The sequence below is a fragment of the Jaculus jaculus genome, chromosome 1, assembly GCF_020740685.1.
Source record: "Jaculus jaculus isolate mJacJac1 chromosome 1, mJacJac1.mat.Y.cur, whole genome shotgun sequence".
NCBI classification, from domain to species: domain Eukaryota; kingdom Metazoa; phylum Chordata; class Mammalia; order Rodentia; family Dipodidae; genus Jaculus; species Jaculus jaculus.
The window spans coordinates 223,391,657-223,629,061 of record NC_059102.1 but is presented as its reverse complement, the minus strand read 5'-3'; the positions used below and the strand labels follow the sequence as shown (position 1 = coordinate 223,629,061).

The 237,405-nt window shown below is 48.6% G+C and overlaps 4 protein-coding genes across 12 annotated transcripts; 3 read left to right on the top strand and 1 right to left on the bottom strand.

The window, feature by feature from the left end:
* Positions 1-3,046: 3,046 nt before the first annotated feature.
* On the top strand, positions 3,047-6,428 carry Tmem59l (transmembrane protein 59 like). Its single transcript, XM_004666012.2, has 8 exons — positions 3,047-3,217; positions 3,848-3,992; positions 4,079-4,176; positions 4,509-4,661; positions 5,077-5,179; positions 5,409-5,526; positions 5,622-5,739; positions 5,821-6,428. Exons 1-8 carry the CDS (start codon positions 3,062-3,064, stop codon positions 5,947-5,949), a joined length of 1,020 nt encoding a protein of 339 aa, XP_004666069.1. The 5' UTR covers positions 3,047-3,061; the 3' UTR covers positions 5,950-6,428.
* Positions 6,429-41,464: 35,036 nt separating this feature from the next.
* Positions 41,465-90,093, top strand: Klhl26 (kelch like family member 26). 2 transcript variants are annotated; one of them, XM_045142120.1, is made up of 4 exons: positions 41,491-41,531; positions 53,216-53,423; positions 84,421-84,603; positions 87,275-90,093. In XM_045142120.1, exons 3-4 carry the CDS (start codon positions 84,422-84,424, stop codon positions 88,854-88,856), a joined length of 1,764 nt encoding a protein of 587 aa, XP_044998055.1. In that variant the 5' UTR covers positions 41,491-41,531; positions 53,216-53,423; position 84,421; the 3' UTR covers positions 88,857-90,093. The 2 variants fall into 2 exon arrangements, with proteins under 2 accessions (XP_012805995.2, XP_044998055.1); XM_012950541.2 differs by lacking the exon at positions 53,216-53,423 and having other exon boundaries at positions 41,465-41,531.
* Positions 90,094-114,150: 24,057 nt separating this feature from the next.
* On the top strand, positions 114,151-191,905 carry Crtc1 (CREB regulated transcription coactivator 1). Of its 8 annotated transcripts, none has more exons than XM_045150915.1 (15): positions 114,151-114,298; positions 159,972-160,088; positions 162,696-162,833; positions 163,717-163,778; positions 165,335-165,429; positions 169,239-169,324; positions 171,887-171,927; positions 172,245-172,462; positions 176,182-176,315; positions 178,714-178,863; positions 178,972-179,022; positions 181,300-181,404; positions 185,487-185,573; positions 186,066-186,246; positions 187,540-191,905. In XM_045150915.1, the coding sequence occupies exons 1-15, from the start codon at positions 114,173-114,175 to the stop codon at positions 187,749-187,751; spliced, it is 1,803 nt and encodes a 600-aa protein (XP_045006850.1). In that variant the 5' UTR covers positions 114,151-114,172; the 3' UTR covers positions 187,752-191,905. The 8 variants fall into 8 exon arrangements, with proteins under 8 accessions (XP_045006850.1, XP_004666067.2, XP_045006866.1 ...); XM_004666010.2 differs by adding an exon at positions 161,046-161,093 and having other exon boundaries at positions 178,714-179,022; XM_045150935.1 differs by adding an exon at positions 159,668-159,815 and having other exon boundaries at positions 114,187-114,298; positions 178,714-179,022.
* Positions 191,906-192,194: 289 nt separating this feature from the next.
* On the bottom strand, positions 192,195-201,017 carry LOC101615764 (cartilage oligomeric matrix protein). The gene is made up of 19 exons (XM_004666008.2): positions 200,907-201,017; positions 200,600-200,685; positions 200,390-200,441; positions 199,967-200,136; positions 199,199-199,336; positions 198,939-199,013; positions 198,698-198,856; positions 198,511-198,615; positions 198,303-198,410; positions 198,015-198,174; positions 195,257-195,375; positions 195,007-195,059; positions 194,742-194,923; positions 194,379-194,557; positions 194,202-194,250; positions 193,708-193,904; positions 192,908-193,080; positions 192,453-192,592; positions 192,195-192,376 (listed from the first exon to the last, which is right to left on the bottom strand). The coding sequence occupies exons 1-19, from the start codon at positions 200,980-200,982 to the stop codon at positions 192,330-192,332; spliced, it is 2,268 nt and encodes a 755-aa protein (XP_004666065.1). The 5' UTR covers positions 200,983-201,017; the 3' UTR covers positions 192,195-192,329.
* Between the last annotated feature and the right edge of the window lie 36,388 nt (positions 201,018-237,405).

Below are 237,405 nucleotides of genomic sequence, written 5' to 3'. Positions count from 1 at the left end.
TCCAACCTGGTAGACAACACTCTCTGGTCCTCATCTAAATCCTACCAACTCCCACCTGAAAGCTTGACTTTTGTTCCCTAAATGGCCCTTTAGGACAAGGGAGTTGACCCTAAAGTCCACCCCCACCCTTTTAGGTTCCTGGTGCCTCATGCACCTTAACCCTTCCTCCTCAGGCCAGCCAATTCTTTGCTCAGGAAGGGGAACCAGAATTGGCAGTTGAACTCCTGACAAATATTGACGGAAGTCGTTGAAGTTGGCTGAGAATGTACTAAGGGGCAAACGGAGGGAGAAACCCCCCTCCCCCCAGAACTAATGGAAAGGCTCTTAGTCCAGAACGCTCCACCAAAGGTCACCTGGTCAGGGAGGTCTGGATTAAATTAGGGGAACCCTGCAGCCCCAGGTCCCTGCGTGTTGCCAGACTACCCAAGGAGGTGCTGGGGTGGGGCAGTAAGAAACACACCTTAAGGGTTGGTTGGGAATCCGGAAGCTGGTGGGACTGAGGTGGGAACAGCAGCTTTTGGCCATTCCAGACCTCTTCTCAGGCTAATCCGCTGCGCCCCATCCCAAGCCTGGTCATGGGTTGTGGTTGCCCCATTTAGGGTCCGCGTGTGCTCCAGTTTTCTCCCAGTCCTGGGGACTGTGGCTGGGCTGTACGTGGTGGTGCCTGGGCCTCTAGTGCAAGGTTCTCTGCACTTTAGGCAGGGATGTGGGATGTGAGGAGGTCCTGGCTTCCATTCCAGTGCATCCATCCACTAAGGTGGGTCTCTTGTTCCTTTTCACCCTGAGGAACCGGGTCTGGGTTCCAGGAGGGCCAGATGTTTGGGGAGACAATTGCGCGCGCACACACACACACACACACACACACACCCTCAGCATTGTCCGCCGACGGCGGCGCCACAGAGCCTTGCTTCCCCATTCTCAGTCTGGACTTGGCTTGGGGGTGGGGGTCAGCAGGGTCGTGCTGAGGGCGGCAAGGGACAAAGGGCCCGCTTGTCCGCGGCCAGCCCTGACCTCGGCCACTGCTTCCCGGACGCCAGCCGCGGCCGCAGCGCCCCCCAGCCGCCCCGGGGGGTAGGAAGTGGGGGGGGGGGCGCGGGGCGGCGCCGAGTCAACTTTCCCTCTTAAGCCCCGAAGGAATGTCGGCGGATTTCCTGAAACCCGACCCCGGCCGCCCGCCGGTCCGCCCGCCCCTCACCTGGACCTGCTCCCCCGGGAACGCGGGGAGGGGCGCCGGGGGCTCACCTGGGGGGCCGGGGTCAAGTCCTCTTCCGCCCACCCACCCACCCGCCCCCTCCCCTCCGCGGCCCAGAGGAGAGGAAACGAAGAGCTGGCGAGCATTTCCCACCCTCCGGCGCGCCAGCCTTCGGCCCAGCCCCTTCAGCCTCAGTTTCTCCAGCAAAAGACCGAGATTTGTCTCTTCACGCTTTAAGTACATGCCCTATCTCTCTCTCTTTTTTTTTTTTTTTTTTGAGGCAGGGTCTTATGTAATCCAAGCTATCCTCGAACTCATGGCCATCCTCCTGCTTCAGCCTTTGGAGTGCTGGCATGACAGATCTAAGCCACCACACCTGACCCTATCCTCCGTGGTGTGGCCCACTCAGACAGCCTCTTTATCTTGTCACCTAGACCAAACTCTGCCATCCCCCGTCGGGCTTCCTAATTTGGAAATGGGGCAGAACTACCCTGCAGGGTTTAAGAAAGAAAGTGGTGGCAAGAAGATCTTTGTTGAAAGCAGTGTTTGTTTGCAATGAATGAAGGGCAGTAATTGCGGAAGGGCTAAGCGCTGGGGCAGAAGAAGACATGTGTGAGCTTGATTCTCGGCTGTGCCCGGGAGTCCGGAGGTCTGAGTTTCGCGTCTGCGAAGTAAGGGAGCTTTTACTTGAGGCAGGGTCTCACGCTAGCCCAGGCTGGCCTTGAGCTCCCGACCGTCCCGCTTCAGCCTCCCCAGTGGTGGGACGACCAGCGGGAGCCACCACGCCCGGCTTGGGGCGGAAGGCTGGGTTCCAGCTCGGGGACGTCTCCCCGGCGCGGGCGGGGGAGGGGCGCCGGGGTCCAGATGTTCGAGGTCCGCCGGGCACAGCCGCGCCTGATTAAGCCACGTGGGGGCCGCCGAGATGAAAGCGAGCGGTCGGCAGCCGGGGCCGCGCGGCCTCCCTGCCGGAACCTGCGGCTCCCTGTGACCCGCCGCCCCGTCTGCCGGGGCGGAGCGATGGGGAAGTGCGTGGCGGGCACCTGTGCCAAGCGTGCCACCGATTTCGCGCGTTCCTTCGCAGGGGATCCCTCCCTCCACGTTTGAAAGCGAGGAAGCCAGGCCCCATCCTGACCCCAGATTGGCTCTTGGAGTGTGGCAATGATGGCAGCCACAAGGGTCTCTGCCACAAGTTTTCCCACGAGAATCAGGATGGCTAGCGGCGCTTTGTCCCCTCTCACTAGGTCCCTGCGTAGAGGGACTCGGAATCCAGAGAAAGGCCATCCTGCCCCAGGTCTGTGCTCCAGGGCTGATCCTGAGAGACGGAACCCTAGTGGTGGTGGGAGCAGTGGAGGGTCTCCCGAGGGCTTCTTAGAGGAAGCAACCAGCCCACGAGGTATTGTCCCCTCGATCCAGAGGCCAGGTAGCTCTATCATTTTCTCCCTCCTTTCTTCCCTTTCCTTATCCTTCTTTCTCCTTTTTCTCTCATTTTCCTCTTCCTCCACTTCTCCCTTCCACTTCTTCCCCCTCCTACCTCCTCCATTTCCTCCTCCCCCTCCTCTTCTTTCCTCTCTCCTCCTCTGCCTAGGTCCCTCATTGACACGGTCCCCTGCTAATCTCCTCAAGCGTGTAGCCCTCTCCGGTCAAGCCAGGCTGTCTGGAGTCCTTGGCGAGTATAGCCCAGGTCCCTCGCATCACCCAGCGTGTCCCGCTTTGGCCCCCCGGGGGCCCGAGGGTGACAGTAGGATGTCACGCATCCAGATCCCGCGATGCACCTGCGCCCCGCCCCCGTTCCCAGGCCGCCCCGCTCGGTGACGTCAGCGCCCAGACTTCACTGCAACCTCGGCCCCGCAGCGTCCCGCATGCTCTGTCATGGCTGCGGTGGCGCTGCTGCTGCTGCTGCTGCTGGCGTCGCCGCCCGCCTCCTCCGCGCCCCCTGAGCGCGACCCCTTCGCCCCACAGCTCGGCGACACACAGAGCTGCCAGCAGCGGTGTCGCCAGCGCCACCCCGGCCCGCTGCTTTCACAGGTGAGGCGCGGGCAAGAACGCATAAGCCCCTGTGGGGGAGGGGCTGGGATGAGGGGCCCTCCCGTGGGGGAGGCGCTGGGGGCGGGGGGAATCTTCAGCTAGGACCGGGGCTCCTCCTGTAAGAGGATTGCAAATGTTCATTCCTAGGGTGAACGCAATGTGTGTGGGGGGGGATCGTTCAAAAGGTGGGAACTGGGACTGAGTGGCCTAATGCCACCTCGGACTATCTACCCCCAGTGGGCTGCGAGAGACCCCAGTTCTCGCCTCCCTCAGATCTAAGGGTTACCTTCCCATCCTCACTACCTCCTCCCTCAGAGCTACCAAGCCTTGTAGTATCAGCCCCTCCCCCAATCTGACTCAAAGGGAGCAAAACCTAGGCCTGAGAATCTCTAGTGTGCCCTCTTCCTGAAACCTCTGGGGTCTGCTTGGCACCCCCAGATCCTTCATTGTCATTCGGCTTCGTATGCCCCTTTTTCAAGCTCTTTTTCAGAGTTCCCAATACTATTCCTGGCTCCCCCATGTCTCCTATAATGGGGGGAGGGGCTCAGCCCTCTGTTCTCCTTCCCAGAAGGCTCCCTGTTCCCACCCCTCTCTTCCCTTTTTCGAGCCCTTGTGCATCTCCCACCCCAGGAGCGCCTAGAGGGCTCCTCCCAGACACCCTATGACGGAGCTGTTCTGATCAGCGCTTGTGAGCGAGGCTGCCGCCTCTTCTCCATCTGCCGGTTCGTTGCCAGGAGCTCCAAGCCCAATGCCACACAGACTGAGTGTGAAGCAGGTGAGGGGTGACCTTCGTGCACCTGGGTGGGGATGGGTGGCTGGAAGGGTCGGTCACCTCTAATCACTCCATTCTGTCACCCGCAGCCTGTATAGAAGGCTATGTGAAGGAAACAGAACAGCAGGCCTGTAGCGAAGGATGCTGGAGTCAAACTGCAGAGCCTGAGCCCCAGCTAGAACAGAAGGTAGGGACTCCAGCCTCACCTGACCCTCACCTGTCATCCCAGGAGGCTGAGACTCCTGGCTTAGGAGTTCAGCATCAGCCTTGGCTACATGAAACCCTGTTTCAGAAACAAACTGAAAGTAAATGGATCTTGTGGGTGTCCCAGAGGGAAGTGGCTAGAGCTCAAAGAGGCAGCCTTTTCCCCTGGGACACCCAGCGAGCCTAGTGTCATGTGGAGGTCTGTGTTTTCTTCTGTGAGGTCCTATTTATCTAAACCCTGTAGCCAAGTCTGCCAGCCCCTCTCACATCAGGGTATCACTGACTTTGTTGACATTTCTTTGTCCCTTCCCCTAGAGAAAAGTCCTGGAAGCACCTAGCAGTGCCCTTTCCCTGCTGGACTTACTTTCCACTCTTTGCAATGACCTTGTCAGCTCAGCCCGGGGCTTTGTGTCCTCTACCTGGACATATTATCTTCAGACAGACAACGGGAAAGTGGTGGTGTTTCAGGTGAGATTTCTTCCAGCGTGGCAGCAGGGAATCAGGATGAAGTGAGGGGTACTCCCACTCTTGACTAACAGCATGCAAATCAAGCTTCAGGCATAGCTGGATCCAGGACCTAGCTGCCTTACTTCCTCTAAGGTTTTAGCTGAGATGGGGTTTCCTTTGATTGGCCCCGGTCTGGGTGATATGATCATCCCTCAGCCAATCATAGTTATTTTGTTGGCTTGGCCTGTAGCATCTTCCTAGTCCTGGAGGAGGTGGGGTTAAGGCTAAAGGACCTGGCCCACAGGAAGGTATCCTCCATCCTGACCACTAGGAAAACTAGAGGTCACCTGGCAAGGGACTCTAGCTCACCTGGATCCAAGAGGTGCCTCAAAGCTTAGGGGTGTTTCTTTTCTGTGCTGTCTTGTTCCTGACCCAGACCCAGCCTGTGGTAGAGAACCTTGGGTATCAAGGGAGCCACCTGCAGCGAGTGGAGGTGACATGGAAGGGATCCCACCCTGAGGCCTTGGAGGTGCATGTGGGTAAGACCTTGTTCCTAGCAGCACTCTCATGATGGACCTGCCGCCACAGGCCCTTCTGGCAACTGGACCCTGAGCGATAGATAGCAATCATTCTCCATTCTGGGTTCCGTGGACCATCTCCAGGATTCCAGACACTCCTGGCTTGGGTCTTGACTTCCTTTTGCCACTGCGTGGTCTCTGGCATCTTGACAGAGGCTGGCAGGTGGCTGACTGCCTGCCTGTCTCTCAGATCCCATAGGCCCATTGGACCAGGTGAGAAAGGCCAAGATCCGAGTGAAGACCAGCAGCAAGGCAAAGGTGGAGGCCGAGGAGTCTCAGGATAATGACTTCCTCAGCTGCATGTCCCGGTGGGTGACCTACCTAGGGCAGGTGTGTGTGGGGGGATTCCGGGGTGGGACTGGGTGAGGCTGTGTCCAAAAGCTGAGTGTCCACTGCGCCCCAGGCGCTCAGGGTTGCCGCGCTGGATCCTGGCCTGCTGCCTCTTCCTCTCCGTGCTGGTCATGCTCTGGCTGAGCTGTTCCACGCTGGTCACTGCGCCGGGCCAGCACCTCAAGTTCCAGGTGGGTAACATCAGGGTGGCACAGGGCTGCCCCTAGGGACTCCTGGATTTGGTCACCCACTCTATGTGTGCCATTTTGCAGCCCCTGACCCTGAAGCAGCACAAAGGCTTTGTGGTAGAGCCCGACTGGCCCATCTATCCTCCCCTGTCACATGCCTATGAGGACAGCCCCCCACCCTACAAGCTGAAGCTGGACTTAACCACACTGTAGTCATCTGTCGTCTGTATGCCCACCGCTGCCAAGTTCTGGGGCCCCTCCAGATTCACTTGCCCGGCACCCTGGAGTGCAAGGTCAGGATGGGACCAGTGTTGGGCTCCTTATGCCCAAATCCTTCCTCTCTCTCTTTCAACCTGTTCCTCAAGTCTTTAGGACTTCATACCCAGCTGGGGAGGGGCAGGGAATGGCCTTGATCCTCTGTCCTGCTTTCTTTGAGGTGTGCTGTTTTTGTCTTTTATTGTGTGGCTTTCTGAGTGTTTGAACATGCTCTCTGTCATCATTTCCTCTCTGTTCTTGCGGGGAAAGGGGAGTGCTGAAGGCACAGGGGAGCCCTTCTCCTGCTAGGGCTTCTTCCCTCCTTATTTCTGGAGACCCAGTCCCCGAGATGAAGACACTGGGCACTCCCTATAAGGGGACTAGGCAGCTAGAGCTGGGGAGGACTAACCCTTATGAATAAAGTCAGTGAAAACCTTCTTGGTTTCAGCGTCTTCTGTGTGTCTTCCCTGGAGGAGGGACCAGAGTGAGGCTCAGACCCTGCCCAGCAGGCCCTTCTCTGTGTGCGTGCATTTGTGCGTGTGTGTGTGTGTGTGTGTGTGTGTGTGTGTGTGTGTGTGTGTTGACAGGGTGGGGATAGGGGGAAACCTCAGAATCTGGAAGCAGGAGGGATACAAGAAGCCAGGTGACTCCTGTAAGGACACTTCCCTGCTGCTCAGCCCATATCATACTTCCCAACAAGGGGTTGGCTCTGAAAGTTGGAAAGTCCCATCTTTGAGGCTTGGGTGGGCTTGTACCCCTCTTGGGCCCAGTGTCCATCACATCTTGAAGAGGTTCTATGACAAAGTGTGATGACCTGCTTTCCCTTCGCCTTTCTCTTTGACATGGGGAGTTGACCCATTGAGGACATCTCAAGACCTTGTCCAGGATGCTTTCTCTTGCCCCTTGGAAGAAGGCCAACCAAGCTTGGCATTTTTTCCCTTTGACTTAGTTCTGGAGAAGACTTGTGAGACAGGAGCAGCTGCATCCTGATGGTGCCTTGTCACTGGCTCCTTTTTTCACTACCCATTCTCTTTTCCTTCTCCTCCCCTCACCACCTAGTTCCTTTTATACACACTGGGGATGGACCCCAAGACCTCACACATGCATGGCAGGGCTCCACCCCTCACTGGGATTCTAGGCAGGGCTCTACCTCCCTGCCACACCCCCAGACTCTATAGATTTTTTTTTTGGATTTTTTTTTATTGACAATTTCCATAATTATAGAAATAAACCATAATTTCTTCTCCCTCCCTCCCCCACTTTTCCCTTCAAAAATCTACTCTCCATCACATCCCTTCCTCTTCTCAATTAGTATCTTTTATTTTGTGCATCTGGCCTTATGTGTGTCCTGGGGAATTGAACCCAGGTCCTTTGCCTTGGCAGGCAAATGCCTTAACTACTGTGCCATCTCTCCAGCCCTCTCTTTTATTTTGATGTCTCATCTTTTCCTCCCATTATGAGGGTTTTGTGTAGGTAGTACTAGGCACTGCAAGGTCATGGATAGCAAGGCCATTTTGTGTCTGGAAGATTGCATTATAAGTAGTCTTACCCTTCTTTTGGCTCTTACATTCTTTCTATCACCTCTTCCACAATGGACCCTGAGCCTTGGAAGGTGTGATAGAGATGTTTCAGTACTGAGCACTCCTCTGTCACTTCTTCTCAGCACTGTGGTGTCTTTTGAGTCGTCCCAAAGGTCACTGCCTTCTGAAAAAAAACTTCTCTAACCAAAAGTGAGAGTAACCAAGCGTGGTGGCACATGCCTTTAATCCCAGCACTTGGGAGGCAGAGGTAGGAGGATTGCAGAGAGTTTGAGGCCACCCTGAGACTACAGAGTGAATTCCAGGTCAGCCTGAGCTAGAGTGAGACCCTACCTCAAAAAAAAAAAAAAAAAAAAAAAAAGTGAGAGTAACATTAATAATAACATTAAGAAAAATGCTTACTGGGCAATTTGGTGAGCATAATATATACATTTAGTCAGACACCAGCAGACATCACACCCCTAGGGACTCTGTACTCCAGGCTGGCCTGAAACTCCAGCTTTTCCTTTTGGATTCGAGTGCTGAAATGATTGCCATGTGCCACTGTACCCACCCCATCAAGGAATTTAAAAAAATTATTTATATGTGTATCAGATGTTTGTGCCACTCCTGTTTACATGAGTGACTTAGGAACTGAACCAATCCCAAGCCATCTTCCCTGTCCCATGAATTTTATTTTATTAAATCAATATTATTTGTTTTCATATGTGTATATATATGAATGTGCTAGGAATCAAACCTGGGCTGGCAGGCTCTATAAGTAAGTACCAACCACTGAGCCATCTCCTCATTCCTGAATTTTTTTTTTTTAATTTTTTTTTTTTTTAATTTTTTTGAGGTAGGGTCTCGCTCTAGCCCAGGCTGACCTGGAATTCACTATGGAGTCTCAGGGTGGCCTCGAACTCATGGCGATCCTCCTACCTCTGCCTCCCGAGTGCGGGGATTAAAGATGTGCACTACCAGCCGGGCGTGGTGGCGCACGCCTTTAATCCCAGCACTCGGGAGGCAGAGGTAGGAGGATTGCCATGAGTTCAAGGCCACCCTGAGATGACAGAGTTAATTCCAGGTCGGCCTGGACCAGAGTGAGACCCTACCTCGAAAAACCAAAAAAAAGAAAGAAAAAGAAAAAAAAAGATGTGCACTACCATGCCCGGCTACCTGAATTTTTTTTTTTTTTTGAGACAAGTCCTAGGCTGGTCTTGAACTCACCAGCCAAGTCTAACCTTGAGTTTCTGATCCTCTTGTGTCTACCTTCTAAATGCAGAATCAACAGGTATACTACCACACCACCCTTAGTGAATTTTTGCATGTAGAATTGAGTGGCATGAATTATTTCCAGGGGTTCAAGTGGGGCTCAGTGGTGGAGTGTTTGCCTGGCCTGCAGGAGGCCCTGATGTCATTCCCAGCAACCCAAAAAATGACAAGTACATCCCTAGTGGTGTGCAACACATCTCCATTTCATTTACTTCTTTATTTGAGAGAGATAAATTCCACAGCTACTTTAGTCAATTCTCTAGGGTCCCAATTTGCACCCTGTCCGCCTCCAGCCTTACTCTGAGTCTGGATGTCTTTCTGAGCAGCATCTTGATTCTTCCTGAGCCTCGTGTTGCTCCATTCCATCAATAAAGACCTTGCACTCACTTCTAAGCACCCCTCTAGCCCATGGTATTGTACGTCCATGACAACCCTGGAAGTCTACTGCTCCTTGCCCAACAATCAATTATGTCTTTTCGTAGCCTCTCATTTCTTCTCCAGTGCCCTCCAATACCAAATTGTGGGCTAGGTTGATGGCTCAGTGGTTAAAGTACCTGCCTCACATCCCTGAAGCCCTGAATTCAGATCCCCAGCACCCGTATAAAAATGCCAAGCATGGGCTGGAGAGATGGCTTAGTGGTTAAGTACTTGCATGTGAAGCCTAAGGACCCCGGTTCGAGGCTCGATTCCCCAGTACCCACATTAGCCAGATGCACAAGGAAGTGCACGTGTCTGGAGTTCGTTTGCAGTGGCTGGAGGCCCTGGCATGCCCATTCATTCTCTCTCTCTCTCTCTCCATTTGTCACTCCCAAATAAATAAATAAAAAATGATTTTAATTTTTAAAAATGCCAAGCATGGGGCTGGATAGATGGCTTAGTGGTTAATGCACTTGCCTGTGAAGCCTAAGGACCTAGGTTCAGTTCCCCAGTACCTATGTAAGTCAGATGCACAAGGTAGCTCATGCATCTGGAATTTGCTGTGGCTGGAGGACCTGGCACACCCATTCTCTATCTGCATCTTCCCCTCTCTCTCTCTCCCTCCCTCCCTCCCTCCCTCTCAAATAAATAAATAAATAAAATATTTTAAAAAAACATTTTTTAATGGCAAACGTCCACCTGTTTGCAAAGCCAAAGGACCCAGGTTTGATTCCTCAGGACCCACATAAGCCAGATGCACAAGGTAGCATATACATCTGGAGTTTGTTTCTGGTGGCTGTAGGCCCTGGCCCAGCCATTTTTTTCTCTCTACCTCTCCCTATTCCTCTTTCAAATTATAAATATGTATGTATGTATGTTGTGGAGAGTCATTGAGGAATGCATCAATTTTGATCTCTGGCCTCCACAAACATGTGTCCCCACATTCCACCCCCAAAGTGTGCCACACACATACACATGTAAAAGGAAAATTGATCACAGACAGGATCCACTTTGGGGTGTGTTGTCACAAAAGTCCCCAAATCCATGTGTAAGCAAGGTTCCCACCATGTAGCCACAGGAACATCTCTAGGCTGTTCTATCACAGAGACTGATCCTGATCCTGATCCTCCTGTTTTAGCCTCCCAAGAGCTGGGATTACAGGTGTGCACCACCACACCCAACACTGATCCATTTATTTATTTAAGAAAAAGAGGTAGATAAACAGAGAGAATGGGTGCACCAGGGCTTCTAGCCACTGTGAATGAAAACTCCAGACCCATTTGCCACCTTGTGCATCTGGCTTTACATGGGCACTGGGGAATCAAACCTGGGTCCTTTGGCTTTGCAGGCAAGTGCCTTAACCACTAAGCCATCTCTCCAGCCCTGATCCTTTTTTTTTTTTTTTTTTCTCCTTTAGTTCTTTTGAGGTAGGGTCTCACTCTAGCTCAGGCTGACCTGGAAGTCACTATGCAGTCTCAGGGTGGACTCCAACCCATGATGATCCTTCAACCTTTGTCTCCTGACTGCTAGGATTAAAGACATGTCCTGCCACATCTGGCCTGATCCATTTTTATTTTTTTTTATTTTTATTTACTTATTTGACAAAAAGAGACAGAGAATGGACATATGCCAGGGTCTCCAGCCACAAACTTCAGATGCATGTGCCACCTTGTGCATGCGGCTTGCCTGGCGTCTGGGGACTCGAACCTGGGTCCTTTGGCTTTGCAGGCAAACACCTTAACTGCTAATCCATTCCTCCAGCCCCCTGATCTATTTTTTAAATTGTGTGTGTATGTGTAGATCAGAAGATAATCTCAAGTGTCCTCAGGAATTCCATCTACTTAGCGGCCACCTTTGAGAGTCTCTCATGACTGATTAGGCTACACTTGCCAAATCCCAGGGATCAGCCTGTTTCTCTGTCTCCAGGCTGGAATTATAGGCACATGCCACAATATCTGGCATTTAATATATATATATATATTTATTAGAGAAAGAGAGTGAAAAAGGCAGATAGAATGGGTGCACCAGGGCCTCTAGCTACTGCAAATGAACTCTAGACATTTTGTGCCTCTGGTTTATGTGAGTACTGGGCAATCAAACTTGGGCACTTCAGGTTTTGAAGGCAAGCACCTTAACCATCTCTCCAGCCCCATATCTGGCTTTTTTGTTTGGTTTGTTTTTCGAGGTAGGGTCTCACTCTAGTCCAGGCTGACCTGGAATTCACTATGTAGTTTCAGGGTGGCCTCGAATTTATGGTGATCCTCCTACCTCTGCCTCCCTAGGGCTGGGATTAAAGGCATGCACCACCACACATGGCTCATATATGGCATTTTTTTTTTTTATGTGGTGCTGGGGATCAGGTCTCTGAGCCTCATGCTTATGAGGCAAGCATTTTCCTCATGGAGCCATTTCCTCATCCCTGAGTTCCTGGGGCCTCCCTTTCGCTGTTTCTGCTGAGCACTTTTGCTTTTTTTTTTTTTTTTGGTTTTTCAAGGTGGGTTCTTGCTCTAGCTCAGGCTGACCAGGAATTCACTATGTAGTCTCAGGGTGGCCTCTAACTCATGTCAATCCTCCCACCTCTGCCTCCCCAGTGCTGGGATTAAAGGCGTGCGCTGCACCACTCCTGCACTTTTGCTTCATTTGTTTATTTGAGAGCGACAGGAAGAAAGAGGCAGAGAGAGAGAATGGGCGCACCAGGGCCACCAGCCTCTGCAAACGAACTCCAGATGTGTGTTCCCCCTTGTGCATCTGGCTAACGTGGTTCCTGGGGAAACAAGCCTCGACCTGGGTCCTTAGTCTTCACAGGCAAGCGCTTAACCGCTAAGCCACCTCTCCAGCCCACTTTTGCTCTTTTTTAAAATTTTTGTTCTTTTAAAGAATCACAGCCTGAGACTGTGGGAACCTCAGCACCATAAGGCAGATCTCAAGGCATCTGGGATGACTGACGATGGACCCCAAGTGTTCCTTCCATGAAGCTATGAAGCTAGGGTACTCCTCTGCCTGGTGCCCAGCCAGCAAGTGTTGGAGTGCTGAGAGGGGCCCTGTGGCCCCGACCCAACCTTGTTGTAGTTCTCAGAGCCCAAGTCTCCTTATCTGTCCCAAGGCTTGTCCCTCCTCCATCTTCATCTGGTATAAGATATCAAGAGGGGTAGGTTTCAGTGTCATGGCAACCTGCAGGAGCACCCATGTGTTAGGATAGCAATGGGTTGCCATGGGAACCACACATCCTGGTTCGTTGGCAAGAGGGGGGGGAAGGAAGCAGTGTGATGTCCTGGGGAAAAGAGGGGGCTAGAAGATACCTGATGCTTGACAGGCACACAATGGATGTTCTGTGGATATTTTCAGGGAAGGCTGTATGTAGATTCCTGGCTGTCTTCTGGAGGGATGGGGCTCAAGTCCAACCTTATCCTGGGACTGCCCAGATCGCTGCTCACATTCTTTCCCTTCTCAGGGTCCCAACAAAAGCTGTTCCTTTTGCTGAAGATCGTTCCCACTGTTGTCCTTCTGGCCAGCTCTTCAGCCGTGAATGAACCTCATGGGCCTCCCAACTGGGGCCAGTGCCCTACATTACAGTGTCCCAACTCCATCTTCTATCATGTTGACAATTATGCAGTTGCTTGTTTGCTTGTGTGATGATTGGTTTAATAAATGGTCCTTCTGCCAGATGCGACACTCTGGGCGTCTCGGTCACAGCTGCGTCCCACACACTGAGGAGGCTGCTCTCCATACATCTTTGTCGACACTTTCTCTGTTTGCTCCGCCTTGTTCCTCTTCCCACTGAGTGAATGTAGCTTCATTGCTTTCTCTGGAGATTCTGGCACTGGGCTAGGCTTTTCTATATCATGTCCCTCCTGGAATGTTCTGGAACATTCTGGTCCTTTCTACAATGTTCTGGAACATTCTAGAATATTCTTGGTACTTACTAAAGTAGGGATAACACCATCTTCTTAGAAAGATTATTTTGGTTTCCTAGATAGGTCAATGGCTTCCTCACTGAACTCTGCTAGCCTATTTCAGTCAATGCCTTCTGGAACAGCCTTGTTGATTGCTCTGTATGAGTGTCTCAAATTTATTAATTAAAATATACTTAGCAGAACATTCTAGAACATGAGAGCAGTGTTCTTTTTTGTTTTTTTGAGGTAGGGTTTCACTGTAGCCCAAGCTGACCTGGAATTCACTATTTGGTCTCAGGCTGGCCTTGAACTCATGGTGATCCTCCTACCTACTGCCTCCCAAGTGCTGGGATTAAAGGTGTGCAGGACCACACCAACCTTTTGGGAGCAGGGCTCTTGTGTGGTGTGTGGATAGTCAAATCTCAAGCAGTAGCCAAGCATCTAGTCTATGAGGATTTGCCTGCGCCTGTTCAGTTGGTCACTCTGTTGGATCCATTCAACTTTTTTTTTTTTTTAATTTCTCTGGAAGTGACAGAGAGAATGGGCATGCCAGGGCTTCTAACAGCTGCAGATGAAACTCAGACATATGTGCTACTTTGTACATCTGGCTTTAAGTGGGTCCTGGGGAATCAAAACCAAGTTGTTAGGCTTTGCAAGCAAATGATTTATTTAACCACTGAGCCATCTCTTCAGCCCTCATCCTGTTTTTTATAAATACCTTTTTAAGGTTTTTTTTTTTTTTTTTTTTTGGTTTGTTTTGTTTCGTTTTGTTTATCAAGGTAGGGTCTTGCTCTAGCCCAGGCTGACCTGGAATTCACTTTATAGTCTCTGGCTAGCCTCAAACTCAGTGATCCTTCTACCTCTCTGCCTCCTGAGTGCTGGGATTAAAGTCGTGCACCACCATGCCCACCTCTAAAATTTATTTTATTTATTTATTTATTTTGGTTTTTTGAGGTAAGGTCTCACTTTGGCCCAGGCTGACCTATGTAGTCTCAGGGTGGCCTCGAACCCATGGCGATCCTCCTACCTCTGCCTCCCAAGTGTTAGGATTAAAGGTGTGCGCCACCATGCCCGGCTTAAAATTTATTTTTTATTTGCATGTGTGTGTATGCATGTGTGTATGCACTAGTGTCTCTTGCTGTTGCAAACAAACATCGGTCTAACTTAATATGGGTGGCTGGGGAATTGAACCTGGGCCAACATGCTTTGCAAGCAAGTACCTTTAACTGCTGAGCATTTCCCTGGCCCCCTCCACTGGTTTTCTTTGCTTTAAATAAACCAACTTCTGGGGCTAGGGAGATGGCTCAGTGGATGATGCTCTTGCTATACAGTGTAAGGACTGGAGCTCAGATCTCTAGGACCCATGTAAACATGGGCACTATGGCAAGCATCCATAATCTCAGGTGCCTGTATAGCCAGGTGAGAGGTGGAGACATGAGAATACCATGGAAGCTCATGGACCAGCTAGCCTGGCAAACTCAGTGGTGGATAAGATGTCCTACCTGAAACAAGGTTGAAGGAGAAAACTGATACCAACATTGTTCCCTGACCTCCACATATGCCCTGTGGCACATATTGCTGGTACTCACACAAACATACACACACACACACACACACCCCATAACTCAGCTTTTGCTAAGCACAATGCACATCTGTCATCAGAGCACTTGGAACGTAGAGGTAGAAAGATTAAGAGTTGAAGGCCAGCTTTACTACATACAGGCTTGAGGCCAGTCTGGACCATGTGAGATCTTGTCTTGAAAAAAGGAATTTATGAGGCCGGGCATGGTGGTGCACGCTTTTAATATCAGCACTTGGAAGGCAGAGGTAGAAGGATCATCCTGAGTTCAAGGCCACCCTGAGGCCACATAATGAATTCCAGGTCAGCCTGGGCTAGAGAAACACCCTATCTCAAAAAATTAAAAAAAATGTGAGGTGTGGTGGTGCATGCCTTTAATCCCAGTACTTGGGAGGCAGAGGTAAAAGGATCACAGTGAGTTCGAGGCCACCCTGAGACTACATAGTGAATTCCAGGTCACCCTGGCCTAGAGTAAAACCCTACCTTGGAATTTTTTTTTCTCAATCTTTATTAACATTTTCCATGATTATAAAAAATATCCCATGGTAATATCCCCCCCCCACTTTTCCCTTTGAAATTCCGTTCTCCATCATATACCCTCCCATGTCAATCAGTCTCTCTTTTATTTTGATGTCATGATCTTTTCCTCCTCTTATGATGGTCTTGTGTAGGTAGTATTAGTGTCAGGCATGGTGAGGTCATGGATATCCACGCTATTTTGTGTCTGGAGGAGTATGTTGTAAGGAGTCCTACCCTTCCTTTGGCTCTTACATTCTTTCCACCACCTCTTCCACATTAGACCCTGAGCCTTGGAAGGTATGATCGAGATGTTACTCAGTACTCCAGTCACTTCTTTCCAGCACTATGATATCTTATGAGTCATCCCAAGGGCACTGCCATCTGAAAAGAGAAGATTCTCTACCCAAAGTGATAGTAGCATTAATATAAGGGTATGAATATTGAGAGAAGTGCTTACTGGGCAGTTTGATAATCATAGTGTATACATTTTTCCAGACATCAGCAGATGTTATACCCCCAAGGCTCATGAACTACCACTGTTTTAAGTTTTCAGTATCAGGGATGTAATCCCCTCCCCATGGAGCAGGCCTCCAGTCCAACTGGAGGGCAGTTGGTTTCCACCATGACAGATGTGCCACTATTGCACCCATTGGCTCATTTGGCCTGGCTGGCCAATTATAAGGCTTGCAGTAGTGTCCACTGTTGAGTATCTTCACTGGTGGTATCTTTCTTCCATTGAACTACATGTAGAATGGCTTCTTCCAGCTTTCTGTCAGCTGGTCTACATGAAATAAAACCCTACCTTGGATTTTTTTTTTCAAAAAGGAATTCATGGGTTGGAGAGATAGCAGTTAAAGTGCATGCCTGCAAAGCCAAAGGACCCAGGTTCAATTCCCCAGGATCCATGTCAGCTAGATGCACAAATGGAGATTTCTGCATTGGCTAGAAGCCCTAGCAGGCCCATACTCTCTATCTGCCTCTTTCTATCTCTCTTGTATAAGTAAAGGAAAAAAAAATTAAGAAAAATTTTTTTTCAAGGTAGGGTCTCATTCTAGCCCAGACTGACCTAGAATTCACTATGTAGTCTCAGGGTGGCCTTGAACTCACAGCAATCTTCCTACCTCTGCCCCCGAGTGCTGGGATTAAAGGCACAAACCACCACACCTGGCTAGAAAGGAAATTTTTGTATGTTATTTATTTATTTTAGTCAGAGAGAGAGAGGGAGGGAGGGAGGGAGGGAGGGAGGGAGGGAGGGAGGGAGGGAGGGAGGGAGAGAGGGAGAGAACTAGCGCACCAGGGCCTCCAGCCACTGCAAATGAACTCCAGATGCATGTGCCACCACCTTGTGCATCTAGCTTACATGGGTCCTGGGGAATCAAACCTGGATCCTTTGGCTTTACAGGCAAGCACTTTAACTCCTAAAGCCATCCCACCTATCTAGGAATTTTTTAAAAATTATTTTTATTTATCTGTTATGAGAGAGAGAGAGAGGAAGAGGCAGATAGAGAAAAGAGAAAGAATGGGTGAGCAAGGGGGCACATGCCTCTGGAGTTTGTTTGCAGTGGCTGAAGGCCCTGTCATGCCCATTCTCTCTCTAGCTCTCGCCCCCTCTTTCTCTCTCTCAAATAAATAAATAAAATATACTTAGAAAGAAAATACTAAACCAGCCTTCTTTTTGCTTTTCTTTCCCACTCCCAAGACTATAGATGGCTCCCAAACCATACTAGGCAAATGCCACCTGTGAATCTCACCCCAGCTCATAAACCACCTTTTGTGAGGCACAAATTGCCACCCAATAATGTCATTATTGGAAGGACTCAGTTTGTGAGCTTTTGGCAAATGTAATCCTGCCATGTCACCCTTATCATTAGTATCTAGAGCATTCTTGTCACAACAAGTTCTTAAGAGAATTTTGTATTCAATGGGTCTGCCTTGCCCCCACTCAGGTGGTCCTCACCCCAACCTCTATCACTTTAGCAAAGTACCACCTGTTTCTGAACATGGCAAGAACAGAATGACACTATGTTCAGCATGGCAGCTGGCCTCGCCCGGTGGCCTTGAGAAACACCATGGAAGGCACATAGCAAGGATGTCTCCTTTTCCTTGCTGCATTGCTGTCTGTAGGGCTCTTTCTGACATTGGGTTAGAAATTCCAACATTATGTTCATCTGGAATGTTCTGGAACATTCTAGATAATTTTGTCTCCTTTTCCTCCTCCTCTTGGTTTTTGTACCTTAGTCTTACTCTGGCCCAGGCTGTCTTAGAACTCACTCTGCTGTCCAGGCTGGTCTCAAACTCATAGTGATCCTTCTACTGGAAACTAATGAGTGCTGGGACTAAAGGCAGGCACCACCACACCTGGCTGCCATCTAATTTTCTGTGACATCTGTTATCTGTCCATCTGTTGATGGACTTTGAATCTGTTTCCAGCTTGGGTTGTTCTGACCATTATATTTATATATTTTGACAAGAAATCTATCCCTTTCTGTTGGATAAATACCTGTAATGAATCCAGTTGTTTTCTCCTTACTCAAAATCTCATGTTTACCTGGAACCTCAGATTATAGCTCCCTTTGGAAATGGACTCCTAGCACATGTAAGGAAGGGAAGGATCTGGATAAAATCAGAGGACCAGGATAAGCACCAAATCCTAAATCCAACTTTTTTTTTTTAAGAGTTCACTATGTTACCCAGGGTGGCCTTGAACTTGTGATTCTCTTGGCTCTGCCTCCCAGGTGCTGAGAAGCATGTGCAGCCACATTCAGCCCAGAGTATTTTGAGAAGACATAGAAAACCCACAAGAAGGCTTTTAATCCCAGCACTTAGGAGGCAGGGGTAGGAAGATCAGTGTAAGACCCTACTACTCAAAAACAAAAAGAACCCAGAAGAGACACAGGAATGACCTTATGAACATACAAGTGGGCAGGAGTGATACAGCAAAAACCAAGCAGCACTAAGGAGGGCCAGAGTCACCAGGAACCAAAGGGCATGGATCTCCCTCCCAGCCTACAGAGGAGCCAGCCCCGCCCACTTCTGGCCTTCAGGGATGTGAGAGATACCTATCCATTTTCAGCCTCCTGGATTGGGCACATTTGTTATATCAGTCAGGATACTCATACAGTGCCCAGAAGTGGAACTGTCAGTAGCCTGGAGACTGAGACATGGCTCTACACTGTCACCCTCAGCAGTTCCCAAGGAGTTCCCCTAGATGGACTCAGCCAAACCCAGGATTCATGGCTTTCAGGCTGAAGATGATTTTAGGAGGAGCTGGTGTAAAGCAGAGCTGAAGATTACGTATGTATGTATGTATGTATGTATGTATATAATTTATTTATTTTGGTTTTCTAAGATAGGGTCTCATTCTAGCCCAGGCTGACCTGGAATTCACTATGTAGTCTCAGTCTGGCCACAGCAATCCTCCTACCTTTGCCTCTCGAGTGCTGGGATCAAAGACGTGAACCACCATGCCTGGCTAAAGATATTTTACTAAAGTCTTTTTTTTATGATTGCTTCACGTACAATTTAATCATTACACACAGCACAAGGTGTATATTGTTTTCAGATGAGGAAATGTAGGAAGTGAGAGGTTGTTTTGCACAAAGTGTTACAAATTGTGCAGCTGAGCTTGAATCCAGACAGAAAGATTTGAGAGTTGGAAACTGCACTGATTTGGACCATATTCTTTTTTTGGTTGTTGTTTATATTTTATTTTATTTTTATTTTTTCTCAATTTTTATTAACATTTTCCATGATTATAAAAAATATCGCATGGTAATACCCTCCCTCTCTCCCCCACTTTCCCCTTTGAAATTCCATTCCCCATCAGATCCCCTTCCCATCTCAATCAGTCTCTCTTTTATTTTGATGTCATGATCTTTTCCTCCTCTTATGATGGTCTTGTGTAGGTAGTATTAGTGTCAGGCATGGTGAGGTCATGGATATCCAGGCCATTTTGTGTCTGGAGGAATATGTTGTAAGGAGTCCTACCCTTCCTTTGGCTCTTACATTCTTTCCGCCACCTCTTCCACAGCAGACCCTGAGCCTTGGAAGGTGTGATCGAGATGTTACTCAGTACTCCAGTCACTTCTTTCCAGCATTCTGATACCTTATGAGTCATCCCAAGGTCACTGCCATCTGAAAACAGAAGATTCTCTACACAAAGTGAGAGTAGTATTAATTTAAGGGTATGAATATTGGGAGAAGTGCTTACTGGGCAGTTTGATAATCATAGCATATACATTTTTCCAGACATCAGCAGATGTTGCACCCCTAGGGCTCATGATTACCTCTGTTTTAAGTTTTCAGTATCAGGGATGTATTCCCCCCCTATGGAGCGGGCCTCCAGTCCAATTGGAGGGCAGTTAGTTTCCACCATGACAGATGTGCCACTATTGCACCCATTGGCTCATTTGGCCTGGCTGGCCAGTTATAAGGCTTGCAGTGTCCATTGTTGAGTATCTTCACTGGTGGTATCTCTTTCTCCCATTAAACTACATATAGAATGGCTTCTTCCAGCTGGTCTACGTGGAGGAGGTTATCAGCTCATTTCCAGCAGGATTTCTCAGTGGCCTTGCAGCCCAAGTATGTGGAATCTTCAGCAATAGGGTCTTACCATCTATTCCTGGTGGGAAACCAAGGGCTCAGCAATGGCCTATAATGTTTTTGGGGAATCAGGGAACTCCCTGGCCAACAACTCACTGGACGTATCCCTAGCTATTTTACTGAAGTCTTAATCACAAGGGTCAGAAAAGGAAGGTCACTCTGGGCTGGGGAGATGGCTTGGTAACTGAAGACATTTGCTTGCAAAGTGTACAGGCTGGGGTTCAATTCCCTACAGACCAGGGTTCAATTCCCTAGCCACCCATATGAAGCCAAATGCACAAAGTGGCACATGCGTTTGAAGTTTGTTTGCAGTGGCAAGAAACCCATTTTCTTTCTTTCTCTCTATCCCCTGTGTAAATGAATGAATGAATGAATGAATGAAGCAGATAGAAGGGCACTCAGAAAGAGAATGGAAGTACACCTAAGACCATGGGTATGGGTTTCTCTGAAAATCATGGTGGTTTTATTTATTTTTATTTTTATTTTTTATTAGTTTTCTATTCTGCAAGTACAGGCAGTTTGGTACCATTATTAGGCTCATCCTTGACCTACCCTCTCCCATTGGCCCCTCATGGTGGTTTTAGTATGAGATAGTTATCTTTTTTAAAAGAATATTTTTTATTTATTGGAAAGCAGAGAGAGACAGAAGAGAGACAGAGAGAATGGGCACTTCAGGGCCTTCAGCTGTTGCAAATGAATTCCAGATGCATGTGCCACCTTGGGCATCTAGCTTTACATGAGTACTGGGGATTGAACCCAGGTTATTAGGCTTTGCAGGTAAGTGTCTTAACTGCTGAGCCATTTCTTCAGCCCAGGATATGCCATCTTGAAGGCTCTAAAGTTACATCTCAGAGGGTTGCTAAGAAAACTTTTTTTTTTTTTTCCATCTTTCACTGTTTAAAATTTATTTATTTATTTGAGAGAGAGGAGAGAAACAGAGAGAGAGAGAGAATGGGCACACCAGGGCCTCCAGTCGCTGCAATCTCCAGATGCATGTGCCAAATTGTGCATCTGGCTTACATGGGTCCTGGGGAATAGAACCTAGGTCCTTTGTCTCTGCAGGCAAGGGCCTTAACTGCTAAGTCATTTCCCCAACCCTCTTTCAGGTTTTTTTTTTTTTTTTAATTTATTGGAGAGAGACTCACTCTGTAGTCCCAGACTGGCCTCAATCTCACAGCAATCCTCCTACCTCTGCCTCCTGAGTGCTCAGAATCTATCACTTTTTTTTTTTTTTTTTTTTTTTTTTGCAACAGAGAGGAAGAGAGAGAATGGGCATGCCAGGGCCTTTAGCCGCTGCAAATGAACTCCAGACACATTGCCACCTTATGCATCTGGCTTACATAGGGCCTGGAGAATCAAATCTGGGTCATTAGGCTTCGCAGGCAAGCACCTTAATGACTAAGCCATCACTCCAGCCCACTTTTTTGGTGTTTTCAAGGTAAGGTCTCACTCTAGCCTAGACTGAACTGAACTAGAATTCACTATGTAGTCTCAGGGTAGACTCGAACTCTCGACGTGATCCTCCTTCCAAGTGCTGGGATTAAAGGTGTATGCCACCACACCCAGCTATCTATTAGCTTTTTAAAAAATATTTTACTTTTATTTATTTATTTGAGAAAGAGAGAGAATGAACAGGCACACCAGAGCCTTCTGACACTGCAGACGAACTCCAGACACATGGGCACCCTTGTGCATCTGGCTAATGTGGGTCCTGGGGAATTGAACCAGGGTCCTTTGGCTTTGTAGGCAAATGCCTTAACCACTAAGCCATCCCTCCAGCCCAATAAAATCTTTTTTTTACAAAGTAATAGATATGGGCTGGAAGGTTGGCTTAGCGGTTAAGGCGTTTGCCTGCAAAGCTAAAGGACCCTGGTTCAATTCCCTAGGACCCACATTAGCCAGATGCACAAGGGGTGCATGCGCCTGGAGTTTGTTTGCAGAGGTTGGAGGCCCTGGTGCACCCATTCTCTCTCTCTCTCCCCCTGCCTTTCTCTGTCAAATAGATAAATTTTTTTAAAAAGATTTTATTTATTTGAGAGAGAGAGAGAGAGAGAAAGGGCATGCCAGGGACTTTAACCACTGAAAATGAACACCAGATGCATGTGCCACCTTGTACATCTGGCTTACGTGGATCCTGGAGAATCGAACCTGAGTCCTTAGGCTTTGCAGGCAAGTGCCTTAACCACTAAGCCATCTCTTCAGCCCCTGCCTATTACTTTTTTGATGAGTGAAATTATAGGGTGGCTCTGGAAATGCTTGGGATAGGGTTACAACCTGATAAAGTAAGACCAGGAGCTCCTAAGGTCACAGGGATTTAGAACATGTTCTCTAATGTAGATAGAATTTTGGGGAGATGCCTAGAAATGTGTAGGCTAATAGCTGGCAAAGGGGGAAAGGCTTTAAACAGTTGTTACTTCTGCTGGAGTTCTGTGTTTTTGTTTTTTTCAAGTTAGTGTCTCACTCTAGCTCAGACTGTCCTGGAATTTACTAGGTAGCCTTAGGGTGACCTTGAATTCAGCAATCCTCCTACCTCTGCCTCCTGATTAAAGGTATGTGTCACCATGCCCCAGCTCTATCTGTGTGTGTGTGTGTGTGTGTGTGTGTGTGCGCACGCGCGTGTGCGTGCATGTGTGCTTGCATGCATAAGGTCTCTTGCTACTGTAAATGCCAAATACATGTACCACTTTGCATTCAGCTTTAGGTAAGTGGTGGGGAATTGAACCTGTACCTCCAGGCTTTGCAAGCAACTGCCTTTGACCACTGAGCCATCTCTCTAAGCCCCTGTTCTGGAGTTCTTGCTTCTCTACTGGTGAGAGTTTCCAACCCACCTCCTGGGTGAGGGCCCCTTCTCCTTTCTCATGTCTCCATATCCTCCCTATCTTTCTATCCTGCCTCACAACTACTGTACAGGGCTAAAGAGAACAGGGTTCTTCCACAGAGAAGACAACAGTCATCAGGACCTGGAGGCAGAGCTGGATGGTACAATGCCTGTCCACCTATGAGGTCCGGGCTCTTCCCTGTGCTGACTGAGCACTCAAGCCTGGGCTCCATCTCTAGTACTACAGAATTAAATGAAGCAATGACTGAATGAATGACTGAATAAGTGAATAAATGAGACAAAAAAGATGTCATGTTTGCCCAGAGCCTCCCAGCCCACATGCTCCAGTGGAGGATAAACCATCTCTAGATGACTTATGGTACTCAGTCCAGTGTGAATACTGTGTAAGTAGCTGCCCAACTTGTGCTGTTTATGGAATCGTGACAGGAAAAAGCCAGCACATGTTGCGTACAGACACAGTTTATTTTTTGAATATTTTCCATCTGTGCTGGTTTGAATCCGTGGATGAAGAACCCTGGGGGACGGAGGGCCCACTGTACTGTCAAAAGCCAAATGGTGCTGCCACCCGCTGAGCGTGAGAGCCTGCTCCGCAGAGAGCCACTGCTGCTGCCTCTGTGAAATGGGGAGAGCCAGGCTTGGGATGCAGCCCACCATGCAAGTGTGGGACCCAGGCTCCTTCCCAGAGCTGCCAAGTCTAGGAGAGGACCCTGATTCCTGCCCCAGCCCTGCAAACAACCACAACAAAGTCAAAATAAAACCAAGACCAGAGGCTGGGGAAATGGCTTGGTGGATCAAGGGCTTGCCACACAAGTGTGAGGACCTGAGTTCTGATCCCCAGCACCCAGTACATATCAGACATGGTGGTGTACACCTATAATCCCAATATTCAGGAGGAGGAGACAGAAGGATCCCTAGGACATGCTGGCTAGCTAGTTTAGCTCTGGATTCAAGTGAGATTATTTTGCCCCCAAAATAACGTGGATACTGAGGAAGATATTTTTGGGTTCTACACGTGGACATATTCACATATGCATGCACCTACAAGTATCAATGAACATATAAACACATTCACATGTACATTTACATTACACACACACACACACACACACACACATGCACACACACATAAAATAAAATTTAAAGACAAGCTGAGTGTGGTGGAACACACCTTTAATCCCAGCACTTGAGAGACAGAGGTAGGAGAATTGTAATGAGTTTGAGGCACCCCAAGCGATACATAGTGAATTTCAGGTCAGCCTGGGCTAGAATAAGACCCTACCTGGAAAAACAAAACAACAAGGGCTGGAGAGATGGCTTTGTAGTTAAGGTGCTTGCCTGTGAAGCTCAAGGGCCCAAATTTGATTACCCAGAACTCATGTAGAATGAGATGCACAAGGTGGTACATGTGTTTGGAGTTCCTTTGCAGTGGTTGGAGGCCCTGATGTGCCCATACTTACATTTTCTCTCTCTGCTTCCAAATAGATAAAACATTTTAAAAATTAAAACAGCTGGGTGTGGTGGGGTGGCGCATGCCTTTAATCACAACACTCGGGAGGTAGAGATAGGAGGATCGCTATGAGTTCAAGGCCACCCTGAGACTACATAGTGAATTCCAGGTCAGCCTGGGCTAGAGTGAGACCCTACCTCGGAAAAAAGTAAAGTAAAAAAACCAACAGAGGGAGGTGAGATTCCTACTATTAAACCAGGTCCAGTCCTTGCTGGTAGCCTGGGTCAAATTTGCTATATGAAAATGAGGTCATCCTGGGGTTGTGCTGGGCTTTGAGTCCTTAGCTTGGTTCCCAGTAGGCTGAAAACTGAGATGGGACTGTAGAAAGCAGAATCTAGAGCATGGCTCCACCCCTTTTGGTTAGCCCATGTTATCACACCTTCTCTCAGGTGTACAGGTGCACATATGATGAGGACCTCTTGTGTTCAGAGCCAAGCTGAATAAGAACACGTGCTCTAAAATCTTCTGGGCTCGGCCAGATGTGGTGGCACATGACTGTGAGCCTAGAAATTGGGAGGCTGAGGCAGGAGGATCACAGATTGCAGAAATGCAAGACTGTCTGAAATAAATGAACCACTAATATTTGTAATCCTGCATCCTGAACTCCACAGCAGGTGGCCTACCCCCACCCTTCAGCACTCTGGTGGAGGTCACCCAGAACCTTCTATGAGTTACCTGTCCATGCTACCCAGATCATTGGATGCCTAAAGCTCAAAAACCACACTTTGTGGCTGAAGAAGCCATTTTTCCTTGTTTGTGTTTGATCTCCAAGGTCCTAGTGTTTGAACAAGTGTTTAAGTGACTTTTTCTTGGGGACAATTACTAGCCTAGACACATTTATGGTGGATATCAGAGTACCTGTCTCAGAAGATCTTTATTTCTTTTCTTTTCCTCTGTTTTCTCCCCATGGGTGTATTTGTGCATGACGTGTGTGTGTGTGTGTGTGGTGTGCATATTCTTACATGTGAATGTGAGTGCATACATGTGATGGCATGGTATGAAGGTCCAGATGACAACCTTAGGTGTTAGTTCTCACCTTCTACCTTGTTTGAGGCAGGGTCTCTCTGTTTGCTGTTGCAAATGGACAGGCCAGCTGCCCTGCAGGCTTTCAGGGATTCTCCTGTCTCTGTTTCCCATCATTCCTTAGGAAGGCTGGAGTATAGACTCACACTAGTGTCTGGCTTTACGTGGGTTCTGGGGATCTGAACTCACACTTCAGGACCTGGAATTCACTATGTAGTTTCAGGGTGGCCTCGAACTCATGGCGATCCTCCTACCTCTGCCTCCTGGGTGTTGGGATTAAAGGCGTGCACCATCATGCCTGGCTTTCTTGTTTTTTTTTGGGGGGGTGGTTAAGGCTGGGTCTCATGTAGGGTTAGGGTTAGGGTCAGGGATGGCCTTGTACTGGTTATTTAGCTAAGGATGATGGTGAACACCTGATCTTCCTGCTTTCCCTCCTAAGTGCTGCATTCACAGGTTTGTGCCACCACGCCAAACTTTTTTTTTTTTTTTTTTTTGAGGCACAAGTTCTCACTGTGTAGCCTCAAACCCCACATGATAGCATACATCTTTAGTCCCAGCACTCAGAAAAGCAGAGGTAGGAGGATTGCCATGAATTCAAGGCCACCCTGAAACTACATAGTGAATTCCAGGTCAGTGTGGAATTTGAGGTGAGACCCTACCTTGAAAAAACAAACAAAAGAAGCTAACCTCCAAATCATGATCCTTTGCCTGCACTTCCCAAGTGCTAGGCCCGTACCACAGAGGGAAGGATTCAATTCATGCATTCCCATTTCACAGATGTGGAGACTAAGATTATCTGGGGAATCTAAGAGCTGTTGCCCAACCAAGAGGCACAGTGATTCATGCGTGCACCATGTGTTTATCTAACGTGGGCCAGGGCTGTCTGGCAGCAGAGCAGCCAGGAAGAAAACAGCATCCTCATCCCTGGGGAGCTGACATTTCAGTGGGGAGGATGAATGATAAGCAAAAAAAAGGAAAATCTTCATCATAGACTTGTGTATGAGCCAGTGATTCCACTCCTGCGCATCTTCCCTAAACAAGCCAATCCTTGAATGTAAATGTGCACAGCAGCAGAATTCACAATAGCCCAGAGGTTGGAAATGCCACACGTCCCCTGGAGGACAACTGGAGAAACAATGTGCTCTAGCTATACACTGGAATATTACTTATCCATGAAAAGGAATGAAGCTATGACATAGTGCACACACAACCCAGATGCACCTTAAAAATGTCAGCCTATGGAGAGATGGCTTAGCGGTTAAGCAATTGCCTATGAAGCCTAAGGACCCCAGCTCAAGGCTTGACTCCACAGGACCTATGTAAGCCAGATGTACAAGGTGGCACATGCATCTGGAGTTCATTTGCAATGGCTGTAGGCCTTGGTGGCCCCATTCTCTCTTTCTCTCTCTCACTCTGTCTCTTTCTCTGTCACTCTCAAATAAATAAAAGAAAAATTAAAAAACAATTCAGCCTAGCCAGACATTGTGGCACATACCTTTAATCCCAACACTTGGGAGGCAGAGGTAGGAGGATTACTGTGAGTTCAAGGCTACCCTTAGTGAATTCCAGGTCAGCCTGGAGTGCAGAGTGAGACTCTACCTTGAAAAACAAAACAAACAAACAAACAAACAAACAAACAAAAAAGTCAGCCTAAAATTAAAACAAACAAACAAAAAACCCCAACAGTTGGGCATGGTGGTGTACACCCTTGGGAGGCAAGGTAGAATCGCTGTGAGTTTGAGGCCAGATTGAGACTACATAGTGAGTTCCAGGTCAGCGTGGACTAGAGTGAGACCCTACCTCCAAAAATACACACACAGGGGCTGGAGAAATGGCTTAGTGGTTAAGGTGCTTGCCTACAAAGCCAAAGGACCCAGGCTTGATTCTCCAGGACCCATGTAAGCCAGATGCACAAGGGGCACACACATCTGGAGTTCATTTGCATCAGCTGGAGGCCCTGGCATGCCCATTCTCTCTGTCTTTTTCTTTTCTTTTCTTTTCTTTTCTTTTCTTTTCTTTTCTTTTCTTTTCTTTTCGTTTTGTTTGTTTTTCAAGGTAGGGTCTCACTCTAGTCCAGGCTGACCTGAAGTTCACTGTTGTGGTAGTTTGAATAGATGGTCCCCAATATATCCAGTGTTTTATTACTTTGTAGTTTGCATCTGCAGCCAGTTGGCTGGAGGTGGTTTCACTGGGTGGATCTTGTGGTGTGGTGGTGGGTTTGAGATTTCAATCTCAAGATACCCAAAATGTGCTGTGCTATATAGCTTCTGGCTTTTAGGCTTGTGCTTCTTCTGTGTGTTTGGTCCTGTGAAAGCAGACAGCTTCTTCTCCCATTATGGAACTTCCCCTGGATCTGTAAGCTTCAATAAATATCCCTTCCTCCATAACTGTGCCTGGTCTGGAAGTTCATCTCAGCGAACCTGAAGCTGTCTGCTACAACTATGTAGTCTCAGGCTGGCCTTGAACTCACAGTGATCCTCCTACCTCTGCCTCACAAGTGCTGGGATTAAAGGCATTCGCCACCAAGCCCAGCTCTCTCTTTCTCCCCCCTGCCTATTTTTTTTGTCCCTCTCAGATAAATAAAGAAAAATAAACACACACACACACACACACACACACACACACACACACACCCCTGTAGTGTCAAGTGACAGAAGTCATATTACAAAAGGCCACATGGGGGCTGGAGAGATGACTTAGCCATTAAGACACTTGCCTGCAAAGCTAAAGGATTCAGGTTCTATTCCTTAGGACCCATGTAAATCAGATGCACAAGGTGGTACATGCATCTAAAATTTGTTTGCAGTGACTAGAGGCTCTGATATGCCCATTCTCTCTATCTGCCTCTTTGTCATTCTCTTTATCTAATAAATAAAAATATGAAAATAAACAAAATGAAAAATTATGAATTTTGGGGTTTGGGGAAGTGGCTTAGCAATTAAAATGCATGCCTGCAAAGCCTAACAACAGGGGTTCAAATCCTCAGTACCCACATAAAGCCAGATGCACAAAGTGGCACATGCATCTGGAGTTCATTTGGAGTGGCTCTCTTTCTACTTGCAAATAAATAAAATATAAACCATTTTAATTATAAATCTCAGCTAGGCATGATGGCACATGCCTTTCATCCCAGCACTTGGGAAGCAGAAGTAAGAGTATCACCATGAGTTCAAGGCTACCCTGAGACTACATAGTGAATTCCAGGTCAGCCTGGGCTGGAGCGAGACCCTACCTCAAACAACAACAACAACAACAAAAATACTCTCTCCCTCTTTCTCTGTCAAATAAATAAGTAAATAAAAATAAAATATATTTTTAAAATATATTTAAAAAATATATATATATTTATACACACACACACACACACACACACACACATATATATATATACACACACACACATATATATATGTCTTTCAAGGTAGGACCTCACACTAGCCCAGGCTGACCTGGAATTCACTCTGTATTCTCAGGGTAGCCTTGAACTCTTGGCAATCCTCCTACCTCTGCCTCCTGAGAGCTTGGATTAAAGGCATGTGCCACCACACCCAGCTAAAAAATATGTTTAATTTAATTAATTTATCTATTTAAGAGAGAGAATGGGCATGCCAGGGCCTCCAGCCTACTGCAACTGAATTCCAGATGCATGTGCCACCTTGTACTTCTGGCTTACATGGGTATTGGGTAATAAAACCTGGATTTTTAGGCTTTGAAAGCTAGTGCCTTAACTGCTAAGCCATCTCTCCAACCCAAAATTCACTTTTCTAAATTTTTTTATTTTTCAAGGTAGGGTCTTGCTCTAGCCCAGGCTGACCTGGAATTCACTATGTAGTCTCAGGCTGGCTTGAACTCACATTGATCCTCCTACCTCTGCCTTCTGAGCACTGGGATTAAAGGCATGCACTACACACCTGATTATTATTGATTTTTTTTGAGGCAAGTCCAACAGACTGGCCTTAAAAATATATATATTTATTTATTTGAGAAAGAGAGAGGAAGAGGCAGAATGTGAAAAAGGGCCCACAGAGCCTCGAGCCACTGCAAAGAAACTCCAGATGCATGAGCTACCTTGTGCATCTGGCTTACATGGGTACTGGGGAATCAAACTCCAGTCCTTAGGTTTTGCAGGCAAGCATTTTAACTGCTAAAACATCTTTCCAGCCCCTTCTTTTGTTTTTAATGCAAGAAAGCAAGAGAGAGAGAAAATTGGTGCACCTGGGCCTCCAGCTAGTATAATCAAACTCCAGATGCCTGCTCCCTCTGTGCCCATGTGTGACCTTGCGTGCTGTGTCACTGTGCATCTGATTTATGTGAGACCTGGAGAGTTGAACATGAGCCCTTAGGCTTCACAGGCAAGCACATTAACTGCTAAGCCATCTTTCCAGCCCCCAGTTATTTATTTTAAATTTTTTTGTTTGTTATTTTCAAGGTAAGGACTCACTCTAGTCCAGGCTAATCTGAAATTCACTATGTAGTCTCAGGGTGGCCTCAAACTCACAGCAATCCTGCTATCTCTGCCTCCCAGTGCTGGGATTAAAGGCTTGCACCACCATGCCCAGATAAGGTATTTTTATTTATTTATTTGCAAGCAGAGAGACAGAGAGAGAGAGAGAAAAGAAACAGAGAGAGAATTGACATGCCAGGGCATCTGACCACTGCAAAGGAACTTCAGATGCAAGGGTCACATTGTTCATCTGGCTTTATGTTGGGTAGTGGGTTATTGAACCCAGGTTGTTAGGCTTTGCAGACATGCACCTTGACCACTAAACCATCTCTCCAGCCCTATCTTTTTTTTTTTTTTTTTACACGGAAGCATTTATTGGGAGTGGGGTGGGGCAGGATTTATGGTCACAGAGACAGACACCAAGACACAGCCTGCCCTGGGCCATTCCCTTTCCCCAACCCCAGTCCTTTTCATGGGATTCTGTAACTTACACTACCTATGTGTCCCAAATTCTATGCTAAAAGAGGGGTATTGTTGAGGGAAGCATCCCAGATTTGGAGTTGTTTTAGCCCCTGAGTGACACAACAAATGGCCACTGAGAAACAGGGTAGCTTGGAACCACCCAGGAGAATAAAGTACAAGGTTTTTTAGGGGGGGGTGGGTGTGAGAGGGACATCTTGAAACCTCCATGAAGAAGTGGTGATGGTTTCAAACCACCGAATTAATAGATTTGAGCAACCACTATTTAGATCTGAATACCCAGTCAGAAAAAGTGCATGGGGGTGGGCAGGCAAAATGAAATCTGGCATTTTGGTTGATTCCCTAGACATTGTACTAAACTAAGGACAAGGTGGAGCAATTTGGTTTTTCAGCAGAATGTGCTGGTGAGAAGGAGAGGAGCCAAAAGAGAAGAAGGGAAACTTAAAACCACCATTTTCCCTCAGAAACCACTGGTGAAAACCAATCCTGGAATGGCGGGGATGGTAACTGGTTAAAGCAACCTAGGAAATGTAGAAGAGTTAGTTAAGTGAGTTGTGAAGCTGACAGAAGATGATCCTGAGTTTTTCTGAGGGGGGTTCCAGCCCTATCTTAATTTTTATAGTAGTTTTATTTATTTATTAGAGAGAGAGAGAAAGTCTTGTCACTGGAAACAAACTTCAGACACATGAGCCACTTTGTGTGTCTGGCTTTATGTGGGTACTTAGGAATTAAACCCAGGCTGGCAGGTTTTGTAAGCAAGTGCCTTTAACCACTGAGCCATCTCCCCAACCCATATTTCAATTTTTTTTTTTTTTTCGAGGTAAGGTCTTATTTTAGCCCAGGCTGACCTGGAATTCACTACATAGTCTCAAGGTGGCCTCAAACTCTTGGCAATCCTCCTACCTCTGCTTCCCAAATGCTGGGATTAAAGGTGGGCACCACCACCACACCGACTGAGAGATTCTATTAAAATAAAAAAGGGGCCTGGGGAAATGGCTTAGTGGTTAAGGTGTTTGCCTGTGAATCCTAAGGACCCTGGTTCAATTCCCCAAGACCCACGTAAACCAGATGCACAAGGGGCACATGTGTCTTGAGTTTGTTTGCAGTGGCTGGAGGCCTTGGTGTGCCCATTCTCTCTTTCTTTCTGCCTCTTCCTCTCTCTGTCTCTCACTCAAATAAATAAAGAAATAAAATATTTTAAAAAATACGGCTCCCTATTTTTCTGGAACTGCTTTTGCCATCTCTTGTTTAGGGACTCTGCATTTCTTCCTTCTCTTACGTTCTTTGCTTTCTCATTTCTGGGAACCCTTTTCAAGCCTCTTAGGCATGTGCTCTGTCTTCCTGCCTTCCTTTTATCTTTTTCTTTTTTTGGTTTTTCAAAGTACGGTTTCTCTGTAGCCAAGGCTAACCTGAAATTCACTATGTAGTCTCAGGGTGGCCTCGAACTCATGGCAATCTTCCTACCTCTGCCTCCCTAGTGCTGGGATTAAAGGCGTGTGCCACCACTCCCGGCTCTTCCTGCCTACTCTTAAATTTTGTCTATAATCTAATGAAACCTATACATTTAAAAAATCAAATAAATAGGCTGGAGAGATGGCTTACCAGTTGAGGTGCTTGTTTGCAGAGCCAAAGGACCCAGGTTCAATTCCCCAGGTCCCACATAAGCCTGATGCACAAGGTGGCACATGCATCTGGAGTTTGTTTGCCATGGCTGGAGGCCCTGGCATGCCAATTCTCTCTCTCTCTCTCTCTCTCTCTCTCTCTCTGCCTCTTTCTCTCTCAAATAGATAAATAATAAATTATTTTTTTAAAAAATGTTAAAGCAAAGAAAGCTGGGCGTGGTGGCGCATGCCTTTAACCCTAGCATTCAGGAGGCAGAAGAAGCAGTGTGAATTCGAGGCCAGCCTAAGTCTACCTAATGAATTCTAGGACATCCTGGGCTAGAGTGAGATCCTACTTTGGAAAGTAAGTAAATAAATAAATAAATAGAAAGGAAAAGTAAAGTAGTAAAAAAAGTATTAAAAGTAGGGCTGGAGAAATGGCTTAGCAATTAAGGCACTTGCCTACAAAGCCTAAGGACCCAGATTGGATTCCCCAGAACCCATGTAAGCTGGATGCACAAAGTGTTATGTGTGTGTGGAGTTCATTTGCAGTGGCTAGAGGCCCTGGCACGCCCATTCTCTCTCTCTCTCTCTCTCTCTCTCTCTCTCTCTCTGCCTTTCTCTAATAAACAAATAAATAGAATAAAATAAAATACATTTTAAAATAATAGGTACTGGAGGGGTGGCTTAGTGGTTAAGGCACTTGCCTATAAAGCCAAAGGACCATGGTTTGATTCCCCAGGATCCACATAAGCCAGATGCACAAGGTGGCACATGTGTCTGGAGTTTGTTTGCAGTGGTTGGAGGCCCTGGTGTGCAACTAAACCTGCATAACAATACAATTATGCAAAAAAATATTTTTTTTTCGAGGTAGGATCTCACTCTAACTCACAAAAAAGGTTTTTTTTTTTTTTTTCTTTCTTTTTTTTTTGTGTGTGTGTGTGTGTGTGTTTGTGTTTGTTTTTCAAGGTTGGGTCTCACTCTAGCTCAGGCTGACCTGGAATTCACTATGGAGTCTTAGGGTGTTTTCTGTCTGTTTGGATGAGTCAAGGCCTTGCTGGCCAAGTAGTTTTCCCTTTTTTGGGAAGCCACAAGGACTAATTGCTCCTCAGTTGTGACTCTCCTGTTTCAGACTGTACACTGCTTTTTTTTTTTTTTTTTTTTTGTTGGATCTTCATATCCTCCCTGCTCAGGAAGACAGGTGCCTTACCAGGGGGCCAGTGTAGAAGTGTCCTATCATCTCCAGTGGCCTCATGACCTTGGGAGCACGGGCCAAAATATTGGCCTTTTTGCTCCAATGATTCCAATTGGCTTTGGCTTCTACATAGGTAATTAACACACTTAGAAAGGAAGTTGCACCAACCTGGATGTATGTACATATAGAGCACATTTGATTACTGAAATAGATTTAGTTAAAGAATGGCACAAGAGCTTCTAAAATCATTTTGTCCAACCTTTTAAAATTTGGTTGTCCTGTGGCAACATAAGCCATATCTGAGGCATAGAAAGTAGGCACATACCCTTTCAATTTCTAATAGCTATAACTACTGGCAGAACCTGCTACCAGTCTTGAAAATAATACACTTTTAAACCAATTAATTTCACCTAGAAATTGTCAGGAAAGGACAAGTAAGACACTATAAAGTTTTAGCACCTGTATTTGAAAACATCTTTCATTAGTTCAGATACATGTGTGGGGTGCCAATTACCCAGGGAACATTGGAAACAGAACCACAGAGCTTAAAAATTATTTCTCTCAGAAGACCATTGTTTGAGCATGAGACTGTACCCAAAGTAGGGAATATGTCTTAAGAGTTAATTTTGTTATAAGCACTGGACTTAAGATGTCAGAAATGAGACAATTACTTTACATGTAATAGAGCAGAATCTGGTCATTGTTGAGCCAAAACAGCTAAACTCTAATACAATACTTGACAAATCTGTTTTGAAAGAGAAAACACCATTTGACAACCAGTATTTTTAGCTTAATCTTGATAGTAATTGATTCTATGTATCATAGAAATGCAAAAAAGGTATTTTTAAAAAGTAGTAAAAGTAATATAAAGTTTGTTAGAATAGAGAACTACCAAGCTGGGCTAGGGGATGGAGATTGCCATGGGTCAGGGAAACAGGTTCATAACTGACTGGACAAGGTGTCTGTCACAGAAGCTGCCCTTAGCCTGGATGCTGTCATCCTACTCCCCAAAATTGGAACTGGGGCAAAGCTGGCCACAACTGTAAGCTTCCAGAGGCCTTGCCACTCACCAGCTGGAGTGAGGGTTGTCACCACGACAAGGGTACTGAGGCTAAATGGTCCTTGGCTGTTTAGAAACTTATCCTGAGACCATCTATGGTGACTGCCAGCAGGACAAAGCTGGCCCCAGCCCAAGGCTGTAGGACATGCAGGCCTCTCACAGATTTCAATTTCCTCCTCCTCAACACCTGGGGCTGGTATAGAGCTCCCCCTGCCCCAGCTCCATCCAAAGCCTGGAGTCCCACAGCTGGCTGGAGCAGGTGGTGAGGCCTCTGCCTCTGAGACCGCCATGCCAGCTGCTGGCCAGATGGTGGCCAGGCCTGTGGCCACTGCCTGCTGTGTCCCTTCCTGTCTGCATGATGAAACCTTGGGTTATCATTGTTGGGCAGGCATATGCAAGAACCCGAGCTCTGTCTCACCCTTGGGTTAAGAAATCCATGTGTATGGGTGGGTGAGTCCATGATTATAAAAAATATCCTGTGATAATACCCTCTCTCCCCCCCACTTTCTCCTTTGAAATGCCATTCTCCATCATATCTCCTCCCCCTTTCAATCAGTCTCTCTTATTTTGATGTCATGTTCTTTTCCTATTATGATGGTCTTGTGTAGGTAGTGTCAGGCACTGTGAGGTCATGGATATCCAGGCCATTTTGTGTCTGGGAGGAGCACGTTGTAAGGAGTCCTACCCTTCCTTTGGCTCTTACATTCTTCCCACCATCTCTTCTGCAATAGACCCTGAGCCTTGGAAGGTGTGATAGAGATATTGCAGTCCTGAGCACTCTGGTCACTTCTTTCCAGCACCATGGTACCTTCTGAGTCATCCCAAGGTCACTGTCATCTGAAAAGAGAAGATTCTGTACCAAAAGTGAAAGTAGAATTAATATAAGTGTATGAACATTAAGAGAAGTGCTTACTGGGCAGTTTGATAAGCATAGTATATACATTTAGCCAGACAGCAGCAGACATTACCTCTAGGGCTCATGACTACCCCTGTTTTAGGTTTTCAGTATCAGGGATGTATTCCCTCCCATGGGGTGGGACTCCAGTCCAATTAGAGGGTAGTTGGTTTCCACCATGACAGACGTGCCACTATTGCACCTGTTGTCTAATATGGCCTGGCTGGCCAAATATAAGGCTTGCAGTGTCCACTGTTGAGCATTTTCACTGGTGATTTCTCTTTCTCCCATTGAACTGCATGCAGAATGGCTTCTTCTAACTCTCTTTAGGTTATCAGCTCAGTTCCAGCAGGATTTCTCAGTGGCCTTGCAGCCCAAATATGTGGAGTCTTCAGCAATAGGGTCTTACCATCTATTCCTGTCCCACCTTATTTTTTGAGAAAGGGTCTCTCATCAAACTTAGAGCTTACCAATTCAGGTAGACAGGCTATCCAGTGAGCTCCATGGATCCACCCGTCTCCACCTCCCAACGCTGGGATTACAGGTTTTTACATGAGTTCTAGGGTCTGAATTCAGGTCCTCATGCTTGTGCTGCCAGCATTTTATGCACTGAGATGTTCCTCAAATCCCTGGCTTGGGTTATTTTCATTGTAAGTGATTTCTCTCATTCAAGTTATTTCTGATCCCAGGAGTGTGCTTACATGTGTTCAGTCCCTTCTCCTTTCTCTTTTTACACATACGGGTGTTTCTGTAGTGACCCCAAGTTGCCTTCTGCTCAGTCTCCTTCCTCTTCTCCGTATTTCCTCTGTGGAGAACTCTTAAGGTGTCTTGCCTCAGGACCTTTGCATGGGCACCCTTTGCAGCCATGTGGTCTGGAAGCATGTCAGATGTCCAAAACACCATGACCTGTGGCTCATCACAAGTGGCCACAGAACAGGAGTACGGAGAAAGTCTTTCTTTTTACTTATCTTTAGCACCCTCCTCTCTCTCTCTCTCTCTCTCTCTCTCTCTCTCTCTCTCTCTCTCTCTCTCTCTGTGTGTGTGTGTGTGTGTGTCACATAGATCCAGTCTGGTTGTGTGTAAAGCCTGTGTGCTTATGGATACCATCGACTTCAGCTGCATGTGTGGTTGGTGTGAGCTCAAGGTCTTGGCCTAGTTGGGTTGAATGCTGCGTATTGCCCAGCTGGAGCAGACTCTGGTAATGTGGCTGACCTTGGGGCTGACAAGGGTGTGTCTACATAGCTTGGGGGAATGGATGGCTAGAGTATACATGTGATCACCATTTACATAGCTTTAGCTGTGTGCTAGAGATCTAGTGGGGATCTACCCATTGGCTCAGGATTGTGTCCTATGTATTTTACACAATGTCTGAGCACCTACTGTGTACCCAGGTTGCTGCAGGGAATGGCTCAATTGGGTCTGGTCTTCCTCTTGTGTGTGCATGTATGCAGAGGCCAGAATTTGATGTTGTGTGATTTCCTTGATCATGAGCCACCTTCCTTATGGAGGCAGAGTGGTGGTTTGAGTCAGGTGTCTACCATAAAGCCACGTATTCTATCTAATTGCCTGATCCTCAGCTGGTGGCAGTTTGTGAGGTGGAGCCTTACTGGGGGAGGTGTGTTGCTGGGGGTGGACCTTGAGGTTTATTAGCCCCTAGCTTGCCAGTGCTAGCTCAGCTCATTCTCCTGCTGCTGTTTCCACCTGTTGTTGGCAAGGAGGTGATGTCCAGCCTCTGTTCTACCATTCTTTTCCCTGCTATCATGAAGCTTCTTCTCAAGACTGTAAACCAAAATAAAAATCTTGAGCTAAGAGCCAGGAGTGGTGACACACGCCTTTATCCCAGCACTCGGGAGACAGAAGTAGGAGGATCACCGTGAGTTCAAGGCCACCCTGACAGTACATAGTGAATTCTAGGTCAGCCTGGACCAGAGTGAAACCCTACCTCAAAACAAAACAAAACAAAACAAAAAATCTTGAGCCAAATGTGGTGGCACACACCTTTAATCTCAGTACTTGAGAGGCAGAGGTAGGAGGATTTGAGTGAGTCTGAGGCCAGCCTGAGACTACATAGTGAATTCCAGGTCAGCCTGGGCTAGAGTGAAACCCTACCTCAAAAACAAAACAAAACAAAACAAATAAGCCAAAAACCTGCCATCAGCAGCTTTCTGTCAGATATTTTGTCTCAGCAGTGAGAAGGTAATTACAACAGGCAGGATCTCTCACTTGAACCCAGAGCTCCCTAATTTGGCTAGTATATCTTGCTTCAGGAAGCCGCTTTCCCTGACTCCTGAGTGCTGGGATTATAGGCAGGCTGCCATGTCTACCCATGATTTATGTGAGTGCTGGGGATCAGAACACCATCCTTATGTTTGCATGGAGATCACTTTATCCACTGAAACATCTCCCTAGCTCCCTCTTTTTTTTTTTCTTTTCAAAATTTTTTAAAATTTTTATTTATTTATTTGAGAGCGACATACAGAGAGAGAAAGAGGCAGAGAGAGAGAGAGAGGAGAGTGGGTGCACCAGGGCTTCCAGCCATTGCAAATGAACTCCAGAGGATGCGTGCACCCCCTTGTGCATGTGGCTAATGTGGGTCCTGGGGAATCGAGCCTTGAACTGGGGTCCTTAGGCTTCACAGGCAAGCACTTAACCACTAAGCCATCTCTCCAGCCCTCAATTTTTTTTTTTTAACAACTTCCATGGTTACAAAAATCATCCCATGATAATCTCCTCCCTCCCCCAACTTTACCCTTTGAAACACCATTCTCCATCATATCCCCTCCCCATCTCAATCAGTTTCTCTTTTATTTTGACGTCATAATCTTTTCCTCCTCTTATGATGGTCTTGTGTAGGTAGTGTCAGGCACTATGAGGTCATGGATATTCAGGCCATTTTCTGTCTGGGGAAGCACATTGTAAGGAATCCTGCCCTTCCTTTGGATCTTACATTCCTTCCGCCACCTCTTCTGCAATAGACTCTGAGCCTTGGAAGGTGTGATAGAGATATTGTAGCACCCTGCACTCCTGTCACTTCTTTCCGGCACCATGATGCCTTCTGAGTCATCCCAAGTTCGCTGCCATCTGAAAAGAGGTTTATGTACCAAAAATGAGAGTAGCATTAATATGAGTGTATGAACATTAAGATAAGTGCTCACTGGGCAGTTTGATAAGCATAGTATATGCCTTTAGCCAAACAGCAGCAGATGTTACACCCCTAGGGCTCATGATTACCCCTATTTTAAGTTTTCAGTATCAGGGATGTATTCCCTCCCATGGAGCGGGCCTCCAGTCCAATTAGAGGGCAGTTGGTTACCACCATGACAGATGTGCCACTATTGTACCCGTTGGCTCATTTGGTCTGTAGTTCCCTCTTTTTTTTTTTTAATTTTTTTTTTTCGTTTATTTTGTTTATTTTGAGAGCAACAGAGAGAGAAAGAGGCAGATATATATATAGAGAGAATGGGTGCGCCAGGGCCTCCAGCCACTGCAAATGAACTGCAGATGCGTGCGCCCCCTTGTGCATCTGGCTAACATGGGACCTGGAGAATCGAGCCTTGAACCGGGGTCCTTAGGCTTCATAGGCAAGTGCTTAACCACTAAGCCATCTCTCCAGCCTAATTCCCTCTTTTTAAGACAGGGTCTCAAGTGGCCCAGGCTGACCTCAAACTCACTATGAAGCTCAGAATAACCTTGAATTTCTAAGCCTCTTCCTGGGATGACTGATGTATCTCACCAAGTCCAGGTCCAGCTAGACTCTGTTCCTACTTAAATGAGAACTTTTAGTCCCTCCTCTAGGGTCTCTAGACCAGTGTCCACCTCCTTCTCAAAGGGCTGATTGGCCGGGCATGGTGGCGCACGCCTTTAATCCCAGCACTCGGGAGGCAGAGATAGGAGGATTGCTGTGAGTTCAAGGCTACCCTGAGACGACAGAGTGAATTCCAGGTCAGCCTGGACTAGTGTGAGACCCTACCTCAAAAAACAACAACAACAACAACAACAACAACAACAAAAAGAAATAGATCAAAGGGTTGATTGGACAGAGGGCTCTGAGTCCCTTTCTGCACCCTAGCAGATGGCTCTGGCTGTAGCTGCATAATGGAGTTCAAACTCAGTGGGAAAAGAAAACATGGGCACAAGGTTAGAGAGATCCTGTGAGCTCAGATCCTGCCAGGTAAGATGAGCCTTTCAGTGGGTTGAGGGATGGGGTTGCTCTGGGAGTCTGTAAGGCTCTGGGCTGCACAAGGAGAGATGAAAGAGAGGGAGAAAGAAAGGGTAAGGCAGCCAGGTGTGGTGGCACATGCATGTGATCCCAGTACTTTGAATGTTGAGGCAGGAAAATTGACAAGAGAGGGTATAGAGAACTGAGGGTGGATGACCAGGGCCCAAGGGTGGAGGTTCTGGGATGTTTGGAGTATGACAAAGGAAAGTTGGGACCTAGAGGTTCAAGCCTGGGGTCTGGGGATGGGGGGAGGCTGGGGTGCAGGTTGTGAGTGGTGGAGAGGGATTGGGAGAGGGTCTGATCCTTATTACTTTCTCCAGCCAGTCACCATGGTACTGCCACAGCCTTGCCCGAGTTCAGGACAGGCCCTGTCCCGCCTGCCCCACCCCTTCACAAGCTTGGCCCCACTCTTTCCTGGCCTAAGCGCTACACAGACTCAGACTCACTGTTCCTTTCCTGAATCATATCGTCTCCATTCCAATCTCCATCAAGAGCCTATTCTAAATTTGGGTGTGGGGGCACAGACTTTTAATCCCAGCACTTGAAAGGATAGGTAGGTGAGGGCCCTATGTTCGAGGCCACCCTGAGTCTACATACATATGCCAAAAAAAAAAAAAAAAAAGAAAAAGAAAAGAAAAAAAGAAAAAGAAAAAAAGAGCCTCTTCGGATATGGTCCCTCCCTTCATCCTGGATGGGTCATCCCTTTAAGTATCTCCCAGCATGGACCAGCAATCAGTTAGTTTCTGTCCCTGTCCCTGCCGTGGTCCTTTACTTTAGGACTTGGGTTCAATCCCTCTTCACATCCTGACCCCGCCCAGATTTTTCTAATACTCCACAGACCACACACTTCGCAGCACACACTCTTCTCTCTCAGTTTTGGCTCCGCCCCTTCCTGCAGGTGGGGTGCCAATCTCCACTTCCACCCTTCAAGCCCCATCTCTCCATCGACCATGCCTTTAGTAATCTAAACTCTGCTCCTCACTGAAGGACTCCAACCCAATCCCTCAGCTACCTCCAGGTCTAGCCTAGGCCCCACCTCTCCATGGACCGAACTCAGCCCAGCACAGACTTGGTTCTCAGTACCCCTCTCTGTACCCTCTCCCTCTCTTCTGGCCTGGTCCAGGTTCCCCCACTTCTTTTAAAAAAATTTTATTTAAAAAAGTCTTGGGCTGGAGAGATGGTTTAGCGGTTAAGCGCTTGCCTGTGAAGCCTAAGGACCCTGGTTCGAGGCTCGATTCCCCAGGACCCACATTAGCCAGATGCACAAGGCAGCACACGCATCTGGAGTTCGTTTGCAGTGGCTGGAGGCCCTGGCACACCCATTCTCTCTTTGTCTCTTCCTCTCTGCCTCTTTATCTGTCTCTTTCAAATGAATAAATAAAACTTGAATAAAAAATTTTATTTAAAAAAATCTTGGGCTGGAGAGATGGCTTAGCGGTTAAGCGCTTGCCTATGAAGCCTAAGGACCCTAGTTCGAGGCTCGGTTCCCCAGGTCCCACGTTAGCCAGATGCACAAGGGGGCGCACGCGTCTGGAGTTCGTTTGCAGAGGCTGGAAGCCCTGGCGCGCCCATTCTCTCTCTCTCCCTCTATCTGTCTTTCTCTGTGTCTGTCGCTCTCAAATAAAACAACAACAACAACAACAACAAAAATCTTTAAAAATCTTTAATTTATTTGACAGAGAGAGAGAGAAAGAGACACAGAGAGGGAGACAGAGACAGACAGACAGACAGAATGGGCCCGCCAGGGCCTCTAGCCACTGCAAACGAACTCCAGATACATGCGCCACCTTGTAAGTCTGGCTTGTACGTGTGTCTTGGGGAATCGAATTTGCGTCCTTTGGCTGTGCAGGCAAGCGCCTTAACCGCTAAGCCATCTCTCCAGCCCTTTTTAAACTTTTTAAAATTAAAAAAAAAATATTTATGTGAGTGAGAGAGAGAGAGAGAGACAGACAGAGAGAGAGACAGACCGAGCCCCCCAATACTTTGACCACACCCTCCAGCCCAAACATTCTCTCTAATCAGACTTGGCTCCGCCCCTCCGGGACTCTCCCTAAGTACCTCCCTCATCTATTGGCCTCATCTCTCCTTAGGCCACACCCCAAAGTCAAGACACGCCCTCTCATCAGCTTAATCTCCGCCCCTCGCTTAAGAGAGCTCCGCCAATCCCTCACCTCTCCTGGCCCCGCCCACTTACTTTAGACCACGCCCTTCCTATTCCAGACACGCCCCTCGGGCCCCTGCCAATCCCTGGCTGGGCCGCACCTCGGTCCCGCCTCTCCACCAAGGTCCCGCCCTCACCCGCGAGGATTGGCCGCAGGCCCGCCCCGGCCCGCCAGACCACGCCCCTCAACATCGCCCCGCCCCGCCTCCCGCGCGTCAGTCGGGCTGTTTGCGCGCGGCCAGTCTCGCGCACGAACGCGCGAATATGGCGGAGTCCGGCGGCGGCGCGAGTCCCGGCCCTGAGAGGCCGAACAGGTGAGCGGCCTGCGCTGTGCCCGGATCTGCGCGTCGTTACCGGGCGCTGCCGGGCGGTGAGAAGCCGGGCGGGGTCCGCAGAGTCTGGCCCTGGGGTGTCGAGCAGGGCTAGAGACAGCCTGGAGCTGTGCAAGAGGTTTCGGAGACTCTGGGGAGAAGACAGGCCCGAGGCTTCATGGGGGTGCTGTCCAAAGGTGGTTCCGGGAAGGGTGATAAGGATGCGGGGTGTCCATGAAACAGGGCCCTGACAGGGAGCTGAGGGTTTGGGGCAAGTCTGGGAGGAGGGAAACTGAGGCAACCTGGGGCTCCCAGTAGATCCTCGGGTAAGCATTTGGGGCTGTATAGACTCTGAGCACTGTGACAGAGCCCAAAGGGTCATTCCCGAGGGCTCCTTCTAGCTTCATGGAGTTTGAATCCCACCTCCACTCTAGCTATAGGACTTGATGATATAAGAATGTCTTGCTGTCAGATGCAGTGGTTGAATTCACCTGTTTGTCAAAGGGATTCTTCCCTTTCTCTCCTGGAAAAAGTCCTGGAACCAGTTGCTTGATTCCCGTAAATTGTGTTTTGTTTGTAGGTGCTTTAGAATATTCATATACTCATTTTATGTCTATTGTACCATGCTGGGAATGGAACCCAGGGCCTGTGCATGCCAGACCAGTGCTCTATCATTGAGCCATGTCACCAGGCCTTTTATAAAGAATATTTAGCCGGGCATGGTGGCGCACGCCTTTAATCCCAGCACTCGGGAGGCAGAGGTAGGAGGGTTGCTGTGAGTTCGAGGCTACCCTGAGACTCCATAGTGAATCCCAGATCAGCCTAGACTGGAGTGAAACCCTACCTCCAACAACCAACCAACCAACCAAACAAAAATTAATATTTATTTCTTTTGTGTGTGTATGTGTATTCGTGTACATGCCATTGCATGCCACAGCTTTCAGCTTTAATGTGGGTTTTGGAGATGTGAACTCAGGTACTGACATTTGCAGAGCAAGTGTTGTATCCACTGAGCTATCTCCCCAGTTTGGCCCTTGTTTCCCCCCCCCCCAAATTAATTAATTTATGAGAGAAAGAGAGAGAGAGAATAAGAAAGAGTCAGGGCTGGAGAGATGGAAGTTAAGCACTTGCCTGTGAAGCCTAAGGACCCCCGTTCAAGGCTAGATTTACCCAGGACCTACATAAGCCAGATAAACAAGGTGGTACATGTAAAGAATGAGTCGGCATACCAGAGTCTCTTGCCACTGCAAACCAACTCCAGATGCATGCGCCACCATTTGCATCTGTCTTACATGGGTACTGGGGAATTAAACCTGGGTCCTTAGGTTTTGCAGCCTTAACCATTAAGCAATCTCTCCAGCCCCCATTGTTCTTTCTTTTCTTTCTTTCTTTCTTTCTTCTTCTTCTTTTTTTTTCTTGTGGTTTTTTGACGTAGGGTCGTACTCTAGCTCAAGCTGACCTGGAATTTACTCTCTAGTCTCAGGGTGGCCTCGAACTCACAGCAATCCTCCCGCCTCTGCCTCCTGAGTGCTGGGATTAAAGGCGTGCGCCACCACAGCTGGCTTTACTTTCTTTTTTTGAGACGGTGTCTTACTCGTGTTGGTTTGGAGCTCCCTATGGAGCCCAGGCTAGTCTTGAACTCTTGACTCTCCTGCTTCCATATTTGATAGGTGTTGATATGTTTCTGTGTATTGATAGATTTAGATGCTCAGATGGGTATAGCACTTGCCTTAGGGAGTACATTCACCTTTCCTTTCCCATCAGGACAGGCCAGTATGACCCAGACCCTCCTACCCCTGCCCCAGGATAGCCCACTACCCTTGGAGGGCCAAGAAGGAAATTCAGGCTCCTCTTTGCTGCTGAGTTTAGAGGAGCCAACAATATTGACTTACATGATGACTGATGGAGCCCTTGTGCAGAGCCTCTGAGCCAGGCCAGATTTACGCTGTGGGTTTGAGTTGAGCACTGGGACTAGAGGGATCGCGGGCTGTCGTGGAATGGCCCAGCTACCTCCCAGAGGAGGTACAGGCCTGGCTATTTTCCAGATTTGCTACATGACAGAGGCTTAGATGTGTGATGAGAGCAAACCTAAGGACCTTGCATGGTTCACTAGTAGCTGTAGGAAGCCAGGCACATCTGTGACTAGCCTGACAGGCAGGGCAATTGGGGGGGGGGGCAGCAAATTGGAGGTCTACAGAGGGTAGCAAGGAGTCCTAGGAGGATTGTCTGAGGCATTCAGGAAATAGAGAACGTGCTTGGCGATCAGCATGAGTCAGCACTGAAGGACTGAGGGGACAGGTGCTGTCTTGGGCCCTGGAATGGGACAACTTAGAGTAAGGATGTTCACTCAGTTGTTTTTTTTTTATAGATAGGGTCCATGTAGCCCAGCCTGGCCTTGAACTTGTGATCCTCTTCTGTCCATTTCCTGAGTGCTGACAAGACAGATATATGAGTCATCACACATTTTTATTATTTATATTTTTTTTGCTTCATTTCCAGGTAGGGCCTCACTCTAGCCCAGGCTGACCTGGAACTCACTCTGTAGCCCCAAGCTTTGAACTAATGGCAATCCTCCTCCTCTAACCTCCCAAGTACTGAGATTAAAGGTGTGCCTGATACATTTCCTCATTCCAGTTGAGCAGATTAATGTATGTCTGTGTGTGTGTGTGTGTGTGTGTGTGTGTGTATGTATGTATGTATGTATGTATGTATATATATTTGAGAGAGAGAGAGGGAGAAATAGGTAGAGATAAAGTGAGAAAGAGAATGGGCACACCAGACCCTCCAGCCATTGCAAATGAACTCCAGATTCATGCGCCTCCTTGTGCAACTGGCTTACATGGGTCCTGGGGAACTGAACCTGGTCCTTTGACTTTGCAGGCAAACGCCTTAACCGCTAAGCCATCTTCTCCAGCCCAGCAAATTTTTTGTTTGTTTGTTTTTTCATTCGAGGTAGGGTCTCACTGTAGCCCAGGCTGACCTGGAATTCAATCTGTAGCTCCAGGCTGGTCTTGAACTCACAATGATCCTCTTGCCTTCCAAGTGCTGGGATTAAAGCATGTGCCACCATGCCTAGCTTGTATGTATATATATATTTTAATTTATTTATTTTAATTTGAGACAGAGAGAGAGAGAATGGGTGCATCAGGGCCTCTAGCTACTACAAGCGAACTCCAGACACATGCGCCCCCTTATGCATCTGGTTTATGTGGGACCTGGAGAATCGAACCTGGGTTCTTAGGCTTTGCAGGCAAGTGCCTTAATCACTAAGCCATTTCTCCAGCCTCTAGCTTGTATTTTTTTTTTAAATTTTTATTTATTTATTTATTTGAGAGCGACAGACTCAGAGAGAAAGACAGATAGAGGGAGAGAGAGAATGGGCGCGCCAGGGCTTCCAGCCACTGCAAACGAACTCCAGACGCGTGCGCCCCCTTGTGCATCTGGCTAACGTGGGACCTGGGGAACCGAGCCTCGAACCGGGGTCCTTAGGCTTCACAGGCCAGCGCTTAACCGCTAAGCCATCTCTCCAGCCCTAGCTTGTATTTTTAATTAGTTAATTATTTATTTGCAAGAAAGAGGGAGGGAGGGAGAGAGAGAGAGAGAGAGGAAGAGGCAATTTCTTCAGCCCTATTTAATTTAATTTATTTTTTTTTCTAATTTATTTATTTATTTATTTATATTTTTTGTTAATTTTTATTTATTTATTTAAGAGAGAGAGAGAGAGGGAGAGAATGGGCACACCAGGGCCTCCAGCCATTGCAAATGAACTCCAGATGCATGCGCCACCTTGTGCATCTGGCTTACATGGGTTTTGGGGAATGGAGCCTCGAACCGGGGTCCTTAGGCTTCACAGGCAAGCGCTTAACCGCTAAGCCAACTCTCCAACCCTCTAATTTATTTATTTGAGAGCGACAGACACAGGGAGAAAGACAGATGGAGAGAGAGAGAGAGAATGGGCGCGCCAGGGCTTCCAGCCTCTGCAAACGAACTCCAGACGCGTGTGCCCCCTTGTGCATCTATCTGGCTAACGTGGGACCTGGGGAACCGAGCCTCGAACCGGGGTCCTTAGGCTTCACAGGCAAGCGCTTAACCGCTAAGCCATCTCTCCAGCCCCTAATTTAAATTTTTTTTAAAGAGAGGCAGATAGAGAAAGAGCATGGATGCCAGGCCTGCAGCCACTGCAAAAGAACTCCAGACGTGTGCATCACCTTGTGCATCTAGCTTTATGTGGGTACTGGGGAATCGAACCTGGGTCCGTAGACTTCACAGGCAAGTGCCTTAACCACTAAGCCATCCCTTCATTCTTGTATTTTATTTATTTATTTATTTTTCAAGGTAGTGTCTCACTCTAGCCCAGGCTGACCTGGACTTCACTCTGTAGTCTCATTGTGGCCTCGAACTCACGGCGATCCTCCTACCTCTGCCTCCTGAGTGCTGAGATTAAAGGTGTGCGCCACCACGCCTGGCTGTATTTTTATTTTTATGATCAAATTTTTTATTTTTATTTGTTATTTGACAGAGAAAAAGTGGCAGATATATATGTACACACACACACACACACACACACACACATATATATAGAGAGAGAGGGGTAGGTAGGTAGGTAGGTAGGTGGGTGGTTGGGTATATGAGTGCACCAGGGTCTTGAGCCGCTGCAAACAAACTCCAGATGCATATGCCACCTTGTGCATCTGGCTTATATAGGTCCTGAGAAATCAAACCTGGGTCCTTTGGCTTTGCAGGCAAGCACCTTAACTGTTAAGCCATCTCTTCAGCCCCAGATGATCAGGGTTTTTTTTTTTTGTTTTTTTTTTGAGGTAGTTGTCTCAGGGTGGCCTCAGACTCACAGTGATCCTCCTATGTCAGCCTCTCAAGTGCTGGGATTAAAGGTGTGTGTGTCATCATGCCTGGCTAATTTATTTTTTATTTGTTTATTTATTTGCAAACAGAGAGAGAGAAAAAAAGGAGAGGAAGAGGGAAACAAAGTATGGACATGCCAGGGCCTCTTGCCACTGCACATGAACACCATACACATGGGCCACTTTGTATATCTGGCTTATGTGGACACTGGGGAATCAAACCTGGATCATCAGGCCTTGCAAGCAAGTGTCTTTATCCACTGAGCCATCTTTCCAGGTCCCTTATTTTTACTTATTTATTTTTATTTATTTTATTTTATTTTATTTTTGAGGCAAAGTCTCACTCTAGCTCAGGCTGACCTGGAAGTCACTCTATAGTCTCAGGGTAGCCTCAAACTCAGGGCTACCCTCCTACCTCTGCCTCCTGTGTGCTGGGATTAAAGGCCTGAGGCACCATGCCCGGCTATTTTTTAAAAATATTTTATGTATTTATTAGAGAGAGGCAGATTGAGAAAGAGAGAGAGAGAGAGAGGGTGCTCCAGGGCCTCTAGCCATTGCATAGGAACCGCAGACACATGTGCCACCTTATGCATCTGGCTTACGTGGGTATTGGGGAATCAAAACTGGGTCCTTAGGCTTTGCAGGCAAGCACCTTAATTGCTTAACCATCTGGCCACTCTTACTTGCTTTTTTTATTTTAAAGTTAAATGGTTTATGTATTTGTTTGAGAGAGAGAGAGAGAAGGCAGATGGAGAGAGAATGGGCATGTCAGGGCCTCTAGCCACTGCAAAGAGACTCCACATGCGTGCTTCACCTTGTGTATCTGGCTTACATGGGTCTTGGGGAATTGAACCTGAGTCCTTAGGCTTCACAGATAAGGTCCTTAACCTCTAAGCCATCTCTCTAGCCCCCTTATTTGTTTATTTATGTTTGTTTTTTGAGGTAGGATCTTGCTTTAGCCCAGGCTGACCTGAAATTTGCTATATAGTTTCAGAGTGGCTTCAAACTTATGGTGATCCTCCTACCTCTGCCTCCCAAGTGTTGGGTTAAAGGCATGTACCACCATGCCCGCCTATTATTTGTTTTATGAGACAAGCTTTCTCACTGAAACAAGTTCACTGATTCCATCCATTAGTCTATCTAGTCAGCGAGTCCCAAGTATCTTCCTGTCTCTGCCTTTCTGGTGCTGGTACAATAGGTGCATGCCTCCAGACCTGGTTTTTACCTGGGTGCTGGGGATCTGAACTGTGGTCCTTGTGTTTGCATAGCAAGCCTTTATCCACTGAGCTATCTCCCCAGCTCACAGTTTTTCCTCATTATGCAGATGGTTAGTGTATTACTACATGCATCCATTCCACAATCCAGTAATTTATTTATTTATTTGTGATTTTAAAATATTTTTATTTATGTATTTATTTGACAGAGAAAGAGTGGGGTGGGGGGAGAGAGAGAAAATGGGCACGGCAGGGCCTCCAGCCACTGCAAAGGAACTCCAGATATGTGTGCCCCCTTGTGCATCTGGCTAACGTGGGTCCTGGGGAATCTAGCCTCGAACAGCTATACTTAGGCTTCACAGGCAAGCACACTTAACTGCTAAGCCATCTCTCCAGCCTGTTTTTATTTATTTATTCATTCATTTTTTATTTATTTGAGAGAGAAAGAGGCAGAGAGAGAGAGAGAGAATGGGCACTCCAGGGCCTTCAGCCACTGCAGAGGAACTCCAGATGCATGCGCCACCTTGTGCATCTGGCTTATGTGGGTCCTGGGGAATTGAGCCTCGAACTGGGGTCTTTAGGCTTCACAGGCAAGTGCTTAAGCACTAAGCCATTTCTCCAGCCAGACAGACAGACAGACAGACATACATACATACATACATACATACATATATATATACACATACATATATATATATTTTTTTAATGTAGGTTCTCCTCTAGCCCAGGCTGACCTGGAACTCACTTTATAGTTCCAGGCTGGCCTCAAACTCCCAGTGATTCTCCTTCCACTGCCTCCTTTCCAAGTGCTAAGATGCCTCCATGCCCAGCTCATGCTAGTTTTTTTTTTTTTTTTTTTCCCCGAGGTAGGGTCTTACTCTAGCCCAGGCTGACCTGGAACTCACTATGTAGGCTCAGGGTGGCCTCGAACTCATGGTGATCCTTTGCCTCCTGAGCTTTTTTTTTTTTTTTTTTTTGGTAAGCAAAGAAACAGAGAGGAGATAGAGATTGGGTTCACCAAGGCCACCAGCCACTGCAAACAAACTCCAGATGCATGTGCCCTCTTGTGCATCTGGCTTATGTGGGTACTTGGGAATTGAACCTGGGTCCTTTGGCTTTGCAGACAAGTACCTTAACTGCTAAGCCATCTCTCCAACCCTGCATCCTAGGTTTTTTAAAAGTATATTTTAAAAATGTTTTTTATTATTTTTATTTATTTGAGAGTTACAGAGAGAGAGAGAGAGAGAGAGAGAGAGAGTGTGAATGGAGAGAGAGAGAATGGGCATGCCAGGGCTTTCAGCCACTGCAAATGAACTTCAGATGCATGTGTCACCTTGTGCATCTGGCTTACATGGGTCCTGGGGAATCAAGCCTCAAACCAGGGTCCTTGGGCTTCACAGGCGAGTGTTTAATCAGTAAGCCATCTCTCCAGCCCACATCCTAGGTTTTTGTTTATTTTTATTTATTTATATGAGAGCGACAGACAGAGAGAGAGATTGAGAGAATGGGTGTGCCAGGGCTTCCAGCCACTGCAAACAAACTCCAGATGTGTGTGCCCCCTTGTGCATCTGGCTAATGTGGGTCCTAGGGAATGGAGCCTCGAACCAGGGTCCTCAGCCTTCACAGGCAAGTGCTTAACCACTAAGCCATCTCTCCAGCCCCATCCTAGGTTTTTATAATGCTTCTGTCACCCTAAAGAGTTCCCCTATGATGGCACTTTTTTGTGTCTCCACTTTCTTCCTTGGAGAAATCCCAGTGTGCTCTATAGTTATGCCTTTTCTAGAAATTTCATAGGAATAGAGGTGTATAGTATATGACCTTTGTGTGTCTAGTGTGTGTTGAGGACATAATTCATAGCCTCCTATATGTTAGACAAGCTCCATGGCATTCAGTTCCATCTAGTTTGCGGAACTATACCCATGGTCTGGGGTGTCATGGTCAGTATGGGCTAGAGTGAGACCTTATCTCAACAACAACAAAAAAAACCCCATCTCCCAAAGTTTATTATTATTGCTGTGCCATGGTCAGGACCCAGGGCTTGTGCTGGACAAATGCTCCAGTCCTTGCTTTTTTGAGACAGGGACTCTCTGTATCCCAGGATGACCTGAAACTTTAAGATCTTCTTGCCTCAGCCTCCTGAATACTAGCATAGCAGACCTGTACCACCACACCTGGTTTACAGGTTTATTCTTTGCTATTGCTGAATGAAAATATACACACTGTCCATTCATACAGTGCTTTGTATACAGTCCAATTTCTCTAGTCATTACAGGCTGATGGTGGACTGCTGTTTCCATTTTAGTAATCCAGAGAGGGTTGCTGTAAGGCTCTGGTATGTGTCTTTGTGTGGACAAACTACAGGTGTCACCTTGAAGGCAACTAAGTATGGAATAACTGAGTCATGAGGAAACTGCAAGTGGGCTGAGGGTTATCTCAGTGACTACAGGCAAGGCATGCTCCCAGCTCCTCACTAGAAGGTTCTGGGGTGGCCTGCTACTGTCTACCTTTTGTTTTTTATTTTTGGCGATCGTGTGTGTGTGTGTGTGTGTGTGTGTGTGTGTGTGCGCGTGTGTGTGTATGATGTACACAGTATATGCATTTCTGTATGCGTGTGTGTTTGATGTACACAGTGTATGCATTTCTTTTTTTAAATTTTTTTTGTTTATTTTTATTTATTTGAGAGTGACAGAGAAAGAGGCAGGGAGAGAGAGAGAGAGAGAGAGAGGGAGAGAATGGGTGTGCCAGGGCCTCCAGCCACTGCACACAAACTCCAGACGTGTGCGTCCCCTTGTGCATCTGGTTAATGTGGGTCCTGGGGAATCGAGCCTTGAACTGGGGTCCTTAGGCTTCACAGGCAAGCGCTTAACCGCTAAGCCATCTCTCCAGCCCAGTGTATGTATTTCTGTATACATGTAGATGTATGTGTGTGGTGTACACGAATGTATACATTTCTGTATGCCTGTGGATGTGTGTGTGTGTGATGTACACAAATGTATGCATTTCTCTGTGTATGTGGTTGTATGTGTGAGTGGTTGCATGTGTACAGGTGGAGACCGTGTGTCTTCCTCAGTGCTTTTCTACTTTACTTTTGTTTGGTTGTTTTGAGGGAGGGTCTTATTCTAGTCCAGACTGACCTGGAACTCACTCTGTAGCCTCAGGCTGGCCTTGGAATTTTATTTCAATCCTTCTCAAGTGCTGGGATTAAAGATATGCACTACCATGCCCAACTCCCACCTTTTTTTCCAAAAAGGATGATTTATTTATTTAGTTCCCCCCCCCCCGTGTGTGTGTGTGTGTGTGTGTGTGTGTGTGTGTGTGTGTGTGTAGGTATGTTGTTGCAGTCAGGTTTGCATTGCTGGCAGAAAGCACCCTACCAAGAGCAGCTTGTGGGGGAGAAAGGTTTATTTTGGCTTACAGACTCGAGGGGACGCTCCATGATGACAAGGGGAAACGATGGCATGAGCAGAGGGTAGACATCACCTCCTCAACCAACATCAGGTGGACAATAGCAATAGGAGAGTGTGCCAAACACTGGTAAGCGAAAACTGGCCATAACACACATAAGCCCGCCTCCGACAATGCACAGCCTCCAGGATGCATTAATTCCCAAATCTCCATCAACTGAGAACCTAGCATTCAGAACACCTGTTTATGTGGGACACCTGAATCAAACCACTACAAATGTGCATGCCACAACACATTTAGAAGTCAGAGGATAACTTTTGGGTATGTTTTTGCTAGTCTACCTTATTTGAAACAAGGTTTCACTGGATATCGCTGTGATGTGTTTTTGCTGTGCTTGCCAAGATCTCTCAGAAATTTTTCCTGTCTGCCTCCCATCTCGCTGTGTGTGCTGGGATTACAGAAGTCAACCATAGCTTCCACATATTTATGTGGGGGTCTGAGGGTTGAGCTAAGAATTTAGGCTTGAATAGCATGTGCTGTATCCATAGAGCCATCTCCCCTGCCACTTACCTTGCTTTTATAGACAGGATCTGTTGTTTAAGCTGGTGCTCCCCGGTTTGCCTGTGTTGGCTAGCTAGCAAGCCCCAGGGACCCTTTCGTCTCTGTGTCTCCAATGTTGGGATTACAGGCACATTCAACCATTCCATCTCCTAAGCATTTTTTATGTGGGTACTAGAGGTCTGAACTTGGGTCCTCATGCTTGTGTGCCAAGCAGTCTATCCACTAAGCCATGTCCCCAGTCTCTTAATTTATTTACTTTTTTGTTTGTTTTTCAAGGTAGAATCTTGCTGTAGCCCAGGGTAACCTGGAATTCACTTTGTAGTCTCAGGGTGGCCTCAATCTCACAGCAGTCCCCTACCTCTGCCTCCTGAGTGCTGAGATTAAAGATAGTGCCACTACACCTGGCTTATTATTTGTTGTTTTACTTTTTTTGTTTATTTTTCTTTATTTATTTGAGAACAACAGACAGAGAAAGAGGCAGATATATAGAGAGAATGGGTATACCAGGGCCTCCAGCCACTGCAAACATGGGTCCTGGGGAATCGAGCCTCGAACCAGGGTCCTTAGCTTCACAGGCAAGCGCTTAACTGCTAAGCCATCTTTTAAACTTTTTATTGACAACCTCAATACATGTACAAGTTTATCCTGATCATAATTTTCTCTCACCATCCTCCTTTGTCCTCTTTCTCTGTCTCCCTCCACCAAATCCCTTCTTTTTTCCAGCTAGTTCCTCTTTTGCTTTATTTCATTTTAGTATTTCTCCCTCATATTATGCAGGTGTGGTGCAGCCACTAAGAGAAGGTCATAAATGCAGCCGCCACTTTGTGTCCAGAAGACAGTGTTCCAGAGCACTCTTTCCCATCCTTTGGCTCTTGTATTTTCTTCTCTGCCACATCTTCCACAATGGTCCCTGGGCCTTGGAAGGTGTGATAGACATGTCTGATTTATTGTTGAACACTCAGCTGTCACTTCCCTTAGCACTTTGCTGAGTTTTGAGTCTCCCCAATAGTTATTGCCATCTGAAAACAAAAACTTCTGTAACCAAAAGTTGGAGTAGGGCTGGGGAGATGGCTCAGTGCTTAAAGGTGTTTGCTTGCAAAGCCTGCCAGGCTGGGTTCAGTTCTCCAGGACCAGCGTAAAGCCAGATGCACAAAGTGGTGCATGTGTGTTGAGTTTACAGTGACCAGAGGCCTGGCTTGGTCAAATTCTCTCTCTGTCTCAAATAAATCCTTTTTTTTTTTTTTTTTTTAAAGTGAGAGTAGGACCAGAGATTGTGTAGTGGTTAAAGTCTTGCTTATGAAGCCTAAGGACCCAGGTTCAATTCCTCAGTACCCACGTTAGCCAGATACACATGGTGGCACATGCATCTGGAGTTCATTTGCATGGCTAGAGCCCCTGGCATACCTAATCTTTCTCTCTCTCATAAATAAATAAGTTTAAGCTGGGCATGGTGGCACAGCACTCAGGAGGTAGAGGTAGGAGGATCACTGAGAGTTCAAGGCCACCTTGAGACTACAGAGTGAATTCCAGGTCAGCCTGAGCTACAGTGTGAGACCCTACCTTGCAAAACCAAAAAAAGTTTAAAGTGAGAGTAGCATTAATGTGTGAGTAGACATACTCCCCTAACAGCATACCTCCTCCATTACAGCTCCACCTCCCAAATTGCCACCAGCTGAAGACCAAGCATTCAGAAGACTTGAATTTATGGGGGACATCTGATTCAAACCACCATATTCTGTTCCTACCCCCTATAATCTGGTGACCATCCGTGATACAAAAATGCATTCAGTCTGGCTTTAAAAGTCCTCATAGTCTTTATCAATCTCAACACTTTTCAGACATCTCCGTAGTCCAAGGTGAGCCTCTAAAAACAAACAGTCACACTTCAAAGGATGGCATTGGGCATAGCAAGGAAAGATTGAACCATTGCAAGATTTAAAACTAACAGGACAAACATCAATTTCTGTAGCTCCAGATCTGACATCTGTAACCAGTGATGAGGTCTCTTGAGATTCCAGTTCCACCCCTCCAGGTGTTCCCTCGCAGCCAGGGAACAATCCATCCTGAGCTCTCCTTGGCAGCTATCCCATAGTCTTAGCTGTGGTCTCCACTGGAAGCCATGATTCATCCATGCCATGGCTCATCTGGTTTCCACAGGGGACTCCGACTCTGCTTCACATCTCCCAGTGGCCATTTCCAAAAACAAACAAACAAAAAACTACATTGCAAATCCAGTAACCCTTTCCTACATTTGTTATACTCCCAGAGTACCAGGTGGTCTATCAAATTTGTTAATCCAGGGGGGAACAAAGCTGGCTTTGAAGAGGACAGTCAGCACTCAGGCCCCCTACTCTGAAGAGTCAGCATTCTTTTGGCTGGCCCAATGCAAAACAGCTGGCCCAATCTCAGTGGTGGTGATATCTAAAACTGTTGCAGCTGAATGGGCAGCAGTTTTAGCCCAAAGCTTTCATTTATTTCTGTGGCATATCCTTCTGCTCACACAATTCCATTTCTTCTAAACACAACCCTGTTCATGGTCTCAGGACATGGGAAGAGCACAGCTAGCCTCTCACACAAACTGCTTTTGGCCCAATCTGGACAGAGCTTTTCCCTCATAAGCCAATCCTGAACAGTCCATAGTTCTTTCTAATTTTAGATCTTTCAACTCTGACCAGAATCCATCAAGCTGTAGAATACTGCAAGGCATTTCTTAGACCAAAGTTTCAAATCCTTACACATTCCTCCTGCAAATCAGTTCCAATGTCACACGGTCAGGTACCCACTCCTGGTACCAATTTTCTGTTGCAGTTCATCCTTATTGCTGGGACAAATCACCTGACCAGAAGCAGCTAATGGGAGGAAAGTTTCTTATTCTGGCTTACAGTCTCAAGGGGAAGCTCCATAATGGCAGGGACAACAAAGAATGAGTAGAGGCTGAATGTCACCTCTGTCATAGCAGGTAGAAATAGCAGCAAGAGAGAGCTGAACTCTGGCAATGGGGATTTGGCTATAACACCCCTAGTACTGCCACAACAACACACTTACTCCAGCAAGGCTCTACCTCCCAAATTACCACCAGCTGGGGAGCAAGCATTCAGAACATGAATTTATGGGGGACATCTGATTCAAATCACCATAGCATAATATATCCCTTTAGCCAAGCAACAGTAGTAGCTTCCCCTATAGGGCTTATGACTTTCCCAGCTATCTATCTATCTATCTTATCTATCTTATCTATCTTATCTTATCCTATCTTATTTTATCTATCTATCTGTCTGTCTGTCTGTCTAGTTTTGTTTTGTTTTTTGAGGTAGGGTCTCACTCTACCTCAGGCTGACCTGGATCTCATTCTGTAGTCTCAGGGTGGCCTCGAACTCACAGTGATCATCCTACCTCTGCGTCCCAAGTGCTGGGGTTAAAGATGTGCACCACCAGGCAGTATCACACACTGGTTGACCCCATAACAGACATGCCATTATTGCACTAGTGAATATATTTTCCTGACTGGCCTGTTGTGTAACTTGCAGTGTCTGCTGATGTTGGAGACTGTTGATGAGTTTTCTCCCAGAATAGCCTGCATATTACTTTCCAGCACTATAATAGCTAATCAGCAAAGAGGAATCTTCCAGCTCTGTTCTAGCTTGGTTTCTTAGTGTCTTGCAAATGATGTGTGTGGTGGCTTCAGCAATAGTCTTATCATCTTAGCAATAGCCTGTATTGTTTTGATGGCCTTAGGGGTTTCTTCCTGAATTTAGATCTTTTAACTCTGACAGGAATCCATCAAGCTGTAGAACACTGCAAAGTGTTTCTTAGATACTCAATACTCAGTGGGCATAGCAAACAACTCACTGAAAGGTATCCCACCACTGGCACTGACATATTTTTGGTAATATCCTTTATTTATTTATTTTTTAATTAAATTTTTATTAACATTTGCCATGATTATAAAAAAAAATCCCATGGTAATACCGTCCCCCCCCCCACTTTCCCCTTTGACATTCCATTCTCCATCATATTACCTCCCCATCTCAATCATTGTACTTACATATATACAATACCAACCTATTAAGTACCCTCCTCCCTTCCTTTCTCTTCCCTTTATATCTCCTTTTTAACTTACTGGCCTCTACTACTAAGTATTTTCCTTCTCACGCAGAAGCCCAATCACTTTATTTTTTTTAATGTTAAAAAAAGTTTTTAAAAAAATTTATTTGAGATAAGAGAGAGAGAGAATGACACACCAGGGCCTCCAGCCCCTGCAAACAAACTCCAGATGCATGTACCACCTTGTGCATTTGGCTTACGTGGGTCTTGAGGAATTGAACCTGGGTTCTTTGGCTTTGCAGGCAAGCAACTTAACTCTAGCACCCTTCCTTTTTTTAAATTGCATTTGAGGACATTGTCAATAAATATCTTTAGTGTGAGGCCCTGGTTAGGTAATACATTTGTCTTAGCTGTCAGAGTTCTCTGGCATGGCTATATTCCTGCAATGGTACTTATCAAAACTACAAATGTCATCATACTGAATATGTCAATTGTGTACCCCCTTGTCCATATCTAAAAAGTTCACCAGCTAGGAAATCAATCAAATGCAAATACTGAATATGTAGTACAAATCAACAGGTTCTTCACTGAAGAAAATATATGATCCTACTTATTTGTTCATTTATTTTGTTTTTTTTCAAGGTAGTGTCTCACTCTAGCCCAGGCTGACCTGGAATTCACTATGTAGTCCAAGGTTGCCTCAAACTCTTAGCAATCCTCCTACCCCTGCCTCCTGAGTGCTAGGGTTAAAGTCATGTGCCACCATGCCTGGCAAGACTAATTTTTTACATATCACCTGTTCATCATCAGTGTTATGACTCTAGTTTTTTCAAAAGTAAAATCTATACCACTGTCCGTCACTACCCATGTTTTCTCAACTTAGTTCTAAAGAATGTAAACAAGGACACACATAGAATTATTTTTATAAACCTGATGTTTGTTTCTGTTTTTGTAATATAATGAATATATGGAGACAAGGACAAACGTACTTCTAAGTTATTAGTGTTTATCTGAACTTTGCTGACAAGGCTTGTTGCCTTCTACAGGGTTATAAGTGACAGGATGAATATAACAAGTTTCATAAGCTACTTCTGTGTCCTCTGGACTTCAGTCCATTACTTCATAACTTGATTCAGTTGCTACTTACTAGCTTAAAAAAAGGTTTTTTGTTTTGTTTTGTTTTGTTTTGTTTTTTTTTGTTTTTTTCCCAAGGGAGGGTGTTATTCTAGCCCAGGCTGACCTGGAATTCACTATGTAGTATCACCAGGCTGGCCTCAAACTAATGATCCTCCTACCTCTGCCTCCCAAGTGTTGGAATTAAAGGCATGTGCCACCATGCCTCGCTAAAAATTGGTTTTTGAAAACTGCAGATCACACTTTATTATGTATTTCTAGCTCAGGCTGACCTGGAATTCACTATGTGGTCTCAGGGTGGCCTTGAGCTCATGGTAATCCTCTTACTGCCTCCCAAGTGCTGGGATTAAAGGCATGCGCCACCACACCTGGCAAATTAAAAATTATTTAAAATTTTTTTAAAAATTAATTAATTTATTTATTTGAGAGCGACAGACACAGAGAGAAAGACAGATAGAGGGAGAGAGAGAGAATGGGCACGCCAGGGCTTCCAGCCTCTGTAAACGAACTCCAGACACGTGCGCCCCCTTGTGCATCTGGCTAACGTGGGGCCTGGGGAACCAAGCCTTGAACCAGAGTCCTTAGGCTTCACAGGCAAGCGCTTAACCGCTAAGCCATCTCTCCAGCCCTATTTTTAAATTTTTAAAAAAATTTTTTTATTAAAAAATATTTTTTTAATATACACTTTTTTACTGACAACTTATATACTTACAGACCACAAACCATGTTATTTCTCTCCTTCCCCTCCCCTACTTTCTCCTTCATAACTCTACTCTCTGTCATATCTCCTCCCTCTCTCCATTAATCTCTCTTTTAATTTGATGTCATCATCCTTTTCTCCTATTATTGAGCCATATTCTGTCCAGACGGTTGTAGGTAAGGAGTGGTACCCTTCCTTTGGCTCTTACATTCTTTCTGCCACCTCTTCCGCAATGGGACCCTGAGCCTTGGTGGGTGTGAGATGTTTCAGTGCTGGACACTCCTTTGTCCCTTCTTCTCAGCACTGTGTTGCCTTTTGGGTCACACCAGTGGTCATCACCATCTGAAAAGAGCAGCCTCTCTAACCAGAAGTGAGAGTAGCATTAATATATGAGTATGAACATTAAATGTAGTGTTTTCAGGGCAATTTAGTGAGAGTGATATATGCATTTATACAGACAAGAGCAGGCTTTATACCCCTAAGGCTCATGACCTTCCCTGAAATAAAATTTTTTTTTTCTTCAATTTTTTTTTTTTTTTTGGTTTTTTTGAGGCAGGATCTCATTCTAGCCCAGGCTGATGTGGAATTCACTGTGGAGTCTCAGGGTGGCCTCGAACTCACAGCAATCCTCCTATCTCTGCCTCCCGAGTGCTGGGACTAAAGGCGTGCACCACCACGCCTGGCCTTCAATTTTTTTTATTAACAACTTCCCTGATTGTAAACAATATCCCATGGTAATGCCCGCTCTCCCCCCACTTTTTCCTTTGAAACTCCATTCTCCATCATATCTCCTCTCCCTCTCAATCAGTCTCTCTCTCTTTTTTTAATTTTTGTTGGTTTTTCAAAGTAGGGTCTCATTCTAGCCCAGGCTGACCTGGAATTCACTATGGAGTCTCAGGGTGGCTCGAACTCTTGGCAATCCTCCCACCTCTGCCTCCCAAGTAAAGGCGTGCACCACCATGCCCAGCCTCTCTCTTTTATTTTGATGTCATGATCTTTTCCTCCTGTTATGATGATCTTGTGTAGGTAGTGTTAGGCACTGTAAGGTCATGGATATCCCAGCCATTTTGTGTCTGGGGGGATCATGTTATAAGGAGTCCTGTCCTTCCTTTGGCTCTTACATTCTTTCTGCCACCTCTTCTGCAATAGACCCTGCCTGAGTCTTGGAAGGTGTGATAGAGATATTGCAGTGCTGAGCACTCCTGTCACTTCTTTCCAGCACCCTGATGCCTTCTGAGTCATCCCAAGGTCACTGCCATCTGAAAAGAGAAGATTCTCTACCAAAAGTGAGAGTAGCATCAATATAAGGGTATGAACATTAAGAGAAGTGCTTACTGGGCAGTTTGATGAACATAGTATATACATTTAGTCAGACAGCAGCAGTTACACCCCTAGGGCTCATGACTTCCCCTGTTTTAAGTTTTTAGTATCAGGGATGTATTCCCTACCATGGAGTGGGACTCCAGTCCAATTAGAGGGCAGAGGGTTTCCACCATGACAGATGTACCACTATTGCACCTGTTGGCTCAATTGGCCTGGCTGGCCAAATATAACGCTTGCAGTGTCCACTGTTATCTTCGCTGGTGATTTCTTTCCCATTGAACTGCATGCAGAATGGCTTCTTCTAGCTTTCTGTCAGCTGGTCTACATGGAGGAGCTTATCAGTTCAGTTCCAGCAGGGTTTCTTAGTGATCTTGCAGCCCGAGTATGTGGAGTCTTCAGCAATAGGGTCTTATCATCTATTCCCGGTGGGAAACCAAGGACCTTAGCAATGGCCCTATAATGTTTTGGGGGAATCAGGGACCTCCCTGGTCAACTACTCACTGGAAAGTGTCCCATCCCTGGCACTGAAAGTTTTCTAGCAACTATGTATGGCTCCTGAGTGTTCCATTATACAAACAAATAGGTTTCCATATGATTTATTTATAGCCTCTTAGATTTTGATTAGCCCTTCCTCCACCTTTCCCCTGACCTCTGAAATAAAATATTTTTTAAAAAATGTGTTTATACTTTATTTTTTTTATATTTGTTTTTCAAGGTAGTCTCTCACTGTAGCTTAGGCTGACCTGGAATTCACTATGTAGTTTCAGGGTGGCCTTGAATTCATGGTGATCCTCCTACCTCTGCCTCCCAAGTGCTGGGATTAAAGGTGTGTGCTACCACGCCCAGCAAATAAAATATTTTTTTAAAAATGCGTTCGTTCATGGGCTGGAGAGATGACTTAGTGGTTAAGGTGTTTGCCTGCAAAGCCAAAGGACCCAGATTCCATTCCCCAGGACCCATGTTAGCCAGATGCACAAGGGGGCGTACGTGTCTGGAGTTTGTTTGCAGTGGTTGGAGGCCCCATTGTCTCTCTCTCAAAATGAAATATTTTTAAATTAAATTTTTCCCCCTATGACTAGCCTTTACTGTATAGTACTTTTTTTCCCCCTTGAGGTAGGATCTTACTCACTCTAGCCCAGGCTGACCTGGAATTCACAGTCTCAGGGTGGCCTCAAACTCATGGCGATCCTTCTACTGCTGCCTTCTGAGTGCTGGGATTAAGGCATGTGCCACCACATCTGGTACTCTACAGTTCTTTTTACCTAGTATTTTGTTTTTAATTTGCATTTTTCTAGTAATGATAGGCTTTTTTTAATGGGCTGGTTGATTATTCAGATCTTTGTTAAGGTGTTTTTGTAAATATTTTGTCTATTTTAAATGATTTTATTATCACTATTATTAATTTTTTTTTTTTTTTTTTTGAGGTAGGTTCACACTCTAGTCCAAGGCTGACCTGGGATTCACTCTGTAGTCTCAGGCTGGCCTCAAACTCACCGTGATCCTCCTACCTCTGCCTGCTGAGTGCTGGGCTTAAAGGCATGCGCCACCCATGCCCAGCTTGTTATTTAAAAATTTATTGGGTGTGTGTGTCTGTGTATGGACATGCCAGAGTCTCTTATATGGGTGCTGGAGAATCAATCCTGGGCTGGCTGGTTTTGCAAGCAAGTGCCTTTTAACTGCTGAGCCATCTCGCCAGCCCTTATTATTATTTTGATGCTAGGGTTAGAACCCAGAGCTTCTAGCATGTTAAGTACATCCTGCATCTCTGATCGTCACATCCAGCCCGGATTACTGAGTTTCTTTTTAAGAATCTCAGTATTTTCTGTGGGTGGTGGCTCATGTCTTTAATCCCAGCAGGTGTAGGAGAATTTCTGTGAGTTTGAGGCCACCCTGAGACTACAGAGTGAATTTCAGGTCAGCCTGGGTTAGAGTGAGACCCTACCTGGAAAAACCAAAAAAAACCCAACCAACCAACCAACCAACCAAACAAACAAAAACTCAGTATTGCTAGACATAATGTTGCATGTTTGTCCTCACTTCACTTAGGATGTAGAAGGAAAGCCAGGCGTGGTGGTGCACGCCTTTAATTTTAGCACTCAGGACGTAGAGGTAGGAGGATCACTATGAATTCAAGGCCAGCCTAAGACTACGTAGTGAATTCCAGGTCAGCCTGGGCTGGAGTAAGACTGTACCTCAAAAAAACAAAAAAAAGAAAAGGGGGAAAAATAAAGGAAGTAGGGCTGGAGAGATGGCTTAGCGGTTAAGCGCTTGCCTGTGAAGCCTAAGGACCCTGGTTCGAGGCTCGGTTCCCCAGGTCCCACGTTAGCCAGATGCACAAGTGGGCGCACACGTCTGGAGTTTGTTTGCAGAGGCTGGAAGTCCTGGTGCGCCCATTCTCTCTCCCTCTATCTGTCTTTCTCACTGTGTCTGTCGCTCTCAAATAAATAAATAAAAAATATTAAAAAAAATAGGAGGTAGAAGGAGGATCAGGAGTTCAAGGTCATCATCAGCTACACTCTGAGATTGAGGCCAGTCTGAGTTGCATGAGACCCTTTCTCAAAATACCAACAAACATGGCTGGAGAGATTGCTCAGTGGTTAAAAGCACTACTTGTACAAGCATGAGAGCCTGAGAGGCCCTGAGAAACCGCTTGAGTTTGATCTCAAGGACTCACATAAACTGCTCGAAGTAGCCATGCACATCTGTAACCCAAGTCCTGTGAAGGAGCAGATACATGTTAAAGGTCCTTGCATTGCAGGCTTGCCTACAGAGCTGGACACAACATGGTCTGTGATCCAAGCTCACCCAAGACAATGGGAGGCAGAGCCAGGAGAATCTGATGCTCGCAGGCCAGCTAGACTGACATTTGTTTGCAGCAGCGAGAGACCCTGACTCAAAAAAGGTGGAAGAGGACCACAGACATCTTGAGGTTGTCCTGTACCTCCACCTGGGTTCCATAGCACATGTGTGCCCACGCATCACACACACACAAAAGGTTTAGGGCTGGGGAGATGGCTTAGCCATTAAAGTCACTTGTTTGTAACATTTGCCAGCCAAGGCTTGATTCCCCAGGACCCACTTAAAAGCAGATGTACAAAGTGATGCATGCATCTGGAGTTTGTTTGCAGTGGCAAGAGGCTCTGGTGTACTCATTTTCTTGGTCTTTCTCTCTGCTTGAAAATAAAATATTTTTAAAAATATTTATTTTAGCAAGTGGTGCATGCCTTTAATCCCAGCACTCAGGAGGCAGAGGTAGGAGGATCACCATGAGTTCAAGGCCACCCTGAGACTACCTAGTAAATTCTAGGTCAGCTTGGACTAGAGTGAGACCCTGCCTCAGGGGGAAAAAAAAAAGTTTATTTAGTTTACAGTTCTGCAATCCAAAGAGCTCAGTACAGCCTGTGCTTCTGACACAGGTCTTGCATGGTGCCATCATCACAGCATGGTATAAGAGAGAGGCAGCAGGAAAAGTTGAGTGCTTTGTGCCCACTGCTCTCCACAGCAGCTGTGGGGACATTTGTACATGGGCTTTTGTGGAGTCATCCACTTCCAGAGCACAACCAGGGTGGTTAGCCACTTCTGCCTTTTGCCCTGTGAGGGTCCCTTGCCACGAACATGTTTCTGTTTGCTCTCCTGGCTCGTTCACTGACAGTGTAGAATGGCAGAACTATTTGTGTGTTGTAAGCTCTTGCTTGTCCCCTCACCCTGGTGTGATTCAGTGAGTTCATTCTTGAAGTGCCTTGGGGGTGACAAGCATGTCCCAATGGTACTATTTAGGAGTCTGGGGTGTGGGTGGCACAGAAAAATAGTCCAAGAAAGCTGGAAGGGTGGGTGGGATGGCCTGTATCCCCTGATTACAGCCTGCCTAGGTCTCTCTGTGTGGTCAGGTCTTTTGGGGGAGACCTGTGGGGCTCCCCAGGGGCTAGAATGCTAGTCTTGACTGTGATGCTGACCCTGTACCTGCCAGGCCATGCCCTTGTATCCTAAGAATCCCAGGAAGGCTGTCATCATTTTATCAGGGTGAGGGTAGCATCTGTCGTGCCATGAAGCTGGGCTCAGGAGGGATGCTCCCCCACCGCCCCCAGCATTATGTAACTTGTTTGTTCTGACTTCTCATGAGCAGGGTGTACTGTGTAAGTGAGCCTCTTCCTAGTGTCTTCAGGATCAACAAAACCTGTTGCCTAGTGGAGACACTGTTAATGTCTGCTGATTGTCGATGTGGTCATTGGCTGCAGGCTGAAGGGAGCTGGGGCCTGGCCTGGGGAACAAAGACACTTGTTTTGCCTGGCTTCCTCCAGTTGTGTCTGCCCAGCTCAACTCAGAGAGAGTAGAAGTTTGGGCTGCTGGGCGGACATGTGGTGGGATATAACCTCTCTGAAGGGTCCTCTGCCCTTCCTCCACACTGTGGTCTGAGTCCTTGAGGATTCACACTGCTGGCTGTGGGTGTTGCCTTGAAAGGTTGTGGCCAGCAAGCTGTCATGCTCCAGCCAAACTCCGGCCCTTGCTTGTCTGAACCTTCAACAAGCTTCCATAGCTGTCCCCTGATCATCTCCACTAAGCCCAAATCCTCTGAATTTGAGTCCTGTCCCTCCAGAATGCTGTGAAGACTTGGGGACACTGTCACCTGTGCAGGCCTCTTTCCTGAGGGAGGTGGCTGTAGGAAGCTGCTGCTCATGTGCTGAAACCAGCATCTCTCTAGAGATGCGAGCAGGCATAGCTGTCAGGGGCATTGTCATAGGCATGGGCCCTCCTTCCAGTGTGCTCTGGGCCACATTCCCCATATGTATGAGGGACCAAGCCTCCTGGATGGGGGCCTGGATGAAAAGTCCAGTATAGTTGTTGTGGAAGTGACATCACTGACGTCCTGCCTGATGCTTCTCCAAGGGAGTCAATGGTTGCTCACTGCATCCAGGGCTAGGTGGTCCCTAGAGCAAGCTGGCCTGAGTGATTGGGAAATTGGTAGCACTAAGGCCTGGGAGTGGAACAATGGTCTTGCTCACACCAAGGGTGGACCTGCTTGAGCCAGTGTCAGGAGCCTACATGGTGTACCTGTGCTGGCTATAGGACGCTAGAACCTCTCTAGCCACCCCTTTATGGCCATCACCTGCTTTCCATCCCTCGTGGCCACAGAGCCAGCATGGAAGTGTGCTCTGCAGCTGAGTGAGAAGCATGCAGGGTTGTCTGGAGACTCTGAGGATGGTAAGAGATAAGCATGGAGAGAAATGATTGCCCAGGAGACTCAGAAGCCTTGGAGCCTGGCAAGAAGAGGTGTGATTTGCTGATGGCTATGGGTGACACTGAGGGACACGTGTCCTAGCATCCCTGGCTTCTTATCTTGTGGCTGAGTCTTTTTTATTTTTATTTACTTGAGAGAGAGAGAGGCAGAGAGAGGGAGGGAGGGAGAGATAAGGGCATGCTAGTGCCTCTAGCCACTACAAACAAACTCTAGACACATGTGCCACCTTGTGCATCTGGCTTACATGGGTATTGGAGGATTGAACCTGGACCATTTGGCTTTGCAGGTAAGTGTCTTAACCATTGAGCAATCTCTCCAGCCCCTGTGGCTGAGTCTTGATACCTTTCTGTGCTTTGGGCAGGTGTGCTGGCCTCCCAGATCCCTATGCTGTGTCTGACACAGGTGTAGGCTGAGGAGCCAGTTGGGAGCCAGGGCTGGGTCTGCTGTCACTCCTACTGTGAACGAAACCCTCTGGGGACCCACAAGCCTGGCTCAGGGTGGTGGGGCAGGCTAGCGGTGCACGTGAGTCCTGCAGCTCCTAACATGGTGCTTGTGTGCCTGCATGCTGACTGGTGTTTGCGGGATTATCAGGTCATGCCATGTCCTGAGAGCTGGGAGACACCCCATCAGGTGGGCAGCAGGGTGAGACCTCATTGGACACAAGTGGTGCATACATAGCCTGGGTGCTCACAGTCCTGCCTCATTCAGAAAGGCCCAATGGTTCTATATCTGCTCTTTGAACCAGAGGCACAGATACGATTCCTAAGGGCTTCCAGTCTTCTAGTCCCACTGTCCCTCCTCCAGAAACAGGCCACTGCTGCCTTGCCAGTGTCCCACCTGCATCTTGCTGGTTTTACCTTACAGCCAACTCCAGACCCTAGCCAGCTGCTTCCTTGTCCCCAATTTTAGCCAGCAAGCCACATCACTGCCCTGCTGACACCTGCCTAGTTTTTTCTAGACTTTCAGACCAGAGCACACTTTTCCCTGTGGGCTAGGCTGAACTGCCACAGCTCTGCCCTGCTGGTTCCAAGCTTCCAGGGCCTGTACCTCAGTGTCTCCAAACTGTGCTGTACTGTGTGCTGGGGGGCTTATGTCCCCTGGGACATGTGCCTAAGGGCAGCTTTTTCTTTTTTTTGAGGTAGGGTCTCGCTCTAGCCCAGGCTGACCTGGAATTCACTATGGAGTCTCAGGGTGGCTTCAAACTCACAGCAATCCTCCTACCTCTGCCTTCTGAGTGCTGGGATTAAAGGCATGTGCCACCATGCCTGGCACATTTTTTTTAAATTATGCACTTTACTACCTGAGCAAATTTTGTGTTGGTCCTGTTCCCCTCCTGTTTATCCTTTCATATCCCCTCTTCCTGCCCCCTATCCCACAGACTCCTCCTCAGTGGGGTTGTTGGCACTCACCTTGGGATTATGAATGCATCAGCCAGTCTCTGTGTGGTGGGGAGTACAATGCCTCAGAATGCTCCTTCCTACCTTGTGGCTCTAACAATCTTTCCACCCCATCTCTGCAATGTTCCCTAAGCCTTGGTAGGTATGTCATAAGTTTTCCTCAGTATTGAGTTCTTTGCATTTCCTAGGTTTCTGCTTTGATGATGTATGAGTGTCCTCAGTGTTTATCACCATCTCCCTGAAGCAGGTTGTCAGGGTAGCAGTGAGAGCAGTACTCATGTTTAAATTGACACTTCCTCTGTGATGTCTCCCCAGCAGATGTACTAGAGGTGGCTCATCTCATGCTAGGCTATCTTTTCTTGATGGATCTCATTTCTCCCAATTTTCACTGCCATCTGCTAAAACAAAACAAAAGCATGAAACATTCTCCAACAAGAGTAAGAGCAACCTGTATTAAAAGGGGTAAGCAAGCCGAGCATGGTGGTGCACACCTTTAATCCCAGCTCTTGGGAGGCAGAGGTAGGAGGATCACTGTGAGTTCGAGGCCACCCTGAGACTATATACCTACCTGGGGTGGGGGGGAATAAGCATTGGTAATTGAGAGATCTTTCTGTAGGGGGATTGTTCAAGGTAGGATCTCATGCTTTTTAGCCCAGGCTGACCAGGGATTCACTGTATATATAATTCCAGCTTGGCCTTAAACTCACAGTGATCCTCCTACCTCTGCCTCCCAAGTGCTGGGATTAAAGGTGTGCCACCATGCCAGACTGAGAGACTTTTAAAAAAAATGTTTATTTGCACAGGGCAGGTGGGAGAGAATGGGAGCACCAGGGCCTCTAGCCACTGCAAAGGAACTCCAGAGGCATGTGCCACTTTGTGCATATGGCTTACATGGGTACTGGGAAATTGAACTGGGGTCCTTAGGCTTTGCAAGCAAGCACCTTTAACCATTGTGCAATTTCTCCAGCCCAATTGAAGGACTTTTTATTTTTTGTTTTTTTGGGGTAGGGTTTCCCTCTAGCCCAAGGTGACCTGGAACTCATTTTATAGTCTCTGGTTGTCCTCGAACTCACAGTGATTCTCCTACCTCTGCCTCCTGAGTGCTGGGATTAAAGGTGTGCACCACACATATGGTTTATGCTGTTTTTTTTTTTAAATTATTTGCAAGCAGAGAGAGTGCAAGACAGTGAGAATCAACACGCCAGGTCCTCTAGCTGCTACAAACTAATTCCAGATGCATGCACCACTTTGTGCATTTGGCTTTATGTGGATACTGGGGAATTAAAATCTGGGCTGTTAGCAATGCAGGCAAGTGCTGTAACACTGCTGAGCCATCTCTAGCCCCTGTGCTTTTTTTTGTGTGTGTGTGAGGTAGGGTCTTGCTCTATTCTAGGCTGACCTGGACTTCACTATGTAGTCTCAGAGTGGCTATGAACTCACAGCAGTCCTCCTACCTCAGCCTCCTGAGGGCTGGGATTAAAAGTGTGTGTTACTGCCAGGCGTGGTGGCACACGCCTTTAATCCCAGCACTCGGGAGGCAGAGGTAGGAGGATCGCCGTGAGTTCAAGGCCACCCTGAGACTACAGAGTTAATTCCAGGTCAGCCTGAACCAGAGTGAGACCCTACCTTGAAAAAAAAAAAAAAAAAAAAAGAAGTGTGTGTTACCATGCCCAGCTGTGTTGGGTTGTATTTTTTTTTTTTTTTTGTTTTCAAGGTAAGGTCTCATTCTAGCCCCAGACTGACCTGGAATTCACTATGTAGTCTCAGGGTGGCCTTGAACTCACAGCGATCCTCCTACCTCTGTACTGTTTTGTTGTTGTTAGAGAGAGAGAAAGAGAATGAGTGTGCTAGGGCCTCCAGCTGCTGCAAGCAAACTCCAGACACATGCCCATCTTGTGCATTTGGCTTATCTGGGAAATTGAACCTAGGTCCTTTGGCTTTGCAGGCAAGTGCCTTAACTGCTAGTCCAGTCCTGTACTCTTTTTTTTTTTTTTTGACAGAAGTTAGGACAGCTATCTGAGCCCAATGGCTCCTGACCACCCTCTTCCCCTATCTATTTAACCCCAAGGGATAGGCACCACAGCAGAGTCATAGGCAGTGAGGCCAGTGTGGAAGCACAGCTCGGTCATCCATCTGACTGCAGGGGGAGGGCCGTCCACCGGCCTGGTCTTCATGGCTGCAGACCGCCTCCTCTGGTAGCTGCTCTGCAGCTGTGCAGACGAGCTCTCTTAACACTTGTTAACCCCAGCCTCCAGCCCCTTCCTGCTCCCGCCCTTGCCGCCTCTCCAGAGAGGGCCTCTCGGATCCACAGCCCTGGCTTCAGCACTCCTGCTCAGCAGAGCGGATTTTGGGGCGCGTCCAGAGTGCTTTCAGACCCCTCGTGGAGCAGGGCTGCGCCTGAGTGCACCACTGCCTGCAAATATTGTTGGGAGGAAGTAGCCAGCACCCGGGGATCACAGACCTCTCCTGCTATGGTGAAGGCTTCCGGAATTGGATGCTCAGCCCACAGGGTAGTACCTTAGGGCTTTTAAAAGGCCTGGGGGGCGGTCACCCAAGGATTAAGGCTGAAGATGTTTTCTAACACCATAGCCATGAAATTCCACAAGGGCCAGAGCAGGGAATGGGGGAGCGGGCTGGGCTGGATATCCGGAGAACTTGCTCTCCACGGGATGTGAGAATTCCAAAATTCCAGGCCGGCTGCCGAAGGCTGTAAGCGGTGGACATGTGATCACCAGGAATCTTCCCTTACTGGAGCTGGGGGGGTGGGAGTTGGTGGCTATGAGTTGATGGGCTCCCAGGGTGCCCATGGAGGCCTCCAGGCAATCCCTTCATCACCATCAACCAGCAGCCTCCTGGCTGCAGCTCACATTCCACTGTGGGCTCTCAGGTGGAAGCTGCACTGTCTCCTGACCCCATCCTGCCTCTTTCTGCTCTTATTCATGCCTACAGGCATCTGTCTTGTGTGGCTGGGCAGTCTGCATCTCCTGTGCACAGATGATGGTGGATCCTCTCGCCTGCCTGTGGACATTCAGACTAGCTGAGCTTTGGCATCAGGAGTGCCGGCAGCTTGCTTATCTCTTCTCACACAGATAAGGCTGGGGCCAGGGTCACCACTGCCCTTGTCCTCAGCCTGGCTTCCTGGACTGACCCCCTAGGAAGCTTGTAGAGGCAGGAAAGGCAAAGGCAACATCTGCAGAGGTGTCCTTCTTGTAGTATTGTGGAAATGTTGTGGATGGATGAAAGTTTCTTCTTGGATTGGGGGAGCAAGGAAAAACTACTGTCTTCAGTCCTGTGTGGTGGCACATAATTGTAACGGCATTACTAGGAAGGCTGAGCCAGAAAATGAGCCAGAAAATCACGAAATATAGGCCAGACTCAGCTATTCATCGAGATCCTGACTTAAAACCAATCAGTAAGGCTTGGGAAGATGTCTCAGTGGGTAAAGCACGTGCTATGCAAGTATGGGGACTTGAGTTCGTTCCATCCCCAGCACGCATGTACAAAGTGAGCATTGCATGCTTGTAATCCCACCACCGGGGAAGCAGAGACAGGAGGATCCCTGGAACTTGCTAGGTAGTCTAGCCAAATTGGTGAGTTCCAAGTTCAGTGAGAGACACTTTCTTACAGAGTACAGTGAAGTATTGAGATAGACACCTAACATTGACCTCTGGCCTCCACATGCACAAACACATGTGCACACTCATCTACATAACACTGCACCCATACCTAATACACATATAAATACACATGCATGTTTATTCCCCCACATACATACCAAAAATAAGATTGATTCAAAGAGAGAGAGAGAGATTACAGAGTGAATTTGAGATCAGCCTTGGCTAGAGTGAGATCCTGTCTCAAAACAAAACAAAAAAAAATTGAGGGGAATTTGGTGTGTTGGGCTTCAGGGTTGGGAGAGCTCCCCCAGAATGTGTTCAGCTCTTGTTGGCTTCCCTCTCCCTTGCTTCACCTTGCACCCCACCAACTTGACAACTACAGGGGGAAAGAGAGTGTCCATCTATAGGCCATAGGCACCAGAAGTCTCAGGGAAGGCTCTGATTGGATCATTTGGGCTATAACTCCCAGCCTGGGACCACTCATGGAGACCAGGGACCTGGAAGGCTCTCATTGGCTTGGTGAAATACAGATCCACCTTTCCCCACTTCAAGAGTGGATAACAGCCATACATTCCTAAGAAAACAGTCCTCACCAGAAGAGAGGTTTAGGGTAAAATGGAGATATTGGCAACAGGCTCCTGCTGCTGAAATTTGAGTTGTGGTCAAATGGCCTCTGGGGTGGAGCCCATGCTGATGGGCAGCCAGCCTGTCTGGGGCATCCTTGCTGCCTTCCTGGGCAGTGGGCCCGGCAGCCTGCAGCGTTTCCCCATGATGCTGGAATTTGGCAGAGCTTCGGTGCCCCGTGTTTCCGGAGAGCTTTTGATCAGTCTACATGCCTGATGGTCTCTCCCACCTGATGCCAGGCAGGGGGAAGGTCTGAGCCTCTGTTCATACCTTGTCAGTAGGGCAGGGGATCAAGACCCCAGCCTCGGAGTGGCCCCTCTTCTTGGCTTCTGGCATGGGAACATGAGTCCCCAGAGGGTGAAGAGCCCACGCAGACCTGCTTGTATAGGCAGAAAAGCTGTGCAGGGAGAAGCTGGGATGTGGGTGTGTTGTGGGGGGGATGACTAGGCCAGGGGAGCTGCTCCACAAGCAGCAGCATGTGAAAGGGTGGAGGCCAGACTGAGACCAGAGAGGAGGGATACCTGCCCACTTACCTTGCCTAGTAGCCATCCCCCTACCACAGCACCCACACATCCCTCTCCTCCCTATCCACCCACCCATCCATGCCCCTGCCCATTCTCCCACTCATCTATCCACCCACCCATCCATGTACCTACTCATCATTCCACCCGTCTATTCCTCCCTCTCCACCTATCCAGCAACCTATCCATCCATCCACCTATCTACCCACCCACCCATCCATCCACCCTGCCACCAACACTCCCAGTTGACAAGCATGGCTGAGCACCGCTGTCTTCACCATGTTGGTGGGCACCAAAGATGTGGCAGGAGACAGGCTCCTCTCTAGCTTCCCCTTCCTATTTTAACCTTGTGGAGCCAGGCTAGGAGCAGGTAAATAAGGTGCTGGATGGAGCAAGGAAGACAAAACATTAGGCTGCAGACCTGGGAGCCAGGCAATGTGATTGAGCTGAGGTCCAGGACTCACCGAGGTGACCTGGCCAGCCTCTATCTCACTGTGCATTGGCTTCCCACAGTCCCTTGGGGGCTATTTATAGATGCCAGCCTAGTGATAGTGTGAAGGTACTTCCATGGGGAAGATGAGGTTGGTAAGCCTGGCAGGGATGTTCTGTTAGGTGGCCAGGGTTAGGATGGTCTTTTGTACTGCTGAGGATGGACACTAGAGCCTGGCCCATGCTAGGCTCGTGCTGTCCACTGAACCCTAGCCCATCCCAGCCAGTGAGTGTCTGTCTGTCTCTCTCTCTCTCTGTTTCTTTACCCCTTCCCCACTCTCTGGCAGCTGTTTGGGGCCTGCTGGAATACCTGGTTGTGGGGACCCTCACTGGCCTATAGCCATCTCCTTGTCCCTCTGGACGCCCAGGCTTTCCTCTGCCCACAGGGTAGTCTGGAGCAAGCACCCAGCAGGTGTCTTGGAGGAAGCCTTCCTTCCCCCATAGGAAGGCTGAGCTTGGCAGGGGATAGCTACCACTGCAATAGAGGAGGCTGGGGAGCCTGGGGTCACCAAGTGATCCCAGAGGAGGGCTTGCTGACGTGAGCATGGAGGCTGCTGGCCAACCTGAGCATCTTGAGTCCAGCATGAGGTGCCAGAACACAGTGAGTGTGTGCTGTGGGCTGGGAGTGCAGTGCCCAGAGCTGTGTGATGTTGTGGTAACCACTACAGTGACAACAGGATGGGGTGCCTGTGTGGGCTTGTCACACACATCTCCCTCTTCTCCCCTGTGCACCCTCTCTGTGCTTTGGAGTCTAGGCCTGTCTGCCAGGGCTTTCATGGGGACTGAATGCTTCTTGGAGAGCCAGAAGAGCCACCTGCAGCTGTAGGGGAGGAGGGGGGCTGTTTTGTATCTGTTTCCCCATCTTGAAGGAGAGATACCATCCTGACCTCTTGACCAGAGGTGAAGCCATTGTGCCCTGAGAAGCCTGACACCTGCTCTGTCCCCAGGCCTGTCTCGTGAAGAATCAAAAGCGGGTGGGAAGGGACAAGGAAAAGGTACCAGTGTGGCCAGGGAGCTAAGTAGATTGTGCCTGTGGAATGAGGCCAGGGCTGGATCTGAGTTCCCCTTTCTTAGAGTCTCTGCCTCCTACTGTCTGTTCAACACTGTCCCTTCCCCATCCCCGTTGGGACTTTCTGGAAATGGTCTTGGAGGTGCTACATTGGAGGCTGACAAGGGCAGAGGCCCCTCAGCTACCCTTACTGATGTCCATGCTGTCCCCTGAAGTACGTATTCTCCCCCTGCAGGCACGCAGGACCCTGAGGCTGGGCGTTGCTTGGCCGAGGCGCGGGCCAGCCAGCTGTGCTGCAGTCTGTAGAACCTCATGGACAATAAAACTGAAATTGGCTTTGAAAGTGGAAGCGCTGCTTCTCGGGAAGCGGCTCCGCCCGTCGGAACAGTGTGTGCAAGGGGCAGGTCGGCGGCTCTGTGTGGGGGTGGGAAAGGATTTTACAAAACCCCAAAGAAATGTTTCCATGAAATTCTTTCTTGTTCTTGCCTGTTTTTTGGACATTCCACTGAGAAGAATGGCTGTGGGGTTTGGGAAGTGGCTATGGGGCCAAGGCCAATGGCAGGGTGGTGGCCAGAGTGGGGGCGCCCACCCTGGCAGGTGCTGGGCCCCACTTTCCCTGCCAGTTCCCATCCTGCTCCCCCAGGAGACTGATCTCGCTGAGGCAACCAGCCACAGCTGGTACGGCTTGAGCTTCCTGTGATCTCTTTGACTAGGCTATCTTTCTTCTGTCGCTGTGTCAGCCACAGCGGACCTGAAGGCAAGGACTCTCAAGGGTCCTCGTAAGACTGCAGGATGGGGGGTGTGTGTGGAAGCTCCCACAGTAGAGGCAGCCCCAGGATTTCCTGGGACCCCAAACAGGTGGTTCATCCAGGACATGTACCCAGCATGACCCAGGTGGCCTGGGTGTGCCCCCATGTCCAGCATAGGCCTGGGTGTGCTTGTGCCAGGTGCACACAGAGGCAGGGGTGTTGGGGATGGCCGGAGCCCAGGCAAGGCCTTAGAAGGGAGTGAGACTACTCCATGGCCAAATGGAGGCTGAGGGCGAAGCCAGGGCTGGCAATGAGTGGCCTCCCGAGACACCCAAACCAGAGCTGCTGACGCACTGGCGCTGATGACTCACGTGCGGGTGACAGTGACTCGAGTGGCCGGCTGGAGACCCGGATGGGCCCAGGGCCACTGCTGCCTCCCAGGGGGCCCTTGTCCCCGCCATGTGGCCGCCCCCTGTCTAGGACCAGCCTGAGTAATGGGTTCTTCCGCCTCCTGTTGTCAGCTGGAGAGGATCTTAGTCATCACTGACCAGGCCTCCTCCTGCCTGCCCACCTCCACGGGTGAAGCCATACTGCTCTCCATCACTGTGGGGGCAGCCTCTGCCCAGGGGCCCCGCATAGGTTGTGTAGGCTGGTGACAGGCCTTTCTGTCAGCCAGGAGGGACAAAGTGGCTGTGTGTGCACTGTCTAGAGGGCCAGAGTGTCGTGGCAAGGTGACAAGCTGCAGAGACACCAGCCTGGACCCCAGTGCTCCTCCCAGAGGCCCAGCCAGCCGTCTGTGCTGCCCTGCCTTCTAGGTTCCAAGCAGCCTCTCAACTCACTGGGAGGCCCAGATGTCCTATGCCTAGGAGAATTCCTCTGTGTCCTTCTATTTTTTTTTTTAATAATAGAGTTCAGGTTTCTTTCTCTTTTTTTTCTTTTTAATTTTATTTGCTTTATTTGAGAGAAAGGGGCAAATACAGCATGGGAATGCTAGGGCCTCTAGCCACTGCAAACGGATTCCAGACACATGTGTCGGGAATCAAACCTGGGTCCTTTGGCTTTGCTGACAAGCACCTTAATCACTAAGCCATCACTGCAGCCTGTCTCTCTATGTTTTGTTTGTTTGCTTATTTCAAAGTAGGGTTTCACTGTAGCCCAAGCTGACCGAGAACTCACTCTGTAGTCTCAGGCTGGCTTTGAATGCAGGGTGATCTTCCTATCTCTGCCTTCTGAGTGTTGGGATCAAAGGCATGCGCCAACACACTGGGCTCTGTCCCTCTTTTATTTTGAGGTAGGCTCTCACCCTAGCCCAGACTGACTTGGAATTCACTCTGTATTCTCAACGCGGCCTCGAACTCATGACGATCCTCCTACCTCTGCCTCTTGAGTGCTGGGATTAAAGGCATGTGCCACCACCATGCTGGCTTTAATTTATCATTTTATTGACAGCTTCCATAATTTAGACAATAAGCCATGGTAATTCCCTCCCTCACCTCATTTTCCCCTTTGAAACTCCACTCTCTGTTATACCCACCTTCCACCTCTCAATCAGTCTGTCTCTCTTTCTCTCTCTCTTTTTTTTTATTTCAAGGAGTCCAGGCTGACCTGGAATTCATTGTGTAGTCTCAGGGTGGCCTTGAACTCAAGGCAATCCACCCACTTCTGCCTCCCAAGTGCTGGGAGTCTGTCTTATTTTGATGCCATCATCTTTTTCTCCTATTATGATGGTCTTATGTAGTTAGTGTCAGGCACTGTGAGGTCATGGATATCCAGACCATTTTGGGTCTGGAAGAGGGCATGTAAGGAGTCCTAACCTTCCTTTGGCTCTTACATTCCTTACACTCTTATCTGCCTTTAAAAAAAAATCTCTCCCTCCCTCCCTCTCTCAAATAAATACATATTTTAAAAAAGGGCTGGAGCTGAGCGTGGTGGCACATGCCTTTAATCCCAGCGCTCAGGAGGCAGAGGTACGAGGATCACCATGAGTTTGAGGCCACCCTGAGACTAAATAGTGAATTTCAGGTCAACCTGGGCTAGAATGAGACCCTACCTTGAAAAACCAAAATAACAGGGCTGGAGAGATGGTTAAGGCACTTGCCTGCAGAACCTAACCACCAGAGTTCAATTCCCCAGTACCCATGTAAAGCCAGATGCACAAAGTGGCACATGCATCTGGAGTCCATTTGCAGTGGCTGGAGGCCCTAACATGCCCATTCTGTCTTTGTCTCTCTCCTGTCTCTCTCCTATCTCTCTCTGCTTGCAAATAACAATTTTGTTTTAAAAATGAGAGGGCTAGAGAGGTGGCTCAGCAATTAAGGCACTTACCTGAAAAGCCTAAGGACCTGGATTCGATTCCCTAGTACCCATAAAAGTGAGATGCACAAGGTGACATGTTAGTCTGGAGTTCTTTTGAGATAGCTCTTGGCCCTAGCGTACCCATTCTCTCTTTGCTGGCAAATAAATATTTATTTTAAATTTTTATTTATTTATTTGAGAGAGAGAAAGAATGAGCATGCCAGGGCTTCTAACCACTGCAAAGGAACTCCAGATGCATGTGCATCTGGCTTACATGGATCCTGGGGAATTGAACTAGGGTCCTTAGGCTTCGCAGGCAAATTCCTTAACTGCTAAGCCATTTCCTCAGGCCAAAAGCATTTTAAAAAAATGAGAGAGAAAGAAAGGGACCTGAGTATCGGCAGGTTTCGGTATCCCTGGGAGCCCTGGCACCCACCCTCACAGGTGGCAAGGGGCAACTACATTTGGATAAGTTGGAGGCAGAGCTGCTGGGCAGAGAACATGAGCCATCAGAAGGTTGCCAGTCTGCCACACAGTCTGGCTGAGTCTGGTCATGCCTCTGTTCCCATCTCAGCGGACATTTGCTGCTAGGTGGTCCAGCGATAGCCTCACCAAGGTGTGAAGCACTTCATTGTCACAAGCAAGGCTGGCTTCTGGGTCTATCCCAGCAGCTCTTCCCTCCCATGAACTATCTTTCCTGACCTCTGCATCTTTCACTGAGGCTGCTTTGTGCAGCTGTCTTGATGCTCAGTATACATGGGGGAACACATACAGCAGCTCTGTATCACAGCAGTGTATGCCCCGTGAGGTGACTCTGGTATGAAATCCCTCTCCTGCTGTAAGGATTTACGGGAAACAGACCACCATCAACTTTTGCAAATTAAGGAAAACCTGAGAATGCTGTAGAAGTCAGAGGCAGTGGTTGCTTGTCACTCGCCCAGGTAATAGGGACTGTGAAGCTTCATGGCAACCCTGGTGGCTACTTACCCTTGGAAACAGAAAACTGACTCCAGATATCAGGGAAGGAGCTGGAGAAATGGTTTAGCAGTTAAGGCACTTGCCTGCAAAGACAAAGGACCCAGGTTCAATTCCCCAGGACCCACATAAGTCAGATGCACAAGGTGGTGCATGTGTCTGAAGTTCATTTGCAGCAGCTAGAGGTCCTGGCATGCTCGTTCTCTTGTCTGCCTTCCTCTCTCTCTCTCTCTCTCTCTCTCTCTCAAATAAATAAATAAAAATTTAAAACAAAAGGGAGGGTGCTTTCACATTCCTCATGTGTCCACTCATTTCTATGGGTGCCAGCTCACTTCTCGTGGGTGGCAGAAAGGACACCTGCCTTTGACCCTGAGCCTGAAAACATGTCTGTCCTTCCTGGGCCATTTCTACTGTCAGTGGTCCTGTGGGCAAGCACTTGGGAATCCTTGGCCTCCATTGTTACCACACTCTTGTTCCTGCCTAAGGTGTGTACAGGCATCTCTTGGCCCTTCCTTCTCCCTGCCTCAGGCCTCAGATGACACTTTGGGAAACCTTCTCCTAGGCCTCAAAGCACCTGGGAGTTAGTTGACACATCTGTCCCCTGCCCCTACTTGAGCCTGCAAGCTTATTATTCAGCAATTGAATGAATACCTCATGAATGAACTCACGGCCAAAGAGAGGACCTGGGGTCAAGAGCCCCAAGGTCGGTTCTCTGACCTCAGACCTCTGAGATGTCTTTTACAGTGTACATGTGTCCAGCCCCACTGTGCAGGGAGTATCTGTGCAGCAAGGCTGCCACTATACCTTGGACTTACAGGATTTGTCAACTCTGCAGTGTTTGTTTTATTTATTTTAGTTAGCTACTTTGAAACAGGGTTTCACTCTAGCTGAGGCTGGCCTCAGACTCACCATAGAACCCAGGCTGAACTCATATTCACAGCAGTCCTCCTATGTCAGCCTCCCACATGCTGGGGAGACAGGTATGGCCACCACTCTACTTCAGTCTGTTGTAACCCAGCCCACGCTGATTATCTCACATGCAAAGTTTGAGGTGATTCCTTCTCCCCAGTGTAGGATGGAGGCTCTAGAGAGTCACACCAGCTGTCCATGGCCCAGATGGCTTGTGAGCTTGGTGCTGAGCTGGGGCTTGGCCGCACAGAGAGATGAGCACTGGTGCCCGCTGTGTTCTCCCTGCTCACAGAGGTCCAGGCAACTGGGCGGTCTGGTGACTTCATGGTAGATAGAGGAAGAGCCAGGCCTTATTCTGTAAGTACACTGTTCATCCTTGATGGGGGCAGAAGCTGGGACACACCTGCTCCAGCCATCATGACACTGTCTTCCTGTCTTATCGTCCTGCCCTCAGACCCTCAGCTTCCTAATACGGCCCTGTCACAGCAGAGGCTGAAGATGATTCAAGTATGCTTTGACTACCTATGGCCCCCATTGTCCAGACTGCATGTCCCCTAAGTGTTTCCATCAGTGTCCCAGTGCACACTGCCATGGTACACTAAGAGGGTCCCCACTTCCTGGGACCTTGAACTCCTCCACAGGCAGAGCTGATTCTTCAGCCTCTGTCCCCCTTTCCTGAGGGTTTCTGGATGGACTGCTGAGTAAACAGTCTGGGGACAAGGGTGTTCTGGGAGCAATGGCCAGCATGCACCTGTATCTGCCAGATGCTCATTGACTCCATGTAGTTTTGGGGTTGTGGGCAAGGGGCCAAAGCCTTCTATCCCCTCTTGGAAAGCCTGGCACAGCACCTACATTCCTGGTTCTCCACGCAGGGAGGCTTGAGCCTAGGAATGAAAGGGCAAGTCCCAGAGGGCCCCAGACCCCAGGAAAGCACAGTGAAGGGTGGCCCTGACTCCATGGAGTGAGGCACAGGCTGACGATGAGGGCACTCAGGCTTCTTAATAGCATAGTCTCCCTTGCTGTGCTCTGAGGGTGGGGCCTGTGTGCCCAGCTGAGAGCTTCTCTTCACTCACCCTTCAGCAGAGTGTTCTCAAGGGAACAGTGGAAGGGCTGGTGAGCTGAGGCTATGCCTGATTGCTTTGCCTGCCTATTGTTTGACCAGGGTCTCATTAAGCCTGGCTGGCCTTGAACTTGCTGTGCAGTTGAGCATATTCTTACCTTTGCTGTGTATTATTATTATTATTATTATTTTTTGAGGTAGGGTCTCATGTAGTCTCAGGGTGGCCTCGAACTCATGACCATCCTCCCTCTTCTGCCTCCTAAGTGCTGGGATTAAAGGTGTGCACAACCACACCTGACACTATTCACTCTTCTATATTGATTTTTTTTTTTTTTTTTGCCCTTCTCCATCATCCACAACAACCTGGTGATGAGCCCAATATTATCGTTACTATTTATTTATTTATGTTTTTTTGGGGGGGGCAGGGTCTCACTATAGCACAAGCTGATCTGGAATGCACTCTGTAGCCCAGGCTACCCTTTAACAAACTCATGGTGATCTTCCCACCTTAGTCTGAAGAATGTTGGATGACAGGTGTGGGCTGCCACACCTAGTTTATGTAGTGCTGGGGATCAGATTCAGGCCGTGTACATGCTAGGCAAGTTTTACTCTACAAGCTGAGCCACATCACCAGCCTGCTGGTTGGCTTATTGGTGTGTATGCATGCATGTGCGCTCCTGTGGTGTGTACGCATGCATACGGAGCTCAGACAACTTGTTTCTTAGATGCCATCCATCTTCTCTGAAACAGGGCCTCTCACTGACCTGGGGCTCACCTAATTAAGCTAGACTGGCTGACCTGTGAGTTCCGGGGATCCGCCTGTCTTCTCCGCAGGACTGGGATTACAGGTGCTAGCTACTCGTCTGGCTTTTTTTAATGTAGGTTCCGTGGATGGAACTCATGTCCATCCATACAAAGTAAGCACGTTACCAACTGAGCTATCTGCATCACAACTTATTTGTGTTTTTTTATTTTTTCAAGGTAGGGTCTCATTGTGTTGACCTCAAACTCATGTCATCTTAGGGTGGCCTCAAACTCACAGTGATCCTCCCACCTCTGCCTCCTCAGTGCTGAGATTAAAGGTGTGCGTCACCACAGCTAGCTTCTGATTTGTGGTTTTATACTTTTTTTCAAGGTAGGGTCTCACTCTAGCCCAGGCTGACCTGGAATGCACTCTGTAGTCTCAGGCTGGCCTTAAACTCACAGTGATCCTCCTACCTCTGCCCTCCAGGTTCTGGGATTAAAGGCATCTACCACCACACCTGACACTATTCGCTCTTCTATATTGATTTTTTTTTTTTTTGCCCACCCCCATCATTCAGAACAACCTGGTGATGGGCCCAATATTGCATAGGTCTAGTGCAGATAATGACAGGTGCTGTGAGGATGGGTACAATGACTACTTTATGTCTGAGAGGAAATGTTGCAAGTACTTCTCCCTGTCCTTTAGCTCTCCCACTCCTCTACTATAGGCCCTGAGCCATTGAAGAATATGATAGAGATGCCTCATTAAGTGATGAACATTAACTGTCACTTTTTAGCATGTTGACGAGTTGATTTTTTTTTTTTTGTTTATTTTTATTTATTTATTTATTTGAAAGTGATGGACATATATAGAGAGAGGCAGAGAGAGAGAATGGGCGCGCTGGGGCCTCTGGCCACTGCAAACGACTCCAGATGCGTGCACCCCCTGTGCATCTGGCTAATGTGGGTCCTGGAGAATCAAGCCTCAAACTGGGGTCCTTAGGCTTCACAGGCAAGCACTTAACTGCTAAGCCATCTCTCCAGCCCCGAGCTGAGTTTTGAATCTGAAGAGCAGTCAATGCCACCAGAAAAGAAAGACTTCTCTAACCAATAGTAATGGCAGCAGCACTAGTTAATATGCATAGACAAAGGTCTTAAGAGTACAGTCTGATGGACATATTATATTTACATAGCCAAACAAGAGTAGTAGTTTCTCCCCTAGGGTTTGTGACCCTCCCAAGCATAGGCTTTGACTAGGTTTTCAGTATTGGGCGAGCCAGCCTCAAATTGAATTAGAGAACAGTTGGTTACCCCTATAACAGATATACTATCATTGTACTAGTGGACATGTTTTGTTTTGGTGGCCAGTTGTGTGGCTGATGACTTTTCTCCTGGCTCCATAACACTTTTTAGCAGGGAGAATGCTTACAGCTTAGCTCTAGCTTGAATTCTCAGTGTCCTACAGCTGAAGCAAGTGGTGTCTTCAGCTATGTTGTCTTTTCTAGTTCTGGTTGGTAATAAAGAGCTTTGTATTGTTTGGGGACCTGAGGGATCTTGCTGACCAATAATACCTTACTTGGAAGTATCTCAGCTCTGTCACTAAACATTTTCTGTGGCAATCTATGGCTTGTGGACACAGCCATTTGGAAACCCACTTCTTTGTTAGCTAATTATAAAACATTAGTTGGCTTGGGAGATGGCTCAGCAGTTAAAGTTGTGCACTTGCTAAGCCTGCCAGCCTGGGTTCATTTGCCAGCCACCTACATAAAGCCTGGTGTGGTGATGTGTGCCTTTAATTGGGAAGCAGAGGTAGGAGGATTGCTGAGTTTGAGGCCAGCCTAGAGTACAGAGTAAGTTTCAATACAGCTTGGGATACCTCAAAAAGAACAAGAGCCGGACATGGTGGCGCACAACTTTAATCCCAGCACTTGGGAGGCAGAGGTAGGAGGATCGCCATGAGTTCAAGGCCACCCTGAGACTACATAGTTAATTCCAGGCGAGCCTGCGCTAGAGTGAGACACTACCTCAGGAAAAAAAAAAAAAAAAAAGAAAAAAAGAAAAAGAAGCATCTGGGTATGGTGGCACACACCTTTAATCCCAGCATTTGGGAGGCAGAGGTAGGAGGATTGCTGAGTTCAAGGCCACCCTGAGACTACATAGTGAATTTCAGGCCAGCCTGGGTTACAGTGAGACTCTACCTTGAAAGAATAAAAAAAATAACAAAAGAAAAAATTGTTACAAGTGTTTGGCATTCTGTTTGCAATGTCAAGAGATCCTTGCACCCCCCCCACACACATGCAAGTAAATGAATAAAATTTAAAAATAACATGTATAGGGTTGGAGAGATTGCTCAGTGGTTAAGGCACTTGCCTGCAAAGCTGAGCGACCCTGGTTCATTTCTCAAGTACCTACACAAAGCCAGATGCACAAAGTTCATTTGCAGTGTCAGGAGGCCCTGGTGTGCCCAATTCTGTCTCTGTCTACCTCTTTCTCTCTTGTCTGTCTCTCAAATAAATAAATAAAAATATTTATATATACACATGTGTTTTAAGTTTGGGCAGAATATAAATGTTGGGTTTGCACTTTTTGCTTTTTTATTTTTTTGAGGTAGTATCTTGCTCTAGTCCAGGTTGACCTGGAATTCACTATGTAGTCTTGAGGTGGCCTCAAACTCATGGCGATCCCTCCTACCTCTACCTCCCAAGTGCTGGGATTAAAGGCATGCTCCACCACGCCTGCCACTGGGTTTGTATTTTTTTTCCTCGTGAAATTTATATAACATTTAATGAAAAGGCTGGAGAGATGTCTCAGTGGTTGAAGGCATTTGCTTGCAAAACCTATCAGGTGGAGTTCAGTTCCCCAGTATCCACATAAAACCAGATGCACACGATGACCCATGCATCTGGAGTTGGTTTTCAATGGCTAGAGGCCCTGGTGAACCTATACTTTCTCTCTTGCTTGCTCTCAAATAAAGAAAAGTATTTAGAAAATACAATGTCAAAGAAAAAAAAAAAAAGAACATTAGGGGGCTGGGGAGATGGCTCAGTAGTTAAGGGACTTGTCAATAATGCCTAACAACCTGGGTTTAATACTCAGTGCCCATTTAAAGCCAGGTGCACAAAATGGTGTCTGTACCCGGAGTTCATTCGCAGTGCCTAGAGGCCCTGGTGTGCTAATTCTCTCTCCTTGAAAATAAATATATTAGTTTTTTCGAGGTAGAGTCTCACTCTACCCCAGGCTGACCTGGAATTCACTATGTAGTCTCAGGGTAGTCTTGAACTCATGGCAGTCCTCCTACCTCTGCCTCCCAAGTGCTGGGATGAAAGGCATGTGCCACCACTGCCCAGCAATAAATATTTTTTAAAGATATTTTTAAAATATATTTTATTTATTTATTTGAGAAAGACAAGTTGGGGGGAATGAGCGCATCAGGGCCTCCAGCCACTGCAAATGAACTCCAGATGTGTGCACCCCTTGTGCATCTGGCTTACGTGGGTCCTGGAGAATAGAACTGGCATCCTTTGGCCTTAACTGGTAAGCCATGTCTCCAGCCCTAAAATATTTTTTTTAAAGAACATTAGGCTTGACGTGGTGGCATACACCTTTAATCCTAGCACTTGGGAGGCAGAGGTTGGAGGATTGCTGTGAGTTCAAGGCTACCCTGAGACTACATAGTGAATTCCAGGTCAGCCTGGGCTATAGTGAAACCCTACCTTGAAAAACCAAAGGGGGGAATAAAAGAATATTAGGAACTAAAAAGATGGTTTAGCAGTTAAGGTCAAAGGATGCCTGTGAAGCCTAAAGGACCCAGGTTCAACTCTCCAGAACCCATGTAAGCCAGATGCACAAGGTGACACATGCACACTAGGTAGCATATGTGTCTAAAGTTTGATTGCAGCAGCTAGAGATTCTGGCACACCAAATATTTCTCTATCTTGCTCTTTTTCTCTCTCAAAAAAATAAAATACAATAAAAGAACATTAGAAGCCAAATGTGATGGTGTACGTATGCCTTTAATACCAGCACTCGGAAAACAGAGGTAGGAGGATTGCCATGAGTTCAAGGCCATCCTGAAACTACATAGTGAATTTCAGGTCAGCCTGAGCTAGAATGAGACCCTACATCAAAAAAAACAAAAAGAAAAAGAAAAAAGGAATGTTGGAGCTAGAGAGATTGTTTAGTGGTCAAGGCACATGCCTGCAAAGCCAAAGGACCCAGATTCAACTCCCCAGAAGCACAAGGGACCTCATACATCTGGAGTTTGTTTGCAGTGGCTGGAGGCCCAGGTGTGCCCATTCTCTCTTTTCCTACATGCCTATTTCTATATCTCTCTCCCTCTCTCTCAAATAATGAAATAAAAATAAAATATTTAAAATATTAATTTTTTTATTAACAACTTCCATGATTATAAAAAATACCTCATGGTAATACCCTCCTTCCCTCCCCCACTTACCCTTTTGAAACTCCATTGTCCATCATACCCCTTCCCCATCTCAATCAGTCTTTTACTTTTGATGTCTTGATCTTTTCTTCCTCTTATGATGGTCTTATGCAGGTAGTGTCAGGCACTGTGAGGCCATGGATATCCAGGCCATTTTTTGTCTGGAGGGAGCATGTTATATGGAGTCCTGCCCTTCCTTTGGCTCTTATAATCTTTCCTCCACCTCTTCCATATTAGACCCTGAGTCTTGGAATGTGTGATAGAGATATTGCAGTACTGAGCACTGCAGTCATTTCTTTCCATCACCATGATACCTTCTGAGTCGTCCCAAGGTCACTGCCATCTGAAAAGAGAAGATTCTCAATCAAAAGTGAGAGTAGCATTAATATAAGGGTGTGAACATTAAGAGATGTGCTTACTGGGCAGTTTGATAAGCATAGTATATACATTTGGCCAGACAACAGCAGACATTACACCCCTAGGGCTCATGACTACCCCTGTTTTAAGTTTTCAGTATCAGGTATGTATTCCCTTCTCATGGAGTGGGCCTCCAGTCCAATTAGAGGGTAGTTGGTTTCCCCTATAACAGATGTGCCACTATTGCACCCGTTGGCTCATTTGGTCTGGCTGGCCAATTATAAGGCTTGCAGTGTCCACTGTTGAGTATCTTTACTGGTGATTTCTCTCCCATTGAACTGCATGCAGAATGGCTTCTTCCAGCTTTCTGTTAGCTGGTCTACATGGAGGAGGTTTATCAGCTCAGCTCCAGTAGGATTTCTCAGTGGCCTTACAGCCCAAGTATATGGAATCTTCAGCAGTAGGGTCTTACCATCTATTCCTGGTGGGAAACCAAGGACCTCAGCAATGGCCTATAATGTATTGGGGGCATCAGGGATCTCCCTGGCCAACAACTCACTGGAAGATATCCCATCCCTGGCACTGGAAATTTTCTAGCAACAATCCACAGCTCCTGAGTGTTTCATTGTCCAAAAAGCAGGATTACATATGTTTTATTTATATCCTCTTAGATTTTGATTAGCTGTCCCTCCACCTTTCCTTTACTCAATCTCTTCCCTAGATCTCATTTTGGGCCTTTTCACCCCCATTAATCTATTCTTCTACTTACTTAAAAATATTTTTTAAAAGAGCATTAGACATCTGTTTTATTCTTTGTGGTACTAGGAATGGCACTTAGGTCTTCCTGAATGCTCATGGGTGTTCTACTGAGTCACATGCGTGCCCTGGGCCTATCACTGGAGATTATAAGCAGAGACTGTACTACTCAGCCATGCCTCAGGTCTTAGACTGTTTTCAAGTGGACAGTCCAGCAGCATCTACACACTTAGTGTATCAAAGCCATCACCTATTTCCAGAGCATTCCCTTCACCCTGTCAGTGTCTAGTGATCAAACCCTCCTTCCCTTGCCATAATGTGTCTGCCTTCTGTCTGTGTTTGCTTGTTCTTGAAGTTTTCTGTTAAAGGAGCCATAGTGTGGCTGCTGTGTCATCACTCAGCATCATGTGCCTGAGCTGTGGCCATGTCAAAGCTGCATTCCGAGCTATGTTCTGTCTTTACTTTCCCTGCAGTATGGCCGACCGGAATGGAGCCCTCAAGTGTACCTTCTCGGCATCTGGCCACAGCAGCAACCTCCTGCAAGGCCTGGCTGCTCTCCGTGCACAGGGTCAACTCTTGGACGTGATCCTCATGGTCAATAGAGAAGCCTTTCACGCACACAAGGTGGTCCTGGCTGCCTGCAGCGACTACTTCAGGTGAGCTCAGTGCTGGCCCCTGCTGCCTTGTGAGCACCATGCATGATAGCCACCTTTTCTGTTGCTGCTGTTTTGGCAGTATCTAACTGCAGGTTAACCTCAAATTGCAGCAGTCCTTCACCATGCACCACCTTGCCTAGCTTTTGGTTTCTCTCTGCATGTCATTTTTAAAGTATTTTATTTATTTGTTTGTTTATTTATTGGAGAGAGAGACACAGAGAGAGAATGGGCATGTCAGTACCTCCAGCCACTGCAAACAAACTCCAGACTCGTGTGCCACCTTGTGCATTGGGCTTACGTGGGTACTGGGGAATTGAACCTGGGTCCGTAGGTTTCGCAGGCAAGTGCCTTAACCACTGAGAAATCGCTCCAGCCCCTTCTTTTTCTATCTTTCTATCTTTTTTCTTTATTTTTTTGCTTTTTTGAGATAGGGTCTCACTCTAGCTCAGGCTGACCTGGAATTCACTATGTAGTCTCAGGTTGGCCTTGAACTCACTGTGATCCTCCTACCTCAGCCTCCTGAGTGCTGATATTACAGACATGAGTCACCATGTCTGGCTTTCTTTTTTCCATCTCTCCCTCTCATTCTCTCGTGCTTAGATGGGGATGGAACCTAGCTCTTGGTTCATGCTAGGCCAGTGCTTTGACACTGAGCTACACTCCCAGGTCCTTCTTTCTAAGTCTTCATTTGATATTTGCTATATGCCAGGTGCCAGGGTGTCTTCAGCAAGGATAAAGTGGGCTTGAGTCCCTTGCCACCATGGCACCCCCTTTCAAAATGTTATAGGAGAAAAGCTGGGGGCCTGGATGGACACAGAGAGCCACAGTGACCCTGGGAATTGCTGAGCTCTGTGACCAGATGAGGCTCTCCCCTTCTCTCTGCACTGTGAGCACTTCCCCACATAATGGCTCCTGGCCCAGAGGACACATGGATGTGTCTGGCTCTCTCTCTACCTTAGTTGGAAGGGAGACCCCCCTGAAGCTGGGTGGGTGGGGTGCCCTGGCTAGGTGGGGCTGTCACAGGGCTGATAGGCTCACCCTCTGACTGGCAGGAGCTGTGACAATCCCCTCCTCCAGAAGGCCTGGGAGGCTCCCAGCTCCACCCCTGCACAGGTGTGTACAGACTCTGGCTGCCTAACCCATGGTCCAGCTGCCCTTCTGGTCTCAGTGAGGCCATTTTGGGAAGCCATAGCAGCCATAGCAGCTAAGCCAACAGGGCCGTTGCAGCTATTTTTATTCTGGACTTGGGGACGGGTGGGCCAACCCAGCCAGCTATGCCCTTTAAAGGCTCCCTCGTACTGGAGCTGCAGCTGGCAAGCCCTTAAAAGGCAAAACTCTTTCCCATCACCATGATTGCCTCTGTCCTCATCACAGCGGCCCAGGGCCAGTGGGGACTCTGGGGGACGGGATGTGGCAGCAGTAGCATCTGGGAGCCCGCGTGCATGGCTCTGGGGAGGTCCTGGGACAGTGACATGTGGTCTGGCGGCAGCCTTTAACTGGTTGCTCCTCAACGACACCCTTTTGCTGCCGCCTGCATGGCCTCATTCCATGAGATATGCCACTGTGGCGCCTGGTATCACTGGATGAATGGGCAGCTTTGGCCATTACCAGGGAAAGCCAGCTGACAGTAATGTGGGTGGAGGTGATATGCCGCTTCCAGGAAGGGCCTCTTTCTCTTCCTGTTTGAGGACTGGGACCTGGCCTACATGCTTGCAGAGTCAGAGTTGGCCTGTTGACACCTGCTTAATGGGCTGTGTGATGGCCATGGAGACCCAGGCTGAGAAAGTCAGCATAGCAGACACTGGCCATAGTAGAACACAGGAAGGGAGATAGCCTTGTCCTATGAGCTCAGAATAGAGTTTCTTTTTAAAAAAAAAATATTTTATTTATTGGGCTGGAGAGATGGCTTAGCGGTTAAGCGCTTGCCTGTGAAGCCTAAGGACCCCGGTTCGAGGCTCGGTTCCCCAGGTCCCACGTTAGCCAGATGCACAAGGGGGCGCACGCATCTGGAGTTCGTTTGCAGAGGCTGGAAGCCCTGGCGCGCCCATTCTCTCTCTCTCCCTCTATCTGTCTTTCTCTCTGTGTCTGTCGCTCTCAAATAAATAAATAAAATAAATAAATAAATAAGTAAGAAAAACGAATAGTTGGTGCACAACTTTTAAAAAAAAAATTTTATTTATTTATTAGAGAGAGAGAAAGGGTGCACCAGGGCCTCCAGCCACTGCAAACGAACTCCAGATGCATGTGCCCCCTTGTGCATCTGGCTAACGTGGGTCTTGGGGAATTGAGCCTGGGTCCTTTGGCTTTGCAGGAAAACGCCTTAGCTGCTAAGCCATCCCTCCAGCCCTAGAGTTTCTTATGTACAGTCTGGCACTTCATCCCCTAGGCTCTGCTTAGCCTGCCGGGCTGTAGGAAGTCATGTTGGACCAGGCGCCCTATGGCTGCTTGTACAGCCCCCACAAAAGCCACAAACCCATAATTGGCTGCTCAGGTATGTGGTGTCCTACAGAGGTCCAATGGGCCAGTCTCACTGACTCTTCCTGAATATTTCCAATGAGTACCTGGCTGCTTTTCTTCTGCCAGCTGCAATCAGCATTCTGTGTGGCCAGGTCAGTCTGTCTTGTCCCTGTGTCCTCAAGGCTGCCCAGCTCAAGGCCTGTTTCTTCTTCAGGGCCATGTTCACTGGCGGCATGCGTGAGGCCAGTCAGGACATCATTGAACTGCAGGGCGTGTCAGCACGAGGCCTGCGTCACATCATCGACTTTGCCTACAGCGCCGAGGTGACACTGGACCTGGAGTGTGTGCAGGATGTGCTGGGCGCAGCAGTGTTCCTACAGATGCTGCCTGTGGTGGAGCTGTGTGAGGACTTCCTGAAGGCGGCCATGAGCGTTGAGACCTGTCTGCACATTGGCCAGATGGCCACCACCTTCAGCCTGGCCTCACTGCGTGACTCAGTGGACACCTTTACCTTTCGTCATTTCCTGCAGATCGCCGAGGAGGAGGACTTTCTGCGCCTACCACTGGAGCGCCTGGTCTTCTTCCTGCAGAGCAACCGGCTGCAAAGCTGTGCTGAGATTGACCTGTTCCGCGCTGCTGTGCGCTGGCTGCGGCATGACCCTGCACGACGGCCACGTGCCAGCCATGTGCTCTGCCACATCCGCTTCCCACTCATGCAGCCAGCTGAGCTGGTGGACAGCGTACAGACTCTGGATGTCATGGTGGAGGATGTGCTGTGCCGTCAGTACCTGCTGGAGGCCTTCAGCTACCACGTGCTGCCCTGCCGCCAGCATGACATGCAGTCACCCCGCACAGCTGTGCGCTCCGATGTCCCCTCCCTGGTCACCTTTGGTGGCACACCCTACACTGACAGTGACCGCTCAGTCAGCAGCAAAGTGTACCAGCTGCCTGAGCCGGGTGCCCGTCACTTCCGTGAGCTTACAGAGATGGAAGTAGGCTGCAGTCACACAGGTGTGGCTGTGCTTGATAATTTTGTGTATGTGGCCGGTGGCCAGCACCTGCAGTACCGCAGTGGTGAGGGCGCCGTGGATGCCTGCTACCGCTATGACCCACATCGCAACTGCTGGCTGCGCCTGCAGGCCATGCAAGAGAGCCGCATTCAGTTCCAGCTGACAGCACTGGGTGGCCTGGTTTATGCCACAGGTGGCCGCAACCGGGCAGGGAGCCTGGCCTCAGTGGAGCGCTACTGCCCACAACGTGATAGCTGGGACTATGCCTGCTCTCTGAAGCGCCGTACTTGGGGCCACGCTGGCACTTCTGCAGGTGGCCGCCTCTATATCTCAGGGGGTTATGGCATCTCGGTGGAGGACAAGAAGGCTCTGCACTGCTATGACCCCACAGCTGACCAGTGGGAGGTCAGGGCCCCCATGAGTGAACCGCGTGTGCTGCATGCCATGGTGGGTGCTGGAGGCCGCATCTATGCCCTGGGTGGCCGCATGGACCATGCAGACCGCTGCTTTGATGTGCTTGCTGTCGAATACTACATACCCGACACAGACCAATGGACTAGTGTAGCTCCCATGCGCACAGGCCAGTCAGAGGCCGGTTGCTGCCTGCTGGAGAGGAAGATCTATATTGTGGGGGGCTACAACTGGCGTCTCAACAATGTGACAGGCATCGTACAAGTGTACAACACTGAGACAGATGAGTGGGAACGGGACCTGCACTTCCCAGAGTCCTTTGCAGGCATCGCCTGTGCCCCAGTCCTGCTGCCCCGTGCAGGCGCCAGGAGGTAGCTGCTGGGACCCACAGAACAGTGCACCAGTTTGGCTTGGCAAATGTGTGACCTGGGCTGGCCTTGAGGGACCTACTGCAAAACAGCCCCTACCCTGGGGTCCTCATTTGTTTTCCCCAGTCCAGCTGAGGGATCCAGTCCATGAGGACATAGTGTTGAGGCAGCAACTTGTACCACAGGTGTTTGTGCTATGCCAGCAGGGGGAGGAACATCTTCAAGCTCCTTGGGGAGCTCTGTCTCACTTCTCTCCACTCCAGCCTGGCCAGTATCTGAGGCATTCAGATGGCAGCTCCTTCACTGAAGTCCCACATCTCTGTGCCACACACTCCCTTTCCAGTCTCTCATGTGTTTTGAAATTACCTTGCCCAATCCTCATGTAACAGTGACAAGAATCAAGAGAGTCACCTGGGAAGTGTCCTACAGAAGGTGGACCTGGAGTATACTCGTACGCCTCTCTGGAACCTGACTCTGGCCATCAGGATGCCAGGAGGCTCCAGTGGGGTCCGGCACTAAGAGCACTTGTCCATCTGCTTTTAGAAGAAAACAGCCAAGCCCAGTGTGGTAGACATACTTGTCCTTCCAACACTTAGGAGACTGAGGCGGGAGTATTGTTGCAAGTCCCAAGCCAGCCAGTCTCAAAAAATTGAACAACACAGAAAAACACAGCCAACTCCTATACATGGTCCTCAAGGGCCTAGTCCTTATTCTGACACTGATCATCGGGTGAGATCTGAGGAGGATGGGCCCGTCTGTTATAGCTCAGGCAGCCAGGCTGTGTCCGTCCTCCACTTGGAGGGGACATGTCTTCTGAAGCGTAGTACTCCTGGTCCATGGGTCTTCAGCTGGATTGTATTTCTGCCTTCCACCTCCATCTTCCTAGCACTGCTGGACTTTATGTCAACATCCTACCAGGCCCAGAGCCACCTGTGGGCAGCAGTTGGGTTTTGAGGCTTCCAGGGCTTTGCAGTGCTTCAGCCACATTGGTTTTGATGTCTAAACCTCAAAACCTTATCATTGTCTTGCTTTTTTTTTTTTTTTTAAAGGAAGCCAGCCCTGCTGTCTTCCAAATGAGATTTGATCTCTTGGGGCAACTGAAAGTGTCTCTCTTGCTGTTAACTGGCGATGGATGTTGTGTGTCTGTGACCCACTCACAGTGTAAGGAATTAACCTTATTCCTTCACTGCCACCCTCTCCTAGTATCTCCCCTTATTTAATAAAAATGCCATGTTGAAACCGGGTGTGGTGGCACATGCCTTTAATTCCAACACTTGGGAGACAGAGGTAAGAGGACCACCATGAGTTCAAAGCCACCCTAAGTCTACATATTGAATTTCAGGTCAGCCTGAGCTATAGTGAAACAAAAAAGTCACGTTGGAGAGATGGAGACCGTAAGCCCATGCTGCTAGCCTGACTGCTTTCTGGGGGCTCCTCTGCCTGCCTTCACCATGTCCAGCCTCACTAAGGTCCATGATGGGGCTGGGCTTTAGCCAGGTCAGCCAGCATAGCAGGAAGTTTGCCTAGGAGCTTCCATATGGCATTTTGGCCACAGAGTAACTTGGTTCCAGCTGGGTGGCCTTGGAGCATGTGTGTGTGTGTGTATGTGGGGGGTCTCTCCTGGTGGCTCAAGTCCCCCAGCAGGTTCCACCTTTGTCTGTTCATGAAGGGGACATTGGCAGGATCAAGACCCCATGTCCCCACAGGCCAGGATGGGAGCACCCTGGAAGCATGGTAGTACTACTGGCCCTCTTGTGTTCCACATGCCTTCAGCACTGTACCGGGCAACAGGTTGAAGACCAGTTGCTGACATCTTTGATAGCCCCCTAAGAAAGGTGAGGCTGGGGATCACCCTCCAGACCAGTCCATGGCTGATAGAAACAAAAGCTGCCACTCCCCAAACCTGGGGCTACGTAATGGCCATTGCCCTTCATCAGGCTGCTAAAATAGAAGCTTGTTTAGAGGGCTGGGAGGAACTTAGGCTGCTAGGAGCATCAAAATGAAAGCCGCCATCCTCAGAGCCCATTCCTGACCTGAGCTCCCCCAAAGAGAATGTTTCCCGCTGCAGGAGCAGCCCTATGTGTGTGGGGAGGGGGTGCAGAATGAAGTCTGTGCCAGCTGCAAGTCCCCCAGATCAGCTCACACCTCAGAACATCTTGTCCCCAGTGAGTTGGCAGGGCCGCCTGCCAGGATGGGGGGGTGCTGCCGTATCTAACAGGGGCAATTGTGCAGAACCGTCTGAGCCGGTTCATGGAATGTTCTCAGGGGCCCCCTGCCCCTCCCTTGGCCCCCACCCCACCCCCGGAAGAAAGGAAAATTATTTTTAAAATTGTAAACTTTAAACACGAAAAAGCTGTTTTTAATTTAGCAGAAGCTGGCTTGCATCTTCAGTGGGTGAACGTTTGTGTCCCTCAGAGAAAGGGAGAACACGCCTGCGCACACATCCTCATGAGCACACCTGCACGCAAGTGTGTACTGCAACATGCAACTTGCACATGGCCATGCTGTGCACATCCAAGTCCACATGCATCTGAGTGTGCATATCCTCTCAAATGCCCATATGCTCATGCAAGTCATGGGATCAGGGACATGATTCGATAGTACAGCCCCACCTAGAATCTCCAGTGAGGGGCTAGGGGCACATCTTGTGAACCTTTGGGTTACATCTCCACCACGCACATACACACACATGCAGCACATAAAGTCCCCTTACACATCTGCCTCAGCCCACAACCAGCCTTAGGCTCCCTGCCTAGCACCCTGAAGGGGCTGAAGCCCCCACAGAGCCCTAAGCCTGGTGACACCCAGCTGCTTCCTTGCAGGCGCCTTGCTTCCTGGCTGTGGTCCTCAGCACCTCCCTCTGCACCTGGGTTTAGGCTGTGGGAAAACGCCATCTCCTGGGACGGGACGGTGGGATGCAGGCCCACAAGAGGGAAGAAGCCAAGTGTGACTTCTGGGGCCTCGAAGTAAGCAAGGCCAAGGGGGCCTCTGGGGAGCCACGTGAGGTGGGAATCCGCCCAGACCTGGCCAGCTTGGAAACCCGCCCCTGGCTTTGTTTCCTAGGATCAGCTCCAGCTCCAGCTCCGGCATCTCACAGCCCTGACATCCCCCCTGCACTGTGTAGCCTCCGCTCTCCTTGCACTGGCAGTACCTGGCTGTGTGTCTCAGCAGACCAAGACCTGGACACCTTTTCAGGGCCCAAATGGATATAGCCCAGAGGGTGCCCAGGCACAAGAGAGGCCCTGGAGACTGGAGAGATGGCTCAGTGGGAAAAACACTTGCCGTGTAGGCATGAAGACTTGTGTATGGATTCCCAGAATCCACATAGAAGCATACTTATGATCCTAGTGAGGGGGAAGTGAAGATGGAAGATCACTGGGGCTCATTGTGCAGCTAGTCTAGCAGAATCAATAAGCCCCAGGTTCAGTGTCTCAATAAAGTGGAGAGTGACTGCGAAAGACACTGACATCAACCTTTGGCCTCCACATACACATATATACCACAGAGAAATATTAGATGGATAGAAAGAGAGGCCCTGGGTGCTATCTGGATGGAGTCCTGGGAGCAGAAGGGTGCCAAGTTGTGTTCCCACCCACAATAGGGTCCCAGTTCCCTTTGTTTCTGGGCTGACCAGCAGCCATAACCCCTCCTCACCAGCACAGCCCTGATTCACTGTCAGCAGCTTTGTGCCCAGCCTCAGGGGCTGATTTAAGATTCAGTCGAGCCATTCTTGGCAAGGTCTTTTGCTGGGGTTGTTTACGATCTGGGCACAATTCCCAGCTCTGGTCAACAAACTTCAAGGGGTCGGCTGTTTCTTTGGACAAGGCAGAGGCCTTGTTGCCCCCTTCCTCTCTTATTGCTTCTTCAGTGGACGTGATGCCAGGAGCTTCTGCAGCCATCTTGTGGCCATGAGGAGCAAGGTACATGAAAGGCAGGGACACCTCTCTCCAGAGATCCTGAAGTCCCAGGGCCAGCAGTCCCATCCTGCTCCTCTGACCTCCACATTGCCCTTAAGAAAAGTAACAGTGTGCTTCTTAGGACACCAGCACTCAGATATTCTGATACAACCAAACAGTTCAAAAATTACAAGGGATGCCAGGCATGGTGGTGCACTCCTTTAATCCCAGCACTCAGGAGGCAGAGGTAGGAGTTCAAAGACACCCTGAGACTATATAGTAAATTCCAGGTCAGCCTGAGGTAGAGCGAGACCCTACCTCAGGAAAAAAAAAAAAAAAAATTGCAAGGGGTTAGGGGCATTGCTCAGTAGGTAAATCCCAAGAGTATAGTACCAGCATGTCCTATGGCAGGAAGGGAGACAGAGGCAAGAGAATCTGCCAAATCTGCCAGAAGCTTTCTGGCCAGCTAGCATGGCTAAAACAGTAGTGAGCAAGACACCCAGCTTCAAAGAAGGTAGAGGGTGAGAAGTGACGTCCAAAGTTGTACTCTGCTTTCCACATGCACACCATGGCAACAGCCTGCACTCACGTGAACACACACACGCACATGCATCTTATGCCACTCCTCCTGAAATTTATATTATCAATGTGTCAGAGGCTGTAGTTTTTTTGTCTTTTTAAAATTTATTTATTTGAGAGAGAAAGAGGCAGATAGAGAGAATGGGCATGCCAGGGCCTCCAGCCACTGCAAACGAACTCCAGATGCATGCGCCCCCTTGTGCATCTGGCTAACGTGGGTCCTGGGGAATCGAGCCTCAAACCGGGATTCTTAGGCTTCACAGGCAAGCGCTTAACCTCTAAGCCATCTCTCCAGCCCTGTCTTTTATTTTTTAACTATGTATTTATTTGTGTGTAAGAGAGAGAGAGAGAGAGAGTGGGAATGCCAGGGCTTCTGGCCACTGCAAATGAACTCCAGACACATGTGCCACCTTGTGCATCTGACATATGGGTATAGGGGAATTGAACTTGGGTCCTCAGGTTTCTCAGGTAAGCACCTTGACCACTAAGCTCTCTCTCCAGCCCTTTTTCATCTATTTTAAAATTTTATTTTATTTATTTATTAGAGAGAAAGAGGCAAATAGAATGGATGTGCCATGGCCTCCAGCCACTGCAAACAAACTCCAGGTTGCATGTACCACCTTATGCATCTGACTTACATGGGTATTGGGGAATCCTCGGTCCTGGGCTTCACAAGCAAGTGCTTTAACTGCTAAGCCATCTCTCCAGCCCCATTTTTGGTCTTTTTTATGTAGGCCAAGGTAAAGGGCAGGGGTATAGTTTAGTGCCAGTGTTTGCCTAGCATGCATGAGGCTCTGGGTTAAATTGCCAGTAGCACACATATACACACAAGCCAGGCATGGTGGAACATGCCTGTCATCACAGCACTGTAGAAGGTGATGTAAGAGGATCACAAGTTCCAGTCCAGCCTGGGCTGGATGAGACTATCTGGCAGCTCACAAGGCTGGAAAACCAGGCTCAGCAAACTGGATGGATAAAAGGGGCTTCATCCAGACCCTGAACTGAGGTGATAGAAGGGGCCTGAGTGGCAAGGATGCTTCTGCAGAATCTGTATGTCACCCTTGGCATTGCCATCTGCCCTTTGCACCCAGCCACAGCTGCCAGTGGGTACCAGATGGCCTTGTCCACGTGCTGTTATGCTGTACCTGTTTCTGAGTAGCCCTCCCCATACCGTCTTTATCCTCTACAGATACTGCCTGGGAAGCAGATACAGTATGTCTGTGTGTCAGTCTGCTGTTGCTGCATGACAAACAGGCATGGCTCAACAGGAAGTGCCTTTGTCTCTGAGTAAGTTCTGGGTACCCACTCTAGACTGATGTTGGCTGGGAACCTCTGCTTTGCTCCTCTCGCTGATACTCCTGGGGCCTGCTGCAAACCAGGGCCCAGTCTCTTGCAATGGTGCCCGAGGCCTTGAACGGCCCAGACTGGGAACTTCTGTGTCATTGCATCTGCCCATCTGCCTTTGGCTGGGAAGTGGCTTTGCCAAACCCAGCATGAGGACTGGAAAATCTCCTCCCTGGCCAGGAAGAACTACAAAGTTCTGGGACTGAGGCCCAGAAGCACAATGAAGGACTGGAAGCTTCTACTAGCACCCCAAACACAAACAGGGTCCCCAGATGCTGGGCAAACAATAGAAAAGCCCAGTGTAGAGCTGCTCACACGTATTTGTCATCCAAGCACTTGGGGCTGTGGCAGGAGGATTGCAAATTTGGGGACAGCTTGAGCTATAGGAAGAGACCATCTCAAGAGGAAGAAAGGAGCAGGGAAGGGATGGAACCTGGCCTCTTGCTTTCTGTCTTCATCTCTAGCAAGGGCCTGCTTCGGAAGTCAAACTGGAGCTCTGGATGATTTTTCTCTTTGCCTCCCAGATCCATTGGTCCTAATTCAACTCTGTAGGCTCTAGGCACCCCAGACGGATGAAGCTTTCATATAAAGCATAGCAGCAGAGTGACCCCTGAGACGTCCTCCAAGTAGTTCTGCTTCTTAAGCACTTAGCTTGTGATGACGTTGCTGGGCTCAGTGCTTAGCCTTATCTGTTTGTCTCCATGCCTGCTAGGGGAGGCCAGATCCACATTACCTGGAGAGAACAGGAGGGTCCTCCTGTCTCCTGTTGAAGCCTTGCCCCCTAAGAAACTCCAACAACTTAATTTTTTCTTTTTTTGGTAGAGTTTCACTCTAGCCCAGATTGACCTAGAACTTACTCTGTAGTGCAATCCTACTACCTCGGCCTTCTGAGTGCTGGGGTTAAGGGTGTGTGCTACTACACCCAGCTGACTTTTTAAATTTTTTTTTGTTTTATTATTTATTTGAAAGAGACAGACAGAAAGAGAGAGAGAGAATGGGCTCATTAGAGCCTCCAACTACTACAAATGAACTCCAAATGCATGGGCCACCTTGTGTATCTGGCTTATACGGGTACTGGGGAATTGAGCCTCAAGCCTCTAACCATGGTCCTTGGGCTTCACAGGCAAGCACTTAGCCACTAAGCCATCTATCCAGCCCCACACTATTATTATTATTATTATTATTATTATTATTATTATTATTAGGCATAGATTAGTTAGCCAGTGATACCTAGGGATTCTCCTGTGTCTAACTCCTCAGCACTAGAAATTACAAGTGTCTGCCACCACACCAAGCCTTTATGTGTCTGCTGGAATTCATACTTGGGTTCTCATGCTGTGCAGTACACTTTATCTACTGAGCCATCTCCCCAGCTCAGAAGTTTAGATTTGTGGGTGTGCACATATCACAGCATGCATGTGGAGGTCAGAGAACAACCTCAGGTGTTGGTCCTTGCCTTTGTTGGATAGCAAATTTCCTCTGCATTGAAAGATGTAAACAACTACCACCAGCTTTATCAGAAACAGCTGGGTCAAATCAAAAGCGGTGTGATGGGTGTGTCATCACATCCCACCTGAGATTTAGGCGTCCCCTGTGCCAGCTGTATACAATCATGCACAAGATCTCATGGCCCTGGGGGAGGGGGAAGATGGAGTATATAGAGTAAAAGATCAAGGAACCATGAGCTCCATCTAAGTGGGGTTTTATTTTTTATTTTTATTTATTTATTGTTTTTTAATTAATTTGTTATTTTTTATTAACAACTTCCATGATTGTAAACAATATCCTATGGTAATGCCCTCCGTCCCCCCACTTTCCCCTCTGAAATGCCATTCTCCATCATACCCCCTCCCCCTCTCAATCAATCTCTCTTTTATTTTGATTTCATTATGTTTTCCTCCTATTATAATGGTCTTGTGTAGGTAGTGTCAGGCACTGTGAGGTCATGGATATCCAGGCCATTTTGTGTCTGGCAGGGAGCATGTTGTAAGGAGTCCTACCCTTCCTTTGGCTCTTACATTCTTTCCACCACCTCTTCCACAATGGACCCTGAGACTTGGAAGGTGTGACAGAGATATTGCAGTGCTGAGCACTCCTGTCACTTCTTTCCAGCACCCTGATGCCTTTTGAGTCATCCCAAGGTCACTGCCATCTGAAAAGAAAAGGTTCTCTACCAAAAGTGAGAGTAGCAGTAATATATGAACATTAAGAGAAGTGCATACTGGACAGTTTGGTAAGCATAGTATATACATTTAGCCAGACAGCAGAAGACATTACACCCCTAGGGCTCAAGACTACCCCTGTTTTAGGTTTTCAGTATCAGGGATGTATTCCCTCCCATGGAGTGGGACTCCAGTCCAATTAGAGGGCAGTTGGTTTCTACCCTGACAGACATGCCACTATTGCACCTGTTGGCTCATTTGGCCTGGCTGGCCAAATATAAGGCTTGCAGTGTCCACTGTTGAGTATCTTCATTGGTGATTTCTCTTTCTCCCATTGAACAACATGCAGAATGGCTTCTTCCAGCTTTCTGTCAGCTGGTCTACATGGAGGAGGTTATCAGCTCAGCTCCAGTAGGATTTCTTAGTGGCCTTGCAGCCCAAGTATGTGGAGTCTTCAGCAATAGGGTCTTACCATCTATTCCTGGTGGGAAACCAAGGGCCTTGGCAATGGCCTAAAATGCTTTGGGGGCCTCCCTGGCCAACAACTCACAGGAAGGTATCCCATCCTGGCACTGAAAAATTTCTAGCAACAGTCTATGGCTCCTGAATGTTCCATTGTCCAAAAAAGCAGGTTTCCATATGATTTATTTATATCCTCTCAGATTTTTTTTTCTTTTTTGGTTTTGTGAGGGTCTCACTCTGGTCCAGGCTGACCTGGAATTAACTCTGTAGTCTCAGGGTGGCCTTGAACTCACAGCGATCCTCCTACCTCTTCCTCCCAAGTGCTGGGATTAAAGGCTTGCGCCATCACGCCCGGCACCTCTCAGATTTTGATTAGCCCTTCCTCCACCTTTCCTTTACTCAGTCTCTTCCCCTGACCTCACTTTGGGCCTTTTCACCCCCATTAATCTATTCTTCTACTTACATATATACCATATCATCCTATTAAGTACCCCCTCCCTTCCTTTCTCTTCCCTTTATATCTCTTTTCTAGCTTACTGGCCTTTGCTACTGAGTCTTCTTCCTACTCACACAGAAGTCCATCTGTAACTAGGATCCACATATGAGAGAGAACATGCAATGCTTGGCTTTCTGGGCCTGGGTTACCTCACTTAGTATAATCCTTTCCAGATCCATCCTGCACATTTCATAACTTAATTTTTCTTTACCACTGAATAGAACTCCATTTTGTATAAATGTGCCATATCTTCATTATCCACTCATCAGTTGAGGGACATCTAGGCTGGTTCCATTTCCCAGATATTGTGAATTGAACAGCAATAAACATGGTTGAGCAAGTATCTCTAAGGTAATGCAATGAGTCTTTAGGACATATGCCTGGGAGTGCTATAGCTGTTATATGGTAGATCTATTTTTAGCTGACTTCCACAATGGCTGGACCAGATTGCATTCCCACCAACAGTGTAGAAGTGTTCCTCTTTTTTTCGCATCCTCACCTGCATTTATGGTCATTTGTTTTCATGATAGTAGCCAATTTGACAGGAGTGAGATGGAATCTCAACGTGGTTTTAATCTGCATTTCCCTGATGAATAGGGATATAGAACATTTTTTAAGATGTTTATATATGCCATCCATATTTCTTCTTTTGAGAACTCTCTATTTAGTTCCATAGTCCATTTTTTAATTGGGTTGTTTGATTTCTTATTACTTAATTTTTTTAGTTCTTTGTATACCCTAGGTATTAATTCTCTATCAGATGTATAGGTAGCAAAGATTTTTTTCCCATTCTGTAGGTTGCCTCTTTGCTTTATTCACAGTGTCCTTTGCCATACAAAATCTTTGTAATTTCATGAGGTCCCAGTGGTTAATCTGTGGTTTTATTGCCTGAGCAATTGGGGTTATATTCAGAAAGTCTTTGCCAAGACCAATATGTTGAAGAGTTTCCCCTACTTTTTCCTCTAGCGGTTTCAGGTCTGATGTTAAGGTCTTTAATCCATTTGGACTTAATTCTTGTGCATGGAGAGAGAGAAGGATCTATTTTCATCCTTCTACATATCCATATCCAGTTTTCCCAGCACTATTTGCTGAAGAGGCTATCTTTTCTCCAATGAGTATTTTTGGCAATGTCAAATGTCAGGTGGCTATAGCTACCCAGACTTACATCTGGGTCCTCTATTCTGTTCCTTTGGTCCACATGTCTGCTTTTGTGCCAGTACCATGCTGCCTCCCGAGTGCTGGGATTAAAGGCATGTGCCACCACACCTGGCTGTTTGCCAATATTTTGTTGAGAATTTTTGCATCTATGTTCATGAGGGAGATTGGTCTGTAATTTCATTTTTGTGTTCTGTTTGTGTGTGGGTTTGGTATCAGGGTGATGCTGGCTTCGTAGGAGTTTGGTAGGATTCCTTCTTTTTCTATTTTATGGAAAAGCTTAAGAAGCAATGGTGTTAGTTCTTCCCTGAAGGTCTGGTAAAATTCACCAGTGAATCCATCTGGGTGTGGACTTTTTTTAGTGGGGAGATTTTTGATAACTGCTTGGATTGCCATACTTGTTATAGGTCTATTTAAGTGATTAATCTCATCTTGATTTAACTTAGGTATGTCATATAAATCAAGGAAATCATCTATTTCTTTCATATTTTCATACTTAGTGGAGGATATGCTCTTATAATATGTCCCTATGATTTTTTGAATTTCTCTGGTTTCTGTTGTGTGATGTTGCCTTTTTCATCTCTAATTTTATTAATTTGTGGTTCTTCTCTTTTTCTTATGGTCAGATTTGCTAAGGGTTTATCAATCTTGTTTATGCTTTCAAAGAACCAACTCTTTGTTTCATTGATTCTTTGGATTTTTTTTTTTTTTGGTTTGGTTTCTATTTCATTAATTTCTGCCTTAATCTTTATTATTTTTTCCCATCTACTGATTTTTGGTTTGCCTTGTTCTTCTTTTTCTAAGGCTTTAAGGTGAAGCATTAGGTCATTTACTTGAGACCTTTCTAATTTCTTAATATAGACACTTAAAAGCTATAAATTTCCCTCTTAGGACTGCCTTCATTATGTCCCAACAGTTTTGGTATGTTGTGTTCTCATTATCATTTGATTCTATGAATTTTTTAATTTCCTTCTTGATTTCTTCATTGACTCATCCATCATTTAGTAGTGTATTGTTTAGTTTCCATGATTTTGTGTATGCTCTATAGTTTTTCTTGCTATTGATTTGTAGTTTGATTCCATGTGGTCAGATAGAATGCAAGGAATTATTTCAATTTTCCTGTATTTAAGATTTGCTTTGTGTCCTAATATATGTCTATTTTTGAGATTGTTCCATGTGCTGCTGAAAAGAATGTGCATTCTGCAGCATTTGGATGAAATGTCCTGTATATGTCTATTAGGTCCATTTGTTCAATGACCACATTTAATCCAGATGCCTTTCTGTTAATTTTTTGCTGGGATGACCTGTCAATGAGAGTGGGGTGTTGAAGTCACCCACTACCACTGTGTTTGGTGTTATTTGTGACTTTAGTTCTAATAGTGTTTGTTTGATGAAATTGGGAGCCCCCATGTTAGGTGCATATATAGGATTGTAATGTCCTCCTGTTGGAGTGTGCCTTCAATCAATATAAAGTGACCTACCTTATCTTTCCTAACTAATGTTGGATGGTCTACCTAGTCAGGTGTTAGAATAGCAACCCCTGCTTGTTTTCTAGGCCTATTTGCTTGAAACACTATTTTCCAGCGTTTTACCCTAAGATATATCCTTTGTAGAAAGGTGAGTTTTTTGGAGGCAACAAGTTGAAGGATCCTGCTGTTTAACCCAGTCTACAAACCTATGTCTTTTGGTTGGGGCATTGAAGCCATTGGTATTAAGAGGTATTATTGAAAGGTGTGTATTTATTTTTGCCATTTTTTGTAGTTTTTCTGGTTTTACCTTTGCTCTCTGGTATTAACTAATTTAAGTATGGTTTGTTTTTCCAGGTTACTTATATGTGTGCTTTTCTTTCTCTTCAGCATGGAGGATTCTTTCAAGTATTTTCTATAAAGCTGGTTTTGTCTTCAAATATTCCTTTAGCTTGATTTTGTCATGGAATGTCCTTATTTCTCAGTCTATTTGAATGGATAGCTTTGCAGGATAAAGTAACTGTGGTTGACAGTTATCTTTGAGAACCTGGAATATATCACTCTAAGCCCTTGTGGCTTTTAAAATTTGTGTTTAGTAATCTGCTGTGATCCTGATGGGCTTGCCTTTGTAGGTAACTTGATTTTTCTCTCTAACTGCTTTCAATATATTTTCTTTGGTTTGTATGTTTGGTAGTTTAATTATAATATGGTGTTGCAGTCTGGTTTGCATTGCTGTTAGAAATCACCCAACCAAGAGCAGCTTCTGGGAAAAAGATTTATTTTGGTTTACAGGCTCGAGGGGAAGCTCCACGATGGCAGAGGAAAACGATGGCATGAGCAGAGGGTGGACATCACCCCCTGGCCAACATAAGGTGGACCACAGCAACAGGAGGGTGTGCCAAACACTGGCATGGGGAAACTAGCTATAAAGCCCATAAGCCCGCCCCAACAATACACTCCCTACAAGAGGCATTAATTCCCAAATATCCATCAGCTGGGGAGCTAGCATTCACAACACCTAAGTTTATGGGGGACACCTTAATCAAACCACCACATATGGCGAGAATATTGCTGAAGACTCCACATACTTGGGCTGCAAGGCCACTGAGAAATCCTGCTGGAAATGAGCTGATAACCTCCTCATGTAAACCAGCTGACAGAAAGCTGGAAGAAGCCATTCTACATGTAGTTCAATGGGAGAAAGAGATACCACCAGTGAAGATACTCAACAGTGGACACTGCAAGCCTTATAATTGACTAGCCAGGCCAAATGAGCCAACGGGTACAATGGTGGCATGTCTGTCATGGTGGAAACCAACTGCCCTCCAATTGGACTGGAGGCCCACTCCATGGGGGGAAACACATCCCTGATACTGAAAACTTAAAACAGGGGTAGTCATGAGCCCTACGAGTGTAACATCTGCTGATGTCTGGAAAAATGTATATACTATGCTTATCAAACTGCCCAGTAAGCACTGCTCTTAATATTTATACCCTTATATTAACACTACTCTCACTTTGGGTAGAGAATCTTCTCTTTTCAGATGGCAGTGACTTTGGGATGACTCAGAAGGTATCATGGTGCTGGAAAGAAGTGACTGGAGTACTGAGTAACATCTCGATCACACATTCCAAGGCTCAGGGTCTCATGCGGGAGAGGTGGCGGAAAGAATGTAAGACTCAAAGGAAGGGTAGGACTTCGTACAACGTGCTCCCTCCAGACACAAAATGATCTGGATATCCATGACCTCATAGTGCCTGACACTACCTACAGAAGACCATCATAAGAGGAGGAAAAAACCATGACATCAAAATAAAAGAGACTGATTGAGATAGGGAGGGGATATGATGGAGAATGGAATTTCAAAGGGGAAAGTGGGGGGGGGGTGGGGAGGGAGGGTATTACCATGGGATACTTTTTATAATCATGGCAAATGTTAATAAAAATTGAGAAAAAAAATAATATGGCGAAGAGAGGTTATTTCCAGGTTTTGTCTATTTGATGTTCTAAAGGCTTCTTGTAGCTGCATTAGCATCTCTTTCCCCATTTGGGGGAGGTTTTCTTCTATGATTTTGTTGAAAATGCCTACTATGCCTTTAGAGTGAAATTCTTTTCCTTCTACTATACCCTGAATTCTTATGTTTGATCTCTTCATAATGTCCCGAATAACTTGAAATTCCCATTCATACTTTTGAATTAGTTTGTTTTACTCTTTGTTGGACTGTATTAGATCTGCTTCCTGGTCTTATAGTTTAGATATTCTGTCCTCTCCTTCATCCATTCTACTGGTGAGATTTTCTATAGAGTTTTTTTTTTTTTTTTAATTTTATTGACTGTGTTCTTCATTGCTAGCAGTTCTGGCTGGTTTTTCTTTATTATTTCTATTTCCTTATTTATGTCTTGTATTGACCTCTTTATTTCATTAAATTGGTGTCCTGTGTCATCTTTGATTCCTTTGATTTCCTCTTTCATTCCTTTAATTTCCTTTTTGACTTCTTTAAGCATATTTATAATCATTCTTTTGAAATCTTTCTCAGGCATTTCCTCTAACTCATTCACACTAGAGGTCATTTCTGATGTATTAATACTTTTTGGTGGATTTATATTGTTGATTTTTGGTGTTTCTTATGTTATAATGTACATATTTCTGCATATTAGATTAATTTAATGCTTGGATTTTTCTAGTTAGCTGCAGTATTATTAGATGTATCAATCAATCTGATGTTATATGTCTTCAGGGTAGGAACTTAAGGTGTTAGGTGTGGATCTTAAGACTGTCAGAGTATCTACAAATGTGACCCTTGATGATGGGTTTGCCTGCTATGAGAGTATTCATGTAGGCTGAGTGGAACAAAATACAGGCAGCTTCTAAAATTTAACTAAGCAATGTACACAGAGTATTTATGCAAGAGTAGGTATTATAACAACCAGATCCTCTAACAAAGTCACAGTCCCTTAGGGTGTGTATTGCTTCACACCCTTAATCCTGTCAACTAGGAGGTTAAGAGTTCTGGTCTGTTAAGAGTTCCAAGTGAGCTTGTAACCAAGTGAGACCCTTTCCTAATGAACAACAGAAGAGGAAAAAAAAAAAACATTATAAATCAGGAAGCAACAAATGACAAGTCCCAAATATAGGTTAAGAATGGCAAATCTACCATTGGAAAAGAAGAAACAATTTCTGTTATTTTTGACAGGTAGTGATCGCATTCCTATCTTTGGGATGAAGAGTCTGAAACTAGTCATTCAGTCAACAGGAGGTGGTGAGGAATATCTCCCGGTTTCCCATACATGTTTTAATCTTCTAGATCTTCCAAAATATACAGAAAAAGAAACTCTACGCTGTAAATTGATCCAAGCTATTGATCACAATGAAGGTTTCAGTTTAATATAACTTGGGAATTTTACCTGTTTAGTGCAAAAGCATTAAACTACTTGTTTGTGGTGGATTCAACAGTGACAGAAGTACCATGAAAATTTTTACTTGCAAAATGTTCACAAAATTCAAGTTTGGAGGAAAGCCAAAAAATATTAAAGAAAAATGAACTGTTGATACTAAACTTACTGTACAGAACCGTGAATTTTTCCCCTCCTAATAAATACTGTAGTATTGTGAATACATTAAAGTTTTACTAAAATGAATTTTAAGAGTTTGCATATTTCAAAAATGATCTATGTGTGGGTGCATGGAAATGTATGTTGCTTCAATCACTGGGTGAAAAAGCCTTTAACTTTGGCCTGCAATAGTTACTTGATTATTTTTCCATTTTGTAAATAATAACTTTTATAATAAAATAGATATGTTCAAATAATAAAAAAAAGAATGGCAAATCTGACCATCCATCAGATTTAACATATAATTTATCCTGATATGGAAGGTGCAATTAGCACTTCTGATTCAAGCCTATATACCAGGCTTATTTGGTGGGTACTGACCTGGTGTAATCCCAGTTACCTTTTCAGATGATTTTGGTCTCGGTTATGCTGTGCTCCTGCTTGGGTCCCTCTTTGGTGCACTGTGGGTTCAAGTAGGCTGGCTGGGTTGGTGCTCTGGTCACCAGTACTATGATCTCCCTTACCCAGATCTCTGGTGCTTGCTGGTGCTTGTGCTGGCTGTGGATGAGGGGAGGCTGTGGATGGTGGCTCTAGTTCTCCTGCTGGCCCACGTGATCCTCTGCCTTGTGATCTGCTTCTCTGTTGGTTGCTGTGGTCCTCCCTTCACATTTCTTGAGTTTGCAAGGAGCTCCAGTATCAGTGGAAAATCCCCTCACCTGGCTTTTCCTGCGGCTCAAGCCAAGCCTTGCAGCTGTGGCCCCGTGGACCTGCTGCCACTGCTGCTGAAGCCACTTCTTCCTGCCTTTGTGGGCTCTAAATGCTCTGGATCTCTCCTACTTCTCTGCTACAGCTGGGAGTTTCTTAAACACCTCACTTTTTAGTAGAAGAGTGTATTTTGCTGGGTTTTTTTTTTTTTTTTTTTTTTGGCTTTTTCTCCCCTGGGGCTGCTTTGGCATGGTTTCTATACTGCCATCTTTTTTTTTTTTTTTTTTTTTTTTTTTTGGTTTTTCGAAGTAGGGTCTCACTCTGGTCCAGGCTGACCTGGAATTAACTCTGTCATCTCAGGGTGGCCTTGAACACATGGCAATCCTCCTACCTCTGCCTCCCAAGTGCTGGGATTAAAGGTGTGCGCCACCACACCCGGCTTATACTGCCATCTTAACCAGAAGACCTATTTATTGGTTTTTTGAGGTAGGGTCTCACTCTAGCCCAGGCTGACCTGGAAATCACTATATAGTCCCAGGGTGGCTTTGAACTCATGGTGATCCTCCTGTCTCTGTGTCCTGAGTGCTGGGATTAAAGGTGTGTGCCACATGTCTGGCTTATTTTTAAATTTATATGTATGTATGTATGTGTGTATATATATATATGGAGAGAGAGAGACAGAATTGGCACACCAGGGCCTCAGCCACTGAAATCAAACTCCATATGTATGCGCCACCTAGTGGGCATGTGCGACCTTGTGCTTGCCTCATCTTTGTGTGTCTGGCTTATGTGGGATCTGGAGAGCTGAACATGGGTCCTTAGGCTTCACAGGCAAGCACCTTAACCTCTAAGCCATCTCTACAGCCCTGCTTTCTTTTAAAAATTATTTATTAGAGACAGAGGGAGGGGGGTAGAGAGAGTGAGAAAGAGAATGGGTGTATCATGGCCTCTAGCCACTGCAAACGCACTCCAGATGCCTGCGCCACCATGTGTATCTGGTTTATGTGGGACCTGTAGAATCAAACCTGGATCTGTAGGCTTTGCAGGCTAGTGCTTTACTGCTAAGCCATCTGCCCAGCCCTAAGCAGTTTCTTTGGAGCCTTCATGCTCTGTAAGTAAGCCCTCATCCTGGGGATGAGGGAAGAGCAATCAAGGAGTAATTTTGTTTCTTTGTTTTTTCAAGGTAAGGTCTCACTCTATCCCAGGCTGACCTGGACTTCACTATGTAGTCAGTCACAGGGTGGTCTTGAACTCTTGGTGATCCTCTTACCTCTGTCTTCTGAGTTTTTTATTTATTTTTTTATTTTCTGAGGGAGGGTCTCACTCTAGCCCAGTCTAACCTGGAATTCACTATATAGTCTCATGGTGGCCTGGAACTCACAGTGATCCTCCTACCCCTGCCTCCTGAGTACTGGGATTAAAGGCGTGTGCCACCATACCCAGCTTTTTGTTTTGTTTTGTTTTGTTTTATGAGGTAGGGTCTCACTCTAGCCCAGGCTGACCTTGAAGTCATGGCAATCCTCCTACCTCTGCCTCCTGAGTGCTGGGATTAAAGGCATGTGCCACCATGCCCTGCTGCCCATTGCAATATCCTCCCTCCCCCCACTTTCCCCTTTGAAACTCCATTCTCCCCCTCTCAATCAGTCCCTCTTTTATTTTGATGTCATCATTTTTCCCTCCTATTATACTAGTCTTGTGTAGGTTGTGTCAGACACTGAGAGGTCACGGATATCCAGGCCACTTTGTGTCTGGAAGACAGCATTGTAAGCAATCTACCCTTCTTTTGGCCCTTACATTCTTCCCACCACCTCTTCTAAAATGGACCTTAACTAAGCCTTGGAAGGTGTGATAGAGATGTGTCAGTGCTGAACACCTCTGTCACTTCTTCTCAGTAATATGATGCCTTTTGAGTCTTCCTAAAGGTCACTGCCATCTGAAAAGAGAAGGTTCTCTAACAAAAGTAAGAGTAGCATTAATATATGGGTATGAACATTAAGAAAAATGCTTATTGGCATTGGCTGGTGTCTGGCTAAATGCATATATTATGCTCACCAAACTGCCCAATAAGCACTTCTCTTAATGTTCATACTCATATACTAATGCTACTCTCACTTTTGCATTAGAGAAACTTCTCTTTTCAGATGGTCGTGACCTCTGAGATGACTCAAAAGGCACCATCATGCTGAGAAGAAGTGAAAGAGGAGTTCTCAGCACTGACACATCTGTATCACACCTTCCAAGGCTCAGGTTCCATTGCAGAAGAGGTGGTGGAAAGAATGTTAAGAGCCAAAGGAAGGGTAGGACTGCTTAAAATGTAATCTTCTAGACACAAAGTGGCCTGGATATCCATGGCCTTGCAATGCCTTGTACTACCTACATAGGGCCCTCATAATTGGAGGAAAAGATGATGACATTAAAAAAAAGACTAATTGAAAGGGGGAGAGGATATGATGGAGAAGGGGAAAGTTGGGGACGGAATTATCATGGTCTATTGTCTGTAATTATGGAAGTTGTGAATAAAAAATTAAAAAAACAAACAAAGAAAAACCAACAACAACAAAAAAGGAAAAGTCATTACTGAGCAATTTGGTGAGCATAATCTATGAATTTAGCCAGACACCAGCAGGTGTTAACACTCCTAGGGCTTGTGACGTTCCCTGTCATATGTATTCCCTCCTGTGGAGTGAGCCTTCAGTCCAATTTAGAGAGCAGTTGATTTCCCCATAACAGACAGGTCACTATTGTACCCGTTGGCTCATTTGGCCTGGCTGGCCCAACTTAAGGTTTGCAGTGTCCACTGCTGCTTATCTCCACTGATGACCTCCCTGTCCGATAGGGCTGCATGCCAGCTTTCCAGCTTCCTGCCAGATGATCTACATGGAGGAGGTTTTCAGCTCAGCTCCAGCAGGATTTCTCAGTGACCTTGCAGCCCAAGTATGTGGAGTCTTCAGCAATAGGGTCTTACCATCTATTCCTGGTGGGAAACTAAGAGCCTCGACAATAGCCTATAATTTTGGGGGCATCAGAGAATTCCCTAGCTAACAACTCATGGGAAGGTATCTCATCTCTGGCACTAAAATTTTTCTAGTAAGAATCTGTGGCTCCTGGATGCACCATTGTCCAAAAAAGGAGGTTTCTATATGACTTATACATAACCTCTTAGATTTTGATTAACCTTCCCCCCACCCTTCCTTTACTCAATCTCTTCCCCTGACCTCACTTAGGCCATTGCACCTCCAGTAATCTGTTTTTCCATATATGCATATATGTATGTATGTATGTATGTATGTATATGTATGTGTGTATATATATGTATGTATGTATGTATGTGTATATATATACATATATATATATATATATATATATATATATATATATATATATATACACACACACACACACATATTCCCTTAAGTCTTCTCTTCCCCTCCCTCTCTTATAGCCCCTTTCCAGCTAGTTTACGACCTCTGCTACTGAATTTTACTCCAATTCACATACAAGTCCACACATTTGTAGCTACGATCCACATATGAAAGAGAACATGTGGCGTTCTGGGCCTGTGAGGCTTTTTTATTTTTATATATTTGAGAGACAGGGAGATTGGGTACACCAGGGCCTCTAGCCACTGTAAACAAAGTCCAGACACATGCGCCACCCTGTGCTTTATGTGTATACTGGGGAATTGAACCTGGGTCCTTTGGCTTTGCAGGCAAGTGTCTCAACTGCTAAGTCATCTCTCCAGCCCAAGACACATCTGCTGTGGTTTATGAAGACCACAGGCTGCTCTTACTTCAGCAGACTGACCACCCAGTAGCAGCTTGTTTTATTCTTTTTTAATTTAATTTTTTTATTTAAGAGTGACAGAGAGCGAGAGCGAGACAGAGAGACAGAGAGGCATGCCAGGGTCTCCAGCCTCTGCAAACGAACTCCAGATGCGTATGCCCCCTTGTGCATATGGCTAATGTCGGTCCTGGGGAATTGAGCCTTGAACCAGGGTCCTTAGGCTTCACAGGCAAGCACTTAACCACTAAACCATCTCTCTAGCCTGCTTGTTTTATTTTTATTTCTTCTTTTGAGGTACATTCTCACTCTAGCCCAGGCTGACCTGGAATTCACTATGTTAGTCTCAGGGTGGCCTTGAACTCATGGTAATCCTCCTATCTCTGCTTCCCAAGTGCTGGGATTAAAAGTGTACATCACCATGCCCAGCTGTTTTTTTTTTTTTTTTTTTTTTTTTTGAGGTAGGGTCTCACGTTATCCAGGCTGATCTGGAATTCACTATGTAGTCTCAGGGTGGCCTCAAACCTACCTCTGCCTCCCGAGTGCTGGGATTAAAGGCGTGCGCCACCACGGCCAGCTCCCAGCTGTTTTTATTTGTGAGTGTGTATGTGCTGTGTATGTATGTATGGGCATGCATGTTTCATAGCACACTTATGGATGTCAGAGGACAACGTTGGAGTGACGGTCCTCTCCTTCCACCTTGCTTGAGACAGATTTGTTTTGCTGCTGGGAAGGCCAGTGTAGCCGGCCTGTGGCCTTTGGGATTCTCATGGCTCTACCTCCCGATATTGTAAGTGCACTGGGAGTATAGACACATGTGTCACTTTGTCTTGTTTTATGTGGGTGCTAGGGATTTGAACTCCAGTCAGCAAGCTTGCAGAGCAAGTAAGTCCCTTTGACCTCTGAGACATCTCCCCAGCCCTACTTTATTTCTTTCTGAGATAAGGCCTTCCTATATAGTCAAAGCTGACCTCCAGGTCCTCCTGCCTCAGCCTCCCATGTGTTGGGATGACAGGAGGTGCCCTCACACCTCACTGGCAGATTCCCTTTGAAGAAGAGGAGGGCTCTGGATCAGGTTCTCTCTGTCTTCCAATCCCCTCCTACAGCCTGGGGTCAGTGGCCCACAGAGGAGGGCCTGGGTCACCTCAGGCTGTTGCTCAGTGAACAAGCTGGCACTTCCCTGTGACTCACTGTTAGGGATTAGGAAGGATTAAGTTACTTAAATTACAGACCAGGCTATGGGGTGAGGAGGGTCAGGAGAAGACTCAGCCTTGTGGGGGCTGACATGACCTCATGTGGGGACATGGCTTCTTGCTATCTCCTCCACCCAGCTGCAACAGGCTCCCTCCAAATCTAAGTGACAGAGCAGTTGGTATTTAAGCAACCATGTTAGTTAATTTCACTGAAGCCTTCTGAAGCTGACTTTGTGTTCTAGCCCTGGCTTCACATTTGATCTGCTAGGGGCAGCTGCTGGTCCTGGCCCTGCTCTGTCTCCGTCCTCTGACTTCATGGGATGGTGACAAGAACTAGAAGGCACATAGATGCCCACTCTATCTTGCCCCTATAGGTCAAAAGCTGTGATATTGGGCAGTGCCAAGGACAGAAAGTGGACTTCAAATAAACTTGTGCAAAAAGACAACTTTTTTTTTTTTTTGGCTCATATAACTAAAAAGGCAGGTGTATTAGTTTCTGTCCTTGTTGCTGTGACCAAATACCTGATCAGAAGTAAGTTAAGGGAGAAAGGGTTTATTTTTTGCTCATGATTTGAGGATGGAAGACATGGTTGGCAGAAGTGTGAGACAGCTGGTCACATTGAGTCTGCAGTCAGGAAGCAGAGAGAGAGGAATGCTGGTGCCCAGCTCACTTTCTCCTTTTTATTCAGTCTGGAACTCCAGCTCATAGAATGTTGCTGTCCACATTTAGGATGGGTTCTCCCACCTCAACCTAATCTACTGTGAACTAAAGTCCCCAGAAAAGCACTGCATCTACGGCACCTACTTCCAATAGGGCTGCATGGGCTGATAGAACTCCTGTGATCATAGAGACAGAATGTTACAAAGTTACCATGGGCTAAAATTACCTTTAACCCCTGCAGTGGTTTGATTCAGGTGTCCCCCATAATCTCAGGTCACCAACTGGTGGCAATTTTGGAATTGGAGTCTCCTGGAAGTGATGTATTATTGGGGGTGGACTTATGGGTGTTATAGCCAGCTTCCCCTTGCCAGTGTCTGGCAAACTCTACTGCTGCTGTTGTCCACCTGATGTTGGCCAGGAGGTAATGTCCACCCTCTGCTCATGTCATCATTTCTCCTGCCATTGTAGAGCTTCCCCTCAAGTCTGTAAGCCAAAATAAACCCTTTCTTTTTACAAGCTGCTCTTGGTCAGGTGCTTTCTGCCAGCAACATGAAGCTAACTACAACAACCCCTTAATAGTCATTTATTGTCTACTTCTGTGTCTGAGCTAACATCCTGGTGACTATCAGATAAGCAGGTGTGATCTTTTCAAAATGTACTGACAGGCTACCAGGGGCTGAGAATGTCAGCAGATAGCATCTGAAGCCTATGGTGGAGATTTTCTCACTTTGCTCTAACCCGCCTACCTGATGGTGGGCCAATATATTTGAAATTGCCTTGATTTATGACTTTCTTCTCTTCTGTAACTACAAAACCTTCATGAAATTGTTAACATGTTGGAACATGGAATTATGTTAACCTAAATCTGTGTTCCTGGGCCATGGTCACTCATATGTGGCCCCAATATAAATTACCTCTTATCTCCTTTGAGTTGAGAGCTGTGTCTTTGCATTTTATTTTATTTTTCTTTTTTTGTTTTGTTCATTTTTTTTTTAATTTATTTATTTGAGAGCGACAGACACAGAGAGAAAGACAGATGGAGGGAGAGAGAGAGAATGGGCGCGCCAGGGCTTCCAGCCACTGTAAACGAACTCCAGACGCATGCGCCCCCTTGTGCATCTGGCTAACGTGGGACCTGGGGAACCGAGCCTCGAACCGGGGTCCTTAGGCTTCACAGGCAAGCGCTTAACCGCTAAGCCATCTCTCCAGCCCCTTTTTTTTGTTTTTTCAAGGTAGGGTCTCACTCTGGCTCAGGCTGACCTGGAATTCACTATAGAGTCTCAGGGTGGCCTCGAACTCATGGTGATCCTCCTACCTATGCCTCCCAAGTGCTGGGATTAAAGGCATGCACCACCACGCTGGGCCTTTTTTTATGTTTTTTTTTTTTTTTTTTTTTTTTTTTTTTTTTTTTTACGAGCGAGAGCCAGCAAGTGAGAGAAATGACATGCCAGGACCTCCAGCCACTGCAATCGAACTCCAGACATGTGTACCACCTTGTCACCTTGTGTCTGGCTTATGTGGGATCTGGGGAGTTGAACACGGGTTCTTAGGCTTCACAGGCAAGTGCCTTAATCACTAAGATAAACTTCTAGCCCAAGAACTGTGTATTTTGCATTGATGCTTGGATCTCCCTCACAAACATGGCCAGAGATTTGTTTCCACATTGATTTAAAATCCTGTCAAGTTGACAGTTGGGATTAACCATTATGGTAGGGGCACAGCTGGGTCTCAGAGCTCTGACAAAGTATTCTGCTACCTTTTGGCAAGATCTCTGGTACTGCAAACTTGGTTTTATTATTTTTAAATATTTTAGGGCTAGAGAGATGGCTTAGCAGTTAAGCGTTTGCCTGTGAAGCCTAAGGACCTCGGTTTGAGGCTCAATTCCCCAGGACCCACGTTAGCCAGATGCACAAGGGGGCACACGCGTCTGGAGTTCGGTTGCAGTGGCTGGAAGCCCTGGCACACCCATTCTCTCTCTTTCTCTCTCTTTCTCCCCCTCTTTCTCTGTCGCTCTCAAATAAATAAACCAAAAAAAATTAAATATTTTATTTATTTGACAGAGAGAGACAGAGATGCATATGAGAGAGAGAGCATGGGTGCACCAAGGCCTCTAGCCATTGTGAATGAACTCCAGATGTATGGGCCACCTTGTGCATCTGTCTTTATGTGGGTACTGGGGAATCAAACCTGGTCTTTGGCTTGTAGGTAGGTGCTTTAACCACTAAGCCATCTCTCCAGCCCTTAGTTTTATTATTGTTTACTTTTAAATATATTTTACTTATTTATTTACTTATTTGAGAGAGAGAATGAGCATGCTAGGGCCTCCAGGCACTGCAAATGAACTCCAGACATATGCACCCCCTTGTGGATTTGGCTTATGTGGGTTCTGGAGACTTGAACCAGTATCCTTTGGCTTTGCAGGCTTAATCACTAAGCCATTTCTCCAGCCCATGGTTTTATTTTTTTGAAACAGGATCTAGCTATGTGTATCCCAGGCTAGCCTCAGACTTGTGGCACTCCCGCGTGCTGTGTAGACAGGCTCGAGGTACCATGCCTGGCACAGGGATTGTATTAGCCTTGAAACCAACCCTTCTTGAAACCAACTGTTTAAAGATAAAGAGATCTTCTCTTTCTCATATTCAAACAAAAGTCCAAGATTTGCATTACATGTTTGGCCTGACCCAATCGTGACAGAGGACAATGGTCTGTGAGGATTAGCCAAGCCTTCCATTTATGAGTATTTATGAGGAGTAGGGAGGGCAGTCCTTTCCACACTGCAGACTATTACTGGAAGGACAGTCAGTACCAAAAAGGGTAGTGGTGGGGGAGTGCTTATTGGGTAAAAATTAGAAGTCTGTGACAGTGGTCACTGCTGTGTTGATGCACGACTGGCATCCCAGCACTCAGGAGTCTGAGGCAGGAGGACCCCATGAATTCCAGGCCAGCCTGAGTTGCATAGTAAGACCATTTCAATAAACAAACAAAAATTTAGGTGGTACAGTGGTGCCTGCCTGTCATCACAACACTCAAGGAGGCTAAGGCAGAAGGATTGCTATGAGTTTGAGGCCAGATTGGGTTACATAGTGAGACCACGTCTAAGAAAACAAAAACAACAAAAGAACTTGTATGTACAAGAGAAATAAAGCAATGGAACCTATACAAGACATACCAAATGAAATACGTTTGTGTGCCTTTCATATGGATTTTTTTCTTCCCCCCTAAAACAGGGTCTCACATAACCCAGGTTGGCCTGGCACTCAGTTAAGGAGCCCAAGATGATCTTCAATTCTGGATTTTCCTGTCACCATCTCACAAGTGCTGTGCACCAACACACTCGATCTTTGCAGTGCTAGAATGGAACCCAGGCCCTCACACATGCTAGGCAAGAGTTCTACCCACCGAAACACAGCCATATCTTGAGTAAAGAATGGAAGTCTTGAATGAGTGTCCAACAACTTGAACGGGTTTCACAGGGACAGGTGGGAGCCCAGGCTTAGGCTAGAGGCATGCCTTGTGCCACTTTCGTGAACTAGCAGGGAGAGGGTCCAGCTGTGTTCCCTTTGGGGTCTCCAGCCACTCGTGGACCTTCCTGGACCAACAAGCAGGCGGCTGCTGTCCAGCGGGCCGGGCGAGGCTCAGTGCGCCTGCGCAGAGAAACTACCTCTCCCGCTAGTTCCCAGCTCAGTTTCCAGGCGTGTGCATGCGTAGTCGCCTACGGGTCGCGCGTCGTTCCTATGCGCGTGCGCCGCTCTCACGCCTGCGCACCGCTACTCGCTCGTGGGCTCAGAAGGCGCGTGCGCAGTGGCGAGGGCGAGTGGGAGGGGGCCGAAGAGGAGGAGGAGGAGGAGGAGGAGGCGGCGGCGGTGAGAAGATGGCGACTTCGAACAATCCGCGGAAATTCAGCGAGAAGATCGCACTGCACAACCAGAAGCAGGCGGAGGAAACAGCGGCCTTCGAGGAGGTCATGAAGGACCTGAGCCTGACGCGGGCGGCGCGGGTGAGGGCGCGGGTGAGGGGAGGAGAGGGCGGGGGCGGGGCTGCGGCCGTGGCAGGTGTCTCTATCAGTGCTACCTGAGAGGACGTGTGACCCCCATCATTGCTGGCTCGAGAGGACAGGTGGGCCTCATCATTGCTACCTCAGGAGACAGGTGTCCCCATAATTGTTACCTGAGGGGACAGGTGTCCCCCATCATTGTTGGCTGTCGGGGACAGGTGTTCCCTATCATTGCTGGCTGGAGGTGACAAGTGTCCCCCATTATTTCTGGCTTAAGAGGACAGGTGTCCCAATATTGCTGGCTGGAGGGACAGGTGTCTCCCATCATTGCTGGCTGGAGGGGACAAGGCATCCCCAGCTTTGTGACTGCAGAGGACAGGTGTCTCCTATCATTGCTGGCTGCAGGGGACAGGTGTCCCCCACCTTTTCTGGCAGCAAGGGACAGGTGTCCCCCATCATTACTGGTTGAAGGGGACATGTGTCCCCCATCTTTGTTGGCTGAAGGGGTCAGGTGGCCCCATCAATGCTGGTTGGAGGGTACAGGTGGCCCTGCTCATTGTTGGCTTAAGCAGACATGTGGTTCCTGTATTGTTACCTTAGGGGCAGGTGTGTGTCTCTATTGTCATCTCCTGTGCTTTCCTTGGGTGTTGAGGTAGGGACAGATGTCCCCATTTGAAGAATGAAGCAGGACATTTGTCTTTCCTCTCAGACACTAGTGTTACCTCTCCTGCGGTGATGATAAGGGTCAGGATGGCAAGTTGGGTTGTGTCCTGGAACCTGGCATGGGGATAGCTGCCCCTTCCCCCTGCAGCCCCTGTGATGGGGACCAGATGTTATTCTTCCATGGGTGACAGGAGACAGCTGGCCACAGACCCAGGCTAGGGGGATCATTTCACCTCAAGTGGCTTGACACATTTGTGTGCAGGGTGGGCCAGGCTCCTGACTGCAGTGGGCTGTGGCCCCAACCCTGACTTTTCTGGGCCTGTGTTCTGTGGCCCAGTAATAAGGCCTGTTTGCTCCAATGTCCAGTGTCAAATGTGTTGAGCCAGACTTTCCTAGGTGGTCAAGGAGCTTTGCAAGGGGTGGGCAGGGGGAAGAGGAGGATGTTCATGAAGCATGGGATCTTCATCTTGGAACCTGGAATCTTGGGGATGATGTGGATGGAGTGGGGCAGGAATCTTGGGGATGATGTGGATGGAGTGGGGCTGCAAACATGGACTCTTTGCATGCAAATCCCACCAGCTGTCTGACCAGCCCAGGAAAGGTTTGCACAGCTTCTGAGTTTCAGGTGGAATTTCCAGGGCAGGTGATTTTACAGGTAGTTGCTGATCTTGCTGAGATTGCGACCTCATAGAGGAGGACACATGTATTGCCTTGTGCATTTGTTGGGCACGTATTGATGGTGGGTTCACTGTCGACCAGGCCCTGCTCCCAGTATACTTAGTGTGTTCTGTGTTCTGCAACATGTAGAGAGACATGGCTGGTGAATGAATGGATGAGTGAGTGAGTGAATAAAGAAAGTATGCCTCCCACAGATCAAGGCAATGCAGGCAGGAGTTCTATGCTTCTTGCTTCCAGCATATAATGTGTACCTGCATGCAGTTGGTATCAAATGCTTGCAATGTGAAAAAAAAGCACAGGGTTTTGTGGCTGGCATTTGATTGGAAGTCTTGTTTCTCTTGTGGGGCTCACAGTGGTTATTGTTGAGAAGTTCTTTTTGTTTGTTTGTTTTGGTTTATCGAGGTAGGGTCTTGATCTATGCAGGTTGACCTGGAATTCACTGTGTAGTCTCAGGCTGGCCTCAAACTCACAGCGATCCTCCTACCTCTGCCTCCCAAGTCCTGGGACTAAAGGCAAGTGCCACTATGCCCAGCTTAATAAATATATATACATATAATCTTAGAGAGAGAATTGGCATGCCAGGGCTACAGCCACTGAAATTGAACTCCAGATATTTGCACTACCTAGTGGGCATTGTGACCCTGTATTTGCCTCACCTTTTGTGTGTCTGGCTTATGTAGGATCTAGAGAGTTGAACATGGGTCCTTAGGCTTTGCAGGCAAGGGCCTTAACCACTGAACAATCTCTCCAACCCAATATAATTTTTTTTGTTGTTTCTCATAGTAAGATCTTGCTTTATCCCTTGTTGACCTGGAATTCACTATGTAGTCTTAGGCTGGCCTCAACCTTGCATTGATTCTCCTACCTCTGCCTCCCAAGTGCTGGGATTAAAGGCTTGCACCACCATGCCTGGCTCCAGTATAATTTTTTATATTTATTTATTTGTAAATAGAGAGAAGAGAGGCAGACAGAGAGAATGGGCATGCCAGGGCCTCCAGCCACTGCAGACGAACTCCAGAAGCATGCACCACCTTGTGCATCTGGCTTACGTAGGTCCTGGGGAATCAAACCTGCGTCCTCAGGCTTCGCAAGCAGGTGCCTTAAGTGCCAAGCCATCCCTCCAGCCCAATAAATACAATTTTTAAGAAAATAATAACGCAAATTTAACGTTTTTCTTTTAACAATTTTATTTATTTATTTATTTGAGACAGAGAGAGAGAGAAAATGGATGCACTAGGGCCTCCAGTCTCTGCAAATGAATTCCATATGCACGTGCCCCCTTGTGTATCTGGCTTACGTGGGTCCTGGGGAATCGAACCTAGGTCCTTTAGCTTTGCAGGCAAGTGCCTTAACTGCTAAGCCATCTCTCCAGCCCCACTTTTCATGCTCATGATCCAGCAGCATTTGCGCTCACTGCCTCGTGCCTCTGCTGTTCTGAATGGTGGCTGAACTTTTCTACCTAAGGGCTATTGCAGTGGGTTGCTTGCACCACCTGCCCTGATCCCCTACTGTAAGAAGGTGGCTGGGGCTGAGAGAGCTGGGGTGTGGAGCAGGCAGCCTTGCAGGGCATACATGTGTAGGAATGATGGCTTGAGCAAGGAGATGACCCAGCCAGTCCATGGCTTTAGGCAGCAGAGCTGCATAGCCATGTTGGTGGAGAGGGTGGGAGGTAAGAGGGGAAGGAGGTAAAGACAGTGCTCCTTTTGTGACTGATCCTGTATACCTCAGGCCAGAAAAAGTCCCCAGTCACCCATGCTCAGTGGCACATAGCCACAGTCCCAGATACTCTGTAGGCAGGAGGATTGCTTGATCCCAGGAGTTTACAGCTGGCCTAGACCACACAGCAAGACCCTGGCCCAGCAGGAACAGTAGCTTAGGGTTGAGGGTCCTCACCTGTGATGGTGGTGGCTTTAGCCAGGCTGAGGCAACATGGGCTACCAGGCTGTAGGCACAGCCCAGCAGGACACAGGATGCCAGGCAGGGAGACTGTCCTGGCAGGGTCTGATCCCGGTGCTGGCTCCTTTTCTGGCTCTGCTGGCACTGTCAGCTGCCATCTGTGGCCTCAGTGCCCACGGGTCTCCAGGAGGAGTTTCATCACTCTCCCAGTTTTCAGAAATCCCTCTGAGTGTGGGTGGTCACACTGCATAGTGGCGGATGCCTCTGCAAGCCATCTGTGTATTCAGGACCCTGGAACCCGAGAATGGGACCTTCCCTGGCTAGAGGTCTTGTAGGTATTTATGGTGGGGTCTGCAAGATTACATAGATTTATGGTGGCTCACAATCAAATGGCTGCTGTCCTTATAAAAAGAGGAGGTGGCCAGTCGTGGTAGTGCAGTCCAATCATCCCAGCAATGAGGAAGCTAAGGCAGGAGGATTGCCACAAGTTCAAAGCCAGCCTGAGCTACACAGTGAGATCCTCCACCTCCCCCCCCAAAAAAAAACCCCTAAAAATAAAGCCGGGCATGTTAGCACACACCTTTAATCTCAGCACTTGGGAGGCAGAAGAAGAAGATAGCTGAGAGTTCAAGGCCACCCTGAGACTACATAGTGAATTCCAGGTCAGCTCAGACTAGAGTGAGACCCTACCTTGAAAAAACAAACAAACAGACAAACAAATTTAAAAAGAGCAGGTGTCAAGGGCTACATTGGGACATTCAGGTGGAAACATAAAGATTGGAAGGACAGAGCCACAAGCTAGGGCCTACCTGGAGTAGGCACATGGCACTGTCACACCTTAATTGCATACATCTGGCCTCCTGGATGGTGAGAACACCAGTATCTGTCATTTTACTTTTTTCTTTTGGTGTGGTTATGGTGTGCATATATGTGGGTATGCATATGAACACATGTGCAGGGTGTGTATAGAGGTTGGAAGTTGATATCTGATGTCTTTCATGGTCACTCTATCTTAGACAGCTCACCAATTCAATTAATCTAGGCTGCTTACCCTAGGGAGTTCCTTTTTGTACCTCCTGACTGCTAAGGTTACAGATGTACAGCTACACCCAGCTAGAATTTTATTTTATTTTTAAATATTTTATTTTTATTTATTTATTTGAGAGAGGGAAAGAGGCAGAATAAAAGAGACAGCAAAAGAGAATGGGTGCACCAGGGCTTCCAGCACCCTGCAAATGAACTCCAGATGCATGCACCATCTTGTGCATCTGGCTTATGTGGGTCCTGGGGAATTGAACCGAGGTTTAGCTTTGCAGGCAAGCACCTTAACCACTAAGCCATCTCCCCAGCCTTTTTTTTTTTTTTTTTGAGGTAGGGTCTCATTCTAGTCCAGGCTGACCTGGAATTCACTGTGTAGTCTCAGGGTGGCTTTGAACTAACCATGATCCTTCTACCTCTGCCTCCTGAGTGCTGGGATTTAAAGACGTGACCAACACTCCCAGCCCAGCTGCAATTTTTATGGGTTCTGGGAATATCAATTTAGTCTCTCACATTTGTGCAAGTGCTTTATCCATGAAGCTATTTCCCCAGGTTCTGTTACTTTACACCTGTGCCTTTTTTTGTTTTGCTGTGTTTTTCAAGGTAGGGGTTCACTCTAGCCCAGGCTGACCTGGAAGTCTGTAGTCTCAAGGTGGCTTTGAACTCACAACAATCCACCTACCTCTGCCTCCAAACTGCTGGGATTAAAGGTATGTGCCACTACGCCCAGCACCTGTGCCTTTTAAAAAGGTATTTTATTTATTTGAGAGAGGGAAGAAGAATATGGGTGTTCTATGGCCTCTAGCCACTGCAAACAAACTCCAGACTCATGCACCACCATGTGCATCTGGCTAAAGTGGGTTCTGGGGACTTGAACCTGGGTACTTAGGCTTCACAAGCAAGTGTCTTAACCATTAAGCCATCTCTCCAGCCCCTGTTTGTGTGTGTGTGTGTGTGTGTGTGAGACACACCCACACACCCACACTTAAATATTCTAGAGAGAGAATGGGCACGTCATCTGCTGCAAACAAACTCCAGACGCATGTGCCCCCTTATGTAGCTGGCTTACGTGGGTCCTGGGGAATCGAACTTGGGTCTCTAGGCTTTGCAGGCAAACACCTTAACCGCTAAGCCATTTTCCCAACCCCGTATGTCATTTTTTTAATTAAAAAATTTGGGGTGGGAGAACCTGGCATGGTGCCTTTAATCTCAGCACTTGAGAGGCAGAGGTAGGATCACCATGAGTTCAAGGCCACCCTGAGAATACATAGTGAATTCCAGGTCAGCCTGGGCTAGAGGGAGACCCTACCTTAAAAAACCAAAAATAAAATAAAATAAAAATAAATAAATAAATAAATTTTGGGGGGAGGGTGTTGTTTCAAGGAAGGATTTCATGCTATCCCAAGCTGCTCTGTAACCCCAGGTTGGCCTTGAACTCAACAGCAGTCCTACTACCTCAGCTTCCCAAATGCTCACATTAAAGTTGTGTGCCACCATACCTGGCTTTTGAAATTTATTTCCAGGGCCTCTGTTGCTGCAGATAAACATCAGACACCTCTTACACTTTTTGTGTCTGCCTTAATGTGGGTGTTGGGGAATTGAACCTTGACTAGCAGATTTTGCAAACAAACATCTTTAATCCTGGAGTCATCTCCTCAGTCCTTTTTTTTTAATTTTTAAAAAATTATTTATTTATTTGATAGAGAGATATGAAGTCCAGATACATGTGCCACCTTGTGCATCTGGCTTACATGGGTATTGGGAAATGAAACCTGAGCCCTTAGGCTTTGCAGGCAAATGCCTTAGCTGCTAAGCCATCTCTCCAGCCCCCACAGAGTCTCACTCTACTCTTGCCTCCTAAGTGCTGGGATTAAAGGTGTGTGCTACCATGCCTGGCTAATGCTCACTTTTAATTTATTTTTATTTATTTCCGAGAGAGAGAGAGAGGCGGGGGGGGGGGAGGTTGGATGTGTCAGAGCATCTAGCCACTGCAAACAAACTCCAGATGCATGCTCCATCTTGTGCATCTGGCTTACGTGGGTTCTGGGGAGTCAAACCTGGGTCCTTAGACTTCTCAGGCAAGTGCCTTAATCGCTAAGCCATTTCTCCAGCCCAAGCCCCCCCCCCCCCCACCGCCCTTAGGTAGGATCTCATTCTAGCTCAGGCTGACCTGGAACTTGCTATGTAGGCTTAGGCTGGCCTTGAAGTAATGGCGATCCTCCTACCTCTGCCTCCCAAGTGTTGGGATTAAAGGCGTGCGCTACTATGAGTGGCTCAGCCCAAGTTTTAAAATATATTGTTTTGTTTTGTTTTTCAAGGTAGGGTCTCACTATAGTCCATGCTGACCTGAAATTCACTATTAGTCTCAGGGTCCTCCTACCTCTGTCTCCTGGGTGCTGGGATTAAAGGTGTGCACCACTGTGGCTGCTTAATTAATTAATTAATTAATTTTGAGGCAAATGAACTCTAGACATTTGTGCCCCCTTGTGCATTTGGCTAATGTGGGTCCTGGGGAATAGAATCTGCGTTCTTTGGCTTTGCAGGCAAATGCCTTAACTGCTAAGCCATCCTTCCAGCTCCCTGATGGTCACTTTTGACAGCAGCCACAGACACTCTCACCAACCCAGGACATGCATGATGGCATTAGCACCTTGTAGCAAGCAGCCTGTGACAGCCCTGTTCCTACTCCCAAAGTTCCTGCAGCTTGGCTGGCATTTATAACTTCTCATAGGTCTTCATTCAACCACTCAGGGACCTTGGGGTCCTTACTGTGCACAGATCTTAGGGTGACAGTGAATAGGACAGGGACAGGGTAGCCATGGGACTGGAACAGAGGGGCCTCTTCATGGTTCAGAGGTGACCAACAGGTCTTAGCCAGAGTGGCCAAGGATGCAGTGAGGACTTTCAGTTGTGTCCCCACGGTGGGGGCTGGGATGGCGCAACAGGAGGCTTCTCAGACAAGAGGGAGGGGACCAACCTTCTAATTTTGAGGAACCTGGCTCCCCTCTCAACATAGCATATATTTCATGTCACCCCAGATGCTTAGTGCCCATTCCTAGTCAGCAAGCAAGAGCCTTGCCCATCTTACATATGGGGAGAGTAAGACCCTAGTTGCATACTCACAGGAAGAGGTATGCAGACATGTCCAAAGTGAGGAGGCGATAAAAACCTAGATGCCCAGCACAGTGGTGCACTCCTACAATCCCAAGTACATTGGAGGGAGAGGCTGGAGTATTGCTGGAGACTAGGGTTCAAAGTCAGATCCTTCTCAAAGCAAACAGGGGCTGAGGTGTTGCTTAGCAGTTGCACCTGCCTAGAATCCTCAGTGAGGGGCTAGGGGTGTTGCGCAGAGGGGGGACACTTACCCGCATATAAGGCCTCATGCTCTAGGGAAGAAAACAAACAAAAATCAAAGTAGAAAAGACATGAAAGCAAAATGAACTGGAACCTTCTCTTGTTTGGCAAGGTAGTTTCTTTTTGGTTTGACTTAGTTTCCAAGCCCAGTCTATGTCCCTTCTGGGATCCAAGGCCTTGGGTCTGTAACTTTCAGTCAGTCGTTCACTGTTACAGACTTGGCTGGTGACGGCTTTGAGCACCATGGCCTGGAGCTTTGTGGCCACACCTCTTATACCCACAAAGGCATTGTTCATTGAGTCTAGGCCAGGTTGAACACCATGTTGTCCATGGCCTGCATACAAGTTTCTCTGGGTTAGTCCTGTGGATGACCATGGACAGGAGGATTCCAGCATTCAGGCAACCCACAGATAACTGCTGAATGCTCCTGTGAGCAGCCTTGGAGATGGAACCAGGGCCACAGTTGTGTTCAGGAAACACTGGGGATGGAGCCTGGGCCCCATGCCTGCCAGGTTGGTGCTCTGCCATTGAGCCCCACCCTCATCGCTAGAGTTCTGTTTTAGTGACAATGACCATAGGTCCTTGCTGGCATCAGGGTGATGAGTCTGTCCTGCATGTTGAGATGGGCTGAGCATAGTCACCAGGAAGATAGACACCCCTGGGTTCAGGAGTGTGGGAGGGAGGACAGGGAAGCAGGCATTGTTCCACTTTTGGATGCCTCTGAATGGCCTGGGAGCCCCACAGTTCTGCAGGTGTGGGGTGGCAACCTGAGTTCTCAGTGAGGTATGTGGGCCTGGGAGAGACAAGATCTGGCAGCATGTTGAGAAAGCATTAAAACTATCACTCAGGGCCTGGGGAGATGTCTCACTGAGCTTGATCCCCAGACCTCGAGTGAATGTCTGGCATGGTGGTGGGTCTATAATCTCAGCTCTGAAAGAGTGGAGACAGGAGGATCCCTGGGGCTTGCTCTCCAGGTAGCCTAACCTAATTAGTGAGTTCCAGGCTAATGAGAGACCTGTCTAGAAAAAGGTGAGGATGACATCAAAGTGGCCTCTGGCCTCCACATGAACACACACAAAAAACTGTAGTCTGGGCATGATGGTATACACCTGTAATCTCAACACTCAGGAGGTGGAAATGGCAGGATTGCCAGCTGGGGCTACAGAGTGAGACCCTGTCTGACAACCACTAGTCAGAGCTAGGCCCAGCACTTGGGAGGCTGAGGCAGGAAAATGACAAGTTCCAAGACAGCGTTAGCAGTGTAGCAGAGCCCTAACTCAGAAAGAAAACACCCACCAAACTGGCGTAGTGGTGCACCCTTTAATCCCAGCTCTCAGGAGGCAGAAGTAGGAGGATCACCGTGAATTTGAGGCCACCCTGAGATTACATAGTAAATACATGTCAGCCTGGCCTAGAGTGAGACTGTACCTTAAAAAAAAAAAGAAAAGAAAGAAAAAGACCCCCCCACCCAGCCATTCAGTGTAAAAGCAGGGGATGCTCACCCAAGGCTGTGCCTCACTGCAGGGGCATTTGGCAACATTTAGAGACCGTTTTGATAGTCATGACTGGAAATGGTGGTGCTCCTGACACATGGTGGGTGGAGACCACAGTTGTGTCTCAGTAAATAATTATTTTCAGGTGCATAGAGTGACACCCCACAGCCTATGGTCATGCCCTGAGTGTCAGTGGGGCTACAACTGGGAAGCTACGATGGCCATCCTGCCAGCCCCTCCTATGGTTATGAAGTGTGGATAGAGGGCCCTGACTGCAGGATGTCCAGGCGCAGTGCCAGGCCACCTGTGGTGTCCTTATCAGTAATGGGGGAAACTGAGGCCCAAGAGCCAGGGGCATAGAGTAAGGTAAACCAGGCTGGACTGACCTGGACGCCAGAGTGTTTTCTCTTGTATCATGCCATCTGGTCAGGCTAGGGCAGGGCATGCCAGGTGTCTAGACCCATGTGCAGAGGAAATGGCTGCATGAGGAGAATGGCTGGGAGGGAGCTGGGCTGGTGGTGATAAGGAGCCACAAAAGGCTGAAGAGGGAAGGCAGCCTGAGGGACTGGGGTCTGCATGGAGTGGTGGCAGTGGCAGCTGGCCTTGCCATGCCCTTCTGTGCACAGTGGACTGGCAGGAGCCTACAAGAAGGAGCCTGATGCCCAAGTGAAGACAGGGTTCATATGGTTCATAATGTGTGAGAAAACACATACTGACCTTTGTCTGGCTCCAGGGACCCTGGTTTTTTAAAGTGGGCCACTTGGCTCCATCATATGCTCAGTCTAGAGTGATATTTATGTGCAAGACCCAACAGTTCTTGTGTCTTTCCCTATATATGCATGAATGTGAAGCTCTCTAGGGCACTCCCTGGGAATGTCCCATCCATGGGTCTCTGAGCTCACAGTTGGCAGAGGTTTCAGGGTCACCACATGGGAGGAGGGCTTGGGCACTTGGTGGCAGTGATTGGATATTGGGGGTCCCACAGGCTGCAGTGTGGGTGGGACTGGCAGGATGGTGGCTGCTTCCTACTTGTGTCTAGGAATGTCTCTCCCCCTTCTTGCCTCCATGTCTGTGTGGTCTGGATCAGTGTGGACTAGGCAGGTGTGGCCATGGGGTCCTTGGTTGGATGAGGGTTCAGGTGCACAAATAAGGAAGCCACCATGTGCCTCAAAGGCCAAGGGCACCAAGAGTCAATATTTAGTATTTGCCAAGAGGAAATAAAGTGTGGCCAGGTCTGTCCTTGGCATTCTCAGCCAGGCTCAGGAAGATGGTGCAGAGTGCTCTGTAGGTGGGGTCCCATGGAGGGTGAGTACCAGCTCCTCAGGTTAACCCTAGGATGTCCGTTCTGGGGTCTGTCACAGGGCCCTGTGTCCCCTTGGAGCCTGGTGAGACTTAGAGGAGTGCAGGAATGGCCAGATGCATAGTTCTGTGACACCTGCTTACTAGGGTAAGCATGCTGCCAACATGGCATTCAGCAGATGTGCAGCAGGGGCATGGTGTGTACTCAGCGAGCACTCAGAAAATATGCAGTGTGTTCAGCAGGCTCAGAGTACACTGAGTAAATATGCTCTGTGTCCTCATCAGGTACTCAGAGTATATGCAGCAGGCACACTGGTGTACTTGGAAGGCAGGCAGCATGTGTTTGGCAGGAGCACTGTTTGTCATATGTTTAGTGTATACTCAGCAGAAGGTGGAAGGTGTAGGCCCTGGCCTCTTGAGGTCATTCTGGAATCTACTCTTTGCTGAGTCAGGAATCCCTGTATCCTACATGTGGCCTGGGTACTATTCTCCATTAGGGCACATTCACCTATTACTCAGGACTGTGGAGCTGGAGGTGTGGAGTTGTTTTCTCTCAGCTCTGACTGGTCCAGTGGGTTTGTAGTGGGACAGGACAGGCACCTGCCTTGCTCTAGAGCTCACTGAGGGAGAATGTGAGAAGCCCCAAGGTCCCCCATGAGGCTATCCTGCCATAATCACTGCTTCAGTTAGGCTGGCCCCTGAGAGAGAAGTGACATTTGGAGCCTGGGGACAGGAGTGAGTGTGAAGCGAGTGTGAGGATGGAGCATGGGGCTTCCTTGTAAGGTGCGCCAGTCTGGCTCTAGAAAGGTTTTTTTCCCTCCCTCCCTCCCTCCCTCCCTCCCTCCCTCCCTCCCTCCCTTCTTTCTTTCTTTCTTTCTTTCTTTCTTTAGATAGGGTCTTGCTGTAGCCCAGGCTGACCTGGAATTCACTATGTAGTCTCAGGGTGGCCTCGAACTCCCAGCGATTCTCCTACCTCTGCCTCCCGAGTGCTGGGATTAAAGGTGTGCGCCACCATGCCCGGCTCTGGAAAGGTTTTGAGTGGGGCAGTAACAGCAAAGATTCCTCTGTCCACCACTGGGGACAGGCCTGAGAGGGATGAGGCTAGGAGCAGGAAGGCCTGGGGGTGGGGAGGGTGATCCAGGGCACCCTGGGAGAGGTGGTGGTGCTGGACCCAGCATGACCAGGAGCTGGCATAACAGGATCATGAGTACAGCTCCCTGAGAGGTGTGACAAGCAGGTTTGCACTAACTGTGTTCACATTGAGGGATCTTACTTTAGAAGCCCAGAGACTTCAAGACTTCATTATATGGGAGTGGGGTAGAGCCTCATTCTGTGTCCCAGCATGATTTGAACTCACCATCCTGCAGCCTCACCCTCCTGACTGCTAGGGTCATAAGCATGTACCACCATGCCTGGCCCTATGTGTGTCCTTTTAAAATTTTTATTATTTTTAAATTTTTATTTATTTGAAAGAGAGAGAGAGAAACAGAGAGAAAGAATGGGTATGCAAGGGCCTTCAGCCACTGCAAACAAACTGAAGACATATGTGCCACTTTGTACATCTGGCTTAAGTGGATCCTAGGGAATCGATCCTGGGTCCTTTGCCTTTGTAGACAAGCCCCTTAACTGCTCAACTACCTCTCCAGCCCCTGTTTTTATTTTTCTTGTTGTTTTGTTTTAGGCAAGGGCTCATGTAGCTGAGGCTGGCCTAGAACTCCTGATCTTTCTGCCTCCACCTCTTGAGTGTTGGATGGCAGGTACATGCCACCATGCCAGCTCATGTGGTGGAACCAAGGGCTTTGTGCAGGCTAGGCAAGCATTCTTCCCACTGAGCCCCAGCCCTCATTTTTTCTTAGGGTGCTTGGGTAAAGCTCTGGCCCCAGCATGCACACCTACCCTACACTGTGACTTTTTCAAAACTATACCATCTATATCCAAATTTACTCACCTGTGGACCACAAGGGGCATGCGTGCAGCTGGTCACTTGCCCAGAAATTCCTGGGAGGAGATGTCAGCTTGGTCCCAGCAGGGTACTCAGGACTGACTTTGTAGGCTTCCCATCCCGTGGGGACTCTGGAAGATGGGCTCATAGACAAGCTGAGCCACCATCCTCCTTCTTCTGGTGGCTGTCATGGGAGCCTCCATGGAGCCCACTGAAATGAGTCTTCAGCTGTGTTCACGTTGAGTCTTTCTTTAGTGACCTGAAAGACGGTCTCTGTCTGCCTGCTGGTTGGTCCCCATAAGCATCCTGCTTCCCTGGCTGACCTCCCAGGCTGGTGGCAGGCATGGCTTATTAAATCATCACAGAATGAATACACTGCCCTAGGTGACTTATGAACCTGCAACATAGGTCCTTGCCCCCAAGCATCTGCCACCTGGCTACATTCTACAAACAGATATGAACCCCCTTTTGGTGGCCCAACCCATGCCCCGTGCCAGGACCTCCTTGTACTCAAGAGCCCCTGTGCTCCCTGCTTCCCCAGCATGCATTATTCACTGCAGCTTGAATGCCACCTCTGTCAGTGCCAGCCAAGTGACTCCACCTCTCTAGAAAGGCAGGAGGTAAACAGAGCCTTCTGGCAGAGTTGTCCTATGGGCAGAGTTGTGAGGCCATGGGTCTGGCCTGGGGCTAGTGAAAGGGAAGGGAAGCCCACTTCCCCCAGGGTGGCCATAGGTGTTTGCTCAGCACAACTACGAGGGTGGGACTGTATCCTGTTCCTCCTCATGCCTGGCATATGACAGAAGACCAGGTCATCTATTTGGTTTTATTTGATTGAAAAGATTTATTTCATTAATTGTTTTATATTTTTGTTTCAAGTTAATTTTTTTAAAAAATTTATCTGCAAGCAGAGAGAGATAAAGAGAGACAGAGAAAGAGAGAAAGAATGGGCACACCAGAGCCTCCAACCGCTGCAAACAAACTCCAGATGCATGTGCTTCTGTGCATCTGGCTTTATGTGGATACTGGGGAACCAGGTCAGTAGGCTTTGCAGGCAAGTGCCCTAACTGCTAAGCCTAGCCCTTGACTTTTAAAGTTGTTTATTTTTATTTATTTGAGAGAGAGAAAGAGGTAGAGGGTAAGAGAGAGAACAAATGGGCACACCAAGGTTCTCCTGCTGCTGTAAATGAATTTCAGATCCATGCCCCACCAGGGGCATCTGGCTTACGTGGGCCCTGGAGAATCGAGTCTGAGTCCTTTGGCTTTGCAAGCAAGCATCTTAACTGCTCAGGCATCTTTCTAGCCCCCTTGACTTTTTTCTTTTTTGTTGCTATTGTTTTGATTTTTCAAAGGTAGGGTCTCGCTAGCCCAGGCTGATCTGGAATTCACTGTGTAGACTCAGGGTAGTCTTGAACTCTTGGTGATCCTCCTTCCAAGTGCTGAGATTAAAGATGTGCACCACCACGCCCAACTTCTCCTTGACTTTTTTTTTTTTGAGGTAGGGTCTCACACTAGTCAAGGTTGATCTGGAATTCATTATGTAGTCTCAGGCTGGCCTCGAATTTACAATGATCCTCCAACCTCTACCTCCCCGAATGCAAGTGTTGGGATTAAAGGCATGTGCCACCATGCCTAGCTCCCCTTAACATTTTTTTGTTGTTTGTTTTTTGAGGTATGGTCTCACTAGCCCATGCTGACCTGGAATTCACTCTGTAGTCTCAGGGTGGCCTCAAACACACTGTGATCCTGTGATCCTCCTACCTCTGCCTTCCAAGTGCTGGGATTAAAGGCATGTGCCACTATGTCTGGCTTTCCCTTGGCTTTTTAAAAAATGGTTTAGCTGGAGAGTGTGTGTGTGTGTGTGTGTGTGTGTGTGTGTGTGTGTGTATTTGACAGACAGAAAGAGGCAGACAAGAGATTATGGGTGCACCAGGGCCTGCTGCCACTGCAAATGAATTCCAGATACATATGCCACTCAGTGCATCTGGCTTTATGTGTGTAATGGGGAATTGAGACCAGACCATTAGGCTTTGCAAGCATACCTTTAACCACTAAGCCATCTCTCCAGCCCGTGTTTGAACTTTTTGTTTGTATTTGTTGAGACAAGACCTTGTAGCCTAGACTGGCCTCAAACTGGCCATGTAGCCAGGCTGGCCTTGAATTCTTGAGTCTCCTGCCCCAGCCTCCCATGAGCAGGACTGACAGGCATGTACCACTACACCTAGCTCCTTTGTTTTGCCTTTTTGAAACATCTTTTTTTTTTTTAAATTTATTTATTTATTCATTTGAGAGCGACAGACACAGAGAGAAAGACAGATAGAGAGAGAGAGAGAAAATGGGGCGCCAGGGCTTCCAGCCTCTGCAAACGAACTCCAGACGCGTGCGCCCCCTTGTGCATCTGGCTAACGTGGGACCTGGGGAACCGAGCCTCGAACCAGGGTCCTTAGGCTTCACAGGCAAGCGCTTAACCGCTAAGCCATCTCTCCAGCCCGAAACATCTTTTTTTTAAATCTTATTTTATTTTTTCTCAATTTTTTAAAACATTTTCCATGATTATAAGAAATATTCCATGGTGGGCTGGAGAGATGGCTTAGTGGTTAAGCGCTTGCCTGTGAAGCCTAAGGACCCTGGTTCGAGGCTCGGTTCCCCAGGTCCCACGTTAGCCAGATGCACAAGGGGGCGCACGCGTCTGGAGTTCGTTTGCAGAGGCTGGAAGCCCTGGCGCCCCATTTTCTCTCTCTCTCTCTATCTGTCTTTCTCTCTGTGTCTGTCGCTCTCAAATGAATAAATTAAAAAAAAAAGAAATATTCTATGGTAATCTCCTCCCTCCCCCCTTTTCCCCTTTGAAATTCCATTCTCCATCATATCCCCTCCCCATCTCAATAAGTCTCTCTTTTATTTTGATGTCATGATCTTTCCCTCCTCTTATGATGGGCTTGTGTAGGAAGTGTCAGGCACTATGAGGTCATGGATATCGAGGCCATTTTGTGTCTGGAGAGAGCACATTGTAAGGAGTCCTGCCCTTCCTTTGGCTCTTATATTCTTTCTGCTACCTCTTCTGCATTAGACCCTGAGCCTTGGAAGGTGTGATCGAGATGTTACTTGGTACTCTAGTCACTTCTTTCCAGCACCATGATACCTTCTGAGTCGTCCCAAAGTCACTGCCATCTGAAATGAGAAGATTCTCTACCCAAAGTGAGAGTAGCATTAATATAAGGGTGTGAACATTAAGAGAAGTGCTTACTGGGCAGTTTGATAAGCATAGTATATACATTTGGCCAAACAACAGCAGACATTATACACCTAGGGCTCATGACTACCCCTGTTTTAAGTTTTCAGTATCAGAGATGTATTCCCTCCCATGGAGTGTGCCTCCAGTCCAATTGGAAGGCAGTTGGTTTCTACCATGACAGATGTGCCACTATTGCACCCGTTGGCTCATTTGGCTTGAATGGTCAATTATAAGGCTTGCAGTGTCCACTGTTGAGTATCTTCACTGGTGGTATCCCTTTCTCCCATTGAACTACATGTAGAATGGCTTCTTCCAGCTTTCTATCCACTGGTTTACATGGAGGAGGTTATCAGCTCAGTTGCAGCAGGATTTCTGAGTGGCCTTGCAGCCCAAGTATATGGAGTCTTCAGCAATAGGGTCTTACCATTGATTCCTGGTGGGAAACAAAGGGCCTTGGCAATGGCCTAATAATGTTTTGGGGGCATCAGGGACCTCCCTGACCAACAACTCACTGGAGGTATCCCATCCCTGGCACTGAAAGTTTTCTGGCACTTTTTGAAACATCTTGATAGCCCAGGCTGGCCTGGAATTCATGGCAATCTTGCCTCAGCCTCCTGAGTACTTGATCACAAGCCTTTCCATGGCACCTGGCTGTGTAAAGCATCTATCAAACTCTTCTCCACTATGACTGTAGGTTTTATTTTTTTAAATGCTTTTTAAATTTTTTTATTTTTTATAATTTATTTATTTGAGAGAGGGAAGGAGGGGGAGAGAGAGAGAATGGACACATTAGGGCTTCCAGCCACTGCAAACGAACTCCAGACGCATGCACTATCTTGTGCATCTGGCTTACATGGGTCCTGCAGAATTAAACTAAGGTCCTTTAGCTTTGCAGGCAAGTGCTTTAACCGCTAAGCCATCTCTTCGGCCCTGTTTTTTTCTTTTTTTTTTTTTTTTTTTGAGGCATAATCTTACTGTAGACCAGGCTGGCCTAGAACTCACTGTGATCATCCTCCTCAGCCTCTGGAGTTCTGGGATTAAAGGCATGTGCTACCACACCTGGCTTATTTATTCACTTAAAAAATATGTATTGTGTGCTGGAGAGATGGCTTAGTGGTTAAGCGCTTGCCTGTGAAGCCTAAGGACCCCAGTTTGAGGCTCGATTCCCCAGGACCCACATTGCACAAGGGGGCGCACGCATCTGGAGTTCGTTTGCAGTGGCTAGAAGCCCTGGTGCACCCATTCTCTCCCTCTCCCTCCCTCCCTCCCTCCCTCTCTCTCCCTCCCTCTCTCTCTCTCTCTCTCTCTCTGCCTCTTTCTCTCTGTGTCACTCTCAAATAAAATAAAATAAATAAAATTTTAAAAATATATTGTAAGGCCACCCTAAGACTGCAAAGTGAATTACAGGTCAGCCTAGGCTAGAATTGAGTCCCTGCCTTGGGGGAAAAAAAAAACCAACTATTTATTTTCATGCAGAGAGAAAGAGAATGGGTGTGCCAGGGCCTCCAGCCACTACAAATGAACTCTAGACATATATGCCACCTTGTGCCATCTAGTTTACGTGGTTACTGGGGAATCAAACCTGGGTCCTTAGGCTTAAACTGCTAAGCTTTCTCTCATTGTTGATCAGCCAGGGCATGAGGTGGTGCCTGTGGTATTGCTTGGCCCTCCCTGGACTGCAGACCTTGTGTGTTGAACATGTTGGGGGTCTGGTGGCTATCACTGCAGTGTCTCTGCAGACGTACTTACCAGTGCCCTCCCAGACCTCTAAGTTGAATGGACTCTCTATGCACCCACATGCTAATTCCTTATCAGCGACGTGATTGCAAACATTTTCTCTCCCGTGGGAACATGCCTTCTCCCTCACCCCATAGACGGGGCTTTTTGATACACAAATGTTTTTAATTTTGACAAAGTCCAATTTATGTATTTTTTCCTTTCGTTGCCTTGCATTTGGTGTCAGATCCAAGAATCTGTGCCAAGCCCAGCACTGGGAAGGTTTTTCCTCTCTTCTTTATCGTTTTTTGGGATCTGTATTTTTGGATTTGTAGATTTTGTTTTATGGTTTTTGTTATAGTTACGAAGTTATAGTTATATGTTTCGGGTTCGGCATCTTTCAGGCCCTTGATCCAATTGCAGCTTATTTTTGTACATGAAGTCGGGAGCCATCCAAATTCATTCCTTTGCATATGGAAATCTAATTTTCCCAGGGCTCTTTGTTGAAAAGGCTGTCCTTCCCCATCAAAGTTCTTGGCACAAATGTCAACAGTTATTTGATCATTTACGGGAGGGCTTGTTTCTGGACTATTATGTTGGTCTGTGCAACTTCTTTTTTGTATTGAGATACTGTCTCACTCTCTACTCTAGGCTGGTCTCATTTGTGACAGTCTTCCTGCCTTGATCCCCCCTAACAAGTACTGGGATGGATGAAGGACATGCATCACCTGGGCTGGTCATACATCTTCTGCATGCCAGTACCATGCTGCTTTGATAACTGTAGCTTTGCAGTGCATTCTGGGGTGGGGAAGTGGGAGCTGCCAACTTTGTTCTCTCCAAGGTTGTCTTGGCTTCTTGTGGTCCCTTGAGATACCATATGAAGCTTCATGTGGAATTTTTAATTTCCTGGAGATAAATATTGATGGGAGACTTTATTTTTCATTACTAGGGATCAAGCATAGGGTTTTAGAGGGCCTGATGGAATAGATCTTTCATCTCAGTTACTTGGGAAGCTGAGGGAGGGAGATCACAAGTTTGAGGCTTGCCTTGGGGTTATAGAGCAAATTCAAAGACAGCCTAGACAACTTAATAAGACCCTATCTCAAATAAAAAAATAAGCTGGGTGTGTGGCTCCATGGTAGAGCTCCTCCTGGAACCTTCAGTGAGGGGCTGGGGGCATGGCTTGCCGTAGAGTATACACATAGCTTTTTTTTTGAAGGTCCCTGGGTTCCATCCCTGGCACTGCAAAGCACAAAAAACAACCTGGGGACTGGAGAGATGGTTTAGTGGTTAAGGCACTTGCCTGCAAAGCCAAAAGATCCAGGTTTGATTCCCCAGGACCTACCTAAGACAGATGTACAAGGTGGTGCATACGTCTGGAGTTCGTTTGCAGTGGCTGGAGGCCCTGGTGCACCCATTTTTCCTCTCCCTCTCTCTTTACCATTTTCTCTCAAGTAAATAAATAAATAGCCAGGTATGTTGGCACATGCCTTTAATCCCAGTACGCTGGCAGCAGAGGCAGGAGGATCGTCAAGAGTTCAAGACCACCTTGAAACTACATAGTAAATTCCAGGTCAGCCTGGATTAGAGTGAGACCCTACCTGGAAAAACTCCAAAATAAAAAATATATATATTTAAAATCCAACTCAGGCTGGGCATGGTGGCGCATGCCTTTAATTCCAGCACTCGGGAGGCAGAGGTAGGAGGATTACCGTGAGTTCGAGGCCACTCTGAGACTACATAGTGAATTCCAGGTCAGCCAGAACCAGAGTAAGACCCTACCTCGAAAACCAAAAAAAAAAAGTTAAAAATCCAACTCAGTTCCTTACTCACACTACCCCAAATGCTCTACCAGTGAGCTGCACTCCAGTGCATGCATGGTTCAGATGTGGATAGGGTCAGTATTGATAAGTAGATGGATGTGATAATATTGATTCCTGCCGTGTAACAAGGCAAACACTTAACTGATATCTACCTCAATTTCCCTAAGAGGTGCTATGGATGGGGCTTACCCTGTCAGTATGTCAGCAACCATAGGACTGTCACTTGCTTAGTTGGTCTCCCGAGAGAGGGTGGCCAGGAGTAACTAGGAGAGGGGAGGGCTTTTCAGGGGGACTGAGGGACACTCCCAGCCCTGCTGTAGGCAGGTCATCAGGGAATGCAAGGGTCTGGTGGTGATAGAACAAAATGCCAAAGGGTTCCAGGTCCAGAGGCTCCAGTTAGGTAGTTGGTGGAGATCCTGATGTTGTGTGGATGGAATGGGGAGAGGCCTTGGGTCAATCTTGTGTTTTAGGAAAAGCTTGAGAAAAGGTGAGTGGAGGTGGTGAGGAGGCCAGGTGAAGGTGACAAGGTACTCAGGGGCTGCAGGACTACCAGATGGCCAGCCACACCAGGGACCTCATGATGTGGCTACTCGTAGTGTTCTAGCTGTGACATCCACTTTGAATCATGTACCCTTCTGGCAGGGCCTGTAGAAGAGGTATGGGGAAGGGACCGAGTGATAGTTGGAATGAGGGAGGCACCTGGGAGCTTAGCAGGGAAGATTCTGGAAGCAAGGCAGAAGTGGTTCTAGGGAGAAGGCTGACAGAAGAGGTGACATTGGCATGGGAAGAAGCCATGAGGAGACAGCAGTGTGGAGGCCAAGTGAGATCCTGAGTGGCCTTGGCATCCCTGGCAGCTGCCTTCCTCTCACTGCTGTGATAAGGGTCTTTGCAGTAAGGTCTCTAACCCCAGATTTGGACAGGACCATGGCCTTCTTGTACCAGAAACCCACATGTGGGAGACACAGTTATGTGGCAGAGGTAACTCTGGGAGCTTCTCCCACCTGTTCTCTGTTAGCCTGTCCTTGGAGTGGACACCTCTGCCCAGACCCCAACAAGGGCCCTAGGAGTGGTCTTACTCTTAAAGAACAAATGTCTTCTAGGTATCATGGGTGGCAGGGACTCTGGCCTTTCCTTTCCTGGGGGTGGGCAAGACAGTGGCAAGATGTTAGGAGGTGCAAAAGCAGGGGCTGAGGTAATAGAGCTGGGGCGGCCTTGGGCTTTGTACCCACAGGATTCCCCCCTGGGTAGTGGTTGGACAGCACCCCTCAGGGTGAGTTAACAAGTCCACCATAGGATGCATGCTGCTGTCATGGGAAACAGGCAGGTGACATGAGCTGGGGACAACAGCGATGCCTTTTGGAACTGTCTGGGGTATGAACTCAAGGCTTGAGTACAGGCCTGAAGATGGGGACATTGTGATGGAAGACTGCTCAGCTCTGTATGTGAGGCAGAGTGTGGGGTAGGCTGAAGCCTGGCAGACCTTGTCTCTGAGTCTCATCTGCTCTAAGAGGTTGCACTTGTGCCTGGAAGCCCTCCCATCTGTCCAGATGTCATTGGGTGTCAATCTGGAATGCTGCCTGGATTAGGGATCCTGTCCCTCTTCTAGGGCCCATGTTGCTCCCACATGGTCTCACTCAAGTGAGACACCTTGAGGCCCAAGCTCTCCTGAGGCCATAAGCTCACCTTGAACTCCTCCTTTTCCACCTTGGGGTGGCCTTCTCTCTTTAGTTACCCCCCCCCCCAGCATGCTCACCCTGAAATCCCAGGACATTTGTACTCACTGGGCTCCCTGCCTGGAGTGTGTCTCCAAGTCCCCCTTTCTCATTTTCAACCTGTTTCTGCTCAGCTTTCCAGAAGTCCTTTCCCTTTGCTGGCCCAGCCATTCACCCCAATGCCACCCATACTGCAGGTTTCCCCATGCCCCAGGGCCTCAGCTTCCCTTGCTGGGAACTTCCTGAGTCTCAATTTCCTGCCCAGCCTACTGTGCCCTGGTTGGGCTGGACCCTTGGGTGTGAGGGGCAGCTACAAGGTGCTGAAGGGACCTGGTTTTTTGAATGTTCCCTCCATGGGGACTCTGGGCAAGGCAAGTGGTGACCACACCCACAGAACCCCCTCACTTTGTTTATTTTTTTGAGGTAAGGTCTCACTCTAGCTTAGGCTGACCTGGAATTCACTATGTAGTCTCAGGGTGGCCTTGAATTCACAGAGATCCTCCTACCTCTGCCTTGCAAGTGGCTGGGATTAAAGGTGTGGACCACCATGCCTGGCCACCCCCTCTTTTTTTGGGGGGGGTTGTAGAGGTAGGGTTTTGCTTTGGCCCAGGCTGACCTGAAATTCACTATGTAGTCTCAGGCTGGCCTCAAACTTACAGTGATCTTCCTAAATCTGCCTCCTAAGTGCTGGGATTAAAGGCGTGCACCACCTCGCCTGACCATCCCCTCACTTTAAAAAGAATATTTTATTTTTATTTGTTAATTAATTAATTTTAGATAATGAACACATTAGGGTTTCTAGCTAGTGTAGACAAACTCCAGATGCATGTGTCACCCTGTGCATCTGGCTTACCTGGGTTCTGGGGAGTCGAAGCTAGATCTTTAGGCTTCACAAGCAAGCACCTTAAGCACTAAGGGATCTCTCCATCCCCTGTTTGTTGGTTGGTTGGTTGGTTGGTTTTTTTAAGGTAGGGTCTCCTTGTAGCCCAGTCTGACCTAGAATTCACTATGTAGTCTCAGGGTAGCTTTGAACTCCCAGCAATCTTCCTACCTCTGTCTCCTGAGTGCTGGGATTAAAAGTGTGTACCACCATGTCTGGCAGTTTGTTTTTTATTTTTAATTTTTTAGAGAGACAGAGAGATAGAGACACATACAGAGAGAATTGGTGCACCAGGGCTTCAGCCACTGACATGGAACTCCAGATGCTTGGTGGGCATGTGCAACCTTGTGCTTGCCTCACCTTTGTGTGTCTGGCTAACGTGGGATCTGGAGAGTCGAACATCCTTAGGCTTCACAGGCAAGTGCTTTAACTGCTAAGCCATCTTTCCAGCCATGCTTTTTGTTTTTTTTTTGTTTGTTTGTTTCTTTTTTTTGAGACAAACTCTCACTGTAGCTCAGGCAGACTTCCAACTTGCCATTCTCCTGCCTCAGCTTCCTAAGTGCTGAGATGAAAAGCCTGTCTACTGTGCTGGCTTCCCTGACTGATGAGAAGGCCCATGTCCAGTTCTGGCACTATCCTGTGCCCCAGGGATGGTTTTTCTGGAAGACTGGGGACATCTCAGAAAAGAAAGACATGTCCTTCTAGGTCTGGGTTCAGGCCATACAGCCCCTGAGATGACATGTAGCCACGGGTTACCTTGGCATTGATGGTCCAGGATGTGAGGGAGCCACAGCTTCTATTACCTAGGGTGGTCTGGGAGCTCCTGCTGCTTCCATAAATGGAAGGAGAAGCCAGTGATTCTCATGTGTAAATTGAGGAGAGGGGCTAGATTTTAAAGTCAGTCAGTTTTTTTTTAATTATTTTATTCATTTATTTGAAAGAAAGATGGAAAGAGAAAGGCAGATAGAGAGAGAATGGACACACCAGAGCGTCTAGCCACTGCAAATGAACTCCAGACACATACGAACTCCAGACACATCCTGAAGCTGTTTGCTCCTGTGCCAGGTACATGTTCTGATGTGGCCCATCTGGTCCCAGGGTCCCTGGGCTCTTGGAACATAGATACCATATCACCTAGCTGCCTAGAGGGGACCTTGAGTGGCCAAGAGTCCACATCACAAGTTGCTGTACTATTTCCACATGTAGATGCTGAGTTCTGGGATGAACCAAAATGGAACCCTCAGGTGACCAACACCAGAGAAGGATTTAAAGTATTTTGGTTTTTCAAGGTAGGGCTTCACTCTAGCTCAGGCTGACTTGGAATTCACTATGTGGTCTCAGGGTAGTCTCAAACTCATGTTGATTCATCTACCTCTGCCTCCTGCATGCTGGTATTAAAGGCATGCACCACCATGCCTGGGTTTAAGTATTTTTGATGGTGCTGAGGAAAGCACCCAGGACCTTGTGCATTCTAAAAGGCATTCTACCTTCTAGCCACGCCCCTTCTTCCCTGGGGATTCTAGGTGGGACTGTAACTCCCAGCCATGACCCCTCCCTCATTGGGTTTTCTTGGGGTTGGGGGCTCTACCTCCCAGCCATGTCCCCAGTTCTTTTCCTGTGGTTTTTTTTTTTTTTCCCCAGATAGGGTCTTATGCTAGCTCAGGCTGACCTGGAATTCACCATGTAGTCTCAGGGTGGCCTCAAACTCAGGGCAATCCTCCTACCTCTGCCTTCCTGAGTGCTGAGAATAGAGGTGTGTACCACCATACTGGCACCTTTTTAAAAAAATTATTTATTTATTTATATTGGGCAAGAAAGAGGCACATAGAAAATGGGTGTGCCAGGGCCTCCAGCCACTGCAAATGAACTCTAGACACATGCACACCCTTGTGCATCTGGCTTATGTGGGTCCTGGGAAATAGAATCTGGGTTCTAAGCCGGTTGTAGTGGTGCATGCCTTTAATCCCAGCACTCAGGAGCCAGAGGTAGGAGTATCACTGTGAGTTGGAGGCCACCCTGAGACTACGTAGTAAATTTCAGGTCAGCCTGGGCTAGAGTGAGACCCTACCTCAAAAAAAAAAAAAAAAAAAAAAAAAGAAAGAAAGAAAGAAAGAAAGAAAAAAGAGAGAAAGAAAGAAAAAATAAAGAAAAAGAACCTGGGAACCTAGGTCTTTAGGCTTTACCGGCAAACTCCTTAGCTGCTGAGCCATCTCTCCAGCCCTCCTAATACTTCTTTTTTTTAAAAAAAAAAATATTTACTTATTTGAGAGAGAATGAGAAAGAAGCAGAGAGAATGGGTGTGCCAGGGCCTCTAACCACTGCAAGTCAACTCCAGATGCATGTGCTACTTTGTGCATCTGTCTTTATGTGGGTACTGGGAAATCGAACCTGGGTCCTTTGGCTTTGCAGGCAAGTACCTTAACTACTAAACCATCTCTACAGCCCCCTCTTCTATTTCATTTCCATCATTTTCCTCCCATTATGCAGGTCTCGTGTAAGTAGAGTCAGCCACTGTGAGATGAATACCATGGCCACTTTGTGTCTTGAAGACAGTATTGTAAGCACCCCTCCTCTTCCTTTGGCTCTTACATTACCACCTCTTCTGCAATGGACCCTAAACCCTGGAGGGTGTGGTAGAGATGTTTCACTTAGTGCTGAGCACTCCACTGTTGCTTCTTTTTAGCACTATATGGTGCCTTTTTTTTTCTTGGTTTTTCAAGATAGGGTCTAGCCCAGGCTGATCTGTAATTCACTATGTAGTCTCAGACTGGCCTCAAACTCATAGCAATCCTCCTACCTTTGCCTCCTAAGTGCTGGGATTAAAGGTGTGTGTCACCAAGCCCAGCTTATGGTGACTTTTGAGTTATCACATTGGCTTCTCTAACCAAAAGTGAGGGTAGCATTAGTATGTGGACATAAACATCAGTATTAGGAGGGCAGTTCAGTGGGCATAATATATCCCTTTAACCAGACAATAGTAGCGCAGTTTCCCCTCTAGGGCTTATGACCTCCACTTTTTTGCTTGTTTTTTTTTTGTTTTTTGAGGTAGGGTTTCACTCTAGCCCAGGCTGACCAGGAATTCACTATGTAGTCTCAGGGTGACCTGGAACTCTTGGTGATACTCCTACCTCTGCCTCCTGAGTGTTGGGATTAAAGGCATGTGACACCACATCCAGCTGCAGCCATAGGCTTTTGATCAGATTTTCAGTACCAGGAGGAATTCCCTCCCATGGACTGGTCCTCAACTCCAATCAGAAAGCAGTTGGTTTCTTCCATAACAAACATGCCACCATTGCACCAGTTGGTACATTTGGCCTGGCTATCTAGCTATAAAGCTTGCAAAGATCACTGCTGGTTAAGACTGTTGATGACTTTTCTCCCCCAACATGCTGCATAGCTCTTTCCAGCACCATGACAGCAAGTCAACAGGGAGGAGGCTTCCAGCTCAGCTCTAGCTTGATGTGTCAGTGACCTGCAGCCCAAGCATGTGAAGTCTTCAGCAATGGGGTCTTACTATCTAGTTCTAGTGGGCAACCAGGGACCCCTCTGGCCAACAACTCACTTGAAGTTATCCCATCCCTGGCACTGAAATTTTTAGAGTAACAATTTGCGGCTTCTGGACACAACATTATCTACCTCTACAAGATACTTCTGCTCACACTTTTAACATATATATTATTAACTAACAAAGAAGTAGGTTTCTATAGGGCTTATTTATAAATCTTAAATTTTGGTTAATCCTCCTCCCACTTCCTCCTGTCTTCCATCCCTAACCCCTTATACCACTCCTCCTCCCCCCCTTGCAAGTACTCTGCCCTCCACTTAAACCTCTCCTGTACCTTCCTCTTAAGCCCTCCCATCTCTTCCTCCCTCAGCCCTTTTCTAGCTTCCTGGCCTCTACTACTGACTTTTGCTCCAACTCACATACAAATCTAAACATTTGAAGCTAGGATCCTTATGAAAGAAAATATTCAGCATTTGACTTTCTGATCCTGGTTTACTTCACTTAGTATAATCTTTTCCAGATTCATCCATTTCCCTGCAGATTTTAACTTTTGGTATGCATATACAGAAGTATGTTCCTTGCACACCCATGTAGGCAGAGGCGAGGTCAGGCATCCTTCTCCATTGCTCTTTTGCCTCATTTTCCTGAGATAGAGCCTCACTGTCGTAGTCAGTTTCATGATGCTGGATGAGCATCCAACCAGACAGTGTTTATGGGAAGAAGGGGTTTATTTCAAGTTTACAGATCCAGGGGAAGTTCATCAATGGCAGAAGAAGCTGGCTTTCTTGCATAGATCCAAGCAGAGAGAAGAACCACCAGCAGCTAGCAAACACCAAAAAGCAGAGAGCAGGAGCCCCAGAGCTCAGACTGCTCTCCATACCTTTGGGCTAGAGTTCAGACTTGCCCCCAGTGACACACCCCCTGCAGCAGGGGTCTACCTGCTAGGGGCTAAAGCTGCAAACTATTTTAATAAAAGTCCTGGTTCTATGGGGAGCATATATTCAAACTACCATACAGTGGGTATGGACCTTCCCATTATTTTGATTTGCATGGCTGACCAGGGAGCCCCAGAGATGCTCCTCTTTCTGTCCTCTCACCACTGGGGTCACAGGCATGCATAGGCCCCCTGGCCACTGGGGTCATAGGCATGTATAACCCCCCTCACCACTGGGGTCACAGGCATACATAGCCCCCCTTACCACTGGGGTCAAAGGCATGCATAATCCCCCTCACAGTCCCCCTCACTGCTGGGGTCACAGGCATGCATAGCTTTTCACATAGGTGCTGGAGATCCAACCCAGGTCTCCTGCTTGGATGGCTGAGCCATCTCCCCAGCCCAAATTGACCATCTTAAAGTATATAGTTCAAGCTGGGCGTGGTGACACACACCTTTAATCCCAGCACTTGAGAGGTGGAGGTAGTAGATCGCCATGAGTTCGAGGCCACCCTGAGAATACAGAGTGAACTCCAGGTCAGCCTGGGATAGAGTGAGGCCCTACCTCAAAAAAAAAAAAAAAAAAAAAAAAAAAAGGGTATAGTTCAATGCCATTCAGTGTGGTCCCCATGTAGCATAACTAGCACCACTATTTAGTTCTAGAACATTCCATACCTCCAACAGAAGCCCTTTCACAATCAGCAGTCACTGTCACTCCTCCTCCCCAGCCCTTGAAAGCCATTAATGTGCTTCCTGTGTTTGGAGTTAGTGTGGATAAAACCATTCACTGTGTGGCCTTTGTGTCTGCCTTCTGTCACTCAGTATCATGTTTTCCAGGTTCCTCCACGTATGGTGTGTATGTTCCTTTCCTTTTCATGACCAAGTAATATTCCCATCTGTGCATATAGCACTAGCCATGAATCTGTTGGTGGAAACTGGCTTTCCCTCCTTTTTGGCCCCTACATGCCATGCTGCTGTGAGAGTGAGTGTAAATGTGTAACTGAGCTTCATGTCTTGAAGTGCCACACAGGCCAGCTGTATTTGAGACACAACAGAATCCACTGTGGGGTTCTACAGGGAGAGTAACAGGAGCAATATCCACAGTAGCAATATGTGCAGAGTGATCTGTCCAGGCCAGGCCTCTGACAAGGTTGTGGAGGCAGCTGGGCACTGAGACCATAGAGGCTGGGGCTGGGTTATGATGTTGGGAGCCATGAGAGAGAGCAGAGCAGGGATGTGGCCACCTGTCTGCTCTGCTTTCCCTGTGTCACAGGCCTGGCTACTGCTCTGAGGCTGCCGCTGTCTCTCCCACATGGTGACTCCTGTGATCTGGCTGAGTGTCTGCATGACCAAGGAGGTCCTACCAGGTCAAATCCTCAGGCTGGAGCAGTCTAGCTGGGACTGTCAGCGGCCTGGGATGGGGTACGGCATGGAGGTGCCCATAGGGCCCCACATGCAGAGTGACTTTCCATGCTATTATGTAACCATGCACTGAGCTCTGTCTAAAACTGCAGCATTCAAGCTATTTCGGGCCATGGTCATGGGGTGTCTCGCCTGTGTCTTATCTTCCCTTGGCCTGTTACTGTGGGGAGGCTGTGGGTGCTGCAGAGACAAATTCAGACTGGATTCAGGAAGACTGCATGGCAGCATGTGACAACCATTTTACAAGCCATTTGACATGCTGGGTTTTTGGTCCCCAGGCCATAGGAGGCCCAGCCACCACCACCAGCACTATAGCCATGGCATCTGGTGGCCCCTGGCCAGGTACCTGTCAGAAATAGATTTTGATGCTCTAGAGAGCAGCAATGTGAATGGCTGGCCTGGACTCTGAACCCTGCAGGACAGAGACCATGGGGAGGCACACTGTACGAGAGGCTTTGCTGGTGGCTGGCATGATTCCACCGAGACAAGATTTGAGTTTGACCCGTGGGAAGGGTTTGCTGTCCCCACAACAGCTACAGTTGTGTGCTTGTCCAGTCCAGAGGCCAGCCTACATGAGGGGGTGTCCTAGCCTGAGGGCAGAAGCAGCAAGACTTAGAATTCTCTCTACACTGGGCAGGGGAAAATGGCTCAGCAGTTAAAGGTACTTGCTTGCAAGGTCTGCCAGACTGGGTTCAATTCCCCAGTATCCACATAAAGTCGATGCACAGAGGGGTACATGCATCTGGGGTTTGCTTGCAGTGGCAGGAGACCCTAGCTCGCCCATATTCACTCTCACCTTATAAATGAAATAAATAAATACTTTTTTTTTGTTTGTTTGTTTGTTTTTAAGGTAGGGTCTCACTCTAGTCCCGGCTGACCTGGAACTCACTATGTAGTCTCAGGGTGGCCTCCAACTCATGGTGATCCTCTTACCTCTGCCTCCCTAGTGCTGGGATTAAAGGCGTACACTACTACGCCCAGCTTAAATACTTTTAAAATACTTATTTATTTGAGGGGCTGGAGAGATGGCTTAGCGGTTAAGCGCTTGCCTGTGAAGCCTAAGGACCCCGGTTCGAGGCTTGGTTCCCCAGGTCCCACGTTAGCCAGATGCACAAGGGGGTGCACGCGTCTGGAGTTCGTTTGCAGAGGCTGGAGGCCCTGGCGCGCCCATTCTCTCTCTCTCCCTCTATTTGTCTTTCTCTCTGTGCCTGTCTCTCTCAAATAAATAAATTAAAAAAAAATTAAAAAAAAAAATACTTATTTGAGAGAGAAAGTGGTAGAGATAGAATGGGCACACCAGGGCCTGTAGCCACTGCAAACAAACTCCAGACACGTGTGCCACCTTGTGTACCTGGCTAATGTGGATACTGGTTACCTGGGTCTTTAGGCTTCGCAGGCAAACACCTTAACCACTGAGCCATCTCTCTAGCCAAATAAATAAATAAAACATTTAAAAATGATTTCTCGGAGGTAGGTGGATTGCTGTGAGTTCAAGGCCACTCTGAGGCTATGTAGTGAATTCCAGATCAGCCTGGGCTACAGTGAGACCCTACCTTAAAAAAAAAAAAAAAAAAAAGAACTAGCTGGGTATGGTGGCGCACACCTTTAATCCCCGCACTCTGGAGGCAGAGGTTGGAGGATTGCCGTGAGTTCAAGGCCACCCTGAGCCTACATAGTGAATTCCAGGTTGGGCTAGAGTGAGACCCTACCTCAAAAAAAAAAAAAAAATTCTCTCTCCTTGCTCAATGTAACACATTCACACATACCTGCACAGCCACACACACAGGTGATCTCATGCACTCACGTGTACCCATGTATGAACACACATATGCATATACATACACATACATGCTCTGTACACACCCACTCATACAATGCATACTTGCATAAATGTGCTCCCACTCACAAGCATACCCAAAAGCACACTATCACACACTCAGGCACACATTCACACATATGTGCATGCACCCTGATACTCATGTTTAGATATGCACACACACTCATTTCTTTACCCAGAGCCCAGGCTGGCTTCTCTGAGCTGCTGTGCCAAGTCACTATAAACTAGGCACTGAAAATGACAGACAGTTTTTCAGGTTCAGGAGGACCAAATCCCTCACCTTTAGTCAGCCACCTTGGTTCCCCTGGAGGCTTCTTCCATCTCTATTGCTGTATGTGGCCACAGGTGGCCTAGGCTGGTGGCATGTTCTGTCCTTCTGTTATGGGACTTAGGTCACCCAGTTTTGTGCAGCTTTGGCCTACCTAATTGCATCTGTAAAGATCTGTATCCCCATTAGGTCCTAATCGCAGGCATTTAAGTTAGGGTGCAGGTATTTTAAAATTTTATTTATATTTATTTTGGATTTTTACTCCTTTTTTTTTGACCTGGAGCTCACTCTATAGTCTCAAGGTGGCCTCAAACTCAAGGTGATTCTCCTACCTCTGCCTCTCAAGTGCTGGGTTTAAAAGCATGAGCCACCATGCCCTTTTTGTTTATTTTGTTTTGTTTCCAGGTAGGGTCTTGCTCAAGCCCAGGCTAGGCTGGAATTAAGTATGTAGTTTCAGGATGTCCTTGAACTCACAGTGATCCTGATACCTCTGTCTCTCAAGTGCTGGGATTAAAGGTGTGTGCCACTCTGCCTGGCTCTTTTTTTTTTTTTTTTTTTGAGACAGGGTCTCGTGTGGCTCTGACTGGCCTCAATTCACTGTAGCTGAAGATGACCTTGAACTCCTGGTCCACCTACTTCCACCATCCAAGTGCTGAGATGCTAGGCATATACCACCATGCTTTACTTTAAACACACACATTTTGGGGGGACACAGAAGCCTAGAGATTTACTAACAAGTCCTCAGTGTCCCTGAGTTCCCAGAGTTGTCTGTGACCCAACACTGACACACACTTGAGGCCCCTGTGCCAGAGCACCAAGATACAGGGCCAGATACCTGTCACTTGTTCCCCCAAGTCCATGTGGCAGCACCACTGTGGCTCAAAGTACCAGAGTTTGATGGTAGGGATGGTTCCTGGGGGTTTTGGGTCCAGGGCAGAGTCCCCAGCAGTGGGCTGGCTGCTCATCAGCTGGCTTCACATTGCAGATGGCAGAGTTCTGGAAATTGAGGTGTCCACTCAGTATTCCCACCTTGTTACCATTTGTCTGGGGGGCAAGGACAGAAACCTAAGGTACAGGCCCCTGCTGGTCAGAGCAGCCTGGGAGAAGACTGGATGTAGGGGCACAGACCTGTGATCCTAGCACTCTGGAGGCTGAGGCTGAAAGATTGCCCAGAGTTCCAAAAGAGCCTGTATTAAAACAACAACAAAATGTAAGAGGAAAAAACAGCGTCTATGCATAGTGAGGGGACCCTGTGATGGGCTGGCTATGGCTCCAGAGGGGTTAGAGCCACTTATGTTGCAGCCCAGCCACTCACTGCCACTTGGTCTTAGCTTTGGCCTCTACAGGAAGGGGAGGTGGAGCCATGTGGATGAAGGTTCTGGGGTGTGTTAGCAAATTGCGTGAAACGCTGGGAAGTCATTCTGTACTCAGTACTTGGGGCCAAAGTCTGACATCAAAGCCTGAGCTGGGCTGTGCTCCTGCCTAAGACTCAGGAGGGTCCTTGCAGTCTCCTCTAGTCTCTGGGATCTTGGGTATTCCCTGGCCTGAGGTCACATCCCTGCCTTTCTACTCTGTGTGTGTCCCTTCTGTTTCTGAAAGGATAGTAGCCATTGGCTTTAGGTTCCTCAGGAGAATCCGGGGTGATTACTTCCCTAGGTCACTTAAGTTTGTGCTGCTTTGACACAGTACCTGAGGTAATCCACTTAAGAAGACAGTGTCATTGTAGTTCCGGGTTTGGAGGTCTCATCCATGGTCACTAGCTCTGTGGTGCTGGGCCAGTGGTGAGGTGGTGTGTCATGCTGGAAAGTGTGCTGGAGAAAGCTGTTTACTTCCTGTCCAGCAGGAAGCAAAGGGAGGAAAGGAGGGGCTGGAGATGAGAGACTTTCAGAGTCCCTAGTGAGAGTCCTAGGGAGATGGATCAGTGGTTGAAGGCACTTACTTGCAAAGCCTGCTGGCCAGGTTCAATTCCCCAGCCAGCCACATAAGGCCAGAGAGACATTTGTTTGTAGCAGCAAGATACCCTGGTGTGTATGTGTGCACGCACATGCGCACACCCCCCCCACACACACACACAAATACACACATGAATTTTTAAAAAGCCCCTGGTGACCTACTTCCTCCAGCTAGGCCCCACCTTGTTCTTCTACCCCATAATGCCATCATGTGGATTAGCACAGCAATGATTTTAGATCGCTCAGATTGGCATCTGGGGACTAAGCCTTTAACACTTGACCCTTTTGGGGGACATTTTGTACAATGACCATACCATTCACTGAGGTCCATCTTCAGTGACCTTTTTCCCAATTAAGGTCACAGTGTCAGGGTCCAGTGATGAAAACCTGAGTCTGTCATTATAGAGACACAAGTGAAAGTGTTACCCTATCTAGGGCTAATGGCACCCTGTGGGAGCAATGTATTCACACTGTTCCCCCTCTCTCTTGCTTACATCAGTCCCCTAAGGCCCCTCAACACATCACCTGTCTTTGGGTGTGTCCCTCTCTGTCCTCATTGCTGCACACACCTCTGTGTCACCCATCCTCTCTCCTTGGTCCCTGTGACTGATGTCGAAGTATAGACCTCATGTCCCAATGTGCCTGTGTCCCCTGCTCTTCCCAGCCCCCCCCCCCCCCCCGCTGGGCGTCCCTGCATTGGGGACAGTTTGGCTTTACTCCAAACCCATCTTATGCAGGGGACTTCCCACAGGGACCTTCTTGCTTCCTTCCAACACTGGTGCCCATGCCCAAGTATGCACAGCCTCAAGTCTGCAGCCTGGATGCTTCCGGCTCTTCTTTCTCCAGAGTGATGCAAGACTGTCTGGTATATAAATCTGTGCTGGGCTGTTTCCCACAGGACTCTTCCAGAAGTGGGATTACAGGGTTGGGGTCAGTACATTGCACAGACTCTTGGCACACACAGCCAAGAGGTTCCACTGGGGCTCCACCACCTGCCTCCATGAGGCTGGTCATCCTGCCTGTGCTGAGATAAGTCAGCCTTGCTTCCCTGCAACAGTGAAGGAAACTAAGTCACAGTGTGTGTGTGGGGAGGGGGGTGCTGCCGCACCAAGGCCCATTGGGCTATTTGCCTTCCTAGGATGGCTGTGAGCAAGGATTTGCAGGTGACTGGGATATGGTGACAGTAGGGGGTTGAAGGGTTCCCAGAAGCTTATGTCTGACCAGGACCTGTGAATGTGACTTCATCGAAAATTCATATCTTCTTTAATTTAATTTAGTTAGCTGGGTGTGGTGGTGCATGCCTAATCCCAGCACTCGGGAGGCAGAGGTAGGAGGATCACTGTGAGTTTGAAGCCACCCTGAGACTACATAGTGAATTTCAGGTCAGCCTAGACTACAGCGAGATGCTACCTAGAAAAAAAATTAATTAATCAGTGTGTATATGTATGTATGTGCATGGGCACACTCAGGACTTTTGCCCCTACAAACAAAGTTAGCCACATACATTGGCAGGCCGTGTGTGTGTGTGGGGGGGTTGGTTGGTTGTTGTGAGGGGGTACACCAGGGCCTCTTGATACTGCAAACAAACATCTGGAATACCAGAGACTTGTGCCACTTTTTATGTCTGGCTTACATGAATAGCTGGGGAATTGAACCTAGAGTGGTAGACTTTGCAAGCCATGTGCCTTTAATTGCCAAGCCATCTCTAGTCCTCCCCTTTTTTGAAGCAGGGTCTTATGTACCTCAGGAGTAACCTCACATTTGCTGTATAGCTCACGCTGGATTTGAACTGATCCTGTGTCCACCTTCCCCAGGCTGTGGTGTCACCACTCCAGTTTGATTTTTTTTCTTCTTTCTTTTGTGAAGCAGGATGGACCCAGAACCCTGTGCTTGCTTGGCAAGTGTTCTGTGGCTGAGCTATGCCCCAGCTCCTCATTCTTTGTTTCTGCTTCTGGCACAAAATTGCTTTAACCATGTCTGAATCCCAGTTCCCAGCTTCATCATCTTCCTTGCAGCCCAGGCTGGGCAGTGCTGAGAGTCACCACATTCTGCCGCCTGGGATTAAAAGTATCTAAGGTCTGGATTGTCTCAGATCCTGGAGCCAAGTAGCTTTCACAGGCAGTCTTCCTTAGAGAAGCATGCTTGTCATCCCAGTACTTGGAAGGCTGAGGCAGGAGGATTGTCACAAGTTCCAGGCCAACCTGAGCTACGTGAAACCCTGTCTCAAAAACAAAACAAAGCCCCCAACACCTCAGCACTGAAGCAGACCAAAAATGAACCCAACATGGCTCAGGGAAATCTTGCGGAAGAGGGGCCGGAAAGAATGTCAGAGTTACATGTTGGGTCATGATTTGCAGAGACATTTATCATACTAATAACTGGGGGCTAACTCCACAATGCACGACCCATTTTCATTAACAAGGAGGGTCTAATGGGAGGGGGTAGATCACAGATGAGCCTAAATAATGGTACCAAACTGCCTGTATTCACTGAAATGAAAACTAATAAATTAAATTTAAAAAAAATAAATAAATAAAGGGATGAGCCACTATGCCTGGATAGCAATGAGGATTTTAATATACATTATTTAAAAGGTATTTTGATTTTATTTCTGTAATTATGTATTAACATACTTATATTTCCCAGTAATATTTGGCAACTCGGTGCATCAAAAAATGTCACAAAACACATTTGGAATCTGCATGTATTTGTTTTCCCAATATATTTAAAATAATGCACATTGATTAATAAACCTTTTTTATGTTCTCTGTTAAAAAAAACAAACAAAAAAAAAAAAAACAAAGGCTAGGGAGATGGCTCAGCAGTAAAAAGCATTTACTTACAAAGCCTGCCAGTCCAGGTTTGGTTTCCCAGTATCCACGTAGAGCCAGATGCAGAAAGTAGTACAAATATTTGTTTGCAGAGGCAGGAGGCCCTGGTATGCCCATGCTTATTCTCTCTTTCTTTTTATCTGTTGTAAATAAAAATAATTTAAAAAAACAAAGCGAAACAAAAACTAAAGTTGAAAATAGTAGTGACACCTGTCATAGGCACTTGGGAGGTAGAGACAGGAGGATCAGAAGTTCAAAGTCATCCTTGGCTATATAGTGGTATTTTAAAAAAATGTGTGTGTGAAGTCGGGCCTGGTGGCACACACCTTTAATCCCAGCACTCTGGAGGCAGAGGTAGGAGTATTGCCGTGAGTTTGAGGCCACCCTGAGACTACCAAATGAATTCCAGGGGAGCCTGAGGTGGAATGAAACCCTACATCGAAAAACCAAAAAAAAAAAAAAAAGGTATTTGTGTGGGTAGGGTGAGAACATGTGTGCCATGGCTTGTATGTGGACAACTTCAGGTTTTGGTTCTCACCTTCTATCTTGTTAGACGGACGCAGAGTCTCTGTTCACCCACAGCTGGCCCATGACCCTTCAGGGATCCTCCTGTCTCCACTTCTTATCTCAGAGTAGGTACCATGGAATTACAAAAGTGTGCTGTTGCATCCGGCTCTATGTGGATTCCAGGCATACACGCTTAGGTCATCACCCTTGTGCAGCAAGCGCTTTATCAAATGAGCCACCTCCTCTGTCCAGTAATGAGTTTGAGGACAACCTGGACTGCATAAGACCTGAGCCAGTGACTGCTAGATTTTTTACTCCCCCATCCATGTTCCTCCATTATCTCCCAAGAGCCACCCTGAGGGTCCTTGACTCCCTAGCCCTGCCCTGAGCTTCCTGTGACCCCTTGGCCTGGAATACTAGCCACTTCTCCCTGCAGTGCCCTGTGTCACAGTTCTGACCCCACCTCCCCAGCTCAGTGGCATAGTTCCTTTGGGAATCTGTATAACAAAGTACCACAGACTGACCAGGTGGCTGTGCTCAAGAAATTGATAGTGTGGCTGTGGCAGGGGCCCAGCCCCATAGTTAAGATGTGTTCAGGGCTTGGTCTTTCTTTCTTCAGCCTGGCTCATGGCTTCCTGTTGCTCCAGCTATCCTGACTGTCCCTTGTCTTGTGGCCACACTAGAGTGATCTCCAGTCTCTGTTTCTGTCCTCACTTAGCCTTTTCTCCGTGTTCCTTTGTCCCCTACTTAGATCCAGGCTGACCTAATTTTCAAAACTTTAGGTACATCTGCAGAGACTCTAGTTTCAACTTGATCACTTTCTGAGATTTGTGTGGGCATAAATTTTGGGAGGACATGATTTAGTGTTGCATGGGTACTGAGCCAATTCACCATGAGCTGCCCAACTTGAAACCCCATATAGTCCATGCATGGTGTTGAGGTGCCTTGCAACCACCAGGCCCCCTCCTTGTAACCACAGGCCTCCTGCTGGATCCCCTCAGCAGGCACTGAGTCCAGAAAGTTGCCCAGTGTTTCCTGTGTCTGTGCTGAGTCATCCCATGGCCCCCCAAGCAGGTATAGCTGGTCAGCCCCGCACTGCAGTCCAGCCATGCCAGAGCTCAGCTCTGCCTTGTGCTCTGGGCTTCTACAGGGAGAACCATGGCATCTTTTGGCTCTGCAGATGGAGGATTCCCTCAGAGGACATGGAGTATGAGGCCGTTCTGGGCTCCCCATCTCACCTATGGCTGCCGCTTATGTGGGGATTGGGGACGTGTCCACACCACAGTGTAAGTGGAGGACCAAGAACAAGCCCAGAGTGTCCCACCTTGTTTGAGACAGGGTTTCTCTCTACTTTTAAATATTTATTTATTTATTTATTTGAGAGAGAAAGTATAGGTACACCAGGGCTTCTTGCCCCTATAAAGGACCTGGTTTTATATGGGTCCTCAGAATTGAATCCAGACCACAGGCTTTGCAAGCAAGTGTCTTTAATTGCTGAGCGCTGAGCTTTTCCCTAGCCCTGGGTTTTTTTTTTGTTTGCTTTTTTTTTTCGAGGTAGGGTCTCACTCTAGCCCAGGCTGACCTGGAATTCACTATGTAGTCTCAGGGTGGCCTCAAACTCATATCTCTGCCTCCCCAGTGCTGGTATTAAAGGTATGTACCACCACACCCGGCCCCACTTGTATTTTGATGTTATTTTTCCCCCTCATCTTATACAGGTCTTGTGTCAGCAGTGACAGCTACTGTGAGGTCATAAATGCCATGGCCACTTTGTGTCTTGAGGACAGTATTGTAAGCACTCCTCTACTTGCTTTGGCTCATGCATTCTTTCTACCACTTCTTCACCAGTCAACAGGGTCTTTGTTGTTCATCCCTGCAAATGCCAGACTAGCTGATCTGTGAGCTTCAGGATTTTCCTGACTCTACCTCCTGTTGATGTGGGCCCATTGGGATTACAGATGTACGCACGACTTGTGCCAGCCCTTACGTGGGTGTTATGGCTCTGGACTCTAGGGCTTTCATAGTGCTTCTAACTGCTGAACCATCTCCATAGACTATTGGTTTTACAACACAGGTTGGCCTCAAACTCTGTAGCTAAGGATGTCCCTGAACTGATCCTCCTGATTGTTGGGATGACAGGAGTGTGCCACCACACATGGTTTTATGCTAGAGATTGTGGGAATGGAACCCATGGCTTTGTGCATGTTAGGCAAGCACCCTACCCACATCCTCAACTTCATATATAACTGTCAGTGGTGTCTTCAGAGGGAACAGGGGACATTCCTTTCAGAATGATGACAGGTAACAAGAGACACCCCCGCTGACCTGTGAAAATGTCTGCTTTGTAACCATGGCCCCTCCTTGAATTCAGGCAACCCACTATTCCCTTAGGTGCCTCAGTTTCCCTGCCTGCAAACCAGGGCCACAGACATGTCTTCTCCCTCTGCAGAGCCCCTCTTGAAAATAGGCGCCAGGCCAGCTGGGAGGGTTGGGGTCTCCTCTGGGTGAGGGAGGCCCCATGAAGCAGCTGCACACAGACCCTGAGGGGCTCATCACACCACCCACAGGCCAAGCGCCTTCCTTCAGCAGCGCCACCAACCAGAGAAGCAGAAGGCACTCCCGGGGGCCCACTGATTGGGTCAGGTCTGGAAATTTGGCAGCTGCCTCAGAGACTGATTAAAGGCATTCCGAGGCGCAGGCGTGTTTGTGTATTTGGTTCTGTGTTTACACTGGGGTGGAGAGGAGAGCTGGCTGGGGGCCCTGCTGAGGGTGAGTGACTCAGCCTAGAATCTAACACACCTCTGGTTCATTCATTCCCTTAGCTGGGTCTTTATTCCCCTCTGCCATGAGACAGCCCTCAGGGTGCTGGAGACCCCGAGGATCATAACTACAGCAGAGCAAACAACACTCACCTAAATGTAAGAGTTCAAACTGCCAGACCTCTAGAAGGAAACACAGGGCCCAGCACATGCCTGTCATCCCAATACTCTGAAGGGGAGGTGGGAGAATCAGGAATTGGAGGCCAGCCTGGGTTGCATGGGACCCAGGGGGCTGGTAACAAGATGGCTCAGTTAATAAACTGGGGAGGGAGAGACAGGAGGATCCCTGAGACTTGTTGGCCAGCTACTCACCTACTTTGCAAGTTTCAAGCCAATGAGAGCCCCTGTCTCCAAGCAGGTGGACTGTGTTCCTGAAAGAAATGACATCTCTGGGTGTCTCCTGGTCTCCATACACACGTGCACATGTACCCACCCACATAAACATGCACATACACACACAGAAAATCCTGATATGGTATACACTGTTACCCAGCACTCAGGAGGCCTAGGCAGGATTGCTCAACTATGAAGTCAGTGTGGGCTATGTAGCAAGACTCCATCTCAAAATAAAAACAGAAAGCGCGCGCATGCGTGCACACACACTCACACACACACACACACACACACACACACACCCCACAGTGAGAGACCCTGGCACACCCACTGGTGTTTAATCATCAGATAATGGAACTGGGGGTATGCCTTAGAAATAGAGTGCTTGCCTAGCCTGTGCCAGGCCCTGGGTTCCACCCCCACCCAGCTCAGCAAAAACAGAACCCCCAAAAAAGAACAAGTGTTGGGGAGGACATGAAGTTGGAAGACTCATGCTTGCTAGTGGGAGGGTAACACTGCTCGCCTGCCAGGGAAGATTCCATAATAAGGCATAGGATTGCCATGTGGCCTCTCACGGCTCTGGGCTTCCCTCTGGCATGTGTACCCTTGCCATCTGAAAGCAGGGACCCAAAGCTGAGCGTGGTGGTGCCCACCTGTAGTTGCAGCACTTGGAAGGCTCAGGTAGGAAGATTGCTGTGGGTTCAAGGCTGAGGCTACAGAGTGATTTTGAGATCAGCATGGTCTAGAGTAAGATTATGCCTCAAAAAAAAAATTAAAAAAAGAACACGCACACACACACACACACACACACACGCATGCACACGTGGCCTTAGCCATGCATTGGTGGTGCACGCCTTAAATTCCAGCAGCACTTGGGAGGCGGAGGTAGGAGGCTTGCCGTGAGTTTGAGGCCACCCTGAGACTACATAGTGAATTCCAAGTCAGCCTGAGCTAGAATGAGACCCTACCTCGAAAAAAAAGCTTCAGCAAGGCATGGTTGTGCACACCTTTAATCCCAGCACTTGGAAGCAGAGGTAGGAGGATCACCATGAGTTTGAGGCCACCCTGAGACTATATTAAATTCCAGGTCAGCCTGGCCTACAACAAGACCCTACCTTGAAGAAAAAAAAAAAAAATATATATATATATATATATATATATATATATATATATTTATGTATGTATGTATGTATGTATATGGAGAGAGAGAGAGTCTTTGAAGCAGGGACTTAGACACATACTTGGAACCCTGCATTCACAGATTATCCATAACAGCCCAGAGGTGGAAAAATAACCCAAGTGTCCATCAACCAGTGAACAAATAAACCAACCATGGTGTGCTGTAATGGGTGAGCGTTGGGATTCCCCCCAACCAACTACAACAGAGATGAGCCTCAAAGATACATGATGTGACAGAAGCCAGACACAAAAGGCCACAACTTGTGTGACTCTGGTCAAAAAGCAGATGGATACTGATGGGCTGGGGTAGGTAGCTTGCTTACCAAGGCAGTCTTCCTGACAAAGAGAGAGAGAGAGAGACATTCCACACACCCAGCCCTTACAACAGGCTGGTTTTTGTGGACGCAGCAGTGTTGTTCCTTCCCCACCTTCGTTGTGACAGTCTTGAGTGGCCAGGTCACTGGACAGAGCCACGGTGGGGGGCTGGCCATTGTGACACAAGTGGTCTCTAAGAAAACTACGTATTGGCAATTTCAGTCTGGGGCACTTTGCTCTTGGCAAAACAGAAGTTCTCGTGAGGCTGGAGTGCAGCTGAGGTACCAGCATGGGCTCATCCCAATGTTCACTGAGACATTCGAGGTCCGATTCCGTCCCCAGCATGGGAGGGACCTAAAGGGATGTGGGGGCAAGCTCATCAGTCAGATATTCTAAGTTCTTGTTGTCAGGCTTTGGGAGACAACAGCCTTCTCCCCATCTTCTGGTGTGATCCTAGAAGAAGCTTGGGGAATGGGCTGGGCCAAGGACTTGAGTTTCTGTCCTCATCCTCTGGGTCATCCTGCAAGCCACCCTTCCAGATGCTAGCATCTGTTTTGTAACCAGCCAGCCCCTCAGGTGTGGGACATACTGTATCATGGCTCTTTCTGCTCACGGGGGAAGAAGGAGCTGGAATCCCTGTGGTGAAGGAAGAGTCTGGCTCTTTGGAAGCTGAGGGCTCAGCTGCAGGGAGCAGATGGCACCTCCCCCGGGGAGAACTTGGGGATGTGGGTGGTGACAGGGCTGGGGCAGCATGCTCAAGTGAGGCATTATGCTGTCCTGAAGCAGCAGAGGAGGCGCCATGGCCTTGCTGTTGATGCCATGTGGTACTGCATGTCTTCTGTTCCTGCATTAGCTGTCCTTCCATGCCTGCCCGCCTGCCCACCTACTCTGCTCTCAGACCTGGTGTGCCTCCTGCCCCAGGACCTTTTCACCTGCCATTACTTCCTTTCCTGCCTTCCCCATCTCCTTGAAGCTTTCTCAGCTCATTGAAGTCTCCATGCCACCCAAGACACTTGCAGAATCTAGTGAGTCCTATCTTTCCTTCTCAGAACAACCAGAAGGTGGCTCTATTCCCAGGTCCCTTGTATCTGCCATCTTTATGGGGTTTCAGGACCTGAGTATAAGTCCCTAAAGACCCAAGTTTCATGTAAGGAGCTGTAAGGAGAGGAGCCTTGTTCTTTTCCGTCCTGTGGCTTCAGCTGACATCCTGGCAGCATTGGTTTATCCATCTTCCCATTTCAGCTCATGGGCAGAGGGGAGCCACCCTCTGTAGGTGTGGGGTAACATGCTTCATTCTTGCACACGCAGCCTCTGGTTGTTTGCAAGCTTCCCTGCTGCTCCAGGTGCCCTTCCCAACTGTGACTGGAGCAGGCTGATACCTAGACCTCAGGCAGGGAGATTCCACATGGTGAACTGTGGAAAAGGCACCCCCTCAGGGTGCCAAATGGTGGCTGGTCACCAAGCAAATACTTTGCTGGTGGAGGCAGCACCTGTGCAAAGGCCCAAGGTAGCCTCAGCAGGCTCAGCTGATGGAAGGGTTGGAAGTGAGAATGAAGGGCCAGACCAGTGAAGGGGACAACTGAGGCCTGCTCAGAGCATGTAGTCTTCTGTCCCCATCCCTGCCCCTCCACAACATAGATCCTGTGCAGGATACAGTCCAAGCTGGCCTGGTCCCCTTAATCTCATTACAAGGCCAGCCTGTTGCCATGGTGACTGCTGGCTGGCCTGTCGTGACCAAGGCCACTTTATCTGCAAAGCAAAGCTGGGGAGGGTCATCTCATTCTGTGCAGGGCTTCCTGGGAGCTGCAGAGACACCCATCCCATCTCAGAGAATTAGCTGCAGCTACTTCCCAGGCCAGAGGACAGGGCATAAGCGGCCTTTCCATACAGACCTGCCATTGATGGGGCAGACCCTCCATTAAGTTGTTGCTCTCAAGAGGCAGGCTCAGAACAGCTAGCCTCCAGTCCCAGGAAGGGCCACATCCCAACCTCCAGGGTGAGGGCTTGGGCTGTGAGTGTGGGGTCCCTGCCACATTTGGCTGCTGCTTAGCTGGGTAGCCCCTGTCATTCTCTTCCAGCCTTGGCTTGCCCCTCAGAGAATTGGAGGACATTTCTCTAGAAGGACCTGTCCTTGGGTCAAGCCCCCTGCAAGCATGCCCTCTTCCTCACTTCTGGAATCTGACAGTGTAGCCTTATATGGAAATAATATCTTTGCAGATGTAATTAAGGACTTTTGTTCATTTTGTTTTTTGAGGCAGAGTCTCTTTCTAGCCCAGACTGACCTGGAATTCAGGGTGGCCTCAAACTCAGCAGTCCTCCTACCTCTGCTTCCCAAGTGCTAGGATGAAAGGCGTGCTCCACCATGCCTGGCTGGTTGGATTAGAGGAGTACCAGGTCCAGGAGTGGTCCAGCTGCATTTTGATAGTGGTGTGGGTCATGTCAGGATGCCTATGGATCCTGAATTTCATGGATGCTCAGGTCCCTTTTATAACAAGGGCAGTTTTTGCCATCTATCCTCCCATAAACCTTAACTCTTGGCTAGGTAGCTTAGAATGTCTGATACAATGTGAGTGCTGGGGTAATAGTTATCACACTATATTGTTCATGGGAAAACAGCAAAGAGCCTGTAGATGTTTGGTAAGCTTGTCCTGTTGTTTTTCAGTTGTTTTGATTCATATTTGGTTGGACTTGGGGCCTGCAGATGTGCTAGAAAGAGAGAGATTTAAGGCAGAGTTGCAGAGTGACTCCACAGCCTATAGGAGCTTAGCAGGACAGGAAGGAACCACCAGCAGAACTCTTGTCTTTAACTTTGCTACAATTCACCCTGGGACCAATGCCCTTGCAGAACACCTAGAGGTCCCCATTTAAGGGCCATTCTGGCTGCCTCCCGCCAGAAAGCTGCAATTGTGGAAACATGAGCGTGGCTTGACCAGAGTCTTAAGATGGGTCTCTCTACCACCCATCACCTTGGTGGGGACCAGGCTGTGTTCTCAGCCCAGGGATGGTGTGTGATGCATGACAGAGACAACAGCAGGAATATTGGTACTCGGTTGCTATCCCCACTGGCCCCAAGGGCCAGGTGCTGCTCAGATAGATGGCTGGCACAGCGTGAGGTTAGTGTGAGATGTTTGAGATCCACAGATTGAACTAGTGTTCTGGAAAGGCTACAAGAGGCATACATAGGTGGGTCTGGCTCACTCTAGGACAGTGCTCACTGAAGGTTCCCTGTGGTCACAGGGTCCAGGAACCCAATGCAGCAGCCTCTAGAAGATGAGACTCAGGGACCCAAGCAGTCTCAGGGTAGGGTCCAGGAGGGTGAAAAGCTCACAGCCAAAGGGCCTTTCAGTCCAGGAGGCCAAGCAGCTGTGAGCAGATTGCACGGCTCAACCAGCAGCACTGTGTTGAGGTCATGTCCATGATTTGGACTTTACCCAGCGGTGACTGGAAGGGAGGCTATAAGATGGCACTCAGAGTCCTACAGCAGTTTCTGCTGTGTTTATGTATGTCCACAATAAAAATGGTATTAGATGGGCTGGAGAGATGGTTTGGCGGTTAAACTCTTGCCTGTGAAGCCTAAGGATCCCAGTTCGAGGCTTAGCTCCCTAAGACCCACATTAGCCAGATGCACAAGGGGGCGTAAGCATCTGGAGTTTGTTGGCAGTGGCTGGAGGCCCTGGCGCGCCCATTCTCTCTCTCTCTCTCTCTCTCTCTGCCTCTTTCCCTGTCTGTCACTCTCAAATAAATAAATAAAAACAAAATATTTTTAAAAAATGGTATTGGAAAGCCAGGTGCGGTGGCACACGCCTTTAATCCCAGCACTTGGAAGGCAGAGGTAGGAGGATCACCATAAGTTTAAGGCCACACTGAGACTACAGAGTGAATTCCAGGTCAGCCTGAACTAGAGTGAAACCCTACCTCAAAACAAACAAAAAAGGTATTAGAGCCAGGCATGGTGACACTTCCTGGAAACCCAACACTTGGGAGGCTGCGGAGGGAGCAAGCCATTATGAAAGTGAGTAACCTCCCACCTACCTTCAGCCTGGGCTCTGAATCTTGGGCAGGGCCTGTTCTTATGACCTGGAATCCAGACTTGGACTCTAGGCTCTAACTACCAGCCCTAAGTATGACCCAAGCTCCCACTTCTGCAGCCTCTTTGTCAACAACTGTAAGAACATGAGAAGCATCTGAGCCCTGTGTCTGTCCTGAGCTCTCAGTTAGGGACAGCTGTGGCCTGCTTGACTGTGTCTGCAGGGCCAGCACCCGTTCTGTACTAAGTCATGCATCTCCTGCTGCCTGCATTTCTGAGGTCACTCGGACAGGGCCCGAGGCCTTCTGCAATTCAGTCATAGCTGATGTGTAGCTTCCAGAAGAGCCATCGGCTGGCTGTGTGTCAGCTCCAGACAGAGAACAGTGGTGTTCATCCATCTCATTCATTCCCACCTATATAACTCATAGTAGAAAAAGGTAGCTGGGCATGGTGGTGCACGTCTTTAATCCCAGCACTTGAGAGGCCAAGGTAGGAGGATTGCTGTGAGGTTGAGGCCACCCTAAGACTATAAATTCCAAGTTATCCTGGACTAGAGCAAGACCCTACCTCAAAAGAAAAAGGAAAAAGAAAAGGGTAAACTGAGGTCTAGAAGGGCTCATGGCCTCCAGAACCACATGGTGTATGAGAAGTAGATTTCAGTGGGCATGGTGGTACACACCTGCAATCTCAGCACTTGGGAGGAAGAGGTAGGAGGATCTGTGAGCTCAAGGCTGGCCTGGAACTAAAGAGTGAGTTCTAGGTCAACCTGGGCTTAAAGTGAGACCCTACCTCAAAAACAAAAACACAACAACAAAAAAGTAGATAGCATAGACCCATCACACAGCTGGGGCACAAGAAGGTATACGTATAGACAAGGTATTGTGGGAGGTCTGAGGCAGGAGTGAGGGTCAGGTGTTGTCGGGTCTTTACCCTGCTCAGCCTTCTCCATTCTGGCTAGTTTCATCTCCTGACTCCTGTGAGGGATGCAGTGAGGAGCTGCGGGTGGGTTTGCTGGGCTGGCAGTCACCAAGGACGGGAAGACCAACTCTACACACACCACACAGGTGCCTGCCAGAGAAGTACCTAATAATGAGAGGTTAGTCTTCCTCTGGGCTTCCCTGTAGCTCACAGGAAACAGCTGTTTACCTGGGCGAGGTGCTCTGCTGGGCATGCAGCCAGTTTGAGCTCCACTTCCCTGTCCGGTGTCTGAGGCCCTCCAGGAAGCTGGGGCTAGTGTGGGAGAGTGGGGTGGGGGGAAGCTGGGCTGCTGGCTGCCAGCAGTTGTTTGTGAGGGAACGCAAGCTGGCTGTGTTGTGTACACAGTGCGGAACCCTAGCAACCGCCCAGGCTTGGCCAGAGAAAACTACCTTCCTGCATGCCCAGCCACAGAATCCAGGCCATGAGGTAGGTGTGGAGGACCATCACCTCTGAGGGCCATTGGTTATGCTACCTGAGCCAGAGACACCTGTCAGTGTCCCTTGTAGATCACTTGAGACCAACTCCCTATACCCTTCCAAGGCTGGACCAGCCCCACCGGCTCTAAAGCGTCAGGGTTGGGGAGCAGATAGGCTCTCACAGAGCCACACAGCCCTGTGGGTGTTAAGAGAGGCCTCAAGGCCACATATGCACAGCTTACAGGCAGCCTGTGTTCTCCATCAGAACATCCATACCCCATGTCCAGTACCCACTGCAGCGTCTGGCTAAGGAGTTTCTCTTGCAGGTTCCAGGTCTGCTGGCCTTGTGAGTCAGTCAGGCAGCTGCCGGCTCTACAAATTCCTGTCAAGATGTTCCTCAGGGCATGCTGCCCTGCCCAGGGAGGATGGCCTCCATAACCTCAGGTTCTGCCTGTTGTCATTTTTGGCAAGGAGGTACTTGGCTTCTTGGAGAATCCAAGACACTGGGTCCCCACAGTCTGGACCCCACTGCCTAGATTCTTTGAGTATGGCTTGCTCTGGGGTTCTGTTCGGTTCTCTGGGGAGGTTCCCCCTTCCTGCATAGCCACAGTTGGGTGGCTTCTCTTGCAGCTTCAGCTCCAAAAGTCCCAGTACCTGCAGCTGGGCCCTAGCCGTGGCCAGTACTATGGCGGGTCCCTGCCCAACGTGAACCAGATTGGGAGCAGCAACATGGACCTCTCCTTCCAGGTGAGCCCAGTACCCTTTCTGGGGACTCCCCACTGTCCCTCATCTCAAGTTTGACCCACTCTGGGCCCCACTCCAACCACAAAGTGTATGACATACTCCTGGGGTGGCTAGTGTCACTGATGGGCAGTCTTCCATCTCCCACCGACTTCTTGTCTATCCTGGATTCTAGAGGAAGTGGAGTAGCACAGCCTTGGTTCCCCAGCTCTCCACAAGTCCATAGACCCCAAAGCTAGCTCTCTGCTTGGCCGCCCACGAGTGTTCCAGAAGCTGCTGCACCTGCCGGCCGGCTGTGCGGCCTCTGGAAGTGCTCGGGGCCTCGGAGGCTTGGCTCCAGCCTGCTTCACTAATCCGCAAGCCCGGCAATTCTCAGAAGGAAGCTGGCCGCCTGACCCCACTTGTCTACAGATGTTTCTTGGCAGAGTCCACACAGCGTGGCTCCCCCAGGCCACACGGCTGCTGTCATAAATAACAAGAGATAAGGGCCTGAGTCCTCTTTCCTGGCGCAGGTCTGCAGGTAGAAGCCCAGTTGGATGGTGTCTGGGTTCTGCACAGACAGCCCCCCCCCCCCCAGTAGTCACACATTCCTCGTGGCTGCCACAAGCCTGGAGCAGCCATACCTGCAAGCACCAGCTAGCTGAGCAGAACAATTGGGGCTACAGCCAACACTGTATCCCTCTGCACCAACCCCCAACTTCACCTTCACCATAGGATGTGGCAGGGGTCACCCTGGTCTTGTTGGAGTATCTCCTGGATAACTGCATACAACACACACCCAAGACTGTGCAACAATGATGCCACCCTGCTGTCTGCCGAAGCTTCCCCATCCTGTCTGTGTCCTGGCCCCTCTTCCCTCACCAGGGCATTGGGGCACCTGCCTGGGGGCCATGTTGAGCCCTCTCAGGCTGAGGCCTCTGTGCCTGTCAGGAGGCTCAGAGCCTCACTTCTTTGCATTTTCAGCCCAGCGGATTTCTGGGGGAGGCCCTGGCAGCGGCTCCTGTCTCTCTGGTAATTGAGCCCCCAGGCTAAGGCCATGGCATCCCTGACATGTGTTTGGGCACCGAGTATACTCAGGTCCCCCACATTGCTGTCCCTGTAACTCCCAGGGAGTCATCCAGTCCACCTACCGCAAACTGATCTGCTCTGCACGCCCATCTTGGGAAGTGCGTATGGACACATCAAGAGCCTCCCCCCACCGGGGACTCTTGGGGTCCTTCTGGTGCGGACACCATGTGTGCATATCTGGGGTCCGTTGCAGAAGAATCCAAGCATGTACCCCAATTCTGCATGGTCAACACTCCAAATGCACATTTGGGAGTGCTCTGGTCCCAAACCAGGCTGGCAGGCAGGGCCTGGAGAGGTGGGCTTGGCCTGATATGCTGGGTGGGGCTTAGGGAGCTGGGGGAGTCCTGGGAGTAGGTGGGGCTCAGAGAGCTGGGAGAGACTTGATGTCTATCTGAGTGGGGCATATCATGATTGGGAAGGGCTTGTATGCAGGGCTTGGGCTAGAGAGTTAGGAAGGGCGCAGGTCCAGAAAGCTAAGTGGCACAGGTCAGGCTTTACTGTCCCCTGGTTTTGTTTCAGTTGCCTTAGTTTCCCCTCTGGGGGAAGTTCATGGCCATCTTCTCTGCTTGCAACCTTTCAGTGGGTAAAAGTGCAGAAGGCTCAAACCAATGGGGTCTTTACTGAGTCAAAGACAGACTTGGGAGACCCCACACACCAGGCATCCCTGAGCTGTGGTCATATGCAGGAATAGTCACAGTCTCGTTTTAATAGAATTGCTTTTTGTTTTAAGAGACAGAAGGACCCAGGGGCCAGATGGTAAGAGGACTTGACATGTTCAGAGCTGGTGGAAGACAGCTGGTCTGGACCTATCAGATGGTGACAGGGTGACACAGGGCCAGGGTGGGCAGTGCACAGGTTTCTGGCAGCCCTGAGGATACGGAGGATGGCATGAGGTGCCAGCTCAGGTGGTGGTAGAAGCCCCATCCGGCCATGTTGTTGGCCAGGGCTCCTGAAGGCGCCTGCACTTGGCTTCTGGCAGTGCATGGATGAGGGGCTGGGGGGTGATACAGGAGTGGGGACCAAGGCTCAGCCCAGCACTGCTCCAGGCTCTGCTGGGATCCCTTGGGAGCAAATGCTGGGCCAGGTGGGCCTAGACACAGCTCTGGGCTGCAAGCCCCAGGGGCCTCTCTTGGCAGGTCCCTCCAGGGATGACGTAGGTGGGGACAGGAGGCCAGCCAGGCCCAGGGGGAGAGGGCGGAGGCCTGTCTGCACCTGGCCTGGCTGGGGAGGGCTGCTCGGCCGTCTGCACCCCTGGCATCCTGGCCAAGCTTATGCCGCCCTGTCTGGCCCATGCATGCCAGTCTCACTGCACGTCTCCTGTCCATGCTGGGATATCCCCACCCCAGGGCTCAATGGACAGCAGGAGAAAGCCCGTCACAAGCTGCAGAGTAGAATCTGCATTGTTTCTGGAGTGGGGGTGGAAGGGCAACAGATCCTGAGGGCAGAGCTGCAGGGGACCTGAGGCCACTACTGATAACCAGCATTTGGGTTTCTTTCCTTGTTTCTGTCTCCTCCCTCCCTCCCCTACCCCTTCTTTCTCCCCAGACACCCTTCCAGTCCTCAGTCCTAGACACAAGTCGGACCACACGGCACCATGGGTTAGTGGACAGAGTATATCGTGAACGCGGCAGGCTTGGCTCCCCACATCGTCGGCCACTGTCAGTGGACAAACATGGACGACAGATATCCTTTTCCCAGAGGAAGAAGCAAGATGGAGGGACAGGCCCTGAGTTTGCCCAGCAAGTTTTGATGGGGCTGCTGCTACTGCTGGCTGTGGGCACAGAATCAGGATAATACAGCAGGGCTGCCTGGAGGAAACCTTGGACCAGGTGTGGGACCAAGCAGATAGGGCGAAGAATTAAGGAAGATGATCCAGACCAGGGAGGCCTGGTCTACCTGGTGGAGTCAGGAAAGCCATTGGCAGGAACATAGTCCTCATGAGCAGTACAAGGAGGAGTGCCCAGCTGAAGCAGTGGGTTTTGAAGTGGAGTGGGGACTGAGCTGGGCCCAGATGGATGTGAGGGTGTCTCTGCTTCTCTACAGATGAGAATCTGCTAGGGTCCCCCTTCTAACTCAGCCATTCCTGTATTAAGACAGCCAAATCCCCATCACGAGAGAGGCCTTAGATTCCTCCAGCACCCTCCCCCGCCAAGTCTCCAGAGGAGTACTGTCTATCCCACCCCTCTCTGCTTCTGAGCCCCTCAGCTCCTGGAGTCACCCCACTAACCCCGAGCAAAGAAAGGGTCAACTGAAAGCCTCTAGGATAGGCCTCTGGGCCTGGAGCCGAGGATCCAGCCGGTGGATGGTGCTGAGTGGTAGGTGGACAAGGCCAACCCCTGGGGAACCCCTGCACTGAGGACTGCTCCCAGCCAGGCAGGAAATGTCTGTAAAGCAGCAGCTGCCCTCTTTGCCAGGCCCCAGCTGTTGCAAGGACTTGGAAGCTGAGGCTTAGGCCACTCCTAGCAGTTCACAGCAGCCTGGCTCCTGGCCAGTGATTCCTTCTCGTGGATGAGCACATTGGCATAGGGGGGTCAGAGCCAACAGCAAGTCCCCTTAACTTACACACGCTGACAGCTGCCCCTACGGCACCATGTACCTGTCGCCCCCTGCCGACACCAGCTGGAGGAGGTCAGTGACTGTGCCCCAGCCTCTGGGGGGAAACAAACTAGGCCTTTGTCATGGTCGTGCATGGAAATGCAGTGTTCAAGCACTGAAAAGTGGTCAAATAAGATACTTCCTGAAGGTTCCAGAAGTCAGTTCTTGCTGCAGTACTGAGTTCACCACATTGGGAGTCCTCAAAAGCCCCCGCCTCCCTCCATCCCTCTCTTTCTTCATTCTTCCTTTCCCTCCTTTTCCTTATAGATTGGACAGTCAGAGTTATAGTTGCTTTTTTTCCCATCTTTATCTTTCTTATTTAATTATGAGGTAGGATTTTGTTTTGTGGTCCAGGCTGGCCTCAAACTCCTGGACTCAAACAGTTTACTTTTACTTTTTGCAGTGCTGGTATAGAAGCCAGGGTCTTCATGCACAATAGGCAAGTAATACACTAGTGGCATAGAAGGCGCTGGCACTATACTAACGTAGTATACTAACCCACTAGCCACATGGAAGGAGCCGGCACTATATGATAACATCAAGCATGGTTATACATGCCTCTTGTCCCAGCCTGGGAGGTTGAGGCAAGAGAATCAGAAGTTTAAGGTTATCCTTAGCTACAAATCAAGTTTGGGGCCAACCTGAGCTATATGAGATCCTGTCTGAAAAAAACACAACAGAGCTGGACATGGTAGCACATAGCTTTGATCCCAGCACTCAGCAGGCAGAGGTAGGAGGATCACTGTGAGTTTAAGGCCACCTGAGACTACATAGTAAATTCCAGGTCAGTCTGTACTAGAATGAAACCCTACCTCAAAAAACCAAAAAATAAAAATAAAAAATAGAGCTGGGCATGGTGGTACATACTTTTTATCATAGTACTCAGGAGGCAGAAGTAGGATGATCAAAGTGAGTTTGAGGGCAGCCTGAGATTGAGATGACATAGTGAATTCCAGGTCAGCCTGAGCTAAAATGAGACCCTACCTTGAAAAAACAAAAACAAAAAGGCTGGAGAGATGACCCAGCAGTTAAGGTGCTTGCTTGTAGGGCCTAGGTTCAATTTTCCAGTGCCCACATGGAGCCAAATTCACAGAGTGGCACATGCACCAAAGGTTTGTGGTTGCAGGAGGCCCTGACATGTGCATATTCTCATTCTCTCTCTCTCTCTCTCCCCCTTCTCCCCCCCACCCCGTGTTTGTCTCTGTCTTGCTCTCTCAAATAAGTAAATAAAAATATTTTTTTAAAAACTAGGGCTGTGTGGTATGCACATCGTTTTCTATGTCCATGTTCCACAAAGAAATTGGATTCAGAGAGGTCAGACTACTGGTCTAACGGCCACAGCTGATGAGGACATCTCAGCCACTGTGTATCTCCGTAGCTCTGCTAAGGGAAACCACCAACTGCTCATTCTTTGGCAAACAATGTTCTCAGAGCTTTCATCAGCTGCAGCAGCTTGCAGAATGACCCACAAGGGCTACCTCATCCCATGGGACCTGTTCTGGATGTGTGTGGGGGACAGAGACTGTCTCTCCCATAGGTGGGTCAGGAGTGCTCCATCTTATGGGCCTCATTATCTCTTTGTTCCCCAGAACCAACTCTGACTCTGCCCTGCACCAGAGCACGATGACACCTTCCCCATCAGAAGCCTTCACTGGTGGATCCCAGGACGCACACCAGAAGAGAGGTATGGCTAGGAGGCTTGGTGTCATTACTAGGATCAGGCAAACCCAGCTGGTGATCCCTGTGCTGCAGGAAGTCATCAACCCATGAGTGAACACATCGATGAAGTAAGACTGCTGCAGGCCAAGGGGTCTCAGAGGTGGGGCTACTCAGGTTAGGTTGTTTTTTTGTTTTGTTTTGTTTTTTTGGTTTTTTTGCCTTTTTTGTTTTTGTTTTTTGTTTTTTGAAGCAAGCCGAACAGATTGGCCTTTTTTGTTTTTTAAGAGAGTGAGAGCACACACACACAGGGGAAAGAGAAAGAAGTGGGGGGGAGAGACAATTGGCATACCAGGGCCTCTAGCCACTGTACTTGAACTCCAGGCTCATGTGCCACCTTGCATGCTTGCATCACCATGTGCGTCTGGCTTACATGGGATCTGAAGAGTTGAACATGGGTCCTTAGGTTTTGCAGGCAAGTGCCTTAACCACTAAACCATCTCTCCAGCCTGAGTTTAGTTTTTGTTTGTTTGTTTGTTTTTCAAGGTAGGGTTTCACTATAGCCCAGGATGACCTGGAATTAGTCTCAGGGTACCTCAAACTCATGGCAATCCTCCTACCTCTGCCTCCCAAGTGCTGGGATTAAAGGCATACACTACCACACCCAGTTTTGGTGTTGTTTTTTTTTTTTTTAATTTAATTTGAGAGAGGAAGAATGGGCATACCAGGGTCTTTAGCCACCACAGATGAACTCCAGACACATGTGCCACCTAGTGCATCTGGCTTACATGGGTTCTGGGGAATCGAACCTGGGTCTTTAGGCTTCACGGGCAAGTGCCTTAGCCGCTAAGCCATCTCTCCAGCTTGTAGGTTGGGTTTTGAAGAGTGTATAGGTGTTTATTTTAGAGACCCTCTGTAAATGCTCATGGCCTCTGTCCCCATATTGAGGTATGGTAGGAGGTCTTGATGCTGTGCCTGTGATTGTTTGATATGGAGCATCTTCTTAGTTTATGCAGAAGTGTAGGGTAGAGCTTCACTTTCAGGTACAGTTTGATCCAAAATTTTACCTTGAACAGTTCTCTAGCTCTACTGCTTAGAACAGTTCTTAGCCCTCTGGGAGACAGGTACAAGGGCCTGTATGAGGAGGCAGCCAGGGAAGGCACTAGTGTGGAGGCTGTTCTGAAGCACTCTCTTCCCTAGCAAGTCCCCCCAAACATGGCTTCTTTGGTGGGTATGAAGGATTCACCTTCTACTAGAAGAAAAGCAAGACTTGGGATCATGGCTCTGTAGTCAGGCTGGCCTTGGTGTGGGAGAAGACACTGGCACTTTTCCTGCCCCTCACGAGGGACTAAGGCAATGACAGGATGGGGATTGTCTGATTCCTCTCTACACCCTCAGCCCGCCTCTCCATTTCTGTTCCATCTGGCTTTGCTCATGGGTCTATAAGTGGCAAGACGAAAAAATGAAATGGCCAACAGGTGTTTAAATGTCAGGTTAAGGGAGCTGGGGAGATGGTTCAGTAGGTAAAGTGTTTGCTATGCAAGTGTAATCCCCAGAACCCACAGAAAGCAGACTACAGTAGTGCCAGAATCTATAATCCCAGGCCTCTTGCAGTGATAGGGAGGTCTTGGGAAGCTGTCTGGCAGACTCTGCCTCAACCAAGGTGGAAGGAAGGTGAAGACTGACACCCCAGGTTGGCCTCTGACCTCCACATGTGCTGTGGAACGTACATACCTGCCCTGACACCTGCTCCTGTCCTGGGAAGGATGTGTCTCTGAGGGATTAAAGGCATGCACTACCACCTCCAGCTCAACTTTTAAAATTTAATTAATTAATTATTATCTTTTTTTTTTTTTTTTGTTTTTCGAGGTAGAGTTTCGCTGTACCTTAAGCCGACCTGGAGTTCACTATATAGTCTCAGGGTGGCTTGGACTCATGGCAATCCTTCTCCCCTTGCCTCTTGAGTGCTAGGATTAAAGGCATGTGCCACCATGTCCAATCAAAATATTTTTTCTTTTTTTTTGTTTTATGTTTATTTATTTATTTGAAAGTGACAGACAGAGACAGAGGCAGAGAGAGATAGAGTGAGAGAGAATGGGCATGCCAGGGCCTCCAGCCACTGCAAACGAAGTCCAGATGCATGTGCCCCCTTGTGCATCTGGCTAAGGTGGGTCCTGGGGAGTCGAGCCTCGAACCGGGGTCCTTAGGCTTCACAGGCAAGCACTTAACTGCTAAGCCATCTCCCCAGCCCCAGTCAAAATATTTTTATTTATTTATTTATAAGCAGAGAGATATAGGGAGAAAGAGTAAGAGAGAATGGGTGTGCCAGGGCCTCTAGCCAGTGAAAATGCATGCACCACTACATCCGGTTTTATGTGATTACTAGAGAATTGAACCTGGGTTGCTAGGCTTTCCAGGCAAGCGCCTTTACTGCTCAACCATCTCTCCAGCCCAAATAAAATATTTTTTAAAATAATAAGAAGGGCCGGGTGTGGTGGCACATAGTTTTAATCCCAGCACTTGGGAGGCAGAGGTAGGAGCATCATCATGAATTCAAGGCTACTCTGAGACTACATAGTGGATTCCAGGTTAGCCTGGGCTACAGAGTGAGGCCCTACCTCGGAAAAAAAAGAGGTGTGCCTAGGAGGTGGCTTAGGATTTAAGGGAGCTTGTTTGCAAAGCCTGCCAGGTTAAATTCCCCAGCCACATAAAGCCAGATACAAGAAATAGAACAAGCATCTGGTATTTGTTAGCAGTTGCAAGAGACCCCACTTCACCTATACATAGATAGGCACAAATAAATAAATGAAAATATTTTAAACAGCCAGGTGTGGTGGTACATGCCTATAATCCTAGCACTTGGGAGGAGAGGTAAGAGGATCACTGTGAATTTGAGGCCACCCTCAAATTCATACATAGTGAATTCCAGGTCACCCTGAGCTAGAGTGAAACCCTACCTTGAAAAACCAAAACAAAGAAGGCTGGAGAGATGGTTTAGAGGTTTAGGCACGTGCCTGTGAAGCCTAAGGACCCAGGTTTGATTCTCCAGGTCCCATGTAAGCCAGATGCACATGGTGGCGCATGTGTCTGGAGTTCCTTTGCAATGGCTGGAGGCCCTGGTGCACCTATTTATATTCTCTCTCTCTCTCTCCCCCTCTCCCTCTGTCCTCCCTCCCTCTCTCTGTCTCTAATAAATAAAATAAATCTTTAAAAAAAACCAAAAAGAAAAGAAAATATTTAAAATACTTTCATTTATTTGTAAGCAGAGAGAGAAGATAGAAAGAATGGGTATACCAGGGCCTCCAGCTACTACAGACAGACTCCAGATGCATGCACTACTTTGTGCATCTGGCCTTACATGGGTACTGGAGCATCAAACTGGGGTCATTAGACCTTGTAGGTAAGCACCTTAATTGCTGAGCCATCTCTCCAGCTCAAAAATATTTTACAAACCAAAGGTGTCCAGCATGATAGTGCATGCCTTTAATTTTTGTACTTACTAGAGTACTAAAAGGCATGAGCTACCATGCCTGGCTTATTCTTTTCTTGTTAAGGATACCCTTTTGTATAGTTTTAGTGAATCCCCCTAACTTCCTGTGGAGACAATCAAAAATCATGATGAGGCCAGGCGTGGTGGGGCACACCTTTAATCCCAGCACTCGGAAGGCAGAGGTAGGAGGATAGCGTGAGATCGAGGCCACCCTGAGACTACATAGTAAATTCCAAGTCAGCCCGGGCTAGAGTGAAACCCTACTTCGAAAAACAACAACAAAAAAAGTCATGATGGCCCTATGTCACTGCTTTCTTTCTAATGGTCCCTGTTCTCTCCCACCCTAGTCTTACTACTCACTGTCCCAGGAATGGATGACACCACATCAGAGGCAGACAAGACCCTTTCCAAGCAAGTGTGGGATTCCAAGAAGGTAAGGGCCTGTGGACCCTCCAGAACTACACCTTTATGCTCCTTTCATGCCCAGCAGGATGAATGACCAACACACATTGGAGTGGCTTCATCTTCCCCAGGCAGGGACCTTACTCACATTTGCTGATGCCCAAATCCCACAAGCCTTCCTTCAAAAAATTTTTTTAGGGCTGGAGAGATGGCTTAGCGGTTAAACACTTGCCTGTGAAGCCTAAGGACCCCCGTTCGTGGCTCAGTTCCCCAGGTCCCATGTTAGCCAGATGCACAAGGGGGCGCACGCGTCTGGAGTTCGTTCGCAGAGGCTGGAAGCCCTGGCGCCCATTCTCTCTCTCTCCCTCTATCTGTCTTTCCCTCTGTGTCTGTCTCTCTCAAATAAACAAATAAATAATTTTAAAAAATGTTAAAAAATTTTTTTTATTTAATTAATTTATTTATTTGAGAGAGAGAGAGAAAGGGAGAATGGGCACTCCAGTGCCCCCATCCACTGTAAACGAACTCCAGATGCATGTGCCCCCTTGTGCATCTGGCTTACATGGAGAAGTTCTGGGGAGTCAAACCTGGATCCTTAGGCTTCGCAGTTAAAGCACTTAACTGCTAAGCCATCTCTCTAGCTCATCCCCCCCACAAGCCTTTCTTCCTAACACTTGCAGCAGGCCAGTTGAACAGGTAAGAGGACACAGAGGTCAGACCCAGTGCTGGCCAGGTTTCCATGGAAAGAACAGCAGTGCAGTTTGCTCATGCCAAGCAGGCATGGTAGCCTAGGCCTGTCATCCCAGCACTTGGGAGGCCAGGTTGAACTAGCAACAAGACCTTGTCTTAATATCAAAAGGGAAAAAGTCTTGGCCAGGTGTGACACATGCCTTTAATCCCAGCACTTGGGAGACAGAGGTAGGAGGATCACTGTGAGTTCGAGGCTACCCTGAGACTACATAGTGAATTCCAGGACAGCCTGGACTAAAGTGAGACCCAACCTTAGGGGAAAAATAAAAGATAAAAAGATTGGGGATGTAGCTCAGTAGTAAATCACAAGCTTAGAATCCCCAGTGAAGGGCTGGAGGCAGGGCTAGTATGCGTTATGTTAGTACATACCTGTCATCCCAGCACTTGTGGGGCTGAGAAAAGAGGAGCCTGAGTTCAAGGTCATCCTTAGCTATATAGCAAGTTTGCATTTGGCATAGACTAGATGAGAGCCTATCCTACATAGAGAATTCCAGGTCAGTCTGGGCTAGAGTGAGACCTTACCTCAAAACAAAAAAAAAAAAAAAGAAAAAAAGCCGGGCGTGGTGGTGCATGCCTTTAATCCCAACACTCGGGAGGCAGAGGTAGGAGGATAGCTGTGAGTTCAAGGCCACCCTGAGTCTACATAGTAAATTCCAGGTCAGCCTGGGCCAGAGTGAGATCCTACCTCCAAAAACCAAAAAAAAAAGGGGGGGGGGTTGGGAATAAGGGGAACAGAGACCCTGGGACCTTTTTTCTATGGCTCAGAAATCTGCTAAGATCCCACAGAGTCCTTGGAGTGCTTGTCAAATCTCATAAGAAAGCTGCATGCACTTTGCAGAACTCTAACGTAGCTACAGAGGCCTGCCCAAGCACAGACCTGTTCCACTGCCGTTCCCTGTAGAGGTCTTGTACCTGCCGTTCACACACCACCCTCAGGCCACCAGTGATTACCTGCCTGTTTGGCATTCCTACCAGCCACAGGGGACAGGAACTCAGATGTACAGAGATGGCTTCTTACTTTGTCCTGTCAGAGAATGTTGAGGGTGCTTTCCCATCAGCCTCTGGTATTTCTTTTTTTTTTTTTTTTTCTCCGAGGTAGGGTCTCACTCTAGCCCAGTCTGACCTGGAATTTACTAAGAAGTCTTAGGGCAGCCTTGAATTCATGGTGATTCTCCTACCTCTGCATCCCAAGTGCTGGGATTAAAGGTGTGTGCCACCACACCCAGCAGCCCATCTGGCATTTCTTTCCTGTCTCTCAGTAGCAGATCCACATCCAGGGTCCTCCTGCTCTCCTCCTGGGTTCTGTCCATGGAGCTGGTGACTCCTGACAGCAGTAGATGGACTCTGGCCTGTGGTGAAGTTCCTGACAATAGCCACAGCTGAGTATACAGGCCTCTTAGTCAGGAAGGGGACACTGGCCATGAAAGTCACCGTCCTTGCTGTGTCAGGGCCTCAGGCCAGGCTTCCCATGGTGGGACCCCAAAAATAAATGTCCTCCAGCTATGCTGTAAAGCTGTCATTATGGGGGAGAGTTGGCACTGCCTAGACACCTGCCCTGACAAGGAACCCAGCCCAAGTGGCCACACCACCAGTAGGCAGCAGCAGGGGCTAAGGAGAGCCCTGGAAGATCCCTGCTTGCTGCTCTTGGCTCTGTCCTAGGCTCCTTGAGGACACCCCTGCACCCTATGGCCACTGGTCCTCCTAGATGGGCCTTGCTGGTCCCCAGGAAGCTAGAATCTGTTGTAAAGAGCCAAGGTGGATGGGGAGGGAAGACAGCTGCACTACACGTATGAGGAGGGTCACAGGCCACCAGTGCCCAGAATTTGCTTGCCTTCTTTTTCAGACAGGGTCCAGGCCCAAGTCCTGCGAGGTCCCTGGAATCAAGTAAGTGTCATTAGAGCCCCATTTACCCTCTATCCTCCAGGAGGACACCAAGTTATGCCACTAATGGCCACTCAGAAGCCTCCAGCCCCTTGTCACTGAAGATGGCAGAGATGTCCCTTGCCCTGTGGACATTCCCTCTCCCTACCCGACGTTGTTTCATGACCATGGCAATGTCTAATTGAGGGTTTCATTCAGCACCTGCCATTTTCCCCCATCAGCCCTCTCCTGCATCTGCAACAGTTTACTGGGGTGTCCTGGCCTGTCTTCCGGCCACAGTCCCCAGAACTTACATCCTGCCTCACCCTGACTCTCTCCAGCATCTTCCCTTCCGCCGACCAGGAGAACGCAACAACCCTGATCCCTGCCACCCACAACACGGGGGGCTCCCTACCTGACCTCACCAACATCCACTTCCCCTCCCCACTCCCTACCCCACTGGACCCTGAGGAGCCACCCTTCCCAGCGCTCAACAGCTCAGGCAGCACTGGCAACCTAGCCACCAACCTGACGCACCTCGGCATCAGTGCTGGCCAAGGTAAGGCTTCCCTGGGGGCCGTGTTCCAGCAACCATTCTAGTGATGCCTGCCATGCTCGCTCCCCATCGTCCTGCACCCCAGCTCAGTGGTAGCATTGGGCAGGTGCCCTCAAACCACATGCTTGAGTTTCTGCTCAGACCCAGAGAAGGGCTGCTTAGAGCAAGCTGAAGTGACTGGAGGTGACAGGGTCCCATTAGGTGTCTGTACCTAGAGCCTAGCCCAGGGTGATGCAGGCAGTGGGGAACAAAGGACCCAGAGTTCTCATTTTAGGTGCCAATAGGACAGGGGACTGAGAACGTCCTTGGGACAGAACCTGGCATATCATACATGCTGGGCAGGTGCTGGGATAGAACCTGGAATACAGAGCCTGGGCCCTTAGCCCCTATTTTGGACTTTTGGATGAATGAGACCAGAATTTGAGGGAAACAACACCCTGGTCTGAGGACATGAGGCTGTTGGGGCTGTCACACTGTGCTGTGTGTTGGGGCTCAGCTGTTAGGTACAAGGACCAAGAGAGGTCTGGAATGTAAAGCGTAGAATCAGAAGCTTACTATCCCCCCACCACCCTTAACTAGGCAGGCAAGCAGGCATTCTCTGGGGCCTTGGTGTCCCCCCTCTCTTCCCCACACCTCCCGCCTTCTCTCCACCCTCTTCTGCCGCAGGGTCCTTGGCAGCCCCCCAGAGCTGGCCTGGGAACCACATCTCAGCCCAGTCTAAACAAGCATAGGAAAGCCCAGCACATGGGAAGGCCATTGCTGGCCAGCAAGGGTGGGAGGCCTGGCATTTGGGTCCATAATGTCTGACATGTGTGTGATTGTTTGGGAAGGAGACTTCCCCTTCAGTGGGGCTTCATTTTCTGGGCACCTTTTAAACCAAGCTGAGCCGCCAGCCCCTGGCATGCACACATAGCTCGTCCCTGCCTGGCTGCCAGCCTCTAGGAGGGAGAGGGCCCTAGAGACAGCGACCTTGTCTCTTTCACATTGCCCAGGCTGCTGCCTTGGCTGCTGGCCAGAGCATAGGAGGAGGGCAGGCCTCCCTTGTCTTTCCTGGATGTGCACCAGCATGGCTTTTGTGCCTGGAGGCAGCCTGATGCCACCTGGCTGGCCTACCCACCCACCCCACCTTCCCCTACAGCTGGTTGTACTCCAAAGGTAATCCAGGTTGGCCATCAGGTCCAGTAGCAGCGTGCCTGTCACCTTGCCTACCCAACTGGCCTCTATGGACATGGTGGCTGCTTGGCCAAGGGTTATAAAGACACTCTTGTGTTCAGTACAGATGTTGGAAGCCAGGGACTAAACACACAAGCTTATGGTGTGCTCCATGGTGTGTGTATGAATGTTGGTCGGTATGTGACTTTGAATCCCCATTTGAAAATCAAGCTGGGAGTGGTCGCACATGCCTGTCATCCAGTATTTGGGAGGCTGAGTAGGAAGATCATGTGGCAGGAAGACTGCATACAAAGACCCTTCTCAGAAAAAAAAGGAACTTTTCTTTGCCTCAGGCCCCACCTGATCTTGTTGGCCCACTTCCACTTGTTTTATTTGTTGTTTGTTTGTTTGTTGTTTTGAGGGTTTTTTGTGTTTCTTTTGTTTTATTCTTTTTTGTGTTCTTCTAAATATTTTATTCATTTATTAGAGAGAAGAAAACAGGCAGATAGAATAGACGCACCAGTGCCTCCAGATGCATGCACCACCTGGTGCATCTGGCTTTATGTGGGTACTAGGGAATTGAAGCTGGGTTCTTAGGCTTTCCAGGCAAGTGCCTTAACTGCTAAACCATCTCTCCAGCCCTTATTTTGTTTTTGAGCAAGGTCTCCTGTAGCCCAGACTACATGACCTTGAACTCTTTTTTTTTTTTGTTTGTTTCCAGGTAGGGTTTCACTCTAGTCCAGGCTGACCTTGAACTCTTTGTTTATTTTATTTTATTTGAGAGAGAAAGAAACAGAGAGAGGGAGAGAGACAATGGGTGTGCCAGAGCCTCCAGCCAGTGCAAACAAAGTCCAGACGCATGCGCCTCCCCTTGTGCATCTGGTTTACGTGGGTCCTGGGGAATCGAACCAGGATCCTTTGGCTTTGCAGGCAAATGCCTTAACTGCTAAGCCATCTCTCCAGCCCTGACCTTGAACTCTTGATCCTCCTATCTCCAGTTTCAGAGTGGTAGGATGACCAGTATGTGCTGTCATGCCTGGTTTGTGCAGTGCTGGGGATGGAACCCTGGCTTTGTGCATGCTAGGCAACTCTCTTCCCAACTGAGCCCCAGCCCCACCCTCCACTTCCACTTCTGTTTTAAGTCTGGGCATATGCCCTTCCCTAGGTCCTGACATCTGTTCCTGGCCTGGACCAGGACATATCCCTGAGTCCACCAGACACACGAGGTTGTCATGGTTCAGAGACAAGGCTGTGACCCAGGGTCCTGAGCACTCTGAGAGGTGTGTCAGACCCCTCCTGCACTGAACTGGATTGATGTTCCCTTGACATCACACCCTGAGGCCCAGGACAAGGGCTGACAGCAGCCCTCAGGCTCTGCTGTGTCACCTCTAAAACCTACTGCTCCCCCAGCACTTGACTCAAACAGAGTCAGCCTGCATCCGAGGGGAAGTGCAGGCATGCCTGAGCTTGCCTCATGAGCGGCTGCCCTGGGCACGAAGGCCGCCTGCCCATCATCTCCCCAGCACGCGCTGGGTGTGTCCTGCTTGCCCATCTGTGGGAACAAGGTAAATTAGGCAAGCTGAGCCTAGATCTCCAGGGTGAGTCAGGAGGCCTCACCCAGCCTTGACTGCTAGCCAGACCTGTGGCCTAATTGGGGCTTCACCATGAACCCCGTGGCTGTTAACAGCTCCGTCCTCCCTTGCAAGGAAGCCAGATCTTGGGAGGTAGAGGAAAGTCAAGCCTGGCCCCCAGGGATTCCCTGTCATCAAAGGAGCCCGGTGCCCGCCTGGCGTGGTGCCCCAGGATGAGCCCAGCAGGCCCCCACTCGGCCATGATGCACTCGCTCTCACCCAGCCCCACCATACCAGCATTCCCGATTGGACCCCTCAGGGGATCAGGGTGAGGGAAGGGTCGGTGGAGGTGTGGGCAGGAGCAGGCGTGTCAGTCCATGGTGTAAAGTGAAGGAATCTGTTCAGTTCCAGCACAGGGGTCTTGTGGTGCCAGAGAGGGATGTAGTTGTGGGTCATGGGGGCATGGGAGAAGCTGAGACGAGAAAGGGCATGTCCATGGAGGGAGGGTGAGCTCCAAAGGTGAGGAAACCCCAGCAGATGACAGGGTGCAGTTGCTGGAAACTAGGGCAGTGGTGGCTTACACCTGAGATCCCAGCATCTGGGAGACTGAGGCAGGAGGATTGACACAAAGTTGAGCCAGCCTGGGTACATAGTAAGTTTTAGGCTAGCCTGTGTCAAAGAAAAGGCAGGGAGTATTTTATCATCTCTTAAAGCAGGAGGCAAAGGTATGGCACACATGCCTGTAGTCCCTGCCCTTAACTCATTGGAGAGTGATGTCCCTTCCCATCTTCAAGCAGCATGCACCAGAATTCTCTCCAAAGCCCCCTGTACCCCGCACCAGGGCTGGTTATGGCAGAGGAGCAGGAGAACACAGCTACACTGGACTGTGGAGTCCCCTGGTGGTCATGGATAGGGCTCAGAGCAGGGGTTTGGTGCCCACTGGTTTTCATCAGACATTTGGTGTGGCTACCTCCCCTTAGCCTCCTGCTTACCTTCCAGGGATTGGCACCCCCGGCTCGTCTCCGCAGCACCGGCCGGCTGGCGTCAGCCCCCTGTCCCTGAGCACAGAGGCCCGGCGGCAGCAGTCCCAGCAGGTGTCACCCACCTTGTCCCCGCTGTCACCCATTACCCAGGTGCGAGGGCGAGGTGGGTTGGGGAGGCAAGGGTCCAGAGCCTCTGTCCTCATGTGCAGCTGTGAGGTTTGGACACAGTTCTTCATGTTTTCACATGTGTTGTATGTATGTGTGTTTCTGTGCGCACACATGCGCATATGTAGATGGTGTGGTGTGGTTTTTCTGCTCCCCATTGGACTGGAATCACCAATGTTATAGCCATGCTCAGCTTTTCATTTTTCTTTTTCTTTCTTTCTTTCTTTTTTTTTTTTCAAGGTTGGGTCTCGCTCTAGCCCAGGCTGACCTGGAATTCACTATGTAGTTTCAGGTTGGCCTTGAACTCACAGCGATCCTCATACCTGTGCCTCCCGAGTGTGGAATTAAAGGCATGCACCACCACGCCCGGCTTGGCTTAGTTTTTAAAAACTAAAGATAAATTAAAACTTGTTTGAGAGAGAGACAAAGAGGCAGATAAAGAGAGAGAATGAGTGCCAGGCCCTTCAGCTGCTGCAAACGAACTCCAGATGCATATACCACCATGTGCATCTGGCTTAGGGAATCAAACCTGGGTCTTTGCAGACAGGTGTCTTGACCACTAAGCCATTTCTCCAGCCCCCATGCTCAGCTTTTTACATGGCTTCTAGGGAGTAAATTGAGGCTGCCTCAGACCCTCACACATGTGTAGCAGCACTCTTCTCCCAACCCTTTGTTCTCACTTTAAATTTAATTTTTCTTTATTTATTTGAGAAAAAGAGAGAGAGAATGGGCAGGCCAGGGCCTCTAATCCCTGAAAACAATCTCCAGACACATGTGTCACCTTGTACAGTTTATGTGGGTTCTGGGTAGTCGAACCTGGGTCCTTTGACATGGCAGGCAAATGCCTTAACCACTAAGCAATCTTTCCAGCCCTGTTTTCACTGTTTATTTATTCATTTATTTATTTATTTTGGTTTTCAAGGTAGGGTTTCACTGTAGCCCAGGCTGACCTGAAATTCACTATGTAATCTCAGGGTGGCCTTGAACTCATGGTGATCCTTCTACCTCTGCCTCCCAAATGCAAGGATTAAAGGCATGGGCCATCACAACCTGACTGTTTTCACTTTTTTAAAACATATTTTTGGGCTGGAGAGATGGCTTAGTGGTTAAGGTACTCGCCTGTGAAGCCTAAGGATCCAGGTTTGATTCTCCAGGTCCCATGTAAGCCAGATACACAAAGTGGCACATATGTGTGGAGTTTGTTTGCAGTGGTTAGAGCTCTCTCTCTCCTCTCCCCCTCTCTGTCTCTAATAAATAAGTAAAATAAAATAATTAAATATTTTTATTTATTTATTTGAGAGCAAGAGGCAGAGAGGGAGGGAGGGAGAGAGTGGACATGCCAGGGCCTCCAGCCACTGCAGTCGAACTCCAGGCGCATGCACCACCTTGTGTGCATGTGTCACCTTGTGCCTTTGGCTTATGTGGGTACTAGGGAATCGAACTTGGGTCCTTGGACTTCAAAGGTAAGCACCTTAACCACTAAGCCATTTCTCCAGCCCTGTTTTTACCTACTTTTGTTTATTTGTTTGTTTGTTTTTCATGGTAAGGTCTCACTGTAGCCTAGGCTGACCTGTAATTCACTCTGTAGTCTCAGGGTGTCCTTGAACTCACAGCAGTCCTCCTACTTTGGCCTCCCAAGTGCTGGGATTAAGGCATGAGCCACCTTGCTCTGCCAGCTGTTTTTACTTTTAACAGATTTTCAAACAGGTATAAAATGTTTAAATTGGTGGTGGCTTTTTTTTTTTTTTTTTTTTTTGAGGTAGCAAGGTAGGGTTTCACTCTAGCTCAGGCTGACCTGGAATTCTCTATGTAGTCTCAGGATGCCCTCAAATCTGTGGCACACCTCCTACCTCTGCCTCTTGAGCTGGGATTAAAGGCATATGCCACCATGCCTGGCTGGGTTTTTGTGGGTGCTTTTTTAGCTCTGGTTTTCTTGAGACAGGGACTCATGTAGTCCAGTGTGGCCTTGAACTCACTATGTAACCAAGAATGACCTTGAACTACTGATCCTCCTGCCGTAGCCTTCTGAGTGCTGGGGTGACAGGCGTGGTTTTAGAGTCCCCTGCTTCTTCCCAGATTGCTCCAGTGGCCCTTAGCTCATATGGCCAGGAAAATCACTCTGTAGTCCAGGCTGGCCTCAAACTTAAAGCAGAATTTCTGCCTCTGTCTCCAAGTGTTGGGATGACAGGTTTGCACCACCATACTTGGCTCAGATTTTTTTAAAACTGTCTGAGATTATAGTTTATTTAGCTGTGTGGTTGTCATCCGCCCTCTAGGGGTTGCTCCCTCTCTGTTAGGAACCCGGGTTCCAGAGTCCATACCCAAAGGGTTCACCCACCTGCATTGCTGGCAACTGACTCCACCTGTCCCTCTTCTCCTGCAGGCCGTGGCCATGGATGCCCTGTCCCTGGAGCAACAGCTGCCCTACGCTTTCTTCACCCAGGCTGGCTCCCAGCAGCCTCCTCCGCAGCCCCAGCCCCCACCTCCGCCACCACCCGTGTCCCAGCAGCAGCCACCCCCACCAACCTCACAGGTGTCCGTGGGCCTTCCCCCAGGCGGCCCCTTGCTGCCCAGTGCCAGCTTGACACGGGGGCCACAGCTGCCCCCACTCACGGTCACGGTACCATCCTCTCTCCCCCAGTCCCCCCCAGAGAACCCAGGCCAGCCACCGATGGGGATTGACATCGCCTCGGTAAGCCTAGGATGGGGTCCCGTGGGGATTGGCTGGGGGCCCATGGAGGAGGAGCCTGGGGTGTCAGGAGACTATACCAGCAGACAGAAGGATGGTGGGGATACTTGAATATATCCACCAGGAACTCGACATCTTGACCTATTCAAACTGAGGCTGTCACCCATGTGTAGCTAGGGAACCTGAGGCACAGGCAGTCACTGGCTTTACACTACCCAAGTGAGCCACCTCAGTGTTTGGGTACAGAACATTGGCTCTAGGTCCTTGCCTCCCCTTCTGAGGCCAGGTCTCCTCAGAAGTGTTGTGGGTGGGGACTTCTGGAGTTGAACTCTGAGGCACTGGCAGGAGAGAGCCAGCTCTGCACAGTGGTGCTTGTGTATCCCAGGGCCGCATTGAGGGTGATGGGTGCTGGGGTTTGGTGATTTTACTCTTGTACCTCCAAATCATGGTGATTATAGGGAGATGGGTCACAGTTGTATGGATCCCTGTTCAATGAACTATGTCGGGAGCTCAGTAAGCCTTTCCCACTGTCAGGCCCAATGTCCTGATGGGGGTGGGGTGGACAGGTGACCCAACAGATAGGAAGCCACGCAGGAGCTGGGGAAGCCCAGGGTCTGGGGACATATGCAGGCAGGCAGCCAAGACAGTCTGCCTTACCTTGGGGACACTTCCACAGGAATAGGCTTGAGCAGCCTAACTCTGAGAGAGAGAATTCCCAGCCCTGAGAAGACCCATTCTAGTCAGGTATTTTCATAGGTTTGTTTATTTTATTTTATTTTTACTTATTTATTTCCGAAACAAAGAGTATAAACATATTAGAGCTTCCTTCCATTGCAAGCTAACTCCAGATGCATATACCCCTTTGTGCATCTGGCCTTACATGGGAACTGGAGAATTGAACCCAGGCCAACAAGCTTTATAAACAAGTGCCTTTAACTGCTAATCCATCTCCCCAGCTCCTACACTGCTCTTCCCTGAATGGCTGACCTGTGTCACCTGCACCCTGCAGATGAAGATCCCCCTCAGACCATTGTGGACTCACCTCACACCCCAAATGCTCAGAAGGAACACTTATGAAGGGAACACTTTAGAGGTTGTACAACAAGCTCAGAGAGGTCAGGCAGCTTGCACATAGCCACACAGCTCGGGCCATCTCTGTTGGAACAAGAGTGGGATCTTAACCGAGGTCCTAGCCCAGCCAGTGTGCCTCCAAGGAGCCTGGGCCATGGCAAGTACTTGAGTTGGGTAAGGAGGTAGTTGTCCCTCAGACCCTGGAAGTCTTGTCCCAAGAGGTGCAGGGAACATGTTGTGTGCTTACAATGGCCTTTTGTTACTGATCTCTCCACTCTGAGAGGGGCCCTACATGCCTGGCTATAGACTTGGGGCTCAGAGCTGGGGCCCTGCCAAGGTACACAGCTAAGGGGAGCTAGAGGCACAAGGCCAGCTTAGCCTGGGCTTGACCTTCCCGGTGTCAATGGTGTTGTGGGCATTGATGGTATGTATCAGTGCAAGTACATGTAGACATTGCACACACTTGGGGTGCATCCATGAGGGCACACAAATGTAGGTGCAAGTGTGCGCAGATAAATGGTATGTGTTGGTATCTACATGCAGCAGCTGGACATCTGTGTGCACATGTGTTTATGGGTGATGTGTGTTGAGTAGTGTGTGCACATGTGAGGGTTGCATGCATCTGAATTGTGTGTTTACGTGGCTGTGGGTACATGGCTAAGTGCACACATGTATATGTGGTGTTCATGTGTGGCTGTGTGGACATGAATGGATATGGACCTGTGTGTGTGGATAGGCTTGTGTGGCTAACTTATGTATGAGGTACAGCTGTGGATGTGTGCCTGTGCTGAGTGTGTGAATGTTTCTGGGTGTATGCATGTGTGAGAGTGGGAGCGTATTTGTATGTGTGTGTGCACATAGCATCTGGCTCTGTGTGAGGAATGAGCTGGATCCCCATTGCCAACAGCATTGCTGGGTCAGGATCAAGTTGCAGCTTTTCCAATGGCCCTGGGGAAGAGGCCATGTTGTGGGCACCCAGCTGGGCTCCTGCAGCACCTGCCATCCGGGCTTGCCCTCAGGAAGCTGAGTTTGAAGGCAGGTTGTCTCCTGAACTCAGGCTAGACCAAGGCAGGTGCCTCTGACCACCTTTGAGTGGCACCCTTCCTCAAGGACTCCTGACAGGGGGCTCAATGGGCCAGGCTGCTCCCAGGAAGCAGGACAGAGCCTGCACGGGGAGCCCGCGGGTTCCTGACCTGTCTGTCATCGCAGGCACCAGCTCTGCAGCAGTACCGCACTAGTGCGGGCTCCCCGGCCAACCAGTCTCCCACCTCGCCCGTCTCCAATCAAGGCTTCTCCCCCGGGAGCTCCCCACAAGTAAGGGCCCTCTACTACCAGCATCACTTCGTCTGTCATGTGCCCTGTGCTCCACCCGTTTCACTGCTTACTCATGCCATCTGTCTACTCCATCAGACCAGGGCTGTGCATCCACCAGGCCAGCCACCCGGCCAGATCTGCCTCTGGTCTCTGCTGAGTGAGTGCCTCATGCAAATCAGTGACATTAGTGATGGCTTTAGCCACTGCCACATGGATGAGATGGCCCTCAGAACGCCATCAGGACTTGTTTGCTCCAGTGTATAGTGCAGAGCCCCTGGGTTCCTGAAGCTCCAAGTCGTATAGGTAGCCACCAGCCTATGGTGCTGTCCTGATTCCCCCTGGACCCAGGTTCCCAGCTATAACTGCCATCTTGGGCTTTTTTTTTTTTTTTAATTGGTTTTTCTCACTCTGCTCCTGGCTGACCTGGAACTCACTATGTAGTCTCAGGGTGGCCTTGAACTCATGGCAATCCTCCTACCTAAAGGCGTGAGCTGCTCCGCCCGGCTTCTATTTTATTTATTTGTTTATTTGAGATAGAGTGAGAGAGCATATGAGAGAGAGCGTGCACCAGTCCCTCTAGGCACTGCAAAGCTCAGACACCTGTGCCACCATGTGCATCTGGCTCACGTGATATCTGGGAATTCAAACCTGGGTCCTTAGGCTTCACAGGCAAATGCCTTAATCGCTAAGCCATCTCTCTATCCACTTTGTTTTGTTTTTGAGACAGGGTCCTCTAGCACAGGTTGGCCTCCAACTCACTATGTAGCCAAGGCTGGCCTTGAACTCCTGATTCTCCTGCTTCTGCCTCCCAAGTGCTGGGATGACAGGCATGTCCACCATACCCAGTTTATGTGGTTCTGGTGATGGAACCCAAGACTTTGTGCATGGGACTAGGCACTCTATTCACTAAGCCATATCCCAGCCCACAAGTCAGGTTTCAAAGTCATATCTTGGCCCTGTTAGGCCTGAGGAAGCATCTAGCTGTCTTCTGTATGTAGCCCCAATGAACTTATTCTGTCCACACCTTCAGAGTCAAGGTGTGACCTCAATGTCATCTGACCTTTCAAATCCCATCCAGAACTCCTGTCAAGGGAGGCCTGACACCCGAGTGCCACCCTACCCCAAAATGTCACTAAGCTGGAAAACTCCTCAAAGCTGCTGCCGTGCCTGAGACCCTGAAGTCATCTTCTTGCCCATGGTACAGGGGACAATAGATCATCTTTCCTTTCCGTCTTTTCTGGGGACACCCAAAAAAGAAGCACTTTTCACTTACTCCTGGGAGACATGCTGTGAGGTGATAAGGATGAGGAAGCGTCATCTACCCACCCTGTCATCCATGGTCCTCCCTGCCACCTTTTTACATCAGCAGGCTGGGAGTGCAAAAAATAGCCTTGAGGCCTGTCAAGCTTGTCTGGTGTCTGCACACCCCATTCTACTCACAATGAGGGCATCATTATGTGTCTGGTCTTGTCGTGTGACACCATTGGGAGAAGGAAACTGGAATAGCAGGTGGAGTCCTTCACTTGTGTGAGTAGCATCCCTTTGTGCATGAAGCGGGGCAGGACAGGAATCTGTGATCCATGGGCTTCTCTCTGGACACAGTTGTGAGAACTGTCCGGCTCAACCCAACATGGGTTAGCCCAGGCAGAGACTCATTCTGTCTCATTGAGCCCATCTGTTTGACTGATGTTTGTGGTGTGCTGGTGAGAGAAGCAAGTGTATTCACACAGGCAAAACATGAGTGACCCAGCATGAGAGCATAGGTGTCCACCCTGGGCCTGGACTGTGCACCCTGCCCACACCTGCCATATGTGCGTCTGCTGGGTGTCTTCCCCAGACAGGCCCTGGGCCTCCACTGTGATTTGGTCCCCACAAGAATAGCCTCACCAAAGAAGCAATAGCCTTTGGCCTCCTGCAAGTACTGCCCTCTCTCTAATCCAAGGCCTTGGGAACAGGAACAGCATCTCTGAAGTCTAGTCGCACCCACCACTCTAAACACACCTGACCCCAGGCTTGAATGAAATCCTCAGCTGCTAATGTAAAGCCAGACACTGTACCTACCTTGTGCAGCAAACAGAGTTACCACCCAGGGCCTGGCACACTCTGTGGGGGAGTGCCTCACCACTGACCTGAGGCCTTGACCCTGAGACTGTGGGGTCTCAGGGTAGTATGTTTTTGTTTTTATTATTTTGTTTGTTTTTGGAGAGAGAATGGGCATTCCAGGGCCTCTAGCCACTGCAGATGAACTCCAGACACATGTGCCATCACGTACATCTGGTTTACATGGGTTCTAAGGGAATTAAACCTGGGTCCTTAGGCTTCACAGGCAAACGCCTTAACTGCTACATGATCTCTGCAGTCCAGTGTGTGGTTTTTGACTCTGCTAGCCTCTCAACCTGGATGGGGTCTCTCGCCTCTCAGCCCACTTTCCATTAGGAGTTTCCATTAAGTTTTCAGCCAAGCTTTGGAGGTTTAAATTTTTTTCAAGGTAGGGTCTCACTCTAGCACAGGCTGACCTGAAATTCACTATGTAGTCCCAGGCTGGCCTTGAACTCATAGCAATACTCCTACCTCAGCCTCCCAAATGCTGGGATTAAAGGCATGCACCACCACGCCTGGCAAGGTTTGTTTTTTCTTTCCTTTTCCTTTTTTGTGGGGGCGGTATTTTTGAGGTAGGGTTTCAGTTGAACTCAGGCTGACCTGGAATTCACTATGTAGTCTCAGGGTGGCCTCAAACTTAAGGCTATCCTCCTACCTCTGCCTCTTGAGTGCTGGAATTAAAGGCTTGTGCCACCACACCTGGTTCTTTTTTAATTTCTTTCTTTTTTTTTTTTTTTTTTGAGGTAGGGTCTCACTCTGGTCCAGGCTGACCTGGAATTAACTCTGTAGTCTCAGGGTGGCCTTGAACTCATGGCAATCCTCCTACCTCTGCCTCCCGAGTGCTGGGATTAAAGGCGTGCGCCACCACGCCCAGCTCTTTTTTAATTTCTTAAAATATTTCATTTATTTATTTGAGAGAGAGAGAAAGGCAGGTAGACAGAGAGGGAATGGGCATGCCAGGGCCTCTAGCCACTGTAAATGAACTCCAGACACTTGAACCACCTTATGTACCTGGCTTATGTGGGTACTAGGGAATCAAACCTAGATCCTTTGGCTTGGCAGGGAAATGCCTTAACCTCTAAGCCATCTCTCCAGCCCAAGCTTTGGGTTTTCTTCATTCTAATGAACCTCAGTTAGAGAGCTAAGGCTGGAGGCTAATGGTGCTGGAGCTGTGACTGTCTCCTGTTGGATGCTGGGCCTTTGCTTACATGCAGCACAGCTGAGGTGTGGTGGCCATACCTCAGAATCAGGCATGCAGCCTCAGGGACCCCATAAGGACCATGATAGCCACAAAGTGTGACTAGGTCTGTTCAGGTGCCTCTGGTGTGACTTGGCCACACAAGGCTCTCTGTCCCTTTTTTTTTTTTTCCCCCATTTTTCAAGGTAGGGTTTTGCTCTTGCCCAGGCTGATCTGGAATTCACTATGTGGCCTCAAGGTGGCTTCAAACTCACAGTGATCCCCTACCTCTGCCTCCCTAGTACTGAGATTAAAGGTGTGTGCCACCACACCCCGCTATCCCCTTTCTTTCTCATCCAGCCAGGCTCCCTTTGCTCATGTCCATGGTGGGAGCTGCAAACACTCCATTTTAGTTTCTCCTGTAGCCCTCTGTCAGGGACAGCAACTGTTCCCCTGCCTCTGACAGCCCTGCTGTCCTTGCTAGCTGACTGGAGCTTCCTGGGGAACACCTTTCCTTACAGAGCTCTGTTTCTGTCCTGTGCTCTCTCAGCTGGTGGCCAGCTCTGTGCTTTGTCTTGTCTCACTGTCAGGGTCACCAGGTACACATTCCATCCTGACGCTTTTTGGGAAAAGTCCCTCCCCCTTTTAGGATTTGGGTATACTCCAAGAGTCCCAAGATGTGGCCTTCTGCTTCCTCTCTGGGAGCTCCAGGGGCCTCAGTGCTGTCCAGACTGCTGCCGGAGGCACAGACTTCCAGCATGCCAGCCTCGGGGTGTGGCCTCAGCGGCCTCTCTTCTGTCTGCAGCACTCCTCCGCCCTGGGCAGCGTGTTTGGGGACGCGTACTATGAGCAACAGGTGACAGCCAGGCAAGCCAACGCTCTGTCCCGCCAGGTGAGCGGGCACCCAGGCAGGTGGAAGGCACTGCACCAGGTGCTTGCCAGGACCTGGGCTTCATGGGGAAACATGCATTCCTCTGTCCCCTGCCCTGATTTCGGGCTGTAGAAGACAAGGTCCTGGCAAGGCTAGCTTGGCTGCACCTCCTCTGGCCTCAGCCTAACCTGCAGAATGGCATTCAAGGACATGGGGAGGAAGGGCAGGCCTTGGGCACCAGGCTGGGGCTGGGCCAGGACAGAGCAAGGGCTTGCTGGGAAGCTTTGCTGGCTTTGTGTGCAGGCCAGAGCTGGAAGGATTTAGCTGTGGCCTGGAGCTGGTCACCCATCTATCCATCCATCCATCATTCATCCAGCAAGCCATGGGAGTTGGGGGGGTTGTTCTTGGTTGGGTAGCTGGTGCCCAGTAGCTTTGGACATGGGGGTCTCTGCCCTGGAGGCATCCTCAGGGATCTTTCACAGCCCTCATGGCCTGCTGTGATTTTCCTTGCAGCTGGAACAGTTCAACATGATGGAGAGTGCCATCAGCTCCAGCAGTCTATACAGCCCTGGCTCCACACTCAACTACTCACAGGCCGCCATGATGGGCCTCACCGGGAGCCACGGGAGCCTGCAGGACCCACAGCAGCTCAGCTATGCCGGCCACAGCAGTATCCCCAACATCATCCTTACGGGTAAGACTGGACTGGGAGGGGTGTTTATAGGGTCCCCCGCCTGATAGGATGAGGGTGTGACAAGACCAAGGCCATGTCCTTGCAATGGATAATGGACAAACAGGAACACATTGTCCCTGTACTCACCTGGTTTCCCTCATGTCCTCAAACTTGGCAAAGGTCCCCTAACCCCCATCTCACACTCAATTCCTCTATTCTTTCACACTTGGTACCCCCCCAATATCCTCACCTGAGTTACTCCCTCCTGTCTCCTCACAGCTCAGGTGCTCATCCCCATCTCCTCACACTCTAGTTCCTCCTTTCCTCCTTATCCTCGCATTTGAGTCCCCCTACCCCACCCCCATCTCCTCTCAACCCCCATATGCTCCTACGCCATTCAGATCCCCCTACAACTTGGGGGTCCCTTCTCCATTCACACTTAGGTGTGAGGAGACCTGGCTGTGAACTCAACCAGGAAGATAAGCCTGACACTGAGCTGGGTCCCAGCACCTATGCTTAGCATAAAGCTAGTCACTAACCTGACCCCACTGGCTTCCTTTCTGTCCTTGATGAGAGAGCATGTCCTCTTTGTCCTGCACAGCACATGTGACAAGTCCTTTGCTATCCTGCTCAGACCACTAACCCACCCCAGTTCCCCTGCAGAGATCTGGCCCTTCCTCCTAAATCCAGAAGGAGGAAGTAATTTCCTGTAATCCAGGGCTGTGAGGCATGGAGCCATCTCCTCCAGTGACCCCTATAGGCATTCCGAGGGTAGAGGCTCTTGTCATCAGGACCCAGTGGCCTGCTAGGCCTGGGATCTGATAGCTCTGACATTCCAGGAACATGGGTTTTCAGACCCATTTCTCAGGCCTGGAAACTGAGGCCAGGTACCTCATCTGATAACAGAACCAGCTCCCCAGAGGTGGAGTCCCTCATACATGTACCCACTCACCTCAACCTCTACCTCAGATCTTGTGAGTCAGGAACCACAGCCCCCTTGGCCACACCAAAATCTGTTATTGACAATCCTAGGCCTTGTAGATATCTGGTATTATGCTGTGCTCTGGAGTGAGCTGTCTTGTGCCCTGAGGATGTTGGGCAATGTCCATGGCTTCTACTCTCCTGATGCCAATGGTCCACCCACTCCCTATTGTGATGGCCAAGAATGTCCCCAGCCCTTAGCAGTGCCTCCAAAGGACATAATTATTGGGGTGAGCCCCTAGTCCTACATACTGGTGGGAGATATGTAGGCACAGTGTCTGGTTCCCTGGAGCCAGGGCTGAGCTGTGCCATTTCCCCCCCACACACACCCAGTGACAGGAGAGTCCCCACCCAGCCTCTCTAAAGAACTGACTGGCACCTTGGCTGGGGTCAGTGATGTCACCTTCGATGCTGATCACCAGTTTCCGCTGGATGAACTGAAGATTGATCCCCTGACCCTTGACGGACTTCACATGCTTAATGACCCTGACATGGTCCTAGCTGACCCTGCCACCGAGGACACCTTCCGGATGGACCGCCTGTGAGCGGCTGTGCCGCCACCCCTCCACCGGTCGGTCAATGGTCCCCGGTGGTGCCTCCCTGAGCCTGGGGACGGCCGTGCTCCGCCCGTCCCTTGCCAATGGCCAAGCTTGTGAGTCTGAGCTTGCAGTGCTGCCCAGCGCCCCCGCCAACCTACCACCCTAGTTCTTCACCTCTGACGCCCGGCAGGAGGCCATGACTGGGGCCATTGTCTACCCAGGGCTGGGCTGGGCTGGTCTCAAAGACCATGAGCACCCTGTCCTTCCCTGTATTCACCCCCTTGTCCCCTACCCAGGACATGAGCCCTCATCAGTTGTCCTACCCTAAGCTGCCTGGTGCAGGCTGGGCGTGGGGCTCTCGTGGCCCAGGTGCATCATGGACTGTTCTCAGCTCTCACTGCCTTTCTCCATCCTCCGTCTCCTCCTGCCAATATCTCCAACCCTGGTCAGGTTGCGCATGACCACCATGCCCAGGGGAAAGGCGTCAGAGCAAAGGGGCCCTCACAGAGCAAAATAAACACTATTTGGACGGCTGTCTTTTCTATTTCTGAGCTCGCTCAGAACACTATGATCTGCCTGTGGCCCAGCGCAGTGTGGATGGAGCCCACCGAAGCAGCCCCCTTGCCCGCTGCGCTGCTAGACCTTCTTGCCTCCAGCTCTGCCAGGCCATGTGCAGTGGCACAGAGTAGGTGGAGAGTACCAGCCACACTCAACCTTCCTTCTCATCTCCGTCCTTAGATCTGAGCTGATGTTTAAGTTCTGTGCACTCGCACTAGGTGCCAGCCAGTTTGTGATAGTTTTTCCTTTTATTGGTTCATATTAGCGTTTTGGTTGTAGATGATCAGTTAGCTTCTCAAGCACACTCGCTTGAGTGCATGTGCTAACCCTAGGTCCTCCATGACCTGTTTTTTTAAGCTATGTGGACCCAAAGTACTCAGCTGCCCCGCAAGCTTCAGTCTCACCCCCATGTTGTCTGGCTCTGAAAGCTAGTGGGCCAGGTGGGGGACTAGGCCCAGGCCCCTGGTGGCTGGAGAGGCCTGTATTAGGAAACAAACCTCGGCTTTTATTTTAGTAAGCCTCTGGAGGAGCTAGCACATTGTGCCTGTCTCCAAGGTGCCCAACAGTCCTCGGAGCAAATGCTTACAGACTCTACAGCCGGCCTCTCTCAGGTCTGAGGCACTCCGACTGTTTTCTGCAAAGTGGGCCATGGGATCAGTTTTAATTTCTGTTGGTCACTTTGGGATGGGAACTGTGGTCCACACACCCACCCCAAGTTGTACCTCATGCTCTCGCATGTGCCTCTGCCTGCCAGGCCAGCCCCTTCTGCTCGGTGTGTTCCTCTGTGGTGTCACATCCAGCACCCACCTCCCCTCTCCTTCCCCAAGCCACCAGATGGCTGCTAGTGTGAAAAGGCAGCTCCTCCGTCACTGAGACCACTGCTGTCCCTCCCTCTGGACTTGGAGATGCAGCCTGGGTCCGTCCACTTCGCCTGTCCAGGTCTTAGACCCATTCTGTTCCCATAATGAAGGCCAGGAGCAAAGAATGGGTACATTCTTTTTATTAGTACTAAAAAAAAACAAAACAAAATAAAAAAACTCTATGTAGCTGGATGTGGTGATACACACCTTTCATCCCAGCACTTGAGAGGCAGAGGTAGAGGGATAAGCAGTTCAGTGTCATCCTCAGCTACATAGTGATTTTTAGGCCAGCCTGGGCTCCATATGACCCTGTCTCAGAAAACAAAACTTATACATCTATGTTGATGGGTCAGCCTCCGTTGGAGTTATGTGTGGAACTTTGAAAGGAATGGCCTTAATAAAAATGCCACGGCTAGATGCAGTTCTCAAGTAAGGTGTTTGTACCCCACAAAGGTGCCCCACCAACCCCCACCACTCCCATCTGCCCAGCCCCCAGCCAGCACCTGTGGCCACTGTCCTTCCAGGTTCTGTGCACAGATGTATTGGGCAGGAGAGATCTCTGTCTATAAGCCTCCCAAGTTGAAGACCCCATTTCCAGCATCCCACATGTGGGAACGCAGGTGATATATTCATGTGACAGTCTCATTGCCAAAGTGAAAACGTTCTGGAGAAAGGCCTGCAGGTCCCAGGGAGGTGTGGGAACACTTCACTAGTCGCTGCAGTGAAGCATCCCCATGTTCCAGAAGGATTTGTCCTTGCAGGACCCCCATCAGGCCCCCTGGGATCGGCAGCAGGGAATCAGTGCAGTGTCGATTTGGAGAGTGTCACTTTTCTATTACATATTCCTGAATTGCCAAGATTTTCTGATAAAAGCACGCAGGAGCAATTCCTTGGCTTTGTGACATGAAATACTGTGATTTTAGACCAGCCAGGGGCAGCTGCCCCAGAGCCCCTGCAGCATGTATATAGACCCTCTGCCTATGACCTTGCTTGCTTGGGACAGGCCTGACTGTTAGGCCCTCCCAAGGTCCAAGGCTGAACCAGGCTAGGCCTTTTACCCCACTCCACCCATGGTGGCTTCAGCCAAGCCCTTCAGTTATGATACCCTTTACCCTGGGCAGAAGCAAGATAGAGTTGCTCATCACAACACCATGCCCCAACCACCTCAGTTTGCCCTCCCTCCTCCTGTGGTGGTTGCTGTTCTCCTGTGAGGCTTCCCAGTTGAGGATGTAACTGGAGTGAGACCCTTGCTTTGCTGTGGCATCCCCTCTTTCTGACATTTCGTGACTGTGTTGTGCCTTGGAGGAAGTTCTGATGTCCACTGGGCACTTGGCCTGATGTCTTTGGCTCCCTCAAGGATGCTTAATCAGGGAAGCCCCCTAGTGAGGCCCATATATCACAGTGTAGAATGCCAGGCAGGCCTGATGTTGGAGTTGGACTGTGTTGCCCACAGCATGTGCCCATGGACAGGAGCAATCAAAAGGCCCATGGGGAAATATAGTGGGGCTTGGACAGCAGAGGCAGCTGCTCTGTATCAATGCCTGTCCCTAGAGGAGTGCTGGTGGCTCCTCTGACCTTCTCTTTTTGGGTCTGGGGCTGGTCCTTTTGAATTCTGATTTTATGTATTTCCAAAGAAGGTCCTCACGTTTTAGGGTGCAGGCTAAGGGTGGGAAGTCCTGATGGTTTGAGATCCTGATGCAGCCATTGGGCAGGGGCTGTGGTACACCCAAAGTCAGTAGTTCAGAGTTCACAGATATGGTGGTCATCCTACAGAAGGTACCACAGGGAGGGAACTCTACTGTGAAGTCCCTCCCCCCACACACACACAGAGACACATGGCCTGAAGAGCTGGGGGAGGAGACCCAGTCCTTAATGAATCCTAGGCCTGCTCAAAATGTGGCAATACCTGGTTACTTTAAGTCTCATTGGCCTCTGGGGCCCAAATTTCTGCATGGTACTTCCTGGCAGGTGACTCGGGGGTCTGGTCTTGCCTGTCTCAGGGTCAGGTACAGCCCTCACTGTGACACAAGAGTGTCACATATTAGTCATAGCCACCATTCCCCCTCCAAGGGCAAGAGATGGAGTGACCTGCACCCCCTCCAGGCATGGGTGCTTGAGGTACTTCTAAGGGCATGGGGTGACCTAAGCCTCGGTTTCTTTCCTGTCACTTTCTCAGCCCTGCTGGGCTCAAGGACTCAGACTCCTGGGCTGGCTGGAGGCAGGGGCTGAGCCCTGGGATGGTGCTGGCTGCAGAAGGCTCCACCCACCTTCCTCCACTTCCCAGCGTTGATACTCCTTCCCCAGAGCTGGGATGCATGGCACAGGTTGGGGTAGGGAGAGTTGCGCCATCTTGTGGAGCTCATGAACTTGAGGTTGACCCATGCTCAGCCAACCAAGCACTTCTGACTACAGGGGACATGGGGACCAAGCCATGGCCTTGCTCCCAGAGGCCAGCTTTGGTCTTCAGGCCCTATCTTGCCCCCTAGTAGGAAATTGTCCCCCAAGTGCTGGGCAATCCCACTGATATATGCAAATTGGCTGGTTCTACATCCCAGGCTGGCTCTTGCCCCAGCATGTGTGCTCTGCAGCGTATGTCCCATGGGCGGTGCGCATGGGCACCATGACAGGTGGGCGGGGGCGGGTGGCTCAGGGCACACTTGGCTGCCCCACCCTTTGGCTCGGAAGTCTTTGTATCTTTGCATCCTTTGTAATGAAATGTAATAAAAATCCAATGTTTTCGTCTCTGCCTCTTCCTCTTTTCCTGCCCTGCCCTTCCCTGGGGGATGAAACAGAAATGTGACCCACGGTTGGGTGACCATTTCCCAGGCAACATACTGCATATACGGGCCTGAGTCCCTTAAGTACCCTCAGAATAAGGATCAAGTCAGAAGTACCTGACAGTCCAGGTCCCACAATTCTCTAGTGTGTGGATGGGGTTCCCAGCACATCCTGTGTCAGGTTTCATGCCCGTGACCTGAGGTATAAAAGGCCCATCCACACTGCCCCCCTAAAGTGACGACCAGTCAGTCAATCCCCGCACAATACTTTATTAGCCTCTCTGACCCACCCCACCCTCAGCTGGCCATCCAGGCCAATGCCAGGCTCCAAACCACCCATGGTGTAAAGCAGCCATCCTCCATCAGGCAGAGAGTCTCCACTCCAGTCCCTAGGCACTCCGAAGTCTGTGGGTCTCATAGTCCTCAGGGATGGTGTCTGTATAAAGAGGGACAGCAGGTGAGGGCCTTCTGGGACCTTCTGGATATATGCCACCCACTGGCCCTTGGCTCACCATTGCAGCGGTATCGGAGGTTGGCCCAGATGATATTCTCCTGGGAGAAGCAGAAGACACCCAGCCGGCCACCACGCATGGTGGTGTCCAGAACCACATTGCTGTCAGCCACCAGCTCAGGACCCTCATAGAATCGCACCCTACATGTAGGTGGAACCCAGTCAGATGGAATCCCTGTGCCTTATCCCCCCACACACACTCGTCTCTGGTTCGCACTCAGAGATGACTGGAACAGAGGGTGTTCCTAGAGTCCCTTTCCCTCACTAAGAATAGGCATCAATCACTACACAGAGCACCCAGGTGCCCAAGCAGATCCAAAATGCACACACCATCTACTGTTGGCCCAATGTGGTTGGTCCTCCTTCCTGAAGAAAACCACAAACTCTTCTCCTCCCAGCACTGAGGCCAAGTAGAATGCCCACAGCCCAGCTCGAGGGCAACAGAGTGATCCACACCTGATGTAGCCCACTTGAGGCCGGTGCTGGAGGAACCAACGGTAAGATGTCTTGTCCTTCCAACCCACATTGCGGGGATCCTTCCATAGCAGCCGCACCTGTGATGCTGTGTCCCCCGTATGCCACAGTGCATTTCGTAGCTGCTCCCCGGGACCCGTGGAAGACTTCACAGCCTGTGATCACCCAAGGGTAAGAGGGTCAGAGAACTCAGAGCACCATGGCTTCCTGGGCAGGCAGATGGGAGACCCTTGGGAGATGGGAGACCAAATGGGGCACTTGGATGCACAGGGGAGAGGGGCAGTGGTGGTCTGGGGACACATGAGAGTATGAGTTCCTGGGATGTTAGAAGTCTAAGAGGGGCTGGAATGATGGCTTAGCAGGTAAGGCATTTGCCTGCGAAGCCAAGGAACCCAGGTTTGATTCCCCAGGACCCACATAAGCCAGATGTGCAAGGTGGTGCATGCATCTGGAGTTCATTTGCAGTGGCTGGAAGCCCTGGCATGCCCATTCTCTCTTCCTCAGTCTCTCTCTATCTCTCTTAAAAAAAAAAAAAATTTAAGTCTAATGTCGGGTGTGATGGTGCACGCCTTTAATCCCAGCACTAGGGAAGCAGAGGTAGGAGGATCACCATGAGTTTGAGGCCACCCTGAGACTACATAGTGAATTCCAGGTCAGCTCTGGGCTAGAGCAAGACCCTACCTTGAAAAAAAAGAAAAGAAAAAAAAAGCCCAAGAGGTCTGTGGAATGATGGTGGGGGGAGGCTGTAAGGCTTGGGGGTGATGGTGGCAGCCCCAGGAGACCTTGAGCTGGATGCCAGGCTCAGCCACAGCACGGAAGGGGTTGGCCTGCCAGTATGTCTGCTCCATCTGCTTCCACATCACCACATAGAAACTCGAGCTGTCTTGGTAGCCGAAGATGAAGCCTGCATAGTCGTCATCAGTGGCCGTGTTCACATGGAACGTGCCCTCGAAGTCCACACCATTGAAGGCTGTGTAACCTGCAGAGGGGGAGGGAGGACTGTACTTCCAGAAGTATACAACCCCAAGATCCCATCAGAGCACAGGTCCCACCCCAGTCCATTCTGGCCCAGAGCCCCAACCTCTCTCACACCCACCCAATCCCAACCCTGAACCCAGACCCATGACCAAACCTACAACCTCTCATGTGCTCCTTCCCTCCAGACATCCCCTCAACCCCACCCTTCCTGAATCCAGGCCAACCCAGAAGCCCCTCCGTGTCTATGTGCCCCAAGTTGCTCCCTACACAAGCAGCTGTGCCTCTCCCAGCATCTCACCCACAGCCAGGCCAGGGTCGCTGTTCATTGTCTGTACGATCTCCATCCCCTGGTAGGTCAAAGAAGAGGCACAGGGTGGCCATGCATGCCCTGGGCTACCCATCCCCAGCTTAAAGGCCTTGCTTGTGAGGTACCTGAGATCCCCAAACCACCTCCCCCACAAGACCCTGCTCCTACCTGGTTGAGCACCACCCAGTTGGGATCAATCTGAGCATCGCCTTCCGGGTCCAACACTACGGTCTGGAAGGCCCGGAAGTCAGTGAGGGTGACCTCAGCATTCTCTGGACACACGTCGATCTTGTCTACAACCTTATCAGCATCGAAGTCGCCCTGGCACGCGTCACCCACGCCGTCCCCTGAAAGGAGATAGGAAACAAGTTGTCCACTGTGGACTCAGCTAGGACCTACTGGAGGTGAGGCCACGTCCACGCCATGCACCACTCCGCCCACCACAGCTGCTAGCGCCCCCATACTGACTCCTGATCACACCCACAGGGACTTCTGCCCACGCCCACCATACAGGCCACGCCTTCTGCCTACTGTCCGAGTCCTCCTGGCCAGGGTTAGGCACCAGACGGCAATTGTCTCGACTATCAGGGACTCTATCATTGTCGTCATCATCATCACAGGCATCACCCTGCCCATCATGGTCTGAATCCTGCTGGGCACTGTTGGGCACTGTGGGGCAGTTGTCCCGAGAGTCCTGGTGCCCGTCCCCATCCCTATAGTGGGTAAGTTAGACATTGAGACACTGGAGTTACCGGACAAGGGCTACCCAGTCACCTACCCCAAGTTGCCTCCTTACTGGTCTTGGTCACTGTCACAAGCATCTCCTACAAAGTCATGGTCCACATCCCTCTGGAAGAGTGCAGGGCCAGGGGTCCACAGTCAGGGCAGAGAAATCGTCCCCCATCCCAGGCTCTGCAATAAGGTCCTCCTGGCCCTGAGGACCACCACTCAGGTAGTCCTGCTTAGCAGGGTGCTCTATGCTGGGTGGCCAAGATAGCCACCCAGCCTGTTGCTCACCCCAGGGGAGTCACCCCACTGTGCTTCACCTGGTCTGGGTTGTCCTTATGGGGACAGTTATCACAAGCATCCCCCACACCATCGCCATCACCATCCTTCTGATCAGAGTTAGGCACCCGGGGACAGTTGTCTGCCACATTGCGGATCCCTGCAGAAATCAGAGGGACACAGGACCCTAAGATTGGGGCCACCAGGGAAAGGCTTGAAATCAGCCTGAGAAAGAGCTCCAACTCTGTGAGGACTTAAAGAATGCATGGCCAAGCCAAGTGTGGGGGAACATCTCTGCACTTGGGAGGTGGGGACAGGAGGATCCCTGGAGCTCCCTGGCTAGCTAGTATAGCCAAATCAGTGAGCAACCCTGTTTCAAAGAGTAAGGTAGAGAGTGACTGAGGAAGACCCTCTATGTTGACTTTTGGCCTCCACATGGACACACACTGGCACCCACACAGACACCCACACATGTAAATATGTAAATAAACAAAAATTAAACCTGACCAGGCATGGTGGCAGAATCCTTTCATCTTAGCACTGGGGAGACAGAGGTAGGAGGATCGCTGTGAGTTCAAAACCATCCTGAGACTACATTGTGAAATCTGGGTCAACTAACTTGTGCTAGAGTGAAGCCCTACCTTAGAAAATATTTTGACCAGGCATGGTGGTGCATGCCTTTAATCTCAGTACTGGGAGGCAGAGGTAGGAGGATCGCCGTGAGTTCAAGGTCACCCTGAGACACAGTGAATTCCAGGTCGGCCTGGACTAGAGTGAGACCCTACCTCAAAAAACCAAAATATATTTTTTGGGGGGGGACTGGGGAGATTGCTTAGTGGTTAAGGCCCTTGCCTACAAAGCCAAAGGATCTAGGTTCAATTCCCTAGGACCCATGTAAGCCAGATGCACAAGGGGGTGCATGAGTCTGGAGTTTGTTTGCAGTGGCTGGAGGCCCTGGCGCACCCATTCTCTATCACTTTCTCTCTCTGCTTCTCTCCTCATTCTCTCAAATAAATAAATAAAAATATCTTAAAGCCGGGCGTGGTGGCACACGCCTTTAATCCCAGCACTTGGGAGGCAGAGGTAGGAGGATTGCCATAAGTTCGAGGTCACCCTGAGACTACATAGTGAATTCCAGGTCAGCCTGGACCAGAGTGAGACCCTACCTCGAAAAAACAAAAAATAAAAATATAAAATATAAAAATATTTTAAAAATATGTTTAGGGCTGGAGAGTTGGCTTTAGTGGTTAAGGCACATGCCTGCAAAGCCTAAGGACCCAGGTTTGATTCTCCAGGTCCCACGTAAGCCAGATGCACATGGTGGCACATATGTCTGGAGTTCGTTTTCAGTGGCTAGAGGCCCTGGCGCACCCATTCTCTCTCTATGTTTCTCTCTCCTTCTCTCTGTCTCTAACAAATAAAAAAAATATATTTAAAAAAAATAGGGGTTGGAGAGATGGCTTAGCAGTTAAGTGCTTGCCTGTGAAACCTAAGGACCCCAGTTTGAGGCTTGATTCCCCAGTACCCATGTAATCCAGATGCACAAGGTGGCACATGTATCTGGAGTTCATTTGCAGTGGCTGAAGGCCCTGGTGTGCCCATTCTCTCTCTCTCTCTCTACCTCTTTCTCTTTTTGTCGCTCTCAAATAAATAAATAAAAATAAAAATAGGGGTTGGGACTGGAGAGGTGGTTTAGTGGCTAAGGCGCTTGCCTATAAAGCCTAAAGATCCAGGTTCAATTCTCCAGGTCCCATGTAAGCCAGATGCACATGGTGATGCATGCACCTGGAGTTCGTTTGTAGTGGCTGGAGGCCCTGGTGCACCCATTCCACACCCACTCACACCCCCCACCTCTTTCCCTCCCTCTCTCTCAAATAAATAAGTTATATATATTTTAAAAGGGGGGGGGTTGTTGAGATGGCTTAGCGGTTAAGGCACTTGTCTGCAAGGGACCCAGGTTCAATTCTCCAGAACCCTCATAAGCCAGACATACAAGATGACACATGTGCAAGGTTGCACATGTGTACAAGGTGGTACAAACGTCTGGCGTTGGATTGTAATGTTTGGAGGCCCTGATGTGCCAATTCTCTTAAAAAAAAAAAAATAGAGGCTGGAGAGATGGCTTATCAGTTAAGGTGCTTGCCTGCAAAGCCAAAAGACCCAGGTTCGGTTCCTCAGAACCCACATAAGCCAGATGTACAAGTTTGTACATGTGTCTGGAGTTCATTTACAGTGTTTGGAGACCCTGATGCACCCATTCTCTCTCTCTCTCAAATAAATAAGTAAGAATATTTGAGACTGCAGAAATGATTTAGCAGTTAAGGCACTTGCCTGTGATGCCTAAAGACCCAGGTTCAATTCCCCAGTATCCCATGTAAGCCAGATGCACAAGGTGGCGCATGCGTCTGGAGTTCATTTACAGTGGCTGGAGGCCCTGGCGTGTGTCCATTCTCTGTTTCTCTCTCCTTCTGCCTCTCTTTCTTTCTTTCTCTCTCCAATAAATAAATATTTTTAAAATGGTCACGAGGGGACCTGGCTCTCCCTAAGAGGAGCTACTAAACTGGGGATCTGGGAATATCTCATTGTCTCCATCTGTGAAAAGCCATCTCCCTGGCTGCAGCATAGGGAAAGAGAGCATTCCTCACATTGCATTCCATCTCCCCTGGGCCTGACTTGCATTTTTCTGAGATTTGCCAAGCCCAGGGGGGTACTAGGCCAGGCCTCACCATCCCACCTACCCTGGGATGTCCTTTGGTCCCTAAGGCACCCGTCCTACCCCCACCCCACCCCTATGCTCACGGTCGCCATCAATGTCGTCATCACAGGCGTCACCCCGGCCATCCTGGTCGGTGTCCTTTTGGTCATCATTCTTCTGGGACCTGCAGTTGTCGCAGGCATCGCCCCACTTGTCATTGTCCGAGTTCCGCTGGTCTGGGTTTCGCACCAGAGGGCAGTTGTCCTAAGAAACAGGATCAATGACAGGGTCAAGCTGAGGGACAGAAATCACCTTCCAAGCCTTCCACTCCTTGGAGATCTTGAAGGCACAGTCCTTACCCGTCACACCCATGGCCTCTCCCACAGCCCCACCTGCTCATTGGGGACCCCGTCGCCATCCGCATCAGGGTCGCAAGCGTCACCGATGCCATCACGGTCCACGTCCTCCTGCCCTGAGTTGGGCACCGTCACGCAGTTGTCCTGGGGGCGGACACAGTAGGTGTGAGAGGACCGGTCCACATCCCTTGCCATTTAGCCATGCCCACAACATGCTACACTAGGATCCTGCAGCCACGCCCACCTTCCGGCACTGGCGCTCCGTGCAACGCAGTTTCTCGTCGGGGAAACCGTCTAGGTCGGTGTCGCGGCCACAGAGGAGCCCGTTGCCAGCCCAGCCAACGGCGCACTGCAGATGGATGTCAGTGGGTGCCCGGAACGGACGGCTGCGTCCCGGGACCTCCATGCCCCGCCTGAGCTTCCACACTCACCACACACGACCGAGAGCCGTCGCGCTCCAGGACACAGTCTGCCTTTTCGTGGCACTGACTGGGCGAGCCGTCGGGGCAGAAGCGCTGTGCGCGCCGCTGGCAACCAGACGTCTGGTCGCCCACGAAGCCCGGCTGACAGGGGCCACACTGGAAGGAGCCCTATGCGCAGATGCGGGCGGTTGTCGCAGGGCTCACTCACCCACCCCCACCTGCCACCCTCGCCCCACCCGGCCGGCCTTACCCGGGTGTTGGTGCAGACAGAGTTGGCGACGCAGTTATGCTGCCCTGTTTCACACTCGTTAATGTCCGTGCATACCTGGGTGGCGGCAGGGGGACCCGAGGGGCCCAGAGGTCGCCCATCAGGCACGAACACCCCTTCCACTGGGCCCACGCGTCCTCGCGCAGCCTTCCCATCCCTTCCAGCCGGCTTGGAAAGCCAGATTCCTAAGTCCAGCGTCCCCAAACCCCTTCCGCAAACCTGGGGTCTCCTGGGCCCCTTACCTGCTTGTTGGCCTTAGCGAAGGCCAGCCCCACGCCCTCGTGGGAGGGGCCGCTGTACCCCGGCGGGCAGGCCTCGCAGCGGAAGCCCGGGCTGGTGTTGACGCAGCGCACACGTGGGAAGCAGGGGTGCGCGGTGCACTGGGGGAAGAGGGATCGCGAAGGGTCAGAGCCGCAGCTCTGATGTGGATGTGGAGCGCTAAACTCTTGCAGCGAGATGCTGCGAGGGACGGAGGGAGGCCACGGTGTCAAGGGTCACGGGTGACTTTGTCTTGATGGAGGTGAGTGGCCAGGCTGAGAGAAGGGCGTGCCTGGAAGGGGGGCTGTTCTTTCATGGGTGATGAAAGGAATTTGGGGATCGGGCATCCCCAGCCGATGGAGGCAGTGGTCGACGAGGCGTGCGGGCCCGGCGTCGGTTGGGTGGTTGAGGAGGGTGCCTCTGGGTGGTAGAAGGATGGTCGGGCTGGGCAACAACTTGCTGTGGGGAGGGTGGTCGGTGCAGGCCACCTCTGACGCCCAAAGGATCGTTGGCGTGGGCGCCAGTGGCGACAGAGGGGATGGTCGGGGCTGATGTCTCAAGTGGTGATGGGGGTGGTCTGGACAGGCGTTCGGGGATGATCGCGAGGTCGTCTGGGTTTGCACCCCTGACGGCCAGGGGCTCGTCTGGAAGGGCACCCGCAGTGTTGGAGGAGGTCGTCGGGGTGGAGGGGAGTTGAAGGGGCGGCGGGGAAAGCGTCAGGGCGGCGGGGGGGTGTCGGGAAGCCAGCGAACCTCATTAACGTCGGTACAGTGCGAGCCGTTGCCAGTGAAGCCCGCGGGGCAGGAGCCGCAGCGCGCGCCGCCCGCCGTCTCGGTGCAGACCACGCCGGGGAAGCAGAAGCCGGACGTGCATCGGGGCAGCGGCCGCACACTCAGGCCGGGGGTGCGTGCGGGCTGCATCCCTGCGGGGCGGGGCCACGCACAGGAGAGGGGGACGGTTGTGGTCACGCCCCTGGGCAGAACCTATCAGCCAAGCCCTAGAGAGGGGTCTGCTCCCGGGCTCCGCTGTCCGGCGTCCAACTCTCCTGGTGGCAAGTCCCGTAGGCATCTGTCTGTCTGCCTCCCCTCCACCCTCCCTCTCTGCCAGTCTCCGTCTTCCTCGGCTCCTTCCCCTTGTCCGCTCCCGTCCACCCGTCCCAGCTCAGCAGCGCTCACCGCACGCGTCACACTCCATCACCGTGTTCTTCAGGAACGTGATCTCCTTCACCTGCGGGGCGGGGCGCACCGTCAGCGGGGAACCTCCCTCTCCTCGCCGCGGCTTCTCCCACGGAACCCAGGGCGCCCCCTTTCACTAAGCCCCTTTCCCAGGCCTCCCTGCTCGCGCTTCCCCCTCCCCCCTGCATACAGTCCCCAGTGTTCCCACACCTGCTGCCGCAGCAGCTCTCGCACGTCCTGCAGCGCGGCGTTAGTCTCCTGAAGCTCCCGCAGCATCTGCGGAGCCAAGTCTCCGCCTGCACCGACAGGGACCGCTAGTGGGGCGTCGGGGGTCTGGGGAACCCCCACCAACCCTCCCCGTCATCGCTCTGGGAACCCCCAGATGTTCACCGCGCTTCTCCAGCCTCCGCCCACCGCCTGATTTCTGGGTCCTGAGTGGTTCCCCCAATCCCTAAGAGAAGCAATCGCGAGCCTCTCAAAGGATCGTCTGGCCACCTGAGGCACCCACGAGGCTTACCCAGTGGGTTCTGGCCCTGGCCCGACGCGCGCAGTGCGGCCAGGGACAGTAGGAGAACGCAGGCGGCGGGGCCCATGGCGATGGCAGGCGCTGGCTGTTCCCTCTGTCGCTCAAGAGCCTCGTGGCTTATTTATCCCCACGGCTGGGCCAGCCCTGGGGGCGGCCCACCACGGCCCTGCCCAGCTCCAGCCGCAAGGTAAACAGGCGCTGGGCTCTGTATTCAAGGACGCGCCACGGAAGGCCCTGTGGCTAAGTGGGTCACACAGGGAACTGAGTCCTAAGAGCGGGGGGGGGGGGGGGGCTCAGTGGAGAGGAATGACAAGGTTGGGAGTCAAGTGGGGCCACTTCTCCCTCCGTTTTTGCTCCCTATTCGCACTCCTATGCAAGTTTTTTTTTAAATATTTTATTTTATTTTATTTTACTTGTTTATTTGACAGAGAAAGAAGGAGAGAGAGAGAGAACGGGCGCGCCAGAGCCTCCAGCCACTGCCAAGGAACTCCAGATGAGTGCTAACGTGGGTCCTGAGGAATCGAACCTGGGTCCTTTGGCTCTGTAGGCAAACGCCTTAACCGCTAAGCCATCCCTCCAGCCCCTGTTTTTTTTTTTTCTGTTAGATTTTTATTTATTTGTGAGCGACAGACACAAAGTGGCAGAGAGAGAGAGAGAATGGGCACGCCGAAGCTTCCAGCCACTGAAAACTCCAGATGCATGCGCTCCCTTGCTCATCTGGCTAACGTGGGTCCTGGGGAATCGAGCCTCAAACTGGGGTCCTTAGGATTCACAGGCAAGCGCTTAACCGCTAACCCATCTCTCCAGCCCTGGAATGTCTGTTTTATGCAAGACAATCTTTACCGGCGCCCCGTGGGGAAACTGAGTCACGAGTTTCTGAAAGGTCAGAACCCATTCACTTTGCTCCCTCCAGGCACCCACTTATCACTTGCTTTAACAACAAAGGAGGTCTGGGGGCGTGGCTAAGCGATGCCTTGCATACCTATTTTGCGCATGCGCGGGACCCTGGGTTCCTTTCCCTGCTATTTCTCTAAAAAATGAAAAGAAAAATCCATGAGAAATCAATGTGTTTATGTGCCTCAGTTTCCTTTCTTGAACAGTTGAGATAACAAGTGCCTTTGTTAATGATGGTTATTATTGGAGGTAGGGAAAAGATGGCGATAATGGGGGTCCTCAGCTTCCCTGGCGCTCTGTGCCCCGCTAAGCCAAACCATCCAAGTTTCTCTCCAGGCGCTGTGGGAACAGCCTGTAATAAAAATAAAAATGACTGTTAACAGGGAAAATCTCCCCTTGTGCGCCAGCCACACTCTTGAGCTATAAAACACCTTGGACGCCTGGAGTTGTTAACCCTCTGCAAACCAGTCATCCGGGACTGGCAGCCTACATTGCTAGAGGGGAAACAGGCCAGGGCGGTGGTGACAAGCCCCAGGTCACTGCAAGGGGCAACAGGAAGCTGGAGTCGCTGGCAGATCTGTTCTCCTGGGAAGCTAAGAAGTCAGGGAAGACTTCTTTCAAAAGGCAGCCCAGGAAAAAAAGGACCGGAGAGGGGAAAGTATGGTGTGGAAATTTCCAGGCACATTCATTTATCTGTCCTAAGCACTTATTGTAGCATATCTTATGCTAAGTAACCACTGGCTACACAGGAGGAAGCCAGCCCCCAGCCCCACTGAGTGACACCATCAGAGGAGAGAGAACACTGGGCTGTAATGACAGCCACCCACCAGTGATGAGGGTCCCCTAAGGGACCAAGAGGAGATATAACCAAGTGGAATTTGGGTTCTGGAGGAGGAATACACCAGGGTAGAGAGAGTAGAAGGGCATTTGAATACAAGGCAACAACATCAGAGAAGGCCCTGAGGCAGCAATGATACATTGGATAAAGACCTTGGGCTGTCAGTGAGATCTTTGGGCTGGAGAAGAATCCAGAGGTGAGGGGAAAGAAGGGCAATCCCAATGTCCTGGGCTTCCATTTGTCTTTGGAGGGCAATAGGGAGCTCCAGAGGGTGAGGGAGGAAGGGCAGCCCTGCAGGGGATGGCTGGCTGGGAGTAGCCCACCCGGTCCAGGCATTTTTCAGAGAAATCCAAATCCCCATGGCTCCCACCCTGCCTGCTGCCTGCGTGGGACCATGACCTCACCTCCTGTTTTCCTTGGCTTTCAGCACACCTGAGGCCCTGCTCTTGGGCTGGCCAGCACTGGAATTCTCAGGAAAACCACCCCTCTCCCTGCCCCAATCTGAGGACTCGAATGTGCCTCATACAGCTGGGGCAAGAGCACATGGCGGCCCACACGGGGCTGGGACCAGCGTACACGTGGCATGGGCCCAGGCTGGGCTCCCTGGGGAGAGATGAGAAAGGAAATCCAGGCAGAAGGAACAGCCAGAGCCCAGAAGGCAGCTTGGCATGTGCTCCTGCCTTCTGGATGCCACTGGGCCTAAAGCCCCTTCCAGGCAAGTGACTCTGTGTACCATATGCTGGTCTCGTGTGACAGAGGGATTCTCTGAAGCTGTCTTCCTGGGACTTTTTGTACCTGCTGAATCCACTCTCTGCACTCCAGATGCATGCGCCACTTTGTGCATCTGGTTTTACGTAGGTACTGGGGAGTCAAACCTCATCCGTCAGGCTTGGCAAGCAAGTGCCTCTAACCACTAAGCCATCCAGTCCTGTCTCCACCTTCTTGATACAGCAGCAGACAGGTGTCCTTCTGTGTGACTCAGAGCAAGTCAGTTAACCTCTCTGAGCCTCTGTCCCCTTAACTGTGAATGCAATGGCCATTGTTGAGGTGGAATTTATAGTGATATGTCTCAGTGGCTTTTGGTCTTTGTGTTGTTTTCAGTATTTACATGTGTGTATACATATGTGTGCACACATGTGCATGGAGTCCAGAGGTTGGAGTCAGGTGTCTTCCTCACTAAATCACATTACTCTTTGAGACAGGGTCCCTCACAGAACCTGGAGCTCATTGACTTGGCTAGATTATTTAGCCAACGAGCCTGGGGGATCTGTCTCCCTGGTGCTGGGATGAGACACACACCATCACTCCTGGCATATATGTGGGTGCTGAGAATCCAAACTGAGGTACTCGTGCTTGTGCAGCAAGTGCCTTACCCACCGAGCATCTCCCCATCCCTGCTTTTGTTATAGTTTAAAGATTTTTTTTTTTTTTTTTTTTGGTTTTTTGAGGTAGGGTTTCACTCTAGCTCAGGCTGACCTGTACTCTCAAGGTGGCCTTGAACTCACAGCGATCCTCCTACCTCTGCCTCCTAAGTGATGGGATTAAAGGCATGTGCCACCACACCCAGTTATTTTAAAGCTTTTAAAAAATATTTTTACTTATTTATTTTCAAGAAGAGGAAGAGAGAGAATAGGTGCACCAGGGCCTCCAACCACTAGAAATAAACTCCAGATGCTGTGCCACTTTGTGCATCAGGCTTACTACGTGGGTTCTGGAGAATCAAACCTGGGGCCTTGGGCTTCACAGGCAAGCACCTTAACCCCTAAGATATCTCTCCAGCCCCTGCTTTTGTTATTATTATTTTGTTTTTTTAACTTTCTTTTTGTTTGTTTGCTTGTTTTTGTTTTATGAGGTAGGGTCTCACTCTAGCCCAGACTAACCTGGAATTCACTAAGTATTCTCAGGGTGGCCTCAAATTCATGGTGATCCTCCTACCACCACATACACCACCACACCCAGTTGCTTTTTTTTTAATTTTTAATTTTAATTTTTTTTTCACAATTTTTATTAACATTTTCCATGATTATAAAAAATATCCCATGGTAATACCCTCCTTCTCTTCCCCCCCCCCGCACTTTCCCCTTTGAAATTCCATTCTCCATCATATTACCTCTCCATCTCAATCATTGTACTTACATATATACAATACTAACCTATTAAGTACCCTCCTCCCTTCCTTTCTCTTCCCTTTATATCTCCTTTTTAACTTACTGGGCTCTGCTACTAAATATTTTCCTTCTCATGCAGAAGCCCAATCATCTGTAGCTAGGATCCACATATGAGGGAGAACATGTGGCGCTTGGCTTTCTGGGCCTGGGTTACCTCACTTAGTATAATCCTTTCCAGATCCATCCATTTTTCTGCAAATTTTATAACTTCATTTTTCTTTACCGCTGAGTAGAACTCCATTGTATAAATGTGCCACATCTTCATTATCCACTCCTCAGTTGAGGGACATCTAGGCTGGTTCCATTTCCCAGGTATTGTGAATTGAGCAGCAATAAACATGGTTGATCACATACTTCTAAGGAAATGAGATGAGTCCTTAGGATATATGCCTAGGAGTGCTATAGCTAGGTCATATGGAAGATCAATCTTTAGCTGTTTTAGGAACCTCCACACTGATTTCCACATGTTATTTATTTATTTTATTTTATTTTTTATCTGAGAGCAACAGAGAGAGAAAGAGGCAGGGAGAGAAGATGGGCGCGCCAGGGCCTCCAGCCACTGCAAACGAAGTCTAGACACGTGTGCCCCCTTGTGCATATGGCTAACGTGGGTCCTGGGGAATTGAGCCTTGAATCAGGGTCCTCAGGCTTCATAGGCAAGTGCTTAACCGCTAAGCCACCTACCCAGCCCATGTTTGTTATTTTTTATTGACAATTTCCATGATTGTAAACAATATCCCATGATAATTTCCTTCCTCCCCCTACTTTTCCCTTTGAAACTCCACTCTCCATCATAACCCCTCCCCCTCTTAATCAGTCTCTCTTTTATTTGTTGAGTTAGGGTTTCACTCTAGCCCAGACTGACCTGGAATTCACTATTTAGTCTCAGGGTGGCCTCGAACTCACAGTGATCCTCTTACCTTAGCCTCAGGAGTGAATACTGGGATTAAAGGAGTGGGCCAGCATGTCCAGCTGCTTTTGTTATTTTTTAGAAAGTCTTATGTAAAGCTGGGAGGACAGGTGAGGGTCAGGCTGCTTTTTCTTACTCACTGTTTGTTTTGTTTTGTTGAGCTAAGATTTTATGTAGCCCAGACTGGCTTTGAACTCACTGTGTAGGCAAGGGTGACCTTGAACTCTTGAGCCTCCTGCCTCCACCTCCCCAGTGTTGGGATAGCAAGTGTGGGCCACTTGGCTCCATATTTGATTCAGAAAGGAAACAAACCACCACAGCCAGGCTTGGTAGTTGGGAAGCAAGAAGCCCCCAATCCATCACACACCCACCCCTAGCACCCCAACAGTTGTTAGTCACAGGATCCAGGCGGGAAGCTCTAGTCCCAGCTCCACATTAGCTGGGAGGTTTTGGACCTCATGGCCAAGTCCTAGTCAGTAACACTTCCCGCCAGGCCAGGCCCAGTGGTTCTAGGAGCTGGGCCAGGCCAGGCCAGAGGGGTTGTGTCTGCTTGGTGGGGTCCCAGGAGCCGTTCCTGGCTGACGCCTGCTGGGCTAGGAGACCTATGGTGCCCCCCTGCCTGCCACCACCCAGGGAAAGTATGTTGGCCATCAGCTGCCTGCCCAGGGCGGGCAGGCCTTAAGCCTGGATCTGGGGAACCCATCAGGGCAGTGAGGAAAGAAAGGCGGGGGAGAATCATTTGACCATTGCCACATCCAAGGACCCACAACCCAGACTGTTGCTGGCCATTGGAAGTGTCAGAGTGCTGAGAGTGGCTGTATGACCCTCAGCAGGCTCTGCCTCCTTGCCAACCTTCATTGGCTTTGACCCTGTAACATTTCACCCCACTCCTCTCCATTACAGGAAGAAATAACAATAAAGGTAACAACTAAATTTTATTGAACAATTGTCAAATGCCCAGAACTTTGCCACAAGACTATTTAGCCTGTCTGTCCTCCCTAAAACCTCAGAAGTAAAAAAAAGTTATCACTGTGGGAGGCACAACACAATAATGTAGTCTCCACGGCACACACACCCACACTTTGAACTTCATAACTTGGTTGCACTGTGTGACTGGAGGAAAGCCACTCAACCATTCTGTGCTTCTGTTGTTTTCTCTCTCTCTCTCTCTCTCTCTCTCTCTCTCTCTCCCTCTCTCTCTCTCTTTCTCTCTCTCTCTCCTCTCACTCTTGCCACTTTCCAAGGTTCAGTATATTCTGTATTTTCCCTTCCCAAGGTTAGTTTACTAAAGACTTGGTTTTAGGAGACAGAACTGCTCTGGGAACAGAAGAGAAGGCAATGGAAGACATTTGGTTTGGTCCAAAGCAAGTTCTGAGAATGTTACCCGGCTACCATCTTCCTGTGGGATGAATGAACACCCTGCAGACTCTCTCTCTACCTCCCTGCCTCCCTCCCACAGTGAATGAAACTTTGGTAGGAACATTCAAACAAAAGCAGGTCTGTCTCTTGAAGGAGAGGCAGGCCAGGGCGGACTATGGAAGCCTCCTTCCCTCCCACTGGCTCCCTGTCTAATGAGAGGAATATGGAAAGCCAAGTTGGGGGCTGGGGTACAGCTGAGGATAGAGTGTGAGCCAGACCCCAGCACAGAAAAGGAACAGAAAGGTAGAGGAGGGAGGGGAGCAGGGAGGAGGCATCTGCTGTGCAGGCCTGAGCCCTGTAGAGCTGCATAGCGTGTGCTTTCTTGACTGCAGAGTACCCAAGGTGAGATGGAAGGGGAGACAAGAGGGTCCCCTGAAGCTCAGGGGCAGCTAGTCTGATAAACACAGCTGAGAGCCCAAGGCCCTGCTTCAAACAAGGTGGACAATGAAGGCTGGCGTGGTGGCGCACACCTTTAATCCTAGCACTGGGGAGGCTGAGGTAGGAGCATTACTGTGAGTTCAAGGCCAGCCTGGGACTACAGAATGAGTTTCAGGTCAACCTAGAACCTCAAAAAACGAAATGATGGGGAGGTAATATGATGGAGAATGGAATTTCAAAGGGGAAAGTGTGTGTGGGGGGGAGGGAGGGAATTACCATGGGATTTTTTTTATAATCATGGAAAATGGTAATAAAAATTAAAAAAAAAAACGAAATGAGAAGTTGGATGTTGGGCTGGAGAGATGGCTTAGCCTGTGAAGCCTAAGGACCCATGTTGGATATCTCTCCAGATCCCATGTAAGCCAGACACACAAAGGCAAAGGATGTGCAAGGTCTCACATGTTCACTAGGTGGCACAAGTGTCTAGAGTTTGATTTCAGTGACTGAGGCCCTGGCATGCCAATTCTCTCTCTCACTCTCTCTCTAAAAATAAAAAATGAAAAGCTGGGTGTGGTGGCACAAGTCTTTAATCCCAGCACTAAGGGGGCAGAGGTAGGAGGATTGCTGTGAGTTCAAGGCCACCCTGAGACTACATAGTGAATTCCAGGACAGCCTAGGCTAGCACGAGACCCTACCTAAAATAAAATAAAAAAGAAGCTGGGTGTTGTGACACACCTCTGTTATCCCAGAATGTGATGAACTGTGAGACAGGAGGATTGTTGTGAGTTCCAGAACTTCCTGAGCAATATGAGACCTTGTCTCAAAAAACTAAGTTGGAGGGGGGTGGAGGGATGGTTTAGTGGTTAAGGTGTTTGCCTGCAAAGCCAAAGGACCCAGGTTCGATTCCTCAGGACCCATGTTAGCCAGATGTACAAGGTAGCACATGCATCTGAAGTTCGTTTTCAGTGGCTGGAGGCCCTGGCATGCCCCCCCTTTTTTTCTCTCTCTCTCCCTCTTTCTCTCTGTCAAATAAACAAATAAAAATTAAAAATATTTTTAAAAAACTAAGCTAGGGCTGGAGAAATGGCTTAGTGGTTAAGGTGTTTGCCTGTGAAGTCAAAGGATCCAGTTCAATTCCCCAGGACCTATATAAGCCAGATGCACAAGGGGCACATGCATCTGGAGTTTGTTTGCAGTGGCTGGAGGCCCTGGAGTGCCCATTCTGTCTCTGACTGTCTCTCTTCTCCCCCCTCCTTCTCTCTCTCTCTCTCTGCTTGCATATAATTAAAAAAAATTGAAAAAAAAACTAAGCTACATGTGGTGGTACATACCTGTCACCCTAGCACTTGAGGTGGAGGCAGGAAGATCAGAAGTTTAAGGTTAGCCTTTAGCTACATATGGACTATGAAGTCAGCCTGGGCTACATGAGACCCTGTGTCATGAAAAAAAAGCCTCTTCACAGGTAGGCAAATCAAGGCTCAGGATGGCAGATTGGTTTGTTGCTTCCATGTGGTTACTGATTGCAAAGATAGAAGGCCCCAGTGCTCAAGACAGACCACTGGTCCACCAGGAGAGGGTTCTTGCCACAGCCCAGGGCAGCAGGCGTGGGGTCAGCAAGGAGGAGCTCCAAGACTTCAGCCCCACCCTGCCGCCTCACTGCACCCACGCACAGCGGACCCTTGTTCCTGCACTGATGGATGGGTGGGCAGGTGAGGCGGGTATGTTTACCCACTAGGCAGCAACCCAGGCTGGGAGAGGGAGGTAACCAAAGGCTCCGCATCGAGGTGCCAAGTGAATGCGGATGGGCTGTGCCTGCTGCTGCATGGAGGACTCATGCCATGGACGATGGGGGTCACAGGTGGTGGGACATGGGAAGGCTGCACAGAGAAGCCATTGTAGAGGCCCTTGAAGCCAGCAAGCCCCAAGCCAGGTGCAGCAAATGCAAAGGCCCAGAGGTGAGCCTGGTGGAGGCACTTGGAGGCACAATAAGGAGGCAGATGTGGCAGAAGCTCACTAACCACCAATTTATAGAAAGATGATGAGGGCCAGGTGTGGTGGGACACACCTTTAATCCCAGCACTTGGGAGGCAGAAGTAGGAGGATTGCCATGAGTTCAAGGCCACTCTGAAACTACATAGTTAATTCCAGGTCAGCCTAGGCTAGAGTGAGGCCCTACCTATAAAAACAACAACAAAAAAGCCATAGAATTATTTGTTACATTTTTTAAAAATATGGACTGGAAAGCAGGGCATGGTGGCACATGCCTTTAATTCCAGCACTTGGAAGGCAGAGGTAGGTGAGTTTGAGGCCACCCTGAGACTACATAGAGAATTTCAGGTCAGCCTGAGCTAGAGTGAGACCCTACCTCAGAAAAAAAAAAAAAAAAAAAAAAAAAAGACTGGAAAAATGACTTAGTGGTTAAGGCACCCAAAGGACCCAGGTTCAATTCCTCAAAACCCACATAAGCCAGACGCACAAGGTAGTACAAGTGTCTGGAGTTCATTTGCAGCAATTGGAGGCCCTGGCATGCCCATTTTCTTTCTCTCTCTCTCCTCTCTGCTTCTTTCTCCTTCTCTCCTTGCAAATAGAAATATATTTTGGTGTTTTTTTTTTTTTTTTTTTTTTTGAGGTAGGGTCTCACTGTAGCCCAGACTGACCTGGAATTCACTATGTAGTCTCAGGGTGGCCTCAAACTCATAGCACTCTTCCCACCTTTGCTTCCTGAGTGCTGGGATTAAAGTCCTGTTCAACCTAATTTTTAAAAATTTATTTACAAGCAGAGAGAGAGAGAGAGAGAGAGAGGGAGAAATTGGGTGTGCCAGGGCTGCTAGCCCCTTCAAATGAGCACCAGATACATGCACCACATTGTGCATCATGGTGCTGGGGAATCGAACCTGAGTCATTAGGCTTTGCAGGCAAGAGACTTAACCACTGAGCTGTCTATCCAGCCTCTCTTACATACCTAATATCAACCCACCCTCCTGCCTCAGCATCCTGGGAGCTGGCATGACAGGCATGCCCACCACAGCAGGCTGAACAAGTGAAAAAAGATCCCATCCTTTCTGAAACCAATATGCGCAGGCCTCCAGATCAGCCACTCTGCTGATGGAACTACATGGCCACCATGCCCGCCCCAGGTCCCCTGCTAACCAGTCTTCTCAGCTCTGCCAGGCTTAGAATCCCCCAGAAACATCCTGAAATGCATGACCTACCATTTAACTGCAGACCCAGTATCTGATGCCCAGAACCACCAGCCTATCCTAGAAAGGGTAAACTGAGGCCCAGAGGTGGAGACTGCTGCCCGGGACTACAGAGGCTCCAGATGGCATTGCCTGACCCCATGCATGGTGAGCGGGAAGCACACAGCTTCCTCACAACTACAGGGGAGCACAAGAGGCCACCATTTCCCCCTCACATCCACATCCATATCTGGCATCCACACCTGCATAGCTATGCTGGCCTGTCACACCAGTATAGACATAAGCATGCAGGGAAAGGTACATCAGGACTGACTTCTTCCCTTTCTTCCTTCCATCCTTTCTCCCTCTTATTCATTTTTTTTTTTCTTTTTAGGGCTGGAGAGATGGCTTAGTGGTTAACGTGCATGCCTGCGAAGCCTAAAGAGCCAGATTTGGTTCTCTAGCTCCCACATAAACCAGATGCACATGATGGCACATGCATCTGGAGTTCATTGGCAGTGGTTTAGAGGCCCTGGCTTACCCATTCTCTCTCTCTCTCTCCCTCCCTCTATCTCTGTTTTTTTTGTTTTTTTTTTTTTTCCGAGGTAGGGTCTCACTCTAGCTCAGGATGACCTGGAATTGACTATGTAGTCTCAGAGTGGCCTTGAACTCATGGCGATCCTCCTACCTCTGCTTCCCAAGTGCTGGGATTAAAGATGTGCGCCACCACACCTGGCTTCCCTCTATCTCTGATAAATAAATAAAAATAAATCTTAAAAAAATATTAAAATAAATTAGGGCTGGGCATAGTGGCTCATGCCTTTAATCCCAGCCTTGGGAGGCAGAGGTAGGAGGATCACTGTGAGTTCAAAGCCACCCTGAGACTACATAGTGAATTCCAGGTCAGCCTGGGCTAGAGTGAGACCCTACCTTGAGAAACAAAAAACAGGACTGGAGACATGGCTAAGTGGTTAAGGTGTATGTCTGCAAAGCCTAAGGACCCAGGTTCTATTCTCCAGGTCCCACGTAAGCCAGGTGCACATGGTGGCTCATGCATCTGGAGTTCGTTTGCAGTGGCTGAAGGCCCTGGCGTGCCCATTCACTCTCTGTCTCTCCCCCTCTCTCTGTCTCAAATAAATAAATAAAATAGATACATAAAATGTTTAAAAAAGAAAAACAAACAAAAAAAGAGGAAGATTTTAGCCAGGCGTGGTGGCACACGCCTTTAATACCAGCATTGGGGAGGTAGAGGTAGGAGGATCACCATGAGTTCAAGGCCAGCCTGAGACTACATAGTGAATTCCAGGTCAGTCTGAGCTAGAGTGAGACCCTACCTCAAAAAACAAAAACAAATTAAAATATTTTGTTTATTTTTTACTTATTTATTTGAGGGGGGAGGGAGAGAAAGGAAGAGGCAGTTAGAGAATGGGCACACTAGGACCTCCAGCCTCTGCAGACAAACTCCAGATGCATGTACCACCATGTGCATGTCTACTGGAGAATTGAACTTAGGTCCTTAGGCTTCAAAGGCAAGCAGCTTAACCACTAAATCATTCCTCCAGCCCTCCTTTTCTCTTCTTCCTTCTCTTGCCTCCTCTCTTCTTTCCCTCTTCTCTCTCTTCCTCCTTCCCTCCTCCTCCCTCCCCTCTTCTTTTTGTACTTCTCCTCTTCCCTTCCTCTCCTCTGTTTCCTTTCCTCCCTCTTTCGTCTCCTGCTCTCCTCCCTTTATTCAAGGTAGGGTCTCACTCTAGCCCAGGCTGACCTGGAATTCACTATGTAGTCTCAGGCTGGCCTCAAACTCAGGGATCCACCTACCTCTGCCTCCCAGCCCCACAAAAATTTTTTTAAAAGAAACCAAGCCGGGCGTGGTGGCACACGCCTTTAATCCCAACACTCAGGAGGCAGAGGTAGGAGGATCCCTGTGAGTTTGAGGCCACTCTGAAACTCCATAGTGCATTCCAGGTCAGCCTGGGCTAGAGTGAGACCCTACCTCGAACCCCCCCCAAAAATAATAAATAATAAGTAAATAAATAAAAAAGAACCCAAGCCAGGCATGGTGGTGCACACCTTTAATCCCAGCACTTAGGAGGCAGAGGTAGGAGGATTGAAGTGAGTTTGAGGCCACCGTGAGACTATTGAGTGAATTCCAGGTCAGTCTAGGCTAAAGTGAAACCTTACCTCGAAAAAAAAAAATTGCGTGTGCATGTACACACACTCGTGTGTGCGCTGACGCATATGTGGAGATGAGTGAACACCTCAGGTTGTCAGTCCTCACTTCCACCTTGTTTGAGGCAGCATCTCTGACTATAGCCCAGGCTGGCTTGCTGAATTGCGATCATTTTGCCTCAGCCTCCAGATTATAGGAATGGTAGGTGTGTAAGGTGTGTACCACCACACCATCTCACACCTTTAATCCCAGCATTGAGGAGGCTGAAGTAGAAGGATTGCTCTGAGTTTGAGGCTAGCCTGAGATGACATAATGAATTCCAGGTCAACCTGGGCTACAGCAAAACACTACCTTGAAAAACCAAAAAAAAATAAAAATTAAGAAAATATATATACATGTATGCATGCATGCATGTGTGTATATGTGTGTGTGTGTGTGTGTGTGTGTGTGTGTGTGTATCTGGCCTTATGTGGGTACTGAGGAATTAAACTCAGGTCAGCAGGCTTTGCAAGCAAGTGTGTTTAACCACTGAGCCCTCTCTCTAGACCCAATTTGTTGCTTTTTCAAGTCAGGATCTCATATAGTCCAGGCTGGTCTCAAACACAGTAAAGTAGCTAAGGATGACTTTGAACTCTTGACCTTTCTACCTTCACCTCCCAAGTGCTAGAATGACAAACATGAGTCATGGTGACAGACTCATGTAGTGTTAGGGATTAAACCTGAGGCCTGGTGCAAGCACTCTACCCCTGAGCCACCATGTCACCTTGTGATTATCATCTGTGTGTCTCTCATCAGATGTCTTCTAGCCCCTGGGAGGTCAGGACATCTGGCTTAAACTCTCCCCATTCCCTGTGCATCAGAATCATCACATCCTAACAGGTCTAGCCAACCACAGGGCTGCTCATGGGCCAAACAGGACATGACCACCTCGGGACCCTTCGCCAAAGTTGGTAAATGAGGGCTCTGATTGGCCAGAGGGTGAGCACTGGTGATTTCACCCTGCCTCCTTGCTACCCAGATGCATGCCCCAGTGACTTTCTGTGTTGGGGGCTCCTGGCCCTCAGGAACTTTAACCAGCAACCAAGCCTTGTCAACTGTCTTCACAGTCAAGTATGAGCCAGGCCCTTTAGCTGGCCTCTTGACCTCCCCCAGGTGCCAGATAACCCTGAGCATCACAAGGAAACAGTGTGTGCCTGCAGCCACCAACCACAGCCTGTGCTTTCTAAAGGCCAATGGGTGCAGAGGAGCCAGGACCTGGCATGGTCAAGCGACATCCATCCCTTCTCTCCAAACCCCCAAAGACTGAACTGGGCACAATCACAGGAAATATCATCGAGCTTGGGACAGTCCCCTAGTCCCCACCCTTGGGACTAGGAGCAAAGAGAAGCCCGGAGAGGGCAAGACATTTGCTGAGGGCTAGTCAGCAACAAGAGGCAGATCTGATTCCAACTTCCGCTGTTTTGTTTTTTTGTTTGTTTGTTTGATTGGTTGGTTTGGTTTTCCAAGGTGTAGGGTCTCACAGCTCATTCTGTAGTCCCAGGCTGGTGTTCCTCCTACCTCAGACTCCCAAGCGTGCTTGTTTTGTTTTGTTTTTTGTTGTTGTTTTAATGATATTCCATGATGTTAAAAATGTGCAATTTTGCTGGACATGGTGGCGCACGCCTTTAATCCCAGCACTCGGGAGGCAGAGGTAGGAGGATCACCATAAGTTTGAGGCCACCCTGAGACTACATGGTGAATTCCAGGTCAGCCTGAACTAAAGTGAAACCCTACCTTGAAAAACCAAAATAATAAATAATAAATAATAAATAAAAAGACATAGCTGGGCATGGTGGCACATGTCTTTAATTCCAGTATCTGGAAGACGGAGGTAGAAGGATCGCCAAGAGTTTGAGGCTACCCTGATATTACATAGTGAATTCTTGGTCAGCCTGGGCTAGAACAAGACCTTAACTTGAAAAAAAAAGCAAAACAAAACAAAAAAGTGGCAGCACATATATATCATCCCAGTACTTGGAAGCTGAGGCAGGAGGATGATGAGTTCCGGGCTAGCCTGAGCTATAGGGTAAGAACTTAAATCAAATACACAAACAAACACCCAGTTTTTCTCCTGGATTAGAAAACTCAGGAACCCCAAGGTGTTTGTCAGGAACAGAAGCACAAGCTGCTATTGACCTTACTGGGACAACCATGTCTATCAAATAGAATAGATAGAATAGATAGGTAGAATCAGCCTCTCCAAGGCCACCTCTGAGGTCTGCTATCACCCTCCCATGTAGATGCAACCTGAGACTATGTCCGGTGATCCATAAGGGAAACTGAGTCACCTCTTGTGACCAGAGGGATGCTGAGATCAAGTCTTTGACCCTCCTGAGCTTTCCCGCCCCATCCTGGGCAGGTCGCAGCCCCGTGGCTGGAGTGGGCCTGTTTTTCTTTCTCCACTGACTACAGGGATGGTTGCCTCTGAGGGGTGACGTCTTGGCCCCTCCGCTGGGTATGTTTTTAGCCTTTGCTGTTTCTGCTGGCCTGCCCTCCTCTTCGGGGCCAGCATGGCCCATGGAGGCCTGACCCTCTGGACACCTGGGCTGCCAGGCTGGCCCCACCACACAGCCCTGGGGCAAGGCCAGTACATCTGGATAGTTCGACTTGGTTCTGGCACCTAGCCGAGACACCAGGAGCCAGGCTGAGGAGAACATGGGGCCCTTCCCTTTGGCACTAAGGTTGGAGGTCATCTTGGCTCAAACCTCTGCCTGCTTCAGCCCACTGGATGCCATCCAGGCCCAGTCATTCATGAGGCCCACAGTTCCATCTGGAGCTGGGTTAGCCTGGCCCGGACATGTGGACACAACTCAGACACCTTGAGTATGACATGGCCTATGAGGCTGGGCTTGCAGTTCCTCAGCATCTCCTCCAAGTTGTCCGGTCTCCGTCAACAACCCAAACCAACCTCTGAGGGCTGATCCAAGACTCGAGAGGCATCTCTGTGCTCCTAAGGCCTTGGAAGTTCTTGAGTTCCTGTTCTCCAAAACACACAGATCCCACAACTTCTTCTGTGGCGGGCCCCACCTTGGTCCTAACCTAGACATGACCTCCTCCCCATGGCCACCATGCCTGTAATTCCAGCACTTGAGAGGCTGAGGTAAAAGGATTGCTGAGAGTTCAAGGCTAGCCCGGGCTACATAGCAAGATCATGTGTCAAAATAACAACACATAAACAAACAGGAAATAAACCAGACCATGCTCCTCCCCTGCTCATGTACCCTCCTCATCTCCCACCTCTTTGCTATGACCCACAAGGCCTCCTGTGATCTAATCTTGATTCATTCCTCCAGCATATGTCCTCTCTCCTCACTGTATTCTAGCCACATCAGCTTCTCATTTTCCTGTAACAACCAAGCCTTTTCCTATCCCCAGACCCTGTGTACAAGCTGACCCTCTATCTAGAATGTTCTTACATGGTCCCTTCTGTCACTCAGGTCTCAAGGCCTCTCCTGGCACATGCCTATAGTTCCAACTGGGGGGCTTAGGCAGGAGGATCATTTGAGCCCATGAGTTCAAGAACCATCTAGGCTATAAACTCTGCCTCAAAATACATACATACATACATACATACATACATACATACATACATACATACATAACTAACTGAGGGCTGGAGAGATGGCTTAGCTGTTAAGGTGCTTGCCTGTGAAGCCTAACGACCCAGCTTCAAGTCCCTAAAACACAAGTAAACCAGATGCACAAAGTGGCACATGCATCTTAAGTTTTCAGTGGCTAAAGGACCTGGTGCGCCTATTCTCTGTCTTCCTCTCCTTGAAAATAAGTAAAAATATTTTTAGAAAAATGTTAAAATATAACAAAAGCAGGGCCCAGGGAGATGGTAGCCAAGTCAATGAGCTCCAGGTTCTGTGAGGGATGTGTCTGGAGTTTGAAGTAGCTAGAGGCCCTGGTGTGCCAATTCTCTCCATCTCTCTCTGTCTTGCTCTCTCATTCTTTCTCTCATAAAACATTTAAAAACAAGAAAGTAACTGAATAAAACATACCTTCATCCAGGAACTTCTTCTTAACACTATTTTTTTAATTTTTTGATCTTATGAGGTAGCATCTCACTCTAGCCTAGGCTGACCTGGAATTCACTATGTAGTTTCAGGGTGGCTTCAAACTCATGATGATCCTCCTACATCTGTCTCCTGAGTGTTGGGATTAAACGCCACCACTCCCAAGTGCTAGAATTAAAAGTGTGTGCCATCATGCCTGGCATTTATGCATTTTTTTCTTCTGAGCATTAATTACTCTTTGACACTACTTTCTTTGTTTTATTTTATGAGGTTGGAACTGTGCTTGCCATCATGCTATCATGGCACGTAGGACTGATGTCTGCTTAGGGACAAAGGGACAAGCTTGTCCCAATGACAGAGTGTGAGAAATATCTATCACCCCAGGATTTAAGGCCCAGAGCTTTGCCCTCAGTAATGCCAGAGTGGCTGGAATTGTGATGGAGTGTGCAGGCAGCTACTACAGAGTTATAAGAGAGGGACCTCTGTGCAATAAGTGAAGGGAGAAGAATCAAGCCACTCAGGATGGGGACTTGATGTGGTTAAAGGCATGGGGGTGAAGAAGGAACAAGGTAGGGTTTGAAGATTGAGTGATGTAACCAGTCAGGCCAGCAGGGTCTGAGGTGATGAAATTTGGACTTCTGGGGCAATAGAGAGCCATGGAAGGTGTGTGAGCAGAAACTTGTCAGATATGTACCATGTTCCAGGCTCTGGTGGGCTCCCTCCCAGATGGAAGCACTTGCTGGAAGTGACATGTTTGGTGGGAATACCTTGAACAGTTTTATAGGAATTTCTGCAGAGAGCTATCTCCAAATGGCTAGGCTACCCACTGTGGCCACCACCACAACCATCAGGGAGGTCTGTCTGTCCACAGGAACCTCCCAGACCAGACAATGAGCAGACAGCGCCTGGCTCTGACCAGGCCCTCAGACCTCTCCCTCGGGTAGCCAAGTCCCCCTCAGGTCTTAGTCTCCACCCTGCCGGCCCTCAGTGCCAAATGACTCTCTCCCTCTCCCCTTATTCTTCTGGAATTTTCCTCCCAGGTTCTGCCAGCACCTTCAGGAACATATTAAAGGAAAATGTTCCTAGTCTAAGCAGAGCTGTTTTATAGCTGTCGTAGCCCAAAGTCAGACCACAGAGAGGAAAGACCTCGTCACACCAAGCTCTTGGACCTGGCCCGCCCTCTGAGGCCTGGCTTCTATATAGTTCTTCCAGCCGTCCAGCTCCCCCACACCCCCCACCAAGTTCCCTTGACTGGGGAGCAGCCTGCTAGAAAAACAGATGCCCAGAGGTTGATGTGCTTTTAATTGTTTATTTGCTCAACAGACACAGGCTCTGCTTTGGAAGAACTGTGGTGTGCCCAGGCCCTTAAGGAGCTCATAGGATGACCTTTCATGTCACATGGCTGAAAACAGAGGCAGGGTAGGGGAACAACTTGCCAATGAAGGAGGACAGGGCCACAAGGAACAATTCCCAAACTGGCTTTCTGTCTAAAAGTGGGGAAGTGGATGGACCCTGAAAGTCATTATAAAGTTCACAGCTCAGTGGTGTTTAACAAGTTCACCATGTTATGAGACCCCTACCTTTGTCTAATTCCAGGATATTCCAGTCCACCATCAGAGACCTGTCCCCATCAGCAGTCACTCCCCGCTCCCCTCCCGCCCCAGCCATTGGCAGCCCCTGATCTGCTTCTTGTCGCTGTAGATGTGCCTGTGGTAGATATTTCATGTCAATAGGAACACACCCCGTGGGGCCTTTTCTTTCTCTCAATTTTTATTAACATTTTCCATGATTTAAAAAATATCCCATGGGGCCTTTTGTTTGTGGCTTCTGTCACTCAGCATCACATTTTCAAAATCTGTCCGTGGTGTGTGTGTGTGTGTGTGTGTGTGTGAGAGAGAGAGAGAGAGAGAGAGAGAGAGAGAGGGAGAGAGAGAGAGAGAGGGAGAGAGAGAGGGAGGGAGAGAGAGAGAGGGAGGGAGAGGGAGAGAGAACACATCATGCCCTTCACAGCTAAGTAATATTCTACCATATGGGAAAATGTTGTATGTCTGTGACCTCTCACATGAAGAATCTGCATTTATTTATTTATTTTGTCCTTGTGACTGGTTTCCACAGTGGCTGCACCATTTGACATTGCCACCACCAGTGTCCAAATTGTCCATAAACTCATCATTGATTACATTTCAGACAATGGCCATCCTTATAGGGATGATGTGTAACACATGGCCATTTCCTTATCCCTAGCAGGTAAGAACACTTACACAAGAGCACAATCATTAGGACCTGACTTCAATCCCCAGCACCCACATAAAAAGCTGGGCTTAATGGATGCAAGAGTGGCACATTTGTTATGGAGGAAACCAACTGCCCTCTGATTGGACTGGAGGCCTGCTCCATGGGAGGGAATACATCCCTGATACTGAAAACCTACAACAGGGGTAGTCATGAGCCCTAGGGGTGTAACGTCTGCTGGTGTCTGGCTAAATGTATATACTTTGCTCATCAAACTGCCCAATAAGCACTTCTCTTAATGTTCATACCCATATATTAATGCTACTCTCACTTTTTCGTTAGAGAACTTTCTCTTTTCAGATGGCAGTGGCCTTGGGATGACTCAGAAGGCATCACGGAGCTGTGAAGTGACAGAAGAATGCTCAGCATTGCAATATCTCTGTCACACCTTCCAAGGCTCAGGGTCCATTGTGGAAGAAGTGGAGGAAAGAAGGTAAGAGCCAAAGGAAGGGTAGGACTCCTTACAATGTGCTCCTCCAGACACAAAATGGCCTGGATATCAGTGACTTCACAGTGCCTGACACTACCTACGCAAGACCATCAAAATAGAAGGAAAAAGATCATGACATCAAAATAAAAGAGAGACTGACGGAAAGGAATATGATGGAGAGTGGAGTTGTGAAGGGGAACGTGGTGGGAGGAAGGAATTACCATGGTTTATTATCTATAATTATGGAAGTTGTCAATAAAAAATAAATTTAAAAAAATGTAAGAACCAAAAGAAGGGTAGGACTACTTACAATGCAATCTTCCAGACACAAAATGGCCTGAATATCTATGACCTTGAAGTGCCTGGTACTACCTACACAAGACCCTCATAATAGGAGGAAAAGATGATGACATCAGAATAAAAGAGGCTAATTGACAGGAGGACGGATATGATGGAGGGTGGATTTGTGAAGGGGGAAAGTGATGGTGGGGAGGGAATTATCATGGTTCATTGTCTATAATCATGGAAACTGCCAATAAAACATTTTTTTAAAAACCTGGAAGCAGTTATGTGGTGGTGCATGCCTTCTAGCACTTGAGAAGCAGAGATAGTAGGATTGCCATGAGTTTGAGGCCAGCCTGAGACTACACAGTGAATTACAGGTTAGCCTGGGCTAGAGTGGTACCCTAACTCAAAAAAAAAAAAAATAGGGCTGAAGAGATGGCTCAGAAGTTAAGGCACTTGCCTGTGAAGCCAAAGGAACCAGGTTCGATTCTGATTCCGCAGGTCCCACATAAGCCAGGTGCCCAAGGTCGCGCATGCATCTGGAGTTCATTTGCAGGGGCTGCAGGCCCTGGTGCACCCATTTTCTCTCTCTCTTTCTCAAATAAATAGATTAAATATATTTAAAACAAAAACAGCCGGGCGTGATGGAACACACCTTTAGTCCCAGCACTCAGGAAGCAGAGGTAGAAGGATCGCCGTGAGTTCGACACCACCCTGAGAATAGAGTGAATTCCAGGTCAGCCTGGGCTAGAGTGAGACTCTACCTCAAAAGAGCAAATAATAAAAATAATAAATGAATAAATAAATAGACAAACAAATAAAGCTATTTATGGCTATGGCTGCCTATAACCCACGTGCACTGGATGGTGAGGCATAGACAGAAGGATCCCTGGGGCTGCCAGGCCAGGCAGTCTAACTGAAAACAGGGAACTCCAGGTTCAGTGAGGGACTGTGTCAGGAAAACAAGGTAGAAGAGCTAAAGAGGATACCCCATGTACTCTTCTAGCCTCTGAATGTGTGCATATGTGATGGGCACATCTGCACACACCACGCAAGCACACACGAAGAGAATATCACCTTCAAGGGGCTCCCAAGAGCCAGGCGTGCTGTTGCTCACCTGCCATCCAGTGAAGGTGGGAAGATCAGCTACATGGTAATTTCAAGGGTAGCCTGGGCTACATGGAGACCCGGTCCTATCACTGAACTAGCTGAGTCAGTGATGGCCAGCTCAAGTGTGTGTCTAGGTAGGGTGGGGCATGGAGACCACTGGGAGGTGTTATTACTTCCCTCTCACCTTCTGAGCAGCCACAGTGACATTCCACTGAGCTCTCCCTCCTAGCTTAGGCATGGAAGGGGCCAGAGTGCCTTCATCCCTCCACCCTCAATGGCAGCTTTGAGTTTCTGTGTGAAGCAAGGCTTTGAGACACAGCCTACACCCACCTCAGACACCCCAGCACATCCCCAAAAAAGCAACCTGTGGTTTTTAAGTCCAGGTGGCCATTAGCTGTGGAGCCCCAAGGTCATGTTCAAAGAGGCTGTTCAAAGAGTGAGGAGGATTTTTAAAGATACACTTCCCCCCGTTGACTTTGCCCCCCTGTGGTCTGATGAGGCCCTGGCGGCCACATCTCACAATGGCTGCTTTGAGCAAGAATTGGGCCCCAACAGTCGCCTGCTGTTCCTCAGCAGAGGCTGCAGGGCCCACCTCATCTGGGGAGCAAAGGAGGCACAAGATCCTGCTTTGGCATAAGAGACCTCTGTCAGTGCCAGAGGAAAATGCTGTCTGCTCAGATTCTGAAATGGCCTGCACACCACAGGAGATGATGGGACAGTACTGACTTCTAGCCTCTGGGAAATTACCTGTCTTCTTGATCAGAGAGGATATGGAGACCCAGAGATGTGTTATCTGCAACAGGAGAGTCACATTGGAGGAAAATCAGTCCTCCAGGCTTCCCAAAAGAGGGAGGGCCGCTTGGTCAGCATGGTCTTGACTTATCCTAGCAGTTGGCAACCCTGAGAGTCACAGAACTCACAGGTCTCTAAAAGTCTCTCCTACAGGGCCATTATTGACCTCCAAAATATACAGTTAATTCTGGCAGCCTACATGGTTTTAATCACCCAGTGAGAAAAATATAACTACAATATAAACAATGAGTCAGACTAATAGGCTCTTCTGTCTGATGCTGGCTTACAATACTAAACTCTAACATTAACTCATGCCTTCTGCCTCTGCCTGTCCCTGATTACTTCTGAGCTCCACCTACCCTGGCTCCAGCTCCTCCCACTTGCCTTAGCCAAAAGCAGAGCTATTCCTCGCTCCCCCCCCCCCTTAGCCCTTACCCTATCTCATCCAGGGATAAGTACATTGCCACCCCACTGAGCACTCTCAAACTTAAACTCTCTTGTGTTCCTACTCTTCCCCTGATCCCATAACGCCCCTCTGCCTCCTCTCTCTTGCCCCAAGCCCTCTATCCCTCACCTCTGAATGCTCATCTTCTTACGCCTGGCATTTTGATGTCATAGCTGTTGACAAGAGTAACAAGCTCCTTTATTTTCCCTTCTGTTTTCTCACAGGGTGCACAGAGCCCATATCCCTCACCTTCCCTATAACAGGTGTCTGCTAGCAATTGCCCTGAAGCCAGCTTAATACAGGGATGGTATGAGAGAAGTCTCTGTTTCATTCAGGACCAAGTTGCAACAACATGCTGCACTGGTGCTATTGATGTCACCACTGTGCCACCTCTAGCCACCATGAAACTGCCTCCTCATCACCTGCCCTGAAGGGAGACCCATCAACTATATTATCCAGCCTCTCCCATAAGAACTCATTGCCCTTATGGTCAGTATGAAAAAATTAACCTTCATGTCTTATCATTAACAAAAGGCTGGAATGTTAGGTTGGGACAGACTTCCAAAAATGGAGTCACCAGGCTAAAGAGATGGCTTAGCTTGCCTGCAAATCCAAAGGACCCAGGTTCAACTCCCCAGAACCCACATAAGCGAGATGCACAAGGGGGTGCAATGCATCTCGAGTTCGTTTGCAGTGGCTGGAGGCACTGGCATACCCATTCTCTCCCTCTCTCTCTCTCTCTTTACCTGCCTATTTCTGTATCTCTCTTTCTCTCAAATAAATAAATAAATAAAAATATATCCAACATTTATCATTTCTAAAAAAGAAAAGAAAATGAAGTCACTGAGGACAGCAGGATGGTGACAGAAACTTAATCTACATTCCTCAAGAGACTTCCTAGGCTGGAGAGATGGCTTAGGAGTTAAGGCATTTGCCTCCAAAGCCAAAGGCTCCCGGTTCAATTCTCCAGGACCCACATAAGCCAGATGCACAAGGGGGTGCGTGCATCTCGAGCTCGTTTGCAGTGGCTGGAGGCCCTGGTACGCCCATTCTCTCCCTCCCTCCCCCCTCTCATAAATAAATAAATACAATATTTTTTATAAAGTATCTGCCCAGCTATTATCCCTTCCTTGCCTAACAATGTCCCCCAGGTCATGATTTCCTACCCCCTTATCTTGGAAATCATCTGGTCACTATTCTGGTGTAACACCCTGGCTATCTTAGATTTCCCCTAAAGAACCTTTTTTTAATTCAACTTTTTCCTTCCTCACCTTCCCAACTGAAGAGCCCTATAAAGCCCACTATCTGGAATCTCAGGTTGGCTGTGCTTTGCTCTTGAGAGTCAGTTCTGGCAGCTCATGTTCCCTCCCACCCCCCACCCCCAAATGAAAGCTTTCACCTTTGCCTCAGAAAGAAAGAAAGAAAGAAAGAAAGGAGGGAGGGAGGGAGGGAAGAAAATAAATGCCCAGCACAGAAAGCAGGCTAGAATGGGATGGCCGAGGAGCTGGGCAGAGGCTAGATTAGATCAGAGAGGGGCAGGTCTGGGGATGGACTGGGCTGGGGGCTTTGGGAGAGGAAACAGGGACAGGGAAGCGCCAGCAGTGGTGTCCCAGGACTTCAGCATGAACTCAGCCATGAAGTATTAAACCAAGAAACTTTAGCTGCCGTTACTAGATGTTGCTGAGCCCAAGGCCACCACATGTCACACTACACTGGGGCCTTAGGAATCCCATTTCATGGCGAAGGTGCAGAGAGGCCAAATCTTTTGAGAGAGGAAGGTCACAGAGCAAGTAGGTGAAAGCAAATGTGAGTTCAATACTGCTCCCGGGCCCCAAGACCAACAAATATTCATGACCTGCGATTAGAACAAAGCTGTGAGCCAGGCGTGGTGGCACATGGCCTTTCAGCACCCAGGAGGCAGAAGTAGGAGGATTACTGCAAGTTCAAGGCCACCCTGAGACTACATAGTGAATTCCAGTTCAGACTGGGTTAGAGTGAAACCCTACGTCAAAGAATCAAAATAAAGGCTAAAAAGATGGCTTAGAGGTTAAGGCATTTGCCTACAAAGCCAAAGGACCCAGGTTCAATTCCCCAGGACCCACGTAAGCCAGATGCACAAGGGGCACATGCGTCTGGAGTTCATTTGCAGTGGCTAGAGGCCCTGGCATGCCCATTCTCTCTCTGTCTGTCTCTCTTTTCTCTATCTCTCTCTGTGCTTGCAAATAAGTAAATAAAATTAAAAAAAGAAGAAAAACCAAAATAAATAAAAGCTTAAAAAAAGAAAAACAAGAAAAGAACTGAGCTGTAAGCCATTGTCTTCTTTTCTTTTTTTGTTTTGTTTTTTACTGTTCCTTTCTTCTTTTCTTCTGTTGGGAAGCAGAGGTAGGAGAATGGCCATGAGTTCAAGGCACCCCAAAAGTACATAGTGAGTTCTAGGTCAGCCTGAGCTAAAGTGAGACCCTACCTCAAACAAACAAACAAAAAAGTATTTTTATTTGTGTATGGGTGTACCAGGGCCTCCTGTTACTGTGAACAAACTCCAAACACATGCACCACTTTGCACATCTGGCTTTGTGTGGGAATTGAACCCGGGCTGTCAGGCTTTACAAGCAAGCGTCTTTTATCACTTGTTTTTTTTTGAGGTAGGGTCTTATTCTGGTCCAGGCTGACCTGGATTTAACTATGTTGTCTCAGAGTGGCCTCGAACTTGCGGCAATCCTACTCTCTCTACCTCCTGAGTGCTGAGATTAAAGGCATGCGCCACCATGCCCGGCTCTCTTGAAGCTTTTTGCTGTTGTTTGTTTTGTCTTGTTTTTCAAGTTAGTGTCTTGCTCTGGCCCAGGCTGACCTGGAGTTCACTATGTCTCAGGCTGGCCTTGAACTCACAGCCATCCTCCTACCTCAGCCTCTCCAGTGCTGGGATTGAAAGTCTGTGCCGCCACACCTGGCTTTTTTTTTTTTTTTAGATAGGGTCTCATGCAGTTCAGGCTAATCTTGAACTGACTATGTAGCTGAGGATGACTTTGAACTCCTGGTCCTCCTGTTTCCGCCTCCTGAGGGCTGAGGTGACAGGTGTGTGCCCCATGCCCGCTGGGTTGTGGTAACACGTGAGACGCCCTGCAGTCTCTCCTGTGTTCCCCTCTCCCTCACTTCTAGTGTGATAGATCGCTCCCCCTGCCCCACGTTCTGCCTCGACCCTCCAGCCACGCTGTTACCCTTGCTTGCCAGAGGATTCAGAGACGTGGAGTCCAGACGACCATCTTTACTTCCCTTTCCACAGAATCATTGCGCCCCCACTGGTGGAAGCGTTCCTGTCACCGTGGGAATCTGAAATGTCCCCCGTGCGTTTGAACGCCCTGTGTCCAGCAGGTGGTGCTGTTTTGGGAGGTCGTGGACCTGTGAGGCCGCAGCGCCTGGCAAGTGGATGGAGGCTGATGGATGGACTGATGGACTGGCTTAGAGCCCAGCCCTGCTTCTGTCGCTCTGCTTCAAGATTGAGCAAAATGTAACAAGCACCCCATAAACTCCTGCATCCATGGGAAGTATCCCAGCCGCCACGTCTTCCCCACCACGATAGGCTGCAGCTGCTTAAACCTCGAGCTAGAATAAACTCTTCCTCCCTTAAATTGCTTTGGTTAGCCATTACGTCACAGCGGCCGGGGAGATACTAATGCACAACCTTTGGAATTAAGACCTCTTGGCCAGAAAGCATAAGGTCACAAGGTCAAGAAACAGACATTCTTCTGTGAAAGTGATGGTGTATGGTACCATACCCATTCCTGGGTCTTATTCCTCCATCCTTGACTCCTGATGTTGAGAAAACAGTATCATTTTAGATGCTGGTAGCTGTGGCTTAAATCTAAAATGCTCCTTACAGGCACATTTAAACATAATGTTTCCCTCTCATTCTCTCTCCCCCTCTCTCTTTCTTGTCTGTTATGATGTGACCTGCTGTTCATTGCTACACGCTGCAAACGTGAGCTGAAACCTTGAGCCAAAACAAATCCTTTCTCCGTTACATTGTTTCAGCCAGGTAATGTGGTCACTGTGACACAAAAGTAATCAGATAGCCACGTGTGGTGGTACATGCTTTAATCCCAGCACTTGGGAGGCAGAGGTAAAAGGATCACCATGAGTTCCAGGCCAGCCTGAGACTACATAGTGAATTTCAGGCTAGCCTGGACTAGAGTGAAACCTTATCTCTAAAAAACAATAACAACAACAATAATAATAATCAGATAGAAAGCAAAACTGTGGGACTGAGAGATGGCTCAGTGTGCAACAATGCTTGCTTGCAAAACATGCTGGCCTTTATTCTACTCCCCAGCCCCCACGTAAAGCAAGCCACACAAAGTGGCACATGTGTCTGGAGTTTATTTCCAGTGGCAAGAGGCTCTGGAACACCATTTCTATTCTCTCTTTCTCAAATAAATAAATAATTTTTTTGAGGTAAGGTCTCACTCTAGCTCAGGCTGACCTGGAACTCACTCCATAGTATCAGGCTGGCTTTGAACTCACCATGATCCTCTTACCTCTGCCTCCCAAGTGCTAGGATTAAAGGTGTGCACCACAATGCCAGACTAAATAAAAATATTTTAAAAATACTTTTTAAATACTAGGTGTAGTGTTAATGCGTTAACTATAATTCCAGCACTGGGGAGGTGAAGGCAGTAGAATACCTGAAGCTCACTGACCAGCTAATATAGTCTAATTGGTGAGCTCTAAGCCAATAAGACACCCTATCTCAAAAGAGGTGGATGGCATTCCTGAGGATGACACCAGAGGTTGACCTCTGACCTTTATACACAGGTGCAGGTACACTTGCATACATGAATACATAAACTGGAATACTAGGGTTGGAGAGATGACTTAGCGATTAAGGTGCTTGCCTGTGAAGCCTAACAACCCAGGTTCTACTTTCCAGATCCCATGTAAGCCAGACACACAATGTTGAGGCAAGTGTAAGGTCGAACATGCCCACTAGGTGGTGCAAGCATCTGGAGCTCACTTTCAGTGGCTGAGGCCCTGGCATGCCAATTCTCTCTCTCCGTTTCTGTCTCTAAAAGTAAAAAATAAATAAAGTAAAATAATGAAAAAAGACCACATACTAGGAATGGAGAGATGGCTCAGCAGTTAAGGCACTTGCCTGTGAAGTCTAAGGACCCATATTCAACTCCCCAGATCCCATGTAAGCCAGATGAACAAGGTGATGCAAGCGTGCAAGGTGGCACATATGAACAAGATAGTGCATGCATGTGGCGTTTGACTGCAGTGGCTGGAGGCCCTGGTGTGCCAGTTCATTCTCTCTCTCTCTCTCTTGCTCATAAAAAAAAAAAAAAAAAAAAAAAAAAAATTAGGTCAACCTGAACAAGAACAAGACCCTACCTTGAAAAACCAAAACATAAAATAAAATATAAAGACCATTCCAGGGCTGGAGAAGTGGATCAGTGGTTAAGGTGCTTGCCTGCAAAGCCAAAGAACCCAGGTTCAACTCCTCAGGACCCACATAAGCCACTGCATAGGTGGTGCATGTTTGTGAGTTCGTTTGAAGTGGCTGGAGGCTCTAGTGTGCCCCTTCTCTCTAACTGCCTCTTGCTCTCTTTCTCCCTCTCTCTCTCTCTCTCTCTCTCTCTCTCTCTCTCAAACTAAAAAGAAAAAAAAATTCTGGCCATGGTGGTGCACGCCTTTAATCCCAGCACTCAGGAGGCAGAGGTAGGAGGATCACCTTGAGTTTGAGGCCACCCTGAGACTACATAGTGAATTCCAGGTCATCCTGAGCTAGAGTGAAATGCCTATCTCGAAAAACCAAACAGTGCCAGAGGGATGGCTTAGTGGTTAAGGCGCTTGTCTGCAAAGCCAAAGGACCCAGGTTCAATTCCCCAAGACCCATGTAAGCCAGATGCACAATGGGCCATATGCATCTGGAGTTCGTGGCTAGAGGCCCTGGTGCACCCATTCTCTCTCTCTCATTCTCTCTCTCACACACACCTTCTTTCTCAGACAAATAAATAAATTAAAAAAATAAAACTTACAAAATTAAAAAAAACCAAAATAATAATAATAAAACAAAATCAAAATAAATAAATAAAGGCCATTCCAGGTTTAGAGAGATGGCTCAGTGGTTAAGACACTTGCCTACAAAGCCTGACAACCAGGTTCAATTCCCCAGTGCCCATGTAAAGCCAGATACACAAAGGGGCACATGCATATGGAGTTTGTTTGCAGCAGCAGAAGGTCCTAGTGTGCCCATTCTGTCTGTCTCTCTTTTCCTTCTCTCTCTCTTGAAAATAAATTTTAAAAATTATTGAAAACAAGAACCATCTCCCCCCTACACACACACAAAAAAGGCCATTCCGAGGCTGGGGAGATGGTTCAGTGGTTAAAGCACTGGCTTGCAAAACCTTTTGGCTGGGGCTGGAGAGATGGCTTAGCGGTTAAGCTCTTGCCTGTGAAGCCAAAGGACCCCGGTTCGAGGCTTGATTTTCCAGGACCCACGTTAGCCAGATGCACAAGAGGGTGCACGTGTCTGGAGTTCGTTTGCAGTGGCTGGAAGCCCTGGCATGCCCATTCTTTCTCTCTCTCTATCTGCCTCAAAAACAACAACAACAACAAAAAAAAAAAAACCTTTTGGCTGGGGTTCAGCAGCAAGAGGCCATGGCATGCCCATAATCTCTCTCTCTCTCTCTCTCTCTCTCTCTCTCTCTCTCTCTTCCTCTTTCTTTTATTTGCAAATAAGCAAATAAAAATATATAAAAGTGGCTGGGCATGGTGGCACATGCCTTTAATCCCAGCACTTGGGAGGCAGAGGTAGGAGGATCACTGTGAGTTCAAGGCCACCCTGAGAGTACATAGTGAATTCCAGGTCAGCCTGAGCTAGAGTGAGACCTTACCTCAAAAAACAAAAACAAAACAAAATGTGTGTGTGTGCATGTGCGTGTGTGTGTGTGTGCTGGAGAGATGGCTCAGCAGTTAAAGGTGTTTGCTTGATTCTCTAATACCCACATAAAGTTAGATGCACAAAGTGGTGCATGCACCTGGAGTTTGTTTGCAGTAGTCAGAGATCCTTGTGTATCCATTCTCCCCACCTTTCTGCTTGCAAATAAGTAAAAATATTTAAATATATGGCCATTATACCATTTGGTCAAGCTAGCTGCTTCAGGATAGTAGGAAACATGGTAAGATCAGTGACTTCTATGAGCATAAGCCCACTGCCGCACTTCCTAGGCTGTGAAGTGAGTTTCTGGGTGAGAAGCGATACTGTGTGGAATTCTGTAATGGTGGATGAGGCATTCTGTAAGCCCATGATGGTAGTTCTGGCAGAAGCACCATGTACAGGACAGACAAGTCCATATCCAGAATGCAACTACTCCAGCAAGGACAACATGCTGTCCTTTCCATGCTGGAAGTGGTCCAGTGTAGTCGACCTGCCACCAGGTTGCTGGCTGGTCACCTTGGAGAATGGTGCCATATTGGGGGCTCAGTGTTGGTCTCTGTTGCTGGTAGCTTTGGCACTCAGCAGCCACAGCCAGGTCAGCCTTGGTGAGTGGAAGTCTGTGCTGCTGAGTTCATGCATAAACTCCGTCTCTACCATCATGACCACTTTGTTTAGGAACCCATTTGACAGTGACAGAGATGGCCAGGGAAAATTAAATGTTATCCAGAGAGCGGGTCATGTTGTCCACTGGATCACGGAACTCCACTGTGCTTTGGTGTGCATCCACGTGGAACACCAATATCCTCACATTCCCCTCCATTCCAACAGATCCATCCACATAGCTTCCCCAAACTTCCTGTCCCCAATTTTCCTTCCAATTTCCTGGCCCTTCAGCCAAGGCCTCGGCCATGGTCCATGAATCCATGTGTGATTACAGCCTGGCTGGGGCTCTCTGAGAGCTGAGCGAGCAGCCAGGTGCACAGCTTGAGGTTCTGCCCACTGGGAGGATTGTCCTTCATCGCTGTCCTTCAGGGACGTTCCAGAAAGGGGCTGCAGCTCTGCAGCTGTCCATGCTCAGGGGAGTGCCTGCAGACGATGCAGAACCATCTGGAAACCAAGCCAAGTCTTCCCTTCCTCTGTCCGTAGATCACAGGACCCTGTGCAGCAGCTGATCTGGCTGTGTGAGAGCAGGCCTCAGCAGGAGTGAGGACCACAAACATTTGAGCCACTTTTGGGGGTGTGTTTGGGTGCCACTGCACATGTGTGGAATAACCTCAGGTGTCAGTCCTCACCTTCCACCTTGTTTGAGGCAGAGTCACCTCTTGTTCAGTTCATTGTCCCAAGAAGTTGAGGAACAGTTTTCTCCTGTTTCTGCCTCCTGTCTCACCAGGAGCTCATGATATGCTATCTGGCTTTTTGTGGGTTCTGGGGATTGGAACTCATGTACTCATGCTTACATAGCAAGCGCTTTATCCAGAGGCCTGATCTATCTTTTTCCTTCCTTCTTTCTTTCTTTTTTTTTTTTTTTTTTTTTTTTTTTTTTTGAGGTAGTGTCTCACTCTAGCCCAGGCTGACCTGGAATTCACTGTGTAGTCTCAGGGTGGTCTTGAACTCAAGGCAATCCTACCTCTGCCTTCTGAGTTCTGGGACTAAGTGTGTGCCACCATGTCTGGCTCTTTTCCTTCTTATTTTTTAAATATTTTATTTTGTTGTTTTTATTTATTTATTAGAGAGAAAGACAGAGAATGGGTATGCCAGGGCCTCTACCCACTGCAATGGAACTCCAGACATGTGCGCCACTTGTGCATCTGGCTTATGTTGGTTCTGGGGAGTTGAAACTAGGTCCTTAGGTTTTGTACATAAGCACCTTAACCACTAAACCATCACACCAGCTCTTTCTTTCTTTCTGTTTTTTTTTTTTTTTTTTAGACAGGGTCTTTGTGTGTGTGTGGTACATGTGCCTTGTGTATACACATGTGGAGGCCACAGCAGGACCTCTGGTGTCCACCTCTATCACTTATTTCCTTGAGTCGGAGTCACTGAACCAGAACCTGGAGCTTGCACTATATTCAGTTAGACTGGCTGACCTGGAGCCCAGCAGTCCTTCTGTGAGACAGTTTCTCACTGTGGCCCAGGCTCATTTCAAACTCACAATCCTCCTGCCTCAGCTTCCTGAGTGCTGGGATGAGAGGTGTGTACCACCACACTTGGTTGATATGTGCTGAGAATCAAACACAGGGCCATGTGTATGCTAGGTAAGCACTCTACTAACTGAACCACATCTCCAGCCTTGAGTATGCCTATTTAAATTATGGTTGGCAGCTAGGCATGGTGGCACACGCCTTTAATCTCAGCATTAAGGAAACAGAGGTGGGAGGATTGCCATGAGTTTGAGACCACCCTGAGACTATAGAGTGAATTCCAGTTCAGCCTGGGCTAAAGTGAGACCCTACCTTGAAAAACAAAAACAAAAACAAAAACAAACAAAAAAAATTCTAGTTTGCAACTTTGGAAGTGAACCACAGTGTTGTGATTTTCTTTCTCTCCCCTTCTTCCCTCCCTCTCTCCCTCCCTCCCTTCCTTCCATCTGTCTTTCCTTCTTTAGACAGGGTCTCACTGTACAAGCAAGTACCTTTAACTTCTGAGCCATCTTCCCAGCCCCCAGGATCTCACTCTGCACCTCAGGCTGCCTCAGAACTCAATCCTCCTACCCTATCCTCCTGAGTGCTGGAATGACTGGTGTGTGCCTCCAGGCCTGGCCCATCTCACTCTTTTCATGTCCACCCCCACATACTTCTGAGATTGTGTGTGCACAGTCTAGAACAAGGACATGGCTGGTTTAAACGGGAGCATCCCTACATGGGTCACATCCTGTCACTTTTTAGGCTTCCTGGGTCCAGCTGAGGACCCGCATTGTCTTGCCAGGGGACTGTGAACCCAGCAGTCAAACGTCACCCTCCTAAGATTGCTGTAGAGGCTTCTGTACTGGCAGAGGATAGATGGGAAGGGTGAGAGCTCACCCTCACTATCAACTTGACAGGATCTAGAATCACTAGGAGACAACTCTCTGGGCAGATCTGTGAGGGAGTTTCTAAATTGTTAACTGTAATGGGAAGACCCACCCTATATATGAACAGCACCATTCCATGGGCTGGGGTCCCAGAATGAATGAAAAAAAGACAGAGCAAGCAGGTGTGACAGCTTTATGCCTGGACTAGAGAGAGACTTTTCCTCAAAGAGAGAGGGAGAGAGGTGAGGGAGAAGGCAGGTTGAGAGAGGAGAAAGGAACAGCAGTATTCATTACTCTCTGCTTCCTGGGTAAGGACACAATATGACCAGGTTCCTCCTGCTCCTTGTCACCACACCTCCTGCACTGTGACAGACTGTACCCTTGAACCCAGAGCCAGAATAACCCTTTCCTTCCTGAAATTGCTCTCCTCAGGGTTCCCCCTTTCCCACAGCAAGGCTGAATAATGTGAGGAATCAGCAGCTCTGTGCCCAGCTCTATCAGATCTCCTCACCATCTCCATCACAATTTCAGGCTGCCATTCCTTCCCAGTCAATGTCTTTGTGAAAAATGTGGCCACCTCTCAACATTGGGAATTTCATGTACATTGCAATTCAAGTGTGGGCAGATTCAATTTCTGGATTTGTTTTTCTGAAACCTCAGTCAGCTCTGCAGCTGAAGGTCTCTTCTAGGGAGGAAATAGAAGCTTTAGGGTCATTTGTGTAATATTTGAGCTAAGAATTGGATGCTATGAAAGCACACACTTTTTTCTGTACCCACTTATTTTTTTTGGTTTTCCGAGGGAGGGTCTCACTCTACTCACTCTGGCTCAGGGGTCCTTAGGCTTCCCAGGCAAGTGCCTTACCTCCTAAGCCATCTCTCCAGCCCACTTTTTGCTTTTTTTTTTTTTTTTAAATTATTTATTTATTTGAGAGAGAGAGAATGGAGAATGGGCAAGCCAGGGCCTCCTGCCACTGCAAACTCCAGATGCATGTGCCACCTTGTGCATCTGGCTTTATGTGGGTACGGGGAATTGAAACTGAGTGCTTAGGCTTTGCAGGCAAGCACCTTAGCCCCTAAGCCATCTCTCCAGTCCCCCAGTTTTTGGTTTTTTTTTTCAAGGTAGGGTCTCACTCTAGTCCAGGCTGGCCTGGAATTCACTATGTAGTCTCAGGGTGACCTTGAACTCACAGCAATCATCCTACCTGTCTCCCAAGCACTTGGATTAAAGGTATGTGCTACCACGACCAGCCTCTTTTTGCTTCATTTTCATTTAATATTATTTTTTAAATTTATTTTTATTTATTAGAGAGAAAGGATGGGAGTGCCAGGACCTCTAGCCACGGCAAATAAACTCTAGACATATGTGCCATCATGTGCTTCTGGCTTACATGGGACATGGAGAATCAAACCTGGGTGCTTGGGCTTTGTAGGCAAGCACCTTAACCATTAAACCATCTCTCCAGCCCTGCTTTTTATTTTGAGTCAGGATCTTACTAAGTCACCCCAGTCTGGCCTTGAACTCCCTATGTAACTGAGGCTGGATTTAATCATCCTGCCTCAGCCTCCCAAGAACTGGGATCAGAGCTGTGCACTACAACTGGTGAACAAAAATGCCTGGAAGTCTCATATACATGATCACTCGGAGCCTTGCCTGTTGGCTGGGCATGATGGTGCCTGCCATCAATCCCAGAACTAAGGAGGCAGAGGCAGAAAGATCAGTTCAACATTTATTTTTATTTTATTTATTGTCTTATTTTCAAAGTACAGTCTTGCTCTAGCCCAAGCTGATCTGGAATTCACCAATATATATACATACATATATAAAATATTTTATTTTTTTTAATTTATTATAGTCAGAGGGAGAGAGAGAGAGAGAGAATGAGTGTGCCAGGCTTCTAGCCACTGCAAACAAACTCCAGATGCATGCATCACTATGTGCATCTGGCTTACCTGGGACCTGGAGAATTGAACATGGATCCTTAGGCTTTGCAGGCATGCGCCTTAACTGCTAATCCACCTCTCCAGCCATATACACACATACATACATACATACATGTGTGTCACTTTATTTTTAATTTATTTGAGAAAGAGGCACAGAGAGAGAGAGAATTGGCATGCCAGGGCCTTCAACCACTACCGTTGAATTCCAGATGCTTGTGCCACCTTGTGCATTTGGCTTACATGGGTCCTGAGGAATTGAACTTGGGTTCTTTGGCTTGGCAGGCAAGCACAGTAATAGCTTAAACCATGTCTCCAGCCCAGTATTTTATTTACTTGGGGGGACCAGATAGAGAGAGAGAGAGCGCGCAGATAGAGAAAATGGGTGTGGTGGTTTGATTCAGGTGTCCCCATAAACTTAGGATTCTGAACACTAGGCTCCCAGCTGATGGCCATTTGGAAATAAACGCCTCCTGGAGGCAGTGTATTGTTGGTGGCAGGTTTATGGGTGTTATAACCAGCTTCCTCTTGCCAGTGTTTGGCACACTCTCCTGTTGGTGTTTTTCATTGAAGTTGGCAAGGACGTGATGTCCACCCTCTGTTCATGCCATCATTTTCCCCTGCCATCATGGAGCTTCCCCTCAATCTGTAAGCCAAAATAAACCCTTTTTTCCAAGCTGCTCTTTATCGGATGTTTTCTGCCAGCAATGTGAACCTGGCTGCAACAATAGGCATGCCATCTCTCTAGCCTTGTCATAATTTTTTTCCAGGTAGGGCCTCATTCTAGCCCAGGCTGACCTGAAATTCACTCTGTAGTCTCAAACTGACCTCATAGTACTCCTCCTCCTTTTGCCTCCTGAGTGCAGAGATTAAAGGTGTACACCACCATCACCACCATGCCCAGTCTGAATATATATATACATATATGTTTTTCATTTTTATTTGAGAGAAAGGGGGGAAGGGAATTGGCATACCAGGGTCTCCAGCTACTGCAAACAAATTCCAGATGCATGTGCCACCGTGTGTATCTGGCTTATGTATGTCCTGGGGAATCAAACCTGGGTCCTTTGGCTTTGCAGGCTTTAACTACTAAGTCATCTCTCCAGCCCTGTCTTGTACATTTTGTGAAATTCATCCATTATTGATTTTTTTTGTGTCAAGTCAATATAGTCTAGTGTACCGCTACTGTAGCATCATTTAACAAAGGTGTCAATTGGAAATAAAACAATCTGTTGATCTGGAGAGATGGTTTAGTGGTTAAGGTGCTTGCCTGAGAAGCTTAAGGACTCAGGTTCAATTCCCCAAGACCCACATAAACCAGATGCACAAGGTGGCATATGCATCTGGTGTTCGTTTGCAGTGGCTGGAGCCCTGGCATGACCATATAAATAAACAAATAAATACATAAGGTATATGAAGAAAAATGTGTTGGGTTGGGGAATTGGCTCAATGGTTAAAGGCACTTGATTGCAAAGGCAACTGGCCCAGTTTTGATTCACTAAAACCTACATAAAGCTGGATTCACAGTGGTCATGTGTCTGGCCTTCATTAGCAGCTGCAGAATACCCTGGTGCACCAATATAAGCATGCATGTGCAAATAAGTAAAAATTAGGACAGGCGTGGTGGAAGCACACCTTTAATGCCAGTACTTAGGAAGCAGTTGTAGGAGGATTGCTGTGAGTTCGAGGCCACCCTGAGACTACATAGTGAATTCCAGGTCAGCCTGGGCTAGAAGAAAATCCTACTTCACCCCCAACTTGTCAGGATTCCTTTTTCTGCTATGCTTTCCTAGAGCAGAGGCTCTAAGTACTCCATAGTCTATATTCTAACACTGCACAGTAGAAATTCCCCAAAGTGTGAAAGAAAATGAATTCTCTTGGGGCTAGGCCACAGCTCAGTGACCAGATACTTGTCTAGCATGTGCAGAGCCCTGGGTTCCATCTGCAGCACCACAAAAACAACCTCAAGAAACTTCTTCCTGTCATGGTAAAAATGGAAATTGAGGGCTGGGGAGATGGTACAGTGGTTTAAGGCAATTACTTATAAAGCCTGATGACCTGGGTTCAATTCCCCAGTACCCATGTAAAAGCCAGATACATAAAGTGACACATATGTCTAGAGTTTATTCACAGCAGCAAGAGTTCCTGGTGGTCATTCTTCCTTGCTTTCTGCTTGTAAATAAATTTAAAAATTTAATTGTTTTGTATTCTCAAGGTAGGGTCTTGCTCTAGTCCTGGCTGACATGGAATTCACTAGGTAGTCTCAGGGTGGCTTCAAACTCAGCAATCCTCCTACCTCTGCCTCCTGGGATAAAAGGCATGCGTCACCACTCCTGACCAAAAAAATATATATTTTAAAAAATAATTTATTTGTATTTATTTGAGAGACAGAGAGAAATAGGCAGGGAGAGAAAGAGAGAGGGAGGGAGAGAGAGAGAATGCGCAGGACCTCCAGCCACTGCAAATAAACTCTAGATGTGTGTGCCCCGTTGTGCATCTGGCTTAGGTGGGTCCAGGGGAATTGAACCTGGGTCTTCTGGCTTTGCAGGCAAGTTCCTTAACCGCTAAGCCCATCTCTCCAGCCCAAAATATATATGTATTTTTTTGTTTATTTTTATTTATTTGTGACAGAGAGAGAAAGAGGCAGATAGAGAGAGAATGGGCGCGCCAGGGCCTCCAGCCACTACAAACGAACTCCAGTCCCATGCGCCCCCTTGTACATCTGGATAACGTGGGTCCTGGGGAATCGAGCCTCCAACAGGGGTCCTTAGGCTTCACAGGCAAGCACTTAACCGCTAAGCCGTCTCTCCAGCCCCTGACTTTTTTTTTAAATATATTTTTGGCCTGTAAAGCCAAAGAACCCCGGTTCAATTCCCCACAAACCCACATAGGCCATATGCACAAGGTGGTGCTTGTGTCTGGAGTTCACTGGCAGCAAACCTAAGTCCTTTGCCTTTGCAGGGAAGTACCATAACTGCTAACCCATCACCCCAGCCCTTTATTTTATTTTATTTTTTTGAGGTAAAATCTCTTTCTAGCCCAGGCTGACATGGAATTCATTATGTAGTTTCAAGCTGGCCTGGAACTCACAGTGATCCTCCTACCTCTGCCTCTCAGTGCTGGGATTAAAAGTGTGTGCCACCACACCCGGCAATGTCCCAGTTATTTTCCATATCCTGCCTCTAATAATAATCACCACAGCTATGGCTATAGCGGTAGTAAGTGTCAGGAGCGTCAGGAGTA

What these genes read in the sequence shown, in the direction of transcription:
- Tmem59l (XM_004666012.2), top strand. Translation starts at nt 3,062, where the DNA reads ATGGCTGCGGTGGCGCTGCTGCTGCTGCTGCTGCTGGCGTCGCCGCCC. An exon ending in GGAAAGTGGTGGTGTTTCAG is followed by an intron (nt 4,662 to 5,076) that starts GTGAGATTTCTT and finishes TTCCTGACCCAG; the next exon opens with ACCCAGCCTGTGGTAGAGAA. An exon ending in GCCAGCACCTCAAGTTCCAG is followed by an intron (nt 5,740 to 5,820) that starts GTGGGTAACATC and finishes GCCATTTTGCAG; the next exon opens with CCCCTGACCCTGAAGCAGCA.
- Klhl26 (XM_012950541.2), top strand. Translation starts at nt 41,482, where the DNA reads ATGGCGGAGTCCGGCGGCGGCGCGAGTCCCGGCCCTGAGAGGCCGAAC. An exon ending in GGCCCTGAGAGGCCGAACAG is followed by an intron (nt 41,532 to 84,420) that starts GTGAGCGGCCTG and finishes CTTTCCCTGCAG; the next exon opens with TATGGCCGACCGGAATGGAG. An exon ending in GCCTGCAGCGACTACTTCAG is followed by an intron (nt 84,604 to 87,274) that starts GTGAGCTCAGTG and finishes TTTCTTCTTCAG; the next exon opens with GGCCATGTTCACTGGCGGCA.
- Crtc1 (XM_004666010.2), top strand. Translation starts at nt 114,173, where the DNA reads ATGGCGACTTCGAACAATCCGCGGAAATTCAGCGAGAAGATCGCACTG. An exon ending in GCCGACACCAGCTGGAGGAG is followed by an intron (nt 163,779 to 165,334) that starts GTCAGTGACTGT and finishes TTTGTTCCCCAG; the next exon opens with AACCAACTCTGACTCTGCCC. An exon ending in TGGGGATTGACATCGCCTCG is followed by an intron (nt 179,023 to 181,299) that starts GTAAGCCTAGGA and finishes CTGTCATCGCAG; the next exon opens with GCACCAGCTCTGCAGCAGTA.
- LOC101615764 (XM_004666008.2), bottom strand. Translation starts at nt 200,982, where the DNA reads ATGGGCCCCGCCGCCTGCGTTCTCCTACTGTCCCTGGCCGCACTGCGC. An exon ending in ACTGTACCGACGTTAATGAG is followed by an intron (nt 199,337 to 199,966) that starts GTTCGCTGGCTT and finishes CTCTTCCCCCAG; the next exon opens with TGCACCGCGCACCCCTGCTT. An exon ending in CTGTCTGCACCAACACCCGG is followed by an intron (nt 198,857 to 198,938) that starts GTAAGGCCGGCC and finishes ATCTGCGCATAG; the next exon opens with GGCTCCTTCCAGTGTGGCCC.